Below are 238,631 nucleotides of genomic sequence, written 5' to 3'. Positions count from 1 at the left end.
TCGTTTGTCTATAGGTTGGGGCACAAAAGTGGTCCTGCTTGACCTTCAACCTAATGTAATGTTACTCAATTTAATGGCCAGATATATTCAGTACTTAAGTAATGTGAACATGTTTGGTTACATTGTAAAGACTGACAGCATTGAAATAAATGTTTCATCATCTAATGAGCAAGAGGCGTTGGGCGGCACTGTTGCTGCCTTCCATTTTTGATTTGATTTATTCACCATTTCCACAAGTATTATTACAAAAAAATAAATTAAAGAAAAGCAAACTCAAAAATTCCCGAAAGTGGAAATGGGGATAACGCCAAAAAAGTCAAATGAACTTATTTCCATTTTAATGCTCAATAGCTGACCCCCTCCCCATCGACGCCTCTTGCCTCACCCACCTAGAAATTGGTGAAGGACAAAAGAGCATTGTATTGCGTAATATGCACATGATGCCCCATGTCTCCCCACCACCCCATGCAACTCGATTTGGACCTCTGCCACCATACCACCAGGGAGATTTTCATCACTGTTGTCACCAACTGCACTCTTCAAATGCATTGGGGGCAGGTCGTTTTCACGTGATGCGTATGACGGCCGAACTAGTATCTTGCCGTATTTCTGCCTAATCAGTACAATCACCGTTTTTGGAGACCAGGCTGTCATATGATGTCTGAGCAATGACGTAATGTAATTTATTCTGGTGATAATGAATCGATTGTAGAAAATTTTCAGCCGGCTCCTTTGCTAAGGTAGGTGGGTAGGACTATATTTACCGTGTGAAATCCAGCGGTTTCCTGCAAATAATGATGCTTTCAATGTTTACTCCATCATGAATTCATTTGCGACTGAGGAAGCCAGTGTCTATTTACTTACGTTAAAGAAGATCGTTTTCAAATGTATTTTTGCTAAAAAATATGTCAGCATTTGGATTATCATGACGTTCCTCCATACAGCGGCGCCTCACTAGCACTCCGATATGTCCACTGACAATGACTAGACTTAGCCCTTGGCTGTGCACTGAACTGGCATGACCTATGTTTTTAAAATTAATGTTTATTCCATTACCTAATCAACAAAAATTAAGAGAATATTGCATGCTGACGCATTTTGTCGTCCTACATAATTAGATAATCTCATTGAAGGTAATTTAGGATTGTAAAAAATCATGTTGAAGTGGAAAGTTCCCCTTTTGTTTTTGATAACTTGCTGAATGCTGTTTTTGTTTTGTTTTGTTTGTTTTTTTAATCTGTTTTTGGAAAGAGTTCCATATACAAACGCCAGTAATGATTCCATGCAGTGGCCTGTTAGCCATCAGAAAGCAAAAACATGTCAAGAAAAGTTCAATTTAGAAGGGAAAATACCAAGTGTTTTTCTCAGAAAACACTTAAAATTTTTCGGACCAGTCTCATAGGGTTTGTGCGTGGGGTGTCAAGTGGCATCCATATATGGCAGGGTTCTCCCCACGTACAAACTTGCGTATCGGGCGCGATACCCAATTATTTCTGCCCGATACACAAACAAGGGGCCGATACCCATTTTTTCATCCCTGATACGCACAATATAATTATGATAGTGTGACTCAGAAGTATCTTACATAATGCAGATTGCATGTCCGGAAAATCTAGACGAAAAAGCAGTTAATAGTCCTGCATTTTTCTGTGTACATGTACATACTATAGGTAGCCTACACAGTATATGCATTGTGCACCACGCGTCGGCGGCCACACTGCACACCGTACATGTACATCAGCACCGAATGTTCCTTATGCCCGGTGTCGCATGAAATCTGAACTTCCGTCATGGGCGTCGTACATGCACCCGCGTGCATGTGTGCTTTCTCTGTGCTGTGCGCTCAATACGCTAGTGGGGCTGCATTTAAAAATTTTTTACTATACCATTTGCAGAACTTACAACATCGACCCCACACACGTTTTTTCTCATGGCGGCAGCCGTAGCCCTCTGTAACAGTATTAATGGCATCTATGACGGGGACGATATTTCTCGTTGCCATATCACCGCGTTTTGTCTCATGCACAATGGCACAAACTCAATCAAAGATAGGCTCTTTTCTTAAGCCAATAACATCAGCAGTCCGCGCTGATGGAAACCCAAAGGCAAACGAAGCAGCCACCTGCAGCACGTGCACGGAAGGCGCCGGCAGAGGAAGGGAAGCCGCCGATACCACAGCGTAGAATAAAAAGTAGAGGACAACTAGTCATTTGTTAAAATATTGATATCCAAAATTTTAAAAAAATATTGAATCTCTTGTTTTTTCCCTGAGAAAAGGTACTTGAAAAGCCCAGGAAATGCTCTAAAATGCAGCTGAGAGCATCTAAAGGCCAAATATTTTCAGGGCCCACCCAAGGGCCCCGAACCCCATGCCATGGCATTGCAAAATGTTTGTAAACCACAATGGAAATCCCTCACAGTTTTGAAAAATCCTTTGGAGAACCCTGTATGGAGCACTTTCCCAGCCTTTTCTGTCCTTCATGTAGCCGTTGGTGTTTCCTAAATGAATGTTTACCTTGCCAGGCCTTTTCAGGGTTAGTCTCAGCAAGGTCTCTAACATCCCGTTTTTATGCATCTGATTTAGTATTTTGTGGGTCATAACAGAACTTCACAATTGACTTGGCTTTCCTGGGTAATTGATTTCTCCTCATGACCTTGCCGATGTCATTTGTATACTTTGGATATGAAACAACCACGGATGTTTGTATACATGTACATGTCTGACTTGGCTTTCCTGCAAAGGGAAGTGATAACTAACTCAGAGTTTATATTTACAACTTACTGGTTTGGATGTTATTGAATAACCATGCTGTCAGGGACAAGAATCTATCATGTGATTGTGCTGGTAGTCCATTACTTTGTGTTTGACTGAAAACATTTTAATCTCCTGCTAGATGAGTGTGGACTTTAGTCAGTAAGCTGATAGATGCGTGTAAGTGTGTTATGCAACTTACCTAGGGTTGATGCTGATTGGTTACTGTGATAGGAGTAACTGGGATGTCCAGGTGGGCTTGTTCACAGTCAGTTTTCCTTTGTCTTTTGTCAGCCAGCTTTTGTATCTCTCTTGCCAGTGGCCTGTGTCCACATGTCATTTGTGTTTGGCACAGGCTTTTGAATCCTATGCACTTAGACCAGTTAGGAGTATTTAGCAGAAACGCCTGCTGTAGCGTTTGCAATAAGGTATCTACAGGAGTTCATCTGCAACATTTGTAGGGCTACCGGGGCTGACTTGACTTTCTGTGATGTGATAGCTGAACGTGCATTTTCTTGCTCCATGAGGAGAGCTCTTGCAGGAACTGAAGGAGGTTCACATACAACAGCTGTTGCATGTGCAGCTGACGCGCATTCTTGTTTTTCATTTTTTTGCATTTAATCACCGCTGTTTCATGTTGTGCTTTTTGGACATTTTTACCACTTTTTGCCTTGCCTGCATTTTCATCTGGTAGGTTCATCTGATAGGAGGAAGTTAAAAGCTGTCTTCTTAAAGTGTTTTCAACCATGGGGTCGCTGTTTCGCAGTGAGGAGATGTGCCTGGCACAGGTGTTTCTCCAGTCAGAGGCAGCGTACAATTGTGTTGCAGAGCTGGGAGAGCTTGGATTGGTACAGTTCAGAGATGTAAGTACTATCCGTCCTTATTGGTTATAACAAATTGTGTATCTGTGTACTGATACTGACGAGGAAAGTTAACATGCCGATGTGTTTGTGCACTTATTTCAGCTTAATCCTGACGTCAATGCCTTCCAGCGGAAGTTTGTCAACGAAGTTCGCCGCTGTGATGAAATGGAACGGAAACTGCGTAGGTTTAGAAATTATTCCTCTCCTGAACTAAGTTCCTGCCTTTTTTTTTTCCTTGAGAGGAAAAGTAATGGCAATACACTGTACATGCCAGGAATTTCTGAAACAGAATAGTTCAAGGTACCTGTTCTTGTTTGGCGTAGAAAGTTGACTTGAATTAAATCGGTTCTGCTAAGAATTGTACCAGCTGAGCTATCCAGTCTTATTTTTTGCCGTTTTTAAATGCTTTATCTTCGTGTTCGCTTGCAGCGTTAACTTCCAGAATACTAATACTCATAAAACTCTGTAGTCTTTCGTTCTTCTGAATAAATTTGCACATTAAGCTCAAAGATAGGATCCCCAATGTTGAGTCTTAAATAAAAACTTGGCATGAACTCTGACGAAATCACAGTTGTGTTTTGTGATTTTTGTCAATGCTGGACAGGATTTTTGGAGACTGAAATCCACAAGGCCGACATTCCTGTCCTGGACACAGGAGAAAACCCTGAGGCTCCAGCCCCACGCGAGATGATCGACCTGGAGGTAAGGAGAGACAGAAATTGAAACCCTCCAATCAGAGTTCTTGAATGGTGTGCACCTACTTAAGCTGTCCAATGAGATTGCTTTCAGCCAATACCTGGGCGTAGAACTGTCCAATGAAAGCGCCTCAGACACATGCCATCACCCTCACACTTTTTGGTAAATGGCACGACCAAAACCTTAACAAAATGAAGGACAAATGCTCACCTTTTGTATGAGTTTCTTTTCAGTGGATGTGACCATTATTTTTGAAATTTGTCAGTCCGTTCTTCATCTTTCCCCTCGCTGTTCTGTTTCTTTCAGGCCTGCTTTGATAAACTAGAGGTGGAGATGAAAGAAGTCAACACCAACCAGGAAGCCCTGAAGAGGAACTTCCTGGAGCTGACGGAGCTAAAGCACATCCTGCGCAAGACCCAGAGCTTCTTTGACGAGGTAACGTGGCGTAGGCAAACAGTCTTTCCCTTATTTTGTGTTCAGAGTTGCATTTAGTGTAAACCAGGGTCTGACATGAGACGGACCACCTTACAAATTTTAGTCTGACTGCCTTGGTCCCATTTTGGACAATAGTGCTTCTTCACGCTCAAGAATAAGGAAAATTAATTAAGAATAACAGTAATCCAAGATGTTTTGGAATTGCTTACTATTGGTTTGTTCTGCCTGGCAAAGAAAGGCCTCCAAATGCAAGATTTGATTAATTTTGAGGAAAAGAATGTAGAATTAATGTGCCACGACAGTACTGAAATAATTGTTGGCCCTGTTGGTACCGTGGCAACACCCGCATGTGTTGTGGGCACTTTGATTTGGTAGAAATTGTCTGGGTCATCCCAGGCTTATCAGCGCCAGAGGGGAAATGCCGATGTGAACAGACATGCAAGGGAGTGCCTGATTGGCCAGTGGTAGAGACAGCATTTGTTGTGCATGTCGCACAGTTTGCATCCAGCAAAGTTCCCAGACGTCACTGAGACATCGCAAAGAGTTTTGGACACCGTAGTTTGAACATGATTCACCTTGGCTATGATTGTGAGCAGACAGTTGGGGCATTTTCTTTTTCCGGTAAATGAACAGAACAAATCTTTACAGCCCGTTTCTAAAAGCTTTGTTAAAATCTCAAGTTCTTTGATGTCTGTCATAAACAATTTGCCCAAACCTCGTGCCTGGTTTATCTCTGTCATTGCGACAGAACTTTTGTACAAAAGCTGAAAATTTGTCGGGGTCAAGACATCACAACAAATGTTGCTTCTTAGAGAATAAAGGAGATTGTGAGACAGTTGGTGTGCCTGCAGGGAACCAGGTGAAGTGAACAAGTTGTCATGGACGAATTCCCGAGAAAGCTTTCTCCCAGAAAATGGATGGCATCTAGGACAGTCTTGGTTGAGGACACGTTTATTTCTCGGTGCATGTTGATTGACCCATAGACTCTCAGTCCTAAACAGTTTTCATCATGGTTGTGCATTTTTTCCCCTTTGTTGTCTCCACGATTTTAAAAAACCTTTGATGTTAACCACTGTCTGCACTGCGTTTGTGTGACTGTGCCCAATACACTGTAAGTTTGTGGCTCAGCAAGCCATCCATGTATGACATACCTGTGACATTTGAGGCATTGTTCATTAACAAGTAACACCCCTCCCCCCTTCGGTGATTTGCATGGGTGTATTTGAGTGACACACCCTCCCTTTTCCTTCCCTTCCCTCCCTCCCTGAAGTCTCCTCGTCCCCCTGCCTTTCTCAACTTTGTGGCCAGTTTGTTGCATCCGTGAGAATGGTGTCTTGTACATTGAAGCTGTAAAATATACTCCTGGGGACTTGTTTTAAAGTCAACAGAAATCTTCAAAGTATTGGAAAAATTTGGAAAAACATAACGGCCGTCTAATGTTTGGAATGGCCATTGTGATCTGGAAAAAATCATGGAAGTGGTTGGAAATCATGCATAAACTGACAGAATTGTTATAAAGGCATAAAACTTCACAAAGTCGTGAAATATCTCGGTTTATATTTCATGATATGACACCACTATTAACCAGTCATCATTTAAAGATCAGTCGTCACCCGCAGAAAATTCATATTCATGTAAAACCACCATAATAAATACAGTGACTGTCCCGTGGTATCACCAAAAATAGGGATATGTTCACAGACTCTGCCCAGTTTATGTAAAGACCAAGGCTTTTCAGTCACCAACTTCGGGACAGACGCTCGGGAAAAAATGCTACTGCTAGAACACCTGTCAAGTTACAAGATGGTTTTCATTTTGCTCTTCACACGGGATATATTCTGATCAGACAAAAAGTAATCAAGGAATCAAATGCCAGGGCACAATGAAAGAGTCAACAAGTTGTTTTTTACTTCTGAAGTTTGATATTGACTGGAAAGTTAACCTGCTTTTGAATTGCGTACGTGTCGTTGCCTCTCATGAACCCAAAAAGAAGGGTAACAAACCTATTCTTGGCACAAAATTATCCTTGGCATTCTCGATCTGTTCCCTTTCACCCATGTACTTATATTAACTGTTTTGGGGGCAAGAAAGATGAATTCATTTTGGCCTTTTGGATTAACATCTTTCAAGATGCACAATCACTGACACACTCTTTGCACCTACTGCCCACAGGGGAGCATCACGTCCTTTGTAAACTAAACAGCAGATGGGGTCTGCCCACTTCACTCCTAGAGAAATTCTCTCCAACCCCTCGGTGGATTTTTAACCATGTTGCGGCAGGAATGATTTCCTGGCTGAAAATTTTGATTTTCAAAAAAGGCAAGAAACTGCGGCCAGCCTCGGGCACACTGCCAAATGGCACAAATGGGGATTTGTAAGAGCTGTTTAATGAACAGTATTGGTAAAATCTTTCTTGCCGTTACCTCAAAATTTACCACAATAGGCTGGGCACAGCAGCCAAATTCCAGTTTGACACGCAGTGTGCCTCATCAAACTTCTTGGGCTTTTGGAGGTGGCTCGAGGCAAGCTCAACGTCTTAACCCATCAGCACTGCCCGTGTTCACAGATAGCCAGGTTGTGCGTGAACGTCCTCCGGCACAAAGTGGTTAAAGGAGCGAAGGGGAGTTGGGATTCCAGACCAGTGTATGTTACGTGTGGATGGCACCTGTTGGATCATGTTTGCTTGCTGCTGGAAGGCATTGGCATTGATTGGTGTGCATGCCTGTCAGCAAGAGGGGAGATTGCTGTGATCGCTGTGATTGATGTGATCATATTTCATAAGGGCTCATATGGTGGTTTCAACGATTAACTGTACACTGTCCATATAAAGTATCAACGTTTCTTCACTGAACACAAGTTTTTGACTCTCTAACCAGCTGGAGTTAAGTTGTACTGAACGATATTGATTAATCGATTGGTAAAAAAAAGACCCCATTGTATACACCTTTAAACGTTGCACAAGTTTCCATACCGCAGCATTACTGACTAGTAATCTCTCCTGACGGTGGACTTTATCCAGTTGCAATCGATCAGACTTGCAGCTAGGATTTCAGCGTTTAAGTGGAGACCAAAATAATTGACATTCTCTCATGCGTCGAATAGAGATATTTGGCTGGCAGTGGTCAAGTTTTCATGTCAAGTGGTCAAGCTTGGTCAAGTGGGAATATGCTCACATAATACATCTACATTGTGTTTGTTTCAGGATGCACCAAATGCCCATTGAAGGTCAAACCTGTATCCGTATTCAAATGAGTGTAATGATATGTAAAATATTGTGAATAAATTAACCTTATATGAAGCACACATGGGTGTACACATGGGGTAATGTGGCAATGATTTACATCTGATTTGAATAACAAAAATAAAGAAAAGGATAGATAATAAGTTATTCTGAATTGTTTCCCATCTGTCTGCCTTACTAAAGAACTCATGGAGTATATTGAATGATTTTTTATTTTGCTTTGCATGTTAACAAAAGACTGGTTCTACCCCAGGTGTACACCAACGTCTACATGCACCTGTAAACCTAGATGTCTTCAGTTTAAGTTTAGTTCCGCCGTTAACACCTGGTTGTCGTGCTACATTTACCTGACTTTTCCCAAAAGGCTTTTCTCATTCGGTGGAGACTGGCTGCGCAGAGCAATACTTTGGCATTACGAGCCTCATTCTAAGTCAGAGTCGTGGCTGGCGTTATGACCTCAAGCTAAGCGTTTCTGGGAGAAATGAAGAAATGTAATGATCGAGGCGAACAAAGAGTACAGTTTGTCCTTGCGTAGCTTGGAGGCCACACTCCAACCTCACAGTGAGAAAAGTCTGTAGTTCCATCTGTTTAGTATTAGTGTTCATTTGCAAATTTTTGTTGGTTTGGTCGTTTTGTTTTGTTTGTTTATTTTGGCATCTTGCATCTGTGCCATGCATGTGTGGGCCTTGATGGCGTCTTGTGTTACAACTTGTGCTACCTACCCCTCCTTCCTTCTCTCCATCCCATCCTACTCCTAACCGTCCACCCCCCTCCCCCGTCCCTCTGCTATCCCTTTCCCCTACCCTGTTCTTGCCCTCTTCTCCCCTGTCCCGTCCTCCCCTTGCCCCACTCCGTCGAACCCCCCGCCATCATATAAACAGGCTGAATTGCATCACCAGCAGATGCACGATGCGGACAAGGAGGAGGAGGCCCACACGCTCCTGGGAGACGAGGGACCTCGCACCGGCATGCCCATGAGACTTGGGTGGGTCTTTCTTGTTGGTTTGACCACGGCTGACCGCTGACCCAATTTTTTGTTCTATAGTCTGTGAACCAATGCCACAAGACACGTTTATCCTAATTATTACTCCTAGACATAAGACCACAGGATAAGATCTTAGGCAATGTTTCTCTTGCTTAGCATGGACCTGATGTGATTTTGGTAAAGTGTCTTGCTCATGGACATAAGTGGGAAGATTTCAAAATGGCTCAAGGAAATACCACATTTTCAGGCACTGCAACCACTTGACTGTGGTGTCCGCATTTTGAAACTGTGTGATAAAGCTGCAAGATATGCCTTCAACAGAAGTACGGAAATCATCCTCGCTATCAAGTTGCATTTAAACTCTAGAAGCCGAAACAAATATCCAAATTTACCATATTCGGTCGGTTGAAAGTTCTGTTTACAAACGGAAGATAAACCTTACACCAGACAACACACGGTATTAACTAAAGGGAGGTGGTGCACGTTGTCACGGTTTGTACTTTGTTGCTACCCATTCACAGCTTTGTGGCAGGCGTCATTCAGCGCGAACGCATCCCAGCCTTTGAGCAGATGCTGTGGCGTGTCTGCCGCGGCAACGTGTTCCTCCGTCAGGCTGAGATCGACACGCCCCTGGAGGACCCCACTACCGTAAGAAAATAGATCATTCCTCTTTTCTACTTGTTCGGCTCAAGGTCAGAGGTCAAGAAATGGCCGAAGATTGATACCATTTGCAGCCAATTGCAATTGCCATTTGTAATAGCCATACCCATGAAATGTACAGTACTCAGGAGTATTTATTAATTGAGTAATTGAGTATTAAATTCTCCAATGTAGAGGAAACGTCTTGCAGAATGAGTGTTTCCTGAAGTGTAGGATTGTTGCAAAAGCATGAATATATTCATATTAAGTTGATTTCAACTTGTAAATAACTTGTGGATTCTCCTGGTAGCCTGTTACAGTTTGGAATTTGAACCAAATTTGTTTAGGAGTAAATATTCTTTACTTTTATATTCCTGACTGCAGGGGGACCAAGTACACAAGTCAGTCTTTATTATCTTCTTCCAAGGAGACCAGCTAAAGAACCGGGTGAAGAAAATCTGTGAAGGGTAAGTAAAATGGCCGCTTTCTTTCTTCTTGACATGGGAGTCATCACTCCCATGTAATGCTCAACATGAATCAATCATTGTTCTGCTGTTTGGGCCTGTCAAATTCAAGTTTTCTCTTCGTAAAGTTGAAGTAAAAGTTGCGTCATCCTAGATTCTCCATCAAGAATTTGGAGATCATACTATCTTGTTATATTTGCCGATTTTTACTTCATAGTGGAAAAGGGAAATATTGACTTGAAGAATGTTTAGAGAGTCTAAGATTAAAATTCTCAGCAGTTTGACCACTTTGCGCCAGTGGCAGTTATCAGTGTTGATGATGCTGGGGCGGAATAATTATCATTTTGTTCTGTTTTCAAAATTCTTCATTTATGGTACACTTACACCCACACAAAGGACTGCCTGGTTTTCTGCTCTAATCTGACAGACAACATCTATTGACACTGGAGTATTTCAGCCTGGCCTGCAGCCTTGTAAAAAGAGCCCAGATTGTGCAGTGTTACAAAATTTTCTTTTGTTCACGAAACTGGCACAGTGCGCTGCTGACCTCTTTTCAATAGGGGCCAGATTAGTGTGCAGTGGTACTGTGTGACTCATCGCTGCAGTGGTGGAGCACTTTTGTCCCTGGTGGTAATCCGCTTGTGCTAAATCCCCCAAACCGTGGTATACTGTTTCAAAACAAGGCTGGATTATTGCCACTATTGAGAGTGAAAAAATGTTAGTAATGCCCAGCGGCCTGGTCTTTTGTTACGAGTACAGTCCTTTGTTACAAGGCCCAGTTCCCTTTGTCCGGTTTGGATACCCCGGCCACAGGTATAAGGAATATGTGTCCGGTACCGGAAACCCTGGCGGCAAGTGGTTAAACATATTCAGTGGTCGTTTTCGTTGCTCTGTACATAATGAACTTTATAAAAAAGCTCACAAGAACAGAATTAAACTTCGCCTGATTTCAGCCATTTTTTTTTTATCTATGACATGTTCCTTGATTGGTGTTGCTGATCAACTAAATTTTGGGGGGATGGCGTCTACCCTTTTTTTGCCTCAGGTTCCGTGCCACCCTGTACCCCTGCCCAGAGACTCAGCCCGAACGACGGGAGATGGCCATCGGCGTCATGACGCGGATCGAAGATCTACAGGCTGTGAGTATTCTGGAAATATCTGACGGTGTGAATTGCTTCTGTTGATGTTGTGTTTTGTGTGTAACGGTAGTGTCGAAATCGGGATCTGTCGCGGATCACCCAGTTTTAAGCCAAAAAAGCACTCCTTTATTATTGTTCATCCCTTACTTTGGATCGATCCCGTGACTGGACTTGTGAAGGGGATGAGCGAATGGACCTCCAGGCTTGACTACAGCACTTGACAGTGACACTTTGTCATGCCCGTTGACAGGTCCTGAGCCAGACAGAGGAGCACCGGCAGCGCGTCCTGTCCTCGGCCGCCAAGAACGTGCGGGTCTGGTTCATCAAGGTGCGCAAGCTGAAGGCCGTCTACCACACCCTCAACCTCTTCAACCTGGACGTGACCCAGAAGTGTCTGATCGCTGAGTGTTGGTGCCCGGTGGCTGACCTGGACAAGATCCAGATGGGGCTGCGCAGGGGAACGGTGAGTACAACCGTCACCGCCCCACTCACCTTGCCACTGTATTCCATCCTTCAGTCAGAGGACCACCTCAGTTTGCCTTCTGCCACTCAATCTCATCCAATCCAGTGAGAAGATCTCTTCAGGCTTGCGAGCGTTGGTACCAGGAATCCTTAGTTTTATCACCAGAAATGCTCAACAATAGTAGCATTTACATATCATAGATAACCTTAAGTTCTCCCTCCCAGAAATCATGCCTTATCCCAGGAAACTCTTGGGCACCCCTTGAGAGAAGCTTTGGGCCTCGGCATATAAATCGTACCAGTAGGGAAGTAACACGTATATTTAGTTTTGGAAACTGAACCTTGCCTGTTTTCCCCGCACCACCCCTTCGCCCCGATTCTCTCCCCGATTCTCTCCCATCCCGTCTGGACAACAGGAGCGCAGTGGCTCCACCGTTCCATCCATCCTGAATCGTATGGACACACACGAGAACCCGCCCACCTACAATAAGACCAACAAGTTCACTGAGGTGTTCCAGAGCATCGTGGACTCGTACGGCGTGGCCAGCTACCGTGAAGTCAACCCGGGTAGGAAATGCGACATTTTGGGGGTTACAATCACGGACTTTTTTTCATCTTTTTGTTTTTTGGGAAAAGCTGTTCTCGATCTCTCTAGCATGTAAGACAGGAAGGATTTCAGAACATAGTTACCCGAGGACACGGCACATTTTATATGTATGATTGTACTTTCTCTAGAGTTTTGTGGATGTTAATTAGAGGTGTAGAGCTTTAAGTGGAGGCCTTACTCATTTGTGACTGGATCCGACAAAATGAGTCTCACTGCCCTATTTTCAGTTATTCCTGTTTTAGTGTACACAAGAAAGAACAACCTGAGCTTTTTGTATTGATGTATCACCCGATTCATTTTCTTCTGTGTCCATTTTTTTTCTTTCGTCCAGCCCCTTACGCCATCATCACTTTTCCGTTCCTGTTCTCCGTGATGTTTGGAGACACCGGCCACGGCTTCATCATGTTCCTCTTCGGCCTGTGGATGGTACTGAAGGAGAAGAAGCTGGGTCCCATGATAGCGGATAACGAGGTTGGAAAGAACTGCCACCTTTCACCCCTGGAATAGACCGATCCTCTGAGCCCCACCCCCCATGTCATAGCCAATCGCAGCCCCAATCGCACAACCGAGCATCCAATAGACCTCCGATATACCTGAAGTTACTCAATAGAGCTCTCGGGAGCTTGTAGTGTGGCATTGAAAGAGCTCATGTTGCCGTAGAACTTTAACCTTCAATTGGTTCTCTCTAGGTTCCGTGTTGTACGCACAGAATGCAACAAATGACAACAGCGGAGTTTTGTGGCATTTTGTGCAGTGTCCAGGATAGACATAAGCCTGCCCTAGGTGTTACCTAGTTACACGGTGTATCTTCTGAGGTGACATTTCATTAACCCTCCTTTGGTTTTACAGCACAAATGTGCACAAATGCCCACAGTCACTGGTGAGCATGTAGTTTCTATATGGAACTCAAACATGGACAGGTTCAGTGTGTACACAGTTGGTTGGCAGCACAAAATGACCCAGGGTCTTTTGTGCAGTCCTCTTCACTGCATTTGGTTTACTGCACAATTATGCGCATGAAACAGTGAAGCACAGTTGTTGGGCAGCACAAAAGTGCAATCTGATATTCCTGTGAGGGACTGTTGGTGCAGTGCACCACACAACACAGCTGTGCTTCTTTGAGGTGTTTACCAAATGACCCAAAGAGTGACTTCAGCATAGGAGGGTTAATCTTTTTTTTCCCGTTTCAGATTCTGGGGATGTTCTACGGCGGTCGATACATCATCATGCTGATGGGTCTGTTCTCGGTCTATGCCGGCTTCCTGTACAACGACATTTACTCCAAATCCATGAACATCTTTGGGTCCTCCTGGCAAGTGTCCAAGATGGCCAACTTCACGTAAGTTCAACCAGAATGTTCAATTTTCCATTTTTATTTTTTGTTTTTTCCTTCCCCCCGAGCGCTTTGTTCATGCCTGTCTTGTTCTCGTCTCCCCAGTGAGGAGCTCTTGGAGAAGGACTTAACCTTACAACTGGACCCCAAAGACGCTTATGTCGGATCACCCTACCCCTACGGCCTGGACCCGGTAAGTCACTTCTTAGGTTGCCATCACAAAGAAAGAGAGAATCTCTTTAGGACTTCTCCTACTTTGTATTGAATTCACCATAAGGACTTCAGTGACAACTTTTGTTTTTTCCCTGAAACTTATAAAGACGAACTTGCTCCTTGTGGGACAGTGTGCATAGTGTCTCTTTGAGAATTATTTTCACATCGTACTCCTGTTTGTTTTGATATGCCCTCCCCACCCAGATCTGGCAAGTTTCTGTCAACAAGTTGACGTTTCTGAACTCCTTCAAGATGAAGATGTCTGTCATTCTCGGGGTTTCGCAGATGACCTTGGGAGTTTGCTTGAGTGCTTTCAACCACAGGTACAGACCGTTTGCTTAATTGAGATGTACAATGCTCAGCAGTTTATTTCAGACTAACTGTCCAAAAAACACAGTTCCTCCTTCCCTCAGGATCTCAGCTTTCATGGACCAATATATTTGAAAACATTGCCCGCACTTGGTTTGTTGACGTTTTAATCTGTCAGCCATGCCTGTACGAACAGATGGCCTGATCATGTTTACAAGTCCTTTAGCGCGAAGTTGTTGATCACAGGATCTTTTGTCAGATGCTGCAGTAGTTTATTTTTGGGTTTTCCGACGATCATTTTTTCCCAGGTACTTTAAGAATCGCATCAACCTCTGGTGCGAGTTTGTGCCCCAGCTGATTTTCCTGGAGTTCATCTTTGGCTACCTGGTCCTCATCGTCTTCGCCAAGTGGTTCCTCTTCGACGCGGCCAGCTCCCAGTCGGCGCCGAGCCTGATCATCACCCTCATCAACATGTTCCTCTTCGTCAAGCCGCCGGGGGCCGAAAAGAAGGGCCAGGTGTCGCTTTACAGCGGACAGGTTGGTGGAAGAGAGAGAAATGTCCGTTGAAATCTGCCAGTTGTAGTTCAGTAAGGGGCCCCCTTTGCACAGACAGGCGGTTACAGAATTCCGCACGGAAAGTACCAAACACAGTGGTCCCCCGTAGGACTGCGCACACCGAGGGCAGAGAGACTGCGCGGTAAGGGGATAAACCACTGTGCTGAGAAACCTAAGCATTTTTATCAACTGATGGCGCCACTTTGGCCAATCAGTATTCTCGTTGGGTCTGACGTCACCAACTGTCTGGCGTGGTTGAGTGCTTCCTCCTCACGCCTCTTCCTTCCTGTGGGGGTGCCGTTGTAAGTGTGGAACAGAAAGTCAGTAGCATAATGATTTGCATAACGAGCAGGTTTCGGCTTTGTTGGAAAGTGTAAAGTGTTGCATGGCATATCCAGCTGGCTTTAAGTTTAACTTCTAATACCTTGCAATGTTCTGATGGAATGCAGTTAAATAACCCCCAAAATTAAATTTCGACCGTTTTCGTACCGATGATTTTCACTTCCAAATGTGACCCATCAAACCAGAACCAGGCCGAAATATGTAATTATGATGTTTGACAATTCCTTTCCCGAACTGTAATTTTTACCCTTCAGAGCATTTCAAAGTCTAAATTCTCAGAAAATTGTGATAATAACTGGCAGTGACAGTTGTTGAACTCTCATAAATATGAACGAGGGAAGTTCCGCTACTTCAGGAATGTGAAGTTACCTGCTTCAGCCTGGTTGTTGAATGGCACATCACAAATGTTGGATTTTGAAAAACTCAAATAGGCAGGAGGGAAACTCTTGTCGGGTGGCCAAAACTATGACCGTGTCGTGTACGTGTCCCTCTGCCTCCTCAGTATGAAACCCAGATACTGTTGGTGATCATCGCGGTGCTGTGCGTGCCCTGGATGCTCTTCGTCAAGCCCATATTGCTCCGCATGCAGCACAACAAGAAGCTCTACAAGGTGAGCTGGCCAGGCTGACAACAATCGGTCTCTAAGAGACTCCAACTTTTTTTTTTTTCACTCTCCCGGAAATAAAAATGTGCTGCAGGTTATGTCCCTCTCAGGGTGAAACGACAGAATGTCTTCATCTCTTTCAAGGTCTTTGCATGTGCCACAAATAAGGCTTTTAGGCATGTTACAAGTGGAGCTGACCTTGTTGGGTCCAGAATTGTTACAAAATGGCTTTCTGAGTGTACGGACAATTTCTGGAAAAGTGCCCAACTTGGTGGATTTCCGTTTGATTTTGGGGTCGAAAGTGTTGACAGCCTTTTCTTCTTGTTGGTTTTTTGGACCAGGCCGTTCGTTATCGCGAAGTCCGCATGCTCAAGAACGGCAGCGTGGGTGACGAGACAGCTGAGGTTGTTCACCATGACGCGCTAGAGGCGTCGACCTCGGACTCGGGCAGCTCGGAAGAACCCGACCAAACCGAACAGGTGGTATTCACCTTTCTCCAAAACCCCTCGAAATGAACAAAATATGGGAATAAAAATGCCCCATTCCGAGAGAATTTTAGTCGTTGATTGTAGTGCCTCGCATATAAATTTCGCAATTTGTCAACAAGAGTTGGTGGCATCAAATACTACAGGCGCAAGTCAAGGTACTGTTTTCAGGCAAGCTGCGGGAAAGGATCGATAATAGAGGGTTTGCATGGCTGCCATCTTGCAGGCCAGTGCTTTTGTTCCGCAGGGTATGCACAGAGGTTTCCCTGTGAAACAAAAGAGCAGCCCTGCAAGATGGCTACTGTGCAGAGCCTCAATACAGAGCCATTCCGTACATATGCAAGATAAACTGGCCACAGAACGCAAGAAGTACCCTCGTTAACTCTCTTGCTCGTCAGAATTAGGGTCTGAAAGAAACAGCACCCGATTTCTCCCAATCTCAAATACTCTCCGTTTTATTCCCTCCCCCCCCCACCCCATCGTAGTTTGAGCTGGGAGAGGCACTGGTCTTCCAAGGCATCCACACCATCGAGTTCTGCCTGGGCTGCATCTCCCACACTGCCTCCTACCTCCGACTCTGGGCTCTGTCCCTGGCTCACGCTGGTAAGCAAGAAAAAAAAAAATCTGCCGGAAAAATTGGCTCAACAGTATTTGCATCGTGGCATCTCCTCGAAATTGGGCCACATTCTTCGCCAGTTGAAATGTTCTCCGCCTTGTGGAATCGAACATTTCGTCTGTCGCCTCATGAAACTGTTTTTACCGTTGCACTCATAAATATTCATTATTTGTATGATACATGAATATCGCTTCTCATGGGCGGGCTGTTTGTCAACCCCTTCTGTACAGAGCTGTCCGAGGTGTTATGGAGCATGCTGTTCAGCATCGGCTTCAAGATGAGCGGGCTAGGGGGCTTTGTCGTCATCTGGGCGTTGTTCAGCGCTTGGGCAGTGTTAACCATCGCCATCCTGCTGGTCATGGAGGGCCTGTCGGCATTCCTACACACCCTACGTCTCCACTGGTCAGTCAAATTAACTATGCTTCCCCCCCAAAAAAAAAAAAAACTCCGGGCAGAATCCATATTTCCAGGTGTAGCTGATTGCTGTATTTTCCAGCTGACAAAACACAGCAATGTATCAAGATGGACAAAGATCACATCAGAGCAGTGACTTAGCAAGGCGGGGAACCGATACGTGAAAATGACTCTGCCAGTAAGCACCAGTGAAGAACCAAGGATTGGTGCACTGAAATATGCCCAGAAAGAATAGCTACACATGTTCTTCTCTTACCAAGATATTTGCTTTTAACCACTTGCTGCCGGTGAGCCCAGTTTCCGGCATGTATCCTTTGTATGCGTAGCCAAGGTCTCTGAAATCCGACAAAGGGAACAGGGCCTCGTAACAAAAGACCGTACTTGTAACAAAAGACCAGGTTGTTGGGAATTACCAACATTTTTTCACTCTCAATAGCAGAGATAATCCAGCATTTTTTTGAAACTGTATACTGCTGTTTGGGGCATTCAGCGTGAGCGGATTGACTATGAATATACTCGTAGTCGGCAGTCAACGTGTTAATCTTACATAGTGTTGGATGCAGAGGCAACAAGTGATGTTGCTGGTGGTTTCAGAGAGAGAGAGTATGGTTGTGGAGGATTCCGGAAGGTTCCTGGCAGATATTTTAGGGAACTGGGGTCAAGCTGTTGTGATCAGGTGCCAAGAACAACGCTGTCAAACTGTTTCCCCCTTACTTTTTCTTTGCCAACAGGGTGGAATTTCAGAGCAAGTTCTACAAGGGAGAAGGTTATGCCTTCCGGCCTTTTGCCTTTGACGCCCTCTTGGACGCCCAGGATGAGTAAATTGAACATCTCACCAGTGGCCATGACCAGTGTTCTAGCGTCAGTTTTACTGCCTCCATCATGCGCAAAGTTTGACTGTTTAAAATTGGGTGCTATGGTCAGACAGAAAAAAATGAATTGTTTTCATTATAAAGAGAGAAAATGAAACGTCTGTGTCAAGGTGGCATCATGCATATTTGTATTATTCAGAAATGGTTATTTAGCAGAAGCAAACTTCTCAACATTTGGAAAGAAAAGCAATTCTGCATGGAAAGATTAGTGTAAAATATATCCTAATGCGTCAGTTGGATATATTGAAAACCTCAAGCTAAGGAAATGGGGAACTTTCCAGTCATAGTAGTCGATGTAGGTATTATATATAACAGGTTTGCCCTCACCCAACGTATATTAATAAACACTGTATGCTCAGTGCTTGTCCGAGAGCTTGCGAAAAAAACCTCACAAACTTACTCGGGTGGGACTTGAACCCACGACCTCCTGCTAACTAGTGCAGATGTCTTAATCACTCGACCACCGAGCTTGCCGGGATCGGCTGGCCGGTCGGAGTCAAATGAAGCAGCGGGTGGGAGGTTTTTTTCGCAAGCTCTCGGACAAGCACTGAACATACAGTGCTTATTAATATACGTTGGGTAAGGGCAAACCTGTTATATATAATTAGCATCTCCCCAACGCAAAAATACCTCTCGATGTAGTTATGTGATCTTACTTAAATTGTTGGTTGAACGTAATCGCTCTTACTTTAAGGAGGAATGTGTGGAATATGGGTTTTTTGTGCAAGTTTAACCTTGTTTGTGTTTTCGCATAGTAAACTCAAATAGGAGAATCTTGGTTTTGATTAAGGGTGTGAGAGTTTTGGTAATCAGCAACTTCTTATGAGGTATAAAAACCCTTTTCGTATTTCCTTTTGTAGCTAACCACTGAAGTCTTTATATCCATGAGGAAAGCAATTGATGTGTGTATCTCCTGGCCATAGTTTTCAGTTTCAGTTTTTGTTTTTATGTTTTTGGCTTCTTTTTTTTTTTCACAAAGTGCACCCGAAGACACACTTTGATGACCTAACCAAACGTAAAGTTCAAGTACGTCCACCAGAAAGTTTTTCTCTAACCGTATTTGCATTCCAGTATTTCATGTATATTACACAGGCTATTTTAAAAACGCCCAAAATATCTTGTGTTTAAGACAGTGGAACGTGCAAGGTAATGTCTGTGAGATACCGCCATGGTCAGTTAAAAGTTTGTGTTGTACATTTGTAGATTGCATGGGAACATTGGACGGTACGACAGTATGTTGATAAGGTGAATGTATATGAACATGTACTTTGGCGCTGCTTACAAACTTAATGCAAAAAGTGAGGCCCTTTTTAGTTTTGGGGTGTTCCAAACATGGGACGTATTTGGTAAACTTTAATGTATATTTAGCAAATGTGTAACTGGTGCTTCTTAGTTCGTATTTAATTGAATGGTAACTTGGACATCTATTATTCTGTAATTTAGTAGATCAGGATAATTACTGAAAGTTTGAATTATTTATCGAAAGTGGATAATATGTTAGGTAACCACGTATTAAGCCAATGACACAAGTCCAAATTGGTACGACACATTGCCACAGCTACATGTACCTGGGATGTGGTCTGGTATGGAAAAACTCCAGCTTGAAGTTCGAACCACTGACCGCATGTCTGACCACAGGAAAAACTGTGATATTGCCAGGCACGATATGTCACCCCGAAAGAAAAACAGAAGTTCTCGGCAGACACCCTACAGTATGAATACAGTACAGATTGTTGCAAATGGAGGAAACAATTGAAAAATCTAACAGTCCTCGATCCTTCACCTGTTGGAGGACTGAGGACTGTTAGGGTTAACGTTGTAGAAATGTCATACCTGGAAAATACAGCATTTAACAGGGGATGCCATGACTTTGATTCGTCTGAACGGCCAAAGCTTTCCGGAAATGAATGTTTGAACTTTGGAAAAGTGTAAAAGGATGCAACTTGGCCATACAAACTAAAACGAGGACGTTTTCCAAATGTTGGGTTTTGTCTCAACTTCAACTTGAACCAAATAAGTTGACTCGAGTTTGCCAACAGTTTATGGCATGTGTGGGCAGAAGAAATGAAGATGCCTTAAAGCAGGAGAGACTTGGTTCATTAAACTGTGAAGTCTGAAGCTGAGAACGGAGTCCAAGGTTTGGGGAACTTTTGTCCACCAAATGGCCCAGAAATGAACGATGAAATGATGCAGAGAAGGGCTACATTGTGCTTGACCCTATTAATGGACAACTTCTGGCAAATCACTTGTTCTGCACTTGGTAAAGTAGTCCTTTGGAATGCAGAAAATATCCCTTCAATATCAAGCCGTCCTTCTGGACCTGGTTTCATGTAACAATTTTTAGGTGGTGTACCTCATAATAACCAAGTACCTCTTTAATCTGCTACCCCGAGTCATGGTCCACCACTGTACTGATTATAGTAGGTCAGGGCATTAAGATATCCCCGTAGTTATTCCAAGGGTGCCATGTAAGAGTTGTCTTTAACCTATGTTTGAATTGTATGGCTTACTTAATGCAATATTAGCCATGTTTAATACAACAACCTGTACCAGTCTATTTATTGATGTTGCTAATTGCTCTCGGACAAGCACTGAGTATGCAGTGTTTATATATATATTGCCCACAAAATAAACTTAGACATAAAGATTGGTCAAGCATTTTATGTTTTGCCGGCATGTGCAAAGTGTTTTTGTTGTTTTTATTTTCCAACAGATGTTTTTTCTCGGTTGGTTTATTGGTATCATCTCGTTTTTCCTTTCAAGTTGTACTTTCATGGAAGGGCCCAAGCTCTGTCGTAATCATTCAGATCTGTCTCAACATCGGCTGAAGAACTCCACTCTTCAAACTTTTTGCCCATTCTAAGAAACGGTCCAACTTTCAAATACCCCAAACTGGCACACCTTTTTTAAACAAAATGACATTCTTTTATTAGTGAAATATACAGAAACGGTAGTTCAAAAAAGTACCAAATGACAAGAAATATCTACAAAGATCCCTTCACCACAGTAGTACCTAAATACTGAATGAACAATAAATAGATTAAATTCACAAAACTCAGCGTAAAGGACAGAACTACCATTGTTAAAAACTAAACAAAAAAACCTGCTCAAGTCTACGGTAGTCCCACAACTTGGCTAAACACTCATATACACAAAAATGGCAGTTTTGAATACATGAAACATCAAACCGGTCAAGTTAAAAAGAATAGATGAAAATCATTTAGTACTTAGGACAAAGTAGTACCTTGACTTTTTAGGCTATCGGAATAATTTTACAAGATAAATTTTCTTCAATCAAATGCTGCCATCAGGATGAATTTTTTTTTAATTGCTAATATACAGCTAGAAGCTTATCTAAGGAGTACTTTTTTGGCCACAAAGGAATGTTAGCAAGAAGGGATTTTCTGAGCCATTGTTTATCCCTCGTAATAAAATTGAACCAAAAAAACCCTGAAGGTGCAACATGATAAATGTAATTTTAGCATTTATAATACATGCAAATTACAATGCCACATTTACCAGTAAAAAAAACTTGTCCTCAAGGATGTCTACTCATTTTTCCCCCCACCAACATTGCTCCAGTGCTGTTAAGAAACTGACCCATCTAGATGAGATGGACACAAATCACCTTCTGCCCAACTGAAAGACTATTTACTCCATACTACGACCTGAGTCCTGACATCTTGAATCTTCAATTTGCAAATTGAACTCCAAAGTGGAAATCCACCCAGGATTTCACAATTGGCACGAGGTCATTAACATCCAAGCATGCACGATGCAACACTGTGCAAACCGTATTGATACTAGGCCACTTTTGAAAACGGACAACAAACTCTCCATTTCCAAACACTTGCTCAAGCTTCATGGAAGAGTTTTTTTACTGCAATATTCCCATACTGAAGCTTTGATCTGTACAAAGCAACCACTGGTAACAGTAACTTCAACATACAAACACAAAATGCCACAAAAGCGGTAAACCATTTTGAATAACCGTTCCATGAAGTTCCCAGCTTCCAGCAAGGGGAACTAATTGAACTCGGCTTCTGTTGCTCTTAACCTCATGAACACTCAAAACTCCTTTGCAATTCTCCCCCGACCAACAAAGCAGAAATGAGGTGCAGCAGCTAGGATTTCGTGCGGTAATTATTCCCACGTCATACACAACGAAGCCAAGAAGTGGCACACTGTCTGTGACTACGCAATGACATGCACCGCGGTGCCTTGACCAATGGCAATGCCAATCTAGATCATAAATATGTATGAGGCAAGGTACAAATATCATTGGACAAGATCCATTCCCTTGAAACATATGCCCTTCAAAAATGTAGAGTATCCTGTATGCCAAGACTAAGAACTATTTACGCATGTGTAAATGACTGTAAGAATGCTTACTGGAAAACCAAGCAGAAAAAAACAACCTACATTGCACTTTGTGAGAAGGGTGAAGTTATAAAGTCAAAAAATATATACGCCCTGTCTGATTTGGTAACAGGGGGGGTCTTTAACAAGCAAGATTCCCTGCCGCCAAAAGCAGACATTCACAATTGAAAAGCTGCAGGAAACATGTCACATAGAAAAGATACTTCAAGTGAAGTTCATTGACTTTTATGTACAGGTGGGATACTATAGAAAAATGGTAAACTAACTTGAGGGTGCAGTCTGGTACCCGACACCTTTCAATAACAAAAACGTTAAAGACTGCATCAAGACCAGGCTTAAAAATTGTACAAAGCAGACAATGCAGATTAAACAGACTACTATGATTTCTAAAAATAGCTTGACCCCGCCACAGGCAGCGAGAGCTTTTATGATGAACCCTGACATGACCACATCAGAGCAACTGTGCTCTTATTCATCGTGGCTAAACCGGACAGTGTGAGGTTACTACAGAACACTGTCGTTTCCTCTGAACTGTATGGTACGTGTCAACGACCACTTCATAGTTAAATAAGGCAAACACGAAAGAAAAACTAATTAGGCGTCGCAAAACATCTACAGCGAAATTTGCTTGAGTTGAAATGTGTCACGTTTCTAAAAATACGCAGCACAAATATTTGATTCTGACGCCACACTTTCGCGGTTGTGTTCACGTTCGTGCAAGTATGAATCCGCCTTGACACGGGCATTACATTAATACTCAAAACACCACTGGCCGTCTGAACACAAAGCACAGGACCATCCAACTACACGTGCCTTTGTGAAGGAGAAACAGATCAAAACTACATAAAATATAGTCTCCTGTTTTCTATAGACTTAAATATGACAACTGGAAAGGGGGTCAATTTTGAACACGCTGTTGAAATGTGCATAGCATCTGAGATGAGAACAATAATGCTGTGAAGAGTAAAACAAGCCTCAAAAACAGTGAATAAACTTTATTAAAACGCTAAAACCCTTGTCCTTATCTTAAAGTCAGCCATAAAAATCCTATGCTTTTGTTAAAATAGTCCAATGGGCCCGACTTTAAAAATTTAGTTATTTTCTCATCTCTTTGGAAGTCAATTAAGAAAGAATCATGGCAGCTCCAGACAGGAAGTCTTGTTGAGGAAATCTACAAAACGTTTGGGAGGTTTCAAATAAGGTCGTGGAGTTTAAAAAGGCTTACAAATGCTCAGAGTAAAGGGGGAAATTTGTTTGGAACATTAAGATTCCAACATTTGGCTACTGTAAAAGCCACCCACGGTGCAGAATAATCATTAATCATTGAATCATTAATTAAATGAACTGAGTAAGTCGTTTTAACCTTTGACAGCTCCTCCTCTTAAAAAAGAGAAGAAGAAAGCATTAAAAAAGGTATAAATTTTGTATTCCAGGTTTCTAACTTTCCATTAAAAAAACACAGATGACAGGGAAACAGAGTTTGAGATCAACGTCTCAAATGTCATTGATAGTTGTAAAATCGCTCCGGCATGAAGCGGGCTGTCAAAAGAAAATGTTTTAGACACTCATGAAGACAGTCTACAACTTCAAATATTAGTAATTTTCTCAGTTAAATACCTAAGCCAGCTGTTGACTAATTTCATACAAACTGCAAGTTACAGCTCTTAAAAAACTCACATTTTCACCCATATTAACGCCAGCAGGAGACAAGAACTGGTTCTATCCGGACAGCACTGTCTCATGGGACAGCCCTCTGTTTGCACAGGAGTGAACCAGCTTCCCTGTGTGGCCATTTCTGACCAGTTCCGACTGGCTCAAGAATGGGCAAAACCCAGCAGAAAAACCAGTGTTTCCTGTCATAACCGGTTCCAACCGGTTCTCAACAGCGAGGGACTGCTTTTGACTGGCACAAGCCCAAGGCAAAGCTGACCAAAGCCACAAATTTGTACAAAGACACTGTCAGCAAAAAACGCCACCCTGATATATAAAAATAAGGCCACGCTGGACCACTGATCGGGTTTATAAAAACACAATAGAGAAGGTTGACCAGTTTCACAGCGTCCAGACAATGTGCATAGGAAAGGAACACGCAGAACACTTACTTAAGCTGACTTCTTCTCTTCCCTTACAAAAGCACACACTTGTATTTGCCCTTCACTGTGGAAGATTTCCATTTAAACAATTGTCATCTTGAAGCTTACAAACGAACTTCTCAACATGCTCCGACATCTCAGACTATTAGTACAAACTTCGCAGAACATTCTGCTATGAAAATGGCCATCCTTAAAAAAAAGAAAATCTCCAATAGAAAGAACTGTACACCTGATCCAATTTCTGGCTATGGCAAATACATACAAAAACTGTGGTCTCCAGGGAAAGAATTTTTAAAAAAGGACAATCCTGCTCAACACGCGTCTTGATAATAAACTGAATCATCAACTGCAGGAAAACAACTTACAAAGAAAAAACAAACAAACAAACAGGAAACAGAAAAACAGCTAAGCTGAGGTTAAATGTACCATTCTTTCTTCTTCTCCGGCTTGACCTGCTTGGCTCCTGTCATCATGACGGCCGTGTCGGCGTCGCCCGCCATGTCGGCCCCTTTGGCTTCGTTGGTGTGGTACATGCCCTTGTGCTGGTGTTTGTAGCGCAGGATCAGCATTACCAGGATGATCAACGCCAGCAGGAGGACGATGACCACGACTGCAAAGTGGGAGGTCAGAGGTCGAGGGTCAAAGGTCAAGGATAAAAGGTGCGGGGTAAGAGGTCAGCATTACAGGCCAGACACATTAATGAACGGCCTGCTGCTCTATCTGAATTGGTTGACGGAAGCTGGAAATAATGTGTGTGTGTGGAAAAGGGGTGGGGGTCCTTGCTAGCCCGTGGCTGTCCTCGCTAGCTTGTGGCTGTCCTTGCTAGCCTGTGGCTGTCCTCGCTAGCCTGTGGCTGTCCTTGCTAGCCTGTGGGGGTCCTCACTAGCTCGTGGCTGTCCTCGCTAGCCTGTGGCTGTCCTTGCTAGCCTGTGGCTGTCCTTGCTAGCCTGTGGGGGTCCTCACTAGCTGGTGGCTGTCCTCGCTAGCCTGTGGAGGTCCTTGCTAGCCTGTAGCTGTCCGCGCTAGCCTGTGGTTTTCCTCAAGGACATGTCTTTTTGGCAACCAGAGCTATTAACCCTAACAGTCCCAAATCCTCCAGTTTCAATATGATTTTACATACACCCTAGGGGGTTAAGGTTAAAGTAACTTACATGCAGCATTCGACATTATCCATTACAGGGCAATTTTTGATTAGGACAGATGACCAGGCTCCTGTTTTCAGAACCATTCACAAACATATCAAATCCCAAATCCCCCCCAACAATACTCAATTTGCAAGCTGTTAGAATAACTCACAAGTTACATGAAATAAAAAAAAATCCTACACAACAGAAATCAACAGGAACTGCCACCATTATCATCTGCATAAAAATCTGTGTTAAAATACAAATATCCTTTTATTGAAAAGGAAAAAAAAGCCATAAATGAAATAAAAGGTGCGTAAGACTCATATTGTGGGATCCCTCCACAAAATAATTCCCAGTCCATTCAATACAAAACAGATTTTGACTTACAAGCAATAGCAGCCTTATCCCCACCGGTCAGCTGCTGCCCTGCCGGTGGAAGGGGCGTGCCAGCACCTGTGGCCGGAGCTTTGGTAGGAGGCTTGGGACTCGGCTTCTGGACGACCGCCGGTATGACTTCCTGCACGTTGCAGCGCGACTTCTGCATGTCGCCCTCTCCTGTCACGTTGGTGGGGGTCGCGAAGTAATTCCTCAGCGGGTAGACGTCATTGAACTTCACCCGGGAGATGCAACCCTCAAACGTGTCAGCGCCCTCTGTTGGCAAGAACGAGAACATCAAGTCCCACACAGGGTTACAATCAATAAGGTCCATCTTTCTCAATCTTACAAATCCTTCCAAATTTCCAGGGCCAACTTTGAAGAATTAAGGAAGGTGAGAGCTCGTAAGGAAAAGAAAGCAGAGTTCAACAAGTGGAAACTAAAGAAGCCCAGTGTGCAGATCTGGCAGTGCGCAAAGTTGGTAACAATGAAATCACCTTTCAAGGGAGTTCAGGGAGTGTAAATTTTATCCCTATTTTGCCAATCCAAACAGTTGTGATTCTGCACCACAAATGGCAATTTTTACCACGGACCAAAACACTCAGTATCGCCAATGTGACGTCCTGTAGTAGGCTATGAACGCAATGCTGGGGTGAGAATTCAGAGAGAGGGAAAGAAATTCGTGGAATATCCAGCAACAGGGTTGTGACAACGACAAGAGACTGTGACATGTCAGGACTTGCTGTAGCTAACAAGACGAGCATTCTCTCCAAAATGGCAATTATGCAAGTCTAGTACTTTTTTTTCCTTTCGGTACAAAATGAAGAAAAACCTATGATTAAGCATTTAAAGATCAAAAATTACAACATCTCAAACCCTGAAATCCAGAAAAAACCCTGGTTTTTAATTTCATTGACCTTGCCATGCCAACAACCAACAATGTGTGCGCTATTATCTTCCATCACTGACTCTCAACCCAAGCAGGAGGCTATCCGCCTACCTGTGCTGCCCACGTAAACTTTGTTCGCTCCATTGAATGTGGTGTCCACCCCTGGAGTCACTTTCGTCAAAGGTTGATAGCCGTCCACCTGGACAGAGAAGAAAAAAATCATTCAGAATATATCAGGAGTTTTGAAATTGACTGAACACGTCAAAAAGGAAAAAGACAACATCGATTTGGAACCTTATTTCAAACATCCCATCAAGTAATTTTCTCCAAATTTAAAAGAACCATTATTCTGTCACACGTTTTGGAACTGAAATTAGTTTCCATACGAGACAATATTCCATTATATGTCCATTGAGTAGACTTCATTCAAAACAAGGATCAAAACAATCTACCATAAACAAACTTGCCTTGAACACTGCTTCGTTACCCTCACGTTCAACCTTCACGTAATGGTGCCTTCCGTCGGCAAACTTGTGTTCGCTTGTCAGTGTGTTTGGTGCTCCCGACCCTAACTTCCAGGTGAAAGTGAGGTAACCTGAACAATACAAAAACCAAAAATGTTTCCGACAAATTACATGTTGTAAAACAAACTTAAGAGACACAACTGATGTTTGTTCTGATGTGCTGTAAAATTGAGAGCACAAAAGGTTCTGCAAAACATGACTTTCAGGTGCATTCTGAGATACAATTATCTCCCAGCCACAATAAAAATTCTGAAAAAGGAAAAAAAAAAAGTATCTTGCACTCACCCTCTGGATTTTGAATGGCAATCTCCTCAAAGGTTCCAGACAGGCTATTCTCTACTCTGAGCAGCCTCCCTCTGGCAATCTCTGTTGTGAAGGCTAGCGTAATGATGTCCACCTCTGAGTCTTGGACATCTATGGCGGGGATGTCATAGGTCACCTGACTCCCACTCTCCATGCGACTTCCAATTTCTAATAAGAAACAGGAGAAGACAAAATTGGGTCCCGGAGACCACAACAAACAGTGGAGTGAATAAATGCGAGAACTACGCAATGTGTGAGGAAAAAGACAGAATCAATAAAAACGAAATTTGAAAAACCTGTCATTTCTTTTTAACGTCCTTCATATCAAGGTTTTTTCTAGGTCACTATCTTTTACTGTGAAGTCTCTTAACTGCAGTCAAAAAAATCACTTTATTCAAGTTCACCGTCAAGTTTCCTTTGAGACTCTGCAAAGTGCCAGAAAAAAAAATTGACAAAGCTCAAATAAAAAATTCTGGTGTATACCACAAAGTGCAAAGTGGTTCATATGGGACATTGTTAGTGTTATGACTTGCTGTGGACTGCATGAAATGAAAAATGAACTGTTGAAAGCTTAATCCAACAGTATTACAACGTTTGTATTTCGTTACAGTGCGACACGAGCCTGTGGCCACTACACCAAAAAGCCACTTTCCTCAACGAACCAGCTGTCCACCCACCTTTGGAGCAGTACTGCCCCTCGAACGCCGTCAGGTCACACTGGCACTCGATCTCGTCGTACGTCTCGATGCACTTGCCGCCGTTCAGGCAGGGGTTCTCGTCGCATTTGCCCGAGCAGCCGGCCTCCACCTGCCTGGCCAGCTTGCCGGCAGCGACCATGTCGATGAAGCGACCGTTGATTTGGAGGTTACGCATGCAGCCCACGAAACCCTCCGACTGCAGGGTAGATGCACCTGGAAAATAACAAAGCAATTACAAACATATAAACAAGTCTGTCAAAAGATGAACAAGAGTGTTTTCTTTATTTTGATTTCATTTTAGTCCTGGCCCTGTAAGCTTCGTTTTTTATGCCAGTTGGCCAAATATGCAAGTACCCTCCACATGGATATCATCACAGGAGGCGAAATTCAATTGGTAAAGACTCCAGTTGGCGCAAATATGAGGGAGTTTTCTGCTTATCGGAGGCTCAGCTTGGCATTTCTTGGAATGCATGCATGCTAGTGGGCACCGGTGTACCATGCATGTCATTTATTCCGGGTGCGCAGCGCTCCAATGAATTAATCAAATGCAGTGCGTGCATCTTTTGGGAATTTACAAATTTTTTCTCCTCAGGGTAAGGGTGAGTAAGTCCAATTTGGCGCATGTCACTTCATGACAAGCGTGTAACCGTTCCAAATTGCATGCGCTGGTTTGAGGCAAGATTTAGACCTACCATGGTGGCGTGTATGCAAAATGGTGAGACCATTTACCTCACGTGAATAATGACAAGATTCAGCAGATGTCACAGAGCAATGATCAACTTTTAATTCACAGCTATCCTGGTCGGAGATCCAAACTTTCAAGAAACCACAAGGATGGATATTTTTTTTCCTTTTCTGAAAGTCAGATGGTGAGGGTCCGTCTATGAGTAGACTTCTTACAGTTGCAAGACACTCACCGATGAAGAAATCGTCGGTCAGACGAAGCCTGAGCTTGCCCATGTTGTACTTGGTTTTCTCCGTCTGTCCCTGGTCCACGGTCAGTGTGGCCTCCTTGGTGTCAAGGGTCAGCATCACATGGTGCCATTCATTGTCGTTGATCGGCGATGACAAGCCCACATTGACCTAGTGGTAAATGAATGAACATTTCATTGCTTGAGTGACTTTTAAGTACAAAATAAAGGATAAACATACAGCATTACCAATAAGAATTAAGCACAGAAATTCACTGAACACTGGAGAGCTTTTGCTCAGGAAACCAGCTATGAATGTCAAGCAGATGTTATGGCTTATGACTGGTCCCCTACTAATATACGCTTAGCGCACAGACTTGCCAAGCAATTAGTTGAGTTGGTGTACCTGATTGCCACCGGCTCCGTAGTCAAAACTGAATACCAACGTCTGCATGTCCTCCAGCTCCAGCTTGACAAAAGTGTCGTCCTGGCCGTCAGCGGCAGCCAGGACGGCCGAGTCCTGGGTGGTCTTGAACTCAAAGGAGAAGACCAGGGCCTTGGCGTCTAGGGAGAGGATGGGGAAGCGGAGGTGGGCCTCGCGGGAGCGGAATGTCACCACGTTGGCCCGGTAGGCTGCGGGTTAAGCAAACACAAAGAAAAATTTAGTTCGCGGCGACTGCGGTGAATTGGAGAGACTAAATTTTGGTTCTGCGCATAGGCGTCACCAGGAATTTTTATTCCATGGAGCAAAGTACTTTTTAGGGAGGCAAAGCACTTTTTAGGGGGGGCACTCTTCAGTAATGAAGGGATGAAACACACTTACTGTGAGGAGATCAACTGCAAGATTTTTTCCATCAAGTTTGTGATTTTCCTCCCCTTTCGCTCCATTTGCATTTCTTTTCATTTTTTCCCCCAATATTTTTGGGCAGGGGGCAAGTGCAACCTTGCCCCCCCCCCGCCCATGATCCAGTGGGGGTGCTCCTAAGCCATCTCTGAAGCACTGTCTTTCTAATCGACAACTGAATCGATGGGCTACAACGCAAGACAAGGCAGAGAATGCATTCCTTGAGTAAGCAAGAAATTTCTCATTTCAGAAGCACGGTGGGAGAAAGCGGCGAAGGGAAACCTGGGAGAGCTGTGGACTCACCGTTGCCTCGGCATCGGAGGGGCCCCAGCGTGTAACTGGCCGACGAGCCCGAGGCCTTGACGTCCCCGAAGCGCAGCTGCTTGACGGGCAGGAACTGTTTGTGCCTCAGCAGGCCCTCGTCCATTAGGTTGGAGGCGGTGTCGGCGTCACAGTTGCACCACTTGGTCCGGTCCTGGCAAGTCTCAAACAGGCCGCACTCACACTGCGGATTTGGCCCCCCCCCAAAAAAAAACAGGACCGAGGAAACGGAAGTCAGACCTTGATGAAAGTCTAGTTTGCATTCAGCTCACAGTTTGATAAGGACAGTGACTTTTAAAAAGCAGAAAGGTGTTAACAAGAGCTGATAATCACAATGCTGACTTCCACACAATATCACAACTCTGTGGTGAGCTACCTAACTACCTGGTGTCGGGTTCAATGATTTCTGACAAACATTCCCACAACACAGATATTGATAAATGGGAGGACCCATTTAACATGGGCTCGATGGCTCAGTTGGCAGAGTGCCGCTACGGTATTTCGGAGGTCGTGGGTTCCAATCCCTCTCTGGCCAATTTCTTTGACCAAATTTCATTTCAAGTCAAATGCCCTTTCTGTAACAAATCCTAAATACCGTTGGAGTGAAACGTTGCCAGATTTTTTGCAACTGACCTTGCCAGTCCCAGGGGCTGCTCCGCCCCAGTAGTTCATTTTTTGGCTGTCGCGGTTGACCCACCAGCCATAAGGCTCGCCATCTGGGGGAGAAAAAGAAAACAGAACACATTAATTCTTACGAAGCACACTAAAACCGGGACGGTTCAAAGACCTAAAGCATGTATAAGAAAATCTTTTCAAAATTTTGGCACTGTGCTCTCTATCCAAAGTCCTGAATTTTTTTACACTGAGAGAGTACAAGCCGAAAGATCATAAATCAAGTGCTGCGAGGAAGGGGCGGGGCAAGGAAGAGGAAGGGATGAAGACTAGGACTCAAATACGCACAGCTGGTAAACAATCATATTTTAGCAATCAACTGCACAAAGCGGAAAAATTATAGGACAATTTGACGGAGCCAGAAATTCAGAGTTTTCTCAGTGTTAGGTCAGTTTGAGGTTGGTTTTTACGTTCATTTTTGTCAGGTAAGATTGGGTATTGGCCAGGCACATGTCACTTAACACCTCTACAAAATTGGGCAAAGTTCATAGAAAAAGTTTCTTCTTAGTCTCTGCGTAGTCTCTGCGTAAGCTTGCTTGCTTGGCAGGGCTTGACTCATTTTACTTACTCGGCGAGTTGAGCAGCTTGGCCCGGGTGCACACATATTGGATGTACTGCTCGCAGTACTCGGCCATATCGACCACAGCTCTGATCTGATCACTACTGGCTTGGTAGGTGATGTCACGCGAGTAGGAGCCTGGTTCCGTGTTGCCCGGAGGGATGCCTTCTGAAGTCTCGGCGTCATGATGTATCACGGTGTATAACTCCGAGTCTGGCAATCAATACAAAAAGTTTCAGATGATGAGCTTCTTTCTCCTTAACAATCAGGGATTGGACAAACTAAATAGTTTTAATTTCTTAGAACTGGCACAGTGATACTCTCCTTGCCTTCCGTCTTTCACCTCTGTGGCCCAGGTTCGAATCCAGCCCAGGCCAGCATGTGGATTGGGCTCTCAGTTCCAACCTGCTTCTGTGGGTTCTTCCCTGGAGAATTTCTCTGGGTTTCCTACCACCTCTAAAAACTGAACATCTCTCCACTGCACCCCTTCCCCAGGGCCCCTCGGGAGAACAGTTCACGATTCGCAGTGCTTTTATCCTGCTTGAATAATGGAATAAATATGTGCTTGGCCGGTCATAAAAGTGCAGTTAAGACCGGCTCATGAGAACAGACGCCACTAATGCCTTCGCCTGTGGCTCAGGTGTTCAGCGTTCAGTGTCCTGAGCCAGTCTTCAACGTTTAGCTTAAGTATGACCAAGCACACATTTATTCCCATTCATAAATACCTTTTAGTCAGTGAGTCCAAAGAAGTCAATATATGATGGATTTCCAATGATTTTTCCAGAGGTTCGCTTTCATTTTCCCGACACCCCCATTCATATTATGGTACATTCTTAGTGCATGTTGCCCAAAAGAATCTCCTTGTATGGACTAGGCGCTGACGTGCTGAACCATATGCACACAGACTCTTAACCAATCAGAATTGCTTAACTGTCGCGCATCCAGGCACCAGCGCATGATTAATGCAGCGGACATTACACTTCTCAGCGGGCATTATCAAATGTTAGCAGTCAAGTTGACCTTGTTGAAAAGGGAAACTCTGAGGTATTTATGAATAAAGAATTAACAAACACTCTCGCAGTTCTGTCCACTACTGCTATCGCACACCTGAGAATGCAAACAAAACCACCCACCTTGACTTTCACACTCGACCTCCACGGGCGGGAGCGGACCGCTACCGTCAGGGTCTATCATATGAGTCCCACTATATTGGCACGAACTGCTATGCTGGGCTGCAAAAAAAAAAAAAATAAATTACCCAAATATGACAAATTGAAATTAAATTCCAGCGCAAATGTAAAAGTTGCATAATGTACTGCAGCAAGTCTACATAGTCCTTGGAACAGAATTCAAAAATTTGAACATTTAAATGTTCCACACATTCCCGGGAAAATAATCAGTATGCTTAGATGTTATCCATTTGCGAGGTCTGTACGGCAATTTGTTTCAGATGTGTCTTTGGTCACAGCTGGTACTTACGAATTGAGCAAGTGGTACCGGTGTAGCCTGTGTCGGTGCACTTGCAGGTGAATGTGTCCCAGTCCGACATGCACTCACCGCCGTTCGCACAGGGGCTCGGGGTGCACCTTCAGCAAAGAAAGAATGAGACACACATGCACCGATGAAATGATGAAAGGATTCCATGATTGAAACGGGCTCTCCCGCGCAGACTTCAAGTTCCAGGTACAGGGCAGTCTCAGTGACCCACGTGACCCAATGCCCATCCATCACTGTTGATGGCAACGACGGCAGCTTTGCCCAAAGTATACCGGCTGAAGGCAAGCAGTCAAAGCCTCGATATATAGCAGAAAGAATGGACAAAAATCCAGAGCCAGCAAGCAAATGCTGGATCGCCAAGATAAGGGAAAAACCGTATAAGGCGGTGACCTCTGTGCCACTTGCTAAAGAATTCAACGTTAATGTTTCAGTAGAAAGTCCAGCGTATAGTTGCCAAAGACATACTTGCCAACTGAAATCAGCTCAACGTAGAATTGCATCCCTTGCAATGTAAACAAATGAGGTTTTACAGTGACATAAACCATGAAAGACCCGCGGTTTCTTTAGGGGTGGGAGGGGAGGGTTGGGGCAGACTCCCTGAAGAACTCCACTGTTCTATGACTAACCTCTTTGAAACTTCAAGAACATGTAAAGCAATGCATTATAAGTGCATCTATTACATTTCAATTCATTAAGACGTAGAAATTTGTCTTTATAGACATTTCTAGTATCCACTTTCAAACAGGTCAACCTATGTTTTCAGCACGAGTCAAAGAGAAAAGTGAACATTTTCAGCTGGCCTGTCTCGCATGGCATGTCCAATTATCATGAAAGTGGCATCAAAATCAGGAGAAATCAGTGGGACAACCCCTGAAGGCTCTCCATTAACCCTAACACTCCTCAGTCCTCCAACAGGTGAAGGATTGAGGAGGGTTAGGGTTAATGAATAGGGTGCCTTCCCCCAGCTCTTTTGGGGTTCAAGCGTTGCAGCTCGGTCTGAGAGACTTACCAATCTTCCAGGCTGCAGGTGTCTACGTCCACCCCTTCACTCATGGCTCCCTGGGGCATGCTGCCGTCCAGGATGGAACGAAAGTCCAGTCTGGAATTACCCACCACCACGTCCACCATGCAGCCCAGGAAACCTGGCAGGTCCCCCATTTCGGAGCTGTCTCCAGCTGAGGGACAAAGAAAGACAGGAGAATGCGAGGGGAAATATTGTCAGTTGAAATGCAGTCAATGGAGACTTGGCAAACGACCTTCCAATACAGTGCCCTTGTGTTGTGGACACTGGGCGTGAACGAGAGGCGCTTTGCTACCTAGCGAAGACGTCTCATGGAGTTCAAATTTCTTCTATACCAAGGGTATACCAAGGGCCGGCGACCATTTAGACCCGGTTTGAAAAGGGCCCCCCAGTAAGCTCGCCCTGTTGCAAAAATCCCTTTCATACCGGCCTGGCTACCGGCCTGGGATGCTGGACTGGTTGTTGATCTCGAACTTCTCCATACTAGGGTCTATTGTTTGCAAGTACTGGCACATGTAATCTATCCCAGAAGGAACCTGCTTGTGGTTTTTAATCCTTCAGCTCTATACAATGTTTACACTAATCTGCTTAGGCCCCTATTCATCTGTGGAAGCATAGTGGGGGAAGCCTTTCATCAGGGACTTTGAAATGCCAATGTGCAGACAGGCCTGATACCGGCCTGGAGCAGCCTGACTACCGGGCAGGCATTATACCGGGTGCGCTACCGGGGGGCCCTTTTCAAACCGGGTCTAAATAGTCGCCGTCCCTAAGGGAGTCAGGTTGGTGAAGGGGAATTTGAGTTGGCATAGCGGCCCTGTCCTCGCCTTCCATCTCTGCAGCTCCGATTTGAAGACCACCTCGGCTGGCAATGTGGATTGGAATTTCAGTTTCTTCTGGACTCCATGGGTTTAGCTTGGTCTATTTACCGGGGTTTCCCCCCCCCCTAAAACTGAACGTTTCTTCACGTGTCTTCTTTAATGGCCACTTAAATTCATCCTGTGATTAGTGCTGATTGGGCTATTGGATGAACAGATATATTTGCAAATGAGTACTTTTCCTGGCCTCAACCTAGACAATCTCGACTTCTGTGGGCAATACTTACTAATAAATGGATAAACATAAAAATTTACTCAAAAAAGCCAACCCTGAACTTATACTCCAATCTTAAAGAACTGGCAAACACTGCCAACTCCATAGCCTCTATTCCTCTTGTCACAAATTTTCCACAGATCCACAGCTTTCTTCATATGACTATCCAAAAGGCAACGGGAATTATGTTAATTCAACACAGTGTTTTGTCTCTGGGAAAATGCCATCCTGCTGACACAGCGGTACCACTTCCACGAACGCCTACTTACTGGTGCCGCCCACAAAGTAATTCTCATCGGTGTTTATGGAGAAGGTCCGCTGGATAAGGTTGGTTTCCCTGTCCACTGTCCAGCGGATGACGTTGTTGGCCATCTCCAACCGCACACTGTGCCATCTGCCATCGTTCAGGTCTGACCCCACTGCAAAAATATACCGCCAAAAAAAGAAAAGAAAATAAAGAACACTGTCTGACATAATTATTTCCGTTTCATTTCCAATTCTAAATGATAAAACCACTATTCTCAAAATGGTTCCCACTCATGCATCGCTTACTGTTTTTCTCTGCAGTCAACTGCAGAAGTGCACGCTCTTACAAAAATGGCCCCCATTTGGACTTGCTCTGTGCATTTTTCAAAGACAAGGGAAACCCCCTTTTATGACTGCTCAAATACTGCCAAAGTGGACCAAAAAATATTTTGGAGCATCTGACCTCCGGGTATTTCTATGCCTCTGCTTGTGCCCGTCTTAAGGATGACTACCGGCGTGCCGTCGTTAAGACCCACGGTGATGTAGCCACCCGTGCTGGACACCAGTTGGTTGTTGACCAGCAGGCCACTGGCACTGAATGTCCGGAATTTGAGCGATATCCTGATGAGGGGAAAGAGAGGGATCCCAGGCCTGTTAGTGCAAGGCATACCCTGAAATGACCTATTTACAGTCTTTTTGAGACATATTTTTATAAAAAGAGGTGTTTACAAAAGTAAACCATCAAACCTATTTCAGGTCAGCCTGCCTCATGCCATCTATGCAAACTTAAACAATAGTACTATTTGGCGACTGAGTTTAACCTGCAAGTTAAGAACTGAGACCAATGTAGACTGAAGTTGTACAACAGGCTACGCCAGTAAGTTACATTTCTGACAAGAAAGAAGTTAAGACCATCTCAATGACGTAAAGTTTTATGACAGGTTAGCCAACTGAAAACAAAGTTTTAAAATTGAGATTGGAGACCACTCTACTCACGTAAAGTTCTGTGATAGGCTCGGCCCTGGCCACTGCAGGTAGGAACTTTCAGTAGGGAACGTGGCGGGCACGCTGGGCTCCCCCCGGCAGTCGTACTCCAAGTCCCCCACCAGGCTCAGCGTGGTGTAATCGCCCGCTCGCTCCCCCTTGATGAAGTCGAGGGCCGTGCCCAGCCGGGACGGGTCCACACTGTTGCTAAGGAGCACGCCCTGCAGGCAGCCCACGAAAAACTGGTTGGAGGACAGGCCGCGGTGCTGTGCCACCGATGTCCCCCCGATCGTCATCTGCAAAGTGAAGACGTGAAAGGGTTATGAGGGGAAAATATGGAAAACTTCAAGCTGGACAAGAGTACTTTTTCAGTTTGTAATGGCACCCATGAGAAATAAGAAACCTATGAAGAAATGCCGACTGCGGAATTGATGCAATTGAGCCCAGACATTTTTTAATGTGTTTTTTCATACCAACCCAAAAATTACAACATGTTGGTAAACTTCGGAATTTAAAGATTGAAACCTGCCCATCTTTCATCAACCTTTCATTCACCCCTTACAACACAATATAAATCAATCATCTTGTGCCGATAAAAGTAATCTTGATATCCAAGCGTACCTCTTTGTCCAAGTCCAGCCGCTCAAAGTGGCCATTTGTTCTGGCGGCCACGGCCACTCCGTCCACCACGAGCTCAACCATCTGCCGCTGGCGTTTGTACTGCACCAGGTGCCACTGGTTGTCGTCCAACAGGCTTCCACCTTCCAGCAGCAACGCACCAGAGTCCCGCTCGCCAAGGGAATCTCCTGTTATCAGAAGAAGGCACAGAAAGGGTATGGCCTGACGGTTCCACTTGAGCAAAGGAAGTGCCGCAACAGGACTGACATGTCAAAACTCTTGAACTGCTCAAGCCGGTGTTTTAGTGGGAATTGGATGATAAGGTTTCAGTAACAAGTCGGGGAAAACCCATTACAAAATTAAAAGTACTGTATTATTTAGGTAACGTTAGACTGAACGCTGAGTGCATGTACTGTATATGAAACAATCAATGTGAAATGTCAAATTCATGGCCTACTTTCTGTCTTTCGAGAGGCACTGCACACAAAGAGATGCATGTATAAGTGGACAAACAGACTAAAAACCTTATTTTTTTTCTCAATTTACACATCAGTTTGGTACACTTTTAGTCCAATCACAGACGTAAAAGGTAACATCAACATTTACATCATTTTATGCCTGAAAAAAAAAAGGAAAGGGTAGGCGACCACCAAAAAAACAGATTCTCCAAAGTGAAGACAGCCATCTAATCCATGGAGTAACGATTCAGGCTAGTGTCCTGCCAAGAAATGAGCCGCAGGGGTCCGAACCAGAGCTGTGCCCAGCCTAGCAGGTAGCTTGCCCACTCAGCTGCATCACTCGCTGTGTTTGTTTTATTTTATCATGCGGAAACCAGGTTGATGGTGTGAATGACCTTGAGGTATGCAATGGGCTACCTGAGCATTTCGCACTGCTGGAAAGAGCCAGTGGCTCATTCATTTTTGCATTGTAATGTGGTTTAACACTTCGTTCTTATCTCTCCTCTGCTGAAATCATACTTTGAGTCCCTTGGTAAACAGCACAGAGATACACAGCTGTGTCATATTAAGCATTACACTAAATATCCCTCACAGGAATATCAGATTACACTTTTGCTATGCCCAACAACTGTGCCTCACTGTTTCATGCGCATAATTGTGCAGGAAACCAACTGCAGTGAAGAGGACTGCATAAAAGAGCCTGTGTCATTTTATGCTGGCAACCGACTGTGTACACATTGAACATGTGCATATTTGTGCTCCGTATAGAAAACACATACACAAGAGTGACTGCTGGCATTTCTGCATATTTTTGCTGGTTGAACCACAGAAAGGTTATGGCCACCCTTCACTTTTTAATTTTTTTACATTTAAAGCATTTCCATTACAATAAATGTGATTCAGGTTCTGATATGCATGTACAAGTGTATATTGTATACATTTCAGTACTTGTGCAACTATTTTTTAAAAATCAAATCACAAAGGATTTCTGCTCTCAGCTGGAAATGTACGAAAAACTTGATTTTGTTCCTAAATAATAAAATGGAGTCATTATTGCTTGATTGGTATAACAACCTGAACTTTGAAAATCCAGAAAGTTGTAGGTGCTGGCATTGTGATCCTAGAAGAAATTTTTTTGAGGCACACAAAAAAAAATCAATTTCTTTAGATGAAAGTATTACCTTTTCAGTTTACAAAATGAGACAAATGCATGTTAGTAACATCATGTGCTTTTAGTTTCCTGCACCAACATGGACAATTACAGGATGGATGAAGGAATCCAGCAAAAATTGCCTCACAGACAGACCTCGTCTGATCTATGACCCAACAAATTGTCAAAGGCCCTATACAGAGTCAAGCACGTTGTAAATCGACAGGGAGCCTAACCATTTCTCGCTCTTGGTCCTCTCTTCATCGGGATGCTGAACTGAGTGATATATCAAAACAAACGTCTCGGTTTGCTCCTTATAATGCAAACTGAATCAAAATAACAGGGAGGAGACTCATTTTGTGGGAACCGTTCCTGACTGACGCCATCTCCTCACCTAGATTGAGGCTGAGGTGGACCTTCCCCCCTCGCAGCTGCAGGAAGATGTAGTCCGAGTGCCTCCCGATCCCTGCCGCTAGGAGCCCGTCCGGCCGTGACGTCCGGAATCGCATCTGGAGGAGATCCTCGAAGGACTGGATGTGGTCAACGGGCTGACTGACGTCATACTTGATGTATGCCGTGCCATCAAAATAGGCTGTGTCTATGAGGAGAATGAGGAATTACAAAAATTGGAGGTTATAAAGAAGGGGGAAGACCGTGTCTGAAATGAGCTTCCAGAGCTACGGCTAGGTCTTACTGTCTGCGCGTCTTTGTGTATTTCCAATGGAGAGAAGACCTAGACCTAACTCTGGAAAATAGATCTGAATGAAGCCTTAGACTGCTTGATGAAAGTACGACATAAGAGGTAAGGCCGCATCTGGATTACTCGGCTACCTGGCTAGCTACAACACACAAGTCTATGCAATGTGGCCACAGCCGTCAGCTAGCGACTTCAATAAGAGCACATGCTATCTTCAGCCACTGAAATGGACAGAGAGCTTAGCCATATCCACATCAAGTTGCCGCTGCTGGGAGAAGCACAAATGTCTGGCATGATTTTTTCCAACTTAAAGAGATGAGCAAGTTAACAGACCTTTTAATTTTCAAAGAAAATGAAACCGTTCACTGCACCCTAACTATCAGAATGGGTACAGACAACAAAGCTGGTAATGAGAATGACGGAGGCAGGGCTGATCTTACACACCTTTGAGGCAGCCGTAAACCTCAACGCGCATGGAGAGAGCTCCGATGAACTGCATCGGGTTGAAACGGACATAGCGTGCTTCGATGCTGTTGGGTAGGACGTTCTTGTGGGCCAGATTGCCGTTAGTGTTGCCTGGGAAGAGCTTGAAAAAAAAATAATAATAAAAATTTAAGCACCGAGTATCAGGAATGTACATGTAATCAGGGTTAAACTTCCATGGAGCACTCAGGGCGTACACGTTTCTTTTCGAGGAGGTCACTGAAATCAAATTAATTGTGGCTTGTATATAAATTTCATACATTTCAAACTTTTAATTGAGGAGAGGCGAGAGGGGCACAAGGGTACCAGGGAGAGGGGCACACTTCCCCGGTACCCATGCATCTCTTCCACAGTTACGCCACTGCTATGCATGTGGAAAAAAGGGCTCATCACAAAACTAACAAAACCACACCGTTAAAAATAGTGCAGAAGTACAATGGCTCTGAGGCGATGACAGACAAAATGTAAACGCAGCCCTGTCACGCAATCTGCTCAAGTGCCTACTTTAATACAAGTGACACATTATAAGAGAGGTTAGGTTGACAGCCCAAAACCACTGGTGTCATGCAGCTGACGCTCATGCCGAGACCTACAAAATTGTAAAATTGCTTGTGTGTATTCCGTGCTCACGGTGCATAGGAGGGAACCAACACCTGCATGCGGCATGTCTTTTTTCAGGATGATGTACAGAGCCCCGTACTTGGACTTAGATTACTGTACCAGCAATGAAACCTCGAACCACTGTTTAAAGGGGCATGCCAATGGACCCTCGAGGCTGGCGCGAGTACGCGTAGGTGCTAACCACATCAGGTTTATCACCACCTTCAATGAGGGATCTCCCCCCAGGGTAGCACCTTATCGTTTGCTTGGACTAGGCCAAGACTTGCTGAAATGTGATCTCCATGGTGTGGGGGGGGAGGGAAGCAAGCGAGGGCTGAGAGACACCTCACTGGAACAATCACGACCAGGTGATGGATAGCGTAATTATCCCGTCAAGTGTAGTCAGGTAAGGTTGGAAAGGAGGCCAAGGCACTTGGTGCTTGGACCCCCCCAAAAAACCCTCAACTGCCATGCATTCTAGTGATTAACATTCTCCTCATGAGTCATGACCCAGAATGATTTACAAAACTTCCGTTAATGATTTTTTTTCCAATTTTGGACATTCTCATTGTAATATTCAATTTCTAATGGTTGATTGTGACATTTTACGAGTCAAGGAATTTCCCTAGCACTTAAATATGTTGTATTATCTGCAACATTCCCCGAAACTTCAGTAAAATTGGATATATATATATAGACTCAGGTCTCAACAAGCTTGTCACATTTGTAATATCCCAAGATATTTTTAGACTTGAAAGGCTTGGTCCAAAACTGAGCCAGAGAGAGGAGTGATGCAAAGAGGGCAGGCTATGCGCGTACGAACACGGTAGAATTACCAAGCTTTGTTGAACTTGTTGAACTTAAAAATCTTCTTCAGTGAAATGAATATGTAATGATTTGGAATTTCTGAAGTGAATATCCACTGATATCAAATAGTTGTTTTAAATTTCAATTTGTTGTGCTCATATCATTTCACCCGGCTGTTTAGAGACACGGAACTAGTTCACATTACCTTTTCTGCCAGGTCGTTGTCACTGTAGGTCGTCCACTTGCTCCCGTCCGCGCTGTACATGAGCTTGTACTCGGTGACGTAGTCATTAGTGCCAAACCGACCCTGGGTGGCCACTGCAGTGACCGTGGCCACGCTCCCCAGGTCGATAGTCAGATACTGGGATAGGTCCTGGGTGGAGGCCGTCCAGCCCCCGCCCCCTGAGACAAAAAACAACCGAACCAACCAAGTGAAAATCAGAAAACAGGTTTAAAAAAAAAACTGAGATCCCTTCATCAGCCTGTGCCACAACATCATCTCACAAAAAAAACATCAACGGTACAAGTGTATGCACCAGATTACATGTTGAGCCACTTATAAGTCAAGTATACATGTAAGTGATGAAAATAATTAACGGTCTTCATTTTACAGGTGCAAAAATATTTACAAACATTGCTTATCATCAACCATTAGCATCACGATTCAAAAATTGCAGTTACAATTCAAAATGAATTATAGGTCTTCATAACATTTTCCATCAACAGTCTCAAGGCACTTGAAGAATCTTACTCAACACGGAGATCCCTGTCCTGATTTCTATAAACTTTTTTCAAACAAGAATGTGCTATTTCCCGGTCCCTCCGCCCCTCTCAAGCCCACGGGTTGAGAGTTACACTGTACTTGTACATTTAAATCCCATCTGGTCCTCATGTCAGGCAAGCCAAGTCTGTCCAAAATCTCCTTCCCCTTACGCCCACTCACCATCCCTCTTGTGCAGTCTGGCGTACCGGGGTCCCTGCAGGATGTTCAACCATGTTGTGGCCGAGATCTGACCGTCCAGGATGGCGCCTGATTCCATGCCGAGCGGAAGCTGACATCCTACAAAGAGAGGACAAAACAAAACATAAAAGAAACTCCAGATTAGTAAAGACTCCCAAAAGTTGTTAAAGGTGAACACAAGATGAACCTCACAGCATCACCCTTTCCAGTGGCTTAAACCTCCTATGCTAAGATGCATTCTTGACACAGTTGTCATATCAGTCAAAGTCAGTCCAATTTCCCATACGTGTCTGTGTACTGGAGGAAATCAACTGGAAGGCATTTTTTACTGTTTGTGATGGTTAAAACAGAAGGAGTGTTAATACCCAACTGCACATACATGTACAGTACTATGGCTTTTAAATACTCCATCACAATTGCGTATCAACGGGGGAGGGAATTGGGTAAAGTGACAACACCCCCCCCTCCCCATTCTGGACACTGACAAACTTATTCAAGTGCCCCCTCCAGCATGTCAGGCCTCCGTGTCCCCTTCCCTGTGACTCAAATCCATGTTTGTGCAGTACTAATCACAGGCATTTGATCTGGTCAGTGACACCTTTCAAAGTACACGTACTGTCCATGGATGCTCTTATATATCACTTGTACATCAGTTTTACAGGCCAAGATCCTAACTTGATCCACTTATAGCAGTTAAGAAGTAAATCCCCCTGAAGCACATGACACCGGTAAGCCAATGCAACATAACAGCATTACAGAACTAACGCTTTACTAAAATGATAAATACAGACATATGAACTCTATGTTTGGTAGAACAGGACGGTAAATGCAACAGTTTGAGTATCTTGCATTGACCAATTTGTTGGGTTTGTGAGAATATTTGGACACTTAGGCTGTGTCCAAAACGGACTTCCAGAGCTACGGCTACGTCTATTGCCTACGCATTTCCACACATTTCCGATGGAGGGAAGACCTAGACGAAGCCCTAGACAACAAGATTTGGATGCAGCCATAGTCTAAGAAATGGTCTGGTACTGTTCGAGGTGATTTTCAATACGAGACCAATGTAAAGGGCAAAGAAACTCCAGGACAGAGACACACTTGGTTTATTTCACAAGTAAATGAAAAATAAGTGCATGTGAAGGAGTAAAATGTGTCCCAAACAACTTATGACGAACAAAATGACATCAATACACCACTGCAGCTTGTACTACATGTACATGTACTCTCAGACTGATATTTGCTGACAAAATTTGCATTTTTTTTCCAAGTGTAGTCCACATGTACGGTACATGTGGTATGTTTACCCACCGCTGACTTAATACACGGGTTTGTATGGGGTCGCGCAAGACGGGCCAGCCGTGTTCTGGTAGTGTCTCCTACGACTAGGGCCTCAAATTTTGATCAAACAGAGATGAGCTGTAGCCAGTGTTCGATACTAGTGGATGTTGTAGTTTCACATGGAGACGCCACAGCGCAATATAAACCATTGAAAATATATATTACAGGAGTTTTTCTGGGGATATGCCCCACATATAGGAAAGGACATTTGAAATCACACACACGATAAAGCGAAAAGTGCTACATTTCTTAAAAAGTGACATTAAATCATTTTATGCAACATGATCATTTAGTGTGCAAAGAGGTCAGTACCAATCCTTGGTATACATGTCTGATGAAGCAATTTTTTTCAATACCATACTGAATTCTATACTACCAGTATCTATAATTCTATTCGAATATCAACTCGACTTTCGGTTATGGAATGACATGCTGTGACAGGACAAAATCACGGCATGAACCAAATTTAAGTTCTTGAATCTGGCTTTTCAAAAAATGCAGCCAGCTAATGAGCATCAGGATGGCCTTTAGTTCAGAGCTGGCTTCAACTTTATGGGTTTCAAATTCTTGGAAAAACTCCGGATGCAAAAATATCATGATTTTTTTTCCAGGAACAGAGGAAATCAACAAATTTCACTGCTTGAAAAAGGCTACTGCTGCATTAAATGACTAAATAACAAAAGAATTACATCAGACATCTTGTGTCCATCATAAAAGCTGTGCTGGCCTTCAGTGTTTGGCCAAGAACAATAAGCAAAACTAAGTGGGAGAGGAAATCTACATGTCCAAGACATGATATGATAAATTAGGCCTTCAATGTTATTGTATCAACACCCAGAAACATGAAGGTAGGTGAGCACACACGCTCTTTCATAGCTAAAGTTTGCCTACAGGCATGAGACAAACTGTTACATAACATTCTCTGGCTATAATGACAGTAAACAGAGGAAGCCTCCTCCATGTTGGCCCCAGTACAGAAGTGTCTGCTCTAATGACCTCCAAGTGAATGTGTATTGTTATGGACAAAGGAAAAGTTCAAACATTTACACACATGCATGCAGATAAATGTACATGTACTGTACATGCATGTGACTACACATGTGAATAAGCATGATATAGAAGTACAATCTTTACAAGAAGCATCGGGACTTGAAAAACCAGCCTATATTTGGTAAAATAAGTGGGACAGTTTCAGGTTTTCAAGTCTGATTTCAGGTTGCTTTCACTCTATCTACCGCTACTTCTGATTTGGCACTGATCCACATTCGAATAAAAGAGACAAGGAAGGAATGTGTTTCTTAGTTGTAGGTGTAGGATGAAAGCCCCAGATACCAAACAGTCGTGTGAAAGCCACTTATGATCAGGAGAACATTTTTTTAAAAAAAGAAAAAAAAACAGAATTTCTAAAATGGCTCTTAAGGGAGATGGAATTTGGGTCATATGGGAAAGAAGGCAAGGAAGGACAGGGTTCCAGCACCTCAAGGACAATGAAATTCCATGAGTTTTCCATGACCGAATTATGAAAATCCATAACGAATAATGCGATTTTTGGACCATTTGGACTTTTAAAGTTGCAAATACAATGCCGCACTTTATGCACTTATTTCTGATAACAGAAATCACAAACAGCGTTTGAAAAATTCCATGACTTTTCCATAACTTTAGTTATTTTTACAAAATTCCATGACTTTTCCAGGCCTGGAAAACAAAAACAAATTTCCATGACTTTTCCAGGCTGCAGGAACCCTGAGGAAAAACCACCTTGAAAAAACAAGGTACCACTTTTCCCAAATCACGTATTACACATGAGTATATGTACTCCTGCCTGCATTGCAATGCATTCACTTCAGACGGCCTGCACGGCCTTAAAACCATTTATGGTACATGTGTAATTCCGCATGGAGCATAAGCAGTTTTCCTTCTCTGAATGCAGAAGCCTGGGGAGGTTATTTTAAGAACCGTTTGGCCACGTAACACTAGCAAAAGGGCAGGGCACATTTTTAAGCCCGCAAAACAAAATGGCGTGCCAAAGAAGTTCATGCCATTCCTGGGGGTCTCGAATCAACCTGAAAGATCAATTTCTATTTCTAAAAAGTTATTAACAGTGGGAATGTGTAAACACTGTGAGGACAGAAATCCTGGCTATGACAGGAATCTTTTAACAGGTTAATATAAATTTATAAAAATATATTAACCTGTTCCAAATGCTTGACAGGTGCGGCACTGAAGACGCACCTGCATGTTCATGAACACATGGATAATGTTAAGTCCTTTCTTATACTTGATGGAGGCCTTTTCACACTACGACCTCTCAACCCAGGTTGACCTCACCCCCCCCAACCCATGACTGCCCTGGATTGAAAATTTGTTTTTTCAACCCCATGTTCAACCCTGTGATGTTTCCCACTTGTTCTGTGGGAACTGGGCTTATTGGGATGAGTTCAACCTGGAAATAAGCAATAAATATATTCTCAGCCCTGGTCCAGAGCAGGGCTGAATTCAGGGTTGAAATTAATCTCGGGGTTGACGCAGGGTTCCCCAGGGTTGAAAATTACCAAGTGTAAATTGTCACCAGTTTTCAACCCTGCATCAACCCCATGATTTGTCTTGAGTGAAAAGGCCTTAAAAGCTGTACATATGGGCTGAGTTCGGGTGGCTTGTTCTCATATGTTCACAAACAGCTCGATTTGTTGTTTGTGGGTTGGCGGCTCGAATGCCAGGAACAAACAACCGGTGATAGTGGTAAACACCATGCAACATATGGCGGCGATGCATGTACATTATTCGAGAGATAATGTTTGGATAACTGGGCTAGATTCTTTTCTTTTTAAACAGGAACATTTATTTCTGCGTAATGGAAAGTAATTAATGCTAATTTTGCGTAGCTGTTAAAAAAATCAAAATCTCACGAGTTTTTCCGTATGTTCCTGTAAAACCCTGACCAGGAGGTGGTGTGTGATCCTGTTCCAAGAACAGTGTTCTTGAGTCATGTTCCCACCGTTCGAGCGCGAGAACAAGAAACCCTATTGAGAACAGGCTGCCCGAACTCAAACATAGTGTACTTCTTGTCTTCATGAAAAAACAAAGCCCTGTACTGGTACATAGGTTGTTACAAATTTCATTTCCCTGAAAATTACTGGTAGTACAGTACGTGTACACATATCTACATCTCTCTCATGTCTGCCGGACAAAGTCAACCATCCAACATTCTTGAAATCTTCCAGGTCAAAAATTATGATTAATGAAGAAAGAATTCGCATTACCGCTGCAATAAATCAATGAGCAAACAAGAGCTCTTAATGCGTTCAGCACAAACCTGCAAGATTGAAATAGCGCCCTACAAACAGAACACGCTCCAGTTCAAGCAAGGGATGCTGGGATCATGCTTGGACAAGAAGGGGCAGCTTGTCAAAACCAGAACTTTGTGAAAAGGACTGAAAAAAAAAGTTAACCAAAAAAAACAGAACAATGGAAGAAATCTAAACCCTCAAGATTTATTCTTTGCAACAGTCCCTGCATATTTTGCTCTAGGTCATATTTAAAATCAACAGTACAGGCCCTCTGAATAGATCTCATTCACAGGAATTCATTTTTGATCTTGTTCCCTGGATCTACATGTATTTTATTCAGTGTAATCCCTTATGCCAGACTATTTGGGGTTCCAAGTATCACTTTCTTTTTTTTTTTAAAGTGGCTTAATACATTTAATCCGTCACAAGCTTTAAATCGTTCTAAATTTAAGCTGGTATAAATTTGTAATGAACTTATCTGCATATTTCGTTGGAGTTATTTTTACTCTCAGGTTCCAAAATAAAAACTTAAACCTCACTTTCAACTCAAAATGGCCGACAAATGAATGCAACCTATTGCTGATACCTGATCTGATGATCACAGGAACACACTAACTGCATTAATTAATCCCTGCACATAAGATTTAAAGGTCCGGTGCAGCATTACACATGAATATACGACATATATATACATGTACGAAGCCCTGCAATACAACAGTTAGGTATTTTTCAGATTCATTTCATGTGTGGCGGATATTAAAAATTTCCAGAGGAGACAGTGAGACTGTACAAAGATAATTAACTCATTTTGGGCTGCTGCCAGTGATGACAATACCAACATTAAATGCTCATGAGCATCTGTCTGGGCAAATTGTATCATCTCTCACTGGGGAACTCAGGAGCATGCCGCATTTTCAGAAAAAAAAAAACCCGCCGTCAAGTCCTTTCTGAGCTCATCTGAAGTGGAGGCCAAGAGACAGATTACACAGGCATAACATTCTTGATTTCAGACGTCATCCCCAAGGCACATTCATGTCCACGTAACATTCCCTGAAGGGTGCAGCATGTATGCAATGCACATTACTGCCTCGCAAGGGGAAACTCAAGGTTTGCAAGTGGTCATGCGGAGAACGTCTTCGAGATTCTCCCCCTGATACACACACACACGCTAGTTTGTTAACCTTGTATGCCATCGCCTCAACCATGTTTAGATGTGTTCATTGTTCCACGCTTAATGTCTTCATTGTACTGCGCATTTGAACATATCTATATGAAATTTGTGCTTTATAAATAAATAAATTATTATTATTATAACCTTCACATACTGCAAATGTTAACAAGGGAACCAGAATCACAGAAATGTTTGGCTTGAGTACATGTACAATGTACCTACATTCTTACAAATGTTGTTGGCAATTTATTTGGCAACAATGATGCTCATCTATATGAGAAGTGATTCTAGTCATTAGCTGCTGAAAAGACCTAGTTTGACCGACCAATACGTTTTATCCACAATCCTCAGTTAAATCTTAGTACACCTGTGGGGGGGGGTACCTTATATGTACATGCCCTTCCCAAATCAGGTAACAGGCCTGACCTTCTTTGATATGCTAAAACACTGGACACTCCTCCTACCAGTCGCTCCATGCAATGAGCAAAGGACCCAGACCCCCAGAAAAACTTGTCGTCATAATGAAGACAATGCACTGGCCAATATCCTTCAGTTCATGATGAATTATTCATATTGCCTTATATGGTCAATGGTAATGAGGGCTGTCCGGTTCAGAAGTGACTTTGTCATACACGGACCACTGACTGCAGGCTTCCATTGGACAAACATCCAAGATGCGCGTTAACTTCCAGTTCCATGGTTCCACGTACACATAGCTCCGCGTGTGGGGATGGTTGAAATTGGTTTAAAACATTTCAAAACAAAACACTTTATTTCAATTCACAAGTGACCCAGTTGAGTGTACTCATTGCTAAATGTTGCCAGATCTGCACATGCTGTGACTCGCCTTACATGTGACTCGCATTACCAACTTTCAGTGTCAGATGTGTTATCCTATGTAGATAACCTACCAGTAGGGTCGCTGTTGTTATAATTTGGTTTAGTTAACACTGAAGGAGGAGGTTTATAATTGTGAACCTCTATATAGAGATAACTTTCTCTGTACCTGATTCAGTGGGTCTGTCCTGAAAAGGTTGGGACACGGAATTCTTGTCATAAAATAGTGTGATGTATAATATCTCATCTGATGGGTCAGAGTTCAATCATTTCCATGCATGATATTTCATCAGAGAATTTTCATGTCAAAAAGCCAGCAAATATCACTTGAGGTTTTCAAATGCCAACATACCATCATAAACATTTAAACAAAATTAAGAAACTCAATGAAAAAAATTGAGTCCATTTTCTATCCTTGCATGGAAATGCCCATGTACCATATTATTGTAAGCCACAGTCATGTACTGTAATTTGGGCGCAGCCACAAATGTACGTACAAGGAAATACCCATGTACCTTATTATTGTAAGCCACAGTCATGTACTGTAAGTTGGGCCCAGCCACAAATGTACGTACAAGGAAATACACGTGTACAATTCAAACAGCAATTGATTTTTCATTCTTCCTACTTGTTCAATGGCGCCCGCAATCCAAACCCACCTCAAATTTCTCAGACACATTCATCGGCTAGAAATCTAATCCCCCAAACAACTAAGCATATCTTTTTGGCCCATCCCCCAAAAGACTTCTGACAATCTGACAAAAGAACAAGATCTGCAGGAATGAAGGACCCCTGAATCGTGACTGACCGCGACAACAAAAGATTGTACGGGCAACGCTGGTGTAATCTGAAACTTCTTTCCCTGTCCTTTATCATCATTCCTTTTTTAACGTCATAAATAGTGGAACTAATAATCGCCCGGAAAGAGCAACCCAATCCAGGAACTTATAGTGATGGAGGCCCACTGTGAATTGCCTCATGCCAGGAAATTGCTTTTTCATCGATGCAAGTACGTACGTACATGTAGCTCCATTTACAATCAGAATTCCGATTACAACTTATGATTGTACACCTCTGATGCAGGCAAAACTTACAAATAACTATACATGAGTCACTGGAAAGAGAAAAATATGAAATCTGTGCAGGTGTACATATACATGTACATGTATAAAGTATTACCAACATGTACTGTATGTACTGTATATTACAGAGAGGCAAGTGACAGTCATCAAGGTGAATAAACATTTACGGGGCAATGCCATGAGCAACTGTAAGTATGTTGATGTAAATTTACAAATGGGTAATTCCAGAAATTAGGGGTCCATTGTTTTTTCGTGTCCCTGTCACGTCTGACATATGATTTTGTAAGTTCAGAACACATTTTCTGATTTCCAAGAGTGATGAATGAATGCAAATTACCTGCCAAACAAATAGCAATACTTTGGAATCAATTCCAGTGATATTTCCATGTCAAACAACAAAGGTCAGATGTAACAGGGACACGAAAATGTCACACTTTTGGACCCCTAATTTCTGGAATTACCCAAATACATGATGACGTGTGTGCTAACCCTAGGAAACAACTGGACTACTACAAAATTACTGTATTTCTGGTAAAACCACAAGGAATGGGAGCGACGGACGGGACATTTTTTCATTTGAAGGATGTACAAGAAAATGCCAGCACAGGCCCAGAGAACACAGCAGGGGGGCAGTAAGCTACATGTGCTGTGCTGTCAAGCTAGCAGTGTTTCCCTATATTTTTACCCAGCCTTGAGCAATCTACCACCTGTTCACTATGAGCATCAATGTGGAGGCTTAAACGGGATTGAGACCGGTGAGGGATTTCCGTTTGAAAAAAAAAATAATCAATGTCCATTTTTACAAACAAATTCTGTTCCGCCTTTTTTAACTGCAAAAGGGAATAAACATCTTTGTAAGATCGTATAGTTGCTCGACTGCTTCATTCAAACTAGAGCTGCATGCCTATTCACTCATATACTTTCAGGTGTTGCAGAAATTCTAACCATAGGGGAAACACTGCTTACGGGACTAGAACCTTTGCTGTATTTTGTATACTGTACCCGGTACGTTAACTGGGAAACTTACATGTAAGTACGCCATCCGATTACACGTATAGTCACAACTCAGAAAACATAACATTATTACAAGTTTAATGCAGACGGCGGAATGGCACTTCTCTGAAACGGAGTGGGAATACATATGCTGTTGTCTAACATGCACACGACCAACAGGGCATTGCACAAATGTGCAGTCCATGTACATGAATGCTTATTTCCTTTGTTCAAAAATTCCAAGGTCAGGATTTCTCCAAACTGTCTTTGAGATTAACATAAATTACCTTGGCGTTTAGCATACATACCCTTCTCATTATTACTGGTGACAGAAATACCCGTAACTTTAAGCATTTAAGACCTCCCCAAAAAGACATTCCATTGGCGACTGAAAGAACTGATGAAAGTACTTCAATGCCTCAAATGATATCTATGGCACCGTTGCAGGCAAAAGCCATTAAACTGTGGTCCGTGTTTAATGCATGTTTCAGTGGGCCCCTCACTTGTAACATCCACATTATGCACAAGTTATTCCCACTGGCATTTTGTTGCTTGTGCACAGGTAGTACATTAAATTAAAGCAACTTGTTTAATGGTCACTATGCCAAACAAGCAATGAATGTAACATAGGGAATCCTTTATTATGCTCGCCGGTCAGATGAATGATGCATGTTGAACGATTGAATGTTCCAGAAATACAACACACTAAACAACAGCTTACAAACACTACAGTGAACACTACCGGTACATTGGTGTGCACGGATCCTTATCAGGATGCTACAATGTTTGTTTAGTTCCCTGTAGACCCACTGGGAATAGTAACACTACTCCACATACCAGTATTCATAAAAGTGAAGAGACTTTTTTCCTTCCACCTCAGTCTGGCTACATTGCTTCGAATTGCAGAAAAGCAAGAAAAGCATGACAGAAGTCTGTGGTGAAACAAGTAGAACTTTGCAACTTCGGCACGCACAGCGTACTTGAAAACTGAGCTAACATAAACCCCCTGACAACTGACGGGCAGGTGATTTGATTAAGATCACTCTGTGGGATTGGGAAATCAGTCATGGTGACTATTGGCATATCGACCTGTTCGACTGATGGACCGTCCACACTGAGCAAGTGAAAAACCTCTTCAGTCTGCTCACTCAGGTGCACAACCGAGAACGTAAAGCAAAGGCACGAACTCTGCAGCTTGTGTGTGACTGGCAGTTAAGAGTCCATTATCGCGTAGGGGTTAAGTCAATAAACATTCTGAGACTAAAAAATATTTTGCTAAGCAGAAAACACACAGGGGGCCTAAGCCCTTACCCTGCCTGCCTCTCCCCCCCCCAAAATATTAAGATCTTCATACCACCAATTTCACGGTGCTGCTAAGCACAAAATATTACGCTAACAGAAGTTTCATGTATTTCATCATGGAGCTATAAAACAGATTTCATGAAGACCGTAAGCAGTGAGCACAGCCAAAGACGCGCTTACCTTTGAGGGCAAATTTGCTTAACCCATTGACAAAACAATGACAATCTCTAAGCATGCGCAACTGTAAGCACTCAAGCAGCTCCATGAAAATGGGTCCCTGTACGGTAGATCCAGGAGACCATGGGGGGGGGTCATAGCCTCCAAAAAGACGAGCAAAACTTTTTTTTTAAATGAGAAAAGGGCAAGTTTGGAAATTGTTTCACATCCATTCATTTAGGAAGTGTATAAAAAGTCCACCCCCTCCCAGATATCTCTCCTAAAGGAAATTTTCAAATATGTTGGCCCTTCCTCACCACCACCACCGCAGTTCTGGTTTTCACATTAGCCGGGATACTACACTTGAAGCACTTCACACAGGGACCTTGCAGACACAGTGCTGAGGGTCCAATCCCCAGCATTTATATGGATAACAAGCTCTGGGGATAAATGTAATTAAAATATAAAACAGGTGCTAGGGACCCTGGGGTCTTTGTGGCCTTGAGGTTTACTGATACAGACGGAACACCTGACAACTCAGATGGTGATGTCTCCCATCTGCCCCTGCTCAAATATTTATGCCGGTTAATGACAGATTTGGTCTGCCAGTAATTTTCAGCTTCAAAAGGACTGTGAATTTTATTTATCAACTATAAAGGAGAACCAGAATCCCCCCCCCACATTAACAGTTGATGTACAGAAGTGTAGAGACAAAAGTTAAAGGTGTTTTTCCTTTGAAAAAAAGAAGAAAACTGCCTCATGTTCAAATTTTGCTTTTCTTCTTGTTTTCTGAGAACTCCACAATGTTTAGACGCAGATTTCATTTCAATAAACCATTACAAGAACATACATGTCTGCTATTATTCACGTGCATTGGCTGTCATGAAAAAAAATTCTTATTTGCGTTTTCGTCCATGTTTTTAGTTTCCGGATCGAAATCTGCACAACATTTTGTCACACCAACAGAGCTCTGAAAAAAAGCTGGATACCATTTCATTGATGATACTTGCACTGGCCAGTGATTTAAAGGTTGCAACATCTCCAACGAAACTGGTAAACATCAACGTGCATGTTCATGTCATCCGACCCATCACCGACGTTAATGAAACTGCCACCTTGCCAGCAAGACAGATCCGGGACTCAGGTGTGCTCTGGAGATATTGGGTAGGTGAGTGATTGTGCGTTGCTATGACGGAAATGAGACAGGCGGCTAATGACAGAAAAGACTGCTGGTACCTTTTGGTGACTGACACGTATCGCATGTGCTATTAGTTGCATGGAAGATAAAAACTGATTAAAACACATCCATCTTTTTTTTACGATAGGGTCCTACAAAACACATGCAGACTTGCGTGCAAACGCTCTCATGCTGTCTGACAGATGCTCATTTAAGAACATAAAGCAAAGCTTTTTCAGAGACAATTCTCTTGTTTACATAATTTCTTCTATTTAAACTACCCATCTACCCCAAGTAGCCCCATGAGGCATCAAGACATGTAGCCTACATGTATACAGATATGCCTAGCTGTATTAGGAAGATGCACTTAAAGTCGACATCTTCATGAAACCTTTGGATGGATTCATACTTTTTCCCACTTCCCAGCAAATCCATTGGACAAACACGAAAAATTAACCAACCAATTAACAATTAGGCCTAACAATCCACCCTTTCACAGCAATCAAAATGTCGGGAAATTGGTTGTCACTATATTGACAGATTTACATGATTAAATGAATCCAGGCTGTCATAAATTTAAAATCATAAACGAAAACAAAACATGCAAGAGTGTTTTCTGCCCTTCTCGCTGACCAAGAATGGTCTTGCTGCAGATTCCTCCTGGACGCTAGAAGAACGTGACGAGCGGCTGCCCCGAGTAATAAGCACGTACCCGGCCATGAATGGGGTTTCATCGCAATGCTGCCGACTATAAGGGGGCTCTCGAAGCGGGTGAACGGCAGTTGCCCTAATGCAGCTTCTTGTACTGCCCCTCGGCAGCTTCCTCTCCAAATCTAACCAAGACTTGGGGAACCGCACACCATGGAACAGCCCCACAACGACATCCAGTCCATCCATTTTGTCCTTGTAATAGATCCCTCTGGGTTTGAAATCATCTGATGGTGACTTTCTATTAATGGGAAAAACAGCTGTAAAACCCTTGGGATTTTTTTTTTTTTGGTTGACGGAAAATATTTTACCAGACTATGAGGAGGCAACGTACACGTACAAGTATTTGTTATCAAAAGTATTAGTCATTTCTTAATGGAGGGAACTGACATTAACGGAGTCACCTTTGATATTTGCATTGTTAAAGCCTCAAAAGGAATAATGCTCCTCAATATGGATGTCACCTTCGCATAAAGACCGTGTCCATCTCTTTTTGTGAATTTTTATCACACGGTGATGAGAGTCTCCGGTACATGAATGCGTACCTGCTCAATTATGCTTTCTACCCGTGCCAGGTATGATTGATGGCCAGGGAGTTTACACAATGTATGTGAGAAGGAAATACATGGCTGTACCAATGTACTTCCGTCATTACTGACCGAGACCAAGCTCTGAATTGCTTTTAAGTGTGTATGTAAAGTGCGCAGGTCTTCACATCTGCAGGTAGGTATGTGCAGCTCACAGTAAAGTACACTGTGACCTGTCACTAAACAGTGACGAAAAAATGCCCTTTACTTTAACAGCTGCAATTGTTTACATCTCCTGTCACATTACCCAACAAAAAAATAACATGACACCTGAGATGCACATTAAATTTACCGTTAAGTACAAGCACAGTACAAAATTGAACAATTTCAAGGAAAATTGGACAATTGCATGCTTAACCAACAATATAAACACATCAATAACCTCAACCAAGCTTTATTAATGCACTTGGGTACTTGGGAATTACAAAAAAAAGGGAAACTGTTTACATTTATTTTTCTTCTTTTTTCCCATGTCAAAATAATTCTTGTACTCATATATTATGTACATGTACATAACATATATATGCATGTTAAGTTTGTACTGTGCAATATGTGTAATGTGAACTAAGAACGCATTGTTGCATGCATAATAATGCAGCATTGTAATGTACATGTAGGCCTACATGCTGTGGTTTCAAACTGCTGAACTCTGCCACACACAGTGCAGCCAGATGGCATTCAGTTCCATTTCAGCCAATGACTGCGTAGCGCTTGCTTCAACGTACTAGACAGCCCGCACTCATTTGTATATATTTCAATTAACCTATATCAAGAGTGGCAAATAGGCCGGTAATCAAATACAACATCATCAGGCCAAAGACATTAGGTAGCCAGACCGAAACCGTTGGAAAATCCAACGTCGGATTCGCTTCAATCTTCGTTTTACGGGACCATTTAGTAACCACTCATCCGAAGCGCACACTAAGCGCACATGTATACATGTAATACCAGTACGTGCACATGTGCATCTGCGTGGGTACTTTCGTGTTTATGCAGTTGGCTGGCTCACGGTTACTGTTCAGACATGTTACAAACAGCCTCATTACACAAGCAGGTACGCTTTTAGTGGATAACAGTGTACACACAATTGAAGATGCCAATAGACCGTTAGCCAATGGAGGCCATATTTCATGCACATCATTTTTCCAATTAAAAATCAAGGCTCTGCTGCTAGAAACTTGCTGGACTGTAATGTACAGTACATGTACATACATGTACATGTACAAGTTCATCAAGGTACAAACAATACATGTAGCTTGACTGCACCGGCTAACTCATGTGACCTAGAGTGGGTAACAAACATCAGCAAAGAAAGCATCCTCCCAAAGCACAAGGTGTCACAAGCGTCATTTACCAAAAAGAAAGCCGACAGTTGGCAAAGTACATGGACTCAGACTACTGATTTGCTGAGCATTATACCAAAAAATCGGCATTATTTTGGGGAAACAACACCAATGACACACTTTGCTATGGAAGAGACGCCAAGCTTGTTGATATCTGATACCCACCAGGTCATGTGACTTAGCTGGCACAATGGGTAACTGACAGGCAAATATAAACTCAGTATATACAATAAGTCTATGCATAATTGGTACAGGTAAACATATATAAATACTATTCATGGACATGTACACGCAGCTGCACATTTGGATGTCATAAGCCGGGGGGAAAAAAAGAGAGAAAAATCGCCACAATGAAACAAGATTTTTATTACAATGGTAGAATGTGTGATTCAAGTCAAAAGAGTATTGATGATTTAAATAATTTAATTCCAAAAATTTGGGGTCCATTTTTTTCCGTGTCCCAGTCACATCTGACACATGATTTTGTAAGTTCAGAACACATTTTCTTATGTCGAAGAGTGATGAATACATTTTCTTGCAAATTACCTGCCAGACAAATAGAAATAGTTTGAAATCAATTCCGGTGATATTTCCATGTCCAATAACAAACGTAAGACGTAACAGGGACACAAAAATGTCACACTTTTGGACCCCTAATTTCTAGAATTACTTAGTTCCATGATTTGAGGGTAAATTGCACCATACCAGTCCCCTTAAGAATTCAGAAAGGCTTGAAGAGCAATGAATAAACGGTACTTATTCCACAAATTTTTGTCCCCACAACTCACTCTAAATTTCCCAAAGAAAAGAAATTGTCCCCTTAACTCAACACAGCCAGGGCATACACAAAAGTACAAATGTAGAGCATTTGAAAGGCATGCAACTTTCTTCCACTGGGACCTACATGTAACACAATGGAAACCCTTTTGAGTGGAAATAAGTGCAGGTAGACGTTGCCCCTCCGTGAAATGGAAGAAACACAGTCAATGCATTAATTAGAGGAGCAAGTAGACAGGCCCACAGCCTTCAGTAAAGGAACAAGGTCGCCCATTTGAACTTAAAATCTCAGGTGCAGAAGGCCAGAGTCCAAAGGGAGGGGGGAAAAAAAATCTGTGAGGGGTTTCACTGAGTTTATGAGTGGCATTCCAGTAACATCAAGGGTGGCTTGCATGCCCTGGTTTTCCCAGGCACTTGGAATAGTCTACGGTCTATTGGCGCAATTAAAATGACAACTGGCGAGGATTTACAATTAATAAGTGAAGTAAAGTTTGTAGACTGTGACAATTTAAAATTCAGCAAGCTAGCACATTCTTGATACCATTACCAGTTAGTGTGTAATGACTGTCAATAACACGGAATGACTTTTCCCTCTGGGACAAATCAAATTTGTGCCCCCCCCCCATTTTTTCTATGCCATTTGTAGGTATGGTATTTCCATGTCGATTGTACACTTTAACTCAAATAACGATGCCACTGATGCACATGTAAAAAGTTGGGTAACTTACACGGAATCAATCTTGCTGGCTTGGGGTGAGGTTTGCATTTAACATTGACATCACTGAATTTTTCCAAGAGCATTTCTTAGAACAGGCTACATACGAGTATTTAAGCGAGACAGCGTGAACTTGGAATGTCTTTCAGTTCCACAAATTTGGCACTACCAAACACAATGCACACTGTACATATGCATGACCTCGTGGCACGGGCACCCATTAACACAGATACATGTACACATGTACAATGAAAAATATGCCATCCAGTATACATCTGAACAGTAAGTGTACAGTGTACATGTTGACGTCTCCTCAACGCAGTTCACTTTGACTGTGGCAAACATAACTTTACCTGTTGAGGGACTTCCTAGCTTTACTCTTACCATTTCGTCACAGTTGGGGTATTTTTATTCAGACATTTGGCACTATTCAGCATCAGCAGAATGGAATGTTTCCTTATAAATCTACTGCGTTGGGGAGAACAAGTGCCAAATAAAATGAACTGTCAACCTTGTGTAATGTACAACGCAGTGAGAAATCTGGTTGCATTTAACACAGGTTTTTCTCCCCCAAGCATTTGGCCTATTCATCACAACAATCACGCACTGTGAAAGGTCACCCCAAGATCCTCTTTCCACAGTAAAACCCTAAACACAGCAAAATTCTAGGTAATATGGCTAAATTGGCATTTTTAGGGCTTATTGTGTCCTCTCCCTGCACCTGTGTGATAGTGACACCAATACAGGTGCTGAGCTATGTACATGTAGAGCTTCTTTGGTATGTGTAGATATCACCAACAAAACCACAGTGCATACAATTCAAGGTAAAATCAGCCACTGAAGAAAAACCAAGAATGTACATCACAAAGGGTACATGCCAGTGGACAATCATTTAGACTGCGGTTAATGATGTGCTCAGACTACACAACTGCACAGTGTAGCAGACAGCACCATCTCCATTCACCACCATGATATTTACAAAACATCCCGCTGCTTAGGACCATATCAGACGAGTGGTCTAGCAGCTCACTACTGACCAGGATGTTCCGTTTGAAGAAAGAGTTCCACATAAGGACAACACTTGAGGCCCTGTGCCCAAACCTATAAGACTTGTCTGAAAAAAAAAACAAGTGTTTTCTAAGTATATGCTTTGGAATTTTCTTTGCTAAATTGCACTTATCAGGACGTTGTCACTTTCTGAAGGTTGTTATAACAATACATTGTAAGGGAAAATCAGTGTAGTCTGTACATCTTTCCCATTTGAAATCTGATCATTTCAAGTGTTGATCAGGATGAACTACATATGCTAGTAAAATTCATTTTGTTGCAATTTTTTTAACCTTGAATTTTTTCATTTTTATCAATTTCTACAATCATCTACATTTTGGAGATACGTGTAATGTGCAGTTTAAAGAAAAAAGTTGGCTCAGGATGTACATGTAACACTTATTTCCATTATTCAAAGATTTCCATTTGGGAATGTTCGAGAGGATGGCACTATTGAGGCTTACTCACAAGAATATTTAACATGTGCCCAAGGATATCCTGCATGTGCACTGCACCAAGTATGCGCTATAACCATTTTCAACTGAATGGGCACAAACCCAGGGAATCTGTGCAAGTGAAACACAAGGCTAAGAAAGGGCATGTGTACTTGGCAGCGATGGTACTCAAATTTCCCCAACGGGCATACAAGAATTTCCAAACATTTTGTTTTCAGCTCTTTACTTTCTGGGAAGAGTGACAAAATTGTAGCTCAGTTTTTGCACATGGGAGAGTCATCTCCCTTTGTTCAAACTAAAATTTACAACGTTATAGTCGCCACTGCACATAACAAAGTGCTAGGTCTACTTGTACTAAAAAAACAGTTAACAATAACCATGATAACAGGTTCAGTTTTGTTTTTCCTTCACACAGTTTTCAAACAGTAATTGACTGGATGGTATGTGCATGGAGCCTTCACTTAGGTCATGTCAGTACTCAGTAGTGCACTTGCATTTAGTAAAATCAAACATTCCACTGGCACCTGTACTTGCATGACTTGGCAAGATAAAGATTGACCATCCGTGGCCATGCTGACAACAGATTGCATTCAACTTCAACATGTTCAGAGTTGAGTGTTAATTAGGGCCTACATGTGAACTGATTCCATCAAAATTAAACTCCTTACTAAATGCATACTAGCATCAAAACCAAATTCCTAACCATGTTAACGGCTACCATGGCAAACAAGACGACACATCAGCATGAAATTGCATTGATATGCAGGAGGAACAAGACGCTGACTACATAGGAATCCGGCTACTCATTCCACGTAACAGCACCACTGTACTGGTACGTTACGTACCCGCATCCGGAGAGGGACTGTTGTGCGTTGTTTGGAGGTCAAGAACAGATGGAGATTGCGTCAGATTCCTTCCAGCAATCTTCACCGTGTCTAGAATAATCTTATAATTCCAACTCACCTGTCTGTGCAGCACAAACTGAGGCTAGAAATAGGGCCAATCCGAGTGAAATTAACGTGCCCATTTTCGGTTGCAAGGCAAGTACCGTGCTGATGCTGTCTGCTCGATCGATTGCTAGTGTAGGCTGGTTCCTTATACATGTATATGCGCTATGCTCGCGCTCGTGGGACATTCACTTTGCGTAAGGTGTCATTAACGAGGCGGCAGTCAGATTGTTGTATGCGTGCGCGACTCGTGCCTCAAGTCACGTGATTAAATTAATTTTGGAGGCACACTTGAAATTTCCTTGCCCTTATTAAACGGGGACGGCATGGCTAGACCCCAAAGGAAGGAATAGATTTTAGGCTACTAACTTTTTGCTGCACTGTTTCTGTAGGTCACGTTGAACCTTCAATAGTTCGAAATTTGAGACGATATTTTTGGGATCTTTAAACTGTTGATTCAATGTTGCACAATATTTTACTGTTGTCCAAAGTCGGAGCCTCTCCATTTTTGTTAAATTTAGTTTGGGCAGTCCTGCAGGCTTTTATTTAACATGCGCGTCGGGACCAACTTAAAATTTATGTTTCAGTTTTTGTTACTTCCAGTCTCTCTAGACCGGACCAACCCTAGCCTATTGTAGTTTGTGATAATTTTTCATTGTTGCGACGTTAATTTTTGTAATGTAATTAGAAACTTGAATCTCAAAATATCAATCCATCAATCCAACAGTCAATCAATAGGAGTTTTTTTTAACATTAGAGCCAACGTCACGGGGGGGGGGTGTCTGGGGGACAGGGGCAACTTTTGTGAACTAGCCCTGAAAAACTTCCCATGCGAACCATCCTCGAAACGCTTTTGATCTTTAAATTTGTGTTTTTAATTGCTCGTGCTTCTGCCATTTTTTTTTCTGTTTGCACTGACAGTTTACTCAGAAAATTCCTTCAGTCCTCATTCGCCCACTCCTAACCTGGGGTGGGGTCAATTGGTTAAGGTTTGCTTTCCAATCATGGGTTTGGAGGTTCGAATCCAGCTGCTGGCAGTATGTTGTGGCCCTTGGCAAGCCACGTCATCTCTGCTTGCCTCTCTCTCCCCCAGGATTATAAATGGGTACCAGCATTCGCTGGGAGGCAAGCTGTGTTGGACCATGGAGGAAGGAGGGGATTGGACTGGCATCCCATCTGGGGGTAGCGAAAATATTCTCAGTCGTTTCATGCCAAGGAATTTAAGGAAACCAGAGATAAACACCAGCCTGATGAGCCAAATTGACTCGGGCCAGACTTGCTAACCTGGGTAGATGCATTTTGTAAGAAAATGAAGGAAATGCAGCTGAAAACATCTTTTAGTAACGGGAAAGTACTAAAGGCGGAATCTACTGTTACCCTTTTTTCTCACTCTCTCAAAATATGCTGGACTGGCGGCTGGGCCGGCCACGGACGTCCGCAACAGCGCCCTCCTTTGATGAAACAGAGGTGGCGAAAATGTGAAACCAGTTTTGTTTACAACCGAGTAGATGAGGGAATAAAACATTAAAGGGGTATGCACGCTGCTTGATACATTCAAGCTTAAATTAGTAACCTTTTCAAGGAAGATGGATACTTCTTAAAAGTACGAAGAAAAAGCTTGTACCGGTGAAGACAAAATTCTAGTGTCACTTTCATCTTAAGAGACCATCCTGAGGATGGAAAAACACCCTTACCCCTTCAATACATACAATAAGATTTGACAGACAGATGAGTTTGCCTCATCATGCTATTTTATGCAAGCACATGCTCAGTTTCAATTGTTAGTGGGGAGCAAAGGACTGAGATGTATTTCAAAGTTTTTGTAAATTAATTTTGGAACAATAAAGAAAGAAAAAAATGACAGGTTGGTGAGCACCCCCATTGCCTAGGCAGATTGCATAAAGAGGGTATTTAATAAATGAAAATCCTTTGTTCCTCACCAAACAAAAGAAAAAAGTTGAAAATCAAGTTTCTACTTAAAAACTTCCATGAATATGAAATTCTTTATCATGGATTTTATTTGGTAATTGCATTTTTACAAAATTAACATTAAAAAAAATCTGAACATCTTCTGAGTTGTAATACCAACAAGACTTTGGAGTTGGTATAATATTAATGGATGTTTAATACTCATATTATTTACTAGTGGTGGGTCAGGAAGGGGGCGGGGCCAGGTCTCCACCTCACCCCTGAAAAATTGTTACTGTTTAAATATAATGACAGACTGAAGTTTTTAGTATTTCCATTTTTCCCTCAAGGAGCCTCAAAAATCCCTTAATGCTTAGCCTCCCCCTTCAGGAAAGGCCATTACGTTTACTAGCCAAAGAATTTGCCCCCCCCCTAAAAAAATGGACCCTATCCAAAGAATTTTTCTTGATCCAACCTTCTGCTGGGTATGAATTGCTTTTTTTAAAGTTAATTGTTAAATCTAGACAGCCCCTTTAAATAAAGAAGTACCTGACATGAACTACACGATTGTTTTGTAAAATTCTCCAAACAGAAATTAAATGCTGGCGACAACAACGCTCTCAGGTTGCCGGTCGCGAAGAAGTTACGTCCCCGATGTTCTTAATCTTCAACGACAAATTACTCGTTTTCATGGAACAACATAATTGGCTAGGTGCACCCTGCTGGTGGTAAATGGACATGGATAGAAATTCAGAGGAACAGAAAGCGGACTTCCCGGAGAAATTTTGCATCAGTCACTCGGAGTCCAGCGGCGGTTCGGAGCGGGGCAGTTCGGTGTCCTCCTCGTCTGCCGACGGGGATGATCACACGCACTGCGATTCCAACAGCACGAGCGAAGAAGGTCGATTGAGGAGGCTTTTCCACACGTGTGATAGTGATGGGGATGGCTTCATAGACGGGTAGGTATTGACGAAATGGCCTGTTTACTTAGAAAGAAACCAACAATTGAAAAAAATTGATATGCCAAGACATGATATGCCCAAAGTGATCCCACAAGCATGACAAATAAGGGCTGGTTCATACTCACTGCATTTGCACACACGCAGTGCGTAATGTGAACACCACATTTGACGTTCATACTTTCATGTTTTCTAAAGTCTCAGCTGTGTGTGCGTATCCGACAAAAGTTAAATTTTTAAAATTTGTACGAATATGCAAAAATTTGGTGCGTACCCACTATCCATGATTTTCACAAACTGCGTGCAAGGGCGTGTATTTTCATTACGCACTGTGCTTTCGTTCACGCGCTGCAGACACCTCAAAATAGACCTTCGCGCTGCGTACACAATGAATACGCAGCGAGTATGAACCGGCCTTAAGTGTTAATGATCTCTAGAATTTTGGGATAGAGGATTGTTCCGGAAAGAGGCTCACATCTGAGCATCACTTGACACCCGATGCACAAACCCTGCGAGATTAGTGTGGAAAATTTCAGTGTTTTCAGAGTAAATGCTTTTCCCTTCTAAATGTGGCATTTTAGGACATTTTGTGTCTAATGGCTAACAGTCCTCAATCCTTCACCTGGTTGTTTTTGTTGTTTTGTTTTTTTTTTGGTTAAATCTAACGTCCATGACAGTATAGTCACCAGGTCCCTAATTTCTCCATCTGTTGTCAAATCTGACATGTCAAATCAGTACATGTCAGTAGCAAAATAAGGGACCTGGCAACTATACCGTCATGGACATTAATTTGGTTCTAATTTTAGTTATTCATTTCTTTAGTTTGTAGGAGTGTTTCTCTGATGTTCCTTTCACTTCTAAACATTGCATCTCAAAAACACCCAACTAGTCACACAGTACTCCCTTCCAACAAAACAGCTTTTCATGTACATTTGCATTATTGTTGAGCCAGTGGGCAGACTGAATAGAGAAACCCCACAAGAGCTCTGAGGCAGAGCCAAGTCTGTCTGTCCCCCACACTGAGTCACTTTTCTTGAAGTATTCCCTTAGCCTTTTGTGTTGGAACCGTGGGTAGACTTCCTTTTGACTTCCTTTCATCAATAAATTTCACGCCAAACTGATGCGATACTTGTAGATTCTGGACCAAGTAGTGTATTTCTGGACATCATTCATGTACATTTACTCAGTCATTTGGGTCTGGAAGTGGAGATTTGCCCGCCCATTCTGGGTGGGCACTCAGTAAGATGCGTCCACACTTTGTCGTTTCAGCACACACGACACCTCTGAATTGTTGAATCCCAAACAAGCATGAACGACTGCTAAATACAAGACTTACAGTAGGACAAAGTAGCTGCTTACAGGCTGTCAAAGAGGTTCTCAGAGGTATACCCCGAGCTGTACATGTAGACGCTGAGAGATAAGGCCCAGGGTCAGGCTTCATAATCATGGAGATCCTACTGGTCAACATGGGGTATAGTTGATAATGTCATTCTGACCACTCTGTCAGATCAGGACAGCCCAGATGTGTCTTCTTTGGACAAAGGATGGATGGTCAGGAATCAGGATGCCATCCAGGCATTGAATTTCACGTGGGCAGAGTAATACACGGTATTACTATGAATGGTTTTGAAAATTGGGTTATTCTAGAAAAGCCAGCTGCCAGGATTTTGTGTGTTACGATAAACATTAAGCCGTGTGTGCATGCACCGCAATCTGTCTATGGGTATCCATAGGTGTAACCACAAGAACTGAGCTATGAAATCTGTTTCCATAAATCCATAAATAGACTGGCTTTTCTAAAATTGGTTCTATACCCTGACAGCCTTCAGTGAGAAATACTAGTAAATATGTACATGTATCTTTAGATGCATACTGTACCATCGGCCTACCATGCACATTGCTGATATCTTTGGCAAACTTTATGGCATTGTAAAGAACAGTGATGATGACTACATTATAAATTATATTGAAATCCCGTACACAAAGCATATGCAAACAAGACCCAGTGGCATTGTGCACGGTAGACAAATATCCCGTACAGACTTCTTGTTCACAAATTTTTGTCGGTTACATACATTCATGAGTAAACCAAATTTTGTAACAGGTACCGGTATACTGTCCACATTATTGATTAGTGCTCACTCTGTCAGAAATGAAATTTTGAATTTGGAAATCAGGTTTCATCATATTGGTGAGTTGTTGGCTTGTTGCTAAATGTGAAAGTTACTCAAAAATTACAGAGGACGAAATACATTGTTACAAATTTGTCAGGATATTGCATCGTAGCCCTTGGCCAAGTGGGTATTCATGACTACCACGTATTCCCACCCTGGAAATTATGAACAAAATTGATTTCCCCCCCCCCCCACTGTAGTGACAAAAGCAGGCCGAGCCGCACTTCAAATGTTGCCAGGGCACAGGCGAAACTATATAGTCTGGTGCTTTAGGCCTGTAGCAATTTACGCTACACTTGTACGCGAAGACTAGGGAAATTGGAGCTAGAAAACCTTGTTGATCTTGACAAGGCTGCTGACATGCGATACAGTGATTGGACCCCGCTTTGGGGGAGGTTCGTATTTTCGGCAATGACATGCGACGTTCGGCCAGGAAAAAAATTTGCATATTTCAACCTCCGGCGAAAATGCATAGTGTACATATAAGGACTTGTTACGTGCGGGAGGTGGCAACATGATAGAATTATTATATTTGGGGCCTCCCCCCCAAAAAAATAGGAATATAAGACAAAATGTATCGGTAATGTAAATTCAGGCATGCACCTGTTTCTCGGATCAACTGATTTCCTTGTTTATCACTTCACACTTACGCCATTAATAATTGAAAACACTGTACAAAGTCATGTAGAGATTGGACATTCCTCATTTGTTCTGTCAATGCCCAAGTTGCATGCCTGTAACTTGTAATTTGTTATTTAAGATTACAATCAAAACAGTGCCATTCATTTAAGTCAGTCATACATGTAAGTCAGTTCTTAGCTCTTGCATAGCTTTTCCCTGACAGTGTGCATGTAAAGTGAGTGTACAGGAAATTGTGCGCAAGGTCATGTACATTGTAGCACACAGGAGTTGCCTACCATCATGGAAACTTATAACCCCTAAATCAGTCAGTCAGTCCATCAGCCAATTCCGCCAGTCAGCTAGATCACTCGGTGGTCAATCAATCAGTCAATTTCAATTTTACAGCTCTACTAATCAATCAAGCAGTTTAATTTGTCAATCAGCCATTAATTAGGATATTGTTGTTTGCAAGCTCATGTAGCACACAGCAGTTTCCCCTGTTGTGGAAACACCACATAACCCCTAAATCAGTCAGTCTGTCCATCAGCCAATTCTGCCAGTCAGCTAGATCACTTAATGACTCTGTGGTCAATGAATCAGTCAATTTCAATTTTACAGCACCTGCTAATCAATCAAGCAGTTTAATTTGTCAATCAATCATTATCTAGCACTGTACTGTAGAGCCAGTTTCAGCAGAGTTGTTTCTCAATCTAAACTCTGATAACTGTGGCAACAAAAGGTTCCCGCATTCCACTGCACAAACCAGCTTGAGTCTGCCCCAACACTTGGAAGTCTGAGAGGCCTGTCTGTCCGTCAAAGCTGTCTTTCCTCAGTTGTTGACACAAAGCTCTCATTAGACCTGACCCAGCACAGGCCTCCACAGCATCCCCTGTTGGAAACAAACAGAGCAGGGAGCCATGATGTACATGTAGAGTACCAAAGTGACTGCATCGCGCGCACAGTGCTGTGCGTGAAAGGCATGAGCGAGAGAATCAGCGCATGAACCATCACGCGCCAGCGCTCCATTCATTGGTACAGCACTTCCTGGTTCTAAATGATGTCACACTTCGGTACTCCATAGATGTTGGTTTAAATCCATTTTGATGTATCAATATCGGCAGGCATTTGCTTTGGGGGGGATGGCTAACCATAATGCATAGTGATGGGTTAAAACCAAGTACATACAGTGTACATGAGGTCCCTTTAAATGAAGGCTTAGGTGATTCCAGAAATTAGGGGTCCAAAAGTGCAACATTTTCTTGTCCCTGTTACATCTGACCTTTGTCATTTGACATTGAAATGTCACCGGAATTGTTTTCAAATTATTACTATTTGTTTGGCAGGTAATTTGCATTAATTCATCACTCTCGGAAAATGTGCTCTGAACTTACAAAATCATGCGTCAGATGTAACAGGGACTCAAAAAAAATGGCCCCCTAATTTCTGGAATTACGCGCATAGGAATCGGTCCCCAATTATGCTCCATGTAAATAATCACTTTGCCAATAGTGGTCAAGTTCGATTTACATGTCATTAAAGTCAGCTGCCAACTAAAATAACTCACATCGTAAGCAAGCCTTGGTTTGAAAAATAGCACAGTACCAGAATTCTCTCTTCCCCGTGGATTAGGAGGAGAGGGGTGACAAAAGACTTTTTTTTTTAGAATTGGATAAAGTTCAGTGCAACCTTCGAAAAATGCCTCAAAAGTTTCTTTAAAAATTCTGTCCTCGAAACATGCATACCAGTATGTACAATGCTTTATTTACCAAGCAACATTCAGTTACTGGGAGTTTGTACAATGTACGTGTACATTTGTATGCTTGTTGGAATGAAAACGTGCACGAGTACAGTGAGTTGTTTTCGATGGACATGGAAAGCACACATGCTTATTCAACTGATAACAAAATGTCGCGCTCTGGCCAGACACTTATGATTTACATGTATTCGGTTGGGTCATACTTGTATGGTGTCGTTATTAAACTGTGAGTTATTGGATGCCCTAACATGCTGTAGCAACATGAATGGCTTTCCCATCCGAATGACATTCAGCATCCTGCTGTCAAATGGGGATTGGCAGTTTATTGATGCACGGCTCGTCAACATTTTCTCTCCCAGACGGAAGAAACGATGATGGAAAAGGAGGGTGTAGATGTAAGCCTGTGCTTCACCTTATTAGGAAGGAGGCAGTGAAAAGATTCAGCCGTTGCCGCAGACTGCACTGATGTGAATGGACAACGAAAAGGAGAAACAAAAAGTTCCTTGATTACGGCTTTTCTTTGTTCTAACATATGGGAGGGATATCCAAGCATGTCTGGGTGTGAAGGGATTGCAGTCTAGTCTGAGTTCCTCACTCAAACACCCTGGGGAGTCAAGCTCCAGACCCCTACAGAACCTCTCCCACAAAATTACCATTCACCCTGGACGAGCCAGGACTGTACACGTATGGTACACGAACCAACCGTCGGTACATGTATCTAGTCTTGTGTGGATGGGTTGTAGCTCAGTACAGGATGTGGTGCACTTGCCGACAACAGCACGCCCCAATACCAACACATTACAATATCAAGAGAAACCCATCTCTTCTGTGAACATTAGCAATCAAGTTCGATCGTTTTTTCCCCCTCATGTTTGAAACATTTACACACGTGAGTTAAATATTGAAATGGAATGGATGGGAATGTGTTTGCTGTGCCTCAGAAATTGCGTGCCAGTGCGCAATAACAGACCCCATCAGAAAGTGCAGAAGACCAGACTGCATATGAGTGTTGAATTCCTCCTAATAGCTGTTTATTTGCCCAACCCTGACTTGAATTTTTTTTTTAACAAGTTAAACAGACTTGTCCCATTACTGCCTGGGAGAAAAAAAAAAACAAATTGATGAATGGGGAGCACACATACCGAGCAGCCAAGTGCATGCAGACAGGCAAAGCATCCATGGTGTCATCAATCACACCGGACCGGCCTTCAGACCTTGGGATCAAAAAACAACACCCATCAAGTGCAATTAGTTCTCATTTGAGGTGGAAGTGTCTGGCCACGCTTTTAATGTTACACGCACACAGTGCATTGCAGAGCAGAGCAGTGCTCTCAGGTCATTCTATAAATTTGGGGTCCAACTTGTGACATTTTTCCGTGCCTGTTGCCTCTGACGTGTATACCATCTGACAAGTTTGACAAGGGAAGTATCACTGAAATTGATTTCAAAGTATATTTTTATTTTGTTTGGCAGGTAATTTGCAGTACTCGTTCAGTCTTGGAAATTAAACAATGAGTTCTGAAAATCAAATAAAATCAAATGTTAAAATCAAATGCCAGATGCAACATGGACAGGAAAAAATTGGACCCCAAATTTATAGAATGACCCTTTCATGACTACTGTCATTAAATTGATCTTTATGAGCGGAATGGTCACCAGTCCATATGGCAGTGCACAGTCTTAAAATGGTCTTGGGTTGTGAGAAAAAAACAACTTGACTCCCTCCCCTCAAATTCGATAAAGTTTAATACTCGTAGCAATGGGCAATGTTTAACATGCAATTAGCTTAGAGATGATTTCTCTGGCTGTAGCTGTCAGGACACTGCTGATAATACCCGACAAATCAACTCGGAGGCTTCTTTAGGGTCATCCGCACTTGTGTAGAAAAGTGGACATGGTGACAATGGCATTGGCTGAGTCTCTGTACATTGGCCCTGTCCATGAACCATAGAGGGCACCACACAAACGAAAGAAGAAGTACTTGTACAGGTATACTTGTACCGTACCTGTACAAGAAAAGACGCTGCATCGTATCCGTGACATTCCAGTTTCCACCTCTGAGGGAATGCATGGTGTTTTCCAATGATCCTGATGTCTCATATGGTTTAGTCATTTATCTGAAAACCCAAAACCTGATTTGGACAAATCCAGTCAGTAATAATGTAGTTTCCATAGAGTACAGTCCCTCTGTGTATGTTCCAGCTCTGTGTAATGCAGCCCTGCGGCCAATACATTAAATTGTACCTCAAGGTGTTTGCCCCTAATTTAACAGGGGTTAAGCTACCCAGTACGCCCGAGGAAGGAAAGCGGTGGATGCGAGGCCTGAACTGAAAATGACGGTCATGCACTGCACAGATTCATGTACAAAAGAGCATGTGAGTAATACCTGTGCAGCCTACCCGATCACATTGTTAATCCAGCCTAAATCCTGTCAGTAACTCTGGTCCCCCCGCCCCCCAAAACTCTCTGTACATGTATTGCGTAAGTTACTTGATGGATGTCAGATGTACAAGTACATTGTAAAATGAAATCCAATCACGAGAAATGCCAGAATCTTAAACAGTGGCTCATCACCGGTATGTGATCAACAGAACAAAGATCGCCGGGCTCCTGCACTTTTTACTGTCAAATGAAATCCAATCTTCTTTAAGTTCATTTTTGGAACAGGAAACACAGCTGCTGCTGTTCTTGCTCCTGTTTCTCCATCTGGTCAGAAGGGAGTTTGAAACTCAGTGATTTATACATTCTTCACCCTCTCCCCTCCCCCCAACACAAGTGGGATCTTATTGATCGTTGGAACTGCTCATCAATGGGACGCATAATAGACGGTGACAAACGAGTGAGAGAATAGCCCGGAATTGATCTCTCTTCGCTCTCCGGTGGCCATTAGGCTGGCTGTAATTGGCTCATTAGCAGAGGAGAACATGTGCCTGCAAGATGTTGGGACAGAGAAAAAAAAAAAGGAAACCAAACTAAACAAGAAATCGGTGTTACATTTTGATATGTGGAGCACGGCCGGTCGTTTGTCTTGAGGGACAGTCCAGGAGTTGACATGGCTCAGATGTGAATGGAGATGCTGGAAATTAACCGACCCTTGAATAAGTTGTCGGTTTTTTTTTTCATCTCCGAGACAAAAGTGTTTTCCTCTGACAGGATCTCTGTCAATTCTGCGATAGCTTATTTTTGAGTAGCTCCATGTAATATTCCATGCGGATGTTTGCATTGACTCTGAGTCATGCCTGTCATGCTTTGTATGTTACCCATGGAAAATATGTTTAAATTGCAGCAGTCCAGACGTTTGCTCGTACATGTACCGGTCTGTAAACTGGCCTAGACCAACCAATCTTCTCTCTCCTCCTTACCCATTGTAAATACCCATTTTCTTCACTGTGGGCCACCCCCAGACTGAATACATGTATACATAGTGGCCGAAACCATGGCGCAACTCTCTCTGTCAGGAGTCTGACACTTGTTTGGATTTTAAGCCCCAGGACAAGCCCAACAAGTCCGGTGTGAACTATGTAGTAGGGGCCACTCTGCCAATTACGCTCCTGGTGATGGACGAGAAGGCTAGGGGTGACTGGCAGACACCCAGAAATCTGGGTCAAGTGAGATGTTGACACTCAGAATCTAGTGACCACAATGCTAGATCATCCAGGTCATGGAGTACCCTGTGTAGAATTTCCTTAATGCTGTTTGTGCCGTTGTCTGGTCTGTTGTTAGTTCGTTTAGCTCTACTGACTTTACCATGTGGGACATTAGGAAGGACATTTTTGAAGGAATTAAATGTCAAAATGTTGTTAGTAAATTCTTTTTAATCAGTAAAAATATAAAATAGTGAACTAAGTTGTTTACACAGGTTTCATTATTGAAGCGATGAAGCTTGAGATTTTGTAACCCAAAAAACCTTATCTCTCTAAATTATGATTCCATTTGACATTGCTTTCCACTTTTTATTTCCAATTTGTTTGATTTATTTGGGAAACTGTAAAATTATGCTTGCACACCTCAACCGATACAACACTTGCTATTGCTGAATTGCAAGATCTTAAATTGAATTGAACAAACTCCCCCAAATTCTTATAGTCAGACTAATCTCTTGGGGAGAAAAATGTAAACCAAGTGACTGATTGATGACTGCATGCAGGACGTATGGTCTGCAAGATCAATCCAATTTGACTTGCTGAGTAACTCAATTACCCTCAACACCCGGACACATTTGCATAATGCGGACTGACAGTGCGCCTTAATCCACTGCTGAGAAATAATAATTAGTGGAATAATGGCCCATTGATTGCTGAAATCAAGCTGAGTTTACCCATTGGGGAAACCGGAAACAATTGAAACACTTTGAGGCTCTGAGCCACTCCCTTCTTCCCCCTATACATCCACAGAATGGAGCATAATCATCATTAAACCTCCTGTCTGTCCTCTGCCCCATCCTTTTCTTGTGTAATTCATAATCAATGATCTCTGCGAACGAACATCGCAGGAGAGGACTAATTCAAAGATCATCAGCCGCGCTCCATTGTGCGGTTAATGTACCGAAACTCCATCCCATCGCAGGGGTTTTTCTTTTCTACCTTCTTCCTGGCAAGCCAGATTGAAATGTGAAAACAAGTGGAAAAATTGTCTGGTTGTGGGATCTCCAACTCCGGATGGTGAGGATGATGAAGATGAGGTGATTTCCTGCATCACGGCCGAGGAGCAGAGAGGTTGCAATTTAATGCCCGTCCAATGAGAGTTTGATAGCATCTCAGTTTGAGACTGTCAAGTCAGCCCTTTTGGCTTCTGAAGTGTTTTCAGTGAAAGCATCTCCAGCATTGTGATCTCTCGCCTCCTGCATCGCTCCTTCGAGCTTCTCTCTTCTTGAACCAGCAAGTTGGAGGTCAGTAAAAAGCAAACCTGTGTATGCCGATGTATGCAGCACTGCCTACTTGATTTTCATTGTTATTTGGAGGAAGTTGTTAAGTAGGGATTGATGTTGCTCCAAGTCGGTGTATCTTCCCAGACAGATTATATTTCTGTATTCCAAGTCTTCTGTTTTTGTTCAACAGTTCATGCTTTGCCATAATCACACCGAAAAAGTTTCAAGTGATTGTGCATGGCATTGCATTAGACAATTTGACCATATTTCTGTAATTTACCAAGCAGACCTGTTTTGTAAACCTGTTGATAATGGCACCAGAATGCACATTTTGTTATCGTCGAATAACGGAAAGATTAATCGGTCAGCTTCCTGTCACTGGAGGACGTTGAGTTTGTACACAAGCGGTACATTGTAAATGACTCTTTGATGAGATCAAGCTGTGATACTGCGTTGAACCTTGCTTCTTTTGTTTGCCGGGTGTAACGGCTCGGCAAACAAATATGACTGATGGTGCCGCGTAAACGTGACCCTTATCCCAGTACTTTACAGCCTCGGTTGCCAGCCAGAATTAATTGCCTCCCAGATTTGACAGGTTTGGGGAAATACTGTATGGTAGTAGCTGTGGAATTTGCTTCAATCAGGATTTTGATACCAGTCAGCTTGTATGCACACTTCTACTGATAAAGATTTATACAGATTTACACCAAATTAGACTGTCTTACGGTACGTCAACGCAACACAAGGTACAGTACATGTACTGCGTTTACAGGATTTGTAAATTAGGTCAAATTTCTGATTTGTTGTTAATTGTATCATTTGTTTGACACAGTGGTCTTGTTCTGTTTACAGGAATTAACCATTGGTTGACAGGCATGTACTCTTGGTCTACCCTGCAATGTGTTCACACTGAAATCCTAGAACATGAAATCCAAGGAGTAGTGTCGAATAATAAATAATTTTAAAAATACCAATATTAAAAGTAAGAATTACATGCCTAGGAAAATACATGTGGCATAGCTTACCAGTATAAGTACTCGAAAATGCATCTCAATAAACTTGTCAAATGTTATCAGTAAATCTGTCAATCAATTTACCTAAAATTTTTCTTCCATCCTCCCTGAAACCGGGGGAACTTCAAAGATACCATCAGTCTGAGAGTGGTTTCGTTTGCAAAGACAATTAGTCTGTGACTCAGCCCCCTCGGGCCTTCAAATTTAGGCACAGATTCCGTAGACAAAGGGGCTTACCATGCTGAGTATATATATATCCCCCTTCCCCGAGAAGGAGAAAAAAAATATATAGGAAAATCAAAATTTAATAAGATGTGTGATTCATGGGAGAGAGGGGGATCGGCGAGTGCATTTGATGGCAAACCCCCTTTCCCCGCCATAATGAAATGCCCCGGAGAGATTGTTGCACTGGAGCAAAGGGTCTTGCAAATATTGGGATTAGGAGGAGGGGACCTAATTACGAGATTTTTTTGGGGGGGGCCTTCTCTTTCTTCATCTGAGGTCTGGGTATTGGCTGGCCGAGTTTGGGCTTTTGTGTAAAGGACGGCGTGGAAGGAATTAGCCATTGTGCATTGTGAAGAGGTAGAAATTCTATCACTGCACAAATAGCTGTGGATAATTGGGGGAGTGGCCGTGTATATGATTGTGGGAGGGAAGGAAACTCAGAAGTGATGATATCTAGCCAGGAGCAGCAAATCTGTTTTACTAAACAGAAAAAAAAAAGATAAAATGATAAAAATTCAAAGATGATTGTCAGACATAATGAACATTTTAAACAAAAACTGACTCGTCCATTTTTTTCCTTTCCTTTTGAGCAGAAAATTGCAATTTTCCCAAACTATGGGTAGCACTAGAAACATTAGAGCCCCACGGACCAGTGTCCAGTGGGTGTCCGGTAGCAACATCGGGGACCAGTGTTACCATACCAAACGACCGGTAGCCATGCACTTATCAAGTCCTGCTCCTGAATGAGGACATGTAGAGGCAAGAAGTACACTCAGGGGTCAATTCCATAGCACTGCTTAAGCAAGAAAATTGTTTAAGCGTGAAAAAAAAATTGCTTGACAAATCAAGTTACCAGTCAAAGCTTCTTGTGATGTATATTGTTTTGTAATGTTACTTGTATTTACCTGTGTTTTGCATGACAATTACATAGAGTTTGAGCTGGTAACCTTTATTAAGCAAGTTTTTCTTCATGCTTAAGAAAATTCTGTGCTTGAACAGCTCTATGAAATTGGCCCCGGTTAAGAAATATATGCACAGTGGAAACTGTCAGTTTTGCATTGCATCCATGCATGGTCATCTACATGAATACGAATACTCATCAATCTCCCACTCAAAATGAAAACCTTGAATTTACATGAATTACAGCAGAGCGTAATGGGTTAGTGGTTTCCCCCGCTTGTGCCACGGCACACTTCACAGCTTTTCAATCTTCTCCGTTAATTTGCCAAATTGCTCAAGCCCTGTGGGTAAGCGCCAGTGAATTGCATTGAAAAAAAGAAGACTGAGAGAAAAAAAATAAGGTTCCGTTAAAGCAACCTTGTTCACAGCAGGCCCTTGTGTTGGGGGAATATTCAGTGCATTCATCTGATCTCTGACTTGCAGGGCAGTGAACCTATCACAAGCGTGGATGCATAGATGAAGTCAGAGATACTGAGGCTTTATATGTGTGCTAGCATTAAAGGATGAATGACCTCCTCCCTTGCCAGTTGTGGGGCTCTTTGGCATTTGCTTCATTTTAGGAGGAGATATCGACACTCATCAAATTGGAAATTTAAAAAAGTAATTTTTACAACTTAAGAGTTGTAAGCTTTCTTTTCTTGACCTACCGGTATGTTCGATGATTTTTTTTTTATTTGTTTATTTTTGAATTGATGAATCCCCTGGTCCCTCTCAGCTCATTTTGAGGTTGTGCAATTGAGGGGATCAGAACGGCCTCAATGCTTTCCGCTGGATGACGTTCTGATCACGGATCAGGCAGTCGTGTGGCAAAAGGGGGGGGAGGATTACAACGTACGTCATTGACGGCATTGTCAGTCACGTGTACCCAATTTCTTGTGATCTGTGTCTGACCCCGAGACAGAGACCCACTCTGTGCTGCCAGTCTGGAGATCAAACAAGGGGGGCACCCGATCAGACTGTCTGAACCCTTTCCAAGGAAAAAAAAAAGAGAAAAGAAAAGTGTGAAACCCATTTGTTCACATTAACAGCACTGGCTTGATTTGTCAAGCGTGGCCAGATGAAAGTAATTTCGTCAGTTGATCGCCAGCATGTGTGGAAGCATCCACATGGGCCCTACAGGGCTCAGTGGATTCTTTTGTTGTTTTCGATGCACTTGTTACCTTGTAGATTTGGGTAACCAGTCGTTGGGCACGTAAACATCTCAACAGAAAGGAAAAAATTGACCCACATTTCCCCAGTGGAGGCTGGAGCCCAAGAAATGGTTTTTAGCTGTGAGCTACTTTTATGAAGTTAAAGCAAACATGCAGTGGAAAAAAGTCCTTATTTTGATACCCCACTGCAGGGTCTTTGGATCAGATTTATGGTTCTTAAGCTAAAAACAAGATAATCTTGAAAGCCCAAAACTACGAAAGGTCTGGCCTTATTTCGGGGGAGAGGGTATTGAACCACATGACACATCTGAAAAGCAGCTTTAAAAATCTTCCAACTTTTTGACCCATCCCAACAGACATTTAAAAATCGATTCCATTTTCCCTGCCACATGACACGGATAAATCATACGTCGCTTGGCCTGTTTTGACAGAAAGGATGGTATTGTCCCGAATGTGTGTTTGCAAGGAGGGAGATGGCAATGCAGATTATTTTGTGTCGGCTGTAAGAGGTACGTGTACAAATGCATTCTTTAGCAGAGAATGTGCATGTAATAACATGCCCCCCCCAAAAAAAACATAGCCGGTCTCTGGTCTGCGCATGTGTCGATTTTGAACGTGCGCGTCAATTTTTTTTTTTCTCAAAATTTTCAAAACAGCACCCTCTATTTTGGCAACGTCTGAATGTTTGCGAGTAGACTGATTCCTGGCCACAAGTCTATAAGTCGGAGGGGCTTTTTGTTTAAGGAACCAGACTAACGTTCGTGGGTAGCTCGTACCGGGTGATAGATCCATTACGAATGCTTAATGTTGATGTCAAACGCAAAGAGTAGACCATGGGTAGGCTTAGGTTACAAAGTTGCAGCCAGCTGATCAACAAAAATGGCGGCATGACGTGCGACGTGCTCTTTGATTAAATATGCCACTCATTTCCGTGTCCGTCGCCAGTCTTAAAAAGCCAACCCCATCTGCTGGCCGCCCCTAAAAAAAATATTAAAAAAAGGCATTGCCGCATCAATTCTGGAACTTTGGTCTGACCAGAGACCAAGTATTTTTGGGGGGGGGTCTAACAAAGGGCAAGAGTCCTGGAAACAGAATATCACCAAATGAAAAAACTCTCAGTAGCACTGTGCCGTTTAATGGACATTTCTGCAAATGAATACTTGTATGTACAGAACATGATTACACTCTATAATACGTTCGGTATCTCCATTCAGATGTAAATCATGTTTGGAATGTGGGTCTCAACCGTCTCATAATGGGAGCAAAAAAACTATTGAGATATTGTACAGTCGATGACTGATTTTTGTGAATCCAAAAAGGGCCAAGGGGGGAACGGGTTGAGCTTCCTTCCACTCGAAATGTTGACAGATGGTCCCGGTACTCCGCTGCAGCTGGTCTTATACACAGTTCTTGCATGACCCACACCAGCGAATGAGCCAGCGCGGGGATGCCATTTGTCTTTGTCAGTCCAGTGTCTTGTTCGAGAGCCGGGGGAAGATTATGGTCTGTTTAATGAAGTAAATGCCGTGTATGGATTCAAACTATGGGATGTCGGCGTTGTATCTCTTTGTTGCATTCGCACCTGCTGCTCTGGAAATTTAGGGCCGATTAATATTGCATTGTGTTTGTGAATTTTGAGTAATTATAAATTTTAGATTAGTGGTTTTGGGGTGTAATTGATCTGTCTCAGCCTCAGGCCAGATTCAGAATACTGTATTTACACAGGACTTGCTGGATGTGCTTGAATTAAATCTTAAGGAAGCACACTGTATGGTGATGACACGAAAACGAGGTTTTCTGCTTGCAGATGGTAGTCAATTGATGAAAATGTGAGATTCAAAGTGAATCTATCGTGTACTTAATTCTTAAATTTTTTTTAAAGTAAGTTGGATTGTCTGTTGGGTTGGGTTGTTTATTTTGTCAACTTTATGGATATTGACATGATCCTGTATTTATGCTACCAGTATGCTCACAAATTGGGATGCAGCCTGTGATCAGTGCTTCAAAACAGCAAGCTGCTTAGAAATTTGTATGCATTACCAGCTAAAACACCCTGTGAAGTGTGTATGTGTATTGCTTGTTTCACTGGTTATCAGCCCGTTTTTAGGCTTAGCAGACAAGGTCAGTAAGCAGTATTTCCTGCTTAATGTTTCTTTAGACCGGATAGATTTGTTGACCTTTTTTTCCATTTTGATTAAATGTAGGTTTTATTATTCTTGCCTAATGTATCATAGGAGAAATGTCGAGAGGGTTTTTTTTCAGAAAAGTGATCAAAGAGCAAATGTTGTGCTACAATACCTTAACAGGTGGCTCATCTGCCTTGAAGGACCAGAGTACTCATCAGAAGGTTCCCTGGAAACTTAGACCGACGACGGAGATAGATTTGTAGCAGGAGGCGAGAATGGAGATTTGTAAGCTGGAGGCAATTGTTCAGACAAGCCTCACAGGGGGAGTGTCTTTGTAGGATTTTTTGTTCGTTTGGCTTGGACTGACAGGTTCGTGGCTGCTCTTCAACTCTCGCCCTGGCTGTAACCGGATCGGGCGGGTTCGTCATGGAAGGATGGATGGGCACGGGAGTTGATAACCAACCCCTCATGGATGAGGTCTTTAAAGGGACAGTTAAGAACTGGTAGAGCAGCACAGCTCTCTTAAGAACATTTTCGTTAAAGTTTTGTTCATTCTAACTGTGCATAGTGTTTTGGAAAATGGCTCTCGGATGAAACAAACTGTTCATCAGTTACAGGCAGATGATACTACATGTACAGTGTAGTAGACAAGTTTTTCATTGAATGTTACACATTCTTGCAGTGGTAAGAGGTAATAGGTGGAATGTTCCATTCTACAAGGTAGAGAGGTAACAGGTGGAATGTTCCACTTTACAAGGCAGAGAGGTAGCAGGTGGGATGTTCTATTCCATGAAGCAGAACTGGCTAGGAACGAGGCGGATCCTGGATGTGCTGTACAATGTGTGAAACACACTATTCAATTACTAGAAAGAGTTGATGTGAAACGTGCCCCATGAAAACAAAAACTTGTACATTTCCTCCCACTTTGGGAGCTTTCCTTCAGCTCATGCTCACACTGTCAGTGACCCGTGTTATTCAGAATACTCAGTCATGTGCCGTACTGTAGCTGTTTTGATCTCGATTATGTGATCGGACTTTAGAATGCTTCGAGAGTCAATATTAGTGTGCCCCAGATTTGTCTCGTTGCTGCTTTGTAAACCAAACCCGCACTCGGCAGCAGTCAAGAATGAAGGGCATCCATGAGGCTGGAAATTAAGTCTTTAAAGGAGCGCTGGCAAGTGCAGAAGACTTACTGCTTCTGTTGCGCAGGCACTGTCTTGTCAGAAAAACCAAGAGCACACTGCTCCTTTAATTAATCACTGATCAGAGGTTACAGATGTTCTTCTTGGCTCCTAATCAAGCAAGGTGAGAGCGTTCTGTCCCCTGAAGTCAAAGGATAAAAATCCGGGACGATGATGGCTTGTATACATGTAAGTATCGTGATACGTGGTAAATCCAGTTTTAGGGTGGATACAAGTTGGATGCATTTTTACCAGCAAAGAGAGCGATGAGATTTCTCACAGTTTTGATGAGTGGAATTACATTTGCTGTCAGCTGGATAATCATAGAGAAAGCTTTGTGGTACAGTGTACATGCAAGATTGAAACAGTTGAAAGGAGAGTGGGAGTAATTGCATATACGTTATGCTCACAAGTTGCGCGCGGAAGCATTGATGCGCATTATTGTTGAATAATATATTCCGTCCAATTAGGATTTGAAGCAATCACATTATGGAGCCCCAGAAAAATGATCGCATCTTTGCACTTTGAGGGCTGTTGGGAACAATGGTACATACATACATGTATGTACATGCACACCTTTGTAATAGTTTGGAAGTAAAACTCCGTCAAAGTGGTTTCCTCATGAACTGATTGCTGGCAGAGCCAGATTCCAGCTTCATCAATTTTTCAAGGGGCAAGTGGTTCAGGAGTGCGTTTGTCATCAGATACTCACAATGTGTCGTTATGAATATTGATGAGCTTCCGCAAGAAAAGGAGTAACGGGACACCGTCCCAGATACATTAATTGACAGCCCGACGATGAAATAGTATCCGCGCATCGTCTCAGGGAACATATTTGTGAACATTAGCACAATGGAGTCTTCATCCTTCATTGTCTCAGCTTCAGTCCTTTGCGTTGCCCATCCGTCACCCAGCACCCACTCTTCACCCTCTCCCAGGCCCCCCCCCAATTCTACCACCCCAAGTGTGTTTAGCAGTCAGTGTAAATAATCGTGTCATCCCCGTTTAATCTCAGAACCCGAGCTCTCCATCACGCACGCTCAGCCAAACTCAATGCTTTTTTTTTTCCCGTGAATCATTTTTCGCCTCGAGTTCCACCCCAGGAGTGGACTGTACTTTCCTCCTCCCCTGTGATCCTCAAACGATACTCATTCCCTCTACCCTTCCCTTCGCCTTCTCCCCCCCCCCCCAACATCCATCCAACCATTAGTAATACGATTACTCCCTTATATAAATGTCTGCATGAGCAAACCACAAAGAGTGCCTTTTTTCTGTTGGTGTGGGCGAACGTGCCCGCGCGTTAATTTCTGCCCCTTGTCCTTAATGTCTACTCGGGGGGAGGGGTAGATTATAAGGATCTTCAACAGCAATGTTTAAAGCAAAGCAAATTGTCTTCCAAATGATGGTAAGTGCTGTTAAGGACATTCACGGCCTGAGAGCGAAGTGGACTTCAGTATGTTGACCTGGCCCTCTCCCAGTGCTGCAGAATCCAACTAATGGTTTGGTCCTTTCCATAGGATTTAGCATAGTTCTGATACAGACCCCAGAAACCAGGACTGCACCAACATTCTCTTTTTATTTGAGCCCCCCCCCAAAACAGGTCTCCTTAAAATGTTTTATGGGGATTCTTTTTGAGGTTTCGTCCAAATGTGAGTCGGTCACCTCACCGGCTTCTTTCCCCTGACATTTGTTCGATTTTGTGTTGGAATGACTCAACGGTGCTCATGAGGGGATGATGTGTGTTGGCTCTGATGACGGAACATGTAGGACTATATGGTTCCTCAATGCCGGAGGCATTGTTGAATCATAAAGTAGGTCACTAGAACAATAGAAAAAAACCTGTGTTCAACCTCAAAAATGTCATACTATGGTGTCACGAATTGTAGCTTGTCCAGCGTATCAGATGAAACATCTGTAAATGAGCTTCATTCAAAATAGGGGATGATGCTTGAGATCGAACTAAGTTACATACACCCCCCCCAAAAAAATTACTCCCAATATTGGAACAGAAAACAACTGTAGCATCTCTTCGTGTGATCTGATTTGGGTCCGATGAAGATCTTCTTCTACGTGTAGAAGTAGTCTGCGCGTACGTGTATGTATAAAACAATAGGGACCTGTTATCATCCTCGTTTTCCCATTTGTTTTATCTGTTGCTGAAAGTGCCGAAGTGTTTGTGTGAAGTCGGAGTGAAGACAATCAGCCTGATCAGGTGGTTCATCACAAAGAGCTTTTCACGGGAACTCTGCTTACAAATGAAATAGCGAGATACTTTTCTCCCCATTTCTATGCTTTGTTTTTGTTTGAACTATAAACCACACACCATACATTTTTCACACTTCGCACCCGTGGGTGGACCTACTCGCGTGAACCTCGGGAGACAGTCTGTTAAAATATTCACCCTCTCTTATAACACTCACGTCCCCATCATCGCTGATACACCGCTAGATCTCTCACTGTTCCGGGAGCGGGAAAGCATCTGTCGGACTTGTGGCTCGGGAATTTTTTTTTTCCATCCCATTGGCTGCCAGGTCGGCCGTGCAATAAAGGGATCACCCGGTTTAATGAATTAAGGGGAATGGGTGAGGCTGACACCTGCACAGCTCATGCAGGTCGAAGCACATGGTTCGAGCCAGACCCCTAACCCCCCAGGCTAAATTTAACAGCAGCTTCCAAATCTATTAAGCACAGACTTTTTCCACTTACCAAAAAACACGACTACCAATTTCTTATGTCATGTGTTGCATATTGCTCGTCGCAGGTTGCCAACTACTGGTATTATTTGCTATTATTTAATTGTGCAAAACTGCTTGATAGTGTTTTTCTGCTTGCCAGCACCGTGAAATTAGATCCTGACTGGCTTTAACGGGTGGCAGAAAAACCCCTCAGCTCTGATTTTGTTCCTCATTGGTTCAGGTAGCCTGCAGTATCGCTTCTAATGCATCGTTTCCCAGCCCTGTGAAAAACTTGCATCCAGGAGCGGGCTTGTACTTTATCTGTGTTAAATAAATATTTGACTAATAAACTAATAGTTTCAGGAAGGTATACATTGAAAGATTATTCTTCCGAGATTTTTTAACGTGACAAGTTACTTTATGTACCAGTGCATAGCTTTTCATCTTTGATTTGGTATATAAAGATTGTCTAACAAGAAGCACATAAACAAGTCTATGTAAAAAAAAAAAGTCAGCAAAGCCTGTAATGCATTTTGTAAGGGACAAATCTGTTTCACTTTCACGACTGAATACAGAAATTGCCATTTGTGTCCTTATTCCCCATATACTCAAGCACTCCGCGCTTAACCAGACTTCACTAATAAGACATTGAAAAATTATGTGATCGCACTAACAAATCTTCCTCTTTTATTTGAAATCTCCAGACACGATTTGCTAGTCGTCTGCCGAGAACTGAACATGGAGGATGCTGTGCAGGACATCATGGAGCAGCTGGGGGCTGGAGAGACGGGCCGCATCTCCTGTGAGGAGTTCATCAGCTGCCAGCGCAAGCTCAAGGGAGAGATCAGCTCCCTGACCAAGCAGGACAGTGGGCTCTCCTCCCACCCGAGCCTCGGGGAGCTGGACGGCAAGCTGGAAGGGGAGGGGCAAGGCTCGGTGGGCATGGGCAGCGACCCCAACCTGCCCCGGGTGCTGAACAAATACGGCTCCTGGCCCAACAGCGACAACAGCCTAGGTAAACAGTTAGGGGGGATTTCTAGACTACAGACTTAATGTAGACACAACATTTGCTTGCACCATTCTGTTATGAAGAAAATGTTTCACCTACCAAAAATTACAAGTGTGTCTAAGTCTGTGATCTAGACCAGAAGATGTAAATGTCGCCCTCTGTTGACGGGGAACAGTTACAGACAAGCTCAGGAGAGTATTTGAAGTGATGATCCAAGGTTGTGCAAAAGTGCAACCGCTTGGTTTGCAAATCTTCCACCTGACGAGGGCAGATCCACAACCAAATTTTCATTAGGGGGGCAAAAATTAGCGAATTTTATTATTTAGCCTCATAAGCCCTTTCTGAGGAGCGAGGCGACATTCTGAGGCTTTTGCATGTGTCCGGGAAAAAAAGGGAAATTAAGTTATCCCCAAAAGTCTTTTGTCTCTCATTCTTTGTCAAAAGAATGGAGATGGACCCCACTTTGATCCGCCAATGCCATCAGAGATGTATCAAAAGGACCCAGTTTCTTCTGAGTGACCATGCTGAGTTTTGTCCACCCATCGGGTTTGACAGTGTGCGGATGATATGGTTTTTCTTTTCTCGACAGCGTCGTCAGCTGCCAGAGAGAGCTGGGAGAGGGACTCGGGAGCCAGGGACATGAGCCCCGAGCCGGGAGCCTTCCTTCAGAAGCTCATGGAGAGCGTCAACTCCTCATCCTCCGGAGGAGGAAACTTCCTGGAGCTTGCCAACACGGTAAGTAGATCAGCTGCAGTTTGGTTTGGTTTTGATCTTGGCGCTGCGGAGCAGGGAGTTTTGGAGCTGTAATCAAGTCCATCACAGGTCATCCAGTCTTCAGCCAAGTCGTGAGGAGCTCAAGTGAACTTTGACGGGGTTATTTTTTGTCATTGTTCACCGTGCTACTTGTGACTTGTCTTGTTACCGGACCTGTGGAAGGATCTGTGACCGGTCATGTGATGGACTCGACTGCAGCTGTTGTTAAAGCTCTGTTGATCCTATCAATGTTCAACTTTTTTGTGCTACTATATCACTTCAAATCTCGTTCTTTGGTCGGTTTGGATTACTTGATGTGATGTAGGCACACGCTCATATTGTTGGGTCCCAACAACTTTGCATCAGGATTGTATTCGTTAGGTCTTGTCTGATGTGTAGAGTTGTGACTGTGGCTCTTTTGCAACACTGCCCTCTAGTGGCTTGTGTTGGACATGAGGTACCCATTCCAAAGGAAAGAATGCATTGTGTGACCATAGAGGGCAGTGCTCAGATTGCCCAATGTGATTTTCAAGATGACTGGAATCGCCGAGGTACCAATGTGACTGTTGCATCGGTTTGTGTGCGAGTTATGATACAAGTACTCTCCAGCTCAAGAAGATTGGATTGGCAAACACAGTGAGCCAGATGGGCTTTCAAACAATAAGAAAGTGTTCAACGGTGACTCATTCCCCTGTGATAAGAGTAGCTCTTGGCCAAGCTGCTTAGTATGTACATACTGAATTATTTTCTTGATTTCATTTACATTTAAATTTTACGGCTGAGCTCAATTTAATCTGCTTTCTTACTTGGGTAGGCCAGCAAGCCCAACGAAATTTCAAGACCTGTTTCCGGTCTTGCCGTCACATGTCCATTGCATAGTTAGCCCTGTTTTGATCTGAATACAATTAGACACTCAGAACAACGTCTGGAATTCAGATTTCAATTGGGGAGCGAAAGAACCTCCTTCCCAAAACCAATTACCGTAGTATCGATGTCCACTTCCAATAAAAAAAATGCCAGCAAAAATGGGAGAAAATGATGAACCTGATGATAACGGGTTTAATATCACAAAATATGGATCTCGTTGTTGTAAGCCAGACTGGCATCTTATTGCACCAGAGATTACGCTGACATAAATCAGTTAAATGATATTTGCCCCGCACATTACCAAGTTTAACGGTTAACCAGCTACAGCCTAAATATTTACAGAGAAAGATGCCACAGGACCGGAGGATGATACTCTCCTTCCAGGTGTCGGATCTCAATCATCCCGGGCAAACCACGCGCCGTCACGTTCCCCAGTAATTTGCGGGAGGGGGGGGCTTACGGTGAAATTTCCTCCCGGGTAATCAAGATGTATAATGGGGCTAAACTGGGTCTCTTTAACCCCGACCCCCCGGATAGTCACGCATTGAATGCCAAATGACAGAAGGCCGAGAGAGAGAGAGAGGTTGAGAAAGTGAAGAGACCACATTCCCCATGGCATATGGCTTCAATAAATTTGGGGTTTGGTACATTAGTCTTAGTTTGTGGTAATACTGAGAGACCCATGGTTGAAAGGGTTGGTTACGCAGGCACATATGTCCTTGTCCTAGCATGCTTTCTTTGAGCTTGTCAGCAACAGATTCTAACAGATTTTTAACAAATCTTTATTTTTTTTTTCTGGTTGCCTCCTCGCCTGTCTGTCCATAGGTTAGGGTACCAAAGCATTTGCTTAACCTAACACCTAAATGTTGTCATTTTCTTTTGAATATTATGTAACCATGATAATATTAATGATATTTATATTTATCTGTGACAAATGTACATTTGTGTATACGTCTAATTTGTGTCCACAATGACAACGTTGAATAAATGCCCTTCTCTAATCTAATTATAAAATTGTGTTATCAAAAAAGGTCGGAAGGTCAGCAAGTATTGAACTTTTCACAAGCAGTGGGTACTTTACATGAAATTTTGTTTGGAAATTTCAAATTTCAGTGGTGCTTTTTTTTTCTTGGCAGGCGCTTCCTTAAAAGTAAACATTTAATCTCGTAAATATTGCAGCACACAGCAGCACTCATGTACTGTACACTTTTGCTCGTGCCAGTTCTCATACTCATTTAACTATGGAAGGGCTGCGTAGCTCCGTGATCAGTATATTGACAGGAATATAATATAAAATCAGTGCTCTGGAATACCGAAAACTTGGCAATCACATATTCCAGAGCACTGATTTCATGTTATATTCTTCTCATACTCATTTACTGTTTTTCTGGACTTGCACTTAAGGCAATGTACTTTGGTGTTGTCTCTGATGTCACTCTTTTAAGTCAATTCTGCCCGTGAATGAACTAAATGAAGTTAGCGTGCTCTTTGCTTGTGACTGTTCTCTTGGAAAGGACAGACGTTCTGAAGGCAGAAATTGAGTGCTTTTTGTAGCACTTTGAAATCGGATCCACTCTTGGAAAAAGGTACAAACAATTACTGCTGTTGAACAAATTGAACTTTTTTGAATGAGTGCACAGTTATACCATTGCCTAAACACTCTCGCAAGATTTGATTTTTTTTTCTTGAAAACAACTCTGAAACTTGATACTGGACAGGATGTCAGCGAATGCATTCTATGGCCTACGCGTATTGTGGAATGGGATACCTGTCTCATGCAGCTCAAAGGCTTGATGCATCAACATAATGTTGATTGATTTGCAGGTTTCCATTTCTTGCAATTGACTGGAGGACAGGGACTCTTTCCTTGGAAAGCGATCTCCGCTTCTTTTTGAGAGACGGCGCATTGTTGTTTGAATGAAAATTGATAGCTTCATCACTTTGCAGAGTTATGGAATGTTTAGGCTTCCCAATATAAATGGAATGTTTTGTGCCAGTGTACAAGGTGCAAAAATAGATCAAGTTCTGTTTTAAATTACAATTTGATGTTTTTGTAAAATATATGTGCTAAGGTACTGTACATCTAGAGTTTACAATGTAGAAGCAGCTTTCCTCTCTGAGCAATCTTGACTCAGTGATAAACATGTAATCAAAGTTGAGAAGCAGAAAACTTAGAATTTTTGGCAGCCACGTTGTAGATGTTTTATAAGGTTCTCAGATTTTTTCTTGCCAGCTATGTTTACTCTGTCAGGGGCATTAGACAGACGGTACGTGGTGGTTCATCCAGGGGGTAACAAAATCCACCCATGATAATTGAACTGAAATTTTGACGGGCACCTGTGCGCAGACCCCACAAGTACCTCCTACAAAGCACGAGGAGAAATATGTTATAGCAGGTTTCAGTCCATGTATAATGATGGCTTTGTTTGCATCACCTGTTGATGAACGAATATTTATGAGGCGTCCTAGGTACACTAAGGTGAGAAACATGTTTGATTTTTTATTTTTTTTAGGAAGACAACTTTGTTTGGCCTTACAGTTTCAAATTAAAATGAAAAATTGTGAAAGATTGGGTTACAGTTCTGTGAACTTGGTCATGGGTAAAGAATTTTTTTCTGCGGGAACTGAGGCAAGCAGGAAAGGAATCAGAGGCTTTAGGGATTTGGACTTTGGAAAGGACATTCTTTTGTAATTCCCAAACAGGAAATATCACATCTCTTTGGCTATTGTCACAGGAAACAAATGTGTTATGAATCTACCCAAAGGGTCCCGTGTTGATAGGAGACAAAGAAAAATTCCGTAAGGCAATAAAACAAGGCAAGAACCATCTCGGGGAGGTGAACTCAAATTGCTACTTCCTTGAAATTCGGCAACCCCAGATCGTTAAAGAGATTATCAGACTCCTACAGCCTCATGTAGCAGTTAAAAAAAAAAGACCGGTAATGGGATTTCTGAACCACTGAACTGTTTTGTCTCTCATTAAAAGGGAAATTATGATAGGCCGGATGGTCACGGGACGGGAAATTCTCCATGGATCAGTGGTGTGTGTGTGTGTGTGTATGTGGGGGGGGCTTTTAAGGATCCTCATTGTGTGGGGGTATTTGTTTAGCCGGCGCTGGGGCAGAGAATTGCGGTGATTGCGTTGGCCTTTTATGGAAAGGGAAAGAGAGAGAGGGGGAAAAAAATCAGGTGGGGAGAGGGAGGTGAAGTGGAAGGTTGATTGTCACACTGAGGCACGGTGTCGGAAGGGTTTGGCCAGTCGGTGTTATCACAGCGGCTGGAGGAGGGGAAGCAAACGCCCGGCAGATTGTAATATTCACGGCTGGGTGATTGACGGCACCATCGCCATCTCTTGCCGGTGTCAATGTGTGAAGTTATTCGATGCCATTGACGAGGCGGAATCTAATAGCCAGACTCTCATTAGGATCGGGTTTAGAACCACGGGAAAGATGAGGCATCAGAGTAGCATCGTGTTGCCGGCTCTGTAGAACTGTATGCATGCTTCACTGTACAAACTGGACCAGTTTACAGTCATCTTCACTTCACTGGACTGGACATAGTAGTTGACATTGAGAATGTACATTCATGTATGTTATGTGTGGACAGCTAAGCGGAGAAATTTTACTGAAACGGTCTATTTTATTGGACAACTCCGATATTGGTAACCTGAGTTTTGATGGCTGTTTCAACAAGCGTGTGGCTGAATGCCAACTGACTCTGTGTGCGCAAGGAGACACAGGCGGTTAATGCACTCAGCACACCCGCTCTCCCTTCTCACTCATTGAGGGACGATCTCGTGACAGACGGCATCCTGCGGATCACTTAAAATATCTGGCTCATCTGGGGGCTGCTATGTCAAGCCGTGGTCCCTGCTGGGAAGATAGTTCAGCCCTGCGACTTGATGAAATGTCGTCAAGTCTCTTATCTTCCCATCCCCCCCCTTCCCTTTGCATGCAGAGACCACAGATCCATCTTCCCTCCGTTAATGGGAGGTCAGAGCTGACGAGAGACAACAGGAGTGTGAAAAGAGTCAGGGAGGTGCCTCGGTAGCTGGGGAGCTGTGATCACAGAGTCATCGTCACTCGTTCAAACACGGCATTAGGAGGGTTTAGAAGGAAGAGATCTGTAATCAATGAGGAAAATTTTGCAAATGGTAGAGGTCACTGCACAGACAATTTGATGAGCACGTTTGGACTGAATTGGGAGGAGCCGTTGCCACAGTAACAGGCAGCTTTTTTTCCCTCATCCATCCTCTAAGGAATTTCTCCTTTAGCTTCCAGGTGGAGTTCTGGAGATGGACACAGGGGCCGATCGGAATATTGATGAAACAGAGACTGCATCATCAATCTGCCGCTGAGGCTAACCTTCAAGATGGCTTATCCCAGATGACAAGAACATCTTAATTGATGCAGATGTGTGTACTTTTGATGAGAAACACCCAGAGAGAGAAGAATGTACTCACTGCACAATATTGTACTTGCTCAGTGTACTGTCTGTCGAGGCACTCGTAATGTACCTGCACTTTTCACCGATGGATGTGAGCTTTTTAAGAATCCATTGAGCAGTGCAGCTTGGTGGACAGACCGGGAGAGTGGATAGAAAGAGCTTCATCTGTCAGCTGATGCACCGGGTACGTGGCTCTGGTCTGCCGACCAAAGCTGGTGATGTGTTGTGTTAGGCACTGCCGGGAACATTGGCACCATCACACGAACATTGCCACTAACGCGATAGGCCCAGGAAGGCTTAGTCATTAGCAGACAGCTAATGACAAACCACTTAGCATTCTGCGAGGGGGAAATCTACAGTGTACGTGCACCGCAAAAGCTCACTGATCGTGTCAGCGTCAGCCAGTGTGGCAGTCTTGTTTCTCTCGCTTTGTGGGGTACTGACGAAGAGCCCAACTGCAGGGTTTTTTTGTTTGTTTGTTTTTAAGTTTGGATTTAGACCATATCGTGTACACATTGGATGGATTAATTGACGGAAGGAACAAAAACGCTACAGTGTATTGGCTTTTCCTGTGATGCACTTCCATTCCGGCTCAGTTGAAACTGACTTTCTGGCCCTCCGGTGGGGCATCACAACCTCTCAAACTTCCCCAAGGAATCATAATAATAACGGCCGATACCTTAGACCACAAAGACCGCATGTGCACTCTGTGTTTGTGTATGTCCCATCCTGTTAGCATTTATCAGCGTTGAGTGGTGTAGACGTGCTGTGTGTCGTGGCTTGCCCGATGCAACAACTTGTGACAGAGAGAAAGAAAAAAACTCATGTTTCTACATTAATTGTTGGCTCAGCAGTCGGCTTGTATAAATTGCAGGCGGGACATCTGACATCGGAGTATATCGACACCTGTGTGACGTAGATAAAGAGAAAAATTTACGTCTTGTCAAGGCTTGGCTGTGTCTGTGGGTGCCTGTTGTGGCCAGTTTGTTTACCAAGGAGGGGAATGGTTTGATGCCTGTGGAACTTGTGCAAGTTGTGCTTGACCTGTTAAACGCAGATCGGGATTAGTTACCCAGAATGGCGAATGTCAACAGTGGTAATGTGTGCCCGACAGCACAGAGGACAACACGTACCAATGCAGACATGGTAAGGCAGTTGTACAGTGTGTATTTATAAATACTTCCTCCCTCGTGGGTCAAGCTTATTTATTTAGAAAAGTTTTACTTTCTTGTCTTTCGGTGTCGCTGAACTTTTTTTTTCCTTCTGGTGTTTTGTAGACTGGAGCATACACGTAATGCTCTGCTTTAACTCGTGGATCTTTATACAGGATGAAAACAGATCTTATGTAGACCATACACATAACACAGTAACCAAGGCATGCAAGAAATTGTCTCATAAATAGTATTTTTTTTTAGGGGGAAAGTTCTGTTGCTTCTGGAGGAATAAACAAAATACATGTTAAGGTTGAGTTTGGTCTGTGAGATTTAACAGGACACTAAAATAATCTTTATCAAAACCAAATTCCTGTGCTCTGCTTAAATGTAAATCAGTAACTTTCCTTGGGTCAATTTCCATATTTGATCTTGCCTAATTGGCCCATTGCAATAAACATTGCGAGCGTCTGCAGGCTGACCTATGAATACATCTCTCCCCCCCTCCCGAATTCACGTCAGAAATTTTGACAGACGTCGCTCTCGTTATGTACAGTTGTGACGCTTGGCAGATACAAGCTGACCAGAGCGTTTATCTACTAGCCCCTGAAGAAACTGAAGAAGTGGCAGGTACTCTCTTGCCACGGTCATAATTCAGATGGAAACATACGGGAAAGATAGGGGAACCAGTCGTTGGAAATTCCTAGCATGTGTTGGATAAAGTTCACAGCATTGCCTGAGGAATTTGCTATTTTTTCTCTACTTATCTGTCAATCAGATTTTCTAAGCTTTTTTTTTCTGTTACCTGAAATTCCTTCTGTTCCAATCTGAGGTCATTCCTTGTGTTTGTTATTGTTCCAAGTTGAGGCATGCTAATGATTAAACTTGAAGTCTTAGAACTCTCCAGGGAGGGAGGAAATGGCCAGTAAACTTACACATCTCATTCATTTGAAGCGAAGGGGCTTCAGTTGGCCAGTTTCTCTTGAGGTTTTGAAAAATCGGCCTCACTCCAACTTGGTGAGCAAAGAAGCTATTAGCTCAAATTTTGTTGGACATGTGCAGTAAATTCCTACCTCTTAATCTGACAACATAATCAGCTCCTGCAGAAATCCCACCGGCAAATTTCTGTACGAACATCTTTCTATTAGAGACATATGTGTACATGTATACAATACATGCCCTGTACGTTTTAATGCATTTGAGCATTAACTTTCTCAGTTGATGTACCAGAGATTCAACTTATATTCTTTCACTACTTAGTCCAACCAACTGTTACAGGTCTTGGTCATTTTTTTCTCAACTTTTGAAAGAAAATGGAGATGAGAAATATGTTGTTTTTTTCTTGTATAGTTTTTCGAGATTTCATGCAGTGTACAAATAATGGCATGAAAAGTATGTGGCAAAAAACAATGAAAACTCAACCAGCATTTCCTATTTGAAACAAAAACTTACCATGTGGTAGTCATTTAGCCTTGGTCGTTCAAATTCATCCTGGCTGAAATGCACTTTGAAGGTCATCAAAACTAATGGCGACAATTGCATACAAATGGCATATTTATAATTGATCACAGCAAGTCTAGATTGATCTCAACGAGGCTTTGGTCACCTTCAGAGTACACTTCTGTTTTGTTTACAGGTCATGCAGTGCAGCCAAAATTATTTTCAAATCAGCTTCCTTCTTTTTTTGGGGGGGGATGCCAAAACATTTAGAATCTGGGCAAAATTTAAAAGGATCCATCTGTAGCTCATTCATGTGCAAGAATTGTTTTCAGTCTTTAGACTTTACCTTTTATACCCTTCTCTCCCTCCCTCCCCATCAGGAAAGTATTTGTTACATTCCCCGATGTTTGTTCATATCCTAATCCTTAGAACCAGATTCTAGATTTAAACACCCCTACCCCCTGACTGTAGAGCAAATATTTCATGGGATTTTTTTTTGGGGGGGGTGTTGCACATGGACACAATTGCATTGTACTTTGGGTTTGGTTACGCCAGTACCTCCCACTATTGACTTGCTGTTTGTGGGACCGCTTCACAAATATTGCCTCGCGCGATCTCTCGCAGACTCATTTGAGAGTGCAGACGCAACTCACAGGGGGAGAAAAATGAGAACGTAATAATGCCGGCTCCAGAGCGGATGCCGCTTTCAACTTGTACATTTTTTTCCCCCTTTAAAACAGCATGACTCATCCCCAGTGGAGTTGCCATTGAAAATGTACATATTTCTGGGTTGTACTATTATTATCATTTGTACAACCTGAGTCAGAGCCCAGATGGAGGCATAATCCAAGCCGATGGGGATGTCGGTTGTTACACGGTGACCTCAAAATGCACACAGATGGCTTCATAAGTACTGACATGTTACACATGCATCCCTGTTGATCCAAAAGAGAAAGTGGCGGGGGGGGGAAATATTAACGTCCGTCTGCCAGAGATCTCAGTAGTTAATTCGGTTGTTCATTTTGACTCCTGAAATCTCATGAGTAAAAAAAAACAGTTCCAACAGTCATTGATTCTAAGCAGTCGGAATGACTGTTCCTTGAAATCTATTTGAAAATTTAATTGACAGAAAAGTACCTACCAGTACAACCGCACTTCAGCAAATGTACGTGTACATGTGTGCACTTCAGTATGACCTCTGGAAGTCTTGACCCAATTGAAGCTTCATTTGCCTTGATGTTCCTTTTTCCGTCTGATTAAATGAGAGGCAATTTGAGACAACCAACACAAGCCATGTAAGCCCCGAATCATTTCAATTTTTTTTGTCTTATAATAATGGACCTTAAACTCCTAACAAGAGCCGGCAATTAAATGTACCTGTATTTGGCACAAAGGTGTCATTCGAAATTTTAAACTTTTCATTCAACCTCGACTAAGGGTAACAGTTTTTCATTGGACTCTTCATGCAAAAGTCGACAATGAGTACACATTTAACAGTTGTGTCACTCCAAAGGTATGCTGCTGCAAAATAAATATATGACTTCAATTCCATATTCACTGCAGCGGTCGAGAATGAAACCCAACCCCAGCCTCTGCAGGTACATGAAAAACAAACAAGGAGAAAGAAAAAACAGTGGGCAATTGACCCCCCCTCTTAAGAAAATGATTTGTGTGGTTTGATGAGTGTGTGAGCTGGCCAGGTTTTGAGAGACCCATGACGGATGGAGATTCCGAGGATTGATGACCTTTCAAATTGTTGAGCGTGTCTTTCTGTCCATCCCTGGCTCAGGATATGCTGGTTGGTGCATCATAAAGTAGTAGGCATTATTGAGAAAGTTGAAGTTGTTGACATTCCTCATCATCTGCCTGTTAGTTGATTTGCCGTGCCTGAGCCAATCAGAGAGGAAAGATGTCTCAATTTTATCAAATACATGTATGATATATTATTTCCCCTATTCAATGCAGACTTAAAGGCTAAGTTTGGGCGGCGTGTTCCCGTATGTTCACGAACAGCTCGATTAGTTGTTAGTGGGTCGGCCATTCGAACGCCGGGAACAAACAACCGGTTATTACAAGCAACATGCAACATGGCGGCGTCCATGTACATTATTCGAAAGTTAAGGTTTGGATGGGCTGAATTCTTTTCTATATAAACAGGAACATTCATTTCTGTGTTTCGGAAAATAATTAATGTTAATTTTGCAAAACTTCCGATTGTCTACATGGTCTATGGCTTTGGAAGCCATCTCTCTACTTTTTGCAGCTGTTCATAAATAAAAAATCTCACGAGTTTTTCCTTGTGTTCCTGTAAAACCCTGACGAGGAGGTGGTGTGTGATCCTGTTCCGAGAACAGTGTTCTTGAGTCGTGTTCCCACCGTTCGAGCGCGAGAACAAGAAACCCGCGTCAAGAACGGGCCGCCCGAACTTGACCAAAGGGACCACACAAAACATGAAATTGTACCTTTGTGTTTCTCTTTAACCTTATTTTCAATTTCAGCTGCTGAATATTGGCTGTTATTAAAACTATGGAATGGAATTAATAAAGGAGACTACCAACATGTGGGGCTCAAACTACGATTCACCAACACCATCGTAATTGTGTGGTGGTTGATTTCAGTGATGGACTGGTCAAAATACGAATCACTTCAAGCCACAGTGCTGAACTTTTTATTTGCCATGAGGGTCATTTATGACGTGTTACCCCATGCTCTTAATACGGTCAGCGATGTCACCAAATGTTGCACAGATTGCTAAAGACAAGAAATCCCATTGAAGTGTCTGGGGTTTGAAATTCGAGTCGACATTGTACTGTACATGTACCACCACCAGCAGCTGGAGGACTTGGACCCAGGGATTAGCTTCTGTTTCTGATTGGGCTGAATGTACCCATCATTCCAAAGTACAAAGTGCCTCCCCTTAGGCATTCTCTCCTGGGGCATGTACCCCCCACAATAAAGTTCTTTTTTTTTTCCTGCTTAAATAAAAGTGCAAAGCACACCAAATTATTGTTATTTTGTTTTTCAGAAAGGCAAATGAAAACAAACTTCCCCGTTTCACCTCCTGTCCTGTCCTCTCCCCTCTGCTCTTTAATTGTGGCTGGGGGATTTTACGGTCGGCTGGACAACTCTTATGGTGGTCATAATCGAGCGGAGCCTAGTTTTTCCCCCCCATGCTCGTTGGACCGTTTCTTCGTCTGTTCTTGTTGCGGTTTGAGATTAACCCTCAATGGGCAAAGTGGATTTCCGGTGAGGTCTGAATGAAGGGGAGTCCGGTTGGGTGAGGAAGTGTGTGTTTTTTAAAACAGATTTCTTTCTTCGAGTGTGAATGCGAGAAGTAGGGATTTGTCATTTCTTTCTCTGTCTTGTTCTTTTTTTCTTTCTTTCCCCCTTGTCCTTCTCACACCTGTAAAAACATTTTTGTGTTGACATTCGACTCAGCCTTATGCCAACATGTAGACGCTGGAATACTGGATGCACTTTCTGTGTAATTAATTGAAATGCGTGTGTGAACTTTTTTTCAAAATAAGAAAGTTTTCTCCTGAATTACAAAGATAACCTAAGCATTCTATCTGGATAGAAAAGGGAACTTTCTTTATTTTCCATCACATCAAAATAATCTACAGCCAATCTTAATTTTGTAGAATGAATGCTCAAATGTGCACCTGTCACCTCTTGGAGCTATTCTTTGTAAGGATTTCTGTTTCACAACAAACATAGTTGCGAGACCGAGTTTTTTCATCAAATAATTGTGCGCAGAAGAGCTCTTCACTATACGTTCATATTCGGGCACAATTCTCATTTTCAGACACTCGAGAAAAGACCCATATGATGTCACAGAAAGAGAAGTAGGTCAAATAGGAGCCCACTTGCAACATTTAATGAAAGTGTCCATGGGGCGTTCTCAACACTTTGCATCCATCTCAGTGCCTTTGCCCTAAATTTGTCGCCTTGCGGTGGAAAGCAAGGAGGCAGTCCCATAAGAAAAAATTTAAAAATCCAGGTTTTTTGTTTGGGGGGGAGGGAAAGAGAGGAAGAGGAAGGTAGTATTCTTTCTGAACCGCTGACTGACGAGGACCCCCGGCGCGCAGCAACTCACCTGCTGGGCCGTGCTCAGAGAAACCCTTAATGCACTTGTGAATAATGCACGGTGAAATGTAGCACGAGAGGCGGGGAGTCGTCCTGTATTAGGATCACGCTCGACTTACGGCTAGTAAGGCTCGAGGTGGTTGACCTCCCATTCATCTCGTAGCAAGTACATAGCGTTTGCCAGCACACAAGATGGAGACATTAAAAAATACATAGAAAAGATCCTGCCTCTTTTTTTCCTTTATATTCCTGAATACATGTAGTTTCTTTGTAGTTTTTTTTTTTCAGGTGAATTTAGTTATTTATTAGAATCGGAGATTTTTTTCTGCTGTGACTAAAAAGCTACATTTATCTTGCATTATCCCCTGGAGCAATATTTACACTACCTTCCGTTTCCAAGGTTTTGTGGCATTGCTACCATGGACGCCGACTGCTTCTCAATAGTCTGAAGGTGGGAGAATTGTGGGTCATTAGAGACCAGTGGACTTCACGGCCCCTGTGTTAAAATCAGGTCCATGCTTAAATAATTTGTTTTGGGGGGGAGGGACATCCCGACTGTCACCGACTGATACCTGTGAATGAGACCATTACTACCAGTACTGTGATTATCAGGGAGACTGTATGGTTTTTATGTCATGTGCTAAGCACCCTGATGCAAATATGATGGCTGACTGGGAGACCACTGTTGGCCCTGAGCGGACCAAGAGAGGGCGCAGTTTTCCCTAGCAATAGATGCTTGTTTAGTGGGCGTTGTATTTCGCTGGTTTACAAAAATGCAAGCAGTGAGTTGCAAGGCTACCAACAAAGTGAACTCTCCCCACCAACAAGACTCTTGTCAACCGACGAGGGGGTGCATCTGCTCAAGGCAGACACGCCGTCATAGGGTAGGTTGGCTCAGTTGCTATCATGTCGGAAAGCTGAGTTTGATGTATTGGAGGTGCACGATTTAAATCAGTTGCTGTCATTTCTTTAATCAGGAAAAAGAAAAACATTTGTAGATACTACAGATTTGATTTGATTTGATTTGATTTGGTGGGGGTGGGAATGGGGTAAGTTTCTTAACAGCATTTGAAAAATTAGCAAGATATTTTTATCTTAAACATCAATGCTACTGGTAAGCGTCACTTTTTAAGCAGGTGCACGTGCCATTTTGCCATTGCTGAGCATATATTTCTCAGCCCAGGATACCAGTGACCCTCATCAGGTTACGTCATCATCCGAAGTCCCCCTACGCCCCTAATTCCTCCTGACATTTATATCCTGTCCCAAATTAGCCTCGCTCCTCCCCAAGCTCACTCGCCCCTGACTCTTAAACCCTCGATGAGTGGCTGGACAACAAAGAGTTGACTGGTATTCTGCTCTGTTGAAGCGCTCTGTTCCATGATGATTGTACGTACTGGTCGGTGGCTCTGCTGAGGCTCAGTGCGGGGGCTGGGGGAATAAGTGTTAGTCTACTGAAATTTTCACAAATTGAATCCGGGGTTTAATCCCATTAGTGTGTGAATCATATTGTAGATGTAATTGGATTTTAAACCAAAGTTTCTAGTGAAATCAACAATTGTGATCTCTGGCTGTACCACTGGTTACCGGTAGCCAGCAACTGACCGAGGTACCTTTACAAGGTTTCTGCTCAACCACGTTATAGCTTTGTTCTTTTTAATTCGGCCTTGTCTGCCCTTTAACATTAATTACGTATTTCAAGATTTACTGGAAGATAAACATCAGGGAGGTGTTAATTTTTAATTACTGGTTTGAATATACGTCGGTGTTAGGGCAAATCCCGTAATTAAAAAATTAACTATGTATCTGGTAGAACATAACCCATCACCAAACCTCACAATCAGTAATAAGGCTGCATCCAAATCTGTTGTCTAGAGCTAGGTCTAGGTCTCCACTCCATTAGAAATGCATGGAGACGTACAGACAATAGGCCTAGCCGTAGCTCTGGAATCCCATTTCGGACACGGCCTAAGCCTTTTGCGAGGTAAATATGAATAAAATCTGGTACACTGAGTTATCTGATTGCATACATGTATAAACATAACAATTCGAATTCCCCAGACTAAAGACACTGTTGCTATACCTCATGATTTGGGGTAAGCTTTTGCATAGCAACCACCATCTCTGGAAAGGACTGATTCCTTTGTGCCCTTCTTGTCCACTGAAAACAGTGTATTGATGCAAGGCATGTCTTATGTAACTGAGCAAAAGCTTGCCCCGAATCACAAGGTATAGCAACAGTGGCTTTAGTATGGAGAATTCAAATTGTTATGTTCATGAGAATTGAAAGAACTGAGTGTACCAAATTGTATTGAAATTAAACTTGCCAAAGGCTTATTTTTTTAAATCAACCCTTTTCATTCCTGTGATTTCAAGGTTCCGGTGACCTTTAGTTTGTCCTTATTTTGTTATTTCAGTGCTTGAATCCCCCGTCTCACACTGACAAGATAACATTGTCAACCATGTCGAGAGTGCCTGTCAAGAAACAGGAATTCTTGCAGTCTGTCTCTGATTACACAGTTCCATGCCAAAAGAGGGCGCTATTACATCGGCCCATATGCAGTGCATTTGTGTAGTCAATTTCTTTGGATGCCTGCATCATTCACATGCATAAAAAAAGCACACTTTGCTATTCATATCATAAAACATTTTTGGTTGTATGAAGCTAATATGAACCTCATGTACTGCACTTGTGTCGCTGACTGATGTCTCACCTTCGTTATTGATGTTGTTTGACAGAATCAATACTAGCGAAAAAGTCTCAAACCTAGTTGATGCATTAATCATCCGAAGTCATTCGTTTAGGTTTGAAGACTTTGTCCTCACATTAAAAAGAAAATTCCACAAAATTCCTTCCTATGCATAGTTACTGAAAATATGCGTGCAGTATGCCACAACTCAACAACTGATATTTTAAACTTTTGTTCCTCAAAATGAATTACAACTTTTTTCTTCTTTTTTTTCTGGGGGGGTGGTTTTGTTTGTATTATCAGTTTTACACTTTGTTATTTTAATACTTTTTTTGTGTCGGTTTCACTTTTTTGTAGTTCAGTTGAGGCTTGTAGGAAGACGCTGAAACTAAGTTTACGTGTAATTAAAAATCAGAGTGGCAATACCAGACTTACATGAAGGGCTCGTCAGCCTCGACAGAATTTTGAATAGTACGATATATCTTGAGAACTTCCTGCAACTAGTATATTAAACACATTTTGAATACACTTAACATGCTCGGGCCAAAGGCCACTAGCAACATTGTTTACGTTCTTCCAGTTTTTATCTGACCCAAAGAAAAAAGGCCACTTCAGGGGCTAACCTTTGATCGGTATAAATCCCACTCACAAAAGAGCATGCAGTAATAGCCGAAACATTCAGTCAATATAGTCATCAGGGGTTTCCAATGTGTCTTTGTTTGTCCATCGAATAGTTCGCCCGAGATTGAGTTTCACATGGCTCTGCTATCACAGCATTCCGAGAGCTAAGGAGCCAGCATGCTGTCTGCCGTGGCCAATTTGGAGGTTAAAAATTAAATTGAATCAGAGCCGTGTCATTGGTTCATTCTTGATGGGCTGGTTAATAGAGTCGTTACCTTGTTGATCAAACACTGGCTATTATTGGGGGAGTTTGCCTTTTGGTTCAAGTCAACAGCATTGGTACTGTGTGGAGCCTCTAGCACCGAGTGTACAGTAGACATCGTGTTTTTTTTATCTTGGTTCATGTGCGGATCTGGTTCGGCCTTGTTCCCAGTGGTTTCCATTGTTGGCTGGATCAATCAAGGAGGTACCAATGTTTACATGTTTTCTGTCAGAGCACTGTGAAATCTCATCGGAAGGGGGATTGCTGACCGTGGGGAGAATGGGGTAGTAGTGGTTAAGAGAGCCCTTCCATTCACGCCTGTACCTGAGCAGGGGCATTGTTGCTCCAGCTTGTTATTGTTTGGCCTGCCAGAGAGGTGAAAAAGGAGCGAGACCTATTGTTTGGTGCAGCGGATTGTCCGCCCCGGTTTTTTAAATGATGGATCTCAACATGAAAGGGAACTTACATGTAGCACACACTCTCACAAAAACCCACATGTGAGCTGCAGAGTTGGACGTGAAGTGGTCACTAATTGGTGGACTGAGCTGGTCAACCCGTGGACGGCCATCGGACAACTGAGTTGATCGCAGTGCTGTCCAGTTGACAGTGTTATTGGAACAGTGCCATATTCAGGTTGTGTACATTTTGAAGTCATCTCTGCTTGTTTGGTGATCACAGGGTGTTACATTTGCTGAGCATTTGTGAAAAATGTGACAGCTGATCTTCCTAGACAGCAGTGTGTATTGGTTGTCTAGCGCCATTCTGCTCCTCTGTTAGGGGCTCTTTCTTTTAGACCGTGGAAGCAGTTTTCAATCTACAAAACCAACATCTGCTTCCAGAGTCATATCAGGATGTTTATGATGCGAAGTTTTGGAATGAAATAATTTGACCCTGAGGAAAACTTGCATCATGGTAACCACTCTGGAAATATCTGTGATGTCGTGCAAAAGATACCGGAGCATGTGGCATCACCCATTGGATTTCTCTAGCGAGAAATGGGAAATTTCTGAGGGTATTTTGTACGTGTAGATGGTGACAAGATATCAGAAAAGCTCACCAATGTCCAAACCCGTTGATTTCAGTGATGGATCCTCGTCAGTATCAGATGATTCGCTGTACGAACCACCAGAAAACAAGGTAACATCCCACTAATAACAGTATCTTTTATTTTTCTAATATTGCTGCTTTGTACGTGTGTCTTGTTGAACAATTTACTGTTAACTTGTAAATCTTGTAAAGAAAAGGCGGTATTTTCTAAGTGTTTTAGGGACTTCTATAAACCTATGTGTAATTCGATATTCCAGATTTTGTGGTCTTTTTTTTATAATGGTGAAGCAATATTTGATCAACATCAAAATAATTTTTGTTTTAGGGATGTTGGAACATACTTGAAGAAGCACTTGTAGTCTTGGTTTGTACCGAACAATTTAGGTCAAATGAAATAAAATTTAACCTCACACCGTACCAAATGACCGTTTATAATGCTCTAAAGAGATGAACCTTGATAGAGAGTGAAATCTCATGCTGTCTCTGTTTCCGTGGATGGAATGCCATTGTGTGGCCAAAACTCGACCACCTTTTGTGTACAGTCCTTGCCAGAAACCAATAGAAACAGTTGTTGTTTTGTTTTTTTCAAAGGAAAGAACGTTGTTCACCCCAAGGGTCTGAAATTACCTTTTGAATAAGGATTGCAGGATTGCCGATTGTATGACCTGGGATCCTTTGAGTTGTACATGAGATTGCGAAGTGTGCCACCGGGCAGATTTGGGCAAAAATGGCAGTTTCCTCTCTGGGGAGCAGTGAACCAGAAAACTGCATTTTAGAACAGTTTTAACCTCAGAATGATTTAGTCTTGGTGTAGCACTCTTTATTGTTCGTAGTTTTTGCGATATTGTAACCCTAAAGTTGAAACTCTGCAACTTTTCCCATCAAGATACATGTGAAATGCAAACTGAACATCTGCCATTCTTTCCAGGGCTAGTTTAGAAAAGAAAATTTAAAAAGAACAACAAACAACAACAACAATAAAACAAAACAGGGAACACAAAGCAGTGCTCCCAACTGTGCCAACATACACGTTCCATTCAACTCGAACATACGTGACTCCAATATAGCCAGTGATAACAATGCCCACTCAGCTTGAACAGCGCCCTCTCTTAGCATGAAGCAAGATGGAAACATTACATCCACTGAACCATGCTTGATGGTTAGGAATATGCTTTGATTTGATTGGCACCGGGTAAGCGGTCAGTGGTCATTACAAACCGCCATTCATCAGCCAGACACAAGTTTACAGAAGTTAGTTAGATATGATGTTAGTGCTTGTTGTTAAGAGCTGATATCATTCTTTGCTGGGGACCCTCAGGGATAAACATCAGGATTTTAATATTCTCAGCATCGGTTGAATTAAATTTCTTCTTTTCTTTCTCTTTGTTTGGGGGGTCACTTTTCTCTTAATCTGTTATTTCTGTCATTCGGGGAGTGATTCTTTGAAATGATGAATTTTCAAACTGAATCTATCATCCTGAAGTCAAAGTGCGTAGTACCAGTAATAAGGTAATTTTGTTTTTTTAAGAACTGCAACATCAGTAGGCAGTGTCGGAAGCTGCTAAAGCCTGGTGTGGTCCAGTGACTTCTCATGCTGTTATTCTTCCTCGTGCTCACACAAAAGGGCCTCCTCCAAACTGGATTTGCACAAAAGACCCAACAATGACTTTACTCCTAGAGATAGAAACAGTGGTCATTTTAGGAGCATTGTTTATGACCACTCTCGGTGTTTTATGTCCAAGCACTTCCTTGGGCAATTATCCAGATCTGTAAATGAGTGCCCACAAATGCATAGGAGAGAACAGTTCTTGGACCCAGTCGAGAATAAACCATGCTTTTTTTTTTCTTTTTTTTAAATAAACAACCTGAAATGAAATTTTCCCTATGGGCTGTTGGCCATTTTGAGAGGAGAAAGAGAGGGAGCCAGATAAACAGTGCTGGGGCCTGTGGCCCTGGGGTAGCCAGTCTCTGGGACCTTGCAACAATAAAATGTGTTGCATGCCTTTGCCTGCATGCTGTGCACTGAAGGTTCTGCTAGCCAATTACATGACTGAGGTAAATGACAGGGCTCATTACCTATGCTGTGCTGTGGTGGAGAGGCGCAGGAGTGGAGATCTGACCACTGACGTTAAAACCGGGGATGGCATGAGCATGTCTAGGGACAGTGCCAAGTGCTGCCTTCATTTGCTCAGCCACTTTAAGCTGTCAGTGACTGCTTTCGGTATTCATTCAGCATGGGGAGAATGAACTGACTTTTATGGCCAGTGAGCTGGGGAATCCATGGCCACATAGGAAGTTACTTGGGATAAGTGTCCCTGTGTAAACCTGGAAAACAATTACTGCTCACATCTCACAACTGCATTGTTTCTCTGCCTGGGTCTCCGGTTTCAGCAGTCTTGGAGGGTTTTTTGTCTAATGCAAAGTTTTAATGGTGAAAGAGGCCAGACCTGTAGGCCCTTTGCCTCAGTTCACAGGGAGTAACCTTGATCGAACACAGCAGGGACAGACTGCTCCAAACACCCTGCCCGCTGTGCCGAGTGTGAGTGAGGTGAAGTGGGCTGCGTTGTGAGCTGAAATTAAACAGGAGGCACAGCCCATTAAAAGGGCCGGCTTGGCAGACTTGATCACATGGCACCAGTCTGGTCACATGCTGGAATTGTTTGAATCACACTATAGGATTCTGTTCATTGTTATTGCCTTGCTGGACAGCGTTAGGACAGCGTTACATGCGTCCAGTCTGTCTTCCTGTGATCAATGCAGTATGGTGTAGCAGGCTCATCTTGTGGTTTCCCTGATGACTGATTCGAGTGGAGTGATTTGCCTGGCTGTATGTGAGTCCACGGTGTGCCTATGGATTGCTGTGCACACATAGTGTGTACATGGTAAAGTCATGCCCTGTTGATGCAATGAGCTACTGTCAACAATAGATGTACAGCCAAGGATGTACATGTATATCTGAAGTCCATACACTAGCGTTGCAGTAAGGATTTTCATATGTGTCTGTACATTCAGGGAGTTTAAAATGGGCACGGTGCTGGTATTTACATGTGGGCTGACAAAGGATGCTTCTTGTTGAGGTGATGAATGCCCTCACGTACACGCACATACTTTGTTCAGTCGTTTTGAGTCTTCATTCATTATTCAATTCACTCCAATTTCCAAAGTGGCCTGGTGCTGAGTATACTCGACTAACTGTACCGTCAGATTGTGCATTGTGTGGATGGTTAACGGACGGTTTGGAATGGAACAAGGATCGCGCTGCTGGTTGATTTGCAGCGTCCGTTGTATTCGTGGAGTTAACGCCTTATCTGGAATAATATGCCACATCCGTTTCCATGGAGAGTAAAGCAATTCACAGACAGGTACAGCCTGTGCCACCCCAAAACGAGGTAAGTTATGGAATTCAATCAACGTGAAAGTTTGACTCATTTGCTGTGCATAGAGTGATGGCCACTGATGTTACCAATAGCTGAAGAATTGTCCATCCATTTTACTGTCGAATATGACCATTATCGAACTACTCACATCCAATATCCACTATCCACATAATAGTCTGGTACCTGTACATGTATATATGTATCTGTATGTAGCTTATGGACTGCTTTGGGGTAATCATATTATCCAGTGTCTGGCGCTACTGGTGTAGTTATGATTACATGTAAACATGCTTATTGTCAGTTGTACAATCTATAGACAGTTAAATATTTAAAGCTATTTCCGGGTATTTTATTTAATAAAATGCTGTACAATAGGTCTACACATGTGCATGTACATGTACGTGCATGTGTACTCCTAGTGTACATGTACATGTAGGTCATCATGGTGATTTGATATTTGGACAAAGTGGGTCGCGCCGGTACACAGTCTCCCGAACCGTAGTTATGGGGACATCCACTCGACATTTCACCTATTTTGTGGGGACCGAAAACATTGTGGGGACTCAGAAATGTCCGCACAACTCGGTTCAAATTTCCCTGACAGAAGAACTTGTCCCCTAAACGCGGTGAATGCCGACCCAACTGTGTGTTAGATACCTTCAAGTACTGAACAATCAAAAGCTGAATCAGAGATCTGTTGTACATGTATACAGTGTAAGTTTTTTCAAAAGGAATTTAGGTTTAGAGAATGGTGTACGGCAATTTACAGCATCTGTGATGCAAACTTAAAAACCAGCCAGCATTTTCCTCCACCGTCATCGATGCTGTCAGCAAAATACCCGTCATCCAGTCACACATCCTCTCGCCACCGTTGTCACCGCACTCTCCCGTAACAGTAAATTTCAATTATGTTTCAATCGCAAAGAGGTAACATTTTGTGAGAAAAGCTGCCACAAGTGATCTACCGGTACATGTCCATCCCCCCCTCCCCCCGTAGATGATGACACCGCAGCTCACACTGTGTACCAGTTCGCATACCTATGCAATGTCTGTGGGATGGGTTGTAGCTGCGGGTAGGCCTTGCTTGATTAATCACTCAGTTATTACATATGTGCTATGTGCTGTCTGGTCTGATCGTCCATATAAGGCTGTCAGGATGCACATTGCATATCCTCCTTCCTCGCCCCCCCCACCTGTGACACTGATTTATTACTTGATGGCTCCCTTGGTAATTGAAGAAAAACAATAAAGATTTATCATGAACTCCATTTGAGTACCATAATGAACATCTGTCATTTGGATTAATTAAGGTAGCAGTAATAGTTATTAGTAGGTAAGAACATGGTATGGTTAGGCACCGAAGATAAATTTGTAGAGCTTTTGCCATGATATTGACAAATCTTACGGCAATCAAGTTTTTTTAATAGTTTGTTTGACCGTTTGAATTGATCAAGTAAACATCTACTCATTGAGAAGTTCAGTAAAAAAAAATGATCTGTTTCGGTTCCCACTACCAGCCAGTGGTGTGACAAGATGACAAAAATTGGATTTGTAAATGTTGGACTGCTGGTACATTCATGTACACAGGTACCAGATCTGTGAAAGGAATATGGGCATTGTCAATAATCTACATCTGTTTTTAAATGACTTAAAGTTGAATCATTAGACTCCTTTGAATGTGACTGTTTCTTTCTGTGTATGCACTAGAAATAGATATATTTGAAACTATTATACACGCACCCAGTCCCTAGTTTGAAGGGGTATAGTCACTTTGGTGCACCAATGTTTTGTTCATGTAGAAAGCTAACCTTGTACTGACAAGGTTACTCTGCTACTAAACTTTTTGTTTATTTTTTTTTATGTGTCTCGTTCTATTGAAATCTACAGCTCTCTGACCCACTCGTTTCAATCCACAAGTTTTTGACAAATAGTTCTGCCGAATCTGACTTGCAAGAATCTTTTGTCACAGAGTCATGCCTCACTGAAAACCATTTACCCATACAGTGCCAGTATCCGGAGCTTTGACGAAAACAAGGGAAAAAATGCTTGTGCAACACCACATCCCAGACTAAAATAGCTGTCTTGTTTTTAACCTGACATTCTAGAAGCTTGATTGGTTGGGTTTCGAAGCTGAAAGGTCGGCATTGATAAGACCGGAGCAGTACGTTTGGTGGGAGTTTGCTTCAAGACTTGCCAGCAAATCCGTATTCATTTTGTCAATTTCATAAAGAGCAAAACATCCTGAACACATCATGGTGTACCTGAAGGATAGTATGGCAAGTCAATTGCAAACACATGATTTGTAGGCTTTCCTACCAGACGCCACAAGCAATCCGGTGCCCTCAAAAATATCCTCGGTTAAAATATGAACAAGTTCACCTGATGCTAAGCAAGACTCACCTAAATCTCTTTGCAAAGGTTGAACGTGTTAGTGTGTCATTTTTTACTCGTGAATTCTCCCCCCCCCCACAAAGATGCCAATCTATTGCCAACAGTGCTTTCCTTCCTACTTTGTGGTCCTGATCAGAGACTTTGTATTGCTTTAAGAATGGAGTCAGTGGCGTCCATGCTCGATCACAGGCTCCAGAGGCCCAATTACCACCTCGGGTAGGAGGGCGGCCAAGCTCAACACCTCTTTCCTCACAGCGACAACCGAACCCTGTCAGACAAAGCCCGCTACTGTTTCTCTGGGGCAAGATTACCCGAATCGCTCAACCTCTTTTGACTCCTGACTCCCGCTGAAAAGAGTACCCCTCTGCCCTCCTGGCCCCTCTCCCCATGATACTGAATTTGTCCAATTGTGTCTGGTTGGACTGTGGGGGATAATACGATACTACTTCACGACAAAGACAAAACCATGTTTCACACATTCACAGAATTGTATATGGGTGCAGATTTTCAATTGTTTCCTTTGTTCAGTCGTCAAACTTTCCTCTGTGTTTGTATGGAGCGCAAAGACAAAACCATGTTTCACACATTCACAGAATTGTATATGGGCGCAGATTTTCAATTGTTTCTTTTGTTCAGTAATCAAACTTTCCTCTGTGTTTTTATGGAGCGCAAAGACAAAACCATGTTTCACACATTCACAGAATTGTATATGGGCGCAGATTTTCAATTGTTTCTTTTGTTCAGTAATCAAACTTTCCTCTGTGTTTGTATGGAGTGCAAAGACAAAACCATGTTTCACACATTCACAGAATTGTATATGGGCCCAGATTTTCAATTGTTTCCTTTGTTCAGTCGTCAAACTTTCCTCTGTGTTTGCATGGAGCGCAAAGACAAAACCATGTTTCACACATTCACAGAATTGTATATGGGCCCAGATTTTCAATTGTTTCCTTTGTTCAGTCGTCAAACTTTCCTCTGTGTTTGCATGGAGCGCAGTTTTCTTTTCCTCTCTTTTTCTTCCTGAAATCCATAATTTGTTATCTGTCATGAGGTTGCGCAGTCGTGCCAAGGAGGAACATAACCATGATTTGAGGAAAACGTTTTTGATCAGAAGAACTGGGACCGTTTGGAGGATGTGCAAACGTCTCCACATTTGTTGTCCACACAGTAATGATTTTACGAATATGTTGAGCTTGGGCCCTATTACCACAGAAGACTCTTGTATATTTGTGTTCGTTGTTTTTTTGTTGTTGTTTTTTTGTTTGTTTTTTTTTTCTGCAAATTCTTGTTAAAATTTATGCTAACATCCGTAGCCTATTAATATTTTGTTACTTTATTTGCCATTTGTGTGTATTTCCACTTAAAATCAGCAACCTCTTCCATGGCCACTATTAATTATGTGCCGTGTTTACAACTTCACTGTGGCAATCAAGGGTCTGCAATTTTGCTCCAGTTGGGCCACAGTTCATCATTGAGCAGTCTTCCACGACGTATTTACTGCTTTGTTGCAGAAACATAAGATTGGACAGGTCATCAGGGTTGAGAGACACTGCACCGAATCGTATCACTCAGGCCAAAATGCCACATTGGGGAATGTTCAGACATCACTGAGTGATTCGTGGGCTGCCTGTGTACATGTAGTTGGGCTTGGATGTTGCCGTTTCTCGGTTTACAGATGCTGAACACATGGTAGATGTGGCAATGAATTATGATTTGACAAGAAGCAATGTACGTGCATTATTTCTGTGATTTTTAAGGTGGAAAGCTTGCGGTAGCACCATGCAAGGATACAATCTCTTTTGGAGACTGACGATGAGCACACTGTCTGAAACGTTGAGTTCCTCACGGTTCTTTTCAGAACCATACAGACTCACAAAAGAGATTGTATCCTTGCATGGTGCCACCGCAAGCTTTCCACCTCAGTTGTCTGTCACCATGAATAGCTTGAAATCCCTTCTGTGATTTTTGTTTTGAATTTGTTTTCCAGTAATTGTTGTACACATACAGAGCTGTAAAGATTATTTCAGGTGTTGAAATTTAAATGAAACTCATTTGCAAGTTTACTCCAGGCTGTGAAGATTATGTAATAAAAAACATTCTCAAGAATTCAAAGCAATCAAGCCAATGTTTGTTAAGATATCTGAGCATTTCTGAAACTTACTGAAAATGTAACTAGGCCCTACTCTCAAAAATTGTCTTTGCTTGATTGTGTTTTTATCTTAAACCAGACCTGATCTGGCCTCTGATACAGAGATACACTGTACATGTAGATATGTTTTCGGACTTCATCAGAAACTGTGTATTAGTAGTGGGTGGACCAACTGACGAACATGACAAGAGAAGTGCATTTCATCTCTCCACTGCACTAATTAAACTTTAGAAAAAAAATTTGACACGCATCTAGATTAATGATTTATCAGGCTATTGCATTGTTGTACAATCGTTGGCACCTCCCGCTGTGGGAGGGCTGTGCTAATTAAGAGCATGGAGTGGTCATTGAGGTGTTTCGGCTATTGATTCTACCCCCTGCCGATCAATAATTTGATCGCGATGACGTGTTGTCTTTTGCAGAGGTATTTTGTCTTGCTTTACTGTGTTCGTTAGGGCGTTTTGGACCGGGATAAGGTCATGTCAACATTTATTGCTGTATTAAATTGTAACAACAAATGTTGTAAGTTAATCACACTTGTACTTACATAGGGACAAACATAAGGTGCTCTTGAAATTCTTAATTAGGAGGTTGTTTTGAACAGGCTTTGAGAGTCTCCAAGCAAATTGGGCAGAGGAGAAACGGGAGAGAACATGTTCTTTCAGCTCGGCACCAATAAAAAATGTTGTTGACCTCGTCTGAGTTAAAATACCACAGAAACCTTTGTTTATGAGAGCAGCCTTGTGTTCTGTCAACCTCCACTGCGCTGCTTGACATTGGCTAATATGGCTCCGTCAATTTTTATGCTTTGTCAAAAGCGGCCTCCTCAGCACCATAAAATCCAAGGTTTCTGTCTTTAAACCCTGTACAAGAACAACTGAAGCAGGTCCCCCATGAGAGCCAAAAAGGAGTCCATGTTTTGTGTCGAAAAGAGAGAAGATCTGGTGTAGAATAGCCCAGATTTAAAGCGCTGGATTTTGTTGCAGTTCTTTCTAGAGTGTGACTGTTTCCCCAAATCTACTGATTTTCGTCACATTTCATATATGTCCATTTTTGGGAGGAGGGGAGGGGAGATTTTCATTTTTATGTCCATGTTTAGCAAGTTTGAGGTAAATGCCTTCCAACTGAGTTCTGCTTTGGGGAATTCTAATGTATCCATTTGTTGGTGGATGCTATACTGGGGTTTAAGGGTGTAAATCATTGAACAGGTGGAAAGGTGTGAGAAGTTGGAGTTTGAACAAGACAGGAAAACCCTTTCAAGAAGACAGTTTCTTTATAAATGAAACTAGTTTGACTTAACGACCTACTGCAGTGTGAAAACCTCCCTAGAGAAATAATGTCGGCCAATAATTTATGGTAAAGCAGCTCCTTTTATCTCAAGCACATGCGTGTAAATCACTCAGTGCGATTTATGGCAACATTTAAAGCAGGCCGTTTAATGCAGAACAGTTAAGAAACATATACACAATAGCTGTTTTCCTTCTTCCGTGGTTCTATTCAGCTCTTCACGTTTCAGAAGTGCGCAGGTGATTTATGCTACATTTTCCCCTGCTGTACCAAAGGCTTCTTTTTTTTTCTCTTTTTTTTTTCTTTCTTTTTTTCACACATTACAGCTGGGGACCCCCTGTCCCCCTGGCCACCAGCATCTGTCACATTCCCTGCTCGGCTCCCTTCCCCCCAGGCCAAACATCTGGGTACCATGGGCTAGTTATGTCTGGGGGAAATTATGCAGAGCAAACTGTTGTGGTTCATTGCATCTCAGCAGGGAGAAGGGATATTTTGATGAGAATTGTAATGTTTCCCTATTGGTCCTGCACCACATGTGTAACATTCCATGAACAAGGAGGAATTTTTTTCTATGCACTTCAGCAATTCAGTCACCAGCATAGAGCAGCATGCAGAATTCATCCTGAAAGGACTCCCCAGTTGTTTTTCTGTCACTAACACATCAGCCGTTTCTGATTTCTGCCAAAGTTGCTCGAAATTTTAAAAATCTGTTACACTGCAGGAGAAGATAAGTTGCTGTTTCAGAAAGAAGATACATGTAAGTTGCTGTTTCAGAAAGAAATTCGGGACATTTATCCGGTGAATTTCTCTCTTCTCGGTACACAGTTTGCTTAAATTTCATGTGTGCTTTTGAGGAATCCATGGTTTCATTGCCAAAAGTAAATGATTACAAATAAAAGCGGCAGAAGAATTTTTGAGATTGCTTGAAAGGAGCTATACTTGGTGTTGTAAATCCAAACAAATAAAAGTCCTTAGATTTGACAATGACATTCATGAAGAGGTCATAAGTTCACATGTAGTCTGGCATTAATCCCCGTGATGTATCCGTAAACGAGTTTTGCTGGATTGGTATGTCATGCCAGATATTCCCTATTAATCAGGATCGAAATTTTAAGATAAACAATGTACATGTACATGCAGAATTCACCAGAACACCTAGTGAAGATTTGAGCAAAGTACATGTACATGTGTAGGTGTTGCCCAGAAAAATACCTTGCCTTGTGTGGGTTTAATAAGCTTTGCTTGTGTCAACAAACTAAACATGGACTTAAGGATTGTTGGTGGATAAATCCCCCCAGTTGGCCTGTATTGGAGTGTAAATTTATGCTCAGAAAGGTGTGTTGACATACAACACTGCACTATTGATAGCCGGAGACCTGCTGGTCTGGAGGGTGCTCTTTCTCAGTACTTGCTCTAAAAATGAGAATAGGAAGGCTCCTGTAAATAAGCTGTGTGTGAGTGGTTTCGAGAGTTTACACAAACATGCTTGGGAATCCTCAATGATTCCCTTTATTCCCCCAGTTGTCTTCTCAGTGCCTGCAGTCACGTTCCATCTGGTCACCTATCCTACTTCATTATTCGCAGTTGTACGCTTGACCAGTTTTTGTCTGGCTGGTCAGAGATCAAAGTGGGAGCAAGGGAGGGGGACTGTGCAGCAAAACGTCAAAAGACAGAATTGTGAAAGATATTCAGTTCAGGGAATCAGGAGAGGATCCGGGGCCTTGGATGACTTGAATTGACTTCTCAGCTGAATGGAGGAGGGTTTTTTTTTTTAAATTTTTAAAAAGCCAGCTGCTGGAATGCAGATTGAAACCAAGGTGTCTCAATTTTCGGTTTGCATTTGTTGGCTGTGTCCTTAAGAGAGTTCAGCCAAAGGACACATGATATGTGCATTTTACGAATTTTACGTACGAATGAGATTTGCTAGTGTACATGAATGTACGGGTAGGCATTCACCGCGTTCAGGGGATAAGTTCTTTTGGTAGGGATATTTGAACGGAGCTGTTGGGACATTTCTGAGTCCCCACAACCATTTTTGGTCCCCACAAAATAGGTGAAATGTCAAGTCTACATGTATGTCCCCACAACTACGGTGCGGGAGCACATGTACTGTACATGGTATGTATGTACCTCGAGTTAAACTTTCGCATGGAGTATTTCCTAATTTAGGAATAGGAGTATGCATTTTACCCAATGTAGTATAATGCTTTGTAGATCATTGGCATTGGCTGAACATGGACAATGGGTGATTCACTTGTAGCTGTGGCCGGCTCGTCAGCAGTAGGATTATTTTCTGCACAAATGGATATCAACGTTGACATTCTGTCCTCAGTACTAAACTACAGTTTTGGAGGGATATTTGAGTCAAAGTGTACATTTTGAATGTTATCTCACCTACAGTTTTGTAAAAAGCATGCACATGTACATGTACATGTCCATCCCTGATACACACTATAATGTGTATATTATGTGTACATTGATCTAGGCCTTATTTTAATTAGCACCATAAATCCTTGATGCCCAGATTGTTGCCAGACATTCACACATTGGTCCTTTCCTAACAGTACACATGTTCATGCAGAGTAGTCATACATGTACATGTTCGTGTACGTGTTCACAAACACGTGCAAGTCATTTTCCTCGGTCTCTACCTAATAACCTCATTATGTTTGTGCTGAGTCCCTGCTACAGCCTTCAAGTTCCAAGACTCACTCCAGAGCCAGTAACTCCAGTCAGATTCCGCAGTCCACAACCCCCCCTCCCCTTCTTCATAGTTCATGGTCGCCTTCTTTGTGTCTCCCATGGAGTTTCTCCCATAGACCATATCAAAAACAAGCACCACCATGACCATGGTCACACCTCAGGTCAGTCCCCAGAATGCCTCATAACAGGCAATGGGCTTCCAAATGTTCAGCCCTGAGCAGGTGTGGAGACTGACAAGTACCAGAAGGTAGCAATTTTTCCCTACCCCTGGGAGTTATTATCAAGCTTTGGAAGAAGCCACACTCCTTTGAAACTTGCTGTTTTACAGCTTCACCTCTGGTGGCCAAATTTAATTACCAACCATATTTTAACTGAAGGCCATTGACTCATAGTATGATGGGCAAACACCAGGGGCCAATTTCATAGAGCTGCTTAAGCACAAATTTGCTTAAGTGCGGAAAAAACTTTGCTTGATAAATCAGATAACCAGTCAAAATTCCATGTGATGTATATTGGTTTGGGATTGTATTTAGCCGATTTCTTTGGTTAGCATGTCAATCGGACAGAGTTTGAGCTGGTAACCTTTGTTTATTAAGCAAAGTTTTTTCCCGCTTAAGCAAATTTTGTGCTCAAGCAGCTCCATGAAATTGGCCCCAGCTTGCCAAGCATAATATGTTTTGCAGAATTGAAGTTGAACAAATTTCAAGTCCAACGACCTTTTGCAAACATTTTTTGGCCGTACATTTGAAGGGAAGCATGAATAATTGTGCTGTCAGAAACTGTCGCAAAGGGCAAGAGGAACATTACATTGATGGATTTATTTTTCAGAAGCCTGACATTGTCTTTCCTTCAGCAGAACTGGAGAAACTTGAATCCCCTTGGATCCGTTAATGTACAGTACATGTAGGTACAGTGTACAGTGTAAGTACAGTGAACCTACTCCTGCACCAAGATCCCAGGGTAGGGTCAACCTGACTTGACTCTGATTTTCCAGCCACAAATGAGGTTTGAACTTCCTTGGAATTGAAAGAGCAGAATTGCATGTCAGATGGTATAACGCTTCACATACATGTATACGTAACTCACTCGGGTACATAGTCCATTTTGCAGTCGCGCACAATCTTCGGAATTGAAGAATTAATCCCTGCCCAGAGACCAGTAATCAATTTACTGGCAATTTGAGACGGAGTAACCCAGTCTTCCCGATCGAATTAATTGCCAGGGTAAATGCCATCATCCGTGTACTTTGGAGGTAATGAAATATCTGTATCCTCTCCTATTTTTAATCAACAGCCACCGATTGATGACATCTGTGTTGGAATCTGGGGCTGTTGTCTCTGTATTCAGTCTGCCATCGTGAAAAATACCTCCATGCGTTCAAACCGCAGAAACTGTCTCAAAGCTTTTTCCATAGCTCCATGCTTTTTCAGACTTTTTAAACTAGTGGTTGGTTAGACTAGAGACTTAGGGGGAAAAATGAGTTCCAGTTTCCATGAATTGCCTAGTGGAAAGATACTGCCCAGCAAGTTTTCTAGTTTGCAGAAAAGCAGCTGAGATGGTCACCAGCAGCATGCATTAAATGTCAGCTTGTTGGTCTTAATCAGTTCCAGCCAGTTACATGTACATGAATTTTTTTCTTTCTTTTTTTCTCCATTTTTTTCATGTTTTTCTTTTTTTTTTGTAAAGCAGTCATTGACATGCTTGAAGTGTAGCTCTGCATGCAACAGCCAATTTTGGCAGTGCCTAATTTCACCAAGAATTTGTGCTGAAACTTGAAAATACTTGCCTAGTATTAAAGAGATTGCCGGCGACAGTGTTTCAATGTGGTTTCGTGGTTGTGTCTCCCAAGTGAAGGTTTGTGCTAAACCGGTTGTTTTTTCTTTCTTCTGAGCAGCTGCATTAACTTTGACCTGGTTTCAAGACTGTTGCTGGAAGAGAAATTGAGAACACAAAATCAAGCTTGGTCACTTCACCTCATGGGGTCTGCAAATAAAATCCAAGAAATTGCACATCCCTGTTTCAACATTGAAGACCATCGATCAGTGGAAGGGTAATGTGTTACAGCCATGAGTCTTGTGTCCAGACCTCTCTGTTTAATCAGGGACCATGGTCCATGGTTTAATGATTGCCAGACATACTGCAGTCTATGCCATCCATCATGACTGATAAACTTGTCTGGAGGTTTCTGTCAGTGCCAGATTACGAGCCTGCAGTGAATTTTTCTTTGCTCTGTTAACTGACAATGCATAGTTGTCTACAGTTATCGTGAAGCGCACGCAACAGACTTGTACTTCTTACACTTTTTATGTGAAGAAGGAAATAAAGGTTTGTTCAATACAGAGATTTTTTTTCTGCAGTTTACCTTGTGTTGATCTCCATAATTTTCAGGATTAAAGAAGTTCAGAATATTCTTCTTTTCTTGTCAGTGGATCTGGATGTACAAATGAAATATCAAGAACAGGTTTAGACTGACAAAGTTTTTGAAATGTTTTCAACGTTTTGCCTTTCATTTCCTTCATTCCGTCTTTGGTTCTGATTTATGGTATATAATACTGTAAAAATGTGAAATTATGAGGGACAGTTTCCTTTGTGTAATCCATTACTCTATAATTTGATTTAAAAGGCACTGAAAATTGAATTTGAAGAAAATACTGTCGTGACTCATAAGTCAATTTTAAAAAATGATGTTTTCTAATTACCTGTAAGTTTTTTCATTTTCCAGTTTAATTCCTGAGAAGTCTGCTCTGAAATTGTGTTCGGACACTTGTCACTTTTAGTTAAGGGTAATGCAATGATTTATGATTTTTTTTTTGGTTTAGATCCTAGATTACTTCCTGATCATTAATTAAGTCTCGGTTCACTTCAATTTTCCCAGGTTTGTTCTGAACAGTCCGAAAAGCTTAGTCATCACTTCTTTATTGATGGAATTATGGTCATCCCACAAGGCCCTGGTGGAGGAAATCTGTCCTTGATAAATACCCATGTTGATGTACTGTGTTTGAGACAGGAGCAAACGCTAGCTTCCGAATATGCTCCTTCAAATTATGCATCCGAGTGGTGACCCGCCATCTCGGAGAAAAGAGAGGCCTGCACAATATGTACACGTTGGTCTTAGGCATATTGGTTGGAACTGCCAAGGATTGTGCTGAAAATTGATGTTCTTTGAATATTTAGTTTTAGAATCAGACATTCGGAAGTAATGTGTACCGACACAGAATTGCATTCTGAAACCTATGTGTAATTCAAGGTATTGCGAGAAACTCACGAGACAGGCTGATTGATGTGCCCAACGCTAAGGCCAAGTAATTAACGGTATAGAACTGTTCCCACTCGCCGATCAAATCCTTCGTGTAGGTTTGCAGTCCGACTTCGTTGTTATTACGACGGCAACTTAATTGAAGTTGACTTCTGTCTTCACAGTTAAATGTGATTGTCATGTTTTTCACTTCACAAACAATTCTGATATTCCCTGCTTTTTTCTCCCATCCTGTGTAAAATTTGCTGTATTTGGAAACTGTTTTGTTATTTTCTTAAGTCGTCAGGGAACTTTAAAAATTTGGTATTTATGTTACCGAAAAATTCAATCCAATGGAACTTGGAAGGAGCTGCCATGCTGTGGAACACAGTAGAAGACAGCAGAACAGAGCAGCTGTGTCCAACAAGCGTTTGCGCATTGATCGAGTCAAGGGTCACACAATTCACATAACACATTACACCAGTTGACTATATTCATGAGATCCTCTGTAAATACATGTACTTTGAGGTTGCTACACAGGGCATGGCAAGCCGAAGTTGAGCAGTTCTCTCCAAATAGATGACTGTTCGTGTAAAAGAAACATGTAGTGTGGATTCAAGGACTTCCTTAGTATTTTGTAACTTACATCCGTGTACATTTACCCCTGGTACATGGTAGAGAGCTTTGTTAATGATATTGGCCATTCTACGCGTAAATGTCTCACAAAGTTGAAATTGTTTCTGTAGATATTCCCAAGTGAAGAAGTTATCTGTTAAGGTGCTCCAGAAATGGGTGTGATTTGTATGTTTCTGTTTATCATAGAGATGTCTGTGCCCACGATATCACCCTTTCGGTACTGGTTATTGGTTAGATAGAGCATAGAGCTGTGTAGCTCTATGGATAGAGCGAGGCTGTGTTTTCCTTTTGAATTAGTGTTAATGTGGTTATGGAAGAATGACGAGGTCTATTTACTTCATTGAGAGCTCTCTACTAATAATAAAGGTACCATACCAGTATAAATACATGTGTTCATCAGTGTGTTACTGTGGCTAGTAGTTGTAAACTTGTTGACACAAACCATGCAGGACTTAATTTCATCTGCAAAAGACTGTCTTTGATCAGGTGTGAATGGACAGGAGGGGACCCAGTGCCATTAATAGTGCTGAAGAGAATTGGGTTTCAGGGAAATCCTGCCAACATGGAGGCAATCCAGGGAGATTATCGCCCGTAATTTGATTGGATCCCCTGTAAGAATTGGTCAGGTCAAGCCGGCAGAGTGGCCAACAATTTGAGGCCTTGATTGGAGCATGATTGGAGGGGCTGCCTGCAGTGTCCAGCCATGGCCCATTGTTATGCTGATGGGGTCTAATGGAGTGGCATTAGGAAGTAAAACGGTTGATTGAGGTGCATGTAATGGGATCAAGACCTTTTCAGCAGGCTCCTTGTCGGGTCCTTGTTGGTGGTAGCTGAAGGTCTTTTGGAGTCCAGTCTTGTTCTGATCTAAGTCATGCTGTGGAAGGAGAGACCAGAAGGGAACACAACAGTTTCGCTCACAAGTACCCGTGTCTGTTTTGGTAATATTCGAACAACAAACTCTGAGTACGTGTACACAAGACCAGGAAAGGAAGACTTACTGTTCGACCTACATTGTCCTCGGCATTTGTTCAACAGATCTGTCAAATCTGTGCTCTGACTGATTTTTTACCCAGTCCAGTTGATGGGACGCTACTGTAGTACTGTGGCTGGCGATTCATGAACCGAGCTGGGAACATCTGATCACATGTATGATGCTCAACTTAAACCTCTCATCTTCAAAATGGTGAACAGAGAATCCTGCAAAATTTGTGACGTGAGTTGAATTGGGGTGATTTCTCTTGTATGTAAGTTTCACATGATAAAGTAGTTCTTATATTGGTTTGGTAAGTCTGTGACTACACAAAGATTACAATGTGGTTCTTATTGCCAACAGTTTAGCGTGTTGAAGGCTATAATCTCGCATGAATGTTTACAGTGTTTTTCATGGTCATAAACCAAATAATAACTCAAGATGCCTGTAATGTGCATACCTGACTGACTCTGAAAACTGGTGTAGACAAAGGAGAAATATCTTGGCTGAAGAGTGTAGTACATGTCAACACTTGGTGATATTTTGCTGGCTCTGTGGTCACGCTGTGAGGTGCATGTACATGCACTGCACTGTAGAATGCCTTTCTTTTAATAGTACTGAAACTGTCTTTTCAATGACGACAAAGAGTTTAATATCCGGCGGAATGTGGCCTTGATTTTTGAAATTCTTTCACATTGCTGTGTGCACTGTTTAGTGAGATTTGAATACTGTTCTTTTTCCTGTGTGAATACTCTTTCATGGAGATTTATTTTGTTGGTTTATTTCTCATTTTGAAAGGTCAAGGTACTTTTCGCGTTGCACCAGATTTTTTCCCCTGTGGTTGTGGGTCTTTTGTACCACTTGCAAGTACAAAGCATTAATTGTAAGCTGGATATCTTTGACAATTTATGTATGTACATCATGTATATGACATCTTACCATGTTGTGCCCAAAGAAGCTGTCATTTACTTCTCTTTTCTAAATTTTGCATTAAATTTTCCACAAGTGCCTCTGAAATTTCTGAAATATTATATTTCATAATACAGTTCAGAAGTTGACACAGGGAAAAGAAATTGTGTGGAAGAGTTGCTTAAGAAAATGCTGTTTATATATCAAGATACGTGTATAATTTGGTATTTCTGCATGGATCCATTGTTAGAAAAGGTTTTTTTGGTTCTTTTTTAATCCTTTTGTGTCACTGTAAATGTCAGTTTGCCTCTGAGGGTGTGATGATTTGCACACGGACAAACTGCTTGGAAAGGGAGGGCCAGAACTGTAATGTAACTAACTAATCATCTCCCGTTGGAACTTGCAAGCTACAGGAAGAGCAGATGCTGGTGGTGTTTTTTTTGGGGGGGGGCAGCAGAGATTTCTGGATGACCCTCCCCTTCTATTGTCACAAAGCTGGGATTAGTGTCCAGTCCAGCTAGATAATCAGTTGATAATCCTATTTTCACTTCAGAGAAATCTGTAATCTGGCTGGTGGATTACGCGTCCCCAAGGAGGTTGATAGCCGCCTCCGTGTGAAAACCGTAGAGCAAATGGTGTAACAAAACTGAACAAGTTGGGGAAGAGCATTGGTGATGAGAGATCTCAGCAGCAGTGTGGCCCAGTCTGTCACAAGCCTATTATAAGTCTCTCATGCCCATTCTCAAGTCGCGGAATGAGCTGTTATAGGGAATTCCATGGGACCTTCGATTACTTGTCCTTGTGAATTGACTTGACTTCCAGAATAGAAATTGATTGCAATTTAAGCAGGTTTTAAATCCATTTGTCACGTGCACTTAAGAGAACACTCCCTTTTGACTCTTAAAATGCAGACCGGGGATCTCACTTAGATATCAGCATTTTCCGGTGGCACAAAATGGTTGATTCGTTTGTTTCCGTTACTTTTTCTGCAGTTACACCTGGCTGCCCTAGCCTCGTTAAAGGGAGAGATCATCGAGCTGACGAACCGGCTACAGAGAGTCAGCGCCGAGAGAGATGTTCTGGACAAGAAACTGGGCAAGGCACAGGTAGGAATGTACTTTTTTGTCCTGACATGTCCCAAAGGGGCAGATTATGAACTGGTGTCTTCCTTGGATGCAAGATAATCAGAAGAGACAGTTGCTAAAAACTGAAGTTCTTTCGACCTGTAAACGTTATTTGAACGTGACGCCCCAGAGAGGAACAAATCACTGGACTGCCTGTGTTACTAATAAAGTATTCAGACAAAATCCTGAAACAGGTCGCATGATCTGGTCTTAAGCTTTGAAACGTGACACTGTAACCGGTCCCACAATGCACAGAATTTGAAAACGATAAGATGGATGTTAAATACAAATGTAAGATATTCCTCCCTGCCTCATTGGGGAATTGGTTGCCTTACAGAAGCTAATGGATGTTACATGTACAAATGTAGTGTTCACTTCCCTTTATCTGTTAAACAAGAGCTCGAACATACATTTTCTCGGTCTCCTAAGGTCAGAGTATGCTCACCTGAAACACTACATATGCACTAGGTTTATGTTTTGGGGGTTATGGTGTCTCAATGTAGACACTTTGCAGTAACTTGCAGGCTTGAACAGTTGGCATTTGCGTGTAGTTGTGAATTTATTCCTTATCTTCCCTCCTTTCCAAATCACTGTTTGCCTCAAGTATTCCGCTGCATTCCAAGTCAGCATACGGGAAGTATCGCCCGCATATTTGTTGCAGACGGGGGTAACCCAAGTGTGGCCGGTCTGAACAAAGTGTGTCAAAGCCATCAAAATTCTTCATCTGCAAAAGCTTTGCGGATGCGGCAAACACGCGGGCAAGCAAGACCAGTACGGATCACACAGTCCAGTTCCGATGGCTTTCCCAAAAGACGTTTTTTTTAAAAAGAAGAAGAAAAACAACACGTGGAAATATGTACCAGAAGCCTGTAGGCAGAGTAAAAGGAAGGGGTCACAGACTTGGCGAGAGTTATTTTGGGCATCAATTAAAACAGTGGAAAGGGTATCGCCGTCCAGCAACTGATCGTTGAATGTCAACACTGCACAGACAAGCTGGCTCGCCAACTTCTCATTTCCCCCCATCTACTTACTTTGGGAGGGGGGGAGGCTAGTCCTCACACCGCCACAGAATCAAATTTCCCGTGCTCCTGGCCAATTTATAGATTTTTTATCCTCTCTTCCCCGTCTTATCTCCTTCTAATCATGAGTTTAAGTACACACAGGAAAAAAACTGTAGTCGGGTGTATTTTTTTGTGGACTCCCGCAATCCAGTGGAGTAAGGGGAGGTTTATGTTGGGATGTACTGTGCTTCTCCCCCCCCTCTCAGTTTTTAGACTTTGGGGCGAGCTGAGCAAGACTGGCTCCACCGGAACTGAACGTGGTTGTTACCACGAGGCCCGGAATTCCAAAAAGGTGTCAGATAATGCATGCAGTTCCCTCAGGGAACTCCGTCCAGCCGTGTCTGTCTATTAAGCGCACCCGAGAATAACGGAGCCTCGGCCCTATGTACTCTCCTAATTCTCCCGCTAATTTGTAAAAAGAAACCTATCGGTTTTCTGCTTGGAGTGGGGATATCACAGCGGCGGTGATGAGCACAACGGAAGCAAGTACAGATTAAACCGGAAAGTGCAATCTCTTTGCCTGTTCCAAAGCCTGGCCATACCTGTTTGTTGTTACCCGGCATTTAACACTCCAGTTACCGATATTCATGCTGGACTGACATCCTTGAAACTTGAACCTGGCCATTAATATCACTTGAAATGTTCTTGTAGTGCGTTGTTAAATGGGTGGCTGGGTAGTATGCTCAGTGTACGAAATCTCAAAATTAATCAGCAATTCCCTACAAGTCTGCGTTTTATTTTCTTTCTCTGCCTTTTTTCAATGTCGTGATCTGGTAACAGGATAGCTGAGTTTTTTATTATTGACTGGTAATTACCATATTGAACTTGGATTAAAATTGTGGATCAAAAAAGCCACCCCCCAAAAAAAAACATTCATGGTCAAGTCAGTGACTGAGTTGAAGCAAGACAAGCTTGAAGACGTCCAAGCAAAAAAAAAAGGCTACATTGTACTTCATGACATTGTTTCATGTATGATTTTTGTAATTGCTTTTCATTTAAGATATCTTTAAATAATATGCATCTTTACTTCTTCCAATCACATTGCAAAACAACACTGTCAAATGTCGGACATGGCCAAAATGATATTTGGTAGCTCGGTTAGTAGAGCGTCAGAGTGTGTTTGTTTTCACCTGCAAATAAACTTGTGGTCCCTCACGCAGGTGGAGAGATCACGGCTGTTGCGGGAAAACGAAGATAGATTAGACCAGCAAGCTGTGCGGTACGAGGAGAGAATAACGGAGCTGCATAGCGTCATAGCTGAGCTGAACAAGAAAATAGACAGATCACATGGCGTCGCATTCAGGTGAGCACAAATCACCAAGTCGTTAAAAACTCGCACAGAGCTCACTGGTCAGTGCAGCTGAACTGCAGAGCATCGACATTTTGTTAAATATGGAAATAATTCGCTAAGCACAAACTGCAACATCTCAACCGCTTCAGAGTAAGCACGTAAATTTCCCAGCAGAAAAATAGCTACATGTATGTGAAATTGGGCCCAGTGTACATGTACATGTAGGAGACTAATCTAAGGCACATCTGTATCTCAGTTAGCGGAGCACAAGTTGGTATTTGGGAGGTCAGGGGTTCAACCCCCACTCTGCTCAGTTTTCTTTGTTAACGGTAAAAGTTGATCAGGTTTCCAGAGAGATTGTTATCTTTGGATTTACGAGAACTGCACAGAGGTTTTCTGTGCTCCAACTTTGTGAACATATTTCTTCTCTGACTCATGCGGAAGTACCCATGTAGTTTGTTGCTGGAACCGGGTCAGAGCTTTGCCTCACAAACCTGTCTGGCTTTATGTAAGCTGGTTGCTGATGGATGTCAATAAACCACGGCAACCTTTCAAATGTAAGGCTCTCCCGTAAATATTTCATTTGTGACTCACACACGCAAAAACTGTTTTTTGTTGAGTTACATGTGCCCTATGGAAGTCTCCAAAGGGAGCAAAGCTCACTCAGCAGCTCTAAGCTTGTTTTTTATCCAGAAAGCCCTTTGACAAATAACCCAAAAGACTCTCTGGCAAATTCCCATGCCATGGTTGCCTTAGTGGCGGGATACCAGACAGGCCATTAAATGTTCTTGAACTTCAACCAAACACCCTCTTTCCCAACTCTCCCTCCCCCCATCTGATACCTCAACAGACCCCAGGGTACTTGTCTGAATTTAGCCAGCCCTTTAGGACCACAAACAGATCTAAATTGGCCAGAAATCCAAAGAAAAAGTTGGAGTGATTTGGATCTAATGTCTGACAGATGACAGTTATTTTCAGAGCCCAGCGGGAGTATAATGATCCACACCTTCAGCCCCCAAGAAAGTTGACAATTGTAACACGAACCTCTAGCCGTAGGGCTATTTTTTCTGTCCGCAGGTCTGAACTCTGACCTGGTCAGAATATTGCAGTCACTGTAGAGCTTGTCTTTCGGTTCAGAAGGAAATGAAGAAAACTGAGTTTCAGCTGCAGTAATTGACCTCTGAAAAAATGTGAAATATAATCCGGCATTTTTATGAGGTGGCTGGTTTGTTATGGTGTGGAAACTTGCTGTAGTAACCTTTGACTAACATAAGTACTAGTGGGTTCAATTTGTAAGGCAAAGGTCATGACAAAAATGTGACCTGTTCCCACGGAACCTGGCCAAAATTACACACAATAAAGATGGTTTATAAAATGAAATTTGAATACATAGGGGAACGATAGGTCCAAAAACCCTGCTCATTGGATGATCAAAGAAAGCTAAATACCGGTATGTTTGTTGTGGGTATGCTCAGGAGAACTCAAACATACTTGAAATTCGGTTCAGTTCAGTTTTGTTTTTTAATTCTTTTTTTTCCAGCCGAATGTACTTTGTCCTGATTTCTTAGGAGTAGGTCACAAATAACCTTCAGGTAAAATTTTTGTCATGGGAAAGACAGTGCCCGTCAGAATTATGCATCTTTACTTGGGGAAACTCCATTCTAATCTCCAGCAGGTTTGGATAACCCACAATACCAGCATTTCACATGCTTTATCACCAGGAGTGATAATATTTTTGTCTGGGTCCTGCAGTCGGCATTCCACGTCAGTGGCGTCATACACTTTGATAGCTGCAGTCTGCCAGCACCACTTTTCCCTTATCGCTAGCATTGAGCTACATGTACATGTACATTGTACAATGATGACAAAGCTGCCAGTAGATGCGTTGAAAAAATACTGTACATGCATATCTGGGAAATGTTCCATCTTTGGACCACACACATTAGAAGGTTGGTGTGGAGTAAAAGGCACTTTCAGTTTGTTGGATAGAAAGACAAAAATGTTTTGATTTTTTTTTTTTTTTACTGATTGAAAATGTTTGCTGGTTTTGCACATTTTAAACAGGAAATCCCCCCTCTGTGAGTCTTCCGGTTCCTAGTATTAATGAAGTATGAATTCTACACAAAATCTGGGTTGGCAAGATTTTATGTTCAATTCTGTCCACTTGTTTCAATTTAGATCGGCTTTTTGGATTCAGCAAGTGTTTTTGATGCAAAGGATTTACAATCATGGTTTAATTTTACTTCATTTAAATTGCGCACTTCAGAGTTTAACTATAGAGGAATGACACAAATTGAGTTAGAACTCTGGCACTTCAAAGTGCTGGATGAGCATTGCCGCCCGGTCAGACAAACAATAGTAAACATTCCAAAAATGCCTGGTAACTGCCTGCATTATAATAATAATAATTAATGATTCAAATAAAGCAAATAAAACACAATATCTTATAAACAACTTGGCTATTCGTTCCCAATACTCCAGAAAAAAAGCATTTGATACTGGCAATGACTGCGCATGAACACTAAGGGCACACAGCTTAACTCAAGCAAACTGCACAAGCATTAAATTTGATCTTGTTTTTAAGTCACACCAAGCACCATCGATGGCACGAATATTCAACTTCCTATACTGCAGTGTACAGCATTTTAAGGATGCAGGTTACCAGTGAAAAATTGTGGCGATGATCATAGGGTACAAAGGGGGCTTATGGTTGTAAAACAGGTGGTGTGCAGCAAGTGTTCGCTGCGCTCTGGCTATGAACATACTGGGCATGCCAGAAACAGTAATTGGTCAGTTGTTACAGCCCGGGCAGTTCAAACTCCTTCTGTGTCCTTCCTCCATGGTTGAACATGGTAAAATATCAGTGTACATCAACCTTTTATATCTCTACAAGGAGATTAGAAACGTTAGTCCTTAATTTAATGTTGCCCTTACATGTAATAAAGTGATTTTCAATCAAGCCTAAGTCATTACTCTGTCGGAGCTGGATCACAAACAAAATGAGACTGCTTTTTGCACACAGAGGAAGGTAGTACCAGCATATTGTACCCACACACGTAGCATGCAAACTATAAATGCATGCACCTGTTGTTCTGTGCATGTTTCTCTCTCATTAGTCATTTGATGCATGTATAAGTACCCTGTTAACAAATTCTTGCGAACTCTACTTTTGTCCCAACTTTAGAGTTAGGTTTAAAACCAGGTATGCATTTTATCCCTGGTATACATGCATGTGCATGTACTTGCCTCTGAAGGAAGTGTCATCTCTGCGGGTACATGTACTGGTAGGTGTTATTCTGCATGCATTTCACCAATGCTAAGACATGGTGGTTTGTGAATTCAATCAAATTACTTGATTTCAATCTCTTAATCTAAATTTGTTTGATTTAGATCAAAAAAATCTGATTTAAATAACAAAAATTCTGATTTTTTTTAAATAAAAAAATCAACAACCCTAGTTAAATGTGATAAATGCCTCCTGAGGTTTATTATGTGGTTAGAAAAAGCCTTGATGCAATTGCAAGCTGAAACATTATGAAAAAAAAAAGTATCCTGAAAAAAAAAATTAGAATAAGCTGCTTAGTTAAGTTTAGGAGTTTAATGATTAACTTTTCTTGACTAGACCCACTGTTCAGATGTACAAAGTGTATTCGGGTGCATGTTGTAATGGGCAGCAGACATGTGTCATCGGTGTAATAATTGTCAATTTATCACGTTGGCATTTGCGAGCGATGCCGTGCCCATCCCACTAGATGCACTCAGCTAGCCAGTAATGTAAAACGTCACTGTAATTTGCTTCGCAGTTATCTTGTGGCCACTCCAAATCCGTTGTGTATTTATCATGCCCGTGTCCTCTCCTAAACTCCCCCTCCCCTTCCTATAAGTTCCCCACAACCCAGCAGCACCTTAGAAAAACAAGACGTTATCTCAAATAAATTACCGTCCCTCCACTTGGGAAATAATGTTCCATTCCTGTCTAAGTCTCAAGGGGAAAGTCTCGCCCGCTCTTTTCCTCTGTGGCTCAAATGAATAACTAACCATCAAGCGAAATTATGAATGGCACGATTTCTCATAAAAGAGAACAGCTTTGCCAAGGAAAGAACTAGAGCGATGTGCATCCTTCGTCCAGCGTAAGGCAGATGGCCTGGTGGGGTCCGTGTTGTCCCATTCATTTGCCCATGGCATTTTTCTCACCTAGTCTACACCTAGTCTACATGCCATTCAGCCAGTAGATATTCTCCCATTGCTGTCAGACCAGTTGTTGATTTTTTCCCCCCCTCTTTCTGCCAAGAGGCAAGCTCTAGGAGATGGGACTTTGTCTCGCCAGCCTTCTTCGGTTTGATGAGGGATTGGGAATGTTATCACCAACACAGAACTGGGCTTCCTCTTTGTCTGGATTATAAATCAACACAGAAAACCCGGGGAAGGCTGTTTACATTACTCTGCAGTACCTGTGTGATCAGTTCACGATGTGTGTGTTGATAGTTGTACAAATACGAGGCACCATTCTTTGGCACAATAATTATCCATGTTAGATGTTCCTAACATGGCCTCAGAAGATGTTGATGAAAGTGGAAGAAGTTGGAACAGTTGGCAGGTATATACATGTAGGTCTGCTCTATGCAGATGCTGAAAACCTGAAATATTTAAGTCACTTTTTGAAAAAAATTTTTTAAAAATTCTGTACTGTAAAAGCTTTGACCGTAAAAGAGCCGGGTTATTTTGGCCCATTTTTGAAACTTGGTATACATGTAAAGACACTCCTTATTATTACAAATGTTAAGTTTGAACTCAATCAGACCTGTGATTTTGTTTGTATGGTCACCTGAAGTTCAAGGCTACTTGCATGCCAGCTTGCATGCATTGAGCATAGGATTGGAAAAAGTATCCATTTCTGGCTGACCCGTCTAGGAAAAATGCATGCTGGGTAAGGACGGTATGCTTAGGGCTGGTTCATACTCGCTGCGTTTGCACACACGCAGGGTGTAATGTGAACGCCGCATTTGACGTTCATACTTTCGTGTTTTCTCAAGTCTCGGCTGCGTGTGCGTATCCGACAAAAGTTGAAAAATTTTAATTTGTCCAAATATGCATACATTTGTTGCGTATGCACAATCCATTATTTTTTGATTACATGTATTTGCATACAAGGCCACACATTTACATTACACACTGCACTTTCCTTCACACACTGCAGACACCTCAAAATAGGCCTTCGTGCTGCGTACACAGGGAATACGCAGCGAATACGAACCGACCTTCAGTTTTCAGAAAATTGATGTTAAAATGACCACGAGGATTTGCTCTGAAACTCTTAAATGCTCAACTCCTAAAAAAACGGCACTGCAGTGATGAAAAAATGTTGGGGGGATTCCCTCCCCCCTTATAGGGTTAAGTAATACAATTCCTTTGTAAGCCTTTCTTTGAGTGACATACACTTACATGTATTTATGAGTGCTGTTGTAGAAGTTTCAACAAGGACAGTAATTGTAGCCCTGTTGATTGAAATGCTGTATGTCTTTCTCAATTCGCCTCTGTCTGAATTATACCGACAAAAAGAAAAAAGGTTAAAGTACATGAACATGTAGGTCAGATCTCACGAGGACGTGTGTATATGTGTCCCAGAATCAGCCAAGATTAATGGGTAAGCTGCCTCACCGCAACGGCCAGCTAGCTTAGTAATTTGCTGGGGCGAGGAGGCGGACCCGGGGAGCAAGGAATGAGGCAGAAATTGGACGTGGCATCGGGGCCCATCACCAGCCCCCACAGGGGGAGTGTGTGATAGAATTTCCTCCCCAGTCAGTTCCAATAATGTGATCCGCTCTCTCTGCCTCCAAGAATGTTCCCCGAGTGCGACATTGCTCAGCTGTGTTGCAATGCCTCTGCATTGTTTCTCACGTTTCTGACGTGCCTTTTATTAAAGTTGTGGTTTGATTTTTTGGGGGGGTTTATCCGAGTCGGCATTTCTTCTTTTTCTTCCTCGTACTGGAGGTTCAGAAGCAAAGGTCGATACCATGTTGCTGCGAATGCCATTTGATTGCGAAGACAAATATTCAATTATTATGGAATATTTAGTATCCAGGACAGCCGAAGCTGTTGCTGCATTTTTCTTCACCGCAGGGAAGACTTATCGCTAGGAAAAGTTCAGACCAAAGTGGACTTTGTTTGTTTCCATGGTGTGCATGAATCCTGACAATATTCGTCTGAGACCCACTTGGTCCCGCCATCCCAGTGAAAAGACGGTGTGCTTGAAAGGAGTGGGACTTTGAATCGGAGTTTGGTCAAACTTTCTTGATTGTCTCGCTCACTCTTCCTGGTGCCCAAACTAAGAAAACATTGAGAATCTTGGTTACCGTGATACACCGCGGACTAAATTCAGACATGATTGTACACACCAGTTGTATTTGTACTAATTCAGTCAGACAGTCATTGGATTGATGCGCGGTGCTGTACATCCAAATTGCCCAATTAAAACTTGGCGACATTCTAGCTGTTCATTAAATTCTGCAGTGGGTGACATGAAATCAATTGCCATGGCCCAATTATGGATGAACATTCTCCTTTCATGTTTGTTAATGTTGGATTTTGTGGTCCAGCAGATCCAGATCAAATCAAGACCGATGGTACAATATGTTTAACCCTAACCACCAAGCATATTGTTTGGCTTTACTCAGTACTACAAAATACTAAGTAGTAGCCTGAGCCTGAAGGACCTAGCACTACAGATTACTACTTCTGGCTAGGTTACTTCCATTGTTACTTGTACAGAGAACAATAAAGCCATGCATTCATAGTGCCACAGCACTGTATGGTACATTGTCTCATCTGTTGTATTTTATGGCTTCAGAGAACAATAAGGTCATGTCCTCTGACAAGCAGTAGCACTGATTACTACATGTTACTACAAGTAGTAATTTGTCGTATTATGTAGGGTTAGGGTTGAGCAGCATATGGCGTGTAGGAAATCATACATTTGTTTTACCCTTTTTCCAGTTGTTCTCTCTGGGTCAGGTATTGTAAAATGATTGCACATATTTACTCAGGTGTATTGAAGAAATGAACATACATGCCCTTTATGTGGCATTGGGGCCATGTTAACAGTATGTGAGCAACGGCCCAAGTGTACATTAACTGCAGATCACGCGTGGAGAAAGGTTTGCCGTCGCACTCGAAACATATTTGCTGGTGGTACTTGTGCGTGCTGCGCACTTCTGATTTGGTCGAGGAACCGTGCCTGGCGTTCCAGCCCGTGTTGGCCTGCTCAAGCTTCTGTTTATCGTGCGGTGAATAGTTGACGGTGCGCATGTTGATACTGTCTGGCAGTCTTGTGGACACTGCCAGGGCCAGGCTTCCTTCATGGCCATTAGTCAGGGAACAAATAACTTGAGATTGTGTTGATGTTCAAATATTGACATTTCATTTTTTGCAGCCGTATATTGCTGGGCTATATATGCATATTTGTAAATCATGACTATATACCATATGTACCGTATTTATATATGGCCTGTCCATTTGCATATCGGCCTGTTTGTTGTCTTCGGTTTGCTGTTTGTTTAGAACCACAACCAAATATGAATATCACATGAATATCGCCATTGACCTGTAACACACCACTGCCATTGACCCGATTGGCTTGACCTCATTTGCATATATCTGCATATTTGTTTGTTCTCTGCAGGGAAGAAGATGAGTTCTCACAGTCTGCCTCAAGTCCGCACAGCAACATCAGCAACAGCGGCGGCAGCTGTAACGGCAGCTTTCAGGGCAGTGACTCTGCTAACATTGGTAGGCTCCGTCCCTCTGTCTTCCTCTCTGTCTGTCTGTAGCCCTGTGGTCTGTCTGTCAGTCACCATGACTGACTTACCGTACAATCTGGATCCGTTACAGAGTCTGAAGGTTGAGGTGGCCCGAATGTAGCACGCACTGAAGGACACAGCTTGAAAAATAGTGGTAGTTGAGAGCAACCTGAATCAGCAACTTGAATCTCAGCATATTGTGAGGTCGGGGAAAAATTTACGAACATTCTCGAACAGAAAAAATGACCTTGCTGGCTACTCTTTTATCTGTCTCACCCAGTATTCATTATCATGGCTCCTGCAACTGGCTTTGCCCAGTGCCGAGCTTCTGTCAAAAATGCCCGTCACACCATCCCTGTGACCTGTGGCGTCTGTCAAGATCACACATCCTGTCTTAGTGGAATCTGCCTTTGTCCAGTGCCTTGACATTTTCAGTCTGGACTGGAACTGTACATGTAGTCTGGTCCCTGCCCTCTGATACATTAATCCAAAGGTTTGGCACCAGTCTCATGATCTGTGGCCTGCTGGCCAGCTGTCGGTGTCTGTCAGATCCTGTCACTCAACCTCTCTGACAGATATTGGGCAAGCTCATTCCTTGGTTGAACTTTGACCTTCTTTAACTTGGAAGCTGCTAATCATGGGCAATTAAAAAGGTGCTAGAATGTGGCATCCCTTGGATAAGATGAGAATTGTTCCAGAGACAGTGTGTGGTCTTGCGCTTAATTCTGACAGTCAGCTGCGTGCATGCCAATCAGGAGGCCAGACTAGATTCCAAATTCATTAGTTCCGTTCCGGTTATCAACACCTTACACTAGCAGTTGCCCCATTGTCTAACGACGCCAACAAATCAGCTGAAATTTTCATGGACAGATGTAGGTCATTTTAGGGGAAGTGACCTGTTTTTTGCTAAGACTGAGTTCTCTGTATGAGAAAATTGCTTATTAAGGATCACAAATTGCTTACTTCAGATCATGTTTTAACCAGTATCAGCTTTGAGCAGAAGCCCCCCTCCATCGGTTGAAAAGAGCCATGTTGGTCGGGAGTGATCATTCATTCATTTTGTTGGTTGTGATGTGACCATGCATTTCATAGTCATTCACAAACCAGCAATGTGCAGTTCCAGCCAAAGGAGCCTGCATTGCTAGGAAAATTGCGCCCTCTCTTGGTCCAGCTCGGGGCTCTTACAGTAGTTGACAATTGAGCTGCATGTAATAATTTGTGTGATGACACCCCAGTGAAACTGTCTCCTAATAAGCCAATTCAGGTTCTTTCCTGGTTAGCAACATGCCACGGAATAGCTGTTTGGTCCGCAGTTTTTTTCAGCTTTCAAATAAAACAAAAAAAGGATGCTGTTGTTGCCAGCCCCTCGACCATCCATATCAACCCCCACCCTCACACAACCTCCCCCCTCCTCCCAGTCGGGCTCGGGGAAATCGTGCCTTCGTATAAATGTCACTGTTACCCCTTGAGTGCCCCGTGCATGCCGATGTGATCGGTACATGATAAATTGGCTAATCTAAAAAAGAGGCCCTGCCTCTCACGGGGAGAAAATATGCACAGTTGTTGGGATGACCCAGCGGATGGAATGTCAGAAGTGTTCAAGCCTGGCTAATTGAAAAACGGGATAAGGTTACAGGTTTTCAGGGGAGGGCAACGTGTTATTTGCGGCTCAATTTCTGTCTCTGTGAATGTTGCCATTGATTTGTGTTGCTATTAAGTCAATGCAGTGGTAGCTTCAACAAGTTGAATAACAACACTGGGATATGTACTCAGTTTGATAGAGTCTGTCTCTTGTGAGGCATCAAGGGTTTCTTTGTTCGTGCTTTGTCCATTGTTGATCACGCTGGTTTATTTTTTCCCCCTGTAAAGTGGATCAGGCATTGGTTCATGTACCAGTAGTTGTCTGGCAGCCCAAGTCTTTTGTTCAGTCCTGGAGTGGCTTGTAAATCAAAACCCTGGAGTTCGTGTAAATTTCGCTCCAGTTGGTCAATTTGTCAGTCCAGATCTGTGCTTTTGAATCATGTCTTGTGTTCCTCCACTGTTCCTAGTGACGCACTGATAATTTACTAACTGCATTCGTGATATGTGACGCAATCCCACAAATTGAGTCCAAAGGTCATCAGTTATTGCACTGTAGTTTACATGAAGAAGAGTAAACTGAGCTCTTGGTTTTGATGCATCACATGTCGGCATCCCGATGAAAAGAGACCTTATGTGGGTAAAAAAAATTGGGGGGGGGCTTCTTATTGACTTACATCGCGCAAGATTCATTGAAAGGTCTTCAAATATGGGTCTGGTGACTCGTGACTCATTTTGTTAGGTTGAGTCACATACAGCAATTTACCTCCCCCTCGTCCATCAGTTACATGGAGTTCAGTGTGGTGCAGATAAAGACTTGACAAATAGAACTTGTCAGTCACCGACTAATTGGTAATATCATCGGCTGTACCTCATCCCAATTTGGCTTTTCTTTCTCCCTTCCCCTCCTGCGCTTTGCAGATCAGTGCAATGATTTATCGGCCGAGCTGTCCAGGGTAGTGGGCGAGCTGGAATGCGCCGTGGAGGAGCGCAAGGGGACCGACACCTACCGGCAGCACATCGACACGGCCGACCACACCATCAAGCAGCTGGCCAGTGCTTCCCATCAGGTAGAAAAGAGATCTCTAGAGGTGAGAAACTAGCCCTATCCACGACCCCTTTGCTCCGGAATGTTGGCAGCCCAAGCTGTGCCAATCTTACAGATCCCCCACCAATAACAAACTCCTCTCTATATTCTATCCATTCTGATTGCGAACAAAAGAGGGCGTGTTTTTAAACGAAGTTGACAGTCCTGTGGTATGAAGTCACCGCATAAACGTCACCGTTTATGCGCGTTTGATGACGGGCACGCTGAGTAAGCGCAATGAATTTATTCTGGAATGTATTGTCTTCGCGTGCATGTCAAACGCGTGCAAGAACCCAGTTGGAAACGTTGTACCAGTCTGTCTGTTCTTTTGCTGGCGAGGGGGCTCTTCAACTTGGGGCAGATGGCAAAGGTCAAGGTTCAACAGAGTTCCCTTGTTGTCTGATCTTGTTGGAATGACGGTAGAAGAGAAAAATGAATAAGCAGCCTTGCATAAGGAAGCAGTCATGATTGACTGATCTCTGCCATGGAGTTTTTCAGAGGTCCTTTCAGGGCTGATGCCTATAAGTTGAAAGACGACACTGCTTTGAGAGAAAAAAAAAAAGTTACACTGAATTTCTCTTGCACACCAAACACCAGCTGGGAAGCAGTCAAGGGCAATATACATTACACAGCATTTTAGCCGGTGAGCTGAACAAATTTACGCACAGAGCAGTTCTGCCAAATTTGCCATAGGTAATGAACGTCACTTTAATGTCTAGCTCTCCTGAAATAGGAACAGCAAATTTTGTTCCAACCGAATGGATTATTTTACCTGCCCTTCCATTTCAAGGCTGTCCAGGAAGTCGAGCGTCTGCAATATGAGGGTGGGTCTGCCACCGACCACTCCCCCGCCACGCCCAACGGCTTCCAGGGCCATGCCCAGCGGGACCAGCACCGGCGGCGCAGCAGCCTGGAGCAGGAGCTGGATGTGCTGCGGGACGAGAATGAGAATCTGAACACCACGCTGTCCATGAAGGAAGACGAGCTGCAGAAGATCAAGGCCAACCTGATCGCCATCCGGGACGAGAGGGACAAGCTCAGGAAGAAGGTAAAAACAACTAGTTGCTTAGCAAGATAAGAGACCCACCTATGTTGGCCTGCCATAAGGAGAAATACTGCTCAGCCAATTTAAGTGCTAAGCAGAAATAAGCTGGGAAATAGTCGCAAGATATACACAATACGTAACACTTTAACTGGTATCTAATTTTTTTTTAATTAGCAAAGTTGTATGCTTAGCAGTTGTACAAAAATTGGCTCTTTTAAGTCACCAACCAAAATCACAAAAAGGCCTATTAGCTTTAACTGGCTCACATGGAAAAATTGAAGTTTTCTTTGATGAAAAGCGGTTTCTAATTTTCATATGGCGCTTTCAAACTAGTTTGGTAAAATGTAAGTCAGTGTAAATAAATCGGCAACTATGAAGTGAGGCCAACACTTTGTAGCGCTCTGCGATGCGGCATGAATTGTACCCATTTCACCATGGTTTCCCTGGTAGGCAACAATTTGAGAGACCAGTTGCGTCGAAGTACAATGACACCAGATAGCCTGCCACAAACAGTCATGTGAACGAAGCTCACAAAATTCACAAGAATCGTAACGTGACTTTTTAGAAAACTGGATGTTTACATGTAGGATGATCAAGCAAATTAAGATGATTATCCTGCCAAACAAAGTCTCATATGCTTAGTGTGCCATTTGACCACAGGTTCGGGACCAGCAATCACGCAATACTGACCAATTGCCCGGTGCCTCGGCCAGCAACCTCAAACAGCAACAACACCAGCAGGGCTACACGTCGTCGTCCTCCGAACAACTCAGCTCCCCGGGCTACCGGCCCACCCCCAATCCCAGCAACGTCAACGCCAACTCTGCCTTGCCCAACGGCGAACAGCTGGGCGTTTACGGTAGCGAGAGGCGAGGCGGCATGCCCGTTGCCAAGGTGGCCGAGCGGGTGCGATTAAAGCCATCGCGATCACTGGATAGCTCATCGAGATCGGGCTCGGAGAAAGGCGTGACAGGGTCGGACTTGAACAGCGTTGGGGTGAGTTCTTGCTGCTGCGTTTTCAGTGTCTAGCTCCATTGCCTGTTTCAATTACCACACATTAGCCATTCCTATATTAGCCAAAAACGAAAACGTCCCATGAGTATTGCATAAACTACCACCGTCTGTCACATTATATTAGGGAGCTTTTATTCACTCAAGGACATGCCTAGATAGCAGCAACAATCTTTGGATAAGGGTAATTCCAGAAATTAGGGATCTGTTTTTTTTCGTGTCCCTGTCACATCTGACATATAATTTTGTAAGTTCAAAACACATTTTGTGATTTCCAAGAGTGATGAATTAATGCAAATTACCTGCCAAACAAAAAGCAATAGTTTGAAATCGATTCCGGTGATATTTCCATGTCAAATAACAAAGGTCAGACGTAACAGGGACACAAAAATGTCACACTTTTGGACTCCTAATTTCTGGAATTACCCATAAGCAAATTATTGCTGGTGTCATCTGGTGCACCGTCCAACTCACTCCATTCAGAGTTGTTGCTTATTAGCATTTGTACATGCCAGTGCAGTCCGTGTGGAGGGTGGCTGAATTACCGTGCAGAGTGGCCAAACCACGAGACAAAGCTTAAGAGCTTGCAAAACATGATGTGGTCTTGTTGAGGCTGCATTGGTGGATTGTAAAGTGAGACAAATCACAAGTAAAGTGGCAGGTTTCAAAGGACAGGTGATGACAAAGGAATGTCATCACCACAGGTCATTTTAATAGCTTGTCTCTTGATATTTCACCGGGTGTGTGACTTGAGGTTGACTTGTAATGACCTGTGACGACTTTGATTTCCACAGCAAAGGCATTTGGCTCCTACTTATACCCGTTAGCACCTGTACTACACTGTATCACATTGAATTAATTACTGAATTTAGAGAAACATTGGGTATTTGGGGGGCTTGAGGTGGTACCGGGAGTAAAAGGCTCAACAGTTCTTGGTGGTCATAAATAATGGGTTAATCCTTCTCTACTGTCTCTTTACAGCTGACCAACCCCAAGGTAGCTGAGCACCTAGCCCGCTCGCTGCAGGAGTGCTCCAGCGTGCAGGAGATCCTGCAGGCCCTGGGCTCACACGGCCTGCCGGTCCCCGAGAGCAAGGCCCGAGAGATCGAGGTGGAGATGGAGCGGCTACACAGCAAGATCGAGCACCTGCGCTCGCAGAACGACCTGCTGCAGCTGACGTTAGAAGAGAGCAAGTCCAACGCCGACCGGCTGACGCTGCTGACGGGGAAGTACGAGAGCAACAACACGGCGCTGCAGCTGGCCGTCAGCTACGCCGATCAGGCGGCGGAGGCCTTCGACGTCCTGCTGATGCTGCTGGAGACAGAGCAGCAGGTTCTGTTGGCCAACTGCCGGGCGGCAGGGGTCGGTGGCTTCGGAACAGGTAGGTCAGGAGATGGGTGGTCCAACATACTTGTGTCTGTGTCCATCACCTCTCTGAGTATTCATTAATTAAATGGGTGTTCAGAGCTCCCTCGGATTTGTGTTCTGGGGGTTTATCTCTTTATATCCACTGAAATCTTGTCATTAGTTTGGCATTGTTTTGATTTGATTAGAGTTAAAGTTTCTTTCCACTTTCGATATATTCTTCTCAGTAAATCCCATTTTTTAAAACTTCTCTTTGTAAAATATGAATTGTCACTTAATTAGAATGCTTATGCTGTGGCATAAAAGCAGCTTAGACAAGACAATCAGTAATCAGTCATTGCTTTGAACTGATGCCAAAACATTTTATTCACCAAGTGAAATGTATTCCGGACAGCACCATGCATCATACCCAAATTATTGTGTCTTGGCAGTTCATTGGTTCACCAATCCCCTGCTCCTCGCGTTCCTCCTGTGCCAGTGTGCTTCTATTCCAGTGTTCTTTCATCACTGTTTGAATTCTTCCAGGGGAGAGCTCGGAAGGCTCAGACTCGGAGGAGACCACCATGATGCTGAAGCGGGTCCACGAAAACCGCAAGGCAGCAGAGAACATGGCCAAGGCCCTCCTGCAGCGGCTGGACCGGAGCTGCGGGACCATGGTGTGCCACGTCCCCGGATGCACGCTGCAGCCCTGGGAAGATGTGTCCTCACACAGTCACACCAGGTAAGGGTTTGTGGGGGGTTCGCAGAGGTCGTCCAACTCTGGGCTCAGTTTCATAGCACTGCTTACTGGAAGAAAAAAATCTTCACTCGCCACAGCAGAAAATATTGCGGTTAGTGTATACCAGATGAGCAAAAAATTGGGTTTGCATGCATAAATCCTTTACAGTATTTTGAGCGTACTTGATCTGCGTCAAACACGTACTTGCACTGTAAGCACAGAATACTTAATTGTATGAATGTAACATTCTGTGGTTAGCAGGGGCCCTGGACTCCTTAGTGTGAGATCCGCAAGAAGAATTTTCAACTGAATGTACACAAACTTGAAGCATCTTCAGGTGTTGGGCACACTGCAGAAATGGCATTCAAATATTAATCATATCTCTTTCCATGCCATGGTCGGGGGAAAAACCTACACGTAGCAGAAAAACCCAACCGCGGGTAGCCACTGTGATTGTGACCTTTGACCTCTGATGTCTGAAACCCCCCCTCCCCTTAGCACCACCAGCTCCACGGCCAGCAGCTGCGACACAGAGTTCACCAAGGAGGACGAGCAGCGGCTGCGGGACTACATCCAGCAGCTCAAGAACGACAAGGCAGCGGTGCGGCTGACGGTGCTGGAGCTGGAGAGCGTGCACATCGACGCCGTCCCTTCCTCCTCCTCTTCCTCAGGCCAGGAGTGTCTGAAGACGGACAGCCAACGACTGGACCTGGAGAACGCCGTCATGATGCAGGAGATCGCCGCCCTCAAGGTAGGTGACCAAGAGGAAAGGGGGTCTTTTTGGGGGAGGTACGGTGTGGAAATGACCCTAACCCTGTTTTTCTGGGAATTGTCATTTGACAAAATTCAGTTGTGCATTGGACCATTGAACCCCTGATCATATCAGCGGGAACCCTGGTGTAAGTCTGTTTGGAATAAGTGAGCTCAGTGAAATTTGATAGAAGATAGAAAATAAGATTCTTGAGCTATACCGCCAAGAAGGTTAGGGGTTGGGATTAGGATATTTCCCTCTATGAATTTTCTTTATTCTGCTAGTCTCCAATACTGTGCAGTAAACCCAGTCATTAGCACATTCGGTGCCGTAGAAGAAAATCAGAGAACTGTTCTCACAGTCTGCAGAATGTTACTGTAGGATTCACTAGCAGCCAATAAAAATTTGACTTAAGCAGAGCAGACGGTTTGAAAAATCTCTGACGTGTGTCACTGTTCTAAGAAGACTGAATTTCCCTTTCGCCCAGTCAGAATACAGCGCCACAAACTGAAAAGGCATATGTACCTGATTAGACAGAACGGAGTCATTTTAATCCGGTCGGAATGTCTTTCCAAAAAATGACCGAAGGAAAAACATCTGTGCTCTGAACAACACACGTCACTGTGTTGACTGCGCTCCAAGGGACTATGCAAGCCTCAAATTACCTAAGGGTCTGCATGTTATTTCAGTGTAATCATTAAAATGCTGTTTCTGTTTCCGGAGTTGCCCGCCTGTTAAAGATACCAGCCGTGCGCGTGTGGCATTTTACAAAAAACATCAAGCAATAGGAAAACAAGTTGTATGTTATAATTGGCCAATGTCAACATGTTTGTATAAACTCTTAAGCTTGCGCTGTTGGAAATCCAGAATTTTTTTTTTCTTTTTCACATCTTCGAGTGAGATGCCGAGTGATTGGGATGTCTGAGCACAAGGTTGAGGAATTGAGGATTAACCGGGATTAGGCCCTGTCAAGGCACCTCATCGAAAGACTGATGATCAGGGCCTCGAGGCAGGGATAATCGGTCAAATCTCTCCAGTGGCTTCGGTGCTTTGACATTTTGCCCAGCTATCACTTAATCTCCTTGCATCCGTTTCGTCGAAGTCGTTTGTTCTGACTCAACAAGAACACATTACTGGCCGGAGAGACTTGGTTTAACTTCCTCTGGGCCACTTTCGCTGCAGCCTTACGAGTGGACTCAGAGAAAGTCCGAAAATAACAGTTTAAAAGGGTGTATTGTGATAAACGTGACTGTGTCCCCCAAAAATGAGAGTTACTAGTCACAAAAACTAGGTAGTAAGATTTGAATGGCATTGCATCGGCCAAACTAAAATCTTTGCAATTGTATGAAGAAAGTTGGTGTTACTTGTTTGTGCGTCAAACTATCTTTGAAATTAGGAAAAAGCCTGGTAATTTTGAAAGGAAATTACAAATAAGATAGTTGCCTCAGTCAAAGGATTTTCTAGCCGGCAAGTCTCTTTGCTTGGTTGTGGGGAGAAGATCGCAAGTGCAGACATTCAGATTGGTCAACTGAAAATTGTAAAGAGGTTTTACAGGTTGCGTTCTTCACGCTTGATTTTGTTTTCATCTGCCTTCCTCAGGAGGAGAAAGCCGAGCTGAAGGCCCAGTTCTACCTCCTGGAGAAGGAGAAGAAGGCAGCGGAGCTCAAGATGAGCTCCCGGGATGCCCAGGAGCAGGCCTACCTGGCCCAAATCGACCACCTCAAGGCAGAGGTGGAGGAAAAGAAAAGCAAAGACGTCGTGCCCAGGAGCCCGAAGGTGAGCAGAAAAAAAGGGGGTTCAGAAGTCTGGCATGAGTGGTTAGCGCGTACATGATCCGGGCCACGTGTGAATACAGTTGTTCGTTGATCTTGTCTTTGCCACAAGGGCTTTCTTCAGGTTCTTCATGCTTTAGCCTGACTGAGTTGTATTTACGTCAGCAGTATTTCAGCCTTACAGCTGCAACTGAGAATGATTTGCCGGCCCCCGGGTATTAGGCACAAACAGGTCGACTTGCTGACCGTCACGGGTAAATCAAATGCCTGTGTTCTGGTGGTTGTATGGCTTTTCACGTTGTGGTTTCTTTTTAGTCGGCAAATTTGCTGACTATGTGCGGAACTTGGAGAGGGTATTATTTACAAGTGTCTTGCCCGCAAGAGCAGACTGAGCGATCGTGGTTGGTTCGTGGCAGAATTCGCTCTTTGCGTTCTGCCGCCATTCACACGCAGAGCCTCAAACTGGCAGCTTAAGCAATGCATCAGAATCGCTTTGTCTGATTATGTGGTATAAGAACTAATGCAGCACGCCCAAAATTACATATAAAGCAACATGCACGGGAATCGCTGAACCAGCTATATTTATTGTGTAAAGCTGCCAGATGGAGGCTCTGCATGCCTATGGCGGCAGCGTACAAAGAGCGAATAGCCCCCCCTTTTGCTGACACTGTACCATCTACAGAGCTTGCACTGATTATATATCGATGGGGAAGGAATATTGGTGTCACGATTTGGGGGGCTCGGATCCACTGGCAATTTTATGTTGATGTTCTGTTTTTAACAGCAGTTCGGCATGGAGCCCACCTCAACGCCTTCCATCACCCTAGCTGAGCTGAGCCACCTAGAGGACCCTAGCATCTCGGCGGACGTGGCCGAGATGGCACGGCGGGAGAAGAAGCTGCGGGCAAAGATCCACGAACTGATGGCCACCATCGAGAAGCTCCAGAAGAGCTCTGAGATGCGGCACCAGCAGTCGGCTGAGTTCATCGCTGACCTGAAGCGAGCCAACAGGTAAGGGGGGGAGGGTTTGATTTGGTATCACAGAGTTCTCGTCTAAGGAGTAATTGCCAAACACCAGATCCGGACCAGATTTCACAATACTGCTTTTAGAAAAAAAAAATTACATGCTTTGAAAATTTACATGCTAAGCAAAAATTTGCAGAGCGCCATTCACAAGCAGCCTTACCGTGACTTTTTTGGTTGGTGACCCGATTTGGCTAAGCAGATTTTTTTGTGAGTTTGTCATGGGTTGATAGCGTTACAGATGGTGGGTGGTCATGCAGCCTTGTAGGGTGGAGATGTTTATGCCCTGCCCGGACGTGGACAGGGACGTATGTGGGAAGAGATGGGGACTGCGTCTGAACGAATGTTGTAAGCATCAATTAGGGTTCTCCTCAGGGAGTTGAAATTGGAGCTGAAACGGAGAGAAATTGAAGAATAGATTTTGCAAAAACTTCATCAGTTTTAGGTCTTGTCTCGGTTTGTTCTCTGTCCAAAGAGGCTCACAGGCTTAACTTTTGATGTTTCAAAGGCAGATGAAATGAGTTTGAATTACATATGTCAGAAAAGGTAGAAACACAGTAAAAGTATCTGCCTTTGGTCCCAAACTTCTAGAAGCAAAACTAGTCGTTAGAGTCCGTAACCACCGAAAAAGGATACCTGTGAATAAATGCATCATTGCCTCCATCATCCCTACCCTTGCAGTGCCCTTGTCACGGCCTACGACAAAGCCAAGAAGAAACACCAGAACAGACTCAAGAAACTGGAAGCCCAGATGATGGCGATGGTGGAGAGGCACGACACACAGGTAAAATACTCTGGTCCCTAGCTCTGGTCATCTGCTGGGTAAAATAGCAACTGAAATATACAAATGATGGAACACTTCCAGACTGTAGAACTGGTCTTTGGCTAGTAGACAGTGTGTCATCCGCGCAGCCAGTTATTCCTGTTTGCCAACTGTCGAAGCTCACTAGTAACAATACAGTCGAACCTCGTTGATAATAGTTTCTTCGGATTTGGCAAATTACCTTGTTATAACAGGAACCTTGTATTATTAGGAATGAAAACAGTGAAGAACAAGAGATTGGGACCTAACAGTTTCCGTTCTTGTATTAACAGTGCTCTTATTACTGAGGTTCAACTGCAGATCATAATGCAGAATTAATCACTGGTGTGTACACATTGTCTTGTGAGCACTGAATGTTGACATCATAGTTGCTCTGAAGTGAGAGATTTTTATCATCCGCCCCTAACCTTCTGTCCCTTGTCTGGTACCTTGACTTCAAGGTTCGGATGCTGAAGCAGAGAATAGCCTTACTGGAGGAGGAGAACCAAGCCACCAGGCCGCCACATAACGAGACGTCCCTCTAGAGCAACCCCAGTCTGTCATTGCCTATCACCCCCCCTCCCCCTGCCCGCCACCACCACCACCAAAGAATGTCTTCATCCCGCCTTGAGTCTGCCTTGACAGACGAAAAACTGTAGTGTGTGCCTCTGCTGTCCAACGGACGGTGCTTCCACGAAGACCAATGCGTTGAAATCTTCCCGACGGAGCCAGTACATCTGTCAAGATATTGACCAGCAGTTTTATGTCCTTCTCTCTGAACTTGTTTGGATGCTAGCGGCGCATCTATGACTCTCGCAAACGTGGACCCAGATATTTGTTACTCGTGAAAAGGGGAGGATCATCACTTTCTTGGTTTGTGTTCCTACCGAGGTCAGATTTGAGACTAGATGTAGATGCATCCTTGTTTGGAAATTTTGCAGTCCACGAAGGTTTTTCACAGAGAAATCTTTGATGGACAAAGCACTTTGGGAAAGGCTGCTTCAAGATCCTTTAAATTTTGTGACACAATTGGACACAATATGGTACAGATAGGACAGCACTCAGCCGAATGGTCAAGATGTATCACAACTCCAAAGCAGAGAACTGCAGTGCCTGCTTACGAGAATGGCGTCATGGATACTGAACAGTTTGTCGCAGTTCAGCAACTGTTGCTGATGGTAGACCCGGACACATGTTGGGCAGACCTGAGTTACTGAAATCAGTGGCGGAGCACATTTGGACAAGAATTGCAATGAAGACAGAGACTTGAAAATCTGAGAAGAGACAGCCAATGCATCAATTGTGGAGAAACAATTACGCCTTGCCAGAGTGGGTTTCTGTGAAAAGACAGACATTTTGTCCAAGGAAAACATTAACAACTGTTGTACATCGAAAAAGATGCAATGTACAGCTGTACAGTATTTTTAACCATCGATCCAACAAATTTTTTTGTTTTTTCAAAAGTAATATTGGAATCTCGAATGCTACCAAAGACGAGACTCACTTTGCGAGAGTGGTGCTTTTGTTCTGCCACACTGCGGTCCCAAGCCTCACAGTTTGGGAAGAGTTGCCAGCCATTTTTCTCATTTCTCTCGGGGTTTTAAAAAGGGAGATATCAGCCCATCATTATCTTCAAAACAGAGCTGTTTCAAAACCAGAACTGTTCACAGCAGCTTTTCAGAAAAAGTATATTTGTCACTGTTTTTTCCTTCCTTTCTTATCCCTGAGTGGTGGAATCGTTGTTGGCTCACTTGGGTGAACAACTTGTATGCTTATGCAGATTATAACTGTATATATGTAAAGATAGTCCATTTTTGTTATTGTTCATAACTATTTATGATAATGTTATTCATTTGTTCTGTAGAAACAAATGTTCATAATTTTTTTTTGTAAATCGGATCAGTTTAAACAGCAGATAAATCCCACAGTTGTGATCGGAGCTATTCAACTTTCAAAAAAAAATTTCACAACTCTTTCTGAAAAAAACTTCCAACAAAATTGCATCGGCTTGTTGCACTCAAAATGATTAAGTTTATTCCGTACACTTTTCTAAAGAACAGTATTCGGGTAATTTTTAGGGTTCACAGAAGATGTAAGAATGTCTAGGGAAACTGTAATCTACGAAAAATCACAAATGGAACAAAAAGTATTGTTTGTTACAAGGCAGAGTATTGGTGTCATTACGAAGGTGCTATGATTTTCAACTCTGAATTTTTGTTAAACTGTGAAAATTTTCATGAAAGTCTTATTTTCTAAACAGGAGTTCTCTCTCAACCATTTGTTTTCCACATGCTAGACCAAGGCAGATCATTTATGGCACAAGCAGAACATTGGAACATTTGTGAAATGAAAATCATGATTTGAGATAATTTGGTATTTGTCGTTAAAGGTGGGAATTATACCCTTTGGTGAAACAGTAGCTCCTTGTACAGGGTAGTTTTGCTGATGCTCCTTGCTTATTTTTTGAGCTTACTGTACATCAAGATGGTTATAGGTTTTCTCATCTTCACAAAAGTCATTTTTGAAGTCTAAGGCTGTGTCCGAAATGGCTTCCATAGCTACGGCTAGGTCTATTGTCTGCGCACATCTCTATGTATTTCCAAGGCTGTTCCGAAAGGGGCTTCCATAGCTACGGCTAGGTCTATTGTCTGTGCACATCTCCATGTATTTCCAATGGAATGAGGAGCTGGACCTAGCCGTTGAGGAGAGATTTGGACGCAGCCTAAATTTCCGACACAAATCTTTCTGAACGCAGTACATTAGTTTCCGCTGTAGCTATTACTACAGAGAGACAGAATGCTCATTTCCATTCTACTCACAAAACTGACTCTCTCAGCAACAAAAAGCCGTCATCATTCTTACATGTAAACTGAGAGACTTATTCTTTACTTAATAAACAAGAGTATTAATTATCACACAAGTAGGTCACCATAAAGCTGCACGTACATCTACTGTCCCCCTTGAAATGTATTCAAGTTGGTCTCAAATTAAAAACAGTCAGAACTAAGCATTCTCCATAATCAACTTAGTTATACTTAGGGACAACAATTTTCAGTGGATATTACATATTAAATAATGGATCACTGTTTTCATCGTGATTATTTAATCAACTCAGAGTTGATCTTTTTTTTTCTGTTTCTTCCATGCCTTATTTATATCTGTGTTCTTACTTTTTTCTCAGCTTCGGTCATGTATAAAAAAGAAAATAAAGAGTTTTATACAGCTTTTCTCCAAAAGAAAGATTTATGTGTATGTTGATTTCATTTTGGTTTCTCAAGCAGAATGGGGTTTGTCTCCTTCGTGACAGAGTTCCGGATGCTCATATTTAATACCTTTCAAGTCAAAATACTTTATCGACTTTCACCTTTCGTGGTCTTTCTACTCTTCACTTTTGATCCATTTTTCTCTGCGCAAAATCCCCACATTCCAAACACAACTGTGATCAACTGTGGTACATTTTTTGACGGGTTTTAGTTGATGTTCGACCGTGGTTTGACATGTCAACCCGTAACCAACAACTTATCTGGAAACTTAGGGGGAAATTACCCATCCCTGCCTCCATCTTTTATTCCTAAAGACCAGAAAGTTTCTAGATATACTTATTTTCCGTTTTAGATTTACATTAATTTGTTTCACAGCCTGTTATTACTAAACGCACGACGAGCACGCCTCTCTTTAAAGATTAATTTCAATGATCTGACACAAGGTGGCGCCCTTTCCCACGTGGAGAAGAAATTTCAACATGGCTGCATACGGGTGTTCGAAGTTTGCTCAGCAGCAACTTGAAAAACACGGATGGAAAAGTGGTAAATGTCAGAGTTGTAGTCTCACAATTGTACTTTGTGTTATCTGTATGCCATGTCACAGCATACGTTTAGTCTAGTTTCGTTATCATAGCTGGAATAAAAATAAAGCAGAAGTGGGCCTAACCATGAATGCCTAGGCCAGCCTACTCGGCATGCTCAGACATGTCAGATTAGGGCCTTAAAACTAGGGCGTTCATTACCATTAGCACCCTGCTTTTATAATGAGGAAACAAAGTCTAACTTTTCAATACAACTTACCTAAAAAGTTGGTGATGATGTACTCTTTCAAATCTGAAAAGAAAGAAAGGCTTTGGTTTAATGGATGTTCAATATTGTATGGTAAATGGCAGCGTAAATTATCATGATGATGCGACATGTATGAACAAAGACGAATCAGCACTTGGTTCTTTTACCCGGAACAATAAAAGTTTGTTTTATGAAATTCAGTATATCCACATTGGCTGGTTCGGGTAACAAGATGTGAAACAAAATTAAGATGGCATGATGAGGTCGTCTTTTGCCGAACTTGGGTAAAAAATTCTGGTTTTCTTGCTTAGATATTGTCAAAATTCACCTGAAGTAGAGATACTTGCATTAAGGAACGGATCCTCAAGGTCTGAATGTTAGTTAGTTTGATAAAGTGGACTTTGTTTTCCTTATAATAGGAATAGGGTGCTAATGGTAATGAACGCCGATAGTACAGTAGGTCTTCTAAAACTTAAAAGTCAACGGGCAGTACCATTTGACCAGTTGACGTTATTATGATGTGTTGACGGTGATTTGACCATGATTAGTTGGACCATACCCCCAGATAACTGACATTCACATTGTGATTATGTGACTCTTAAGTCTGTGTTATTAATTTATAGGGTAAGTGCAGGAATTTTTGACCAGGAGGAGAATTTGACCTACTGCATTAAAAACTACACAGCTGGTCGAATTTCTTGCCTTTCTTATGTGGTCCAATATCCCCACCTTTACCCTATTATTGTAAGGTGATAAAAAATGTGTCAGTGTGTCGCAATCACCCACAAAGAGTGCAGGCGGAAAGAGTATGGACACCGCTCGACACTCTCTGCACAAACCCGATGAGACTGGTTTTCCAAGTAAACAACTTGGTTTTCATGCCTCTTAAATTGAACTTTCCTGGACATGTTTTTGCTTCCTTATGGCTAATGGGCCACTGTAGGGAATAATTACTGGCGTCTGTGTATATGGAACCCTTCCTGTGCAGGCATATACCATGTATACAGCCATTTTTCAAGTATAAATATTAAAAACAGTCAGTTGAACTGTCTCCACATTCCTCAGGTTTTAAATTTTGCAGATATTCTGGAAATTCTGCACCAATAACAAGACATAAACACCAGGAACCAATGACATTCTAGCAACACTGAAGCAGCCTTCACCTGCATTCCATCGTTTTGGTTCGCCCACCATTACCCAATGTCTAATCAATTCCCCCATTTCATATACTCAGGTCAAGGTCTTGGCAGAACAGAGTCAGGAATCAGTGAGGCCATCAAAGTCAAGATAAAGCACGACACTGCCGGGGTAATTAGACCCCCCCCAACAAAAATTAAATTTGTTTTGTCAGGTTGCCGCATGTGACAGAGTACATGCATCTTGAAGGTACCTAAGAAGTTGAGGTGCCGTCATTTTTCAGTGATGGGCAACTTGATGTAAAAAATCCATTGGCTTAGGCCTTGATAATGAACATCCCCGATTTCCGTCCGGACAATTTTGAAAACCCATGAGGCTTTTTTTCATTATTTGTTATTCGTTATACATTAGTTGATGTTCATAGTGCACACTGAAAACGAGTACGCATCCATGCAACGGGAACCAACCTTGAAGGTAGACTTGCTCCGCGTCCGTGTTGCATCAAGCCATTTGTGCGCAGGCACACTACGAACTCCCGTTTTACTTTGCAGCCATTTTTTAACCATTCCCGGCTGGAAAAACAACGATTTTTCTGAAGTAATGTTGTTTTGGAAAAGAATCATTCTCATAATCATTTTGGATATTCATTCTTATGGCCTTATAGGAACGTGCATGTACAACACTCCTCCCCAAAATGATTTGAAAAATAAAGCAAGAGAAACATTTGTTTAAGAGTTCCATCATTGGCCGTGTTCAGTGCATTTGCACAGTTAATGGCCTTCCCATCAGTGGATCTGGCGGCACAGTACAGATGACCACTCATTCTTTCTAATTCCACGGTTGGGGACGATTTCCAACAAGTTAAGCAGAGCAATCCTGCATATCAACTCCCCATTCCCAACGGCAACCTACATGATTTAGAGAATAATTTCCTCTGCAGAACATTTTGTTTGATTGCTAAGTTGACTTGCATTCACAGGTTGGCCATGACCCCGGTGAGCAGTTTACGTACCATTGGTGGGACCACGTCTTCAACAAAGCTGCCAGTAACATTGTTGTCCAGACTGACCAGGTATCTTTCTGAAATAGAGACCATTTATGCGTGTGTGTGTTGAACCAGGAATATGGATGAAAGTGACAAGCCTGTGTGTATTAAGAAATATGCATCGTCTCAGTACAGAAATGTTTGGCTCATGCAACTTTCAAGAATAAGTCCAGTTATATTTCTCAAAAGCCAAGTTATCCCTCCCTCAACATGGAGAAAATGGTTACTTTTTACAGACAAAATTTTAAGGTTCCAAGTGTTATGCATCCAGTAAATGGAATTATGCTCTATAAATCCTTTTAAAAACTCTTGTAAAATGCGTCGTTTCAGTGCTGAAAGGTCCTTTACTGAAAAATTGCATTAAAGGTCCTTATTGAAAAATGCTATTTTAAACATGAAATCGGGTGAGAAAACTTGCTGAAATTTAAATATATATGCCCCAGAAAACTAGTTTAATAAATAAAAGTAAAGCAAATCTCTTCCAATACATTTCCTTCATGCCCATCCCAGAGTAAGATCCTAAGAGTATTTTCCTTTTGAAAAATATGCTGTAATGACCTTTTAGCACTGACCCGATGAATGTATTCTGCACTAAATTTCAAGACGGATTTGACAAGAAAAAGCACACCATTGTGTTTGTGGTTTCATTGTTAGGATGGTGTGAAGCTCTCCAGAAGAGAGGAGACCCAAGGCTTGATCAGCAACAAGAAGTCATCCCGCAAAAGGGCCAAGAAACTGCTGCTGTACGGCAACTTCGTCAAGAGCTCCACCTTGACTGCTGAAGGCTTGCAGCCCCAAGACGAGGACGCCTCTCTGTCGTCTTCAGATGAGGATGGCAGTGGTACAGGCAGTCGGGAGGAGACGAATATTGACGAGAGATTCTTCAAGGCCTGCGGTGGCCGGACAGCTCACAAGTGAGTCCCAGATTTCATCAATCAAAATTGAAAATTGGAGGGACTTTTCTGTGAGCATTTTATGTTTTAACCACTTTGCGTCGGGGGGGGGGCATTCATGAATGTTGATGATGCTGGGACGGGATAATTATCATTTTTTTTTTCTGTTTTCAAACTTCTTTAAAAATTCATGTCTTCATTTACTGGACACTTGCACCCACAAGTGGTTAATGAGATTCTGCAGGCCAGTGTAGTTTGATTAATAATGTACGCTCAGTGTTCAGTGACTTTGAAGGGCGGCGAGTGAGGAAAACGTTGCAAGCTTGCCGAGATGGAGTTTGAACCCACGACCTCCTGCTTAACTCATGCAGACATCTTTATCACTAGACCACTACACTTTCTGGTGTCCTTCAGCCAGTTTGAATCCAATTTGTCAGCAGTCATTTCACTGAGTGTCAGTAGTTTGCATTTGCTTTTCAACATTCAGCAAACTGAAGACTGAAGTTTGCTTGATTTTCACAAATCTTTTGCTGGTAGTTCTGCTACCACTCGTGCTTTACACGGAAGTGGAAGTCCAGAGTTAGCACTAGCTAAACAAAATTAATGCGTCCTGTTTTGCTGAAATGTGCAGAAATAAAGTCAGTTTATTACGAGTTTCTGCTTTGCTGATGGAATTGTAGCTAATTCCAAAAATTGGGAAAAAAACCATGCACAGAGTTTGGTTGGATGGGCAGGGGTCCCAGTAATGCCGATGTTGTCCTTGATTCTGCAGGGGAGCAAGGCATGGCCTGCATCTCTCGGGGAAGCTGAAACGCATCCAGGCCCAAGAGGAAGGTCGTTATCAGCCCCAGCCGCCCAAGGATGTTGAAACAACAGGTTGGCATTCCACTCCAGACGATGCCAGAGCATACGGACAGCCACCATCGCTGAAAGGCGACTTGGTAGGGGACGAGGGGCAGAGAAGGAAGCGACGGACAAAAGGAAAGAGGCGGAAATTGAAGAAAAGGTCCCTTGAAGAAACCCACGGTGAAGGTACCTCTGTTGGCCATTTTCACGATGACACCAGTGATAGGAAAGTGGTCACAGATGGCCACGAGGACAAAAGGCCGAGGTTGACTACAGATGAAGGTACAGATACTGATCTCTCTACAACAGGTGTTCTTGAAAGAGACGATAGACAAAAGAAAGAGCACACGAGAGGACAGATGGTGGCAAATGGCTGCATGAATGCTCATGAATATTCAACAAGGGAGTGTGAAGCTCAGCAACTGGGAGTGGACTTGGACAGCAGGGCGGCGAGGAAGATGGCAAAGAAAGCTAAGAGACCTCAGGAAAAGGGAGAGTCATGAATATTCAACAAGGGAGTGTGAAGGTCAGCAACTGGGAGTGGACTTGGACAGCAGGGCGGCGAGGAAGAGGGCAAAGAAAGCTAAGAGAACTCAGGAAAAGGGGGAGTCATGAATATTCAACAAGGGAGTGTGGAGCTCAGCAACTGGGAGTGGACTTGGACAGCAGGGCGGCGAGGAAGAGGGCAAAGAAAGCTAAGAGAACTCAGGAAAAGGGGGAGTCATGAATATTCAACAAGGGGGTGTGAAGCTCATCAACTGGGAGTGGACTTGGACAGCAGGGCGGCGAGGAAGAGGGCAAAGAAAGCTAAGAGACCTCAGGAAAAGGGGGAGTCATGAATATTCAACAAGGGGGTGTGAAGCTCATCAACTGGGAGTGGACTTGGACAGCAGGGCGGCGAGGAAGAGGGCAAAGAAAGCTAAGAGAACTCAGGAAAAGGGGGAGTCATGAATATTCAACAAGGGAGTGTGAAGCTCAGCAACTGGGAGTGGACTTGGACAGCAGGGCGGCGAGGAAGAGGGCAAAGAAAGCTAAGAGAACTCATGAAAAGGGAGAGTATTGCCCCCGCGGAGGATACAGGTTTGCTGGAACCGAGTAAGAAAAAGATCAGATTTGTCCACCAGCCTGTGCCTAGCGAGGTCGTTGGTGGTCAGGTGCACAGTGAAGAAACGGAGACCAGAAAATCTAGGAAGAAAAAGTCCAAGTGTATAACTCTTTTTGACAATTTGAAATGATCTCATATTTTCAATACTGCTGGTAACATTGATCGACAAGATTTTATTATCACATTTTGACAATATTAATTTCTTGGGGAGTTCTTGTTCGTATCTTAATTTCAACTGTGTACATGCAATCGTCCTTCAAAATGTTTAGATAAACCCCAGTAATTTTGGACAATTTTTGTTGCATTTTAATAGGCGGCAGTAAACTATTCCCAAATGCCATTGATTTTCTGTGATGGTTATACTAAACTGCTCCAATTTCTGTTGATGCAGTGAGATTGAAGAGGGTTGCATTTTATTTTTTATGCAATAAATATAACGGGAAGAATAAGTTTTAGCATGTGAATTTCTAGCATCAAACTGATGCGACTACTTTGTCGTGTTGCTTTTACTTAAAAAGAAAATTCAAATGACAAGAGATGCATAAATTTATGTTTAGTATCAAATAAAAAGACTGCTACAGGTCAGATGATGCACACACATTGCAAACACATATTAGTCACAGTCTAAAACCCTGAAATTAAAAATACAGCTCATTTTCTCGCACAAAGGTCGTTAACACAGACAGTCCCATTGTCTTTAAAAAGTTCCATTACGGCAAGCCGGTATTACAGGAAACACTTATTACGTTAGGACTTGGAGATTAGTTGCCAAAATCTTGAGTTCCTCACTCAGTTTAGGCTTTCCAATCCACTTCTTGTTGCTTTGGTGTCAAAGTCAACGTCCTGTTCAACTAAGCACTTCTTACAAGATGTTTACTGGGCAAGAGTTCTGGGCCAGTGGCACTGTGCAATCGCTGCTGTCAGCTGGAACCTCCTACTGATGTGGTCGAGTCCTCGCCATCTGCATCCCGACTGGCTGGTTGCATCAATGGGACGTACCACTGCAGATGAAAAAGGGGAGGTATGGAACTGAACATGAACATCGATGAAATCTTCACCACACACTTGAAAAGAGTCTATAACCTCTCTCCGGGAACGGTGCAACGGTGCTTAAATTGGTAAGCTTAAAGATGTTGTTCCTGCCTCGCAACCGCACTCAAGATACGTTTCCCTCAAGTGAAGACATTTCATGCTTGTACCTATTATGTTGAAAAATTAATTAAGCTCACTCTGTTCTGTTTCAGAACATGACCCACAGTTTGCATTTTTCAAACCGCAGCCATTAACTTCCAGATGGGGCCAAAGTTGACCAGAGAGTGCACTCTACGACTCCCACGTAATCTGATCAAACTGACTGAAAGTACCTCTTTGCTCATTCCCGCAATGGTTCTGCCTTCTTCGTTGATGGGTGGTTTCAGGAGACCCCTAAAATAGAAAAAAAAAATCAACCCAGAAAAGAATATTTACAATTTCAGTTCTCCGAAATTGGGGAGTAACATTGATGGTTTGAAAAATTTTAAGGGTCAATGGAAAGTACAGTCTTGCGCATGCCTTCCAAGTGAAACGAGGCAAATACTACTAAACTTATGTTTCGTACCTGAAATGCTTTCTGACAAGCTTTTGGAACTCCGAGATGCACTCTAGCGGAGGTACTGCGTGGCGACAGACGTACGTGAACCATCTCATCCCCGCTGCCACATGGGTGATCTCGTCGGCATAGATGACATCCAAGACTGCGACTGAGTCGTCATCCCCCTGCTTGGAAAACCGCTCTAGTGTCTTCGGGTGTACATCAAGACCCCTACACAACAACAGGAACATGTCTGTAGATGATATTTCACAAAAAATCCTCGCTTGACCCATTGGTTCCATGGGGCCTGGTATTCAGGCTCGAAACTACCCTCAAAATATCTTGGCATCTCAACAGACCACTCGCATTTACATTCACAAGCCAGTTTTTCCAGTATTCTCTTTCAAGGACATTCTGTGACATTTACATGACTGGCTGTATATATGACCAAAAAACCCACAAACTTATGAAACTGCATTTGTACACCCCCCCTCCAAAAAAACAACAGAAATTTCATTCAAGCACAGGAGTTGCCATTTGGCATGTGTAGGTCAGGAAATGCACTTAATCTTAGTGCAGTTTTTTCTGTGTGGTTTTGTTTAATATTTTTTTAACAGTTTCGCAGCCCTGTTACGTGCAGTGGCTGTGGTTGTCTTACCTTGCTTCATGCACCATGTGGACCACTGCCAGCCTGGCTAGGAGGTTGTGTTTAGTCTCCGTGGCCGACTGCCACAAACCTACGTGCAGTCAAGTTGACCAAAAAAAAAGTTTCAACACCCCAAAGTGTGCTTGATTGTCTGAAGACAAATTTCTGGTCATTGTAAGTGTGGTTTTTGTTCGAAGTGCCCTTGCTTGAGGGTTCTTTGTTCCTGCATATGATTCATTGTTCACCAAATGCATGTAGATTTTTGGTTCTTCAGGTAAGGTCCTGGTTCCTCATTCGGTTCTTTGTTAATCAAGAGAGTTCTTCAGTCTCCAAGTAGGATTTTGATTCTGCATAGATTTTTGGTTCTTCAGGTAGGGCCCTGGTTCCTCATTCGGTTCTTAGGTAATCAAGAGAGTTCTTCAGTCTCCAAGTACAACTTTTGATTCTGCATAGAACTTTGGCTCTTCATAGAACTTTGGCTCTTCATTTAGGGGTCCTACTCATGACCTTCCAATATCGTCAAAAGTTCTTGTGCTATCCAATGATATCTCATCATATGATCAAGTTTCAGCTATTTTTGCCCATCTCACTTCGCACTCTCTGTTCCAAAAAGGGTGTCAGGATTGACCAGCTAATTTAAAAAACAAAACATTCTGACTGGGCAACTGCAATATTCAATCTCAGAAGAGTGTGCACTCACAGCGCGAAACTAGAGCAAACTCATCTTACCATTATGTACGGGGAGTGCCCCAAAATGACTTCCCAAGGCTTGGAGCCTGTTCTCCAGTATCGTGAAATGCTGTCAAAAATGAAATAAGACTGAGTGCAGTTTGAAGTTTGGTTTATCCGTGGAATGTTTTCAATCTTTGGAAGGTACGATATTTAATACAAAGCAGTAACAATGGAGTCTTCCATAAAAAAATCCAGCATAACCAATGAAGTGAATGCGTGATGACTTTTGAAAGAGGCAGAATGGAAGAAAATTTTTTTTCCGGACTTAATGAAGAGATATCTTTATAAATACTTGAGATCTCTCAAGGAAATGCTTCATCGTCGGCTTTATACCTTGGCTTCATCCCCTGCGACTTTGACAAAGTCTGTGAAGAAATCCTTGGGAAGGTGACTCCTATCACCCAGGGTGGTGTCTGCGAACCTCGCGATGATGTCCCAAGACAGATCAATGGCCCACTGTTCGATGTTGGCCAGGGAATGCAGCAACGCGATGCGGTTGCCCTTGAAAGAAAGAGAGACAATCGCGTTGTGATTATGAAACAAATATCTTATTTTCATAAATAGAAAGTGGCCTTCAGGTTCCAATCTTTAGCTTTTATGTAAAAAAAATCGGCAGAGCACAAAAATATCTGCTTGCGATAAACAGATTACCAGCCAAAATGTTTTGCGATCTTTAATGCGTATGAATGTTACCAACTAGTTTGTTTTCTGAACATATTTACATGCTAAGCAGTATTTCTTTGAAAAGGTCCCATATCGCAGACTGTATTGAAAATATATTTCTGCTATCGACTGGAAAAACCCATCCACTGCTACATTACAAATGACTTAATTGCCCCAAGAAAGTTTAGATTCAGGTGCACTCCCAGCAAAAATGTCTGGGGTTAAAAGTTAACCACTTCTCTCCAGATGACACGTTAATATGCATGAATTTCCTGTGTCATGACATGGAGGACATTTCTGGTGAATTCTGTATGCAATGCCAGGTGGCATCTCCACTCATCCCAATGCTTGAGTGATTGCAAGTGAGTTTGTATGCAAACAGAGGCTTAAGCTAATCCGTGGAGATAGAGCACATGCACAGCCCTCAAGCGGCAGTGTGCCACGGCCAGGCATGGCTCCACATATCGCTTAACCCTAACAGTCCCAAATCCTCCAATTTTAATATGATTTTACGTACACCCTAGGGAGTTAGGGTTAAATGTCACACAAATCTGGAACAAATGACCACTAAGGGTCTGCATCTGTAACGTCCAACTTTGTACAGGACTGTGGTTGTGGTATCTTGTCATTTTACAACGTTGGCATTTTGAACTAAAAAATAACACCACATCTGGACAAGTTCATCACGGAATACTTTGAACTCAGGCAACTATCACAAAAGCGAACCCAGGAATGACGAAAAAAAATTCTTTTTTTACCAGTGTGCCCGCCTTGCCACGCTTGATCTTCCCAGGAGCAACTACGTTCAATGACTCTACACGGTGGGGCTGATCAGGGGGCTGGCATCTCCCTACTTCTGTCAGGTCTCCCCTCTGCCATCTCTCCTGAATCTCGTGCGTCAGCCTCACCTTTGATGAGACGAAGGGGGAAAGGAGAAAGGATACCAGAGCTACAAAATTACACTTGAACATCGCCCATTTACTGGTCACGTTCGGTATGCATCAGGCCAAGAAAAGATGTGTCCAGACAAAAGGTCCAAAGGAAGTGTAATCCCAAAACTCCCTGCAGCAAAATCCTGTTGGTGTTTTTTAGTTTGATTTTTGTAAGTGTTCTCAAGTGAGCTTGGTATATGCCCGGTCAAAAGCTGATAAATGTAGAACAAAATTGATTGTGCGGGTAAGTTTTGTCAGACAAGATCAAAGTTTGGGAAACCAAGACCAAATTTTCTCATTCTTCAAAAATTTGCAGGGTTTGTTGGAAAAGTAAACCATCACTTTGTTAAGTACAATATTTCTTTACAAAACCCACACAAAAATCACTTCAATATGAAGAAAAATTGCCAATATTCAATACCAGGTTCTACAATATTAATGGATTCGGAATGTAAACTCCAGTAAAAATTACTTACTGTCCTGACTGGTTTGGGTACAAATGGAGACTACGATTTGACAGCAGATGAAATAAGGAAACAGCACAGAGCCTTGACGGATAAAGGGCAAATCTTTGGTTTTAAAGAAATTGGAAAATGCATCCCTTATGAATAAAACAAAAATGACACGAATATTCACAAACCTTCTCGTTCGGGTCTGCAGTACACAATATCTTCACAGCCCAACTGCACAGCGTGTCCTCGCCTTCTGAGCATGACCTCAGCTGTTGTTCTGCTTCATCTGTCTTGACAAAAGGAAGGAAATTTTCATCTTGAATTTAGAATGAGGTCACATTATTTTCCCCCGATTCTTCAAACCAAAGCCTCATCAAAACCTGGCTAACTGGTGGACTTAATAGTGTTCCAGACCCAAGCCCACTATGCAGACCTCTCACCAATTAATTCAGCAGAATATTGGCTTAAAGATTCTCATTATACCACTTGTCAAAAGATCTACTGTAACAATTCAACTAAAGATCTCCTAATTAAAAGGTTAAATTTGGGCATTTTAGACAATAATTCATTTCATTTACTGCTGTAATAGGATTTACATCTGTCACAAAATAAACTAGGGCTCGTTCGTTATCTAACAATACTAACCAATTTAGAAATCTATCTATAAATCTTTACATATTTACGTTTCTTGTCAAGTTGCTTCTCAGAACTCTTTGTGTGAGATAAATCTAGACTTGTGTTGATGTACAGTTGGTCGTCTACTAGCTTGACAGCGTAAGTTTGTTGCTGCAGGAGAAATAAAGATGGAGTAAAATGAAACAAAAACTGCAATAAACTAAATGCAGCTAAAAATCTGGATTTGACAGACCAAATGCGGAATGTAAACAGGTGAACCGCACGCGAACCAGTGAAATGTAAATGCCCATTCCTCAACGTTTTTTACCACAACACTGCCCTCGTCTGCTCACGCACAGATTACATAGTCTAAATTTTGTCCTGTGCCCCTGTGTATGCTGCTATATACACATCTATTAATTAAACTGGGCTGTTGTCTCACCTTGAGACCTGACGTGGAGTCTCCGTTGTCCAATCGGAAGTCATAGTCGTGCCAGGGGCACACAATGCACATGTGGCCGTCAATGTCTTCAATGTCGCCGAGATCTAACGGGCCACCTGTGCCAAAATGCCAGCAAGAAAATAGCATTGATGAACTCAATAGTCTGCATTTGACAAACGAGGGGAAAACAAGCTGGAAATTCTAAGGAAACTTGGTTGACTGTTAATTTGGTGGTACCATGGTGCATAACCAACGTGCCCGTACAGCACACACCAATCAAGTAATCAAGCATGTGTCCATATACCCTGACAATCTGACTTACAGGTCCCCAGAATTCATAAAAAAAAATAAAATACTGTAAGCACACAGCTGGCAAGCTGGTACACGGGAATAACAATGCCAATAGTGAATTTTCTTTCACCAAATACAAAGACAAGACTCTACTGGATGAAAATGATGTCATAAGTGGGGCTGTAGTCAAGTCCATCACGAGTCCCTGCAAGTCCATCACGAGTCCCTGCAAGTCCATCACGAGTCACTGTAAGTCCTTCATGAGTCACTACAAGTCCATCATGAGTCACTACAAGTCCTTCATGAGTCACTGCAAGTCCATCACAAGTCACTACAAGTCCATCACAAGTCACTGCAAGTCCATCACGAGTCCCTGCAAGTCCATCACGAGTCACTGCAAGTCCATCACGAGTCACTGCAAGTCCATCACAAGTCACTGCAAGTCCATCACAAGTCACTGCAAGTCCATCACAAGTCACTGCAAGTCCATCACAAGTCACTACAAGTCCATCACAAGTCACTGCAAGTCCATCACAAGTCACTGCAAGTCCATCACAAGTCACTGCAAGTCCATCACAAGTCACTGCAAGTCCATCACAAGTCACTGCAAGTCCATCATGAGTCACTGCAAGTCCATCACGAGTCACTGCAAGTCCATCACGAGTCACTGCAAGTCCATCATGAGTCACTGTAAGTCCTTCATGAGTCACTACAAGTCCTTCATGAGTCACTGCAAGTCCATCATGAGTCACTGCAAGTCCGTCATGAGTCACTACAAGTCCATCACGAGTCACTGCAAGTCCATCACGAGTCACTGCAAGTCTATCACGAGTCACTGCAAGTCCATCATGAGTCACTACAAGTCCATCATGAGTCACTGCAAGTCCATCATGAGTCACTGCAAGTCCATCATGAGTCACTGCAAGTCCATCACAAGTCACTGCAAGTCAATCACGAGTCATCCAGGTCAATCACTCACCACCAAGGTAGAGGAAATTCAATTGAACTCTAACAAAAGCAACCTTTGACATTCTTCATCCTTGGTCTGGACTTGTGATGGACTCACAGGGACAGGTAGCTTCTACCCCACAACAAACCAATAACAGGCAATACTTTACTCCAAGCCAGAAATAGCACAAAGGGTGGAATACCTTCATGGGGACAGTCAGCGCCTAGTGCATAAAACTTGTCTGGGGTGAGTCTGACAACCACCACATCTTCTTCTCCTCCAAGAGAATACAGCCTGTCATTCCGGAAGCAAATTCCAAGAAAACATCAACTGAATCAGTTCTGGAGCTCTCTCTGCACATGTCCTTTTAAGATCTTACAAAGATTCTCTACTTTCAACCTTTCTGTTTGTGAAATGCTTCACTTTCAAACAGGCAGGGAGCAATACCTCAGAATCACTTTCAACTTCGATCTTCAAGCTTTGGGTTATTGCAAACACTAGAAAATGAAGGGCAAATGAAAACCTAGCCATACAATGAAAGATGGCAACCTTCCAACAGAATTGAATGATATTCAGGACCCAAGCATACAAGAACTTTTAACACCTAACAGGAAAATCACGGTAAACTTGTCAAAAAAACAACTTCACAAAGCCCAGGTCAGAGGATTGAGTTGACTGGCTACGATATTTAACACCCCGGAAAGACTTCCATACACAAGCATCATTTGACACCCTGCGCACAAACCCTATGAGACTGGTCTGAAAATCTTATGTTTGCTTCCAAATTTTCACTGCTAATTGGACTTTTTAGACAATTTTATCACTTTTTAATGGCTTATCAACAGTGGAAGGGAAAACGTGATGTACCAACACTAATCTGCTAATCTGGGTGGGGCTGTCCCAGTCCCAGTCTGATTTCACAATTTGCTCATGTTTGTCAAGTCCTAGTTCGACAAACGGGAGTGGGGCGGACGTAGGACCCAACAGCTCTGGGGATGAGTAAATAGGACTCAATAAATCACCTCATTTGGACATGGTCCATAATAGTACACTACTATCTCCAATCATGTCCCAATGTTGAAAGAGGCAACTTGTAGAGTCCTACTCCTTGATGTTATTGGACATACGTTCATCCTTGGTGTGATATCCCAAAGTGGGGACTTTGCCAAGTATCAGCATAGAAGTGGAAGTAGTCCTAGTCACACTAGTTACTTGGACTAGTCAAGTTCCAAGAGTGAGGATTTTTTTTCAATGACCATCTTTTTTGTCCAAGGTCATCTAAGCAGTGGGGACTTTTCAGTTTCTGTCAAGGGAAGGAGATCCATATATGGATGCCACTTAACACCCCATGTACAAACCCTATGAGACTGGTCTGAAAAATTCAGTGTTTTCTAAGTAAACGACTCACTTAGTTTTTTCTCTCCTAAACTGAACTTTTCTAGACATGTTTTCGCCCTCTGAAGGCTATAATATTAGTCACTGTAGGGAATAATTACTGGTGTCGTATATCATGGAACTCTTTCCCTGTCAAGTTTCAAAAGTGACATAGGGCCTTAGTCTCAACATAATGGTTGGAGCAGCCCACATGCATGACATGTGTGCGAGCAGCCGACATGCATGACATGTGTGCGAGCTGACGGGCAGGACTCGACTAGGCCTAGCCCCATCCAAGGATGGATCGGGAGTGAGAGTCCGTGCCACACTAGTGGGGCTAGACTAGGCCATGGAGCTAGGCCTAAAAAGGGAGGAGCAAAACTTCGTCATCTTCGGTTACCGGGTGCAAGTCTTCCCCTTGAAGAGATCTGTGTGACCTACACATCGCCATCGACTGCTATCAACGACGTCTTTCAAAGCAGTGACAAGATCTACTTCAAATCCACCCTCCATTTACTAAGAGACAAGGACATGTACTTTTCCCGCAGCAACTTGGCCTTTTGTTTGCTTTTCTCTTACGTAGATCTGTGTACATATGTCACACATGTCTGGAGAGCGCCATCAACGTCAATTGCAACACAAATTTACCGCGCTTGCTGTTGAAATTACCACAAGTAGCCCCTCTGTGCAGGATATGTAAAAACAAAAATGCCTCTCTTAAAAATCTCAACAAAAAATTTAGATTAACTTGAATAATACGTACTGTTTACAAATAAGTTAATTTTTTAATTTTAGTCCTTTTATAACTATTTCTTACCTTTATATTAAAGCATAAGATTATTCTCGATATTTGTTACAGAGGGCAAGAGATTTAAATGCCCAGTCCTAATAAACATCACATGGTCAGGTGGCGCGAAAGTGCGATCATAGTGTGCACCGCTATCTTTCATGTCTTTCAACAGTGAACATACCCCGTGCAGGATTTGACTGATATTTTGCTTGATTTCTGCCGAAATTCCTGCATTTTTCGGAAATGGATGTCGCTGACCAGAGAACAGGCGTTGCTCAAGTGAAGGACGCAGTTGCCGAGAAATGCCAGAAGTTATTTCAGGACTTTTTAGAAGAGTAAGTTGACTAAGTAGTAAGTTGAAGTTGAACGTGTTCTACATTTTTAGCGCTAACTTGGAACTTGACAACTTGGAAAAATGCAACATCCTCAGACCAAAATCAAATGTTTCCTGTTCTAAATGTTCAAGATTTACTGTGGATGGCGAGCTGAAGTATCAACAAGGAGTGGAGGAGTTGATCCGTCCAGAGAGGAACACACTGACCGTGAGCTTTGACGACATCCAGCACTACAACCAACAGCTGGCAACCACAATCCAGGAGGAATATTACCGGTGAACAGATTGCCTGAACATTGAAAACTCTGCCTGAAACTTTAGTTAGCATAAAACAGTGTTCAGCGCAATCTTGAATCTTGCGCGAATTTCTTTTACTCCCGTCTGGGTTAATTATCCTATGAATGGATGTTAGTCAAAGGCAATTCAACTCTGGATGGAGTAGGCCTACAGTAAATTTGCACAAGGTTCAAGATTGTGCTTAACAACAATGCTCCATTTTTTTCCGCAAAAGTAGATTTCATCAGAATAAACCTCTTGATAAAACTCCTTTAAAAGTCACCTTTTCCCAGTTAGAAGAATCTTATCTGTATTGTACAAAGTGGTTGTGACATGTAGGCCCTATGTGCTTTTTTCTTTCAAATTAAAACTTCCAGCTTCAATGGAAATATCTTAGCTACTTCAGAACTTCTGTTTTCACTTTCTAGCATTGACAGTTTAAGGTGAAACTTAGTGTACAATTTCACTTTTTGACAACTGTTCCGTTTTCCTTGTCGATTCCAGAGTCTACGCCTATCTCTGTACAGCTGTCAGGAACTTTGCGCGAGACCGCAGCCAGATTCCCCCATCCAAGGAGTTCTACGTCGCCTTCGAAGATGTACCGACGAGACACAAGTAACATAATTTCCAAATTTGATAATCAGCAGCAGTCCATTGAACTCCCGGGCCCAATCGGACACGGCTGCTTAGTTTTGCACAACAACAACAAAAAATTGGCTTAGCAACAACAGTTTTTCGCTTGACAAAAAAGGGTATTGGCCAAAATGTCATACACTGCATATCTTTCATAACTGGTTTCAGTTAATTGTTTTCCTTGCTGTAGAATTTGATTGGTAGTACTTTCTGGTGAGCAGAAATTGGGCCCAGGTTTTGCCGTACATTGAGGGATGAGGATGGAGTAGAGCACAGCAATTGCATCAATGAGATTGAGCTTAAAGATATCTTTCCTACAAAATTCACATTGCGAAGGAGTGCTGAATTCTTTGATCTTCAACTTTCAAGGGGCATCAGGTCCCATGCAAAGTGGCTAGGATGAACCTCTCTCAATCCTACAGAATCCTTCCAAACATGATGGATTTTGATGGAATTGAAAGGATTAGGGTTAACATCCTAGTTTTGGTTGAAGTACAGAGGCTGTGGCATTTAATTCCTTCTCTGAATACTTTTTTCTTAGCCTTCTGCAGTAAGGAAAAATTTATTTGACTTTCTGTATGTGCCTACACTGGTAATTCATTCGTTTGTACTGTGTACATTTATGATAGCTTTATTCTTCACTAATTCAAACAGACAACCATTATCTAACTTTCTACTTTCTCACCTGACCTCTGACAACGTTCCATCTTTCAGTGAGAAACAAATTTTTCCAACTGATGAATTAAACATGTGACATTTAACTGCTAACTGTTAACTATTACGCATTGATGAACAGAGTGCGAGAGCTGAGCACAGCCAAGATCGGCACCATCATACGCATCAGTGGTCAAGTTGTCCGGACCCACCCTGTCCATCCGGAGTTGGTCAGCGGGACGTTTGTCTGTCTGGACTGCCAAACGGTCATCAAAGATGTTGAGCAGCAGTTTAAATACACACAGGTTGGAAAATTAATCCATCCCTCCAAAATATGCTGATTCTGTATAGTAAATTTTTTTGCATTTGTTTTATGCGCATAACTTGCAATAACTTGCAAACTTGCATCTATAATGGCTCAGGTCTCAACTTTCTATGAACTAAAAAGGCTCTACAGTGAGTGAATTCTGCACAGTTGGCTGAGCCTTGAATCAAGACTAGTAATAGGCACAAATAAGGTACATTTATTCACAAAGTGCCGTTCGACTAAGTTATTATTTTCTGGGGGGGTCTTTGCTTACACAGCCGACAATCTGTCGTAATCCTGCCTGCTTCAACCGGAACCGCTTCATGCTGGACACCAACAAGTCGCGTTTTGTGGACTTCCAGAAAGTGCGCATTCAGGAAACGCAAGCCGAGCTTCCGAGGGGTAGCATCCCAAGAAGGTACGTCGTGCCCTTTCACGGAGTTAACACGGGAGGGAGAAAAAGTTTGCAATCATCCAAAGAGGTCCAAAATGCAATTTACCAGTTTTTAGGTGAAATGGAACCTGGTCTTTGTTGTTGACTTTTATCCAACGAGGTTCAAAAAATTTAACTCAGAAAATGAAGTAATTTGAGCAGAATGGGCAACACCTAGACATCTCGATTGAAATGAGCACATCCTTATAAATGAATCAGACATTTGTGGGGGGTCGATGAGGCCTATCCTTGCAGATACAATTACAAATTTCGCAATTCTGTCCAGTCTCAATATCGTATAAAACCAAATATGTTCATCTGTCCAGTTTGAAAAACCTGTATATTATGTTGTTTTTCCTCACCCCAACCTCATCTCCATTAGCGTTGAGATCATTCTGCGGGCCGAGGCTGTAGAACTGCCCCAGGCGGGGGACAAGTGTGACTTCACCGGTACCCTGATAGTAGTTCCCGACGTGTCTCAGTTGTCAGTCCCAGGTCAGCTTTTTACAACTTATTTTTTGGGGGTTCTTCACATTGTTGTGCAGTTTGGGCTGTGTTGGTTTCTGTACAGGGACTGCCTACGTAATTTCACCTCAGTAATCAATTTTATTCGATTTTTGCCCCCTCTACCCACTAGGAGCACAGCAGGAGTCCTCTACCAGGAGCAAAGGAGGGGAGGGTTACAACCACGAGGGGGTCCGAGGTCTCAAGGCGCTGGGCGTCCGAGATCTGTCTTACAGACTTGCCTTCCTCGCTTGTAATGTCACACCATCCAACCCAAGGGTAAGCACAATCCCTAGCAAACAGTACTGAGCAGAAAATGCACCAGCTAAGCAGATACCAGCAGAGAACCAACAACTGACAGTAGACGCTGTATATGACATTTTAGCCGACAACCCATATTATTGCTAAGCAAATATTGTAGTGATTGATAAATGTGCGTGCTTAAAGACAGTGAACAAAGAACATGCTATTGGATATGGTAGTTAAGTGATTTTACCAAACATAGTTTTTATGAAATTGGAGGGGACCTTAGTTGTGTGTGTGATATTTCCCAAATTACTGCTGCCTGTTACAGTTGTCTAGTTGTAAGTAGTTCATCAAGTGAGTTTTCAGCACATGAAGTAGTGCTTTTTTTCCTCTGTGTCAAGTTTGGGGGCAAAGACATGCGAGGGGATGAGTTGACAGCGGAAGCCATCAAGAAGCAGATGACGGACCAGGAGTGGCAGAAGGTGTACGAGATGAGCCAGGACAAGAACTTGTACCACAACATCATCACCAGCCTCTTCCCCACTATACACGGTGAGTTGGGAGGGAGCGTGCGGGGGGGGGCGCCAGACAGTTTAAGGGATATGTCGTGCTCGTGTTCTTGAGAGAGTCTGCTTCAGTTGGCTCGGTTAAGATTGAAAAGAGTTAGTTAGTCATTTTGTTTGGCTGAGTTATGTCTTTTATCAAATAACCTGGAACAAAACTTTTCGATGGGGGAAGTAAAGTAGCCACTTAATTTCTCAAATGTGGACAGAAGGCTTTTCGGGAGAAAATAGAATCTTAGGTTTGGTCACTTTTAAATATCAGAGCCTACTTGATTGAATTACACTGACGTATTGAATACTTTTTTGATGTATATGTACTGGTTCTTCCTAGAACTCTGAACAGATATCTTGTCATAGAAGTGCCACAGCCTTTTCACGTATCACCTGTCATCTCTCACTGTAGATTTGTTACAATTTAGAAAAATGTGAGCGATTTAAAAAGATTGCATGTTGATTGGCAAAATGCAAAGACTTAGCCATAAGAGTGGGGTAAAATCTAAAAATTAAAATGCTTCCTACTCTGCAGGCAATGATGAGATCAAGCGAGGTATCTTGCTGATGTTGTTCGGGGGCGTGCCCAAGACCACGATGGAAGGGACGAGTCTACGAGGAGACATCAATGTCTGCATTGTGGGTGACCCCAGCACGGCCAAGAGCCAGTTTCTGAAGTAGGTGGCCCACTTTGATAAAGTCTACTTTGTCAGAGCATAGCTGTAATGACAGAAAAAGGATTTTTTTTTGCAGCATTGTTAAGGCAAAAAATATGTTGAAATCTGTGGGCTGGACTTTGTCCAACCCACAGACAAGATGCAAATGTTGGCTAGGTTTTGAAGCAAATATCGGCATCTTTGCTGTTGCCAAGACCACTGGCAATTGCCAAGACTGTTGTGAAAAAGGAAAACTCATATATTGCCTGAGCACAGAACCAGAGTTACCCTCAAAAAATTGTACATATGTGCAGTTTAAAACACTGAACTAACCGGACAGGGGGTAACGCATTCTCCCCTGTTGTTGCTACTTACTGTAGATATCTGCTGGTGGTAATTTTTGTGGCAGCATTTTTTTTACTCGTGTTCTTTCTCCTCTCAGGGCTGTGGAGGATTTCAGCCCCCGCGCTGTGTACACCAGCGGCAAAGCCAGCACTGCTGCTGGTCTGACCGCGGCTGTGGTCAAGGACGAGGAGTCCCATGAGTTTGTCATCGAAGCGGGTGCCCTCATGCTTGCAGACAATGTAAGTCAAAGGGTCAAAGTTCATTAAACCTACATAGGTCAATGTCACTTAGTTGGCCATTCTGTCATAACTTGTAAAGTTTGACTTGTTGGCATTTTTACTAGGGCGTGTGTTGCATCGACGAGTTCGACAAGATGGACGTGAAGGACCAGGTGGCCATTCATGAAGCCATGGAGCAGCAGACAATCTCCATCACCAAGGCGGGAGTCAGAGTGAGTTCCTGCAGGGAGGGGAACTCAGCTGGGATGGAGTTGTGGTGTAGCAATCACAAGAAGACAACACTGTTAGCAATCTGTGAGATAAATTCACCCGTTGGTCGAAGGAGCGCAATATGTGTTCAAAGCAACCCACATCAGTTCTGTCTTATGACTTACGAGGATTTGCATGTAAACCAAAGCAAGTATTGAATCACTGTTCACACGTGGAATACTATGGTTATGGTTATGATTCAGTACCACGAACCTTTACTTTCTAGAATCCGTGAGACCTTGAGGTTTTGGAACATCTTTTTGTGGCATGACTGGCAGGACAGAAACAGCCATGTTCCTTGATACGGACCGTTTTGACAGTGGATTCCTTCATAGAATTACCGAAGGAGATGATTTGTTTGATTTCTTGCAAATGAAAAATAACCCTCATGCACTGGACATCTTTCTCTCGCAGGCAACACTGAATGCCCGTACCTCGATCCTAGCTGCAGCCAACCCCATCGGCGGTCGGTATGACCGGACAAAACCGCTCAAGCAGAACATCAACCTGACTGCCCCAATCATGTCCAGATTCGATCTTTTCTTCATTCTCATTGACGAGTGCAATGAGGTACAAAATTTACTTCGTCAGGATGACACTTTTTTTCTTGATTATTTTTGCTGTAAAATTACTTTTCTTAGAAAAAAATCAACCCTCAGAAACTGTTTTCAACAAAGGTTTGTCTCTCTACAGATTTATCACAAATAAAAAAAGAGAAAAGAGCACCTCAAAACAGTGGAAAGATCAACAGAAAAAGAATCTATCTAAAGTTTTGGGCTTACAAAAGTCTAGTGGGAATTTTGTCAAGTGAAAATCACTTTGACTTCCTGATGGTATCTCTTGCATCTTTGGCAGTCCAATTTCGATAAATCGTTCAAAACATTTGTGATTCCTTCTGGGTAGGTGACAGACTACGCCATCGCTCGCCGGATTGTCGATCTCCACGCCAGGAACAAGGAGTCAGTCGAGAGAGTCTACTGTGTAGAAGATATCCAGCGATACCTGATGTTTGCCAGGCAATTCAAGCCCAAGGTATGCCATTTCCCTCTCTATTGTTTAGAGAAACAAGTTTTGTCACAGGGCCTTGTGGTTAGGGTTTTAAATGGGGTCAGGGTTTGAATCCTCCAGGGGGACGTGCATTGTGACCTTGGGCAAGTCACTTAACTTTGTTTGCTTCATCCCACCCAGGATTATAAAAGGATAACTGTGGGGCAGAGAGGTTTATTTTGTGGTTAATTAACCTGCCAACGCCTGAAATGCTTGTACTGATGTTTGTATACTCTCCTAGGGAGCGATTTAAAGGATTGTTTTGGGGCCCTGTGAGAGGGGACTATATGGTTAGAGTCTGCCAGATACTTAAATCTATATGGGTCTGATAATTATTATGAGACTAGCTTGATCATGTAAGTTAAGTCCAAGAGTTTTAATTGATGCAGTTGGCAATGACATGTTTCCTGTGGAAGTCCCATGCAAATGGCCACAGCCACTTCCAACGTCTTTTCTTGGTGTTTTTTTTTTAAGCCATAGCCCTTACTTTTTGACACATATTTTCTCACTGGTTTCCTTTCACTGCTATTACCTTTAACATTGACAAAATAATTGCGTACCAGATGAAGTGGTTCGTGGTTTACATGGATTCATACGACTTGGTCATGTACTACCAGAATTCCTGTCAGTGCATGCAGTGTGTGTCCTATGCCTGGCATTTTATACATTTCTGCTGCAGATCACAAAGGAATCGCAGGATTTCATGGTGGAGGAGTACCGCCGTCTGCGCCAGCGCGATTCGTCCGGGGGCACCATGTCATCATGGCGCATCACCGTCAGGCAGCTAGAGAGCATGATCCGCCTATCGGAGGCCATGGCCAGGCTTCACTGCCAGGATGAGGTAGAAACGTCAGACTTGCCCATTTGTTTTATCCCCTACCATTTACTGATTTAATTGATGTTTAAAATCAGAATATGATTAATATTTTACAAGAAGTTGCAAAGTTTTTTTTTTTTTTTAAGGAATTAAGGATGGTATTGTTTTGGCCGAAAATTCCGATTTCTGAAAAGGGCAAGATACAGCGGCCAACTTTTAAATACAGCTGAACACCTTAAATACTGATTCGCAAGAATCAGTATTTTTAGGGTATTTCCTACCTCAACCTCTTTCAACGCTTTGCTCACCGAGTGATAATTGCAATAACAGGCTGTTCACAAAAGTCAAGCTTAAGCTCAACACATGGTCCATCTTTGACTTCAAATTCCCTGATTTTGCGTGTCCATACGGACAAATGGAGGCTTAGCGTGTTTTAAACAAAATGCAAAGTAGTGAAGCAATACTTGGATTGGATAGGATGTCCTTGACAGCTCTTAAGACAGCGCAGTTGCTTGATATTTTACTCCAGGTCCAACCTAAGCACGTCAAGGAGGCTTTCCGTCTCCTCAACAAGTCCATCATTCGCGTGGAACAACCTGTTATCAACTTTGAGGAAGAGGAGGATATGGAACCAGGTGAGATGGAAATCCGGGAGAATGACGAACGTCGCATCCAAGTAACAAAAGTGTGCCTCGACCATTCCTGTTTTTCTTTTTGCACACCGCTGGTCTAATCTGGCAAACTGGATTAAAAAGAAAGAGCTCATTGGCAGAAAACTGTCAAAACAGTGTCAGGAAACGAGGCCTATTTCAGAGGCATAAACTGAATAAGTTCAACTGTGTAGGACATTAAGTGCTCTGAACAGCATTTGTTATTTATAGACTCACTGAATGCCAAGCATCTTTGGAAATTAATCAATTTTTTTTTTTTTTTTAACTTAGAATTTTTACTCCTGTGAGTTCTCTTTAACTTATTGACCATATATAACCTCTCATTTTGTAGAACTTGAACCAGAGGACAAGGACAATGCCATGGAAACAGACACCCCAGCAACGCCTGTCAAGGAGCCGGAACAGCCCCCAGCCAAGAAGAAGAGTCTGCAGGTGTCCTTTGCCGAGTACAAGACCACCGCCAAGATGCTGGCCACGTTTGTCAGACAGCAGGAAGAGAAAGAAGGTAGGCAGGGAACAAAACCAATTTCCCCGCTGGTCTGTTTCCAAGACTGGAGCATCAGAGTATGTTCACTCGACTGTTCTTGATCAAACCTACGTGTGGACCTTTTTTTGTATAATTAATCAAGGCTTTGAGAATGAGGATCTCTTGCTTTGTTATACACATTTCGTCCCTCCTTAGCATGGCATCCTGAGCTTCAGACTTGGAGTTTTAAGAAAATTATTAGAAACTGTGTTACCAGTGGTGTCAAAACAAATTTTATGAGATTAGGGTTTTAAGAATACCATCATTCTGAGCTTAAATTCAGAAAAGATTGCGGGTAACATGTGGTATTTAAACTTTTTTGCATGGAATTTTTTATGTAATACTCAGTAATGAAAGTTTATTCATTTCAGAACTGAATTTTTGTGAAAAGTGCTTTGAACATATGGCACTTAACATTTCGAGTGCCATAATGAGTTATAATTTCCCCTCTGTGACCCAGGTTCAAATCCAGTAACTTGCAGAATTTGTTGAATATCAATTGGACCCGATTCCAAAAACATTTTGATTTGATAATCAGCGGACTTTTCCCGCACTTTTTTAGAGGAAGGGTTTGAGGGGGTGCATCGGAGCGAACTGGTCAACTGGTACCTCCACTTGAAGGAGTCCCGAGGGGAGATTGAGACAGAGGCAGAACTCATCGAGAGCAAGCAGAAAGTGGATAAGATCATCGACAGATTGATCAAGACGGTAAGGCCATCTCTTTGCGGTACTTCCAAACTTATCAAACTCATGGTTGGAATTTTACGTCTGACACAGGAAATTATTCATGTTGAACGAGTGAGTGCAGTATTCAGACTGCGCTTGCTCAAAACGAAGCACACCGCAGGTCAATGTGTATGCATGAGATCGACCTTATCAGGGCAGCCATATGCCGACTCAAACACACTAAACTTGTTTGAAATCGCATAATGAGCCTGCCTCTTTGCAATACCAAATGGGCTCATTGACTGTATAAAGAAGATTGGAAGGACCAAATATCAAAACAACAACAAATTCTGAAATGTAGCTTACAAGCTTAATTTCAACAGAACTTCAAATTGTTGAACTCTGAACCGCTCTATACTTCCCAAAACTCCAGTCAGCATGTCATAATTTGCAAGTTGGGCGGTACAAAAATGTTTTCATTTTGTTCATGCCTGCCGTCATTTTGAGGTTTGCTGAATGCCAAGGTCTCAACCTTTTTAAACACTTCAGGACAACATCTTGATAGAACTGGCCAAGACGGGGCTGAAGGTGCGCAAAGGTGACAAAGAGCCGGAGGGCATCGTGGAGGAGCCAGACCCCCTGCTGGTGGTGCATCCCAACTTCGACATTGAAGACTGAAACCAGAAACCAATCGTCTCGTTTCACGTTTGTAGAGTTCACAGGACTCTCTGTGTATTACCCGTCGGCACATCTACTCCTTTGATGTACATTGTATATATTCACTGACAAATTCTGAAAAATCATAGAGTGCTCAGATGTTGGTTCCGGGCAGTGCAGAGGGTAACAGGCTGGGACAGTTTTGGACAGTCTTAGTCTAGAGTAACTAGTAGGCTAAATCCAAGTTGGAACTGACGTGGGGCCAGCCGGTCTTTAATCCATCTTTGCCAACCAGTTCCTCCATAAACCTAACCCTCCCACATCCTTAAAAAGTCTAGCAAGAGGTTTAAGAGGGCTTTTGAGGACCGAGGCTGGTTGACCCAGAGGAAGATATCGGACGATCTCAGAGGGTTCATGGCAAAAATGTCTATGCAGTTCAGGGTTAGTAAATATGCAGAGGGTCATCAAATTTGGGCTGCAAACCGCCATTATTTCTTTTCAGTTTGACTTGAGCGAACAGGGAAATTTACCACATCAATGAGGGCCCAGCCAACATTGTACATGGTACATTCTTAGTAATCAAGGATTGGCAGTTGATGTTTGCAACCGTGGGCTTTTTGTAAATGTTGTGTGCTGGTGATTTTTTCCCAGAAACCATTGATCAACCCAATTTCTCTACCGAAGTGTGTTTGGAAGAGCAGAGTAGAAAATTGTGGATTACCTCTTTGAGAAATATTCAAAAGCCAAGTTTATGAAAAGATTTTAAATACGTATTTCTGCTCAACATAGCCTCAGATATCCGAGCAGCATTTTCAGACGGAAATGACGTGCAAATGGCTGTGATGGTTCTTGTAAGCAGTTTTTATGCTCAGAGGAAAAAAAAAATATGTCTATTCTCTTGAGTAGTTTTTTGATACGGGCGAAAGTTTAGAGCAAAACAGTGCTGGATTATATGTGATGTACTTACTTTGCCCTGGAATTTTTTGTGGCAGAATGTTTGGATCTTAACCTTATGCCATAAGCCTGCTAAATCCAGCTGACCTGTTGTCATAAGGCAAACATCGGCTGTGAACCAGTCAAAATAAACATACAATACATAACATTTTTGCCGGTAACCTGCATTTGCTAAACAATTAGTTTCTTCATTTGGAAAATTTTCTGCACTTGATAGCTATATGTTAGTCCCAGCTGGAGTGGAAAAAAAAAGAGAATTCAACCGAAATGTTTAGCGCCAAGAGTTATGTATTGAGTCGGGCAGTGGTTTTTTTTCCATGTTTCTCCTGTACATGTAAAGGCATGCTCCAGAACAATGCACACAGACGACACACACCAAAACTTCGTCTATGAAATCCTGCGTTTTTGTTCGTTTAAAATGTAGAGCTCACCTCACTTAAAAAAAAAAATAACTGGTATTATGACCCATTTAGGGGAAGAAAAAACATGAACCAAGTTTCTTGAACGTTTGAAGAAAGATTTATTATAGATTATATTCCTTCACCTGTTATAGGCCTGTGGATTTGCTGAAGTGTAGATAACATTGAATTGTACCGTTATACTCTTGATCTGAAAATCAGCTTGGTTTGGCTATTTGGTAGGAAATCAAAAATGTATATTAAACTGTTCTGGTCAAATTGTACTTGCATTTGTTTTGTCAGTTTTTCCTATGTGGACAGTCTGCAAACAATGCCTGTTAATGTGTCTGTGAGTTCAGATTTTGCGATACAAAATTACATTGTACAAATGAAACATTTTGCTCTCCCACAAATTTGGACACTAGTCTACAAAATTGCTTCAGTGACAAAATGGAGTCGACAATGACGGCAATATCAAATATTTTCGTGCCTGTTCTGAGACAGCTGTCAGCAATCCTACATCCAAATACTTTCTGCGCGACTGAAATAGTTTCTACTCACACTGTTAATACCTTTTACACACGTTTAAAAAAAAAACTGCAGGAAGTAGCACATAAAATAAGCCAAACTGAACTAAGAGTTTTCAACTTCACCGACCTACCACTGAATAGAAACACAATAAATCTGTACTGGCAGGCAGTACCTCCGGCTGCATTTGGATTCGAACCAAGACACCTGATCCCAGCAAACGTGGTTTTTGAGTGGTTTAGACACCTGCACTAGTAAGCAAGAAGTCGTGGGTTCGAATCCCAGCAACTACAATGACATCCAGAGTGAATTCATCTATATACATCGGTGTAAGGGCAAAACCTAAGTATAAACTCAACATTTCCGACGCAAAGCCAAATCAACTTCATTTAAGTCTGTATTTTACAAAATGTTCACTGTGCTCAGCAGTTTATAACAAAATTTTTATAACCAACGATTTGCTCAGAAAAAAAATTGAAAGCGCTGATGACAATCTAAGACATCTTTACACTCCTTTGTATCACTAGGATAGGCTTAGGTAAACCTTTGGTGCCTTCATTAAAACTGAAATCAAAGAACAGCCTCCGATGCATCAGCAATGCATTACCTCTATAAGCCTTTTTCATCCATGTGACTAAATGTAAACAATACCACCACGTGTGGACCGCCTCGGCCACAGTGATCGCATGTATTCCTATGGGCAGCTTCAACCACGTGCAAACGCTGCATGCTTGACTAGTTTATCTTGAATCGGTAGATTACCATCACAACACTATGCACTTATTACCATCACATCATAGGTCCAGCACGATTGTGACATCACAGGAAAAAAGTCTATTAGGTTATCTGATGGGGCGGCTAACTCGCAAATGGTGACGGGTCAATAACCTCATCTGCTAGCTAATGCAGAGGAATCCGGTTCGTAAGTGACTTTGTCACAAAGGTGGACGCGCCATGATTTGCAGGCTCCCATTGGACAATTGCTGATGTTGCGTGTTAACTTCCGGTTCCATGATTCCATGTAAGCCGCGATTAATGCATGTAACTCTACGTGCAGTTCATGAGCACCGGGCGTGGTTTAAACTGAAGTGACGTCACACTTACGAACCGGATGGTGCATGTCACAATATATGTATTCATAAAACCGCAAGTACAAAGTCTGGAATGACAATGAGTCTGGAAACACAGAGGGAACTTGTTCATGATGAAGACTAGGACACTTGTAGATTGACCGCTGACTCCAGAGGGCGCACTTGCAGCTGATCTCCTGACACATGTAATATGATGTACTGCACAAAGGCAAACTTCAGTTGCATTGAATTTTCCAATTGCATTCTGGGAGGTGCCCTTTGACCTCAGCATCCATAGCACCATCATAAGTCCTTGGGCTTGTTAGGGTCTTCAAAGTCCTCCAGGAAGGCTTCTTGCGAAACTGCATAAATTGAATAGCCATCTGAATCAAATTGGGTACGACCATTAAGGAAACAAAAAGGGACAGGGCAGATGATACTCTGAATTAAAAAAAACTTGGCCAGTTGGTCGTTTCCTTGACTACAATAACCACATAGACCTAGGCCAAACCACAACTTACAGAGTAGAGTCAGTACTATGCACTTTAGTTGACAAAACATCAACAGATGGGCAAGTTTTCCATATCTGACCACCATGCAGATGAACCGCATCCAAACACAACCTACATTTTGCAGGCTCAACTGTATTTTTACTGAAAACCTCTTGGTCAAACTTCAGAACAACCAGAAAATCTTGGATAAGTTGCTTTAGGCCTAGTCCAAGTAACTTGGACCCTACAAATCGCCTTTTTTTCAACCATTTGGACATGGTTGGGGAGAGTAGGGTACAAGTACCTTCCATGGGCTTTTGCTTCCATTTATTCATTTCACTTAAAATAGCTTGTACCCCGAGTAAAATCCTCCCAATTCACCTCCAAAACTGTCCTTAAAATGTAACCATCTATGGATTAAGTGAGAATTGGAGATTCCAATAATGATAATATGGTTTACTCACATATGGGAAGAAAAGAAAAATTCAACTTCAAATCAGAAACACTCTTGTTGCAACCTAATAGACGCCATCTTTCTTCAAAAAGCAATTTGAACTGTATGTTATGTCCTGTTGATGATGTCACAGCGCGCCGGTCTAGTGGACCATTCACAGAAAGCATATCGTGTTGCCACCAAAATTGGTCGAACCAAGATGCGGAACAGGCACGGTCATTGATGGGCTCAACGCATGCGCAGTCTGGTAAACACAAACGGCATGAACGGAGCGACAGTCAACAGGTGGAAGCAAGAAATTTGTGAGCAAAAATCTCTTCTTCTTTTTTTCAAAAATACGTCTTATGCTCTGAAGCTTTTGTTATCCCCTTTTTACGAGGATTAGATTAAGCAGGTTTGCTGATGGGGAACCATTGGATTTAATAGCTTTCTTGAGGCTGAGCACCATTTCCCCACAAAAAGTCAATTCCAAAACCCCATAGCATTACAACGCCATGTAAACCTTGTCTCCTCTAACATGTCTAAGTCACACAGAGTATCACGGAGTTAGGGACTTGGAGTTCTCGAAGTAGATTGTGGTTTGGTCCCCGACCTGATAATTTTGGCTGCTGTGTATGGATTCCCTCCTCTCTACTGCTAATTACCAGTTGGCTATATCATGTATAAGAAAACTAATTTGCAGTAGAGAGAGTAGGCTAGTTGTAAATAGCAATTTCGTGTTCAATCCAGCTCATAAACCTTATCACAAGTACTGCATGGGTGAGTTTGCGTAATGGTAGAAAGGCATTGTGGGAAGGAAAAAGGGGCAATGTGTACAACCACCCATGCAGTATTTGCGCTGCGGCTTATGCTACCTGTTCAACCAGCTGACCAGGGGGCCTAGCTAGCATTGTACTTTTGTAGCAAATTAATCATTGGTCAAGGATACACACGCCAAGCACGCCAGCTCCCAAGCACAGCGCAACAAAGACATTTCTCCTGATGTACTTTGCTCTGGACAATTTTTGCACGCTCTCCATGTGCGCCCTGGACATTCTGGCCATGTACTCGCGGTCCTTTTGGCTAATCTCGTCCCGTTTGAGGTCCACCCGCCTCATCGTTTCTGGTGGCTGCTGAGGATCGGAACCGCTGCTGCTCGTCGCCATTTTGATGTGCGGGGATTATGAAATGTGCGATTGAAGTGCGCCACCTCTTGACCAACAGTTTGCTTGTCGCCTTGTGAGGCCTCGAGGAAGGGCTGAAAGCTTTTCTCTGTGATTGGCTACATCGTGGACGACCTGTGACCGCGAGGTTATCACTTCCTGTTAGCAAAAACTTTAATCATTTTTTTTTAATTCGCCAATGGCAATGTTTTGATACAGGCAAATGTTGGCTATATCATGTACATGTATATGAAAACATGGCCTCGGTACAATCGCAGTGTGGTTATCTATCTTCTCAGTATATATTTCAAATCACTGGTTATCTTGATCAATTTTGGATGAACGAATAAAGTGCAGTGAGAATATTTTCCGAAATGAGGAAGAAAAAGAGAAAATACTGAATTGATAACCGCCGCTTGTGTCATTGAGTGAGCTTGCGCGCCTCGCAGAAATTCACCCAAAATGCTCTGCGCGTCGTTAGCTGTGACCCCGTGTGACGTATTTCCGTCACTAAAATCTTAGGAAGGCCATCAGCCCTTCGAGCGAATGCACAGTACGTGTCTCACTCAATAATGATGTGGTCATACTCGAATTTGACGCATTGCATTTTTGTGATTGCATTTTCCTTATAGTTGGATGCAACGGCAGAATGCCTTTGCCTGCAGGAACACCGGAACTGCCTCTTGGAACAAAAGCGAGGTTGCACTCGCAAAGCAAAGTCCCTGTAAGGGTACTTCGACTATACATTCCGACCGGTCGGCGGTCGCAACTTGCCAGTGCGTCCCGTACGCCTATTTCAATCCGACCAAGCCGGCACGTGATAACTTCTAGTGATCTGAGTTCATTATACAGAGCCTAGCCAGAAACTGTTATGATCACATCGCCATATTGTTTTTGCATGCTACGCAAACGCTGACATCACTGTACATGAGTAACTGGGGTGAAATTTCTGAGGCAGACCTCGGACTTGCACTTATTATCATTCGATTCTCAAAGGTGTACGTACTTACAGCAAATAACCTGTTGCATTTATTTAGGTTGTCTAAATTTCAAATGGGAGGGGGTCGAGGGCACAGACTTCTGCAGGAGCAGTCCCAAGTGCCAACTCCCCCCCCCCTTAATTCCGTCGCCGTTGTCAATGCTATATTTTGAGCTTCAGGGATAATGGATATGGTTCCTTGAACACAAAGACGGTTCCTCTTCATTTCATCAGTACCCATCAGCCAATTTGCAGCGGCTTTATACATTTTGTAGTCTCAGAGATTGAAGGTATAATCAGCAAAGATTATCTTCAGTTATCTTCAGGTCCATCTCATTGATACTTTGCCTCACACATGAATTTGATTTAAACGACACTATAACGCCTTTCGTTGCTTTTGTCTCAACTCCGCAGGAGTGGGCCCATATCCACGTGCACAGCCGTGCGAAATTTATGTGAGGTAAATTTCTGTCAACTGTCGTTTGCCTGTATCCTGTGGTAAAGGATTTCAGCGTCCGGATAAAAAAAAAGTTTAGCTGCATTCGACACGACGATAGTTCCACACCACGAATCCTTAATTCTATAACACTCCCACTGCATTCTTAACTGTCTGAAGATCTTCTATAGGCCAACTCACATTGTACTCGGTAACAAAAGACACAGACAAAGCTTTTGAACACTAGCGTGCAATACACCAATTTATAAAACTTCAACATACGAAGTAAATACAAGAGTTGATTTTTTGTTGTTGCAAGTATCGTCATAATGGAACCTTTGAGCTGTAAAATACATAGTTGGCAGAGTAGTGAAAGGCTTCATACAAAAATATATATCCACAAATACAAAGCGTGCGTGGGGTACACGGTTTTGCAACCGGAAAAAAATGGGTCAGCATAAAACTGATCTTTTTGTGAAATGCCAGCTTGTCGGGAACCTATGCCCTAGGCCTATATACCCCTCTATCTCCAAGATTCACCACTTATTACCAGCAAACTCCTCCCACCTCTTCCCGGCGACTGGCTGTTGAGTAGGATGTGACATGATGCCTTTTTTCCAAATGTGCTGTGCAAGATTTTAGAAATCCCTTCTTGTCAAACGGTAATTCAGTGAAGTGACATTCGTCCACAATTCAAACAAGTTTAATTTGGGCAAGAACTCAGACATAAAACAAAACTTAGAGATTGGTTATGCATTGGAATTGTCAATTTCAGATAATCGATTAGTCAATTATTATCGGATCAGACAACATGTCTGAGGAAAGTTAAGAACAGTCAAAGATGACAAAATTATGTTATACTCGTGTACAAGATCAAGAAGCCGAATGAGGTAACTTGCCTACATGTTTCGCTACGTTTTAGTCAATTGTTGTTCGTTCGAAAAGGAAGAGGTCTTTCGGCAGTTACATCGAAATCCTTTAAAAATAATTAACCTTCTCTATCTCTCTTCATTTACTTTTGTCGGCTCTCCGGATCAAAGACCCGTATTTAAGTTTGTAAACTCTTTACAAGGTTTCAATTTTCCAAAACACCTCATGTAATTGAAATACAACAATATAGGCCCCACATGAAAAAAAAAAGAAAACACGAAATCGTTATTGTGATAAACCGTAGATTCTATGTTACCCCGTAATTACCACACAGAATTAGACAACTTTATGGATCCGTGCACGTATATATTGTATCGGAATTTTCTAAACAGAACTCACAAGACGACCCATCCTCGACTGCCATTTGCTGGCCAATTTCACTAGAGGGCGTCCACATTGCCAACAAGTAGAAAAACCATTATGTACATGTACAATATTATCACGCAATAAAGTATATACACCAGAAACTGTTTTCTTCTTTTTTTTCCTGTTGGCATATAAAATAGTTTCATTCAAGGCTTCAACCTGAGCTCATACATTTTCTTGTAGTATGGCTCACTGAATTCGCTGCACTCCACCACGCCTTTGGGAAGGCCATCTTTGGAAATCACTTCCACGTTGTGGTTGTGGTCCTTGGAGACGAAGGATTCGCTCTTCAGGGCTCGCTCGTACGTTCCCATGGTGGAGTTGAGCGCCCTGAAACTGGGCGCGCAGTGCCAGCGCGAGCTGATGCCATCGCTCGGTTGCCACGACAGCATGCTCTCGGAGAAGGGCAGCCCGACCGCTGCGCAATACTTCTTCAGGATGCTCCCGGGCGAGCGGCACAGGTCGTCCGCGTCGACGATGATCGGCTTCTCGCGGTAGTTGGCGCAGATGTGGTTGTACAGGTCGTAGGACTCCTTGAAGGCGTAGCTCCGCGGTAGGCCGTTCTTGACCGACACCTCCCCGGTCTGGCCGGGGTACCCGTTGACCACCTTGTGGAAGGACTTGAAAGCCTTGACGGGCTTTCGGATGAGGAAGGTGTGCTTGAAGCCGTCCGGGATGGCGTCGTAGCGCCCGTCCACAGCGAACGCCATGTCCTTGCAGAAGATCACCTCCCTCCCGATGTAGTCGGCCTCCAGCTGCTTGCGGACCCAGCTGTAGGTGTACTGGCGCTCCTCTGGGATGGGAGGGCCGGGCGGGGCCCTCCTCTCGGGCCCAAAGTAGTAGGCCACTGAGTACGGCTCGTGGAAGATCTCTGCCGGACGGTCCATGCCGTCGATGCACTTCAGGAAGGCGGTGGAGACGGAGCGCGGGACGCACCACAGCATGACGCGAACCGGCGGCTGGGGCGGCGGGCTGTCGTCGGCCGTCACCCGGTCTAGAATGACTGGCGATTGACTGGTGAAAAATCCCTGCTCTTCCATATTGGCAATTTCAATGCTGTGACTGCACGCCTTTGGAATAAACCAAAACAAAAGGACATGCAATTAAACTTCAAGTCTACGTTTCTACTCTCAACATACGGAATTGTGCTAGACATTTTTTTCCTTTCAAAGCTAGAAATGAAAACTTTGCCAACGCTGGCTTTTCAGAGGTGAAATCCCACTCACAGTATTATAAACACTGCCCGGGATGAAGGTAACATTTACCTGTCTCACCTTTCAAGTTGTAATTGAGTTCCGTGTTCCCCCGTGCTCGATCCAGTATGGGTGTTACTTGCGGTCAAAACAAGTGAGGGCGAGTGTTGCGTGTGGCAAGGTGCTGCAACGCGGGGCTCGTTGGTTAAACTGGCCTGTCGCTCGACGGGAAAAGTGACCGATTCCCGCCAGACGTGGCTGATTTTATATGCATCCGCGCCCGGTCCGGCGATGTGGGACCGCGTCGTGTTGCGCGTGCCTCTGATCGTCAGCACCAATTCTATAAGGAAATATGAGTGGCGGGAGAGTGACTACAAAATAAAAACTACACAAGGAGAACTCACCCACTCTGCCGATGGCAATGAATTTGAGATTAAAGATTACCGGTTGATTTATGCTCAGTGGCACCGAAGTGTACTTTTCGCTGTTGTGAGGGTGAACACAAAGCGACATTATAATGTCAAAAACATTTGTCGGAGTTCCAATGTGTCAATTGAAGCAAGACATGGGACGGAGAGAACCCCCCCTCCCACCTTTGTGTTGGTCATGGTTCGATCGGAATCTAAGGAATTCTTTACATACTTCTAGGGGGGGTGTGTTAGGTAACAATAGTCTTGAGTGTGTATAGGGATTGGACAGGTAAGGGGGGTACCCTTCCCTCCCATATCTTGCCCGGTATACAAGGTGTACAGAGATTTTGTTAGCAGCTAGGATTTTTTTTCTGTCAGCATATTTTTCTTCAGTTGAAGGCTATTCTGCATTTTGTAAAATGATTGAAACTGTCTAATAATGGGGAGATTTTTAAAAAATGTAATTCCATTCACAGATGTTCTATTATGGCATAAGTTTAATATTTCTGTTCCTCTTTCTGAAATTTCAGGGATTTGCAAAAGTATTTTCACAAAAAAAAAATCAACTGCCAGGCTCTACGCGAGTTAAGTAGTGGTTTCTGAAGGCCCCTCGCAAACTAGAAAGCATAATGATGTCCAATGTTGATTTTTAGAATCAATCCATTTCGCACGGAAGTTGTTGGCACGATTTTGAATCAGCGCATGGCCAGTAGGCCTACATGATCATGGACACGGAAGCCATGCCGAAAGGAAACCATGCACTCGACCTTCACTGAGTTGCAGTCCACAGTGGTTGGCCTACTGTGACGTCGTTCAAGGTTTAAAGCAACGCCCTCACATACACCGCGCCAGAAGTTTGCCTCTTAATTGTCACCACGACAAGGTTTGTCCGCCCTCCGTATAGGGACATCAGCTGTGGACTCGGGTCGTGACGTCAAATTACCGTCGTCCCTCCATGTCTTGGTTTTAGAGTTCCGGATTGATTTCAAAACACTCCCACAATTTTTTCGTTCTACAGTCCGGGCAGAAACTCTCCGAATGGCCATGCAGGAATGGCGTAGGCGTATGCCTGCGTGCGCACGTATCACATGTCTTTTTTTTTTTGTGAACAAATGAACCTGTTCCGCAAGGTGTCATTGATGAATCGGTGACGTCCGAAGGAGATTAACTAAGTGACCAAGCTCAACGCCAACTGCGCTAGCGAGATCCGTGACCTGCCATTTCTATTTTGTGTGTAACTTTTCCCGATCGGACCAATATTTTGTGCGTAAACATTAATCTATTTTAGAGTTGAACTAGGAGCTACTAAGGGCCAGGGGCCCTGTAGGCCTAACAGCAACAAACTCGGACACTGCAGTTTGTGTACTTTCGTTCAGGAGACCTAGGCCCCAGCAATATTACACATTAAACCGGCAAGACCGGTGATGTTGTCGGCAGGCTATTTCACAAAAGTAGGCCTACTGACTACAACTCTCTCAGATTACAGGTGATTTTTTTTGTGTAGTTTGGTTCCGAACGTCGATTTTAACCAATTCTAGAAGTCCGGTCATACAGTATCCACGTAAAACTGAGGACGATCTGTAATATCCAAAAGGTAACGAAGTTGTAGGCCTAGGCTACACCATAAATTGTCAGTTTCGGTGGTGATATAGGCCATGTTGGGATTAAGTTTGTACTTTGTAGTTGACGACCGTCCAAACTACGGTGTAGGCCTAATACTGTAATAGTATGGGCCTACGTGTACATGTAGGCCTACGTCACATGTAGTACCACGTGTATAGATTTGCACATTTCAAAAGAAGTTTTATGCGTCGAACTTTCTCCCAAGCTGACTGGAGCAACTGAAATATCAGAAGCGGTTATTTACTCACCCAAAAGTTCACCTCTATTTGTTCTGTAGGCAAGTGCACTGCCTGTAACCTTTGACGAGACTTCACTTTCGCCAAAATGTCAATTTTTTTCTTACAAGTGTAGAATACACGCGCGCCTGCTGAGCTGGCCGATCAACCATCCAGGGCAGCGTACAGAGACGATAGCACGAAGCAAAGTCTCGTGCATGAATTGCGCGAGACGCACACGTGCTTTGCACATGCAATAGTCTGCGTCCCCTATTCGGCAATCGGGGGAGTGGTCGTGCGTCGTCTGGGTACCGTGTGACGTGACTTCTGTCTGCAGCCTCGCCCGTCGATACTGTTACGTCATTCGCGAGGGAAAAAAAAGACAAGAAAAGAAAAAAAGGGAAATTTTCAGGGATGCGAGGGCAAGTGCTTGCACCATGCTTGCACCAACGAAGCCTGGAAAGCGGGGGGGGGGGGGGTCGGCAATACAAGAAAGTCATTGCAAGGCCACAGAACAAGGATGCCGGCAGACAAGGCTGAAAGAAACTGCAGTTTTTTTATTACATAATAGTTCATTTAATTAAAAATGATCCTTCACTGCTAGCCAGTCAGTGGCCAGTGGTCACTTTGAGTTTGGGAGATAAGCTACCGGTCTTGATTTAAACGGCTTCTTTGTACTATCGTATGCGTAGCTAATGCTATATGCTGACTGGCTCTGAAAGCGCTTGTTTTGAGACCTTTGGTGCAGTGGCGTAACTACGGGGGGGGGGCGGGAACACGGGCACGTCCCGCTGGGTGCCCCCCCCCCATTTGAAACCTTGAATATTAAATCCGCTGTAATGCAGCTGCATTTGTCTTGTAGTGCCCCCTTGAAATATGTGTGCAGCCCGGGTGGCTCCCGGACATTTAGCCCCGTTACGCCACTGCTTGGTGCCAACTGCGAGCGAACAGCCCAAGTTACGGTCGGGTGAGACACGGCCTATCGGGTTCGGGGGACAGTAAAAAAAAGTCAGGATTTCGTATTAGAGATTTTTTGTTTTATTTGAGGAAATGGTAGTGATGACATTGTCAGGCTGGCGCTGGCAAAGGAAAGATGGAAAAGTAACATCACCACAGGTCTAATGTTGGAGGAATTGCGTTCACTCGTTTGGTCGTATCATTCCAAACAACACAGAGCTCATACAGTTTATCTTTCCGGGTTAAAAAAAAGTAAGCTTTTGTGACAAATTGACCTGCTGTCAAAATCATTATGATGCACTGTGCACTTTCGTCGATGCACACAAGTTTAACCCAGCGTACCGACAGGTGGAACTAGTCTCACTTCAAATTCGATCTCCAGTGTACCTGATGTGGTGGTGTGATTATTAAGCCAACGCGGGGAACTTCGGCGCGGTCAGACCCGTGTTTTGGGAGATAGTTTGCCGACGCTCGCAGCGCAGCCAACCGGAGTTCGTCGACCAGCAGTTCATCAACCCCGCCCCTATGGTTCAAACTCCTTGGACGCGCGCTAGCTGCTTGGAGCCTATATACCCTGGTGCCAGATTGCGTAGAAATAAGACACCGCATGGCAAAATGATACTGTTGTTAGTCCTGTGTAAACCTATCCATTCTTGCAGAAGATTGGCTGAGCTGGTATATTTCTTCTTCTTTTCCCACCCTTGGTGAAACATCAAACCCGTACTGGACCCAGGAGAAAAATGTATCCACGCAGTCTTCGATCACAAAGCTCTCTGCATCTGACGAAAGTTTCCTTTTCTTGTACATTGCAAAAGCTTTGATAAGTGACCCGTTTGCAAGGCAGCGTCTCTTTCGTTGAGCGTCTTGACAGACATGAATTGTGTTTTGATTTTTACACCGTGCCGCGGTTCCCAATTAGCCTCTAAACAAGAAGGTGGGGTGAAAGAAATGTCATCCCCTGCAGAGGAATGAGTCCCTTATAAAAACCACTCCAATGGAGTGAAGCAAGCAGATCTAAAAGGTGAAAATAACTCTTTGAAAAAAATTGAAAATCCCTCAAAAAGAGGAGCCATATAAATGACAACTTTTTCCGAGTTTTCCTTACGTGGGTCCTTTAAAGAGTAAACGAATTTCAATCTCTTAGTTTTTTTCACTCTTCTGGGAGTAGTTCCCATTTTTTCGTGGTTTTTCACCCTTTGGTCGTGGTTTTGTGAAGGAACCTTTGCACTGTTTCTGAGGGTGCGTTTGTCACCCTTTTACATTCAGAAAATGGAAAAAGGCAACGACACTGTCAAAGCAAAATTGACGTAAAGAAATATTTGCCGTTTAATATTCGTTTCACTTTAAATGTTTTCGACTTTTGCAAGTTTGCAGCACGAATTTTCGATCTGACCATGGGCGTCGCCACGACTTTTCCGGGGGGGAGGGGCAAAGCACTCATAGCAGAAAGATGATAACCATTAACGGCGGAAAGGGGCAATTCCGAGGGATCTCCAAGCAAATTGGAGAATTTCCTCCCCTTTCCTCAACTGTTTAACTTTTGTTTCTCTCGCCACTTTTTTTTCTTCCACGGCGAAGGATCAAACACCCCCTCCCCCGCAACACCCATGGATCTGGCGTCATGATAATTTGCCTTTCGCTTGTGAGAACACGGACCATCATACCTCCATGGCCTTCGTTATATCATACAGCTCAGACTTCAGAGTTGATGACCAACAACAAGCGTAATGGACCAGAAGCGTTTTTTTTTTAATTGACATAAAATACCGAAATGTTAAGAGCATCTTGTGGTGGTCAATATATTTTGCTCAGTTTTGCCATAGGTTGGATTAATTCTCTGCTTAGCAGTTCATTGAAATTGAGCCCTGCTCCAAGAACAAACCGGCGATGTCACGCGTCTAAACGAACATATCGAGCCAATCTCTCATCGCGCTCTTTGCTTTACTGTTAGGAATACGGTTCAATCATTTTGTTCGACCCTCGCCTCCGATAACTTTGCCCTTTCGTTTCGAGTTGATTGAAATCTGCCTATGTATACAATGCATAACACTTCTTTTTTTCTGTTCTCCTTTCTCCGAACGGAAGGAACCCAAACCTCTCCTAAAGTCCTCTTTACGTGGCAAAGTGTTCCCACAGTAAAGGGCACCTTTATCTGGCTTCGGAGTTATAAGTGTTTGCCAAAGATTTCTATTGAACCAATTTTCCCCCTGGAAGCCGGCCGAACAAAAAATCTTCCAAATGGCCAACAGGTTTGTTTGGAGACTTTTTGTTCACTGAACGAAATTTAAAGGGGGTCCCGAGAATACCCTACAGCAATTATGGGAAACACAAAGAGTATACCAAAACCCGCTTTTTTTTTCTTGGGAAAGGGTGATATTTCAATGATTCCACAAAGTCGGTGGCTAGTTTATTCAAGTCGTATAGTTTGTTATTTTTTGGTACAAATACGCACGTTTTATGGCTGTTGATCGTTCTGTGAAAAGTGCTTTATAAATAAGAAAAACCAAAATTCCCTTCGAACAGAATTTCAGAGATTGGATTTATCCTTATAAGAAACGAAAAAAAGAAATCAAAACGAATTGGTGTAGCTTTATTTAAAATAAAAACTGCTCTATGCAAAACATGCTTGGCTTTTCCAATGCCCCTGTGCACAGTGGTTATTTTTCCATGATTTTGCCTTGACTACTACAAGGTTTAATAATTATTTTGAGAACCACGCTTTCTGCTCTCCATTTCCCTTCCAATTTCACACTGTTCCAGAAAGCTCAAGACGCGGGAGCGACCTCAACAACATTTTTATCTGCGGTTGTGTATACATTACGATCCCCGATTTGTTTTTCGGTCACAGCCTTGTAAACAAACTGAAACATAATCGATTCAAACGTCTGCAAGTTCATCGTGCTTTTCAATGTCAGACTCAACACCACCAGGGCCGTCCGCCAGAGAATTGGTGCCATGTTGAATTTAGTCCGTCTCCTTGTTTTGTCTCATCAGTAAATCCCCATTGGTACATGCTCCCCGTCACGTAAGGTTGATCGCACATAAGCAATGCTGACACCCATTATTTCAAGCATAAACAGTTGATTTGGAGGTAACCTCAACCACCCAATCCTACCTCGCGGGCCGTTCAAACATTGTCCGTTCACTGATTTTTTTATGTAGTTTTGTTGTTCATTCAGAGTGACTCATTTTCACCTGATAATAAATTTGCTGAAATTGGGAATAATGATTTCAAGGTGCGAACATTCCAGCTTCCCAGTTTTATGACCTGCTTCGGAGGTTACTCAACCGTCGTATCCTGAGTTAATTCCTGTCACTGGGGGAAGGAAAACTTAGATCACTGCATCGGGCGGCCGTGCATTTAACTGGAACGTGCGCTCTATACCTATTGGGCCAACATGCTATAACCAAAAATCAACTCGAGAATTCTTAAACAGATACCGATTATGAAGCTTGGAAATCAGCGTACCATCCCATCCAACAAGTTTTGTTGTTATCCTTTTGTTGTGTTTCTATCTCATTTTGGGTGTCTGTTTTCATTGCATCGTGCATGTGATTGAAATTGGATGACAAACAAGCCACTGGTTTTAAGCATGAACCAAATTGAACGTTGCTCCTTGTTCTTTCTTTTGAATGAGCAACCATCACACATACAGCTGCACAATAATATTAGTAAAAAAAACACAAAACAAACAAACAAAACAAACAAACAAAAATCAATGTGATTTGTCAATGCAGGATGAATGAGCTTCAAATCCTGTTTCTGATTGGCCGGTACTGGCTCTTTGACATCCGTAAATCCAGACAGACAGCCGTAGGGCCTAGATCCAGACAGAATTTTATGTTCATGTAAGAGATTTTCCAATTTTTGTTTTTCTGGCACGTTTGAAAATCTCCAAGGCAACACTGAAGATGATGACTTGATTTGAGCATTTGTTATTACCGACTAATAAGTGTTAGAAAATATAATGAATGCTTTGTTGGTGTACTTTTTCGATGGCCTTGAGCACTAAAGGTGTTTGGTGTCATCTCATCCCATGATGCAATGCGGAAGTCAAAAAAAAAATCATTGATGAGGTGGCAAACATTTTCCAAACTTTCTCGGTCATTTACCCTGAAAAACACCAGCCCTTTCCCCCAACCAGCTGAACTTTTCGTCTCCTTAACTTTTTTTCCCCGCTCTTTCTTTTCAGATGGCAGATCCCCATCAGGGTCTTGGCGGGTTTTCATTGGCCCCGTCAGAACTGGGGAAAGAGGCCGACTTTGGCTCACGGGGCCTCCGTATCGTCCAAACTGAGACCCAATTGAGATGTTACACGATTAGGAAACTGTTTGCCTGCGGACCCCCTTACTCCACTACCACCACCTCTTGACAAAAGGGGGGGGCGACAAGAAACTGAGTCGCATGCGTTGCCTCAGTCAGCCCGGGGGTGATTCCCGGCACACAAGCTGATCATGTTCGGGGTAAACATACTTCTCTTTGGAATGATTTAAATCTCCGGACAGGGTATATAAGCTCAAAGGGGGTTCAAAGACCCAACCTTTCATTCTGGGGGTCCGACAACGGGACTGACATTTTTCGCGCGACTTTTTTTTTTTTTTTTGCGTGGCATATTCCTCAGAGGTGTCACAAAATATACTGGTACAAAAGTTTGCAAACCCATTTTTACGAGATATTAACCTCCATTTTCCGATCAGTGTTACTGATTGCAGTGTGATCGTTTTATAGAATTAAACCCGCTTGATCCTTTTTTTTCTCGGTTGCCTTTGAATCCCAACCGACGGTGAATTGAACCAAAGAATAAAGTGGCCGATTTATCCACGGACAGTGTATACCGCAAGCGGAGAAAAAGGTCGGTCTGCGTACCGCGACCGACACCGCCCAGGCCGTGCACTGGGCGTTCCGCAGGGGAGCGAGGGGGCAAAGAGGGCCAACGACCCGTTGTCCTCTTGGAGCTTGTCCAATAAACTCCGTTTGCAAACTTCCTGTAATTTTGTTTTCTTTATTGCCACTGGAGTAGATACACAGACCAATCTGGGCTCACGAACCTACTCAGCAGCTTTTCAATTTTGTACGTGTGCGACTCATAAAAGACACAGGAGAGTCAGCGTGGTTCACACTCCCCATTCAGTAAGATTTATGAGCAGACAGCCCTGAATCCAGCTTAATTTGACAAACAGTGAGACACCTGTTCACTGAACCTTTACAGAGACTATTAGAGGCGATCCACGTTCCGTCTGCTGCAGAGTTCAAAAAGGTATTTAAATACGTTCAAATAAAAAACATCAATCCAGTGTTTCCTTGTCTTCAAGCAACTGATTGGAAAATTTTTATCGAGCTCAAGATTGCTGGAATTATAGCTTAAGTGTCCAAAAAACAAAGACAAAAGGTGTGCACGTATTTTCCGAAGCACATGGAAGAAATAACATAGGCTGAACATATATACTCTCTTATAAAACTGGAATTCCTCTTATGGCTCCTGAAGTCTATAAAAACTGTGGAAGTTTATAGCTGTAAAATACTCTCACGGGACGCCAACTTTACTCCAAAAAAGTGCAAAAATCACCAGACAAGAGCTGCCCTTGTCATCGCTCCTCAGTAGAGTAGTTTTGCTTTGACCAGAAGCCCATTTTGTTCGCATCCTGGAACTTGGCAAAACTCAGACTCAGAATCTAATGTTCCAGGGCAAGGCCCTGGGAGAAGCATATATTCCGGAGGAGGGACCCTTCCAAGGGCGTCGCCAGGATATTTTCGGGGAGGGGGCAACTACTAATTCCAGGGATTAACAATTAACAGTGGGAGGGATCTCTTTTTTTTTTCAAGTACATTGTTTCCATTCCCTTTTAAAAAATTTCTTTCTTTCTCCAACCACCCCCATTTTTTTAATCTTCCATTTTCCCCCGGGATGGGGGGGGGGCGCCCATTGGCCCTTCACATACACGTAGGGACTGTAGAATAGACCCACAAAACCTACACGTCTCTTCAGTATGTTTGCATTTTTAGTGGGATTCTCAGACACCCGCTGTGAGGTGAAACCACGGCACTGGTGTCAATCGGGGATTTTTATGCGGGCAACAACCGCGTGACAGAGCCAGTAAAAAATTAATTCGGAAATGCCATTAAAAAAAAAAATCTCTAAACTGGGTCAACACATAACATTATCGGTTTCTTCGGGTGAATGCTCGATGACTTGCCGGCAAGGCATGGTGGACTTCGCTTCCTGGAGATAAGTTCTCGTCAGCCGTGCGTCACACGGTACACAAGGGTGCCTTGATATGTGCCTTTCGTTTCCATAATACTACTGAGAGAAACATCCGTAAATGGGTCTGTCACCTCTCCGACCCCCACTAACTGGGCGGTGCTCGTTTACTTCTACCCTTAGGACTTGTATTGCAACTATACACTATTGGTGAATATACACTTTTTAATAGTCAGACTTGCTCATGTCGTTTCCGTCAGCATCAGGCCTAACAAGAACAGATTCTTTGCGGCAATCAGGGGTGAACGTCCGGGGTTGCCCACTGCCACCAAGTTCCTCGGGCAACGAGAATAATACATCGGCGTTGTTAATGGCCCACAAAAGACCATTACTGCAAATCAAAGCAAAACCCTAAACACAATTCGAGCAATTCGAAGGCTAACAAATCAACCTGACCCGGACCACCGCCGGGTTAATTTTTAATCCTTTAGCGACGTGCAACGGGGTTGGAACCAACAAAGATCTCTGGGCCTTTTTCTCCCATGCTTTTGAAAGATTTGTCCCAACAGCTAGACTTGGGAATCTAGTTTCATATCACCGGTTTTAAAGGCCGAGAAAGAAAAGTAACATTTTGATGAATGTTACCCACTGTCACTTTCTTTCCAAACACGCGTGCGTCACCCTGGATTACTGGAATAATGCGTCACTGCATACCCGAAATAGACTCAACAGGAGGTTGTCCCGACTATATTTTAGTAAGAAAATACGAGCCCCAACGCAACATAAGTCCCAATGGTTTTCGGGAAGAGTGTTGCTGGTTCTGTCTACAGGTTTAATAAGGTTCACCTCCTCCAGATCAGTTCGGCACGACCTCAGTCAGATTTATATCTATTTGCTCTACTTTTGACATCTGTTTCATATCCGTTACATTTTCGAGTAAATCTTACCAATCCGAATAGTGCAAGATAGACGCCCTCTTGGAAAAAGATTGTTTCTAATTTTGCGAAAAGGAACAGTTGCGTGGCTTGGCCATTTTCCTTTCGTCAGTCAGCGGTGTGGAACGACCAGAGTTGTAATTCGTGCGGCACCACTTGCATTCCAAGAAAACAAAATTATCAGGAATGAAGGAAACGCAAAAATAAGATTCAGCAAGGGCCAGGTTGATCCTATGGTAGAGTTCCTAGTCCACCCTAGCACGACCCACACCGCAAAAACCACAGGAATTCTGCATAACAGCAACAAGCTCGTCAATGTTTACAAGGAAATGACCACTTGAAAACACACCAACCTCAGACGTTTCGGCAGAATACTTTATTTCCAGATACCACCCCCCCCAATTCTTTAGTATTGTCTTATGATTTAAAAAATGTGGAAGATCTTGACATATCGTTTACACTGAACACAACACTTGAAAATTACTAGAACGTAAACAAAAATATTTAGGAAATGGACGCGTTAAATATATCAACCTGTACAGTAGGCAAAAACTTTTATGTGCACAAAAGTAGAGACTTTAAATAAACAAGCACATTTATCACTAACCTCAGCGAATAGGAATGACATTAAACACCCTGCCGTCTTTTATTACACTAAAAGAAAACAGCCACAGTCCATCTTAAATTGGCAAGTATTTCGTTACTTGGTGCATTTCTGGTTCTTCAAAATCTGATGCCATTAAGTAGGAGCACAAGTCAACTTACCAAAAAAAATTGAAAATTTAAGAATAAAAATGTATTCACAAGTTTAAGTCTTCAGAAGAGACAGCTTGCAGATTACTAAAGTGCAAAAGAAGCAAGCAATTCAAGAGAATAAAAGTGGATTATTCAAGAAGATATCTGCTTTTAGTTTTAATGGCATCATTTGGATAACACCATGAACCCACAATCCTTTGCGTTGTGGGTATCAAGTGACAAATGGCAAGCAAATTTTAGTGACTGTCACTTCAACAAGCATCAATTTCTTACATAAATCTAGCCTCAATCTGACACTAAAATAGGAAAGCACCATAGTGTAAAGAAAGTATTTATATAAAAGAATTCACTTAAAATGATAAGCCTTTTGCGAGTTAGATTTGAATAAAATCTGGCGTACTGAGATTTTTGAATTCACGTAAACATAACAGTTAGAGTTCTGCATACAGTACTTAGATACTGTTGCTATACCTCGTAATTCGGGGCAAGCTTTTGCTTAGTATATCAGAGATGCCTTGCACCAATACACTGTTTTCAATGGACAAGAAGGGCACAAAGGAACCAGTCCATTCCAGAGATGGTGGTCACTAAGCAAAAGTTTGCCCGAATCACGAGGTTAAAGCAACAGTGACTTTATTCTGGGGAATTCAAATTGCTATGTTTACGTGAAATCAGATAACTCAGTGCACCAGATTTTATTCAAATTTAATTTGCAAATGGCCTATTTAAGCCTAGACGCCTCAAACCTCTTTTCATAGCTCATGTTTACTTTGTAGCCGGGTTCATCTCCAGTTTTGCAAGTAGTTGCAAGGGGTTGACAATCGACACCATGTAAAAACACCCCAAAATTTGGGGCCAAATTTAAAGAGCGAGAGTAGAGTTGCCCGAGCAGCAGATTCAGTTCCCTGGAGCTGCTGGGCCTAAGCCTCTTGGACTTAAGTTTATAGAACTGAAGTCTGCAGAAACACTCAGACAGGAGGCCGCAATTTGAGACAAATTCTAAAGGCATAAGTTGAAAATTCAAAATAATACTGGTGCGCGAAGGTGGAAGTGTCATCAATGGTAGACTACCTTCCAGACGGAGGGTTGCTCGCAGTTCGATGATTCCCCTTCTCCGCAGAAGCGGTTGTACGTCATCTTGGGGTCAAAGCCAAGGATCTGTCTCTCCTCGTGGATGCGGAAGGAGAACGTAGACACGCCTGTCCCAATGAAATACCTGAGGCAATGGGGGGGGGGTGAGTAGAGGTTACCATTTCGATTGAGAATGAGAACCGGTGTATTTTAACCATGACAATATATGAGTGATTCACAAATTATTACTGAGTGTCTACCTCGAAAAAAATTTTTTTTTCTTTTTTTTCAAATTTCACATCTCGCACATGCTAGCATCTATTATCAATTGAATATGGGCAGGATGAAATGTACAAATATTGGAAGGGATTAAACAATATTTGGGACAATTTCGCGGAGAAAATGAATGCTTTGAACCCATCATTTGCAGTAATAGGTTAATTATGTTTTAGCCTTCAAAGATGGGTCTGTGCTGACCTAGCATGGGCGCATATCCACTGGTCTATGATGGCTACCCCGCCGTCTTTGAAGTTCTCCAGGATGCCTTTAGGAGGCAAGTAGTTGTACACCCGGTAGTCTTGGAGATGCCTTTTGAGTTCCTCAATTTCTGCGAGGCATTGAGAACAATGGAGTCATGAGACACTGGTCAGCTGGACGAAAAGAAGGAAAGCACTCGTCCCGTCGGAAGACACTTCTCGTAGGGAAAAGGAAAATCACCACTGCATGTTGCAATATTGGTGATCGATTTCCAACTCTTATCATGAAAATCTCTAATGACCTATAGTTCCCTGAGGACGGCTGCGGTACACTGGCCAAAACATTCACAAGACATTTGATTCAATGTGTGGACTCCTGTGCCTTCGGACACAATATTACTACCGGTGGAAAAGGCTCCTTTAAATATGTGGGTGGTTAGGGGTCAAATTTCTTTTTGCGTATCCCTATTACATCAGACAAAAGGTTTCTCAATAATTATTTATGACTGCAAATGACACGCCAAATAAATAAAAATAGTTTTAAATCAATATCCATAATACTTCCATGTCAAATTACAAAGGTCAAGTGTAACGGGGAAAGAAGTAACATGTTCAGGCCCTATATTTAAGGAATGACCAATATGATACAACAAAGCTATGTGGACACAAATTTGTCCTCAAGATGAAATGTTGGACCTATGCTTGAAAACTCCTTTTTTTGTCATTTGACAAACGTCTTTACAAGCGTGTTCAAAGATGACAGTTACCTACCATGTTTTGGTGCATCTGTAGCTATGAAAACCTTCTGGAGTTTGTGCTTTTTAAGGGCAGCCGTGATTTGTTCCGCAGCGCTCTGAAGCGACGGCACATCTTTCCTGTTGCCACGGGCGTAGTCCTCTCTTCGCAGGTGGGCAGCAAGGTAGGGCCCGCCGACAGCAGAGCCTGGCTTTCTCTGTCAAAGTCACAGGGGAATGTTTGTTTTCCCCCGGGAGCAGTGTCTTTTACTTACTTTTACTTGAACAGGAAATAAATTAAATGTGACCCCTGTGCAAGGCTGAAATCCAGTCTCCCGCAACGTCATTCACAAGTCATCCGGTCCTGTGTCACGTAACTGATTATTTTAAATTAGCTGCAAAGAAAGGTGCTTCTTTAGGACCATTAATTGTGTAACTCGGTGACGGAGCTTGTGATTTGACTCGTGATAAACTGGACTGCAACGCCAATCTTGTGCATCATCTTAGAGGGTGCTACAAAGCGAAGTCAAGAGAACCAAACAGTCTTCTGTTCCCACGCATCCTGAGTGTGTGCAACTGTAGCCTTTTAACCCCACAACTCCCTGACCTTGACAGTGCACCAGGAGGTTTGATGAGGACTTGAGAAGCCTAAGGAAGGTTGAGGCAGCTAATATGACTTACAGGGAGCTTGAAGGACCCTTGACAGATAACTGTCCTCAGTTTGCCATGACTTTTCTAGACAGTGATGGGCTCAAGAGAAGTTGGGAAAGGTCTTGGCAAAAAAGTTCCTGGGATGTTGGAAATGATGTCCAGTCTATAAATGTCAATTATGCAAGATGGCCGGTGCGTGATGGAAATTGATGCCGAGGCAGTAACATATTTCATCATCAATAACGTATTTTGTACAGGCTCCTCAAACTAAAGACATATTGGGATGGGTGGGTGTCAAGTTGACCCCCACACACAAGTTGGCGATTGCTGTTTGACAAAACTGAGAAAGCCAGGGCACTTGAAGCAGTACTAGCCCCTTTTGTTTGGAGGGGGCAAATTCGTTTTCAAATGAACAATTCTGGACAACTCTTTCAAAACAAACAATCCACATTTTCCCCACCCCCCTACTGAACCCTGGATGAGCCCCTGCTTCACGTCGCTTATAATTAAAGGCTCACTAACCTCCATGTCTCTCCAGTCTTCCAACAAGACGGTCTTGTCTTTCTCGTCCGTTGAATCCAGGTGACTTTCTCGGAACTGATTGCCAATGTCCCGCAGGTGTTTGGCAAATCGCATAGACCGCCTCGCCTATGAGCGGGGGAAAAACACAAACAAACTCACATAGCAACTCCCAGCATCTGTCAGGAATGAGTCAGTTGTGGTCAAGTTTACCCTGTTCCACAAATTTAGACCAAGAAAACAAAACAATCCATAACACCCACAGCCCACTGTGCTTTACGTTGTTGTTTGGGGAGTCAGGTTGGCAGGGTAGTTCTTTCCTTGCCTTCCACCTCTGTGGTCCCGGGTTCGAATCCCAGCCCGGTCCACATGTGGATTGGGTTTTCAGTCCCTACCTGACTCTGTGGGTTTTACCCAGAATATTCCTCTGGGGTTTTCCTCCCACCTCTAAAACTGTCACTGCTTCTTACTGTCTCCCCTTTACTGATGTTGGTGAATGTGGGTCGTTTGGCGGCTGCCCGAGGCACCCTTGTATGCCATCGGGTCAACCATGTTTAAATGTATTCATTGTTCCATGCTTAATGTCTTCATTGTACAGCGCATTTGAACATATCTATATGAAATTTGCGCTATTATTATTATATTATTATCACGGGGTAATCTGATAACAAAAGAGGTTCACCCCAAGTAGACTTTGAGGATATTCTATGGACATGATGTTTTCCTCTCAAAAAAACAGAGGAGGCATGTGGGGGTTAGAGTTATCAGTTACAGAATGAGGCAGAGTAACCAAGAAAATCATCCAAAAATCCTGCTTGAAGGACAGTTAATAGTGAGGGGAAAAGAGCATTTTCTCAGGGTTCCAACAACTGGGCAACAAAGGAATTCCCAAACCAGATGGGTAAGACGGATATGTGTGCAGCACTGAAATTCCATGCCGAATGTTCAAAGCATGTGTATCCTTGGTGAATGCATAACCGCGACTGTCATTGGTCAAAACAGAGTGGGGCATGGCTTCAGGGATTGGTCAGCTGAGGGCTGGAATGTCCCAGAGACGTGGCTTCAGCAGATTATTTCATAGGCCTGAGGAGCAGGGGTAATAGTGATGTGCTAGAGTGTGTGCTGATGTACATGAGTGATCGGCCAAGGTTTTTCTTGTACAATGGAAAGTACACCTGCAGTTGGAAAAGGCTGGCCGTTGAGCTAATTCCCCACATAGAGGCTTTGCATGGTAGCCATCTTGCAGGGCAGTTCTTTTGTTCCACAGGGAAACCTCCTTTATGCATACCCTGTGGAACAAAAAGCACCAGCCAACAAGATGGCAGCCATGCAAACCCTCTATTCCAACATAAGTGAAAATGATGCGCAAGGGGTGAAGTACATGCATAATAATCAGACTGACTTGTTGAACCCAAAGAAAGCAACAATTTGTAACAATTGGCTCTTCCCCATTCTTGGCAGCTCTCCAACTTGTTGTGGCCATTCTCCAAAATAAAGTCGATAAAGCTTCTTCAGCTCAACCTCAATAAATCAGCTTTTACATCGGAGAATATGAAAATAGGTTCGATCAACATGACTAATTTTCAAAACCAACTTCATGACCAAATTAAGAACATCAGCAAATTTTGAAGCATAAGTAACACGTGAAACTTTGCATGGCGGAGGCTAGACTGAGGGAAGGTTTGTGGGTACATCACATGAAATCAATCTCTTCTTTGACAATGGTGGTTCAGAAAAGAACCGGTGAGTGTCAACTCGACAAATCAAGCAGCAGGGCTCAGGATGACCACAGCATCCTGGTCGAAACATTGAGTTGACACTCACCAGTTCTCCTCAGAGCCACCCTCTCATAGAAGAGATAGATTCCACACTGTGTACCCGCAAACTTTCTCTCAATTTTGAAGGATGGCCACTTACGTTCCAGTACTGCACCTGCCCATAGTAATCGTGCAGTATTTCTTCCCCACGATCAACAAACACAGATCTGAGAACAAGGAAAAAATGAATACCACCAGGGAGAACCCAAAAAGTTACTAAGAAGAAAGAAAGAACCACGCTGGTGCGGCCACATCCACTACAAAGTTCATTTGAGCCCGTTTTACACAGCTACTGAGTGACCACAGCAATGTGGTAAACATGGAAAATATTTGCTTAGTTACTTGGTTACCAGCCGAGGTGCCACAGGATGTGTATTGCTTTGTGACTGGTACCCTGATGATATTTTCTTAGTGCATGAGTTTGCTAAACAGTACTTTCACAAACGTTGTATGGGAGTGGTGGCTCCAACGAAGGCAAGACAAAAACGTGGCTTGAGAGCCACGGTCTTGGACAAAACATTATTTTTCTGTTAATTAACAGAAAGGGGAGAGTAGTGGGGGATATTCATTCTCAACTCAAACTGGGAGAACAAGTTTATCTTGAAGCAAACTTGATTACTCAAGAAAAGGGGAATGCTCAAATATTTTTGTCCAAGACCGCAGCTGTGCAAACAGATGTCAACTTACAGCCCAGTAGGTGGCATCACCAAATCGGTCATGGAGAAGTTTCTCAGCCCTATCTACAAAGACAGACCTAGGCACAAACAAAGGGTTCATCCTTGAGCTTACTTCAGGCACTCTGTATCCCCTTGACATACTTCATTACATCGGGATGATTTGCAGAGTTTCTCTGCGCTCAATGTGATCGCCAGATTCTTTTATTTTTTCAGAATCTTAAAAAAATGACTGGCACTATTACTTCACGTGAAAACACTGAAGTGCACTGGTGACTGTAAAACAGTGCAGCGAATGATGGAATGCATGAAAAACTGCACTGATAACAAGTCTTTCTGCACTGTACTTCATGTGACGACATAATGGGTTTGTGCTCATCGAGTTGAAAATTGGTTGTGCATTATCTGCACAATCCACTTATGTGTGAACACTGCCCTTGGCTCAGTGTGATTAAAAAATGCTCATGAGCAAATCTATTTCAAACAAAAAGAAGTTTGCAGACCAATTCAGAAAGCAACAACCAAGAAACTGGAAAATTTAATGAAATTGCCTGGAATATTTTTTTATGTCTGCTGAGAGCCCAACTAGGAATCATTCAAACTCCCTCTCTATGGAGGAATGTAATGGTGCATCCTTACAACATTCATATTTTTCAATATGCTTCTAGCAATTGTCGTTGTGCTGAATTTTTCTCAAGCCTTCAAAATACTCCCAACCCACTGATGGATTCTAATGGACCTGTAACTCCTGGCAGATGGTGTTATTCTTGGCAGAAAATTCTGACCTTCAAAAAAAGGCAAGACGAAGCAACCAACTTTTGATATACAGGTACAGTCAAACGCCACAAATATTGATTTGCGAGTGTCCCTTGAAAAATATTTGTACGATAATTCTACTGCAGCCTCATATTTGTCAGCACTCTGGGACAATCCCGTGGCGCGATATTTATGACGATAACAGGTCACGCGACAGTGGCCAAGTTCAGTGCACAGTCCACCTCTACAAACTTCCCAGGCTTTGGGTCTGTACAGAAGAAATTGGAGATTAGCATGTTCTGATGTCAGGCAGAAGCGAGTCCAGCTGTACTTGCTGTTTTAATCTATTCATTGTGCCTGTGTAAACAGACGAGTCGATCATTTTTTGCACACGGTGATTTTAAGGGGAGACCAACGTACCTGGCTGTGTAGTTGTTTAACAGCACAGGAGCCAGGATGCGGGCCATCCCTTGAACGGACAAACACTTGAAGGCCTTGGCGTAGGTGTCCGAGTGGCCCCAGAACCAGCCCCGGTACATCCCTTCCTCGTCCGGTCGGTAGGCGGGCGGCTCAATGCATTCTCGCTCGTCAATCTTCTCTTCCCACTTGCCGTTGGTCCATCCCTCCTTGTAGGGCTGGAGATACAGAATCTGGTCGATGACCGCCCGGCCAGTTTCTAACAAAGTGGGCGAAGCAAACAAGTTTCGGTTTCAGGAGAAGCACTTTGGGACTAGCGGAAGCAAGTTCTTGTTCAAAATTTGTTCATCAATCTGATGGTACAAGAACCCTCCAAAGTTTGTACTTCACAAGGCGATTTTTAGGTCTCAGGTTAATCTTCAGCCGGTGAGCGAAACAAAGCAAATTTAGTTTTAAGCACAGTCCTGGACGGTCTGATGTCAAACTAACTATTTAGGGGTGAAATGCTACATTATGGCCTTGTTTCCAATTTCACCACCTGGCTTCATTTTAATCAGTACGTTTTGGCCATCAAGTTTGGTACCGTTCCATTTTCCTGCGACAGCCACATGGAATTGTCTAACATTGAGTCAACATTTGGAGCATTTTAATTAGGTTTAACTGTTTGCAACTGATTGTAAAGTTGCCCAGTGACAAAACAAGTTTTTAAAAAAGGCTACTGTACAAAGATTGAGCGATTGCACTGATATCGATCGATCTCACCCAACAGGCGCCTACTCTTATACTGTCTAGAGTTTTTTCATCACTCACAAATACCGTGGTACCTTTAACATACTGCTCAAACTCGATGACGGGTACGTAACGGTTCAGGCTCTCAGTGTCAAAGAAGGTGCCCCAGGGTATCCTGATCTGCTCCAGTGAGCGCGTCCGCCAGTGGTAGAGCCGGCCCCAGGGGGGCAGGACCAGGACCCAGTCACCGTCCTGCTGCAGTCTCTGGACCAGGTTGGCAATGCGCATGTAGACGTCACGTCGCAGGTTAAACCCTTCCCCGTGGTTGACATCGTAAAGTAAATATCTAAGATGGGGAAAGGTTGAAACACAGAAGTAAATGAATTTGAACTTGTGACTTCATAAGGTGAAGAAGTCAGGTTGGCACAAATATGATATTATTGAAATTTTCCTAATCTTGCTCCACACTGTGACCCGGCTTCAAATCCTACCATGGTTAATTGGAGACTGCCTGTATAAGAAACTCCCAGGAGGTTGACTGGACATCAGCCACTAGGCGTCATCATCCAGTTTAAACACAAAGATTGGTGTTGAGTCAATGGGCCTACATCATTTTGTGGCTTCTCACTGTCCATGCATGGAATATGTATCTGTGATTTCCCTAAAAGCTCCAAAATCTCGAGACGTTTCTTTTAGCTTTCAAGCTGCACTGTCAGATGTACTTTTGAGGAATCCTTGATTTCACTCTCAAGTACAGTTTGCGTTGAGTACGGCTTCACAGTCACTTTGCCCTTAGCCTTTCATCAAGGCCTTCATGGCTGTGTGTGTGTGTAACTGCAAAGCGACTGGACAGGAGACCAGGCAAGTGGCGCAGCAACAAGGCCTTTTCCAACTTGATTTTGAGGCTTTTGTGGTAAATTATTCATAAGCTTTCTGATATGCATTATTCATAAATTTCATATAAATAGTTGAAGCAGATGAGTCTCCGAAATAAACGGCATCAACTCCAAAGCTTACGCAATGTTCCCATCTGGTTTTTCATAGGGACAATAAGCAGTGAGATGACAACTATGATGCTTGTTGGTGGGGCCTGGGGATGGTGCTGATGTTGGAGTAACACTTGCAAGTAGCAGTTCGAATGGTCAAAGCAAAACCCCAGTGTTTGAAATATGAAGCTCTTACCATATCCCGTGGGCAGAGACAAAAACGTCACGCCTGCGTACAGATACTTCAATAGCCTAATGCTGCAATGGTTTAAACTTGGCAAGGTGAACTTTTCCAGCAGAAGAACTGTCCAAATACTGCTCAGACAACTGACCTGCACTCACGGCCGCAGACACACTTGGCACGCTCGCCATCTTTCGCATAGGTTCAATTTGCATAATAAGTTAACCACTTCGTGTCGGGGCATTTTTCAATGTTGAGGATGCTATGTACATAGAATAGCCTGTTCAGGAAGTAGGCCTTGGTGCCCCCTTTTTTATAGCTCCATCATGTCCATGGTTATACAAACCTCCTTGGCAGTGCTGCTCCAACTTTAAGCTTCTGATAGTTTCCTGAGTGAAAGGCAATGTCATCTGACAAATCGACATCCAATTCTGAGGAAGAATATATCTTAAACAGGTGAAAAAACAAGAACAGGACAACACAAACCGCGGGGTACCTGTGCGCCGCCATGTCTAAATAGCGCCGCCTAGCGACGTGACAGCCAAATATTTTTTGCTTCCTTGCACCACCCAGTTCAACCTGGCCCGCCACTTGTGGCGCTGTGCGCTTCGTATATATAAAAGCATTAAACTTTTCAACCTAAAATACAAACAATACCTCAGCCGAATGGCCGTATTAACCCGGAAAACCTTTATGTTGTTATCGTTATTTCGGCACTGGCTGGTGCTTCCGACTATTTGTTTGAAAGAGAGAAAATTCCACGAAGGATGCATTGAAATAATAGACCGACATCAATTAAATCATGTTTGCAGCTTCCTGCTTACTGAAGGTTATTCCCCTATCGGCAAAAATAGTGAACTCATTTCAACAAAAACAAACATCCTGTATGATGTCCATTCACAGTGATAGTCTCTGATCTGTGTTCGATTGAACGAGAATGGCCCGTTCTTTTTTTTTTAACCTTAACCCTCAAAGAACTGGGTTATTTCATGTATTTCGGCCCATCTCACAGCCCACGGGGGCGCATTCCGCCCCCCCCGAACTTGGCTGTGCCAAGCTCGATTTATTATTTTGCTTTGGAACTTGGCATGCATGTAAGCCTTTATCGTAACATGTGACATTTAAACTAAACCAGACGTGTGGCTTTGTTGTTATACGGTCATTTGAAATTCAAGCCAACCCCCCCCCAAAAAAGGCTCTAGGACCGCGCCTGACAACAGTATGTTTGATTTTCACTAAGTTGGTATTAAAATGACCGCAATTGAGAGTTCCTCTAAAAACTTCTATAGGCTCAGCTCCGGGAGAAAAACTATTCCAGCGGCACTTTTAGGGTTAAAAACACATTTAAAACTTTGCACTTTGGTTGGTGCAGTGATCGAGTGAGGAGCCGATCGATTGCTCTGAAAACTCAAACCAAAATCACCAAAAACTTTGAATGAAAATCAGCGGCTGGTATTGAAAGAGGGATGTACAGGTCCAGATTGAATGTTCTCTGAACCCCAGAGAGTGAAAATTCACTTCCTCCGGTTATAAACAGGGTCAAGACGAATTCAACTGAAATGAATCAGTCGAAAGATTGAAATTTCACTGGAATCTCCCCAGGGAGTTTTTTTTGGTTTTTTATTTTATTATTATTTTTGTTGTTGTTGTTGTTTTTTTTTTGGAACGGCCTGCAACAAAACCATAGCTGGCTATGCATCTGTACTGTCACATTTTTCCTGTAACCCCAACATGACCGCGACGCACAGTGAGACCGTTGTGCTTGCCAGCGACGAGATTTTGTCCCGTTGTGACGACTTCTGGTGAAGATTTAGTGGTTTTGGAGTTCACATTATCATTTTTGATTAGGTGCATCGTGTTCATATCAAATCGTAGAAAACCAAACAAGCGCCGTGCTTTGCCAGGACTACGCTGCAGTTTCAACGAAGGAAGTGACAGACTTGTTTCCAAAGAAAGGTTCAGCATAGCTGCCCCAGAGTTCCTTGAGCTCGCGTTGTATTCAGTTGCTTCCGAGTTGTATACGGATGAAACCGGCCTTGTAAACTTTAGTTTTAAATTAAATGCAGCGATAATGATCATGCCGTGTGGGAGGCATGTGGCCTAGTGATTAGAGTTTGAAGCTGCTGATCATAGGGTCAGGGGTTCGAATCCAGCTGGTTGGCAGCATGTTGCGATCATGGGCAAGTCATTATCCCTGTGTGCCTCTCTCCACCCAGGAGTAAATGGGGTACCTGTGAGGGCAGACACGGTTTTTGCCGAAATAGCAGCACCGGGCTATATTCCCCAGGGGAGCCAAGGAATGGAATTGGAATGTTCAGATAATGTGTGAGCCCCATGTGCAGGGATAATGATATTATTATAGTTTATACATTCTTTACAGCAGGCTAACACCGGCAAGCCGGAGTTATTCGAGATAGCTCCACAACTTTGCTCATTATGTCTGTGATTAAGACCATACAGCCAGCTTGCTTCGGCAGATTAACTTCACCTGTCATAAGCCTACCCACCGATATCTATTGTAAAGTCTTTATGGCGGAGATCGGTGGTTCTATCGAGTATTCCGTCTGTATTTCTGACGCCCGCGTCTGCGCATCTATTCATATTCATAGCCATGTCCATTAAAAAAGTACATATACAGCCTATGTCGACACATGGAGGCCTATCGAATATCTACGGAATAAAATCCGCCTCTCAATTAGTAAACATTTTTGTCCCTTCGAGAAAGGTAAGCAATTTTTCACTCCTTTTATCTCCCTTAATTCATAAATAGGCCCATTAAATCTTCTATATGGTGTTGGCACAGCCACCTTGTTCCACAGGGAAACCTCCTTTGTGCATACCCTCCTGAACCCAAACAGTGGCCTGCAAGATGGCAGCCATGCGAAACCAGGCTCTGAACAAAAATCTGACACATGCAAGGTGTAAATCGACAGAATATGGCTGATTGTCAGGACTGCATTTTTTGGAATTGATTTATTCATGTTTATTCGTGAAGAGGTTTGATGGCTGGTAGACAACCCTACAACCGGCTGGAGGAAGAACGCAATGAAACTGCAACTCCTACAAGCAGTCCGGACCACACCCACTCACAGGCCACGCCAACAATCCCGGGAGATTCATGTCCCAGCAGGCGTCTGTACTGGCACTGTCCACCAAGGATGTAAGTCCTCCTGCAAATATTAACCCTACATAATTATATTCCCCTCATAATTTCCCTCAAACTCAAAACCCTACCCTTTCTTTGACAACATGAACCCTACAGTTTCCGAGCAAGAAGTCACAGTCATCTACCAAGGTGAATTTAAAGTTAAAATGTAGCTCCCCCTTTTATCATATGATCAGGGATCCAAAATTTACATTCCCTCAAAAAACAAGCCAAAACAAAAGGGCAGCAGTTGCGGCAGCGGTTAATACTGTACATCTATCTATTGATCTAACAGCTGCACAAGAGGGGAAGGAATTGCAACCCGCACCGCCACGCCCCTTCAATAATAATCACAGAACGGCAACAAAATGTTTATTTCACAGACAACTTTACATACATACCGAATTTGTCGACGGAAAGGGGGGGGGGGTAGACAAGTTGACACTATCCACAAAATGTTATTTATACCCTCCCCTTCTCCCAGACCACTCAGACGAAAGCGGGGGTACCACGCCTTGACTGTTTCCAATGTCGACGTTGCAACCTACGCAGCACGAGCCCGGCAAGTAGGGCCCGGAGGAGAAACGGTCATCGTCTAACCTCCGTGACGGGAAGGACGCCCCCTGTCAATAGTTAGAAACTATTCAACCAAGGAGAAAGTTGGCTTTAAAGAAACTAGAATGACACTGTCGTTGTGTATTTAAAGAAAACAAGATTTCATTATAAGGCCAAAATGCAAATATACATGTATTTGTTAGTATTATATTAATATTTGTTTTGTCGGACAGTGGTAATTGGAACGAATTAGTTTCGTTTGAAAGACAGTTCAAGGTGTACAGTTTGATTCTATTCCAGAGGTATCAGTGGGTAATTATTTTACGGGAAATGGTCAAAATGTGGTTGATTCCAGTTCGGAGGAAATACGTTATTCCAACGCATAATAAATTGAACAAATGCTGCATATGGGAATAATGTTTTATTTTTGGTTTTTGGGTTTGCCACTTTTTCCCATCAAAGCCTCGCATTTTTAGAATCATGTACATGCTGCCCTTTACGAGGAAGACCTGCTATTCGGGGAAATGTTTCACGGAACATGCTGCATGCAGTCAGCGCCCGTGCCCCCCCCCCCTTCTGCTGGTCCGGTCCGTGCGCGTACAGGGCCGGAACGAAAGCACAACATACATGTACATGTACATGTACTGTACATGTACGTGCAGCATGCACGCACAAGGCCCACACACAATGCCGGGACATGTCACCTTCGAAACTTTTACCGCTGCACGGGCAGGGTGTGTGAGGGGTGGAGTCGGGAGCCACCGAGTATACTATGGTGAGTCCATTTGAATAGTTCAGACTTATGAGTGAAGCATTTAGTTTTCGGTTTAAACTTGATGCTTTGAAAATAAACCTTACAGCCTACATGATTTGCCTAAAAATGCGCAATAGCCCTCATCACAATGTAAGAAAGAGAGTCACTTTCACTTGGTCGTAGTATTCGATACACTTTGTGGGTCACTGGCAGCGTAGATGGAGGGTAACGGGGTCATGCCATACCCTCTAAAACGCATTTATATAGGGAAATATAACGAGATTAAGACGATTTTTTTTTCTGGGGGAGGGGGGCTGTATTTAGTTTACCTTCACTCCGAAACGTGTCGAAGGCCCAAATGTATTCCCATCCCTCTAAGAAAATTATACAGAACACAAATAAACAATTATGGAAAATAAAAGAACACAGAGAAATCCCCAAATAGCAACCCGTTTAAGTTTCGAAAAAAAAAAATTAAGGATGAATTGATTTCCCCCATGACTTTAAACGTGATCGATTGACGTCAGTCTAGTGGGGCCATCAACAGAGACACCTCGCACTGTGTTCTTTCGATTCATGAGTAGAGAGAAAGAAGAAAAAAAAAACAGGAACTGTCTACGCATCAGAGTTGCTTTTTCGCTCTGTTAATTTTCTATGGAAAGAAAACAAAGAGACTTGTTTATGATCGCACCGAGATGAAAAGCCCTCATGCATACGCACTGTATGCCCCCTGCATTGTATATAAAGTAGTAAAATGAAACACTAAAACCTTTCTATTCTAATTATAATCACAGCTTGATGATTTGAGGCCTCTCCACTAGAACAAAAGACGAAAAGGGTAACCTGGGACGGCTAATAACACAAACAGATGCACGGTTCTGAGCAAGCAGATACACTACAAAAGAAAAAAATTATAAACACAATTATAATTACTTAATTCTGTTAACTAATATATCAAAATAATAAAACAACTCCCATAAGTGTAGTAACGGCAGGGTGAACATTTTTTTTGTATCTTACCCTCCCCTGATTCAATGCCATCAACCGAAATTAGTATATCACCGATGGATCATGTTTGCAAAATAGGTTTTCCCGAGCATCAAATTATTTATTCATTTTTTTTTCAAATTCATAATCGGTACAAACGTCAAATTTGTCTTTTTTTAAAAGACTGACCATCCCAAACGATCGATGGTCCATCTTTTTCAACATACGTCCTGTCGATTTCGTCAGATTTCAGTAGAATTTGTGTATCATGTTATAATTGGCGCTAATTGTGCTGCTGGATGAACAAATAAAAATAATAAATATTAGCTCGTCTTTGCTGGGCCGATTTCAAGAATGTACAGATCAAATTAATTGCATTGTGTGATGAATAAAATTGTCGGAGAACTAAAATGGACTGACAAATACTAGATATGGACAAGATTCTAATATAAAAGTACGGCGGGTAAACAGGGAACACGTTTTACAGACAAACAGTAATAAAGAGATAAACAGCAGAACACGTAAAATGCTGAAGATAGTACACAATGAAGTGCGTGACGAATTTAAATGATATTTGTATAACGTTGCAAAATCACAAAATAATGGACGAAAAAGTAAACTAAAGCACAAAATGAGCCAACCAAATTCAAAATTAACTGTGGGTTATAAAAGATCACGAATTTTGGAGACGGATGTGAAGTTGAATGTTTAAGAATTTGGACGAAAAAAGTATGAAACTTTGCAGGGCAGAAATGTGGGGAAGGAAGTTGGAAAACTTCTCGACCTGCGAGGATTACTTTGTTTCTCGGGCTGTAAAATAATTAATAGTGGGCCAACTTCGCAGTTCAAGTTGTACTTAAAATCGGTGACAATGCATATGGGTACTTGGAATCAGAAAGTCTAGTTCAGATGTGGTCGTTGCATGAGATGTTAAATCGTGATCTGCGTAGAAACCACAGGCGTAAACCCATGTGGGGATGATATGGTGTCTATGCTCCTACCCACTTGAGGAGGGGGGTGTGGAAGGGGAGGGCTTCTGAAATGACCACTGCCCCCACTTTCTGTGGTGAGCACAAAATGAAAGTGGATTTTGAAGAATATTTCTGATTTTCAACGACTAAAATGCATTCAATATCACGCAAATAAGGAAAAACAAATTAAAAAGTCATAAATACAACATTCTGAATACGTATCACAGATAATATTACATTATTAATTATTGTGAACATCGACATCTATATAGTGTCATATCGTCCCCCCTCCGTTTGAAAGTTTCACGTCATCCCCCATATTTCCTTATCTCCCGTCCCCCCCCCCCCCCCCATTTCCGGGACAAATTTACGCCACTCGTAGAGATCAGTTTCTCTAAAAATAACCTATTTTTTGTGAATGAAACTTATTCCTGGAGAACGTAATGAATAAAACATGATTTCCAGGTACGTTAGAACTTGTAGTCTGGTTCGCTTAAAACCATTGTTCAAAAGGTCAGGTACACCAGACCGTTGCATTCCTCCATTTAAAACTCACGGCGATTGGATGATTTTTAGCGCATAAAAACCAGTTACAATTTTTGGCCAATAGAAATTCTCGGAACACACTTATTAGTGGTGGCGTCACAGGCGGAAGTCTAGTTTCGATATGGCAGTGACTCCTGCTACATGAATTTCTGAGAAACAGCCAACTCGAATGGCAACAACAATCTTCATTCTTACGAATTCTGACTCATTCATCGGTTCCATTCAATCTCAGCAAGAAACACCAACTACCAAGGAGTAGGTGAGTATCTTTTGATTGCCATCCATGGTGAAATTGTTCGTTGTTAGGGTTGAACTGGAGCGTCATATCAAATGGATCGTGGCAGTGTGAGCTGCGAAAAATGGTGCAACATCCATAGAGCAAGCACTTGAAGAACACTTGCCTTATGAACATCCGAAGCCTAGGCCAGCAATAACCTGCTCCCATGTCCCCATGTTCCATTCTGTGGTCATGCCATAGAGATGGGCCATATCCAACTACCCGTAGACTTGAGACAAGCTAGTGTACGTGTGTACGTGAACACAATCGGACAAATCTTTGCAAAGAAGGATTTTGTTTGGTCATGTTCGTGGGCAGCATTTCAGTCATGTCAGTCAGCCATAAAAATTGTATTTAAGGCTAAGCATACATCCTGAACTCCACCTTTTTGATGGTTCCGCACGCTTTGGCATTTTGAAAGCTGCTCAGTCATCCTACTAGATAAAACATCCGTTTGGCGCTTGCTTAAGCAAATCTTCCCCTAAAGACCCAATTACGAACCTATATGGAACTACCATTATTGAGTGTATTTCGTAACGTCATCCTATATTTTGTCAAAATATGATTTTTTTTCCTACCATCCTCATCTCTTATCCCTTGACAATCGGCACACATCTGCATTCTCTTGCGGTCATAGCCGACTATTTACCGTCAATATACTGTCAGCTCACAATGGACTGTCAACACACCGTCAACACAGCGTCAACACCTCCAAAACAAAAGAAGCGGTACTCGACTGTAAAGTGTTTGCAGAAAGGATATTTTGGCTAAACCCCAACAGGTTGGACTCAGGAAAATTGCCGTTTTAATTTGACCAAATGCCTCCTTTGAACCAGTTCAGAAATAAGCAGGCATGTTGCCTCAGGGGCAACTGGGACCATACCTTTATGCTAGAGGGGTGGTGATATTATATGATAAAGAAACGTCTTTTTCTTTAAAGTTACCGTATTTTTATATTTCTTAAGATTAAATTATTGTTCCTTTTTGTATTTTGACAATAACTGTGTTAAATGATATCTATGATGTTGTTTCTGTTTGACGCTATGCTGACATTACTATCGTGTGTTGACGGTAATTAGTAAGACCGTTCTCTTGTCGCCGTACGACACGTGACTAAAACGGGCTCAGCGTATTCACGTAATGAAGGTGCCCTGGATACCAGTCCCAATAATTCTGACTACTCTCATCAAGATTATGTATAGAGACGTTTGGGAAATCTGTGGTCAGGGAACCACACTAATCACATATATCGGCTTGACCATTTTGCAATAAATAAATCCCACAATTACATGGAAAAACAGATAGTTTATCAGTCTTACAGCTTCACTACCAAATCTTGGCAAAATATTATCACTCCTTAAATACACATTTCTCAACATTTTAAACATGCGTAAACAGCTAGCTTGACAACGCAGCATGTATAGCACGCCCTGACATTGCCGCACCCCCCCCGCTTCTAAAATGGTTGAGCTGATATGTGATCAGTGTGGTTCCCTGACCACAGATTTCCCAGACGTCTCTATACGTAATCGTAACGAGAGTAGTCGGAACGATAGCGACTGGTATCCAAAGCAACATAAGCAGTCATTGCGTGAATACGCTGCACCTGTTTTTGTCAGGTAACGTACGGCTACAAGAGAATGCAGATGTGTGCGGATCATCAAGGGATAAGAGGTGAGGATGGTAGAAAAACCTCATTTTTTGCCAATAATATAGGTTATATGCTAAAAAATACACTTGACAATGGTAGTTCCTTATAGGTTAGCTAATATTAAGCAAGCGCAAACAGATGTTTTATCTGGTAGGATGACTGGGCAGCTTTTAAAATGCCATAGCGTGGGGGACTATCAAAAAGGTGGAGTGCAGTAAGATCTATGGAGTGTCTGAGTGTCTGGACATGCTACCTTGCTGGACTAGTCTTGCTAGTCCAGGAACTAGGCACGGATGCAGGCTAGTTGATGAACTTGATGTTGGAGACGGTTTACTGACTTGACTTGGGACAACTTGACTGTTGAGACAACTTGATTGGTGGGACAACTTCTTTTTCTCGGTACATAGCAACAGATTCACTGAATCCATGTATAACCACGGGAGAATACTTAAGAAGAAGAAGATCCTGTCCCTGGATCTGATAAACTCGAGAACCTGATCCCCAAAAGAGCTGATTGAAATCGTGGAGACAGTGAGACTATTGTATCAGGAAGCCTGCTCCAATCTCTACAAGTTTTGCACACAAAGGAATTTCTGTGCACTTCAGTTCTGCTATGCGGCAAAATCAAATTGAGAACTATTTCCAGTGGCTGTTCTACGTAGTCTTGTATAGAAGCATGCTTGACAATAGACTTCGGAATAGCAGACGTACTCATAAATATTTGTTTCATCATGATCAATCTAGCAGCTTCACAATGCTGTTTAAGTGTATCCCACCCAAGGTGATCATATTGGTCACATTAGCCTCTCTACTAAAGTTGTTGTTAATAAAGTGTGCTGCACGTTGTTGAACCATCTTGAGCTTATTGATGTATTTAGCCTCAAAGGGATGACATACTACTGAAGCGTACTCCAGGTGTGGACGAACGAGTGCTAATAAGCAGTCGTTTTCTCCATTTTGGAGCACTGATTTAATTTCTGTGCAACATACCTAGGACCTGGTTCGCCTTCTTTACCATATAATCATAATGGTAATCCCAGATCCCAGATCTTCTTCCTTTTGTCTCCCATGTGCACGATGTAGCATTTCTTTACATGAAATTGCATTGGCCATTCATGGAGTTTATCAGTATCTCCCTGAAGTATGATGCAGTCAGCCTGGTTGTGGAATGTGGATATTTCTGTATAAAAATGCAATTGTCAGCAAAAAGACAAATTTCTGACTGAAGATTATCTGTGATATCTTTGATATAAGCAAAAATAAAAGAGGGCCGAGGACTGTGCCTTGAGGCACACCGGAGTCCACAGAATCCCAGTCAGAACTAGATCCATTGAACACCACTCTTTATTTACGCATCTCCAGAAAGTTGGCAATCTACTTCAGTAGCTTTCCACGTATTCCACACATATGGAGCTTAGCTTTCAGATGCTCATCGCGGACAGTATCAAACGCTTTGGAGAAGTCAAATATGGCTATGTCCACTTGTTTACCAACATTTACTGGCTCAGCCCAGTCGGTGGTTATCAAAACTAGTTGGGTAACACAAGAGTGGTGCTTTTTGAAACCATGTTTAGTAGTCAAAATGTCATGCCCTTCCACGTGTCTACTAATAATATGCAAATGAATTATATGTTGAAGAAGCTTGCATGATATTGAAGTTAAAGAAACTGGCTTATGTTCCTCAATCAGAGTATGAAATTGAAGAACCTTAGCACATAAACTTCTCACATTAAGACTAAGCAGTCGTAGAACTTGATCTTTGCTCTTCTCTTTTTTTTTTTTTGTAGTGAGACTTTGTTCTTTTGCTGCAGGTGCGCGTGGATTTTGGCACTTGGGTGTCACATGTAGAATACTTTCTTGCTTGATCCAAATCACGCCCATGTAATTTGTAAGGAAATCTAACTCCACAATCACTACTAAAAGCAAGATCAACTTCCCCCAATGGTGTGTAGAAATTATCTCCACATAGGTTCAAATTGATGATTGAGCCACTGAAGTTGAGAAAATCGCAGAGGATAAAACCTAGTAAATGACGACTCATTTTGATAAGTATGATTCACACTTAGTATGATACTCATCGCTAGAGACATCACAACATTCAATAGGTGTTCAATTCTGACATTTATCACACTCAAGAACTTTGTCTTCATCCCCTACTTCTTTACGACACACGGTACACGGGAAAATGGGTGTGGTAACCACAGTTTTAGTCCCCTTGGGGCCAGGTTGTATCTGGACATCACCACAAATAATGATTAACAGAAGTTTAACAGCAGTGATGATCTTAGGAGACCGTTTTTGTTTTCTTCAGAATGAGAGGGCAGTGAGTAAAAAGCTCAGATTATTTTTTAAGATTTAGTCAGTCCCATGGTCTTAAAGCCATAAGTCATCAGATTTAAAGAGATATGCATCAGTTTTGAAGGCGTTTCAGGAAAGATGAGATTTGATAGCGAAAGTTGAATTTCTTTGAAATGTAACTGTACCCTGATTTCACATAACTGGGATGCAAACAAAAACTCATAGGGTTACGAACCCATAAAATGTTGCAGGGTTATAAGTCACTCGGAGTGGTGACTTGCAGTTCTGTAAGTAGGTTTGGGCTAGACACATAAACAGGGCCCCTCGATTGCGTACTCCTCTGTCATGGGCCCTGCCTTCAGATATACTGTACCTGTAGGAATACCTGGATGAATCACGTGACGAATTTGGATTAAATTTGTATAACATTGATTGCCAAATGACAAAATAATGTACGAAAAAGTAAAGCAAAGCATAGAAATAAACAAACCAAATCCAAATTAACAACTTATTAATCTATCTCTCTTAAAGCCATATCTCCCTGTGGGAACTTAAGTACAAATTTTTGGGCGTCTCCCACCCCTTCATCAGGTTTGAATGTTTGAATGTGTCGGTGAAGAACAATCCGACGCGCATTGTGTTTCCCTCGGTGAGCAGCGATGCGCGGGACCCCCGGGCATGCGTCGATGTGCTTCCAATCCCATGGAAACCGGGGTCTTCCATTTTGCATCCTTCATCTCTCTATGATTGTCTGTCCATTCCTTTCTGTTTATTTCGGGTTTAAGTTCTTCAATATACATCGATTTCCATCACCTGCCTGAGCATCACATCGTTGGGGCACCTGTTCAATATTTTTACCTTAATTTCCTGAGACTGCCCCTCGTGTTTCTTTTGCATATGTTCGTGTAATGCTGATGACTTCCCTCTCACGTAATTCGTACTCAAGTAAGTTTCCACAGGGAGATATGGCTTTAAGATCGATATATAAGTTGTCAGGAGAATCCCTGTACAAGGTCAGGAACATCATAAAGTGTATCAAATCCGAATTATTAACTATGGGATATACAAAGGTCGCAAATTTTTTGAGACCAGCTCTTTTGTCCAATTTCGGGCAGCTCGGCTCTGCGTATAAACCCATGGTGCTCAAAAAGGGGGTTCCCCAGCAGCAAGGGGTGAAGTCCCAGGCCAGGCTTCAAGTGGAGCAAGTGACCTAAAATAGCCCCCAGGTTCAGCGCCCAAAAACCCCTGAAATTTGAAAGGCCAGGAGCTGTTTTTAGCTTCTGGGCCAAAAAGCTTAATGTCAACCCCTGGTATAGTGCCATGGCATACAAGGCCTGTTCCCTGTACAGTACTATCCTAAACCGTGGAGCAACTTTTGCACGTCGAACCAGAGTTGTATTTAGAGAGACAAGCGCTAGCTTCAGATTTTGGAAACAAAATGGCTGCTCTTTATGTCAACAGCAGAGTGCATGGCTACTGCACACCAACTGTCCGTGTGCATTGATACATACACGTACATGCACACCTGCCAGTTTGTTTCCAACAGTGGTGGCACTCTTGTTGCAACTTTCTCCGTACACAGCTCTGCACTGAGTCACTGTGCATAATTATGCTTCACAGATGTGTGTGAACTGTATGTGTGGTCTGTCCAGTCGAAAGAGCAGCTTGTCGAGTTTGCAGCATCTTGGTGAAATGCCTTTCTTTGTTTTTTCTTCTGTTTTGGGGGGTTCAGGATTTATGGATATGAACGAATATTAACAGCTTTCCATAAGCCAATTACATAAATGGAGATATGAATAATTCATTTAGCAGATAATCACCAGCTTCTACATACTAGGAGAGGGATATACAAGTAAACTGCATTGTACATGGGTCCACATTGTGTAACCACATGTATGTACATGTAGGTCTGCAACTACATGACAGCAAATGTTAGTCATTTTCTTAACATTAATTCGTGTTTATCTGTATTTCATTCAGTTGAAATGTAATGGGATCACATGATTGACGACATTTGCCTGAAGAAGTTCTTGGAGCACTCAGTACAGCAATGCACTCTGGGAAATCAAAGACTTTCACTCACAGCAAGGGCCGCCACGGTAGCATTCCCTGACTGATGGTTAAACACAACTTGTGTCACCCACTGACCAATGGAATGTGGTTTTCACAATGATTGGGATTATCATTACCCCAATGGGTTTCGCTGGCTTGTTCAAAACCATGAAAGTGTTGGGTTACCATCTGGTCTTGTTAACGCATGTGTTGCACATGCATGCATGTGTGACGCGCTAAGTATGTACATACATGTACCTGTGAACATGTTTGTGTAGGCACACAACACGAGCCATGCACACAGCGCGGCTTGTAACGGTGATACCTATTTGTGCAGCTTAGAGGCACTGTTGAAGGATTTTTATCATCAGCAGGTCAGCTCTGTCGACAATGCTTTAAATAGCGTCTAAATCAGTTGCAAATGCCACCAGATTTCACAAGCCATGCACACAGCATGGCTTGTAACGGTGATACCTGTTTGTGCAGCTTAGAGGCACTGTTGAAGGAATTTTATCATCAGCAGGTCAGCTCTATCGACAATGCTTTAAATAGCATCTAAATCAGTTGCAAATGCGAGCAGATTTCACGGCCGCCATCTGCGACTTAAGATAGCTCAAAAACTACACACAAAATGTACTTGAACAATTTTGAGTATGCTTTTAAAAACATCAAAAAAGCAATGATTATTATATTCTCAAAATTCGTTCCAGAAAGGTAGAAAAGAAATTGCAAGTCGCTATGTGAATTTGACACTTAATGTGTGCGCTGTACATGTACATGTGTCGCAATCCCATGCACATGTTGGTTGGTTCCCGATCTAAACATACGTTGTTGATGCACTGTGTAAGGACACCAGGGCCATTTATAAATCACGGCATGGGCTTTTTTTTTTTGCTGCAACCTAAAATGAAGCCTGATACAGAGCTCATACCAGAATTGCTGTGATTTAGAGTGTTATTCGTGCAGCAGGGTGTCTTGCAAAACGCTGAAACTATGGACATCATAATGTTCATGGCTGAACCCCTTGGCGACCACGAGAACCCTGATAGATACATGTACATGTGCTTGTTTTGTGGTGTATGTTTGCCGGGCTGGGCTTGGATGACATATTTATACTACATGTGTGTACGTATGTTCATGAATATTCAGCGCACGTGATTACTAAATTTTCGTAAAAGTGCCGGCGCCTAGATTTTTCCCCATTAGGAGCCAGTGGCCACCAACCAATTTTTTTTTCTGTTTAAAGGGTTTTCTATTGACAATAAGACAAGCCCAGTGCCATGATCAAGACTGACGAGCAAATGGCTTTCAGGTGGACTGGTAAATGGGCGAGGTGGTTATTGGCGAAGTGGTAAACAGTCAAAGTGACCCACAGTGTCTCCTGAAATTTATCCTATCTCATCGGTCGTTTCACAGTGCTACCACCCATCTTCCATTTTGCAGCTCCTGCCAGTCACACCTCCAAGTGGCAGTGCCATAGCTTCAAGGCACTGCGGAAGGAGTTGGTTGACAAGGACAAGCACTGCAGCGGTGAGCGCCACCAGCCGCCATGTCGCTGATAATGAAGATCCAGCAGCTGCAGGGCCCAGCCATACAGCAGATGCAGCTGCTGTACCAGCAGAACCGGTTCCCCCTTGAGGTCCGCTACTACTGCGCACCGTGGATCGAGGCCCAGCAGTGGTGGGTTCAGCTTCCATGAGCAATACCTCATTTACAAAATAACAAGGAAAACAGCATTTTTGCTTATTTGGTTGGGGCCGTCTTCAAAAGTCTTTCAACTTATCCCCAGAGGGTTCTGTCTGTAGAAGAGGAAGGAGAGACCCATATCAAGGAGTAGGTGATGAAAAAAATCACTTATAGTTTTAGATTTGGGAGGAAACTCCATACAAACATTCGGGAGGGAGGGAAGGAGGATGAACCCCACAGACTCTGGTAGGGACTGGAAACTTTGATCCAGTTGCCGGGATTCAAACCCGGGCAAAAGGGCGAGGAAAGAACTGTGGCGTCAACTCGACTTGTACTTTTCTCTTGCAGGGGGAACATTGACGTGGACAGCCCCAGCAGCGAGCCGGCCGCCACCATCCTGCTACAGCAGCTGGTGCAGCAGATCAACCAGAAGGCGGAGGCGCTGACGGGAGAAGATAAGTTCTTCCTCCGCATGAAGCTGAGCAACTTTGCCACCGAGCTCTATGTGAGTGTCAGCACTCGGCTCTTTACCTTTGTTGTAGTCGAGTCCCACGCAAGTCCTTTTCCTATTCACACTCACGAGTCCTTCCACAAGAGGAACACGGTCAGTAGTGATAAAAGAAGGCTTGTCAAAATCCATAGGAAAACCCCGTGACGTCGCTAAAGACTACATGGCTTATGATGGACTAAAAGGTGTAAAGGACGACACGACAGGATTACCATGTATTCTTAGACTCTTTCCTGGTCACAAGCATTGCCTACCGTTTGGTGCAGGGGTCAAAATGTGGAGAATGTTGACCCTTAGTTGGCAAGGGCTTTTGCCTCAAAATTCGTTCAGTTCGAAGAAGGGAGGTATTTTCATTAAGCACTTATAAATAGTATTTGTTGTCGTTTTAAGAGTTGTGCACTGTTTCGTTTAAGACTTTGTGAATCACTTGTTTGCTTTTGCATTGATGGCCTGCCAACCATTGGTAAGCAAAGCTATGACTGAGATAAAGTAGGAGAAACGAGAATCTGAAGTTCCAGTCTTGTTTTTTTTTTTGAGCAGGCTGGCAAGATAAAACTAATGTACAGTTTGTAGGTTTTCTACGTCTCACTAGTCTGTTTTGGTTGCTGCAGGAGACATACGGCAATGACTCGCTCAAGTTTGTAAGGGTTGTCCGTCATTGTCTTGAGAAGGAACAGAGGCTGGTGGACCAGGACACAGTGAGTATAAACATTTTCTGCCTGGAAATGTTACAGTTGGCTTCCAGAGAGGAAAGAAATTGCTGTGCGGCCGCAAAAGCTTGGCTTGAGAAAGTTGCACGACCATCGGTTATGCATACCGTAAATTATGGCCTTACAAGTAGCGTGATTTTTGCCGGTGTCTTGATGTTGGACCTGTGCCCAGCAAGTGTTCTGAGTTTCCTTTGCATTTTTTTTGAAGGTTTTGCCTGTCACTTCCTTTCACTGACCTCAACTTCCAAAAAAAAAACCCCAGTGCCGCGTATAATTTTCCAATATGTCTGTTTTTTTTTTTGTTCAGAATGGCTTGCAGGACAGCTTGGAGCAGGTCATGCCCGTGTCTGATGCACACAATGAGATTGAAAGCACACTGCAGAACCTGAAGTACAAAACTCAGGTGAGTTTGTCCGACTTGATTTATGGATTGGTCGCCAAAGCATCACTGTCACATACACGTGCATGTACGCCATTTCACCAAATTTGTCTTTGTTTCAGATTTAGACATCCAAAGGATGTTGGTTTTGTTTCATATCACAGAAGTGTTGTTGCTTACCAATTTTAAAGCATAGCGACAGGTGTTTCCAGGAAACAAAACCTATGTTCAAACTAGTTAACATTTGGAGAACATTATAATTTTTAGGTCATCATGGACTACACATCCCCACCAGGAAATTTGTGGACATGGCTGAAATTATTATTTAGAAGGGACCTGAAAATCAGCAATTAACTTCATTGGTATTCATCCTGGCCTTGTAGTTTTAACAGAGTGCTAAAGTTGCAGCTGGATTTCATAGATGCTTAATTTTTAGGGGGGTCTGGTCTCGTGAACTTGCATTCATGTGTTTGGTGTACCCCTTCTGGTCATTATTACGCCCCTATGGTTTATGCAAATATGGTGTCCCCATAATGCCGATGTTATTACATGGGTATTGAACTGTCAAAATCTCTGGACTTAAAAGGTAAAAAATGTCCGTTTGTGCTCAGACCCATAAGTGTCTTGAAACCAAGTATGCTTTTCGATCATAATTTAGTCAGTTACCTTAAGGATGGCTGCAAATGTGGGACTGCACCTTTAAGAGAGTAATGTTGCAGTGAAACTTAAGCAGAGGAAATTGTGAAATATATTTAGGTCAGGGGTTACATTTTTTTGACAGAGTGTGAACAACAGATGTTGACCATACAGAGTATTGGACATGCTTCTGTGAGCTGGGGGGGTGGGAAACGTGTGATAAATCACCCTCTTTATGACTGCCAAAATATTTATAATATCCAGTACTCTGCTAGGAACAGTGTGAAATGACATAATCTGGGATGATATATGCGGTGCTGTACAATTCTTTTCACGTTACTTTGACTATTGTGTTGCCGGTTGACAAGTTTTCTTTTTATCCCTTCAGAGTATGAAAGAAAGAGACCGTGTCTTGTAATCCATGTACAACCTTAAGTGACTACACATAGGTTATTTTCTGGCTTCTTGTGCGCATTGCGCAGGGCAGCGGGCCAAATTGTAAGGTTACATGTGAAGCACTAAGCCCACTCCTGGCTCCCGGTCAGATATTACTGTAACCACAGCTTGCAAGTATAGTTCAGTTTACTCAATTAATTGATGGGCATATTGATCGATTATTCCATTTCGTTGTTTTATGAAGTTAATTAAAGAATAACTTTGTGACAAGAAAGACCTTTCTTCAGATGGTGACAGAGCATGGCGAAAAGTTCCTCAAACCCAACATTTGGAAAAAAAATCTCAAGAAAGGAATTTCGGCCTTTAAAACACAAAGAAAGGTCATAGTTGAAAAGTGGAGGTTGATGAAGTGACTTGTAAAGGTGCATTAGCAGAAGGACCACCCTCACCCCCAAAAAATCCACAAGATGGACTGCTTGCTTCTGAGTTCTTCATTGTTGATTGAATCCAGAGTAAAAACCAGAGAACAAAAGAAAACTCAGTCACATGATCAGTCGGAAAGTGAATAATAACCCCCCAAAAAACACCCCCCCCCCTAAAAAAGAAAAACTTGCAGGCCTTCACAGCTGTATCTAGCTATGGAAGCTCGCTAATATATGTGAGCTTGTTCACACGGCCCGGAGCCACGAGAATTCCCTTCCATTCAAGCAGCCGGGTCTCAAATTTAGGAGAAAAAAAAAAGCCTATAAAATAACCCACGCAAACACTACCAGCTTTTTCCAGATACGGTTTAATAGATGCTACCCCCGCAAGTTTTTTTTTTAAATTGAAAATGCTTTTGCGTAAAGCAGCGGCTTGTTTTGTCATCAATTCACCATTCCAGGAACTAACCAACCGTTGAATGTCAATGATAATTTGATTTGTTCTTTTCTCTCTCTTTCTCTTTCTCTCTCTCTCTCTCTCTCTTTTTTTTGCCTCCATCAGGCCCAAGAGAAATTTCTTGGTGACATGCAACAGAAGCAGGAACTGTTTGCCGTCCAGTTGCAGGAAAGGAGGTGTATGTTGGAAAGTAAGCTCTCGCCCTGAAATTTATGGCCCGTGCCAGTGGGAATTTTCATTTCTTGTTACAGCCTGCTGCAGAGTGGTGTGTGGCAGGACCTATCCCACCTTCCTGCTTGGAAGCCTCTGTTGTGCTTCAAAAGTGCCATTAAGGCCCTTCCACAGCTGTGAAATAAAAAAAAAGGCTGTCACCTTGTCAATTCTTTTTTGAGTTTGTCAGGGATGTTTTTTTTTTCATTGCTGAAAATGTGTTGCTTCCATATGCCTGATGTACTTGGCGTTAATGCCTATATAGACATATATAATAGTTCTCTTTTCAAATTGTAAGCTTAGAAATACATCTCACAGGAACAGTTTTGATGTTATGTTTACTGGCTGACTGGCTGCTTCTCGGAAAAGCACTTTTTTGGGTTTTGCTAAGTGTGTTGGTAACTCTCGGGGCTGGGCACGACGTCCCTTGCCTGCTGATGTGTTTGAAGTTTACCGCCCCCCGACCTTTGACCCATTTGCAGATACGTTGGCTTCGCTTCAGCAGCAGTACCCCCAGCAGGACGACCCCAACAGGAGGGCGGAGTTTGCTCGCTTCAGTCAGAAGAAGCTGGAACTGAACTCGCTGGTCCAGAATGAAGCCCAACAGCTCATGGGTTTGAGAATGGTAAGGCCACGCACAAAAAAGTTACGTTTCCTCTTTCGTGAAAAAGAGGATGGGGAAAACATTTTTTTGTGTTGCGCGAAAATTTGTGGCCAAAAATATCAGGGTGAAGTGTTTTTTGCACTTTGTTAAAAATAAACTTCCAAAAATGTCCTTTTGTGTCTAAATTCATCTTATTGTCAGGTAGTTTTGTTACTTTTAGTTGGTTGGTGCCTCTTTGGTTATTGTGATAATGAGTAATTCTATATTTATGAGCAAAACTGTAATATCCTGGGAAGAAATGTCAATGGTACACTGATTTGTGTAACAAAACATTCTTGATTATTTTTTTATCTCTTGCTAGCCAAAAAGTTCTTTTCTTTGACGAATCATGTTGTTTATTAGACTGTGGCTGTAAGCCAGTGAGCAACCTTGTCTCAGAAATTTTTTTTCAGTGAGCAAAGTTGACTTTGAACAGTAATCATACAAAATGAACAGTGTTTTCTCTTTGACATCCCACTAACAGTGCCCGCAATTGTCCTCAATAGCTTCAACAGTTTTCAATGTTTAAACAAGTGCACTTTTCAATAAATTTGACCCCGAAAGGATGTCAGATAGTTTTCAAATGTAGACGAGGAATAAAGTTGCGTAGAAAGTCAGTCTATGAAAAATTCGTAAAATTCTCTGACTCTATACTATTAATATTCATTTTGCTCCCTCATCCCATCTTCTCCCGTGCCCTGTCCTTTCCCTTTTGCCTCAGCAACTGGCCAAAATGCACCAGGAGACCTTCATGATGCTCAGCAACGTGCAGAGCAAGGTCCTGGGCGATGAGCTGAAGATCTGGAAGCGGCAGCAGCAGCTGGCCGGCATCGGAGGCTCACCGGAGGGGTCCCTGGATGTCCTGCAGTCCTGGTAGGTGCCGCCTTCCGAGACCCTTTCGTAATCTTAGGGACTTGGAAATAGAGACTCGGCATCAGCGCTTGAGGCAGCACCGTCAGTGTTTTGAACCGCGAGTCAGAGAATTGTACAAGTCTATATACTGCTGCCGATTTAGAGATTGTTGTTCTTGTGTGCTCTCTGTTGCGACAGGTGTGAAGCCCTGGCTGAGGTCACATGGCAGAACCGGCAGCAGCTGCAGCGGATTGAGATGCTCAAGCAGCAGGTGCCCATGAACGCACCGGCCCAGGACGTGCCGGACCTCAGCAACAACTTCACGGGCCTGCTGTCGGCCCTGGTCAGCTCCACCTTCGTCATTGAGAAGCAGCCGCCCCAGGTCTTGAAGAAGGAGACAAGATTCTCGGCCGCCATCAGGTATGAAGGCGTGCGATGAACGTGTTTCCACAAGAGAGATAGATTAATTGCCAGCAGTCTCCTGCTTCGACATAGGATCTCTTTGGCCTTTTTGTCTACCCCTGCAAGAATGTATAGCATCTCAACCTTATCTTAAAAAATGCCACGCGCCGCAACCCAGTAGTCGGCACCTGTTCTGTCTGTCTATCTCAGTGGACTCTGTTTGGACTGTCTCTTCAGTGTAATTTTTCTTTCTCCTCGTTAAGATTGCTGGTAGGCGGCAAGCTGAACGTTCACATGAACCCGCCCCAAGTCAAAGCCACAATTATCAGGTAAGACAAAATACCTCCCCCTTACCAGACAACCCTTTTGCCTTCATACAGCCGTGACACAAAAGTGTCACTTTGGAAAAAAAAATCACTGTTTGAGCTCAAACGGCAGTTTTTGTAATAGAAAGATACCTGTGGCCAGAAAGCACTGGGTAACTCCACCCAGCGTCGTGCTCAAGATGCTTATACATTTGATTTCGTGGAAAGATTTCCATACCGGGACATCACGAGACACCCTTTGCACAAACCATTTGAGACCGGTCTGACAAAAGTGGGTTCCTCATCATTGCTTCAATTTTTCCCCACTGAATCTGACCTTTTATTGTCTTCTGATGGCCGACGAAACTGAGGGGAAATGTTGGTGATGTGCTTGAGTGTGGAATTCTTTCTTATCAGTGAGGCACAGGCGAAGGATATGCTCCACAACGAAAGTGCCAACTTTAACGAGACCAGCGGGGACATCATCAACAACTCGGGCGTTCTGGAGTACCACAAGGATTCCGGAGTCCTAAACGTCACCTTCAGAAACATGGTAAGAAAATTTGTCGTTTATATGCGCAATACCCGAATTGTTTATATGTGTTGGTTTGTGTTGCCCAAATATATCAAGTCACTGTTGACTTGATCTTACATGCAGGTCGTCAGGGGAAATACGTTGAGGTTCCGTTTAGACATTTATAGTATTAATTTTGTTACACATTAGCATGTGATGTTAAAGCAAAAATAGTTTGATATGTGATTTCCAGGTGGTTTTTAGATTTATTGTATTGTATTGCCCTTTTGTTCTCCAGTCCCTGAAGAAAATTAGAAGGGCTGACAGAAGAGGACAGGAGGTGAGTAGTCTGGTCACCAGACCAAAAGGTTCTGACTGTTTAGGAGAATCTTGCGATGCAGTAGCCACCACTGTCACCAGGCCCAAAGAAAATTCATTCCTTTTCAGAAAAATGTCTTGAATTTTGGAGACATTTGTCAAACTCCTTTTAGGTTGAATTTCAGTTGTCATCATAAAGGTTTGTAAATAGGCACAACACGTGAATCAACCTTTTCCCATCCAAGAATAATCCATTTTTGTAGTGGACTATTTTGGTTGCCGTGGTTACCTGACCTAACATCCGGGATGGGAGGACTGTAGGGCAGGGAACCAGACTAGGAGTGGGGACCAACAAGACAGATTTACAAACCAAATATAGAAGAAGAGTGATTGAAGGGAACCAATGCAGTGATCCCTCTGAAGAATTTTTTGACAATAGTGGGGCATTTTTTTTTCTTCATATTTTTGTATATCCACAAAAAAGACATTTTGAGAGTGTCATAGTTGGTGTCTTGGGTTTGAGATGTTGAAATTGTGTCGGGGGAGGATTTTAATATTACCAAAAAAATGGACTGCGGAAAAATTGAAACGATGCGTTTCTATCCAAACCTGTGCAGGCTTACCCAAACTGAGCACTTTTTTGCCCATCTGTTTTGGTTGTCCAATCCTCCAGTTTGTGACGGAAGAGAAGTTCACGTTACTGTTCCGGTCCAATTTCTCGGTGGCCAGCGGTGAATTGATGTTTCAAGTCAGAGTAAGTAGAGCAGAGGATGGGAGTCCCCCCTCCCCCCCGTCAGAAATGGAATGAACCTGACATCAAAGCTTGTTATGAAATACACATTCAACCTGTGGTCGGTGTCGGGTGGCGGTGGCGGTTATTTAAAATGATTTGAATATAATTTTCATTTAAAAATGACTGGCCTCTTGACTGGTCCCGTGATGTTGGCTGCAGTGATCAACTGCAAATATGGTCTCAACATGAAAGTGTTCTCAACTTATGCTACCTTTACCTTGTTTTTATAATTGTTATGAAACTGTCGCGCATCCTCACGTTTATGTTTCAAGATCATTGAAACTGTCAGTGTTTTCTAAAAGGGACTTTTAAAAAACTATATATTGCTTGATTTCTGTTATCCCAACTCTATGGGTATTTTTGCACTCAAATCTTCCCCCAAACTTGTGCTGTATTCTGAGAGCAATGACATATTTATATTGAGCATCAGTACTTGGGCGTTTGATCCCAAATCTATCAAAATCCCACAGAATCATTCATTTGGTATTTAGTCAGAACTGGGCAGTTACGTGTAAGGCTAATGTAACTTTTTTTTTTCCATGTGATGTATTATGAATGCAGTTTGGTCAATACTGTGTATAACTTAATTGAACTTTTTGTTTGGTTGGTTTTTGTTTCCAATGTATCGTTGGTTTTTGGATGGGATCTAACTGGATTTGTATTTTCAACAGATTTTTGTCTGCTCTTCTTTCCTAACTCGATCGCAAACTTAACCACGATCACGTGGTCTGTTTGGAGGAAAAAGTTGTTTCCAGTAACTTGACTGACAATAAAATTTGGCTGTATACGAACTGGCAGTTTATTGAAGTCTAATTTTTAAAATTCATTTGATGAAAACATACTCGGAAACAAAGTAATTCTACAATTAAGATTTCCCTCTTATTGGAGCAGATTCATTAGTAAGTACTTTCGTGTTTAAGCATAAGAATACTAGAACCATTATTCCTGCCCATTCAGCAAGCTTTGAAATCATTTCTGAGCGGATGAGGGCAACCGAGGTAAAGTTTCTTGCTCGGGGACAGCAAACGTATTGATCCCTGTGAGGGTTTAAAAAACACTCGTATTCAGACATCAGTCAAGACATTTTGGACCCTTTTTTGGGCCAGTGTTACCGGAAACACATTTTTTTTTTTCTTCTTTGATCTGTGCTTGTCCGCTGCACTGTGCAGCAGGTGAAACTACGACGCTCGGAGGGAAAACTAAAATAACAGGAATTTCTGGTTCAGTCAGAAAAGGAAACCAGTCGGATATGCTAGCACTCCTCATTGCAAACTTGTAGAGACATTTGTTTGCATTGCAGGTTTTTTTTTCACAAGAATGCAAGTGGCATTCAAACCATGCAATTTGCTTTACGCTTTCTTTTTTTTTGCTTGTTACCTTTGGGAAGAAAAAAAGCAACAGTTAATTTCATGCTTTCCATATCCCATTGCTCATTCCTTTACCATTCATCGCGTCAGTGAAGAAAAATCACTGGCGCTTTATAGGAAAAAACCTTTCATTGCTGCAGGTCATTTTATTAAACTTCTCCTCAAGAAAGAAACTCTAACGTTTTGGATTATTTGAAGGGAAGGCTGCCACTTTCACATGGGTTTGAAAGCCAACATGAATTTGAACGTTTCATGTCGTATCAAACACTTGCATCGCCAATTCAACTGAAACATCAAATTGGCTTCATTCTCACATTTTTCTGAAGCACCAACTGGCCCTGACATGTTTTTTTTCTCCAAATTTCTAATTCACCCTTTACAGAAAAGAAAATAAAAAAAAAAAAATCAAAAGTCTTTCTCTCTCATTTCTGCTTGTGTGTTGTTTGTCCCCCGTTTTCCACTCTTTGATTTTTTTTGCATTCTAGACCCTTTCGCTGCCTGTAGTTGTGGTGTCGCATGGTAACCAAGAATGCAATGCTTTAGCAACCATTCTCTGGGATAATGCTTTTGGTGACTGCTCATCAGTAAGTTTTTTTTTTCCGGCCGTCCCGGCCCAGTGTTGGACAGCGAAGTGTCTGAGAGCAGGGCAGGCCGTGGGATGGTCAAAGACGGTAACAAACCCTTGCATGGCTTCATGCTAACAGTTTGCTTTGGACAGTGTGGTGTTTGCTTGCTTGCCAGCTAAATGGTTGTTCATGCTTAACCAATTAAAATGGCTATCCGCATTCTTGCCAAAAAAATCTTCCCCCAAAACTTCTCCAAAAAAAAAATAAAAAAAGATGAAGAAATGTACCTTTTATTTCTCCTATTCTACCCATTCTGAAATGTCATTTTAATTCATTTTCAGCCACTTGACACCGTATTAAAAACTGAATAACCAGTAACCAAAAAATCTTGTTCCTGCCCACATTTCATGGACAGTCCGTTGTCGTTAACACTGGGTCTTTTTTTTGTTCTTAGTCACTAGCTTGTGATGTTATAACGGGGCTCTGCTGCCCCTGGTTGTTTATCCAACAGACCATGTCCCTGCCGGTCGTGGTGATTGTCCACGGTAACCAAGAAGCCAACGCATTGGCCACGGTCCTGTGGGACTATGCCTTTGCCGAGCCTGTAAGTTTGTCGTTTGATCGTTAAACGAAAAAAAAAATGACATAACAAGGTCACGTCCGTCCCCCTGCTTCTCCCCTTCCAACCTGCTAGTCTGCATCAGGGGGTCGGCCTGTTCACGGGCTTCATTCTAAGCTTTAAGACCACTAGACTAGCTGCTCAAGAAATCTTCCAGATCAGAGAGAGATTTTTTTCCCATCTGTGGTGGAGAAAAAATTGTCCTAAGCGCTACCAGACTCGTACTTCAGATAGTTCATTGGTCAAGTCAGAAATTTTTCTGCTAACTGGAGAGGTACGAGGAATTATAGTGGGTCAAAACTAAATAAATGGACTGATATATTTTAGAGGTGGTGACTATGTTTACTTACATTATTGATTCTGTTGCAGATAGCTAACCTTTCTCCGGATTTAAATTTTTTTTCCTGACATGACAGGGTAGGATACCATTTGCCGTCCCTGACAAGGTGCCGTGGCCGGAAATGGCCCAGGCCCTCAACTCCAAATTCATGGCCGTCAACGGTCGTAGTTTGTCCAACGAGAACATGCAGTACCTGGCCATGAAGGCATTCAGTGGTAAGACTTAGAATACGTTGTTTTGGGGAGTCCTGTGCTGATGCAGTATGCCTTATTTACAAGGCTGCCATTTTTGATTATGATCCTGTATCTATCCTGTCCAGTACAATCTGTTCGATGGGTGGTGCCAGACTATTTTGAGTACCAAGCCTCACTTTCATTTTTTTCTTAAATGTGGCCCAAACATAAAGATATAGTTGACCAGAAATTTTAAATTACTCATCAGCATAAATGACATTCATTTGTAATGACTTTTTTTTGTCTCTTTCATTTGTATTTCCTGGTTCCTAAAATAAAAAAGTTAACATTGTTTTGAGGCTGACTTGGGAATAGAACCTAGTTATGAGATTGTGAGGTATTTTTAAATAGCTTACGAGGAAAAAATGTCATTCTGGGACCCAGGCCGTGTAACTTGATAAGCCCAGTTCTTCAGGTTTTGCTGTACTTGCTAGCATTTTGTACCAGTGTAAGATTTGCGTCACATGTCCAGTGTGGCAGGTGTTCAGAGTCGATGAGGTGGTTTCACGTTTCCATTTTACAGGTCAGAACGTACAGACTGATGACTACAACAGCATGTACATCAGCTGGAGTACATTCAACAGGGTATGTCGTTACGATGTCACACTTATCACGGTTCTTCTGCCCCGGTTGAAATTGTCATTTCTTGAAGCGATCTTCATCTGTGGTTTTCTTTGCGGAAGTCTTAATCATTCAGTGTAATCATTTCTGGAAGTGATTTTCACATGTGGTTTTCTTTGCGGAAGTCTTAATCATTCGAAGTAATTATTAGCTTTTCAACAACTTTTTTGGGTAGGATCCCCTGCCTGGCTGCACGTTCACCTTCTGGAAGTGGTTTCACGGCGTCTTGGAGCTGACAAGGAAATATCTGCGCGCACCGTGGAATGAAGGGTGAGACGTCATTGATAAGTAGAAAATTCAGCCTACGTGCCAGCTGCTACGTGTTTCCACAATCAATTTTTTCTGTATTCGGTACACGTCTTGTGTTCTTGTGCAAGTAGACGGCACCCAAGCCCCGCCAACAATCCATCCATGAAATATTAACTGCTTCAAGCCCTGTAATAAAGTAGGTTTCTGGGGTGATCCACGGAGGAGTTTTCCCCCCAAATACGGTGGCTCATGGAGGGAGGTTGGTTTTACAGCACGAGAAATGGGAGTAGCCTGTGCTTGCTTTATCACACCTTTTCCACGGAGTCTCTTTTATTTCAGTGGTAACTGATTAATGTCAATCCAGTTAATGATGTGAACCTGTTTGCGTACAAAATCTGTTGAAAATTAACCCTAACCCTCCTCAATCCTTCACCTGTTGGAGGACTGAGGAGTGTTAGGGTTAACAAGAAGTTTCCCAAACGGACCTGTCACAGGATGTTTGAACCCAGCTCTGTAGCGAAAGCATGTGGGAACATGCTCAACACGCACACCCATGTGCAAGTCTACACGGTATTGGTTGCTGGGGCTTTAGTTGCCATGGTTACAGTAATTTTATTGCTGTAGGTATAGTTCGTTTGGCCATGCACATCAGGATGACAAAGAGAATGAATACCATGTGACTAGCTCTCAGCCAATCAAGTCTGTGGTTGAGAGTGAGAGGTTATATGATCTGTCATCTTGTTTCGCCATCCTGTACTGCAGGTCTATCCTGGGCTTCATCACCAAGGAGCACGCCCAAGAGCTGCTCCTGACCAAGCAGACGGGTACCTTCCTGCTGCGCTTCAGCGACTCCAAGCTGGGCGCCATCAGCATCACGTGGGTCAACGAAGACCCGACCACAGGTCAGAGCTGCAGGCTGGAAGCTGCTGAATGCTTTTGCGGCACGGGGCCAGCAATCCAAGCCTCTCCGTCGCTCCACCCCCCCACCATCCCCCCACCATCCCCCCACCATCCTCCCCACCGTCTCTCTCCCCTTCCCCTCCCCCCTGTCGGTTTTAACAGCTTGTGTCAGCAAGCTTTCCAACCTTCAATACATGCACATCGAGTCCATATTTCAACTTTGAAGTGAATGCAGATAAATTTACGTAAGTCAGCAGAGATGCTGACCAACTCTCCAATCTTTCTTTTGCTTTCAGATAACTGGGGATCGAAATACTATTTCCGCACAAATATTGGGACCTTGAAAATTCTGCGCAACAGAGTGCATTCCGAAGTTGCAAAATTCTGTACTTTTTCTGAACACAGAGAAGAAGGTTGTTCCTCAAGAAGAATTTCTACCTCAGAGTTATACTTAATAGTGCAAGGAGGCATCCCAAACTTGCACTGCTCGCGATTGATGCGTTGCAAATTTGACGCCCCCTCCTTCCGTCCCTTCTCGACTTACAGGAGACAGGCAAGTGCTGAACCTGCTGCCCTTCTCCAGCGAGGATTTCCACATCCGTTCCCTTGCCGACCGCATCCACGACTTGCCCCACCTGACCAACCTCTTCCCGGACATTCCCAAGGACACGGCGTTCGGTAACTTCTACACACCAATGGACGGTGAGTTCCTCCGGCGTATTTTTCACTTAGTCTGGAATGTTTTCCTTGTCTCCAGCTCTCAAAAAATCATGGAGAGGTCCCCCCCATTTTATAATTGGCTCAAGAAATCCCTTACAAGTGCTGTGAGTTGGTGACTAAATAAATTAACAGGGTAATTGATTTTGATTTGCCCTAGATATAACTTAAAAATATCGTTTCAAAATACACTGTAGCATTTTTCTTGCATTTTTCTTCTGTTTAAGTGGCATCACCATCTGCTTTCCAATGCCAGACTTAATGCATAATGTAAAAATCATGGTAAATTCCAAGTTAGAAAAAGTGAGCTGTTAGATTTCTGTTCACATGTATTAAGTCTGATTAAAATCAGATACTAACTTCTTTAATAGTTCAAACTGTCCAATTCATATAATGTGCTTTTCTTGGAATGTTTTTTTTTATCTGCAGAAGTACTCCCGCAAGCTGGAGATGGATACGTCAGTTCTGTACTGGTCAGTAAGATTCCCCAGTTGAGGTCAGTATCTTAATGGCCGAGTTACTATTTTTCTTTTAATGCCATCCCAACCGCCTTGGAAATTCTCCAACTTTCAGTTCGTTGAGTTGAGATTCGAGGATTCCTGCAGTGCCCATGGCTCTGCTGTCTGTAACAAAGAATGGATATCGTTTTGTTGCTGGCAATCACTGTATTTCACATTTTTGCAAAGACACTGTGATTTCAGTAACTTGGGCCGTGTCCGAAACGGCCTTCCAGAGCTACGGCTAGGTCTATTGTCTACGCATCTCCGCACATCTCCATTGGAGGGAAGACCTAGACCTAGCTCTAGACAACAGATGCGGATGCAGCCTAAGGCTCCCAAACATACTTGTATTGTGCTAGAGTGTCAATTGTTAGTGCATGAAGTCTGTAATTGGCAGAGCCAAGAAAGTCATATATCGCTGTTTTCAATTTCAACATCTTGGAAGGTCATGGAAACTTGTCCAAAACGGCAGAGGTTTTGGGAAAATTAGGGAATTTTGTTGGATCAGGTGCTCCTAGATTATTTCCTTTTGTGCAAATTAATTTTTTGTACATTTGGACTTTAGGCTTAGTCAAATTTGACCTTCCATTCAATAAAATATTTGAATACTCGGTTGCACTGAATTTCGTTTACAGTACAAACTGAATTTGTTTAGTGTTTAAAAACTTGAAGAAAATGTCTTTTTTTTTGGCCTTAATGCCGGTATATGTATTTTCAAGTACATGCACCTTACACCTTGAAATATGCATTCTGATGAAGGTTTGTAACTAAGGATTTGAATTTCCCTCTTTTTTGAACTTCATTGATATTCATCTCTGTGTGCTCAATTTTGAAAAAAGGAGCACTGGGATATTTGACCAACAGTTGAATATCTGGATATTGGAGTAATCAGTTTGACCCTCATGTGTGCACGGTGCATTGGTGACATGTAGGCGCGGACAAACGTTTTTAATGAGCAAGGTTTCAGAAAGCAAGCGCATCCCCATAGACCTTGTGACCGCTGAAATATTGAACTGAATATAACAGCAATAGAATTTGGGTTCATTTTTTTTTTTTTATTTAAATGATTACAGCGCTCCACCGAGCTACCCGATTGAGAATCCCGGATCTGTGGAACCAGCTTCCCCACAGCAACAGCCTCATAACAGCAGGCAAGAGTTTGTGGACTTCGGCGGGTAAGTGCAGCCTGTTGTCGGTGGGGGTGGGGGGTTTGGGGTAGGGGTGATGGGCAGGACGGTGCATCACGGAGGGTTTTCTTACAGAGGGGCCATTTTCAGTTTTGCAGTCGTCATCTTGCATTACATTATTCCGACATTAGGTCGTCCCCTCTTCACTGTTGACCTGGGGCATCGTGCAGGATAGATGCATTTGGAATCACACAAACAGGGTTCTTGAGACGAATTTCCGAAGAGCAACCAAACTTGTTTTAGCGAAATGCGCATTCTCTACACAGTGCTGAATACAATTTGACTGACAGCAGTGACTAGCTTTTGAAGAATCACGCAACTGTTTTTACCGTACCTGCAAACTTTCCAGCTGAAACTACATGGATATAAATGCGGCTGGAAAATGCCGAGTGCTAGTGTAAAGGGAATACTGTTCAGTGTATGGACTTTGGTTGTTTGTTCCTAATGCTCTGAGAAATGACCCTCTCTGTGGTAACCGTTCAGTGACCCTCTGTATCGTGGACTGCCCGTTTCTGTCAAATTGTTTGTTTGTGTCACCGCGGACTCTGTTCGGCAGATTAAAACAGGAGCCAGGGGAGGAATAGATTCTACTTGAGGTCCTTGCCAACTGGCGTAGATGTTATAGATACATGCCGATGGTGGGTGGAAGTAAATCTCTGTTGAGAGTGTGTGCCAACTTGATTGGGGTGGGGTGACGGGAACATTGGAATGGTCAGAAATGTATCTTAAAGCAGGGGAGTCATTGAATTGGGTGAAGTCTTTTGAAATCATTTTGATACTCCAGCCTGGGCAGGAAATTTTTATTTTTTTCTGATTTGTCTCTGGTAACATGGGGAATGGGCAATTGCTGCAAAAATGGCCCCCCAAGTAAGTGCAGATTCGTCATTTGACTTAGGCAAAATTTGCCAAAACCTGTGTTATTGTTCCTAGATCGCTTAGTGGCTGACCACATTACGCATGTAAACAGTAAGAGTTAAAATCAAAAGTTAAGATCAGGAGTAATTTTCCACAAGATCTGATGCAGGGTTTTCATAAAGAATATTTCAGATACAAGATCTGCCCAGTGGAGTCATCATAGCAGTGTTTTCCTCTATTCTTCTTGTCATACCAAAAAGTCATTTTTCAAGTTCAGGAAACTGAAGCATCAACTCTGACTCAGCAAAAAAAGAAAAATTGGTGGCTTTTTTGAGCCAGTTTGTTACAGAAGTGATAATTACCCTCCCCATTCTTGGGCTAAACTGAGAAGTTTGCCATGCCGAATTTGCCACAGCATTTCTGCCATGTTTTTTTGCCGTGGCCAAAAAAAAAAAGCCAAAAAAAAAGCCATGCCCTATTTGCCATGGCTTTTTTGGCATGCATTCACATTTGTCCCAAACTTGTTCTCTTCTGGCTTTTGGTGCAGCAGAACTTTCTGGTTTGTCACCAGCAGTGGGACAACTGTGTGTGCGATTAATCTCGTTGACCTTCGGTTCATGTATGAAACATCTTCCGTTCTTTTGAAGTTGGTTCTAAGTGATCACAAAACAGAATTTTTAATAAGCATGCTGCGTGCATGCCGTTGGTTTTTAAAATTAGAGAACTTAAAAAAATTACTGTTTATGTAAATGTGGATTTTCATTTGTGGAACTCAGTGGAAACATTTTATCATACATAAAGAATGTGCACACCCCACCTACAGTAACAAAAGAAAAGGAAGAAAAAAAAGGACAGCGATAGATCATGGCTGGCAAAAAAAAAAAAAAAAGCAGCACGTTCTTGGAACTTGCTGTGAGTCCTCAGATTTCGGAGGACAGAATTTGCCAGACCTCCCCTGCCCTGGGCTGAACGCCTGCCCTGGGTTTAAGAGTCTTCGTAATTCGGTTGTCATCAACGGCAAACATCTCGTCAGCGGTCGGGCGCTTTTGCAGTCAACAAAAGCAAGAAAAACCTCTGCATTCTTTGATCTGTATGATAAGATGGATCCATCAATTTGAACCAAAAGTGAAAAGAGAAAACAAAAAAAATTCAAAGCAAATTTCAATTTTTTTCCTTTTTTTTTTTGTTTGTTTCGTTTGGGATCTCTATCTCTGCTGCAGGGGAATGGACGCAGCCAGCCCCCCAAGCTAACAGGGATCTTTGCCGTTCATGCCCGATTGATTCGTTTGTAAATAACACCAACCCACCCCTCAGTCGCAACGGTCTCCGACTGTCTAAAAGGACTCTGCCTACCCCTTCTTATGTTCAAAGAGAGAGAAAGAAAGAGAGAAGGAACATGGCATGGAGTCAGGGAACCAGTTTGGATTAAGCAGGCTGATAATCCTTTCTTTGAAGTTGCGAAGAGGGGGAAGTCCATCAGGAGAGAATCTGGAAGGATTTTTTTTTTTATATTTTATTTTTTTGGTGGTAATTTTATGGAATCAGGAGCTATGAGACTCCCTGCATCGCCAAGCTTCTTTTTTTTCCCGTACCAGTGAACTTCTCCACTTGACTTGCCCCGTTTAAGGAGTGCGCGTCAATCCCAGCAGGAGTTTGACCCATCCCAGCCCAGAAGTTTGGCCCAGCCAATTTTTTAGCAAAACTGAAAAGCAATAAAGAAATGAACTTAAGGTTTCAAAAAGATGTGGGTGTTTAAAAAAAAAATAGGTGGAATCTGTTCACTGAAAAACAAGAAAAGTAGACGGAAAAACCCAAACACATAAATGGGACACTGTTGATGGCATTATTCTTGTTTCGTCTGAGAATTTGTTTTCTGTGGAAATATGTTTTTCATCGTGTAGTTTAAGAAGACATATTTTAAAAAAAGAAAAAATTTGGAGAAAATCAGAATCATTGTGGTAAACCTTGTGGAGCTATGTTTTACAGCATAACCGTTTAACCTGAATACTTGTGGTTTTCCTGAAGAATGACTGGTACGAAATTGAAACATACAGCAAAACAAAATGCAAAAAAAGTAAGTAAATAAGTATATAAATATATAAAAATAAAAAATTAAAAGACGTTGAGGCTAAGGGATGGTCAGGCTGTGTTGGCTGGCCAGAGTCAAGCAAGGGCACTCTCAACTGACAACTCCCGATTGGAGGTCGCATCTGAATGTCCTGGCTAGCTTACAACTAGTAGTGACAAGTATGGTTAAGTGGAAACCGCAGGCGTAGTGGCTGCGTCCTTACAGCTAGTCACATCCAAGACGTTTGAAAGCGTTGTAAAGTCCGGGGTGGGTTGCACCAACAGGGTCTTAAATTTGTTGCTTAAGCAGTCAGATCAATCATGGCCAACGGGCTCTCTTAGCAAGTCTTGGATAGGACAAAAAACGGAGCCTTCATAATAAGCCAGTCTTTACTTGGCCAGCTTGGAAGAATAATTCACGGGCAGGTTTGTGGAATTATTTATCTTCCATTCCATGGGCAGATATTTTATCCCAAACGTAGACCATCTAGGCTAACTCAGGCAGGCAAACCTTATCAAGATGGGCTCAACACATGGACTGCTTCTAAAAACCAACTAACTGTACACCCTTTAAGACCAGTCAACATACACAAACGTCGTCAAGACTAGTTCTTGCAATCTATTCCTTCTGATTCAAACGTGAGAGGCAGTCTGAATTTTCTTTTCCAAAGAAAACAAAAATTATAGAAACCTTGTTAACATTTGCCATTGAGTTTCTCACTTTGACGTTTCCTTGTCTAGCTTTTGTAAGTTTTGATCTTGTGTGTATGATGCTTATGATTTTGTATAAATGCATAAAAAAGTTTCTATACATATTAGATATTTTCCAGCTAGTGTGCTTTGAGTGCAGTAAATAAAGCCGAATAGAAAGAAAAATACATTGGCCAATTTTAAATGCTTTGAACAGAGACTCTCTGGCTAGAGCATTAATAAATGTACCAGTTTTCCTACTTCTTTTTCAACAGATTGATAAAATAACCTAGAACTTTGCCGACTTTATTAATGCTATTTTACTCCAGCAAAATGCAACACATGGTGTCATGGCATTTTGATCGATTCGGGAATGTTAATCACTTTTTTTTTCCATTTTTTTTTCTGCGGCACGTGACGTGTTCATCTTTTAAAGAGAATTGGCTTTTAATTTACAACATAGTGTTGACTTTTCAAGAAAGATTCTGGCTTTGTCAACATGGCTGTCAAGTCGTCCTGCCTTGGCCAACCAGACATTTTTGCCACATTTCAGACATTTTGGCACTTATTTGAGGACTAGTTGCTTTGACAAATACACTATACTTTTCCAACCAAACTAAACCAACAAAGTTTCTTTTTTGATGAATTTGAAAGGATGTTTCTATTCGTTGCTTAGAAAGATTTAGAAGAACGTTCTGAGTTGAAACTTTTTTTTTTTTTATAATTTTGTCATTAGTGGAGTGTAAACAAGGGATTCAAAATCAAACAAACTCACAGGAAACATTAAAGGTCATTATTTCCAAGAGAGAGAGTGCAGTTTATGAATGCCCAAAAACTGTACCCAAATTTCAAAGATCGACTCACAGAATTTAGCAATTTATCAGAGTTCTGTAAATGTTGGGAAAAGAATTACTTCAATTTTTTTTTTAAATCTCTCACATGGTGCTCAGAGACGGAAGACATTGTCTTTAAACTAGACTCGTAGATTAGTGAGCGGTGACTAAAATGTATGTACTAGCATGACGCCATCTTTATACAGAACAGAAGGTAAAACTATTGTAAATAGATCTCTTTGCAAAAAAAAGTCATTTTTTATTTTTTAATGTTTAATTGCTCTTACTGTAGGAAAAGATGAGGTTTTAAGTGTGGCATTCCATTGTTTAAAAGATAAAACAAATTTTGAGTGAGCTTCTGGGCAGAGTTTTCTGTTTTTGTTCAACCAGGGGAAAAATATGCATTTTTGCTGAGATTTGGACTTTTTGTTTCGCTTGTGCACTGTGTTGTGAAATTGTCAAAAATCCTATTAATGTAAACTCATTAAATTCTTACAAGAGCAAACAATGTGAATCGCGAAGTTGGTACTGTGTATACTTTGGTTTTATTTCTTGATGCCATGATTGAATGTTCTTTACGTTTTCAAGTGAATTTCATCCATTTCCTCTTTCATTATTGAACTTGTTCTAATAGAAATTCCAATAAAATGAGCAAAAATATCCCATCAGTAGAAACGTTTTTGCAGATGGTGAGCCAAAACTCATGAAGCTCATAAAGCAAAAAAAAAATAAATAAAAAAATAAAAAAAAAAAACCACATAATTATGATTTGAATGAACAAACTTAGAAACTGAGTAACATGACCGGGTGTCTTTCACACTAAATTGTGAGAGACAGTGCAATTGGTGTTGCACTGAACAAGTCTTGCCGAGTGCTGCATTGCTTGAGGAATTCCTTAATCAGAACTGTTCCATGCTCCATTAGACAATACATGTACATGGGACTGAAGATAATCCCAGATTCCAGTAACAGCGAAGTGGAAAGCTGGATCCAAATTTCCAGACTTGTTACTTCGGCTTTTTATTTCTAAGGCAGGGCGGAGCTAAAGAATTACAATGGGGAGGGCTTTACAGTCATTTGCTACATTTCATGTACTTATGCACCCCCTAAGTTTATGGGAATAGTAGCTTTCAAGACAAGGGATCGCAAATCAGAAAAAAAGGGCCCATGCAGAAAGTGGGAGGGTATGACAAGTGGGCATGTTATGTGATATTATTTTGGCATGAGTTGGGACACCCTCTCTTGTCCAGTGATTTGACAATGTAAGGTTCATTTGTCTAAGCCCTCTGATATGCCTTACACTAGAGATATGAGGTAATTAATAGAGTTTATGAATCGGTGGTGGAGCCATCAAAGCTCATGGGATCTTGGTCTAGTTTCATGGAGTAGGTAAGCAGAAAAGGCTGCTTTTCATGGCCACTTCTTGTTGAGCAGAGATCGGCTGTGAACCAGTCATGTGCAGTATTACATTGCATGACATTTCAGCCGGTAAACCCTTTTCTGTGCTAAGCAAGTGGTTTCTGTGCTGAACCCAACCCAACTGTGGCAACTCTGTCAAATTTTGCATTTACAGTCGCTGTCGGAATGCGTTACTCAAAAGGCTCATGATAAACTGTCTAAGTTGGGGAACCATGCCAAAACTTTAAACTACGCTTTTCCTGATCAGAACGATAGACGTTGCATTATTATCAAGATGTATTTTTGCGTTGGGGAGATGTTAATTATATATAACGGGTTTGCCCTTACGTTGGGTAAGGGCAAACCCGTTATATATAATTAGACGTTGCATTACTTTTGCCACCCATAGGATTGCGTGCCTATCCCAAAATAGAATCGTAACGTTCCGCTATTTCTTGTTTTGTTTCTCTGACAAAGCATTTCAGACTTTGATGATATGCTGGAGGATCGCGAGCAAGAAGAAACACAACTGGCTCCAGACATCAACGAACTCCTCAAGGACTTTGACACGTTCGACATGGATCCTATTCTTTAAGATGAAAAGGTCCAAGGTTAACAGGTCACTGGGCCCCAGGGGTCGCTCTTGTAAATTTTGTATGTGCTCCCTGAGGGCAAGCTCTGTGGAGTTGATAGTTAATAATCAGGAAAAGCCTTGTTGCTGTTAAGCAAAGTTAAAATGAAGTCGCGCATCTTGTGACTAATTTTGTCCGGCCCATTTTATGCTTTGTGCCTAAATTGGCTAACCCTGGAAACCACTCATTGTCTGTACACCTAATGACTTGTTCGGTTGGTGACCTTGTTTTGTCGCTGAAGCGAGTTCCCATCACTGCCTCCACGTGATTGGCCTCAGGTCTGTACATGTACATAGTCGTTTTTACTAACTTTCAAGAATCGGCACACAGTGGTCACAGACTGGTATTTCTGCTATGCCGTTATACTCTGCAGGTTACAGTCTACCGGCAATGCTGCCTCTCCATACTGTTCCGCAGAGTTCTAGAGAGAGCAGACACTCTTGATTTAATTCATGAGTGCTGTGGAATACGGACCCATCCTCTGGGGTGCAACAAGGGTATGTTGCCTGCAGCTCAGTGCGTAGCAGGGAAAAGCCAAGTTGGCTCATTGAGAGAATATCCTTTGTAAATAAGTATTACCTGCCAAAATGATGGTTAATGTGGCAATTTGTCAGAATTTAATGTAGGTGGGGGATATTCCTACAAAGATTCACTACTTGTTAATGACAGTAGGTGAAAGAGTTCCTCATGTCGCAGGTACATTAATTTTGAACGCATCAGAAATGGACGAGCACGACTTTTGAACAAACAGAAAGTGAAAATGTAGACAAATCTTTCACCAAAACTTGAATGGTACTGACCAGCTAAGTTACGAGTTCTATCTTCATGCAGAACTCACTAGTTTCAGTGTAATGTGTCAAAATGTCCAGTGGCAGGAATAAGCACATGTGACTGAGTTTCTTAGAGTGTGTAAGCAGAAAAACAGGCTCTGGTAATTTGTAAACTAAGTAGAAATTTGTGAAAGTTACAGGGAGTGAGTTGAGCATGACACTTTTGGCCTTCCCTCTGTTTCTGCTAAGCAGAAACTTGTTTGTGCTCATGTATGTGATTGTTTGCCTGGGCTCTATTTGTATTAAAGAGTGCAGTTTTTAGAAATTGGACATGAATCGTGGGCTTAACCTTCCCAGGACTACTGATATTGGAATTTTTGATGATTTTTTTTCTTTGTCAATTTTCGCTGTGTTTGAATCTAACTCTACCTGGACAAAATATGTGATGGACTTTTTTCTCACAATGTTGCCCGAGTTTAAATATGTAAAAATAGAACCAACAGGTCAGCTGATGAGTATGTATCTCCATGCGCTTGACTTTATTGGTGGATATGAAGGAGGTGGTTTTTGGTAATTTTTAGTATTTTTTTTTTGGTGAAAAAGTTGTGACAGTGCTCATAGGCTGTGTCCATATGTTATGGTTGTGGCTGTTCCCCATAGACTTTGTGTTCCTCCTAGCCATAGCTGTTTGGTTTTGACATAGCCTTTATGGAGTTGTGCTTTCACAAGCTTTTACACTGTTTGCTCTTGTATCAACCCCCCCCAAAAAAAACTGCCGTACACAGAATTTAAGTACACTGATACCTCTGATGGAAGTGAGCAGTAATGTCCTGTTTTTATCGCTTTTAATTTTTAATCACGTCGGTGTATACATACAATTGGTGTGCTCTGTGTGTTACGTAATATGTATACATGTATATGTTGTCAGTTTCACATATTCATTTAAAATTAGTCCAGTCAGGTTGTAGCTAGTATACAGTGATGTAAACTCAGCCTGTAAGTGGCTTTGCATGTTGGCACGGCTTATCAAAAAGTGACTACCAGAAAACCGACAGCCAGAACGTTTTCCACACCTCCAGGGAGATCAAAACTGAACTATTTCTGTGTACATTTGTTACACAGCTCTTTGTGATGTTTGCGTGCCACAATCCTCACCTCCTGTACAGCACCAATGTGATTGACGACCAGTGTTTATTTATGTTGTATTCTGGAAACTTAGAAAGACAGAAAAAAAAAATTATCAAAAATATTTGCCCACAGAATTATTTTTGTATTGTTTTTCAGCATGAAGCATTGTTGAAAAATGAATCCTTGCTAAAATTCAAGCCCACAGTTTTTACAGTATTTTTGAATGGATCTCCAGACTGCACTGGCCTGCTGCTGATACTTTCTTTTGGGTCTCGATGTCCCAGTTTTGTCTGTGTAAAGAGCAAGCCGCTGCTTCACTCAAACATTTGGGAGATTGATTTAGATTTTGGCAAGCTTCCTATCGAATAATATGTACGGAGTTAGGGGGTTAAGCAATCCATAAATTAAGCTGGGATTTGAAGTGTATACTTCGAAGCGAGAAAGACAAAAACTTTATCCAACATTTGCTGGACTCCCCCCACCGTGTGTTTCACCTGAGAATATAAAATTAACGACGAGAGAGGGGGCTTTTGCAAACAATTGAAAATTCTACCTTGTAATGGAAAGTCTTTTTATGAGGGGTGAAGATAGAAATGTCAACCCCTTCAAACAAGCTGAGTGAAGCATACTGTTAAAAATTGTATTTTGTACCTCCGCTGCTTGCATTCCGTCTTGTTGAGTATACGCTGCAGGAAAAGTTTAGTATTTGTACCTAAAGCATTGCTCTGTCGCTTGTCATGCGGACCATTTAGTCATATGCAGCTGCGAATCTTGAATTCTGTTATGAGCAACTGTTGTAAATTGTAATGCTTCTCTGACACATGGGTGTGTGTGGTGTTTCCCTGTGAGCTGGCCGGCATACCTCCTGAATAATTGAATGCTTCCATATTAAAAGCCCGAGGTATGCTGGAGTGTTGATCAAATCCTTTCCTTTCTGCCCATATCCCCGAATGGTGCTGATGGCTACTTTAAGTTGTCTCATTATATTTGTAGTGACTGTACAAATCATTGTATAAATCAAGTAGTATGAATTTCTTTCAAATTTAGAGCTTTGTTCTTTGTGTACTGAACAATTTAAGAGTAGATATTAGGCTTGGGCAACTTCCCAACTGTTCTGTAATTAATGTCACTTGTTTTGGGTAGATTGACTCCAAATTTCCAAGAAACAAGGGGAAAAAATTCATAATACTGTTGAATTAAACTATACAGTTGTGAGTCATTGGGAATTTGAAGTTATCACAGTAGCGACGTGAAATTGCTTTTGGAGTCTTTGGACTTGAGGGGGGGGGGAGGAACCGAGGTCAGACAGAAAGGAATTGGAGTCCTTTTTAAAAGAAGAAAAAGCTAATTGAGATCCTGTGATTCTGAACTGGAATTGCCCAAACCTAGTGCTGTAGATGAATAGATTTTTAGGCCAGAATATATTTTTAGGCCAGTGTAGATAAAAAAAACCACATTAACAGACTAATCAACGAATGTGAATATATGAAGCTGGTAACAAACATTTGTCTTGTTTGACACATGCCAGTTATACTTCAAAACTGACCCACGGTTGATTTGGCTGAAGAGACTTACACAAATCACGATCAAATATTTTGTGTACTTTACATCAAAAGAAAATGAATAATTTCATTGCCATTAAGGTAGGGTTGGCCAAAATCTACCTGCCGGTAGGCACTTACCTTTAATGGAAGTGAAATGCCTCATCTGTCGATGAAATACCTGGTCAACATTTCTGTGACTTTTTTTTAGGACAGAACACTTCCACTGGGGATTCACTACCATTTGACTTCCCCTAAGATGAATTTTCTGGGTAAAAAAAAAAAAAATGTCATTTGAAGTAAGTAAAACTTTTTGAATGTTTTCCAATGTACATTCAAACCATCTACATTACCACTACTTGGACACAGAGCTGAACTGTGATTTCAGTGCAGTTTTATTTTCATGTAATGTTATTCATTAGTATTGGTGTAGCATTGCAGACCCTTTGCTTTGTGTATCAAGTGCTGTAAACTGAATAAAGCAGGCAGTGTTTAAAAAATTTCTGCTGTTATGTTTTATTTTTAAAATAGCGATTTGAATGGGTTCTTATTTGTAATAATAAAGCTTTTTTTAATCAAATTGTTATTTTGAGACGTAAGGGGTACAGTGTCCAATATTTCTCATATTCCCTCCTCTAAAAGTCTAAATTTCTATATGCAAACCAATCCAAACCTCCAAGTTAATACCTTCTCCACATTAAAGACATGCAAAGTAACACTGGGCACCTTCAGAGCTGGACCGCGACATGGCAGATCTGATGTGATGATGCTGATGAATGCATCATAACCAACGCCACACATACACAATGCGGAACATATAGCTTAATGAAAACAGTTGAAGAGAAGGATCTGCAAATTTTCACAAAGAGGTAATAGAGATTTTCGTCACAGTGTGTGGCAGCAGTCCAGAAAGGAAACCGAGCCCTGCGGATGATCTCAGCTACAGAAGTCCTGAGCGGCAGACCCCACCTGGTGTTCACATGAAGAAAGATGAGATCTTAGAAAAAGTACATGTGGGGGGCAACCAGCTCATCCCAAGTCTTCACAGGCCTTGTCTTATGACTAGAGTTAGGCAGCACCTGACTGCCAGAACTAGAAACAGTTCAGGAGAGGGGGGGGGCTTATCCAGACCGAATTATGACTCAAATCAACAGGATCGATCAACCTAAACTCAGTGTTTCAGAAAGCTGACCACCATACCAGAGGTGATTCACATGTCCGAATT

At 42.6% G+C, this 238,631-nt stretch overlaps 10 protein-coding genes and 2 long non-coding RNA genes across 33 annotated transcripts; 6 read left to right on the top strand and 6 right to left on the bottom strand.

Annotated features, from left to right (window-relative positions):
- Positions 1 to 627: 627 nt before the first annotated feature.
- LOC110975641 (V-type proton ATPase 116 kDa subunit a 1-like) lies at positions 628 to 20,689 on the top strand. Of its 4 annotated transcripts, none has more exons than XM_022228306.2 (21): positions 628 to 740; positions 3,447 to 3,615; positions 3,718 to 3,796; positions 4,220 to 4,317; positions 4,618 to 4,746; positions 8,908 to 8,972; positions 9,494 to 9,620; positions 9,996 to 10,078; positions 11,121 to 11,214; positions 11,465 to 11,677; positions 12,093 to 12,243; positions 12,615 to 12,754; positions 13,474 to 13,622; positions 13,722 to 13,809; positions 14,034 to 14,152; positions 14,447 to 14,675; positions 15,538 to 15,645; positions 15,981 to 16,118; positions 16,610 to 16,727; positions 16,971 to 17,142; positions 17,886 to 20,689. In XM_022228306.2, exons 2-21 carry the CDS (start codon positions 3,499 to 3,501, stop codon positions 17,974 to 17,976), a joined length of 2,508 nt encoding a protein of 835 aa, XP_022083998.2. In that variant the 5' UTR covers positions 628 to 740; positions 3,447 to 3,498; the 3' UTR covers positions 17,977 to 20,689. The 4 variants fall into 4 exon arrangements, with proteins under 4 accessions (XP_022083998.2, XP_022083989.2, XP_022083970.2 ...); XM_022228297.2 differs by having other exon boundaries at positions 8,890 to 8,972; XM_022228278.2 differs by having other exon boundaries at positions 8,869 to 8,972.
- A 239-nt stretch (positions 20,690 to 20,928) lies between these two features.
- Positions 20,929 to 60,431, bottom strand: LOC110977232 (neurexin-4-like). Its single transcript, XM_022231175.2, has 23 exons — positions 60,278 to 60,431; positions 42,316 to 42,432; positions 41,578 to 41,774; positions 39,927 to 40,068; positions 39,180 to 39,383; positions 37,181 to 37,365; positions 36,572 to 36,855; positions 36,039 to 36,196; positions 35,599 to 35,748; positions 34,229 to 34,394; positions 33,202 to 33,308; positions 32,856 to 32,954; positions 31,732 to 31,935; positions 31,125 to 31,207; positions 30,474 to 30,675; positions 29,733 to 29,959; positions 29,333 to 29,498; positions 28,395 to 28,628; positions 27,700 to 27,885; positions 27,358 to 27,485; positions 27,002 to 27,089; positions 26,014 to 26,277; positions 20,929 to 25,109 (listed from the first exon to the last, which is right to left on the bottom strand). Exons 1-23 carry the CDS (start codon positions 60,339 to 60,341, stop codon positions 24,916 to 24,918), a joined length of 3,849 nt encoding a protein of 1,282 aa, XP_022086867.2. The 5' UTR covers positions 60,342 to 60,431; the 3' UTR covers positions 20,929 to 24,915.
- Positions 60,432 to 62,753: 2,322 nt separating this feature from the next.
- mcc (MCC regulator of WNT signaling pathway) lies at positions 62,754 to 143,570 on the top strand. Of its 7 annotated transcripts, none has more exons than XM_022231192.2 (16): positions 62,754 to 63,128; positions 82,582 to 82,892; positions 83,476 to 83,621; positions 118,899 to 119,012; positions 121,252 to 121,394; positions 129,061 to 129,167; positions 131,678 to 131,847; positions 132,634 to 132,891; positions 133,549 to 133,884; positions 134,881 to 135,280; positions 135,790 to 135,985; positions 136,481 to 136,733; positions 138,333 to 138,509; positions 139,293 to 139,516; positions 140,210 to 140,312; positions 140,792 to 143,570. In XM_022231192.2, exons 1-16 carry the CDS (start codon positions 62,902 to 62,904, stop codon positions 140,873 to 140,875), a joined length of 3,249 nt encoding a protein of 1,082 aa, XP_022086884.2. In that variant the 5' UTR covers positions 62,754 to 62,901; the 3' UTR covers positions 140,876 to 143,570. The 7 variants fall into 7 exon arrangements, with proteins under 7 accessions (XP_022086884.2, XP_022086878.2, XP_086995798.1 ...); XM_022231186.2 differs by having other exon boundaries at positions 139,290 to 139,516; XM_087139672.1 differs by lacking the exon at positions 62,754 to 63,128 and adding an exon at positions 79,161 to 79,391 and having other exon boundaries at positions 139,290 to 139,516.
- Positions 66,113 to 78,774, bottom strand: LOC110977305 (uncharacterized). 6 transcript variants are annotated; one of them, XR_015426111.1, is made up of 4 exons: positions 78,194 to 78,770; positions 75,580 to 75,711; positions 68,822 to 68,893; positions 66,113 to 66,812 (listed from the first exon to the last, which is right to left on the bottom strand). It is a non-coding gene; the product is annotated as an uncharacterized LOC110977305 (long non-coding RNA). The 6 variants fall into 6 exon arrangements; XR_015426112.1 differs by lacking the exon at positions 66,113 to 66,812 and adding an exon at positions 67,582 to 68,141 and having other exon boundaries at positions 78,194 to 78,774; XR_015426113.1 differs by lacking the exon at positions 66,113 to 66,812 and adding an exon at positions 67,582 to 68,136 and having other exon boundaries at positions 78,194 to 78,774.
- A 452-nt stretch (positions 143,571 to 144,022) lies between the features above and the next one.
- On the top strand, positions 144,023 to 149,863 carry LOC110977287 (uncharacterized). Its single transcript, XM_087139673.1, has 5 exons — positions 144,023 to 144,136; positions 145,617 to 145,690; positions 146,499 to 146,591; positions 147,219 to 147,478; positions 148,230 to 149,863. The coding sequence occupies exons 1-5, from the start codon at positions 144,073 to 144,075 to the stop codon at positions 148,804 to 148,806; spliced, it is 1,068 nt and encodes a 355-aa protein (XP_086995799.1). The 5' UTR covers positions 144,023 to 144,072; the 3' UTR covers positions 148,807 to 149,863.
- LOC110977273 (uncharacterized) lies at positions 149,562 to 158,678 on the bottom strand. 2 transcript variants are annotated; one of them, XM_022231254.2, is made up of 12 exons: positions 158,475 to 158,678; positions 156,903 to 156,994; positions 155,461 to 155,576; positions 155,087 to 155,189; positions 154,592 to 154,689; positions 153,778 to 153,927; positions 152,690 to 152,857; positions 152,354 to 152,423; positions 151,637 to 151,715; positions 151,006 to 151,209; positions 150,773 to 150,833; positions 149,562 to 150,409 (listed from the first exon to the last, which is right to left on the bottom strand). In XM_022231254.2, exons 1-12 carry the CDS (start codon positions 158,585 to 158,587, stop codon positions 150,329 to 150,331), a joined length of 1,335 nt encoding a protein of 444 aa, XP_022086946.2. In that variant the 5' UTR covers positions 158,588 to 158,678; the 3' UTR covers positions 149,562 to 150,328. The 2 variants fall into 2 exon arrangements, with proteins under 2 accessions (XP_022086946.2, XP_022086953.2); XM_022231261.2 differs by lacking the exon at positions 156,903 to 156,994 and having other exon boundaries at positions 158,475 to 158,626.
- Positions 158,679 to 158,989: 311 nt separating this feature from the next.
- On the top strand, positions 158,990 to 170,314 carry LOC110977268 (zygotic DNA replication licensing factor mcm6-B-like). The gene is made up of 18 exons (XM_022231241.2): positions 158,990 to 159,199; positions 159,331 to 159,474; positions 159,979 to 160,089; positions 160,904 to 161,066; positions 161,347 to 161,486; positions 161,884 to 161,996; positions 162,139 to 162,284; positions 162,653 to 162,803; positions 163,341 to 163,482; positions 163,904 to 164,045; positions 164,150 to 164,257; positions 164,709 to 164,864; positions 165,198 to 165,326; positions 166,021 to 166,182; positions 166,688 to 166,793; positions 167,161 to 167,334; positions 167,918 to 168,063; positions 168,571 to 170,314. The coding sequence occupies exons 1-18, from the start codon at positions 159,108 to 159,110 to the stop codon at positions 168,697 to 168,699; spliced, it is 2,454 nt and encodes an 817-aa protein (XP_022086933.2). The 5' UTR covers positions 158,990 to 159,107; the 3' UTR covers positions 168,700 to 170,314.
- On the bottom strand, positions 170,129 to 173,747 carry LOC110977295 (cytochrome c oxidase assembly factor 3, mitochondrial-like). Its single transcript, XM_022231285.2, has 2 exons — positions 173,502 to 173,747; positions 170,129 to 172,011 (listed from the first exon to the last, which is right to left on the bottom strand). Exons 1-2 carry the CDS (start codon positions 173,716 to 173,718, stop codon positions 171,932 to 171,934), a joined length of 297 nt encoding a protein of 98 aa, XP_022086977.1. The 5' UTR covers positions 173,719 to 173,747; the 3' UTR covers positions 170,129 to 171,931.
- Positions 173,748 to 175,364: 1,617 nt separating this feature from the next.
- Positions 175,365 to 180,057, bottom strand: LOC110977701 (uncharacterized). 2 transcript variants are annotated; one of them, XM_022232056.2, is made up of 3 exons: positions 179,901 to 180,057; positions 177,692 to 177,959; positions 175,365 to 177,496 (listed from the first exon to the last, which is right to left on the bottom strand). In XM_022232056.2, the coding sequence occupies exon 3, from the start codon at positions 177,464 to 177,466 to the stop codon at positions 176,573 to 176,575; it is 894 nt and encodes a 297-aa protein (XP_022087748.1). In that variant the 5' UTR covers positions 177,467 to 177,496; positions 177,692 to 177,959; positions 179,901 to 180,057; the 3' UTR covers positions 175,365 to 176,572. The 2 variants fall into 2 exon arrangements, with proteins under 2 accessions (XP_022087748.1, XP_022087740.1); XM_022232048.2 differs by having other exon boundaries at positions 177,701 to 177,959.
- An 8,256-nt stretch (positions 180,058 to 188,313) lies between these two features.
- On the bottom strand, positions 188,314 to 198,260 carry pofut2 (protein O-fucosyltransferase 2). 3 transcript variants are annotated; one of them, XM_022230733.2, is made up of 8 exons: positions 198,073 to 198,260; positions 196,655 to 196,905; positions 195,834 to 196,089; positions 194,671 to 194,737; positions 192,170 to 192,295; positions 191,034 to 191,214; positions 190,264 to 190,393; positions 188,314 to 189,931 (listed from the first exon to the last, which is right to left on the bottom strand). In XM_022230733.2, exons 1-8 carry the CDS (start codon positions 198,234 to 198,236, stop codon positions 189,772 to 189,774), a joined length of 1,335 nt encoding a protein of 444 aa, XP_022086425.2. In that variant the 5' UTR covers positions 198,237 to 198,260; the 3' UTR covers positions 188,314 to 189,771. The 3 variants fall into 3 exon arrangements, with proteins under 3 accessions (XP_022086425.2, XP_022086415.2, XP_086996490.1); XM_022230723.2 differs by lacking the exon at positions 194,671 to 194,737 and adding an exon at positions 194,084 to 194,150; XM_087140364.1 differs by lacking the exons at positions 194,671 to 194,737; positions 198,073 to 198,260 and adding exons at positions 194,084 to 194,150; positions 197,742 to 198,038.
- Positions 198,261 to 200,341: 2,081 nt separating this feature from the next.
- Positions 200,342 to 201,832, top strand: LOC147798458 (uncharacterized). The gene is made up of 3 exons (XR_015426250.1): positions 200,342 to 200,451; positions 200,722 to 200,886; positions 201,356 to 201,832. It is a non-coding gene; the product is annotated as an uncharacterized LOC147798458 (long non-coding RNA).
- Positions 201,833 to 204,782: 2,950 nt separating this feature from the next.
- On the top strand, positions 204,783 to 237,906 carry LOC110977108 (signal transducer and activator of transcription 5A-like). 4 transcript variants are annotated; one of them, XM_022230950.2, is made up of 23 exons: positions 204,783 to 204,943; positions 212,406 to 212,642; positions 212,997 to 213,153; positions 213,768 to 213,854; positions 214,174 to 214,269; positions 216,262 to 216,346; positions 216,849 to 216,991; positions 217,731 to 217,882; positions 218,060 to 218,281; positions 218,527 to 218,592; positions 218,986 to 219,121; positions 219,381 to 219,422; positions 220,074 to 220,154; positions 222,046 to 222,144; positions 223,162 to 223,300; positions 223,842 to 223,903; positions 224,115 to 224,209; positions 224,951 to 225,090; positions 225,635 to 225,790; positions 226,235 to 226,301; positions 227,379 to 227,480; positions 233,813 to 233,954; positions 234,341 to 237,906. In XM_022230950.2, exons 2-22 carry the CDS (start codon positions 212,512 to 212,514, stop codon positions 233,928 to 233,930), a joined length of 2,376 nt encoding a protein of 791 aa, XP_022086642.1. In that variant the 5' UTR covers positions 204,783 to 204,943; positions 212,406 to 212,511; the 3' UTR covers positions 233,931 to 233,954; positions 234,341 to 237,906. The 4 variants fall into 4 exon arrangements, with proteins under 4 accessions (XP_022086642.1, XP_022086658.1, XP_022086633.1 ...); XM_022230966.2 differs by lacking the exon at positions 222,046 to 222,144 and adding an exon at positions 222,638 to 222,730 and having other exon boundaries at positions 233,813 to 237,906; XM_022230941.2 differs by having other exon boundaries at positions 233,813 to 237,906.
- Positions 237,907 to 238,631: the final 725 nt, after the last annotated feature.

This window comes from Acanthaster planci, linkage group LG08 (assembly GCF_054643075.1).
Source record: "Acanthaster planci isolate LZ-2023a linkage group LG08, COTS_SCS, whole genome shotgun sequence".
Lineage (NCBI taxonomy): Eukaryota > Metazoa > Echinodermata > Asteroidea > Valvatida > Acanthasteridae > Acanthaster > Acanthaster planci.
The sequence above is the reverse complement of the archived record's forward strand: the minus strand, read 5'-3'. Positions and strand labels throughout refer to the sequence as shown.

What these genes read in the sequence shown, in the direction of transcription:
- LOC110977287 (XM_087139673.1), top strand. Translation starts at nt 144,073, where the DNA reads ATGGCTGCATACGGGTGTTCGAAGTTTGCTCAGCAGCAACTTGAAAAA. An exon ending in TAAAGCACGACACTGCCGGG is followed by an intron (nt 145,691 to 146,498) that starts GTAATTAGACCC and finishes TTGCATTCACAG; the next exon opens with GTTGGCCATGACCCCGGTGA. An exon ending in GGTGGCCGGACAGCTCACAA is followed by an intron (nt 147,479 to 148,229) that starts GTGAGTCCCAGA and finishes TTGATTCTGCAG; the next exon opens with GGGAGCAAGGCATGGCCTGC.
- LOC110977273 (XM_022231254.2), bottom strand. Translation starts at nt 158,587, where the DNA reads ATGGAGGGTGGATTTGAAGTAGATCTTGTCACTGCTTTGAAAGACGTC. An exon ending in CGCTGACTGTCCCCATGAAG is followed by an intron (nt 155,577 to 156,902) that starts GTATTCCACCCT and finishes ATTTTGGCACAG; the next exon opens with GTGGCCCGTTAGATCTCGGC. An exon ending in GGCACTCCCCGTACATAATG is followed by an intron (nt 151,716 to 152,353) that starts GTAAGATGAGTT and finishes GACTGCACGTAG; the next exon opens with GTTTGTGGCAGTCGGCCACG.
- LOC110977108 (XM_022230950.2), top strand. Translation starts at nt 212,512, where the DNA reads ATGTCGCTGATAATGAAGATCCAGCAGCTGCAGGGCCCAGCCATACAG. An exon ending in GGCTGGTGGACCAGGACACA is followed by an intron (nt 213,855 to 214,173) that starts GTGAGTATAAAC and finishes TTTTTTGTTCAG; the next exon opens with AATGGCTTGCAGGACAGCTT. An exon ending in GCTGGAGTACATTCAACAGG is followed by an intron (nt 223,904 to 224,114) that starts GTATGTCGTTAC and finishes TTTTTTGGGTAG; the next exon opens with GATCCCCTGCCTGGCTGCAC.
- LOC110977232 (XM_022231175.2), bottom strand. Translation starts at nt 60,341, where the DNA reads ATGGGCACGTTAATTTCACTCGGATTGGCCCTATTTCTAGCCTCAGTT. An exon ending in GGTCGAGTGTGAAAGTCAAG is followed by an intron (nt 31,936 to 32,855) that starts GTGGGTGGTTTT and finishes ATTGATTGCCAG; the next exon opens with ACTCGGAGTTATACACCGTG. An exon ending in GGATAAGGCTGCTATTGCTT is followed by an intron (nt 25,110 to 26,013) that starts GTAAGTCAAAAT and finishes CCCACTTTGCAG; the next exon opens with TCGTGGTCATCGTCCTCCTG.
- LOC110977701 (XM_022232056.2), bottom strand. Translation starts at nt 177,466, where the DNA reads ATGGAAGAGCAGGGATTTTTCACCAGTCAATCGCCAGTCATTCTAGAC.
- LOC110975641 (XM_022228278.2), top strand. Translation starts at nt 3,499, where the DNA reads ATGGGGTCGCTGTTTCGCAGTGAGGAGATGTGCCTGGCACAGGTGTTT. An exon ending in GATTGGTACAGTTCAGAGAT is followed by an intron (nt 3,616 to 3,717) that starts GTAAGTACTATC and finishes CACTTATTTCAG; the next exon opens with CTTAATCCTGACGTCAATGC. An exon ending in GCGAGATGATCGACCTGGAG is followed by an intron (nt 4,318 to 4,617) that starts GTAAGGAGAGAC and finishes TGTTTCTTTCAG; the next exon opens with GCCTGCTTTGATAAACTAGA.
- LOC110977268 (XM_022231241.2), top strand. Translation starts at nt 159,108, where the DNA reads ATGGATGTCGCTGACCAGAGAACAGGCGTTGCTCAAGTGAAGGACGCA. An exon ending in TCACCAAGGCGGGAGTCAGA is followed by an intron (nt 164,258 to 164,708) that starts GTGAGTTCCTGC and finishes TTTCTCTCGCAG; the next exon opens with GCAACACTGAATGCCCGTAC. An exon ending in TCGACAGATTGATCAAGACG is followed by an intron (nt 168,064 to 168,570) that starts GTAAGGCCATCT and finishes TAAACACTTCAG; the next exon opens with GACAACATCTTGATAGAACT.
- LOC110977295 (XM_022231285.2), bottom strand. Translation starts at nt 173,718, where the DNA reads ATGGCGACGAGCAGCAGCGGTTCCGATCCTCAGCAGCCACCAGAAACG. An exon ending in AGCTGGCGTGCTTGGCGTGT is followed by an intron (nt 172,012 to 173,501) that starts GTATCCTTGACC and finishes AATTTGATTCAG; the next exon opens with ATGGCTATTCAATTTATGCA.
- pofut2 (XM_022230733.2), bottom strand. Translation starts at nt 198,236, where the DNA reads ATGGCGGCGCACAGGTACCCCGCGGTTTGTGTTGTCCTGTTCTTGTTT. An exon ending in TTAAACAACTACACAGCCAG is followed by an intron (nt 194,738 to 195,833) that starts GTACGTTGGTCT and finishes GTTTGTGCCTAG; the next exon opens with GTCTGTCTTTGTAGATAGGG. An exon ending in TGGATATGCGCCCATGCTAG is followed by an intron (nt 189,932 to 190,263) that starts GTCAGCACAGAC and finishes CCATTGCCTCAG; the next exon opens with GTATTTCATTGGGACAGGCG.
- mcc (XM_022231186.2), top strand. Translation starts at nt 62,902, where the DNA reads ATGGACATGGATAGAAATTCAGAGGAACAGAAAGCGGACTTCCCGGAG. An exon ending in TCCTGGAGCTTGCCAACACG is followed by an intron (nt 83,622 to 118,898) that starts GTAAGTAGATCA and finishes CTTTTTCTGCAG; the next exon opens with TTACACCTGGCTGCCCTAGC. An exon ending in TAGAAAAGAGATCTCTAGAG is followed by an intron (nt 131,848 to 132,633) that starts GTGAGAAACTAG and finishes TTCCATTTCAAG; the next exon opens with GCTGTCCAGGAAGTCGAGCG.